This window comes from Callorhinus ursinus, unplaced genomic scaffold, assembly GCF_003265705.2.
Source record: "Callorhinus ursinus isolate GAN/ISIS: 27379988/994484 unplaced genomic scaffold, GSC_fseal_2.0 scaffold3, whole genome shotgun sequence".
NCBI lineage: Eukaryota > Metazoa > Chordata > Mammalia > Carnivora > Otariidae > Callorhinus > Callorhinus ursinus.
The window spans coordinates 62,479,845-62,708,976 of record NW_027397065.1 but is presented as its reverse complement, the minus strand read 5'-3'; the positions used below and the strand labels follow the sequence as shown (position 1 = coordinate 62,708,976).

Genomic DNA, 229,132 nt, shown 5'->3' with positions numbered 1-229,132 from the left:
CCCCATCCCTCCCACCCCCCACCACGCTAGCAACCCTCAGTTTGTTTCCTGAGTTTAAGAATTCCTCATATCAGTGAGGTCATATGATACATGTCTTTCTCGGATTGACTTATTTCACTCAGCATGATACCCTCCAGTTCCATCCATGTCGTGGCAAATGGCAAGATTTCATTCCTTTTGATGGCTGCATAATATTCCATTGTGTATATATACCACATCTTCTTTATCCATTCATCTGTCGATGGACATCTTAGCTCTTTCCACAGTTTGGCTATTGTAGACATTGCTGCTATAAACATCGGGATGCACATACCCCTTCAGATCCCTATATTTGTATCTTTGGGGTAAATACCCAGTAGTGCAATTGCTGGATCGTATGGTAGCTCTATTTTCAACTTTTTGAGGAACCTCCATACTGTTTTCCAGAGTGGTTGCACCAGCTTGCATTCCCAACAACAGTGTCCACAGTGTCCACATCCCCACCAACATCTGTCGTTTCCTGACTTGTTAATAGTATTAGAGGTCCTAGCCACAGCAATCAGACAGCAAAAAGAAATAAAAGGCATCTGAATCGGCAAAGAAGAAGTCAAATTCTCACTCTTTGCAGATGATATAATACTTTATGTGGAAAACCCAAAAGACTCCACCCCAAAACTGCTAGAACTCATACAGGAATTCAGTAAAGTGGCAAGATATAAAATCAATGCACAGAAATCAGTGGCATTCCTATACACCAACAACAAGACAGAAGAAAGAGAAATTAAGGAGTCGATCCCATTTACAATTGCACCCAAAACCATAAGATACCTAGGAATAAACCTAACCAAAGAGGTAAGAGATATTTTAAAGAGAGGACAGTCACTCCCTGAACATGGAGGGGGGGAGGGGCAAGTGAGAGGGAGAAATCAAAGAGGTTCTGATGTTGAATTTCTTCTCAAAACTGATCTACAGCAACAACAGAGAGATAGGGAGCCACTTAACTGACTATTTCCAGAAACTTGGAAACTATTCCCAGATTGAAAGTTCACTTGTGGTTAACAAGGAACAAACAAACAAAACCCAAAGCAACTAGCAGAATGCAGGACTCAGAGCACTTTATTATGTGGCAAGACAGGGCTAAGGTCAGCTAAGAACAGCATATGCAATAAATTCTTCGTGTGGCTAATGACCGCTTCACCTCCCGGATGATTGAAAAAGTGAAAAGGAGAAACCTTCTTCTGCTCCGAATTTTGATCAGTTGGGACACATTAGGGAAGAAGAACAACTCTGCAGAAAGTAGCAGCTTATACTTTGGGAAAGCAGGGAGGAATAGCATCAGCTCAGTCAGACAAGGGCTTTCAACATTGGGAGGGTGACTGCTCAGAGTTCAGAGAAAAGATAAGAGGTTAGAGACTCCCTTGAAGACATTCTGACTACAATTCCATCTGGTGTGGAGGGTTTAGGACTGGGAGGGGTGGCCACAAGATGTTTTGTGGCTTCCCAAGGTGCTTTCTGATGATCCCCAATTTTAAAAGAGTATCTATTAAAAGATGGACAGAGTTATCATCCCAGAGCGGCTAAAACCTTGACCAAGGAGTCAGATAGAATAGGGGATAAATCCTTGCACTGACTCTGAGTAGCTGTGTGGCCTTAGACAAGTGGTGCAACTGCTCTGTGCCTTCATTTCCTTATCTTTTTTTTTTAAGATTTATTTATTTATTTGAGAGAGCGAGAATGAGAGAGAGAGTACATGAGAGGGGGAAGGGTTAGAGGGAGAAGCAGGCTCCTCGCTGAGCAGGGAGCCCGATGCGGGACGCGATCCCGGGACTCCAGGATCATGACCTGAGCCGAAGGCAGCTGCTTTACCAACTGAGCCAGCCAGGCGCCCCCATTTCCTTATCTTTAAACCACATGTAAGAAGTCCTTCCCAACTGGGTTGTTTAGGATAAAGAAGGTAATGTATGTAGAGCACATTATCATGATGCCTGGCACAATGTAACTGATATGTGTGTATCTGTATTCTACAAATAGGTTGTAGAATCCACAACGTAGCTTATAGAAACTACAATTTAAAAAAAATACTATTTTCACCTTTTAACTGCTTTTTAATAAAAAGAGAGGAAGTAGGAAAAAAGTCAGAAACATTTTCCACAGTTCTATTTTCTAGAGGAGTCTCTTCAGCACGCTTAGAGAATTCAGTCAGTAGAGAAAAATGCCAATGAAAAAAACCGGAAACTCCCTGCCCCCAACAAGCCTGCTGAGCTCCCCTCCCCAGACATAACCACCGCTAACAGCTTCTTAAAATTACTTCTAGAAAACATTCCAAAACAAGTTTTATTTTTAATTAAATGACAAATAAGATGCGAAAAAGAAAAGCAGAAGTTGGTCAACTACGGTGTGTGGTACAATATAAATTAACAGCAGAAACAAAAGAACACATGCACCCAATTCTCTTCCTCTTCCTCCCTCCCTCGCTCTCCCCTTCTCCTCTTTCCTCCCTTCTCCGCATCTCTTCCTGTCCCTCCTTCTCCTTTCTCCATGCCAAGTAGGAAGATGAGCGCAGTGGCCTGAGAGAACTGAAGATCCAGCCAGGAGAGGAGCCTGCCATCTGCCTGGCAGGGCTACACGAGGTCAGCAAGGTGGGCCTCGATGATTTATCTCCGGGAGCTGGGAGCACCCAGGAAGAAATGATGGAAGCATTGCTCCTTGCATTCAAGGAACTCTGGTGTCAGGAGAACAGGCTCCCGAATCTTAGAAAGTACATCAACCTGGATGCTAGATGGCTTGAATTATTCCCCCATTCCCATATATCCATACTTTGCACCAAGACCTTGCAGCATCTTCCATCAAGAGCTGTGTCCCTGTTCTTCGAACGGAGGGGTCTAGTGACTTGCTGTGGCTAATAAAATGGAGAAGTGCTGGTATGACAGACCCATTCTGAACGAACCATACTGTTTGTTCCACAGTCTCACAAATGCAAAACCTCTGCCCAGTTTACCCACTTCCTCCCTCACCCGTCCTTCATCTGGCTGGTTCCTCCTCATCCATGGAGGCTCATCTCAGGCACCACTTTGCCAGGCAGCATTCATTCCTAGGCTCCCTTCTCCAAGCCTCTTCCCCCACTCCCGCCTCTCCTGCTGGGTGCCGATGGTCCTCATCGATGGTCCCCATTGTGCCTCCAGCACAGCCCGCATCCTGGGTTACAGCATCTGTGCATTCAGCTTTCCGTTCTTGCTTCACTAGGAATTTGTTGAAGATAGAAATCTTGTCCTTTGTCTGTTATCTCAACAACTACTTCAGTTCCTCAGACAGTGTTCTCAAAGTGTCTGTTCCATGGTATGACTAAGTGTACAAACAAACCCAAAACTAAAGAGAGTGCATTTAGTTTTGAAAAGAGAAGACATAAAGGATATTAATGCTACCAATTTAAGAAATATATCAGGAGCTTGGGAATAGCTACAGGTTACCAATTAGATCCTCAATGGTCCAAAGTTGATACAGTTTCGCTCCCTCAGCCATCCACCCCTAGCAGGCAAAACACGTGTTCCCCAAAGCAGAGGTCACCACTGATGAAAACTACTGTATCTGAAAATATCCCATGAAATCTGTCTTTCAGGTGGGGACCAAGATCATGCAGCACCACGTCTGGGAAGCCTCGCTTCCATCCACAACTGAGCTGCTGTTTCTATCACTTTGAGGAATCGGGGAAAGGCAATCCTACACACAATATGATGAGTGCACAGACAGCATTAATTGGTCACCCCGAGGAAAAGACTCCAAAGTATCATGGTAACTTTCTTCAAAGAATTTTTGAAGGGTTGTCATATGGAAGAGGAACCCTATATCCATGATCCTAAAAAAGCAGAGCGAGGACCAATGGAGGTTGAAGTTGCATAGATACATGCATGGGTGGGTCTCCTAAATCATTAGATTTGTTTTAAAATGGAGTGAACAACTCTTAAGAAATAGTGCCCTTTTTTTGTCCTCGGAGATGTCCAAAGAGAAACTGGCTGACAGCCTATCAGCAAAGTTGCAAGGAAGTTTCATGCTATGGAGTCCCCTCTGCTTGACGAATTCAGCAAAAGATAGCTCTATTTGAGAATTACCACGTGCCCACTTCCCACAAACGATCTGCACTGATGACAAGTACCTACCTAGGCATGGTAAACATGTGCGATGATATCTGCCTAACTCCGAGACTCTCTTTTCACGCAAACAGCATTTCAGCCTCAATCATATTTGCAGAGCACACCATCCTCCGGCTGGACTAGACAGACCAGGGGTGGACACGTGACACAAGTCTGAATTTCAAAGATGGAAATTTGGGTATTGTGGGGCAACTGCCTTTGGACATGCCCACAGCGGGCCACAGGAAGCTGCTCTGCTGAGAAATAAACAAATAAATGCTGACCGAGCGAATACTATGTGCCAGGCACTGTTCTAGGCGTGGCCGAGCCTGCAGGAAACAAACCAGATAAAATCCCTGCTTTCATGAACCTCACATTTACTATGGGGCCAGGAAACAAAGATAAGAGGCAGAGAGAGAGAGAGAGAGAGAGAGAGAGCAAAAGACCCAGGTCTGAGTTTCCTGGCAGGCCCCTGAGAACTGCCTGTGGGTTCTATGAGGAACCCCAATGGTTATCCCATAAACTTCCTGCTTGCTTATGCCGACCGGGGTTGTTTTCTGTTATTTGCAACCCCGAGGGTCTTTAACTAAGATTCCATATGAAATGCATTTGGCTTCACACCCGCCCTCTTCACAACCACCTTGAGGCAGGTGAGCAGGGGATCTTTTTAAGATCAATGGGTCACGGTGCCTGGGTGGTTCAGTTGGTTAAGCGACTGCCTTCGGCTCAGGTCATGATCCTGGAGTCCCAGGATCGAGTCCCACATGGGGCTCCCTGCTCGGCAGGGAGTCTGCTTCTCCCTCTGACCTTCCTTCCTCTCATGCTCTCTCTCTACCATTCTCTCTCTCTCTCAATAAATAAATATCTTAAAAAAAAAAAAAAGATCAATGGGTCAGAAGCTGGTGGAAGAGAACAAGAAAATTTTGCTGGCCATCCTTCCACCTACCCTTTCTCAAATTTAGGGGCTCTGGCTCTCTACTTTCCATAATAAGGAAGACTGAGGGAAGCTGCTTCCCCAGATATTCCGGATGGCAGAGCAAAGGTTACATGATAGGCAGAGTTTCAGGCTCTCCACCGCATCCAGGTATTATTGTTATTTAATATTCCTACAAAACTGTGTGATAAGCAAGGAAGTACATTCTCCACCCAGGCTTACAATAATAAATAAAATCATTCCAAAACAAGGGGAATAAAAAGTTCGTCCCCCTCAAGGGCTTAGAAGGGAGAGGCAAGTCGAATAATACGAGACAGCAGTGTGACCTGAGATGTGTTCAGGAAGTTTTCAATAGAGCATGTCCCAGTGTGGTCAGGTTTCCAGGGGCTTTCTGAGAGTGCCGAGGGAGAGCTGTGTGGGACGGCCCGGGGCCAGCGTGCTTATCAGGGGGTGGGGCAGGGGGCGTGCAGGTCCTAGGACCGTGTGTGTACCCCTCCTCCAAGGAGCCTCTGGTCCTCAGGCTTTAAGTTTTGGAATGTTCAATTTATTAAGAAAGAGGGTAGGAGACTTAAAAAATAAAAACAAAAATAAAAAAGCACCTTCCCATTTCACCAAATCTGCTTTTATTTTAATGACTCTGAGACGCAGATCTTCTTTCAATATTCTGCTTGCTGATTAATTTCCTGTTGACTCTGAAGGTAACTGAAAACCTCTTGGATGAAGCAGAAATAGCCCTAATGCAAGTGATTCTTAGTAACGGGATTGAGTCACTTGGGACAGCCTTCAGGGGCTTCCTCTAAGCTCCGCGTGAGTGGGTGGTTTTTGGCACTTGACAACTGAAAATGTGTCCACTCACAAACATGTTCAACATAAAGTCATTCCCCTCCCTCTTCCAGTGTCCTGGGAGGGTCCAGCTCGTGTTCAATTCTGGAGGAGCAGCCCCAGCTGAAGTTGTGAATTCGGCTCTGTCTGCCCTCATCCTCCTTCCCAACCCCCTATCTTTTACCTTTCCCATCAGTCTTGACATTTACCTCTCTCTCCATGTCCAGGTTCCTCATGTTTCTGTATTCACCCAGTTATCACAACCTGCAGAAAGAAAACCCTTTTTATATCAGTCATGTACACTTGAGTATGAAGTTAAGTCAGATTACTTCTCCTGGGGGCACCCACATATAAACCCTTGCATTTGAAGGGCAGGGAGGTTTAAGGCAAAAGGCAGTGGGATGATTGTTCAAAGACTCCAAACCCCCTCTGGCTGGGTTTCCTGGGCCAGGCACGTCACTTCTTAGCCTTGATTTATTTTTTTAATTCTATACCATCAGACGTTTAACTGGATAATTTCTAATAGCAGGGGGCGATATTTGAGGAGAGCTGGACTCTCCACAGGTCTTGGAGCCAATCACATTGTGTTCGGCCTCTTTCATCTAAATGCCAAGGGATCCGAAAGCACCTTCCAGCAGCTGAGATCCAATGTCGGCAGATTTTCTGTCTGGGAAAGTTCCTGCCAGGATTTTATGCAAAGAAAGCCACATTTATTATTCTGGGTATTTATTCACACCTAAAGTTCCTAATACTAACTTTCTCATGCTACCTAATACAGCGTGATCACCACAAAGTCAGTTTAAAACTAAGAAATGTAGGAGCAATCCCTTCTCGGCCTTTTGGCTAAGATCAAGTGTAGAAATGTAGGCGCACACAAGCCCTAAGCTCTCCACGGAACTGTCGGCCGCCTCTTGGTCCCACGTAGGCGCTTCCCACATGGCTCTCCAGACAGGATGGAGGCTTCCAACCGTACATAGTTGCACAGAAATCCCCCGGGGAGCATTTAAAAGAACGGCCGTGCCCAGGTCACCTCCCGGACCAGCTACGTCAGCCTTTCTCTCTGCAGTGAGGCCAGACAACAGTATCTGAAAAAAATCTTCGTAATTCCAGTTTTCCTCAGAACCGAGGACCCCTTTCAGGATGTATATGCAGGACCCAGAGATCATCTGAGGTACTGCGCATCTTCCAACCCCTGTCCAGCTGACGGAGCTACTCTACCTCACCTTTCTTCTTTTTCTCAAAATCTATGTAGATTAAGGAGTCTCCGTTTTATGACCTTGTTTCACTGGGGAAATCAGACTCTATGTGTACCTTCTTCCATCGACCTTGAATAACCCGCATGCCAGCCTCTGGAGCATCCCAGTCCCTCAGACTCTGGGGTCTTCCTGTCCTTTAAGATGCTCAATTAAATTTAAGCGTTGGCCCGATATATCTGAGGATTCCTAGGCACCTGCATTTCCACCGACACCTCTTCTCGCTTTCCCTAAACCATTCCTCTCTACTCTCTGTGTTACCTCCTGACGCCATCATCCATTTTTTCCCATTTTTCTCGGTGGTCGACACCCTCCCTATCCCTTCATTCCCTCAAAGCACCACACAAAACACTGTGTGTGTAACAGATTTTATGGACAGTTGAGTGCTAATAAAGAGTAGTATCACACGAAACAGCCCAGGCATCAACTTAAAATTGCACATCAGACTTCCTCATCCTAAGATCCAGCAGCCCTGGAAAATTCCAGTCACATAGAAGTATTTTTTTTATTTTTTTGGCCACACCCACACAAGAGACTTTGTCTTCTTTTCTCCTGCTGTTAGACTCCATTCCTCCAAATTCCTGATCATTTTTTAATGCAAGGAAATTCACCTTTCAAGATCTTAGGCTAAACCTAGCCTCTGTTGACTTTAGTACATCTCTCTATGCTCATTTGCTTGTCAAAACAGAGGGCCAAAAGCATAAAGGAATGCACAGTGGTAAAAAACATTTTCCTTCTGGCCTGGTCACTGTTCTGAGCAGAGACACTTGCGAGGTCCTGGCTTCCATGGGTCTGCTCTCCTCGTTCTGCTGCCCCCATTCTGGTCTGATCTCAGTTCCTTGATGTAGCAATCAGTCCATGGCTGAGGAGCTACGTGATCTCTGCTAGGTGCTGGTGGGGCCAGCAGAACATCAGAGCTGGGAGGGACTCAAGGAGAGCCCAGCTTCTCCACGTAGGGGTGAATAAAATCAAGAGCAGCCCAGTATCAGCCCAGGAGAGTGGCATGGCTCATGCTGGGCACTCAGGCCTCCTGGATTCACATGCAGACGTACAGCAGTGTGGCCTTGGAAGAACTTCTCTGTGTTATTATTAGCTTCGCAGCTAATAATAGAACCCATCTCATCATGCAGATAGGGTAAATGAATTACTGCATGCAAATGCACTGGGAATAGTGTTTGGACACAGTACATGCTCAATCTTATTATGACCTAGGGTCCCACAGCCGGTGAGGAAAAAACAGAAGGAGAATCCAAGCCTTCTGTCCTGCCCCCTGTACTTCCTACCCAACCCCCCGTAATAAAAGATAACACAGGTGAGTTCACAAAATCTTGCCGTCCAGCTGTGTGAACAAAACCAAAACATCTAAAACAGTCAGCGGCAACCATCAAGGAATGACCGATGGAACAAAGCAGCGATCCCTAGTAACAAATCTCTTTGTATTTATACACATACACATGCACACATGCACACACACCCTGTTAAGTTCTGTTTCTCCGGAGAACCTGGACTAATGGGGTCCCTCATGTACTCCCCTATTTCCTAACTCTCTCTCTTCTCTCTTGACTTCCTGTGATCCTTTCTCTTTAAACCGTCTTCCCCCTGTTCTTGCAGGGGGTGTGCCTGGGGCACAGAGTGTTTATTAAGTTGTACCTTCGGTGTCCACAGCTGTGAAAAGGAGGACTTTATTATGTGCCAGGCTGGGCCCTTCTGGTGCCTTCCCTCACTGACACAGCACAATGATCCGGTCAGTCAGATCCGGTTCTATGAGTCCTGCTCTACAGATGTGGAAGCCAAGGCTTGGAGAGAGGAAATGACTTGGCGAAAGTGACACACATAATGTGCGTGGAGCTGGGACTCAGGTACAGGCCTTCCAACCCAGAGCCCAGGGGAGCAGACCATGACTCCCTCTCACTGCTCTGCCCCCTGAAGCATCCTTTCTCAGAAATGCTTCTCTCCCCTGCCACCCACCATCTGCAGGCAGAACACTGCCCAGTCTGTCACCGCAACATCGCTCTTCAGCACCCAAATGCCAAAGTGTTGGTCAGTTTTATAAAATATAGCTCTGCTTTTGCCTTTGCTTCAATCCCTCCCCAGAAGAGACCAACTATCCCCTCTCCCTGTCACAAATACTTATACAGCCTTTTTCTTGCTAATTCCCATGTTAGTTTCCTTTCTATTTCTAGCTACTTTTATATCTGGACTGCTGAATTTCCAGCTTTCTTTATAGCCCCCCAGCCTACTCCTACTAAAAATATTCAGCACAGGGTAAGGCAAACCTTTGTCCTCTTCCGCTGTGTTTCCGCGCCCAGTCTTCCAGAGTGTAATTATCTCACTCTGAAAAGCCTTCATCAAAAGAGCTTGCTTGCATTTTCTTTTCCTTTCTAAGGCCAAATTCCTTAGTATAGATGTATTAATTATCTATTGCTGTGTAACAGTATTACAGCAAAATTACTAGCTTAAAACAGCACACATTAATTATCTCACAGTTTCTATTTGTCAAGAGCCCAGGAACAACTTAGTTGGGTCTCCTAGCCAGTGTCTCACAAGGCTCTAATCGAGGTATGGATTGTGGCTGCAGTCTCATATGAGGCTCGACTGGGGAAGGATCCGCTTCTGAGCTCATTCAGTTGGATGCAGCATTCAATGCCTTGTAGCTGAAGGACGAAGCACTTTGGGGTCCTGTTGGCTATTGGCCAGAGGCTGCCCTCAGCTCCTTGTTGTAACATATCCTCCACAGACAGCTCACGACAATGGCAGTTGTCTTCTTCAAAGGCAGCAAAGGAGGGGTCTCCTTGTAAGTTAGGAATTACAATTGTATTTACCGTGACCACCTACACATAACCATAGTCCAATTACCTCTGCTGTGTCCTGTTGGTTAGAAGCAAGCCACAGGGTCTGTCCACACTCAAGGGAAAGGATAAGGGTATGAATATCAGGAGGCAAAGATCATTAAGATAAGCCTCCTTAGACCTTGTCTTCTACAATGGGGTGTGAGCACCGCCACCCCTCACTGCTCATACTGAGTGTTCCCTCTTCTTTCCACATATCCACTTCCTGCCTCCTGGTCTTTGCCCAGATTGCCCCAAATTGGAGGGCAAGGGAAGTAAAATTTCTTCCACCTCCAACCTTTACCCTAAGGACAGGAAAGGCATTTGGGCAGAAGCCCTTCATTGTCAGTTAAGGTAATACAATTTGTCAATGTAACCCAGGGTAAAAAGGGGTCAAATTCCACTCCCCCCCAACATAAAAGGGGCTCAGCACAAATTTATGTGGAATAGAGTCAAATGAATGTAGATGAGAGGAATATGAGTTTTTCATGCTAAACAAATCGCTATAGTTGGAAGGAAATGAACGCTGTTATGATGAGGTGAGTTTAGTTTCGGAGATTCAAAGAGAGAATAAACCATAAGCCAGAGTGGAAGCCCTTCCACTCTTTTCCATTGGCCAAAACTCACCCCTACACACACACACACACACACTACCCCTCTCTAAGCCAGTCATCTCAGAGACCAGAATTCACTCTTTTTGCTGATGAACCTGCAGAAGTTAGGCTGAGGAGAAAGGTCGTTACAGAGGATGCAAAAAACAAGAAAGGACCAAATGGTATAGGGCTTGATTATGTCTCTAGGGAGTGGTGAGTTTTACCTTGGGGGGAAAAAGGTATGTGAGAGTGTAAACTGGAATTATTTTCAGCTGTAAAAACCACAAAATTCCCAAATAAGACTGACTTAACCAAAAATGAAGATTGTCGAGATAGCCAGAGCAGGTTGGTAAATGATCCCCGGGGGCAGAGAAGCATACTCCTTCCTCTATGTTGTGCTGCCATGTGCAATCCCCATTCCCAAGGTAACTTCATGGTCAAAGTGACTGCCAGAACCCCTGTCTTGTACTCCATTTAAGGACACCGTGTGGAAGCTCCACACACACACACACACACACACACACACACACACACTGCTGTTAACATCTCCCTGGTCAAAAGCAAATCATATAGTCACACCTGGCTGCAAGAGAGGCTGGGAGCTGTAGTCTTTATTCTGGTCAGCTAAGTGTCCAGATAAAAATCATTCACTTCAAAGGAGGTAAACGCCTACTGGTGGACCACAAGCGTCCTCTTGCCCAGGTGTGGTGACTGAAGATGCAACCCCTGCCTGCCCCTGACAGCCTCCCCCTCAAGCCCCTGCAGGGCTGCCTCAGCTGCAGAGAGATGGCCGACCCAAGGACTTGTCCACACCCAGCGGCTGAGATGGGGGCATGGAGGTTGGCCTTTCAGCCAGGTGTGGGACAACTCTGACAGGCCATTTTAGCTCCAGAGCCCCTGGGGGCTCAGCTGAAGTTGCCGTTGGGGAACTTTGAGGTTCTATTTCTCCTTTATCTCAGTCCTGATCCCACTTCCTCCTTTTCACAGCTGTGGACACCAAAGGTACGACTTCATAAACACTCTGTGCCCCAGGCTCTGGTTCCCAGGGAACCCCACCTGCAAGAACAGGGGGAAGAGGATTTAAAGAGAAAGGACCACAGGAAGTAAAGGGAGAAGAGAGAGAGTTAAGAAATGGGGAAGTACGTGAGAAACCCCATTAGTCCGGGCTCTCCGGAGAAACAGAACTTACAGGGTGTGTGTGCACGTATGTGTGTATATGTGTATAGATATAAAATGATTTGTTATAAGGAATTGGTTTGCTGGTGGGCTGGCAGGCTCAAGACCCAGGACAGCTGATGGTACAGATGAAGCCCAAAGGCAGTCTTGCTGGAGAATTCCCTCTCGTTGAGGGAGGCTGGGTTTTTTTGTTCTATTTAGGCCTTCAACTGATTAGATGAGGCCCACTCACCTTATGCGGAGTAATCTGTTTACTCAGAGTTCCCAAATTTAAACTCTAATTTCATCCAAAAATACCTTCCAAGTTGACACATAAGATCAGAGACAACCTCTGGAGATCCAGGAAGCTCCCTTCTGGAACCTCCACAGATCTCCCTCCGTCCCCCAAAACACACATGCATACATGTACACAGGGCAAGGTGGTGGACATTTGCACCTAGGGTGGTTCAACAGAGCAAGATCCCTGATTCCAGCATCCCCTATGATGCCCTGAAAAGCTGTCAGACTTCACAGAAAGCCTGGGTAAAGAACCATTCCAGGTATTGCATATTAACTTCGGAAATGCGACAGGCGCTGGGATCCAAAAATACAAAACGGCGAGTGTCTCCCTCCACCCAGGGCAGAGACAACGTTTGGAGCTGCCATGGAGCATGGATGTACAGACAATAACCAAGCCAGGAAAGGTCCTTCTTCCCTGCCTTCCATGCCCAGGTGAGAAAAGAAAAGAAGAGGCCATCAGGAAGATTCAGCAGGCAAGGGTCTGAGCTGATGCCCAGCACACCGTGCTGGCTCAGGGCTGGCCTGGCGCCTGTCAGGTCTCCCTGCCCAACCCCACCCATTCTTTAACATCCTTAAGCCTATTTGTCCTCTTACCACTCCTTTTTTGTTCTGTTAGATATAAGTATGTATTATAGTCATTTTTGTCTTTTCTGATTGGCAATCCAACTACAGTGATGATGTCCACTCTTTCATAGGTACTTACAAGAGCCAAGGATGGTTTTACTTCTCACGTACACTCAAAAAAAAAAAAAAAAGTCAGGACCAAGATCTTATCATTAGGAATACAAATTATAACAGAAGGGGTGTCAGTCCTACGTTACCATGGCTTTCCTGCCCCCACCCCCCAAAAATGTGTATATACTCTATAAAAAAGCAATTCCTTGTCCTTCTTTTCTTTGTGAGGATATATCCAAGATACAAGAAAAGAAACTTAGAAGACTCAGAAGAGAGTTTAAAGCAGGGCAGCTTGTGCTGATTAAAAAGCCCAGCCCTCCTGGGAACCGAGACAAAGAAATAACATGATTTGTTCATAGTCAGACAGCTCATTAGTTATGGAGCTGGGTTTTTACACAAGTCTTAACTCCCAAGATATGCTGTAAACGGTACTCAGGTTTCTTGGCTTCTTATTTCCATTCAATAAACCCATTCGTTTTCACAAAAGCAGTATCACATGCCAATGGGACTTTCCAGTGTTTGCTGATGGACTGGCAGATGGACTGGCAGACTTGCTGATTAGACTCTCACTGAACCCTGACTTTTCTTCTCACTACATCCACAACAGGGTCATCAGTACCCGTGCTGGGCACAGGGCAGGGAGAGGATCCTGCTAATGCTTCCCAGTAGCAGCCCCAATAGCCCCAGTGTTTAGGGACTTGCAACACCTGGCATTTTATTGGATTATATAATAGTCATCTCCTCCCCACCCCAACCCCGATTAAAAGTGCAATCAGGCACATCAAAATGACTTTAAAAAAAAAAAAAATGGTTAGCATACCTCCTTGAGACAAACACAGCTATGCTCCTGGTGTTGTAAACAAACAAAGGCCCTCAAGGCACCTCCTTCCAGGAAAATTAATAATACATGAGGATTTTCAGGAATTGCTAGAAGTGTGACACCCACCCTTTCCAGATTTCCCGGAAGAATCATTCGTTTCTGACAAATAAGTTCATTTAAGCATGTAATGAAATTTGATTTGATTTTTAGACCTTTGTAAATGTTTCATGTCCATCAAACCGTGCATCAGAAAAAATAACCCTGGGTTGGACCTTGTGGGGGATCTAACCAGGTGTAAAGAACGAACTAGAAAAGGAGAAAGCAGCCTGAGCACCTCCACGCAGGTCTGGTCTCCAGCTCCTCTGTCCATCCCCCCCCACCCCCCTCCAGCCCCCAGGGCACTGGCCACAGGAAGACAAACACCTACACTCCCGCCTGGCCCCCAACCGTAGGGAGCCTGCTGCTCTCTTCCCACAAAGCAAATTTCATTTTGCCTTTTGCAGAAGATGAATGTGACTCATTTTCCCTGCTGAGGGTTATGTGATGACCTGCTATGCGCCACATATTCAACTGAGTCATGAGTGCTGAAATGCCGGTTGTGCCCACTTGATCAAATTTAAGGCTCAGAAGTTCTAAAAAAGCCCAAACCCACAAAAGCAACTTGACGGCAGGGCTCAGACCAGATCAGCTGCAAGTTGGGGGGGGCGTGTCTCACCGCTGTCCCCTCGGCCATTTTCCCCGAGCCCCGCCCAGACCCTTCTCTGTCCTTCCCTCTCTCTCCACGCCTGCAACTCCAGGCTGGTCAAATCTGGGTTTCAATGCACCAGCATGATTGATCCTTTCTTGAGGAGGCTTCTATCAGTTTCTGGCTGCAGGAATGAGGACCTCACCAACAACCCTCAGCAGAGCACACTGTGCTCCCAACTTTTCTTCCTGTCAACTTCCGATTCATTTCCTATAAGCCGTGACCCCTTCTAGGGAACATTAATTAGCCACCATGTTTTCTAAATCAGAATTCTAGGAGAGTGACATCTGTATGACTCACACTTCTGCAGTTTAAAAATGTATTTACTATATTTGATTGAGGCAGATGCGTTTTGTGCTAGACACTTACTGTATGGATTTATGACCATCTGTGACCATTCTGGGAAAGAAAAAAAAATCAGCACTATTAGCTGTGAAGAAGGCTTCACCGTATCACTAAAACTGAGTGAAAACATATGGGGTGAAATATCTCTAAATGATCTCATAAATGTCTTTATTTAGAAATACAACAGACTTCTTTTATAATGCTAGTTTCAAGAATAAAGTTAACACCGCCCTTAGTCATTATATTCTACCACTTGTGGCTTGATAAGATAAGAGGGTGATTTTACAACCTATATTGTCATCTATCTAAAGGGTTTTACAATCCATACAATCATAAGCTTGTAAAATAAACTATGCAAATTTATGTGGGCCAGGGTCTAAATTAATTCAGGTCTAAATAAATCAAACCCTAGCTAGACCGTGATTTAATCAAAAATTGAAAATATGACTCACAGCACTTAAGTGTGCTGAGGTGTCCTGCCAAAAGAGGCATCATTGCTGTGACAGAGACAAATGCTGGAAGGGCTGGCAGATTCTTCAAGGTCTAAATAGGGGGAGGTATCAAGATAAACATGGCATTATAAGAGTTCCTGTAATTGCTCAACTCGATGTCTCGAGGGCGGGTTCAGAAGAAGGAAGCTCACAACATTGTCCCACAAATCCACAGATACGCACTTGATTGTCAGTTTCTCTCCCTGTGGTTTCAGGTTTTTATGGTTCTCCTCACCTTCTTGTGAATATGTATATCATTTTTTCCAAACCTTATTTTTGTTCCTGTTTTTACTTTGTAGAGCATTACTTTTATCAACTATCTTCTCCCCTTCTATTTTCCAAAATACCTTCACCGCCAGCTGCACCCCTCCAATGTCCCAGGGGCTTGTGCAAATCTGACTGTGTAGGAGCCTTCCTTCCCTTTCACCTGGCTGAGCTCCTTCTTCAGCCTTCTGTCCCCAACAAGGACCTGTGACCATGGTTGGGTGACCCTGGGCAGGAAGCAGATTCGGGGCAGGGCATGTTGGGCAGGGATGTCTGAACCCCAACCAGGACCCAGGAGCAGATGGGCACATATTAGTACAGTCTCTGAAACCTCGGTGCTCCTGGAAACCGGGGGGCACACAGCCTGGCCACCACAGATCTGTATCTGACTCCCACGTCCCAGACAGTGCAGGCGGAGAGGAAGCTGCGGCCCCAGCAAGACGCCAGGGAGGTGAAGTTTGTGTCCACCGCAGCTCTCCCCTCTTGTCTACATGTGGCCCACCCGCTCCACCCGACTCACGACTGGCTCCTCCTTGGAGTGCTCTCTGGACAGGGTCATTTTGCAATAGATTCTTCCCCCAGTTTTTCCAATTAAAATCTTGCCATCACACTGGTGTTTTGAGAAGAGTCTTTCATGCCTTCAGGCAAAGGACTCAGGAATTCGGGAGTTTGGGGTCTCTGGTAGGGTGAGAAAGGGAATTCTCGTTGAAGTCGAAAGGTATTTGGGTGTCCACCAGACCAGACAAGGCTTCTGGATCCATGCTCTACCCTTCCATTCCTCTGCAGCGGGCTGGCTCTGAGAGCCAGATTGGGAGAGGTTCTCCCACAGAGGCCGGGAAACACTGGGGCTCACAGGGGAGGACACGTGTCTGGATGCTGACACCTGCTTAGGAGATGCGGAGGGAGCCGATGCAAATCTCTGAATTACTGTCCCTTCCTTTGGTCCTTCCTCCCCAAGTTCCTGACCAAATTCTGAGAGATTCAGAGAGAAACACAGTATTTAGGATCAAGTTGAAGATGCCCCAGAATTTTCCTCAAAAATAGCCAAAACCTAAGGGCCTAGACACCCCTTCACTGTGACCAACCAGGAAGGGAAAGGGGGGAAATCAACAGTTCCTAAAATAACACAGGCCAGAGCCGTGGCGAATGAATCTCACCTCCTGTGGGTTGATCTGATGACCTGGATGAATCCCCGAGGAGAAGCGTGGAAGCAGAAGCCTTCTTCCTTCTCTTCATTCCGAGTGTCGCACAGGTGGCCACCCGGCGAGCTGAGGAAGGCCCATCCGTGAGCCTGTGGCGCCACCTAGCAAAAAAACAGAAGGTACTGGAGACACACTGAGCTGGGAGGTTTTTGGGTTTTGTTTTGGTTTGGTTTTTTTCCACAACCAGAAAAAGGGGGTTTCCATTTCATTCACGGAGTTCTGGGAAATGGAATTTGTATAAAACCTTTCTTGCACATGATGGAAAACATGTATTAGCATCTAATGAGAGAATTTGGACCAAAGGCAATTGTAATCAAAACATGAGGATGAGAGTTTAGTTCTCTAAACTTGCATTTTTTCCCCCAGTAACAGCTGTGACTCTGCAGTTTTTGCTTCAAGAAGAATTTGATTTTACCTTAAGTTATACATTTTGAAAACTGACAGAGCTACCATTTCTCCTGTTTTCTTTTCTCCTTTTTTTCCCCCTTTTCTCTCCCAGGTCAGAGTTACCTCTGAGTGATGCCTGTAAGTCTTCAAGGGAACACAGGCTCACCGAGGACAGATTCTATAGGCAAATTTAGTACAGTTCTGTCAAGGGGACATTCTGACAATTTTACGATGTCACTGTGCCCCTTTGGGTTCAGGGGACAGAGATGAGGTTTCCCCTGTTCCCGCAAACCCAGCCCCATAAGGAAACATTTGCCACGCATAATGAAACCCCAGCTTATCAAAGGGATCCAGGTACACCCAAACCATAAATGGACGTGGCCCTGCACAGAAAGCTGCAGCAGCCTCCCATGAGAGATGCCTGAAGCTCCGAAGGGAAACAGAGACTCAAGGATGTACCTCAGCTTTTGGCCAAAAGCTCTTTTGATGACCACATTGGGAAAAGGCCAGTCTTTGCCTTTGAAAGGGTCAGGAGAGCATAGGGGGTGTGACCATGGACTCTGGAACCAAATGCCTAGGTTCCATGTTTGCTTCTTTTAATTTAAGCCTCGCCTCAGTTCTCTGTACAAAAAAAAAGATCATTCTAGTACCTGATGTTTCCACAGGGTGAAGTTTAAATGAGATAAACCATATAAAATGCTTAGGATAAGGCCTGGCACATGGCAGGCGCTTCATAAATATTAACTAGTGTTTAATGATCTCAGTTTAAAGAAACACACCTGAATTTCCTTGCACTCTAATAAACCAATCGTGGTTTTCTTTCGCATCCGAAGGTTTTCGTTAAGGAGGCTTGCCAACTGTGTTTGTGTAGCCCCCCTCAGTGGCAAATTCTTTGGATATTCCCATACTGGCAGCAGAAACAGGAGGAAATATGCAGCCTTAAAAATTCTTTTAGGAGGAAGCATGCAAAAAAGTCTGAAGACCACCAATCTATCTCAAATGGATGCTCAATTAATGCTGTTAGAGGACTGACAATCAGCGCGGTTTCTTTTTGTTTGCCTTTAGGATCGTTCTGCAAACCCCAGCACTGTCTCTGGTTGATTCAGTGAACATTCCTGAACAGTCCGATCACAATAAGCCTCTCTTTCATGCTTTATCAATTAGATTTGAAGTTTCTTAAGTGTAAGGATCCTGCCTAGCCACTGCATGCCCCTAAGCGACTAGACACTGTTTTGTGCTTTTGGATTAAACACCTAGACAATTTGAAAAGTGGTAATTTGGAGGCCGATATTGCTTGTCCACTGAATTGACACTACAGCCAAATGGGAGTAAGCCTTAATTTTTGAAGCATCTCTGCGGGGTCCGCCTCTGTGTGCTGTCATTGGACCTGGTCTAGTATTGTCATCCATCAGTGCCTCACAAGAATCAGATTACAACACAACATTACAGACAGCCCATTTCATAGGAAGTGGCAAACTGATGCCTTTTCCCGCAAGGTGCAGGCCTGAAGAATTTACCAGAAAGCCTTTGACACAATTGAGTAATGCCAGTGAAACAGCACTTTATCTTTAGAAGTCAGGGGATACACATCAACATACAAGACTTTTCAAGCTGAAGCCAGAGCGTAGTGCGTCCTCGAGCTTCACTGACCAAGACAAATGAGGTTGTGCTCGGGCATTGGTGGTGGGGAAAATGCATGACAAGTTTCAGATGTCTTGTATCTTAGGCTTCATGTGGCTTTTTAATGTAGCTCTAATTGAACTGCAGAGCAAAGATTATAAATATTAACTTGATCGAGCAACAGAGTAGTCTACTCTCTTCCTATTTTTTTATACTCATCCTGCAGCTGTGTTGCATGATCACACATTCTCATCTGAATCGGGTCGATAGTCCCTGATGAAAAATTCTTACGAACTCTTCATGGTTGGGAAGACATGGACAGATGTAAAAGGCTTTTTTGACTGCTATTATCATTTAGCATTTGCTTCCAAGTCTAGCTGCAGTGTTCATTCGAGGCATACCCAGAAATACCATCTTCATCCGTTTATAATGACATACGTATGTAACAGCATTTACAATCCCTGAGATCTTCGGACTTAGGGAACAGCTCTTTACAAGTGAAAACACCGTTCATGGTAATTTGAGCCCAGGATCTCCTTCCTTATCATTACCTTATAGTGATATACTGGAGCCAGGAAAGAACCTTCATGTACCTTCATACTAAACCAACTTCCTGCCTCTGATATGCCCCAGGGATCTAATGAAGTATAACACTGTACAAATGGTCTACTTGGCTGCAAAATATGGTCAAGTACATATGCACATACATTTGAAGATAACATGATTTTCTGAATTCAATATAATTCCAATCAAAAGTCCCCTGGGCTTTTGGGGAAACTTGGCAAGCTGATTCCAAAATATGTATGAAAGAGCAAAGGACCGAGAATAGAGAAGACACTCAAAAAGAAGAAGAACCACATGGGAGAATTTGACTTCCAGATATTACAATTATTCTAGGGCTAAAGCAATTAAGATAGCATGGTATTGGTGGGGAAAGTGGAGATGGACTAGCAGAGCAGAATATAAAGCCCAGAAACAGGTCTACATTGCGTAGAGATGGGACTGGCTTTCTTCTAGAGCTGACACTGCAGCTGCCTGGGGGAAATATTTTATCAGTATATGGGTATGGGGAAAACAAATTACCCATATGTTTAAAAAATAAAATTGAAACCCTCACACAACTTCTGGTATATTAAAAACTTAAATGTAAGAGTAGAACTATAAAATTTATCAAAGATTAACATACTTGTATAACTTTAGGATTTTCTGATTTGTAAATATTTCTTTGAAAAAATATGTACTATAAATGATTCTCAAGATGAGATCAACTATATTAAAATTAAGAGTTTATTTCCTTAAAAGACACAATAAAGCAAGTAAAAAGGTAAGGCAGAAACTGGAAGAAGGTATTTGCAACACAAAGGATTAACCTCCAGAATAAAGAGTCCCCATAAATCAATGAGAAAGACAACTTAACTGATAAATGGGCAAAAGTGTTAAATGTGTATTTCTCAGGAGAAGAGAAAGAAATAGACAATAATATATTATTTTGAGCAATTTTATTAGAAATTAGAAAAAAATACAAGTTAAAACCACTATGATCAGATACCATGCACAGAAGCAGTAAGAATCCTGATGATAACAAATGTCACTGAGAATGCAGAGCAAGAGTTCCACTTTGGAAGATAATTTGGCACCATCTAGTAAGTTGGAAAAATGGATAAACTCTCTGACTCAGTAATTCCACCCCAAGGTGTAGTCCCTTGGGAAACTCGTGCGCTGTGAAGTAGGAGACATTTGGAAGAATGTTTCATAGCAGCACTGTTTGTTTGTAACTGGGGAAAGAACTCTGATAACAGACCGAATGTTAATAAACAAAAGGATGGATAAATAAACTGTGGCATATTCACAATGAATACATCAATGAACAAATCAAAAAGCTGCACTCATCATGGATGGAATTCAGAAAGAAAACTCGCTGAGTGTAAAAGCAAGTAGCAGAATATAGGCAGAATGACTTCATTTACATAACATTCAAGAACATGCAAAACTACACAGTATGTTCTGTGGGGATGTAAGTATACGAGATAAACCTATAGAGAAAAGCAAAGGAATGATGAATACAAAAATCCAGATAGCAGTTCTCTCTGCCAGAGAGTCAGGAAGGACCACACTGAAGGTTGGCAAATAATGGTAATGGTCTTTCTTAAGCTGGGCAGTTGGTAATGGACTACTATTGTGTGATTATCATTCAAACTACCCACATTTAAAAAATATTTTTATTTTGAAATAGTTTTATATTCACATAGAAATTTTAGAAAGAGCAAAGTGAGTGCCCATGTATCCTCCATCTAGCTTCCCCCAGTGATTAGTATAGTTCAATGATCAAAACCAGAAAGTTGACCTTGGTGCCACACTATGAACTAAACTGCAGACCTTATTCAGATTTCACTGTTTTTTTACGTGGACTGTTTGTGAGTGTGAGTGTGCATGTGTGCGTACTTCCAAGAAGTTTTATCGCAGGCGCAGATTCCCGTAACGGCCACCACAGTCAAGATACAGAACTTCTCCATCATCACAAATAAACTTGATAGTCATACCCTCCCCCCAGCCCTAATCCCAGCAACCGTTTGTCTGTTCTTATTACTGTAATTTTGTTACCGTGTTTATTCTTTTAATGTTCTTTTGTATCTCTTTAATACTTAAGAAAAAAAAAACTTCAAAAGGGAGGAATGCTTAGCACATGGACAGGAGATCCTCACCATCTATCTGCCTTAGCCTATGTGGTGAGGTTTGCTGAGTTGCTGGGAACTTCGTGGTCCCCACAACTCACCTTCCTCGCGGACTAGGAGACCTGGGTAAAGATAAAGTGCACTTTTTTCTCGTCGTGAGAGGGTCATCTCAGAATCAGAAGACCACCCTGTCTTCCCCAGTCGGCCCCTCCCCCTTGACCTTAGGCCACTGCCAGGGGGAAGCAGCTTATGACAGTTTCTGGCTCAGAGGGTGAAGTCAGACCAGCATCGGGACAGCTCACCAAACAAATGAGACACAGATCCACTTTGAGTCATCTGACTGTGACTGACAGCTCAACACCTAAGTCATATTTTCAGTTTTCATCCCTGTCCCCGCTGGCGGGCTGGTTCCTGCTCATGCGGAGTCCCTGCAAGATCCCAGGCTCCTGGTGCCAGGCTGCTCCAGACGCAGCCGGTTTAGGTGGAAGCCAAATGTTTCCATCCATTTGAACCCCAGCCTAGTTGCCTGCCCCACCTGCTCTGTAATGTGCCTCCTTTTTCTCCAACCAGCCTCCTGGGGATAGAGCCTTCCCCTGCTCTGTGCCTTTTTACTTAAAAACAAAACTGTATCCCATTTGGGCTCTTGTAATTCCCATGAGGCTTACTACATCTTCCAAACCTGGTTCCGAACAGCCTCTACCTTCTCCCTTCTGTTTTTCCCTCATCCTAGTTGAGGTGTGTTTTGTTTTGTTTCCATTCTATAGTGCTCAGCCAGGCATGCAGAGGCAGACCCTGTCTTTGCCACAGTCAATCAGTTCTTGGAATCCTTCTCATAAGGGGCATCGTACTTCCTTCTAAGAACAATGCCATAATTGGAGATTGCATTCCTGAAGAAAGTCCAATCACAATTAAATAAGCTTATTAAACTGTATTCCTGAAGATATTAACATGTGGATTTGAGAAAGGGACTGTAGACCAACAAATCTGGGAAACACTGGATTGAACAATTAATCCCCAACCCCTGCCACTGCAAGAATGCTCAGATCTTTCTGTGACCCACAGACCTTTTGGAGGGGGTAGAAAGGGGAGGTTTCTTTAGGCTACTTGAATGTAGAACTACCACCAAATTAAAGCATATATATGACAATAATGTATCCTTTCTTAAAAAGCAAAGTTAAGGGTGTCTGGGTGGCTCAGTCGGTTAAGCGACTGCCGTCGGCTCAGGTCATGATCCTGGAGTCCCGGGATTGAGTCCCGCATCAGCTCCCTGCTCAGCAGGGAGTCTGCTTCTCCCTCTGACCCTCCTCCCTCTCATGCTCTATCTCATTCTCTCTCTCAAATAAATAAATAAAATCTTTAAAAAAAAAGCAAAGTTAAAAGACCTGAAGAGGCTATTTTCCAACTCCTATAAAACAAGCACAGACACACCCGACGTGCTGATGACACACCTGCTTGCTCTCCAGACCTTCCCTCAATTTATAAGTTAAACATGTCCTCAGGATAAGAAATTGATTTACATACCATAACCAAGTATCAATTTAGGTCATGTGAGGAACCAATTATTTTTTATACAGTCAAGTTCACTTTTACTTAATGGTTTAAGCTTAGATGTCCAATTTCAAATATTTTCATTCCTCAAGAAAGTCTATATCTCATTATCATCGATACTAATGAAAAAATTTTAATTCCCTCCTGAAATACAGAGGTCTTAGTAATCCTACAAAAAGCATGAAAAGCTAAAGAAGTGCCAAAGTAAAAGTTTTCATATTAGGATAAATACACAAAAAATAGTTGTATCAGACATTACTGCATTTTATTGTTTGTGTATATATATATATACATGCATATTAAACACACATATGTATGCATATTATACATATATATGTATATATGTAATTGATATATATATATATTTACACACACACACACACACACGCATTTGACCCTTGAACAACATGAGTTTGAACTGTGTATGTTCACTTACATCAGATTTTTTTGATAAATACAGTACAATACTGTAAATGTATTTTTTCTTCCTTAGGATTTTTAAAAACATTTTCTTTTCTCTAGATTACTTTATTGTAAGAATACAGTACATAATATATATAACACACAACATATGTGTTAATCGACTGCTTTGCTAAGGCTTCCGGTCAACAGTAGGCTCTTAGTAGTTAAGTTTTGAGGGAATCAAGTTATACACAGGGGTCATATATGTTTGTGTGGGGGGTTGTTCAAGGGTGAACTGTATGTATGTAGCTAATGCGTCTACATCATTCAAAAGTCAAAGAGTTCTAAGAGTATACAATGAATAATTTTTTCCCACCCATAGAAACCATTACTTGTTTCTTGTGTATCCTTCCGGAGATACTTAATGTACTTGAATATTAGAAAATACATTGATAACTTGAAAAGAGCGTGACGAACACATTATTTAAAAAGGTGTGGACGAGGTAAGAGGAAATGACATGGAGTGATAAAGCATCTAGGGGCTAACCACAGAAGCTAGAAGTCCTTCTAGCTTCTAGGGGCAAAGAGATGGAGGAAAATTACTAGAATCTAGAGACAGCTGTCAGTGAGCGCCACTGAGCATGAGCAATGGCCCTCAGTGCGAGGTCACAGCCACACCAACCCAGGGCCAGGTTAAATATCCCTCGTCCCATCTCCAACCAGGCTCTCCCATTGGCTGAACCCAATTGGAAGCCAGAGGATGAGGAACCAGTTCATGTTCGGATCTACAAAGAGACGAAGTTCAAAGACAATCTTCCCGTGGTTTCCTCAGAGACCATCCAGGCCAGTGTTCACCAAAGGACTGTTCACAAACCACTGGTTGTGCACAATCTAGTTTAAGGTGAGACAAGGATGAATGTTCATAATTTGAAAAATTTTTGAAATAATCGCAAGCTGAACAGAAAATTTATAGGTACAGAAAGAATATTTTTTTTCCTGAGCCATTTGAGAGTAAATGGTCAACCTAAAGTCCCATTACCACCAAATTCTTTAGTACGTTTCCTACGAACAAGGGCATTTTCCCAATGCAACCACCAAAGTCAGGATACGTTATTACCATTCAATCCTCAGACTTTGAAACCTAATTCCCAATGTGATGATATAAGAGGTGGGACATCTGGGAGGTGACTGGGTCATGAGCGGGGAGCCTTCTTAGTGAGATTAGTGCCCTTATAAAAATGCCCCAGAGAGCTTCCTTGTCCCTTCTGTCATATGAGGTTTTGGTGAGGATACAGCCATCTAATGAACCAGGAAACGACTCTCACCAGAGAGTCTGATCCTGAACCTACCAGCACTTTGATCTTGAACTTTCCAGCCTCCAGAACTACGAGAAATAAAGGTCTGTTGTTTATAAGCCACTTAGTCTATGGTATTCTTTTATAACAGCCTGAATGGACCACGACAAAAAATTACATATGGCAGAAGGCATATGGTGTTAGAGCAGCCAGGCTAGGTGGAAAAAATTCAGGAAGCAGTTCTAAGAAAACATATTTCTTCATTGTAAAGGCACATACCGACTTCTTAGTTCTTGAGAGGCTGTTGCAAAAAGAGCCAAATAATTGTAAAGAAAAACAAGAAAGAAGTACCACATGGCAGTGAAAGTTTGGCGTTGTTGATGATTTATTGAACTAGAGGGCAAGCAAGCCATCAATGCTTAGAGCTAAAATGGAATCTCTCCGACTATACACTCACACACACCACTCTCTTATTTTCCCAATAAGCCACTTTGTTACGATATTAAATGTCTTGGAATTTAAGCATTGGACACTTGTCAGAGAGGCAATGATAGAGTAATATAGCAACTGATGCTGAAGTTGGACAGCGGGCTGGTGAAACCACTTTGAAAATGTTTCTTTCTGTACAAAGGAAGAATGAAGTTCAAAGGAAATTTTAACACAGACACGAAGAAAAACAATTTTGTAAAGATGGATAATTCCCCAGAAAATTATTCGAGAGCAGTAACAGGAAGCATTTAACAAACTGGCAGCTGAGCAGAATGTGAAAATCTCTTTGTTTTTAATTTCTTTAAAATATATAGAATCAAACTGTTCCAATTAAAGTGAGTAGCTAAAGTGACAGGTTTTATAGATTAATGTCTCTGTGGTTTCCACATTCTGACACCCAAAGAGGACTATTTATTGTAGTTATTTGAAACAGTTGTAAACTGTTTCTTACACCAAGAAATAACTGAATTTTCTCTTTAATAGAAATGTATATATTGCACTTATTTAATATATGATATTGACCCCAATAATGATATTAGATTTTTTAAACTATTCATATCTTGGGTGCCTGGGTGGCTCAGTTGGTTAAGCGACTGACTTCGGCTCAGGTCATGATCCTGGAGTCCCTGGATCGAGTCCCGCATCGGGCTCCCTGCTGAGCAGGGAGTCTGCTTCTCCCTCTGACCCTCCCCCTTCTCATTTGCTCTCTCTCTCTCATTCTCTGTCTCTCAAATAAATAAATAAAATCTTAAAAAAAAATAAACTATCCATATCTTTTAGAGATGAGATCTTTACAGATGAAATGATAGGATGTTTCAGATTTGCTTCAAAATTGTCCCACGGAATGAAGGAAAGTAGATAATCACACAGATGGTGTAACATTGGCCAGGAGTATATCATTGTTTAAGTTGAGTGATGACTATGTGGGCTCCTTATACTACCTTTTGTTACTTCTGTATAGGTTTTAAATTTTTCATAGTACAAAGTTAAAAAAAAAAAAAAGATTAGACCCCTTAGGTAAGAGGCTAGGGAGTTGTAGTGGTTTCGATGGTCATAGTTTCTAGATGGTTGAGCTTAGACTATTTCTCTTGGTCTCCGGACACGGCCTGTGGGGCATCTCCTCTGTGCTGATGCTGCTTCCAAGGCCACCTGCAAAAATGAGCATGGCCTGCATATCGTTGAATGACTGTCAGTTTGTAAAACAAAGTCATCCTTCTGGTGGGTGACACATTCAATCCTTGGAGAGGTAAAGAAACAAAACTTGGGTGCATAATAAGGGGTCTTCAACCTACATATATTTACCTTTGTCTCACACTAAGTCCAGGGCTGTGGGTCTCCCATAACTGTTTTCCTAGGCATGGGTTGTTCTCACCTCCAAGGCAGGTGTTTTCTTGATTCAGAAGTCTCCCACCAACCTTTACCAGGGATTCTGCTAAAACATATAATTGCTTCAGACAAAACCATGAAGACTTTGGAATAAGCTCTTTCTGAATAATCTGTTAAAAAATAGATGTATTCCTTTTGATACACTGACTTCTTCCAAATCAGTCTTCCCCTCTCCAAGCTTCCTTGATTCCCTCTGTCTCTCCCCATGTTTTCATGTGAGTCCATCTGATTGACAGAATCTAAAACATGTCTGGAGTCCAAGCTGCAAGGAAGTTTGGGATATGTAACTCTGTAGCTTTCCAGCCTTTACAACCTAGAAGGAGGACGAAATGGGACTTGAGTGAGTCATTCCACTCTTTCTAGAAGACCACTGAGAGGAGGGAGAGTTCAGGGAGGAGAATGAAAAGATGAAGCTACAGAGAATTGGGAGAACCTGGGGTCATAGAAATGATGGCAAGATGGTATATGAAGAAGTGAATCGTTAATCACTTAAATTAAATGATGCAGAAAAACACCATACAAAATGTAAAGAATCTACTGAATTGGGCAATAACCATAACCCCACAAACACTGGAATGGTGAAAAGATAAGGCAGAAACAATGAGGCGAAAAATAGTCCTCTTTCCAGAACTTTGGTTGGGAAGGGGAGGGAAGGATGTGGTTACCATCCTTGGGTTCTTGTGTAATAGTGAATCATTCATCACTAAGGGATTCATAAATTTGGTCTGCCCTGAATTGACTAGAAACGGTCTTAATTTCTCTCCTGTCATTTTTTTTAAACTTGTCCTCTCCTTGTTCCCTGAACCAAGGATCTTCTTTTTGGGTCTCCCAAGTCTTCCTGGGAGTCAACAGAAGTCACTCTCAGATGCCCTCTGCATTTTCTTATTGTCAAACTATCACAGGCCATAGCTGTGGGAAAAGTCCCCAAAGCCACTGCCATCGCTGTCTGGGCTCCCCTTGTTCTCTGTCCCACACAGCCTGCACCTCATTACCTCCTGGCCAGGGCCTTCTCTCCTGCTCACTTTCTTTGTCCTACAATTCGTACTAATTCTCACATTGTGCTCACAGAGCTCAGGCCTCACAGTCTTCGGAGTCAAACCATGGCCTCAGGGCATTGGTACACACAGCCAATGATCTCCCAATACCCATCTTCCCTTCTTCCTTTTAGTGAAAAAACCTCCGATTTTTACCTGTGCCTAAAGAGAGACTAATTTCTTGGCTTCTTAAGCAGGTAGATAGGCAATTACATCTGAACCCAAGGGAGTCTCTCTCCCCCTTCCACCCGGTGGAGAAGGGGTTAGCTGGAATGCTCTTGGAAGTTGGGTATTTCTGCCCTCCCTACCCAGACCGCTCACCTCTAGACTGTAAATGAGAAGGAGATAAATGTAGGTTTTAAGTAAACCACAGCGTTTGTCTTAGGCTGCACCTTACAACGTACATATCGCTCTCCTTGGTGACAACAGCTGTGTGGTCCAGCTGCAACAGGACGTGTACGACTGGCTTCACGATGACCACTGTGTCTGCTGCTCTGACCTCCGTGATTTGGTCTCTCCTCTTATCGGTGCCCTCTGACTAGAACAACATCTAAAGATGTTTCACATCTATTATGACATTTGGAGATTTGGGGGCAAGAATGAACAGGACTTGGTGGGATTCTTCTGGAAGCTTTGTCACCTTGGAAAAAATATATACATTGTCCATGAGTTTCTGGCACTGGCATCAGTTAGTTTGCAACAATTCCAGGCTCTACCACTTAATAGTAATGCTATCTAACTTTTTTGTGTCTCCGTTATAAAGTAGGTATTAGCATCACTGTACCTGTCTCCAAAAGTGGCTATGACAATAGTTTTAAGTGAATGCAGTTAATTATCTTATTTTTGCCTGTTTTAGGACAAAATATGGCCATTTGAACCTCTCCGTGGGTCTTGGAAAAGTCTGTGCCATTGGCTTCCCAGTAAACTGATCTCTGTCTACCTTACAGGGTCATGACAGGGTGACACAAGATAGACCTGGGGCCACTAGCCCATAATGCACATTTTGACCCCCTCCCCCCACCCCCAGACTGACTTGAGAGCTTGACTTGGCCAGCTGAGCAAGGCTAGATTTCAGCCCTCACTCTTGCCCTTGGCTGGGAGCCTTCAGCATTGCAAAAACCAAAAAAATATGGTTGACCTATTGCAAGGTGGTGCGCTACACCAAGTGTCCAGCCAATGGGGTGGAGTAGGTGGGAGCGAAATTCAAGTTGCCTTCTCTCACCAGCTTGTGTGTCTCAGCACGCAGGAACTCATGCCTGAGAAGAGGGCACTTTTGGCATCACACAAAGGCTCTGTCTCCCTGCCAAGTCCTGCACCCACTTTTCGCTAATGAGCACAGAAGTAGCTTAGAGTTGCGGGTGGCCCAGCAGATGACACGGGGGCATGTGGTGGCAATCCTGACAGCTGGCTCACACGCAGCCATCTGCAATACGAAGGGTCTCTTCCGGGCCCCCTAGTCTTTCCTCCCAGGGTAACCTTCTGCTTACGTGCTCAATCTTATAGAACCCACGGCCATTTCAAAGGTTGATTTGCACATTTTCAAGGAAGTAGTTAGAAACCTAAGTTGCTCCAGGGAATTGCTTTACCAGTGTGTCTCTGTGCTCTATGGAGGGTCTGCACAAGACACCACTTTGGGGGATTTGGCCAGGTTCCGTGGCTGTCTGCATTGGCACACTGCTGGGAAGGAATGCCAGGCTGCACCACCTGGGGAACACCCTGACTTCATTTATGGCCAAGATGAGCCAGAGGGCTGTTCCTGGCCAGTACCAGAGCCTGGGGGTGAGGAGTGGGTGGCCAAGCATCAGTATCCTGTGAGGTCAGACTTGTCTTTTGGCGCCAAGGTGGGAAGACAACAAATTCCTTAAGGAGCCTGTTCTCTAGACAGCTGGTGGCCACTAGAGGGCTCTCTAGGGGTTGTGTCTCTGTCTCTGTCTCTCTCCCCAGCTTACCCTGCTATGAGCTGAGAGGTTTACTGAGCCGCTTTGGACCTTACCGGGCCTGCTAAGGGATTGAGAGGGATAGTTATCTTTTACAGGTTAGGTTATGAAAGCGGAAGCAGGAGAGCAGAGGCCTGGCTCACCACTCCCCCCACTTTATTTCTGCTGAGGGAGTTACCCTGAGACAAAGGGGCTTCTTAGAAGCTCAATTTCTCCAAAGTAAACATGTATTTAAATTTTTGATAATATAAAGGATGACCAACTTATACTCCTACCAACAGCATTTGAGAATTAACTGTTGCCCCACACTCTCATTAACACTGGACATGATCAATCTTGTAAATTTTCCAACACAATGGGTTAAAAATACACACTGAGCAAATTTCCTTGTTTTTTAATGAGCATCTATATTTTGTCTTATTTCTATTCTCTCAATGTTCCTTGCCCTGTATGGATAATAAAAAATGATATTTATTTTTTAATCCACAAGATCTCCCTGCTCAAAGGAAAAATGACTTTCATGTAGTCCTTTCCTACCAAAATATCCAACCACCTTGGCCTAGCCCTCATTGTCTCCCAAATATACTGTGGCTGTCTTTCTACAAGGACAACGCTTACCATGTGGATTGCTCTGTTCTCATAGTTTTGTGACAGCCTGTCAATATGTGAATACTGTCCGCTTTAGATTAAAACCACCTAAAGGGCAGACCTGGTTTGCTGATTTGCTCGGTTCAGCAAAATGTGTACTATGTGGTAAGCGCTGCAAGTGGCAAAAATAGGTTTCAGACTTGGCTTCTCCTTCCCAACACAATAAATCTAATATGCGATTCTGGCCACAGTTAATGTGTAAAACGGGATTTGGCTAGCATCTATGCTATGAGGAAAACTAAGCACTAAAGCAGAGAGCTGCCCTCTGCTGATTAAAGGGGAAAAAAAAAGGCTTACTAGCATCATGAGTTCAAATTCATAGTCTGTAGCAACTTATAAAGGAATTTGAAGTGTCAGCTCTGGTTTCAGATGCTCTGAGGATTTCTTCTCCACTTAGGGAAAAAAAAGCCCCGTTTTTTAGATTATACATATTTTTTAGATTATACATATTTCTTTTCTTTCATATGATAACTGAGGAAAATCAGCCATTTCTTCAAAAGTATAAGAAAAATGACTGATAACCCTACCATGTAAAGATAACCACAAATAACGTATTTTATATTTCCTTCTCATCTGTATAAACATGCATACACATATATAAATATTATGTTTTCCAAAGCTAGTAACATAAGATTCTGTATCTTGCTCGTTTCACTACACTGGCATTTTCCTGTCATTAAATACTCTTTGAAACTTCATGTCTCGTGGCTGAATACTTCACTATAAAGGTACATCGTCAATTTATTAAGCAAGTTCCTTCTGTGCCCAGACAGTGTCTTCATGCCTTCCCGCTCCTGCTTCTTCTTCTTGGACCCAGGATGCTTCCATGTCCCAGCCTCCCTTGCGGTTCAGTTGGTACCATGTGGCTGAGGTCTAGCCAATGGAATATGGGGGAACGTGGCCCTGGCCTTGCCTGCAAGCCAATCTGCGTCATCGTCCTACCCTTCTCTTCTCCTACTGCAGCAGCTCGGGCAGCCCTGCGTCCATGTGGCACAGCTGTCACCGGGAAGCAGCCTCCATCCTAGGAGCACCACTTGCAAGAGGGGAGAACATCCGACTGGCATCAGACAGGACCTGAGTGAAGATCAAACCTGCGTGTGCTCCCACACACAGCCTAGGGGGGCCTTAGGTGAAGATAACATAAGACCTACAAGTTGTTTCCAACTTTCCAATATTGTAAGTAAATAGCAACATCTTGGTTATTGCCAATTGTATTGCTATAATAAGTAAGACCTGGTAGGATTTTCCACCTATTTTAAATAAGCAAATAGTTATGATTGGAAACTCAGGTCTGTCTGTTCGTGATGGATAAAGCCCACAGTTGCCAAGCATGGCCCATTTACACACTACATTCAGATCAGTGTGTCCCATTTTTGGGAGGGAGTCATCATAGCATTTTAAATTTTAATTTTTCTTGGGCACCTGGGTGGCTCGGTCAGTTAGGCGTCTGCCTTCAGTTCAGGTCACGATCCCAGGGTCCTGGGATCGAGCCCCGCATCAGGCTCCCTGCTCAGTGGGGAGCCTGCTTCTCCCTCTCCTCCCTGCTCATACTCTTTCTTGCTCTCTCTCAAATAAAACTCTTTTAAAAATTCTTAATTTTTCTTACTAAATAATATATTTATGTATACAAAAATTCAAAAGATGCAAAAGGGTAGAGTTAAAGCTTTCCCCTCTGTTCCTCAGTCACCTAGTTCTCTTCCTCAGAGGCAATTAATTTGGTTTCTTCTATGTCCTTAGAGAGATTATAATTGATTACAACTTGTGTGTAACAACCAAAATAAATAACAAATGAGGTCCCTTCTCAGTCAAGTAGGGCATTCTTTGATTTTTAAAATTATTACTTTTTATGGTGGACATTCCTGCTATAAACATTGGGGTGCAGGTGCCCCTTCGGATCACTATGTTTTGTAACCTTTGGGTAAATACTTAGTAGTGCAATTGCTGGGTCGTAGGGTAGCTCTACTTTCAACTTTTTGAGGAACCTCCATACTGTTTCCCAGAGTGGCTGCACCAGCTTACATTCCCACCAACAGTGTAGGAGGGTTCCCCTTTCTCCACATCCCCGCCAACATCTGTCATTTCCTGACTTGTTAATTTTAGCCATTCTGACTGGCGTGAGGTGGTATCTCATTGAGGTTTTGATTTGGATTTCCCTGATGCCAAGTGATGTGGAGCATTTTTTCATGTGTCTCTTGGCCATTTGGATGTCTTCTTTGGAGAAGTGTCTGTTCATGTCTTCTGCCCATTTCTTGACTGGATTATTTGGAGGGTATTATGCTAAGTGAAATAAGTCAATCAGAGAAAGACAATTATATGTTTTCACTCATATGTGGAATAGAGGAAACAGCACAGAGGATCATAGGGGAAGGGAGGGAAAACTGAACGGGAAGAAATCAGAGAGGGAGTCAAACCCTGAGAAACTCGTGACTCTGGAAAGCAGACAGGGTTGTGAAAAGGGAGGTAGGTGGGGGGATGGGGTAACTGGGTGGTAGGCATTAAGGAGGGCACGTGATGTGATGAGCACTGGGTGTTGTATGAGACTAATGAATCACTGAACACTACACCAAAAACTAACGATGTACTATATGTTGGTTAACCTGAACTTAAATAAAATAAATAAATAAAAATAAAATTATTACTTTTTAAAAATAAAAACATTCATGACAAAAAGCCAGTCTACACAGACAGGTCTAAAATGAAAGTACAAGCCTCCCTTACACACCACACCTCATTCTTCGACCTTCTCCCCAAGAAAAACCACAGTTACTGATTTCTTATGAGCCTACTCAAAACATTCTTATGTATCTATCTCAAAAACATTAACAAATTAAAGAGGTGCAGAGACATACCAAATACACATTTCTGACTTTTATTTTTTTCACATAAGTATATATCTTGGGTGTTATTTCCATAGCAGTACATACAGATAATCTTTCTTTTGAAAGGATAAATCATAAAGTCTTCCATCTTCTATTGGAACATCTTTAGGCTGTTGCTAGTTTGCTGCTATTACAATGTCCCATCTTCCCCCCTAAAATCCCCCCATTTTCCCCACAATGTTTTTCTAATGAGTGTTGGGGTGTGTATGTTTGCGTGTGTGTATTACAATTCTGCAACTATGAACGTTTGTAAACTTAAATTTCCAGTCACATAGAACATTCTGTCTTTCTAAGAACAGGGGGGAGTTTCAAAAGAAATTGTCTATTATTATTCTTTTTCAGGAAGTTTACACCTTCATCTTTAGACACCATTTTCCAAAAATTTTGAGGAAGACAAGTTCTTATTTTTATTTTTTCTACAAGATTTAATAACATTGCCCGAATAACATTTCTCTCCTTTTTGGGTGTTTCATCTTATTCTAGTTTAGCACGGTTCTTTTGTATTGACTTTCAGCGAACATTTCTCCTAAAACGCCTTGGGTGTGTGGAAACTACCTGAGCATTATTCCAAAGTGACTAAGCATCATCTGATATTTGGTAATGGACAAAATAATAGCTGTTGTGTTAGAACTGGATGAAGATGGTGATATCTGAGAAGCTGACAAGCTTGAATACAGAAGTGAGTGCCTTTGGGAAGTTTTCATTTCAATCTGGGTGAAATTAATTTAAACACAATGGAATCATGAAGATGAAGATATGGCTTACTGTAACTCCCTCAAATAAATTTGTTTTTGGCATTTGAACAAAGTTTAGAGGAAATACAAGGGTACGTTTGACCACCCCTCTTTGTTGCTTAAAACTGTCCTTTGTATTATAGTGCTATTGATATGTATAAATCTTTATTCTAAAGTGATGTTTCAGACAACAGATTGACCTTACATGATTTCAGTAGGTTTTCATCAATTTCCAGACTGAGGTTAGAGGTAAGTATATTTCAATTGTTTTAAAAACTGGATTATTTCCAGAATATTTTATTGGAAAGAAATCTAACATAACAAAGGAAAGGAGTTCACACAACTTTCCCTCAACAAGCTAGTCACTCAGCAGGTGAAAATACAACTACAGGAAGTGCCACTTTTAGTCATTGATGGGTAACTCCTTCTTAAACTGATCCTCCTTCACATAACAATATAAAGCACGAGAAAAAATATTTTTATTTTTTATTATTTTTTTTTAGAAAAAATAACTTAAAAAAACCCACATCTAAATGAAGTGGAGAATAATCAACAGCAGAAAGATTTTGGGGGTGGGGAGGGGTGGGTGTCAACACTTGGAGGCAGGGAAAGAGTCGGTTTCCTACATTTTATAACCTTTAGTCTGAGACTGACCCAAGTCTGTGTAGTCAGGGGGGTGTCTAAAAACTCTGTTAGAAAATACACAATATTTCTGGCTTGAAGAACCAGAGGTCAGAGTTTGGGGCAACCATACCCTTTGGAAAGTGAGGGAGGAAATTGCAGAAAAGAGAGAGCTAGAGAGTTTAAAGTCTACATTATGCATAATGTCTGAAATGTGCTTATGCAAGAGAAACTCAAAGCAGCCCAGCTAAGCCCCAAAAAACTGAACTCAGACTAGAGTTACTATTTACTGAAAGCAGCATCAAGTTTGCAGCTTGCGTCTAACATGTGAATTGTCCATTTAAAAAGAAAACCAATGCCATTGGCAGAATATAACAGAATCCAGTCTTCATAACATTATATTTACAATGTTCAGGTTACAATCCAAAATTAATTTGGTAACACTTCAATCAATAAATAAGTAAACAAACAAACAAACCAGGAAAATGTGACCTGTTCTCATAAGAGAAACAATCAATGGAGACTGACTCCATAATTATCTAAATACTGGAATAATCAAGCAATGCCTTAAAAAAGCAGCAAGTATAACAATGCTCAATGAGGTAAAAGAAATACGCCCATAGGAATTAAAAAATAGGAAGTATCAGTAAGGAAATAGAAAATATTTAAAAAAGAATAAAAAAAATTCTAGAACTGAAATATACATCTTTTAAACAAAACTTGCTGGATAGATTTAATAGCAGAATGAAGATGGTGGGAGAGAAGTCAGAAAACTTAAAGATAATTCAATAGAAATTATCTAGTGTGAAAAACACAGAGGGAAAAGATTTAAAACAATAGAGGGGCACCTGGCTGGCTCAGTTGGTGCAGCGTGTGACTCTTGATCTCAGAGTTATGAGTTAGAGTCCCACGCTGGATGTGGAGCTCACTTAAAAAAAATTAATAGAGCCACATGGGTATTTGTGACTATATGAAGAGGTCTAGCATATTTGTAACTGGAGTCTCAGAAAGAGATGAGAAAGACAGTGGGGCAGAAAAAATATTTCAAGAAGTACTGAAAATTGCTCACATACGGTAAAGGACAAATCTGCAAATTCAAGAAGCTTTGCAAATGCCAGGCAGGATGAATAATGATGAACAACACATTATATATACAGTGATCTGCATAATTGATGATATATCAGAAACAACGGAGGCCAGAAAACCATAGAACAACGTCTTTAAATTGTTGAGTTAAAAACATCTTCAACCCCAAATCCTATATCCAACAAAAATATCCCTCAAGGATGAAATGAAATAGACATTTTAGAATAAAACCAAGAGAATGTACTCCAATGGACCTGCACTAAAACAGAAATGCTAAAGGCAGTTCTTAAGGAAATGAGATCAAGTGGAAAAGCAGATCTTTGAGAAGGACTGAAGAATATTGAGCAAGGTAAATATGTGGGTAAATATAAAAGACCATTTGTCCTCTTAATTTCTTTAAAATACATATCACATTGCAGGTTTTATTTTGTTGTGGATATAATACATTTTACAACTATAATGTAAAGGACATGTGGTGCGGTTAAATGCACCTATTAAGTGAAATAGTACAATATTATCTAAAGTAGACACTGAAAATTAGGCTATATGTTGTAATTCACAGAGCAAACACTAAAAAATCATACAGAGAGGAATAACAAAAACCGAAGACAAATTAAAATAGAATTCTGAAATATATTCACATAAACCAGAGGGAACAAAAAAGAAAACATATAGTAAAATGGTAGGCTAAGCCCAACCATATCAATAAATGCCTTAAACATAAGTGTGCTACACACTCTCTATCAAATTCAAATGTCGAGACTATCAGATTGAATTTTTTTAAGAGTCCCAACTACACATTGTCTGTAAGAGATGCTATTTAAAATATAGATAGGACCATAGACTTATTTCAGATTAGGTTTGGCAAATAGCTTTCAAAAGTCCCAAAAGTTCCCATCAAATTCTCTCCAAGTACTACCCCCATTGTATTAATGCTCTATCCTTTAGCATTAACTACCTCACTCATATTTGCTAATTCTCATAAATGCGAGCCAAGAGACTAAAAGCAGTGATCTAAACAAACACATATTCAACATTCTCCCTAAGCCCATGGGGGAAAAAAGTAAAAGATCCAGAAAGTTCTCTCATTGTCTGGTTTCTGATGATTTCTAGAACACAGTGTGAAAACAATTACAATATCCAGGAGAGGGTACATTGTGTAAAATCAATCAATTAATCCATCAATCTATCGATCAGTATCTAGTTCAAACAAAAAACTCTTTTAGAGCTAGTAAGGATAATGTTATCCCTCACTGAAATTCACTTAGCAGGCTTTGAAAGGAAAGCAATTCATAATTAAGTAATTATAAGGAACCCCCTGAAATTATAAAATGTGAACGTTCCATGTGGTTCTCTAACACTCAACATCTTGCTTCGCCATTGCTGGCTCCATTTTATATATATGAAGTTGGAAGTGATAGAGAGATGCTTCTTAACTAACCAAGCTTTATGATATATCAGACTAAAAAATTTTCTGGAGTCCTATTTAGTTTTTCATGAGAATACATTTACAAAATAATATTTTCATTTCTATTAAGTTTTCTTAGAAATAATGCCAGTATCACCCACAATCATACTTTAAGCAGCAACATCAAAGCAGCATACTTTAAGACCTAAAAGTGAATCTTTAAAATATCAAATGTGATATATTGCCCCCCAAATAGAGAATTCTTATCCATGAGGGCAATTATGGATCAGCATCTCCTACTTACCTGATGAAGCCCCTTTCTTCAGAAAACTCCCAGTTCCTTCCAACTCCATCAGTGTGGTTACCAAACACTGCCAAACATGTAATTTTAGATATTTGTAGTAGTTGAACAAACAGAATCGTGATTATATTTCACAATTTACATAACTGATTTCACGTATCTCTTATGTATATATCTGTACCCATTCCCAGATCTATAGCTGGTGTCCCTGACAGTTAACAGAGCTGTTTTTCTTCCAAGAAGTTGGATAGGGTAGGGGTATATCCCACTCATGCCTTTCTAGAATAGTTCCACAGATGAGACCTTCTTGTGGTTGATGGATGATGAGGGAGGATAGATCAAGGATCATTTCCTAGGCCTTTTGACTAGGCGTCTAAATTAAAGTCTGGGCCATTCACTTAATATAAAAGAATCACATGGGGAAAAATGAAGTGTTTGAACCTGGACAAATAAGGTAGCCTGGAATTCAGATGAAATAATCGCAATCAAAGGAAGATTCGGGGTCCTCAGTGCACAAGTGATCACTGAATTCAGCAACATGGGTATGTTCATCCGGGAGACTGTGGATTCAGAGAAGAATGTCAAGGATGGAGCCCTGGACACAGCAATGTCTAAGGGAGAACAAGAAGGCCAAGAAGGTGATGGGGAAAAAAGGGAAAGTGGGTTAGTGGCGAGAGTTGTGCTACTGAATTCAAAAGGAAGAGAGAACAGTGGGCAGGAGGGTCAAATGGAGCAGAATGAATATGTATTTTCCCAACATAATCTTGTGAATGCTAAACAAGGAAAGGTATTTCTGCTCTTAGCTTAATGCCTCTGGTATTTTTTGTCTTTTTCATTTCAGCTATTTTTGGGCTAATTTTTAAAACTAACCTTCAGAATACATATGTCATGCATATTTATGTATCAGTTTGCTAGGGCTGCTATAATAAATTACCACAAATTTGGTGGCTAAAAAAAAATTTGTTCTCTCATAGTTCTAGAGCCCAGAAGTCTCAAGTCCAGGTGTTGGCAGGGTGAGTTCCTTCTTATTGAGTAAGGAAAGGGTTAAGTACAGGCAGGGCGAGACAGGAGGCCCCTGACTAGGCTCTGAAACTATTCCTGGCTGGCAGAGAGGCTAAGATAGAGCAGAACAAGAGATAAGTGAACAGGGGCGCCTGGGTGGCTCAGTTTGTTACACGTCTGCCTTTGGCTCAGGTCATGATCTTCGGCGGGGGCGGGGGGGGGGGGTGTGTGTCTTGGATGGAGCCCAGCATAGGACTCCCTGCTCAGCGGGGAGCCTGCTTCTGCCTCTCCCCCTGCTCATGCACTTCCTCTCTGTCAAATAAATAAATAAAATCTTTAAAAAATATATCTTAAAGAGAGAGAGAGAGAGAGAGAGAGAAACCAGACCAGCTGGCTCTGGATGTTAGCGGGGTTTTCTTGTTTGTTTGTTTGTTTGTTGGCAACTACATTGTAACCACAGAAAATGACCAGACCTCAAAGAAAAAGTAAGCCATTAGGGATGCTATCAATAGTCTTTGCTCAAAGCAAGAGGGCACAAGAATCTCAAGGCCACAGGCTTCCTGGTCAGTTCTCAATAAAAGACTGTCAGTAAAAGTCCACAGGGGCAACCTATTTGTGACCCCTCTCACTCTAGACAGCTTTTTCCCTTTCCTTTCTATTCTCACCTTCACTTAATAAAAGTTCACTTCACTTCACTCTTTTGTGTCCATGAGATTCATTCTTCGACTCCGACGAGAACCCTGCCATCCCGCAACATTAGGGGCTCAGAGGGAGAATCTGTTCTGCACCTTGCTCCCGGCTTCTGTGGGTGGCCAGCAATTCTTGGCATTCTTTGGCTTGAGGCAGGATAACTCCAATCTCTGCCTCAGTATTCAGACAGCATTCTTCCTGGGTGTGTGCGTCCAAACTTCGCTCTTCCTATAAAGACAGCAGTCATTGGATTAATATACTAGGACCTCATCTTAACTTGATTAAATCTACAAACATATTTCCAAATAGGGTCATATTCTGAGGTTCCGGCTCAACATGAATTTTTGGAGGACATTATTCAACCGAGTAGAATCACAAATTTACAGGTGCTATAGCTACTAGACTTTAGAAAGAGGGATAAATTTAAGCTATTAGAATGGTACACAAAATAAATTATATGTGGGCACCTGTTGGAGGAGGTCATTGGGAGGACATGACCTCCCACTGACCTATGAATTGGACCTGGGGAAGCCGAGGTTCCTCACCACCTTCTCTGTCCTTGGAATGTATGTTCTGCCCACAGTGGAACCACTGCAAGGACACTACCTTAAGAGAATAATATGTTATTGAGACCATCTGGACTCTATGCTGACTGAACCCAGGTAAGGCTTCTCCATAAACTCTCAAGATTCTGGCTGGCAGGGGCAGAGATCTATTCTTCTTGCAGCTGCCCAAGACAAGCCTCGTATGTGAGCTCCCTTGCTTATTAAACCTGACGCGTACCAATCTGGAGTGGTCTGCTTCTTTCTTTGGTCTTTCCTTCCCTCCCAGCATGGGGTCAGTTTTGAAAGTCACAGCCCGGTGCTCCCAAGGTTGGAAGCAACAGCATGGAATTTTTTGCAACTTAGTTTCCTTCCGTTGTAGTAGGAGCTCAAGTAAGTTAAGACTCACTTTGTAGAAATTCTTCACATTCAATATTTTTTAATTTGGCATCACATCTGCTGTGAGAGACATCCCCCAGAACTGTTTCTATAAAGAAGAAATTAAAATTTTTTTTCACTCACTAAAACAGAATCAGAAAGCTTTTCCAACCCTTTGGGATCTGGCCTGGTAGTTTCCATAGCCGAGTAGATGGCTAAACTAATGGACACTTTAAAACTCTGGAAGTAATGAGGTGTGGCAAAGGACCATACCTTTATTTAGACAAAAGTACCTTCTCTTCGTTTTCATCAAATATTTACACTGTACCATGGTCTTTGGGGCCATTAGATCGTAAATGTATCGAGGCCTAAAACAAAATTCTCTCCCTGGGGTGACACTGGAAGGAGAAAAACTGCACAACCCAGAAGTAACATTTGGGCTGATTCTGACATATTTTGAGCGATTCGGTCAATTCAAGAAGTGATTCTAAGACAGGATATGATTCACGAGCAATCCTTCTTAATCACTCCTGGGTTCCTTCCCCTCCTACAGTGCTTGGCTTTCATGATACTGTCCAGGGTCCCCAAACCGGACCAGAACAGGTCTAGCGAATCTCCATGAATAATCCTCCAAACCATCAGGCATCCCAGTCCACCAGACGCTGGAACACCACCCTCTCTTCTCTGGCCCCTAACTGTCCACAGAAGTGTGGTGGTTCTCCACCCTCTTGGGAGCTTCCCACCTGAAATCTGAAACTGGCCAGTACTTGGAGGGCAGGGAGCGACCTAAGAGAGACACTGGCCATTCCGGGGTGGTAGGTGCAGTTTTAATAAGCAAAGGGAACTTGCGGAGGAGGCTTGTCTTCAGTGCCAACAAGGTGAGCGCATCCCTGCATCCCTCTGCCAAACCTTACAAGTTGATGCAGAGACCTGAACTAGGCTTGCTCAGGTATACCCTGTAGGTATTCTCAACACTAGGACACTACCTCAAGGCTATGACCACGGAGCAGCCCCTGGGAGCCCCACGGGCAAGCAGAACCCGCTTTCCAAGGACAGGGTAAAGGGTGAGGAGCCCCAGATTGTCCAGGTGCAGCTCAAGGGTCAACTGGAGGTCATGTCTTTTCCATGACTTCCCCCAACAGGGCAGTATTAGGATGGTCTCCATTCCAGCTCAAGTCCACAGGGCCCTCTATAGTCCAACACATAATTATAAAGAGGCGCCAAATAGGTATTTCAAAGGCCCTGTATTTGAAATACAAGTTTCAAAGACTGGATGGCATTTTTTGAGAGGAAAAGCAAGTAGTAGCATACATGGCTCTTTTGTGAAACAAATTATTTAGGACTCCTGCTACAGATGAAACTGTCAGAAGCGTTTCTAGATAGGAGCGAGAACCAGGGTCTTAGAACTGTTCAAACACCTTTTAACTGCTCTGGCCGCCTAATGGCCACACAGTCCTAAGTCTGGCAAGAGCGCTTGTCTCCTGCCCGAAGATTTTCTGCCAGGGAGCCCAGGGTTCTGTCTCTCGCTTGGGATAACAAGTGGCCGCGCGCGGTCACCCCAGCTCCTGGGTCCCTCGGCTGCCCTCAGCGTCCCGCCGCCTCGGGGCCCGCTGGCCCTGGCAGGAGAGGGGGGCGCGCTACGCCTCCCTCGGACCCGCAGAGACTTCGGTTCCACTTTTCCTTTCCAAGCCTCTCCCACTTCCTTTCCCACAGCTCCCCGCCCGTCCGCCCGCCAAGCCCGGGGCCGCACCTCCGCGGGGTGTCGTCCGCCTCCCGCAAGGTCCCAGCCGCTTCCCCCCGGGGACTCAAAGGGGGAGAATTCCTGTGGGTCCCAGGAGTGCCAAGAGTGCGCAGCAGGACGGGAAATTGCAAAAGTCCTTAGCCCTCTGCCCTCCCCCGCGGTTTTCCCGTAATGCCCGCCCCTCGGCGCTCGCCCCGCAGCTGATTCATAGCCTGGGCGCGGGGCCGCCCCTGCACGTCCACACCCGCGTCCGCACCCGCGGCCCCGCGCCGCCCAGGACCCGGCCCGGCCCGCGGAGCCCTCCGCCCGCTCGCGCGGGGTGAGTACCCCGGCCGCCCGCCCGCCCGCCCTCCTCCGCGCCCCGCGCAGCCTTCCCCGCGCCCCGCCGGCTTTTCTCCGCGGGCGGCCGCGCGCGGCGCCCGGAGCGATCCCACAGCTTCGTAGCCTCTTCCCGGTGTCTGCCCGGCCGGTCGCGGCGCGGCGCACGGCCGCCCGCCTGCCCTGCCCGGCGCCGCCTCTGCTCCGCGTTTGCTTTGGCTCGCGGTTCGACCTGCTCCGGGACGGTGTTCCGAGGGGTCCCCGCCTCTGGCCGGCCGACCCGCGCGGCGAGTAACACTAAAATTAATTCTTTCCAGAGCGCACGCTGCGGGGCCCACCGCGGCGTTTCTACCCGGCGGGAAGTTCACGGTCCCGTCGCTTCTTTCTCAGTCGTCGGGGATGTTTATTGAGTTAAAATACCCAAGTAACCCACTTTTGCCTCTCTCCCAACACCTCGCCACGGGAGTTAATTGTCCCCAACCACCCCCGCGCCCCCTAACATTCCCTCCGCTCCGCGCTGTCCGTGATGTCCCTCCTTCCCGTCTGTGTTTACACCTGGAAGTGGGAGGCGCTCACACCCGGGTGCCGCCTGGAGATCCCGGTGGCGCGGTGCTGCGGGCAGGCACCTAGTCTCCTCTGCCACGTGAATGGAAGGAGCACCGAGCTGGCCGGTTGAGCAGCGGGAGACTTGGAAATGCAAGCGCCCCACTCCCCACCCGCATAGAGCGGTTCAGGAACTTTCCAAGACCATAGAGCGGGCCCCGGTGATTCCGAAAACGCCGCGTGGCCCAGGGCTTTGCCCCTGACACCGTGAGTCTTTTATTGATAGTCCTGGGCCTGTCCTTCATCAGCCCGTCCGTGCCTGCATGCATGCATCCTGCCTGCCTGCCCAGTGGTGGGAAGCGCGCGTTTGGGTGCCACTGAGCAAGGCCACTTGGTAACCGACAGGGTGGAAGACACTCTGTGAATAAGCTTATACTCCAACGCAAGAGGAGTAAATGTGGGGGTCACTGTAGAGGATAGGATAGAAGTGAGTGTGGTGTATTTGATTTGAGCTGGAAGGAAAGAAACTTGGGGTATTATGCCCAAGTCTAATGCTGACTTTGGGACTGGGCTGGAGTTACTCCTCTGGTCAGCCTCGGTGTTCTCGCAGAATAATGATGGTTCACACTGAACTGTGGCCCAGGTGCCGTTCTAAGTACTTGACATATGCCAGCTCATGTAAGCTTCACCGGTGAGCTAGGTAGTAGTTTTGTCATTCTCCTTTTATCAGCGAGGATACCAAGGCCTAGAGAAGTTCAGTAACTTGTCTGTGGTCACACAGCAAACAGGTGAGAGTCAGGAATTGGCTCAGGCTTCTGCTTATAAGCACTATGCTGTGCCTTCAACTCTAGGACCCTCTTTGAAGTGGTCCTGGAGGTGGTGCTCCATTACTACCCTCCTCTGTCTCTCTCCTGGGCTGCTTTAAAATGCGCTCAGACACCCCTGGGACTGAAGGGCCCCAGACTGAGCTGCGCCTCAGAATCAATCTTTTTTAAAGCACTGGTCTCCCACTTACCTATTTAGAACCTTCGGGTCATGCTCAGTTTGTGTCTGCCCTGGTAGCATTCAGAAGTATTAGAAGCCAATAGCAGGGAGCTCACCACCTACTATTTGATTGCTGGACAAAATTAATTCTCAGCTGTAACCTGCCTCCTGGTGACTTACATCTTTGTCCCAGTTCTGCCTCTTGTTGCCCCAGCAAATATGTCTGAGCGTTTTTGTATCAAAGGCCAGCTTGACAGTGTCCAACAGGACTCAGGCCACATGGGGGAAAATACTTTCTTACACACTGGGTCTCTCCTTCTATCCCTTTCTTTAACCTGGAAGACCAGGAGCACCTACACAGGTGTGCTTGGAGGTGTCCCAGACACTCTGATGTTCCTTGTAAACCTTTTGTCCTGAAAAAGGAACCAAGCCAGGAAAACTACCATGGTTTTGAAAGAGAGATCAGTGGTAATATGCTTCCACAAGAGGAAGGACTATGTTTTCCTTGTGGGAACTGGGCTGGGGCATTGTTGGCTCCCGTAGAAGGAAATCTGAGCGAGTGTCATCTTGCTCACTTACAGGAACAGTGAGACCTGGCCCTCCTTTCCCTGGAGAGGGAAACTCTCCTTGATTTAAAAAAAAAAAAAAAGTGAAATAGGGAAAAATAAAACACATATAATACTGTGAGAAATATGCCTCCCTCCAAGCAGGCTTCTTTGGAGTTACATAAAGTGAGCCTTTCTTCCCCAGCAGCTGTGTAATTGGCTTCCCAGCCTTCCTCCCCTTCTCATTTTAGTTCTCCAGTTGGCCCCGGAGCAATGCGGGGGTTGGGGTGCCTAAAACCCCGCATGTAACTTTGGTCTCCCCCAAAACTTAACTACTAGTAATCTACCGTTGACCAGGAGCCTTACTGATAACACAGTTGATGAACACATTTTGTATGTTATATGTATGATATACTCTGTGTTTACAACAAAGTAAGCTAGAGAGAATGGGAGATGTTATTAAGAGCATCATAAGGAAGAGAAAATACACTTACGGTTCCGTATTGCATTTATTGAAAAAAATCCGTGTATAAGTGGACCTGTGCAGTTTAAACCCACGTTGTTCAAGGGCCAAGCGTACTGGTTTTTCAGCATTTATTTATTCCAGGTTGTCCGAATTTCATTTTTATGTTTTAAAAATAATACAAATAATAACTGAATATGTTCTCATTCAGAAAAATAGAGAAGCATATAGAATAAATTGTAGAACTACCGTGGTCCACTCCTACTCCCACTCAGAAGAGGAAAGATGAAGTTTGGTAAATACCATTCGGAGATTTTATTTTGTTTCTATGCATTTGCATAATAATGTATCCATACATATATCTTAATATATATAAATGAGATCTTACTATACATTGTGCAGCTTACTTTTTCATTTTCCAAGTCTTAGAGATTTTCCCATGTCAGTACAAACACTTTTGTTAAAGGCTACATGTTATTCTAAATTAGAAATATAATTTATCCATTTTTTTCCCTTATTGGACATTTGGATGGTTTAAAGTTAGTCAGCATTGGCAACAGGACTTCAGGAAAGACTGTGCATTCATCTTTGTGTGTCAGCCTGAATATTTCTGTGAAATAGAGTTCTAGGGTCAAAGGGTTGGTCCATTTTTCCACTTGAGTCCTTCAAATCATAACACTGCCCCACCCCAGGTCCTAATGTAAAATCAGTGCGTGAGAATCTGTTTCTGTCATCCTTCCCCATCAGCCATTATCTTTTTTTGTTTATTTAAATTTTCAAATCTGGTAAATGAGTGAAACCCGATATGGCATTTTAATTTGCATTTTGCTGATTACTACTGCAATTTAATGTCTCTTAATGTTTATGGGTCATGCATGTCTTCTGTGAATTACCTGTTCCTGTCTTTTGCTCATTTTTCTATTGAGTTGCTTTTTCTGATTCCTGTTTATTGCAGAAGCTCTGTACCTATTCAGGAGCTTAATCCTTTGTCTGTTGTAGATGATTTAAATATTTCTTCTCGTATGATGTTCTTTTTTTTCCCACCAGCTTTTTTTGTGGTAAAATACATAATATAAAATTTGCCATTTTAATCATTTTTAAGTATACAGGTCAGTGTTTTAAATACACTCATAGTATTGTGCACCCATTGCCAACATTCATCTCTAGAACTCTTTCTGTCTTGTAAAACTGACACTCTGTGCCCATTGAACATAACTCCCCATTCCCCCGGGGCCCCAGCCCCTGGCAGCCAGCATTGTACTTTCTGTCTCTATGAATTTGACTCCCCCAGGTGCCTCATGAATGGATGAATCATATAGCACTTTTCGTTTTGTGACTGACTTATTTCACTTAGCAAAATGTCCTCAAGACCATCCATGTTGTAGCTGGTGTCAGAACTTTTTTCCTTTTTAAGAATGAATAATATTCCATTGTATGCATATACCACATTTTGCTTATCTGTTCATAATGCTTTTGTTTTAAACTATCTTTTGCTTCACAGACGTTTTAAATACTTGTGTAATCAACTCTGCAATCATGATTTTTTACAAGATTTTATTTATTTTTACTTTAGAGAGAGAAAGCTAGAGAGAACAGTGGGAGGGACAGAGAGTGAGGGAGAGAATCTCAAGTCAGACGCTACGCTGAGCTCAGAGCCCTCCACGGGGCTCAATCTCACGACCCTGAGAGCATGACCTGCCGAAACCAAGAGTCGGTCGCTTAACTGACCGAGCCACCCAGGTGCCCTGCAATCTTATGATTTTTGTGCTTCACCTGGCTTAGGGGGAGATCTTTTGCACCTAAAAATTGTTTTGAAAATTATCTTATTTTCTTCTAATACTTTTATTGTTTTGATGTGTACGGTTAGCTCTTTACAATACCAGATTTTTGTATGAAGTAAAAGGTAAGGACGTAACTTAATTTCTTTCTAAAGTTTTAGGCAGTTCACCCAACACCATTTCTTTAAGTATCCATCTTTTTTCCAACTCACTTGAAATTCTGTTTTTATAGTAAAATAAATTCCTATTCATACAAGAGTCTATTTCCGGACTCTGTTCTGTTCCATTGATCTGTTTTGTCTCTTCTTAGACCAGTACCACCCTGTGTTAAATGCTACAGCTTTGTTTATATATCTAGTCATATATATTTGTATTTTTTTCCAAAAAATTCTTTTAGAAATGATTCTTGTACATTTTCTCTTTTGTATAAGCTTTACGAATTGCTTGTCAAATTTTAAAAAATCCTATTGGAATTTTTGTTAGGATTTCTTGGGTTTATTTTATTTTATTTTACTTTTAAGATTTTATTTATTTATTTGACAGAGAGAGACACAGAAAGAGAGGGAACACAAGCAGGGGGAGTGGGAGAGGGAGAAGCAGGCTTCCTGCGGAGCAGGGAGCCCGATGCGGGGCTCAGTCCCAGGACCCCGGGATCATGACCTGAGCCGAAGGCAGACACTTAACAACTGAGCCACCCAGGCACCTCAGGATTTCTTGGGTTTATAATTGTTAAAAATTCTTTATGCCTTAAAGTCCATTGTGGTATGAGCTCCAAGGATGGAGGAAGCAGTGTGAGATAGAAAAGTGCTGTGCTTTGGGGAATGTCTCACCTGGTTTCAAGTTCTGGATTAACTTTGTCAACCTATGTCAAAGTGACTTTTAACCTTCTTAGCCTTCATTTCCTCATCTATGTGCATTCTATAATAATAGAATTCTATATATTAGAAATTCTTTACATTAGAATTCTATATATTAGAAATTCTATAATAATAGAATTTCTTCTGTAAGACTCTTGTCAGGACTCAATTAACAAATTCATGTAAATCGCATCGCAAAGCCCCCAGCAGAGAGTTAGCATCCAATTTGTGCTAGCTAGGATCATTTTCATATTTACTTTCATATCTTTCTATGGCCTCTGCAGTGCACCTCATCATAGAAGGAATTGGTAGATCTTTCCTTTATGTATCAATAGTATCCTAGGAGACAAAAATATGTAATAGATATCGAATATAGTAGTGCTTCTCAAACTTCAGTGAGCCTATGAAATCACCTAGGGATCTTGTTTAAATGCAAATTTTTATTCAGTAGATCAAAAGTGTGATCTCAGATTTTGCATTTCTAGCAATCTCTCGGGTGATGTCTTCATCCACACTTTGAGTGTCTAGTCTTTCTCTGGTATTTAAAATCATGCTGCTAGTGATACCACTTCCTGTTGGATTGAATGTGGGTGACAGGACTTGTAAAGTGCTTTCTTTTAATATTACATGCGAAAGAACTAAATTATAGTTGTGTTGTTTCTCCTCTCCTCCTCCTTCTTCTTCTCCTCCTCAGACGAAAGAGGGTTAGTGAGGGCACTAAAAATGACACCAAGTTCTAGTCTTAGATCTGAAATCATTGAAGCAACTAACTATCTGGATTACTTAAAACTTGTTTTAAGATGAAGCCGGCCACATAAAATCTATCCAGTCGGAGTATAAAATCTAAGCCGACTAAAAGAAAAGCCATAATTTCAAGTGTCTTACCAAATAGAAAATTTCAGGTGTCTTACCAAATAGAAAAATGTAAGGCATAAGGAACACTTTGGGAAAATGTAAGATAAGAAGAACTCTTAGAAAACGTGGACTCTGGTCCCACCGTGTGAAAACACGGTATGTGCCAACTCTTGAGAAGTGGTAAATGAGCAGAAGCTGGGCCATCATGAGTAAATGTTTCACACCTCATGTGATCTCTTGCTCACCTCTTTCTACTCCCAGGCTTCCCAGTGGGGGACTTTGAATAGGGTAGCTTCACGTACCTTAGTATGCTGGTCTATCAGAAGGGAATGGCAATATGTTTTTCTACCCAGGACATTGATTACTTTCTGTATTTGAAAATGCTTTTTTTTTTTTTTTTTTTGGGGGGGGGGGGGGGGCTGGGATTAGCAGAGGGAGAGGGAGAGGGAGGGAATCTTAAGCAGGCTCCACGCCTAGTGCAGAGCCTGACTGGGACTCAATCTCATGACTCTGAGATCATGACATGAGCCAAAACCAAGAGTTGGATACTTAACTAATGGAGCCACCCAGAGCCCCTGAAAATGCAATTTTCAAGTGCCTGTATTCTCTCAGGACCTGAGAGATCACATTTTTGTACAGACACACATGACGTGCTCATAGGCTGATCCAGTACCTAAAAAATTCGAACCGTTTTTTAGGCCTGTTGGACAGCTATGGGTTGGATTTGAATCACAAAATACCATCAGCTAGTTTAGCCCTGTTGGGGTATATGGTTCAAATATGAAAATAATGGAATTACAACTACTTGCATTCGTAAATATATGTAAAACACACACGTTTTAAAGAACTCTTTATGTTGCAGAATTACAGAACATGAGGGAGTTAACTGTAATTTCCCTCATCCTGCTCATGTCCTTTATCCCATACCAGCTCTACTTTTATAAGGGTTTGTAGTTGGGTGTGTCTTTTGGGGCCAGTTTGGATCCTTAAAGTAGAAGACAGCAAGGCAGAAATAGATGTGCAAGAGATTTGGGGAGAGAGCCCTGGGGAAGGACGAACGGGCAAGGGAAACCCACTGCAAGGTGACAGGGAAGAGTGAAGAGTGAGAAAGAAGAGCTCCCACCTGCAGTGCAGTTCTGACAATGTTTTGCCCAAGCCAATGGGGAGACTTCGACTGAATGGGGCCTATTAGAGGAGTCCCACATTGGGCAGAAAAGGTTTGGTTTGATCTTTGGCTGAGAGCAGTCTGCAGGGACCATGGGCTCAGGTGTGAATGTGCAGTGGAAGCTGTCAGGCAGCTATGTTCCTGCAGCAGATCCTTCTAAAGAGAGTACTAAGTGGCATGGTTGCACAGTTCTAAGTTGCACGGTTGCACACTTCTCTCCCAGAGGTGTTTGTGTGCACACGCTGTTCTGCAACTTGCTTTTTCACTCAGTATTTTTTGGATATTCTTCCACAGCAGCTCATAGATCTGTTTCATCCTTTTGACCGTCTCATAGTTTTCCTTTGTGGAAATGCACCATAATTAAATTTCCAAATTCTTTTTCACAGATATTTGGATTGTTTTCATTTTTCCTAAATATTAATAATACTACAATGAATGTTCTTTAAAATACATAATTTTTGTGTACGGACACACGTATATGAGCATATTATCTATGGGACAGAATTCCAGAAGTAGGATTTCTGGATCAAAGGGAATGCACCCTGAAATTTTAATAGGTATTGCCAAAATGATCTTGATAAAGTCGTGCTTTTCGCCCGTCAGTGAGTAACAATGCTTACTGCTTCAAACTCTTACCAGTGCTAGGCAGTAAAACCTTTTTAGGCTTTGCCAGTTGGACACCACACAGACACACATGCAGACATACAAACTATTATTATAATTTACATTTATTTAATTATTAGTGATATTGTCTAGTTTTTCCTTATTCCCTTTTGGTTACTGATATTTCCTCTTTTGTGAATTACCTATTCATATCATCTGCCGGGTTTTCTACAGGGTTGCTTGTCTGTTTTTGATTGATTTCTAATTTCTAAGAGCTCTTTGTATTTTAGGGGATAGTAACCCTTTGCCATAAGTATTGAAACTATTGTTCCCAGTTTCTTTTTGGGCCAATTATAGCACTAAAATTTTTGCAATGTTCATTTAATCGTTGTACGATCTTTATTGCTTCTAGGTTTCATATCATGCTAAAACAGATTATACAAATATTCTAGTAATTTTAATGATCCTTTTACTTGCATTTATACCTTTGTTCATCTGGAATTTATTTTGTTGAGGGGAGTGAGGCAATAGCAATAATGATAAAAATTAACAATAATTGGATTTTCTATGTATAGGGTTCTCGTAATCTCATTTAATCCTCATGCCAGTCCTATGAGGTAGGTTCTCTATTCTCATTTTACAGGAAAAGAAACTGAAGCCTAGGTGGGTAAAGTGCCCTGTCCATGTTGATAAGATTATTAAGTGCCAGAGTAGTGATTGGACCCTCAGCAGTCTTAACATCAGAGCCCGGGTGCTTGACTATTACGACTTCCTTTTCCCACAAATGTCCAGGTTATTGTTCCAGGGAATAATCTGTCTCTTCTCCAGTGATTCAAAATATTATTTTTTTTAAGATTTTATTTATTTATTTGACAGAGAGAGACAGCGAGAGAGGGAACACAAGCAAGGGGAGTGGAAAAAGGAGAAGCAGGCTTCCCATGGAACAGGGAGCCTGATGCGGGGCTCGATCCCAGGACTCTGGGATCATGACCTAAGTCGGAGGCAGATGCCTAACGACTGAGCCACCCAGGCGCCCCATATTATTGTTAGCATATACTAAATTCCTATGTATTCTTTGGGTCCAGAATATTCCTCAGATCAAGGTTTTCTCTTCCTTTCTTTAGTTTCCCTGACCACTGAGAGACTCAGCTTAAATGCTAGCTGGAGTCACAAGGTCCAGGAATCTTTAACTGAATACTGCTTAAGAAAAAGAAAATGAGCTGTGCATAAGCCAATTCAGCCCCAGAAATAAGGGATGACCTTACAAAACTGGTAGAAGCACTTACCCGGGTAGTTTTAGGCAGAGGGGAAGGTGTGCTTGAACCTTCCTTTAGGAGGAAGGGGGTGGTGGATTGGAGTGAAGCCTTACAGGTGGTCCATCTCGTGCTATAATGGCAAGGGCCCTTTGGAAGGGGCCCCCAAAGACAAATAGCAGTGCTCATAAAAAACAAATAAAGATAGATGGATCTGGGAAGTGTGGGGAACATGCAGCCCTTTGTACTGCTGCACAGAACTCTCACACAGGGAGCACACACTCCCAGCACACGACCCCGGATGAACAGCTTCTTTCTTTAAACTAGTATTTGCATATGATGTCATGAGGCACTTAGCCAATTCTGCAACGTTTGGCAACACACCCATGTTCTTGGGAAGCAAATGACTGGTCATGTTGCTTCTCAAGGGGGTTATTTATGGTGAGGAAACTTCCCAGGAATAAATATTTTAGGAATGACCGAACACAAAGTGCTAGTGAAGAAGGGCAGGCTTATCTCCGTGGCAAAGGTTGTCTTTTGTCGTGCATGTGGTATTTGCACCGAGGGACGTTCGAAAGTGTCTTTGTTTTGCACAGAGACAACATTTGAATGGGAAGTTTCTCCCCAGAGAAGACATGTCAATGAAACACTATGAATTAGGCAATATTTGGCAACAGAAAAAGTGGAAGGGCCTGAAAAGGAATCTGTTTAATAAAATAAAGTTGAAAGCAAAGAAGAAAGGATGTGAGAAAATTTGGTACAAATTTTTGTTCATTTACGAGATACTTAACTGGGTAGCAACTATGTGCTGGGATGGTGATGGACAGTGGGGACTGAGATCCAGGCCTGTCCTCAAGCAGCTCATCGTCTGGTTGGGAATGATGGAGATCTGAAAAATAGAAATAAAGAACCGAGTTGGGCTTAGGACTGGGAAGTGTGGGCGAGGCGGGAAGGTGGTTTTGCCTTTCTGAATCCTGCCACTCCATCCTCCCCTGCCTTCCTTTTCCTACTGGACCGAGGGAAGTGGCGATGCTCCTCACGGACAGCTGTGGAGAGAGAGCCTGACGAGAGAGGGAGAGGGCGCTGTGGCCGAGCTGTGGAGGAAGAGCGGCCCCAGTTTGGAGCCCCTAGGTTCCCTGGGAGACCGGGCCGAAGGCGCTCACAGCGCCTCCGGCACTCGGCTCTTGTCCTCCAGGTGCTATAGGAAAGTCTAGCCTAGTCCCGAATGTCATGGATTTGCAGAGTGGGTTGCGGTCTCAGGCGCGGACCCCGCACAGCAATCTGCGCTGCCTCTCCAGGCCATCATCCGGTCCCCGTGGCTTATTTATTTTTTTCTAAGATTTTATTTATTTATTTGAGAGAGAGAGAATGAGAGAGAGAGAGTCAGAGGGAGAAGCCGACTCCCCGCTGAGCAGGGAGCCCAATGCGGGCCTCGATCCCGGGACTCTGGGATCATGACCTGAGCCGAAGGCAGACGCTTAACTAACTGAGCCCCCCAGGTGCCCCATGTCCCCTGTGGTTTAAAGGCTGTGTGTATGCAGCCAGGATGATTTATACCCCTGCCAGGACCCCTCCCAGGGACTCCCAAGTGTGTGTCCGGCTAGGTAGCTCCCTTGGACATCAAATCAGCATCTCATATTGAGCTTGCTACAGTCTAGCCCCCGCTAGAGCCCACAACGTCTGTTCTTCTACTTCCCTATGAAGGGTAATTTCCGTTCTACCAAGGGCTCAGGCCATCTTGGGGGCCGTCCGTGATGGCTTCGTCTGTCACCCCCTGTCACGTCCTGGCCTGCTCTGTCAGATCTCTCCTGAATTCCACCACCATTCCCACTTCCAGGGCCATCACCTCCTTGCCCCCCCTGCAACACGGGTTCCTGTTGTTCCTTGAATAAGCCCCGCACTCTCCCGCCTCGCCTCAGGGCCTTGGCACAACTCACTCCCTCATCCCCAGGTCCTTCACTGTGCTAGTGAGGAGCTCACCAGCAAAGAGCTGGTACCCTCGGAATAGGGCGCAGGGCAATTAGAGGCCCATTTACAGGGGAGGGGAGGAGGGGGTCCACACGGGCCTTGCGGTCAGTCTCCTGGGCCTTGGAAGCAGCTGGCTCAGAGCCCTTGGTGGCTGTGTTCTTCCCAAAGCATCAGGCTCGGAGGCATCAGGAGAACTGTTCATGCAGCGTTTCCCAAAGGCTGACACGCGTGTCTCCGGAAGGTTCTTCCAGCTGCTGACTCTCATTCTGAAGCTAACCTCCTCAGATTCACAACCTGCTGAGTGGGAGGAGGTGGGGAAGGTCGGGACTTCCGGACAAGACTGTCCCGATGCTTCTCGGGGACTCTCCTGTGATCCCCAGACCATAGAAACAAATCCTGTGTAAAGACTCCTCTATTTTTCGATTTTGTTAAGTGACAACTTTTACTCTTTAATTTCTGGTTACCCTTAATTCATAGGTGGCTTCTAACTTGTAGTTTTAAGTTTCTCTGTTCCTATACATTTGTTTAAAGTTTGCAACATGTGAGATACTTGATTTACTTAAACTCCAAAATTTGAAAAACATTTTAAGTAGCCCTTTCCTACAGAGAACACGGGGCCCCCTACATCACTCCCCAAGTCATCTGCTTTTCAACTTACAGGATGAGATTTCCTTACAGAGAGGCACCTTGCGCTCCTCAAGATAACTCGGTGTTAGGATAGGATCCTGTACCCACCGACTAGGATTGGAAGGAAGGGTCAGTTGCACGCGGAGAGTCACCCCCTTCATGTTGGCATTTTCCTTTGCCTTGCCTTTGGTTCTGAGCAGAAACGATTTTCTCTCGAATTCATTTTCTCCCTGGCTTCGATACTTCGTTGTAATAGGAGCCTATCTGAAGTTGTAAGTAGAGATTTTAGAGAGGTATGAAGGGCCATGTTTGGCAAAAATGGAAGTAGTGGAAAACAGGCTTAAAGGGCTGTGAGTAAAAGCTGTTGTTTGCAGACTTTTGTTTCTGCTGGCAATTGGGCCCGTGTGTAAGCAGATTTGACTCCCGCAGAATAATTTAATGGCTGGTTATATTCTTTTTCTGTCTTCACTGTTGTTCCCAGTTAGTGGTGGGCAGTGAAAAGGGATGATCTGGTTCACTGTATTTCTGGCTTTTGATGAAGTCCGGGTGGCCAGACAGAGGCAAAATGGACTCTGAATGGTTTCATTGCCTGTCAATGGGGTGAGTCAGACTTTGAAGTAGAAAAGTGAAACTCAGGGCTTCCCTTGACTAACAAACTTAGTATTAAATTAAGAACGAATTAGCCTCCTTGAGGTCATCTAGGTTCACTCTTTGCGCCCTCAGATTGTCCTGTGGTTGAAAAACCCGATGAATCAGTGAAGCTCTTTGACCTGCCTTTTACAACCCTCCTCTAAAGTGAGGAAAACCGGAAATTATCTTGAATAATGAAACACTGCCTATCTCTTTAGGTGGAATGTGCTGGGTTTTCCTCAGTGAAATTTTAATGAGGGAGACAGGACAGAGTGAGGGTGACTCCTCTATAAGTAATTCACTCAGATTTAGCTCTTCTGAGACCATGGTCCACTTTTTTATGTTTCACTTCTGTTTCTTTATCTTTCTTTACCAGCCTTTGCTTGGTTTGAAGAAATTGGTAGGCCACTTCTCTATTGCCACACAGCCTCTGTGGCAGGCAGCGGTGGGCATTCATGGCTCCGACATCTGGTATCAGGCGCTCTTGGCCGGCTGCTGGCTGACCTAGGCTGGCCCCGGGGGGGCAGCCATGGTGACTCAGTGCTGCCTCCCCTGTTGCTCCTTTTCCTCCTGGAGGGTAGCCCAGAAATGCTCTTTTCATGTCAAAGGTGGAAACACAAAAGAGCAAGCAGAATTATACAAGGTCTTTTGATGCCTAGGCTCCAAGTGGGTATACCATGGCTTCTGCCTCAGCAAGTCACCTGGAACAGGGAAATATACTCTTACTTTGGGAGGCAGGGGGGGACTCCAAACTCACACGACAAAAGGCATGAATGGAAGAAGGAGAGAAGAATGGGAGCCCTTAATACCATTGTCTACCACAATGGGGTCAAAGACACCTGCTCAGAGCTGAAATTAAATGAAATGTTCCTTCTGTGTAATTTATCTTTTTCAGAAATCCAGAACCTATGGCTCTCTTTTCAGTCTTTCAGACAACATTCCTCTTGGCATTGCTGTCCTTGAGAACATACCAGAGTGAAGGTGAGTAGTGGGAAGAACAGTAAAGAAAAAAATCACACAGAGGAAAAAAAAACAAGGTAATTGGTGCTTTGGAGGAAAGTTGCACAAGTCTTTTCTTTGGAAATTACTTGGAATTGGTGAGTAGCAATGGCTTCCCTAATTTTGACTTCTTGATAGCTCATTGTAATAAAGCCACACCTTAACTCTCATTTCCTGGCCAGTGCCCTGGTCATCAGGGCACTGGTGAGTGGATCTAATCCCGCAGAACTTCGTGGTAGATATATTGTGAGTGGCCATCTCCAGAGGAGCTCGGTCTGCACCTTGCCGTGTAGGGTTGAGGTATACCAGACCAGAGTTGGCCACTAGGTTTGAACAAGTTGTGATGTCCTTCAACGACATTCATTGAGAAGCTGTTTGCTCTAAGACAATATGCTAGGTACTGAAATGCTGTTTATGGAAAAAAGAAATAGTATTTGTCACTTAGCTACTCTCCCAGTGAGGGTATTTTTCCGTAAGTCAACTTTGTAAATAGTGTCAATAAGAACACTTGTAAAATGTTTATAATGACATTGTGTATTACTTTGAACCAGTTTGAAGGTACTCAGGCTTGAGTCTATTGGTTTATAAAGTTTGTGTTGCTTTCACCTGTGTTTAACAAAGCCTTACATTTTCCTCATTCTGAGTTGATTCTTTGCTGTACTTCCTTTGTAACAGAGAGTGTGGGCATATGCTCTCATAATTCTTCTCATAATTCCTTTCCATGGATTCATGAAAGTGATGTTTGCAAGAAACACCCATAGAATTTTTCTGCTTCCCTTAAAACTCTGTGAAAAGATATTTGGAAATAAAAAGGAGATTTTGTTCTGTTAATAGCTCAGTTCTCTGCCCGGTGTTCTTTAAGTCTAGATCTGTTTCTTTTAGGTTCAGGGCACATGAGACGATGCTACTTTTTTGGCTTCTTAAAATTTGTAGTTTGTTGATTACCTTCCATAATCTGGAGCTGAAAGATGGGAAGTAGGACTTCTCATTTATAGCATGTATACCCCCCACCCTATCTATCTTACTTGCTAAATGTGACCCAGCTGGGCTGAGGGGGTGGCCCGTACCATAGGAAAGTTAGGTCCAGATAGAGCCCCTGATTCTCAGACAGACCCATGCCCCCAGCTCCAGGCTCTCCAGAAAATCCTAGGCATTACTTCCAAGCTTTTAGCACAGCTCACTTCCCTAGTAAAGTGTCATTATCTGACGCAATGACGACTGACTGACTGTGTACCTTCTACGTACAGGACACTCTGTTCTTAGAAGTTCCAGTGAAGAATGTACCCATTCAGCTTCTTTTATTTAGATCATTCATTGCCTGCTTCTCTCTCCACCAGTCATTGTTTCTGCTTCCAGTTTTCTCAGCTAAGCATGCCTACTTTGCCAAGTAATCCTGTCTTTGTCCTCACACCACTTGGATCTCTTGTCTCGGTGTTTGCTGTATCTGCCAAATACCTGCTAAACCTCCACTCAAAAGAGTGGGCCTCCCACCTGATGATCCAGCCAGGCTCAGGGCTGAGACTCAGATTCAGATGTCCTGGCTTCTCCCGACCAATGAGACAGAGCCCAGACTCACTTTCAGTTAGCGCTGGGCTCATATTTGCTTTAGTCAGAGATCGTGACTATAGCATTTGGTTGTGTTTTCTTCCGTTCTCTTGTGTAAGTACATACAGACCAAGACAGAGATGTAAATAGGCAGATTTTTTTTATAGAAGTGAAAGTATACTATATATACTGGGAATATTTATGCTGTGTATATACCTATTAAACTATATATAGTTTAAAGTATGTATGTTGTATATAGTGTAAATATATATACTGGGAAATTATACTATAATACGTAAAGATAAAACTATATGCAGGTGAAGTATGTATATTTTAGTATGTATACTTTAATATATACTTTTTAAAACAATACAACATATGAGGAAGGTTTTTACCTTTGATCTCAAATGTCCTTTTAGAAATAACATTCTATTTAATGGCTGTGTGATGTCCCAACTTACAAATGAACTGCAGTTTAGTTTTTTAAGTAGTGTTGGGGCCAGACAGAGAGCCTGGGTGAAGAAAGTGGGAGGACAGTCTGTGATTAAACCCTGGGCTGTCTGACCACCCGCTCCTCACTATAAAAAGAGAGCTGGCCGGGGCCAAGAACCCAGGGTTCTGGTCTAGTTGTGTGCACTTGGGGAAGTCACTTCCCTTTTTTTTAAACTCCATTTCCTCATCTGAAAACTAATGGGGTTGGACTTAAGAATCTGTGAGGTCCCTTAATCTCTCTGACTTTACCTTGACTTTTCTCACTATTTCCCAAGGAAGTCCTCAAAGGAAGTCCTTTGCTTTTGACCAAGTTATTTCCGAGTGATGTCTCTCCCAACTACCTGAGTCACTCAACACTCACTGATAGCATATGTCAATACAGAGTTCCTCTTTTACCTAAAGCATCACACGGTAGCTTTCCCAAGCTTCCAGAAATAAAGTCGATTCTGGTAGTTGACTCATTCATTTAGCAAGCAGTCACTGGGTGTCTACACTGTGACAGGTGTGTTATTTGACTTGGTTTCACCGAGCTGAGTTAGTCCCACCCTTGTTTAGCTCACAGTCCTCCGGGAGACAAACCCAAACCAGGCTCTTACAACACGCTGTGATCAGTGCTCAAACGGAGCTTAGAAAAGCAGCCCTGGAGAGAAGGGAATGCCGAGCATGAGGAGAGATGTTAAGTGAGCTATTGCTTGTCGTGCTCTTGAGAACTTGTGGAGATCCTGGGTCCGTGTAATTTGAGGTCAACATCTGCTGTGGGGAAGTGGTGGTGCCAAGTGCTGGGGACAAGAGTCCTTTCAAAGATGTCTCTGCCTCAGCCTCTGCCCTCCAGGAAGTTCTTCATCTAGAGTGTGAGACCGACAGCAACAAATTACTGTCCAGACAAAATGGAATAAGGGCCAGGAGAGCCAGGATGATTTTGCAGGCACTTGGCCTTCTCTGTGCTATTGGTTATTATTAGTTATTAAAAATATTTCCTCTTATTCCATAAAGGATCTGCTCTTTCATTTCCCTAAACCTCCTTTTAGTTAACTTTACATTTCCCTAAACCTCCTTTAGTTAACTTACATCTTAGGCTTGGAAGACTCACCCAAACCTCCTGACTGGTTTAAGGAGAGGCTGAATAATGGCTATTGTCTTTAACCAAAGAGTTGAGAAATTTTATTCACAAGGGAGAAGAAAAATCTCTCACCAAATAATAATAGGTAGTGACTACCATGTTTTGGGCTTTGAGTGTTCAGAAATTCCAACTTCATTTAACTTTGTATGAATGGGGTCTGATAAATGATTCACTCTGCCAAAGCTCATTAAGAATCAGAATGCCAAAAAAAAAAACACAAAAAAACAAAACAGGACTCAGAATGCCAATTGATTAAGTTTCAGTGGGAAATAAAACTGGAAAAATAACTGGTGCTCAGCCTTTTGGTGCAAATTGACCGGGAAAACTAAATTATGCATTTTGAAGTATCATCACAGTGGAGTGCATCAGGTATCTTAAAAGATTATTTCTTCTAAACTCTACCATATCATAGGATTCTGAAAGTAACGCATGTTTCTGAAGAACATTTACAAAATACAGAAAAGTATAAAAGTATAAAAAAGTATTAAAAAAAGTATTAAACTCAGCCTCGCCATCCAGAAATAATGAGTAGTAACATTATAGTTTTACTTCCCTTTATAGCTTTCTTAAAAATAACCTGAGTACTTTAAAAAATATAAAATGGAATGCACAGTCTAGTGTGTTTTTTTTTTTAAGTGTATGGGAAAGGTCGAGAAAAACATATGATTTAAACTTGGCAAGGGAGAGAGAATGAGTTGGTAGGATGATGGGTTCTCAATTTCTGTATCATTTGAACATTTTGATCATGATCACGTATATGTAAAAAATTTTTTTTAATTGAGGGGAAATTCACATAACATAAAATTAATCATCTTATGGTTAAAATGAACAAATCAATGACATTTGGTATTTGGTACATTCAAAATATGCAACAAGCACTTCTGTGTACTTCCAAAACATTTTTATCACCCCAAAAGGAAACCCTGTAATCATGAAGCACTTCTTCCCAATTGTTCCCCTCCTCAGCCCCCAGCAATCACCAATCTTCTTTATCCCTCTATGGATTTACCTATTCTGAGCCCCTGTATCTCTCCAGCTGGGGTCCTTCCTTGAGCTAAGAACATCATCACAATTATTTTATTTCACACTAAGTGCCTTGCTGGTCTCATCCACAGACTTCAGTAAATTCTCGCCAGAGGTCTTTTAAGTTTAGTGCATTGAGATATAAGCAATCACGTCTAGAGATAGGGTATGCTCCCACGTTATAGTTATTTAGTAAACTATGCAGAAAACTCATTTTCGATTTCCAGAAATACAAAGTTTATAGCCAAGAGTCCTCTTTATATAGCCTTACTAGAAATTTCTAAACCAGTTAGATCATCCAATAAAGTATCCTTTTGTTTTGTTTTACTGTTTATCATTTTATTAATAACAACACACGGTGTATTGTTGAGCAAGTCATTTCATTTACCTAGGCCTTAATTTCTTTATCTACCAAGTGATTTCTAAATTCCCTTGCAGACTTGCAAGATGTCTGATTCTAAGACGCACATGTGAGCATTATTTTCCAAAACTAAACAGTGGTGATATTGACCAGTTTATTATCTGTGACTATTCAATTGTGTTCCTATTAAATGTTATTTCATATCTTGTTTTTGGTCTTTCAGTCTTGTCTGAACCTTTGCCATGGGCCCCTGAATCCCTGAGAGTTTTTATCAATTCTACACATCAGTGTTTGCATTTACAGTGGAGTGTCCACAACCTTGCTCATCATCAGGAATTAAAAATGGTTTTTCAGATAGAAATCAGTAGAATTAAAACATCAAATGTCATCTGGGTGGTAAGTATTTTTTTTTTTTTGGCTCAACATTTAAAAATCCTTTTCTGACACCATGATTTTTCTTTTATAACATCCACAAAGATCCCAATATAGAAACATTTTAGCAACTCAAAACGGTTTTCCGAAACAATTACATTTCTGTGTTTTTATGGGACCAAGAAACATGACAGCTTTGGTTCAGTACGTTGGATGAGATGTGTTAAGGGAATAGATCATTTCCTCATTTCTGCTCTATCCCCTAAGTAGGCTACTGGGCCTGTCCTAGATTCAAAAATCCACGAACACCAACCTTATTTTTTCTCTTCCCTCTTTCTTCCCTGTCCACCAGACATTTTCCTAAATAAGATATAATTGTTTGGCAATGTTCTTCTTGCTGGTGTGGCTTCCTGTCCGTTTCTTACCATGTATTTCATACTGTGCTGAAATACAAGGAAGGTTGCATCTAAGCATTGTGTGTTCTGTCCAGCAAAGAGGTTCTTCCTGGACCCACCATGTTGGGGAGTAAATTAAGATGTCCTTTGTTGCCTCACTTGTGGCTTTTTCTACAGCAAATTAAATAATGAAAATCCTTCATTTCACAATCATTTTGCCTTGGAATTCTTTGGTATAGATTTTTCACTTGTCTTGGTTCAAACCACGGTTGTGTCCCGTTAGTTGATGCTTCTCCATCTCGTGCATTGAGACGCTGTGGTGGCTTCTTTCAATTTCCATCTTATGGTCTGGGGAACCTTAATAATCTACCCACACATCATGTTCATTCATTATCACGGGATGTTGAAGGACAACACTGTGGAATGTTTTCTCATTGAAGGGGAACAGAGAATTTGTCTGGTGTGAAGGGAAACACGGGGATGTGTCACTGCTGGGGACCTCCATTTGTTCAACCAAAGACCACCTTTCTCTCAGGCACTAGAAGCGTGGGCAAGGGATTCAGAATGGTTAGTTCCTTTAGTAAAGTATAAATGCTACTCATTTTGAAGTCTCCAGTTACTTTCCATATTCATGATTGCATTTGAGATCTGAGTGAGAGGCCTAAAGTAAGTATAACTCTGACTCTGTCAATTTAGGATTGATGCCAGATCTGCCATTCCACTCAGCCAAGAGTCGTTTGCCACAGTGAGAGTTGTTTAGTGTTCTGATTTTAAGCAATAGCATTGCTCATGTACAGCTGTTCACTTTCCACCATCAGCACATCTGCCCACTACTGGAACTCATACTAATCATTTTCTACTTTCATATATATATATATATATATATATATATATATATAATATGTTTTTTTTTTTAAGAGAAGAGAGAGAGAAAGAGAGAATACATGCAAGTGAGCAGGGGCGGGGCAGAGGGAGAGAGAGAATCCCAAGCAGGCTATGTGCCCAGTGTGGAGCCTGATGCAGGGCTCAACTTGAGCTGAAATCAAGAGTCAGACACTTAACCAGCTGAGCCACCCAGGTGCCCCCATATTTTGATATTTTTGATGGATGCACTCACTGGTTGTTGATTTGGACCCAATAAAATATTGCACAAAGGTCATATTGAGGCTAGTTGTCTAAGAAAAAGAAGTTTGAGGAAAATGCTGAAAGAATTCATGAAAAACTAGTACTTAACACCATTAGCAGAAGTAACGCTAACCCTACACCAAGTGGATCCCATTGTTTATTTTTCTAACAGGCAGTTGTTCGTATCTCTTTTCACCTTTGATTCGTGTAAGGGTTCTTTTTTCAGGGTAGAGCAGCCTGTGAAACCTGCTTCTGTAACCTACGAAGGCTCGAGATCTTCGAGACTAGAGTTTTGCCTTGTCCAGTGTATTGTCCCCATATCACCTGGCCCAGCCTGACTGGGGAGAGCAGAAACACAAGGCACAGAGAGGTGGGTTGTGCTAGTCAAGGTCGCCAACCAGGACGGTATCCTCCTTCACCCACATACCCAGACATGGGTGACGGCCACAGGTCATCAGTGGCCATGCCTCCCAGAACAGATGATACCACGAGCAGCCCTTGCCTGACCCTCCCAGGTCTAAAGTCAAGGAGAGACGTGAGATCCCCCTCCAGTTAAGGGGAAGAAAGCCAGCCAAGGGGGACTGCTTCTGTCTAGAGCACAATGTCCCTTTCACAAGGCAGTTTCTCATAATGCAAGGCTGACAGCGCACTTTCATGCATGCTGAGAAGGGGCAGCTTTCAGGACTCCTGCCTTGGATGATCATGTGCCTAAACAAGCCAAGGAGGAGCATCCTGGTCCAAGTGCTTGCAGCCAGGCTGGGGACCCTGAGCCACCTCCCAGACAGTGCGGGCCACGCAGAGGCCTGCTGGCAGCCACCCGCCTACCTGCCTGCCCGCACCACATGGCCTCACCTGGGCCCAGTTCTGCCCTCGGCCTCTCTAGCCACTTGCTTTCTCATCCTGTCAGTGGCCGAAGGAGGCCAGGAGCCGAGTCTGCCAGGGATCTGTGCTCGCCTCAGGAATGAATCAGTGACCTCACTTGGACTTCTGTAGAGATGGATGTGCCAACTTCTTATGACTTACTAGTGTCTGCCAAATGAAACTTGCCACTTCAGTGAATGAAAACAGCCCAAACATAATTCATCACATTAAAAAAAAATCACTGAATTGATGCATTCAAGGAAAGTTTTATCTCCTCCATGACAAGGCTGTGAACAGCACAAAGCACAAGTTTGTAGTTAGACAGGATCCACACGAGTAGTGTCTGAGAAAAATAGAGCCCGCTGCCTATTAATGAACTGATGAAGTCATTGCGCGCATAGCTTGAGACTGGGAGCCTGGGTCCAGCCATTATTCAAGGCGTAGGTCTGTCAGTGCTGAGCAGGAATGAGGAGATACAACACACAGACGAGAGTGTCCCAAATGGGGGATGTGCAGTGATGGTTGCTGACAAGGTATTGTGGGGTTACGCTAAGGTTGGACCTTCTCCAGCAACTTAAGAAGAAGCACTGTTTGAGCCAAAACAAGAAAGAGGTTTAGACGCTAATTTAGAAGGGAGGGTGGAGAAGAATATTCTGGGAAGAGCCCACAGATGTGAGCTGAGGCGCTGAGGGAAGGGCTGTGAGCTCCCAGGCCTGAAAGTCCGGAGCACAGAGGGGCAGGCATGGCCCCGGGAGAGACCACCCAGGACGCCGGAGGTCATGCTCGGTTTTCTGTTTTATCCTGAGAGCCATAAAAAGAAGAGGAAGGACAGGTTGGAAGTGTTTGAAAAGTCCACTCTGGCTCACAGTGGAGAACAGGTGGGGAAGCTGGAGAAGGCAAAGCATTACCAGTATGAAGGGGGCTAGGGTGGGTCCAGTGGAGAGGGACCCGGAGTGGCTGGTGACACTGGGGATGACAAAAGTGGCTAGATTCCAGAGAGAGGCAGGAGGTAAAACCCAGACTGTGGCTTGTTGACAGTAAGGTCGCCATTATTGATATAGTTTCTGGGTTGGTTGGTTGGCTGGCTTGTTGGTATTTCTGCCCCCCCGCAGTGGGGGCAGAGAGCAAGTGTCCTGGAGGGGCCCACCAAGGAGGCTGAGTGCCTGGAGCCAGGCAGGATGTGAAGAAGAATGAAGCCCAGTCCCCGTTCTTTTGGGACCATGCTCCAGCCAGGGACACAACCCAACCACAGATGAAATGGCAACGACTACGCCCGGTGTGCAGGAGGGCTCCGCGGGAGGCAGGGATGGGTGTGGCCTGGACGAAGTCCCAGTGCAGAGGAAGTGTGGGGGCATTAAGCCAGGGACACTGTGTGAGCCAACACTGAGGTGTAAAGGCGTAAAGCTGTTCCCCAAGTGCAAGGTAGACCACTGTGTCCAGACAGGAGATTCCTGTGAGTGAGAGGTGGGTTGGAGTCAGAATGTAGATGGCTGACAGGGTAAGGTGTAAAGGAGCCATTGAAGCCTACTGAATTCGAGAAAGAAAATACCAGAACTTTAGAAAGATCAAGATGAAAGGCTGTGTGGAAGGGTGCCTGGGTGGCTCAGTCGATTAAGCATCCGACTCTTGATTTAGGCTCGGGTCATGATTTCACGGTCGTGAGATCGAGCCCCAGGTCGGGCTCCACACTGAGCATGGAGCCTGCTTAAGATTCTCTCTCTCCTTCTGCCCCTCCCCTACTCGCACACTCTGTCCTTCTCTCTCTCTAAAGTAAATCTTGAAAAAAAAAAATTCTGTGAGGGAAGGCCAGTTGCAGTTCAACTTGGACAAGCTTCCCAAGAGTACCGTGTAAGACGTTCTTGTGTGCTTGACCTCTTTTGGGACTACAGATTCTAACAGGTGGAGCTCAAAGAAGAGGATATGGCCTCTTGGCCACATATCTGCAAAGATAAGAGACCAAACCAAACCAGACAGAAAACAAAGCCCAAGGGCCTCATGGAGATCCTTCTACTGGCTTCTGAGAGCCACCGGTCCTCCTGGGTACCATGAAGGACTGCCCTCTCTACTGAGATTTGACCAACTTGATCTGACCATGGCTAAAAATGATTATTAAGAAAATACTCATCAGTCTTGCTTATTTTTAAAGAATGACTCAATTAATTATCTAGTTTGCAGAAATTTTCTTAGCAGGCTCTGTGTGACGAGCCCTGTGCCTACCTTCTGACTTTGATCTCTTCCCCCCAAGACTTGAGTAGCTTCAGTTTTCTCTCACTTGCTCCCCACAAGCTCCCTGGAATCAGAGGGCCATAGGGGTGGGAGATGAGCTTTCAAAAGACAGGAGGCTGTGGAAGGTTCTGCTGCAACATCAAACCGGGGGGAACTGGCTGGTTAGGGATGCACCGCACTTGCTCATGTTTGGGAGCTACAGTGGGCTCCCAGGTGTGTGCTTTGGGGTAACTCTAGTCAAGGCATTTTCCAGGGCGGCATGGCTCCATGTTTCCAAGTTTTTCTCTTTCTTTCTAGGAGAACTATAGCACCACTGTGAAGTGGAACCAAGTTCTGCACTGGAGCTGGGAATCCAAGCTCCCCTTGGAATGTGCAAAACATTTTATAAGAATGAGGAGTGCGGTGGATGATGCCAAGACCCCCGAGCAGAGTTTCTGGAGCAACTGGAGCTCGTGGGAGGAAGTACATGGTAAGAAGGGAGGTGATAAAAGAGTTAAAAGTTTGAATATTTAATATTATTTGGGGATCAATAGTCAAATAGTAGAAGTCTCTTTTGAGGAGACTGAGTAGAAACCAACATTATTTTTCTTTGTCTTCCCTTGGAACTAAAAAGTATGGGTGTGAAACTTGCCACCAGGAGACAGACGTCTATGGTTTTGCCTCAGAATTTATTCTTAGAGACAATTATGTAAATTCAGACGATTTTGTATTTATTTTCTAAACCGGGGACCCGTGTTTATTATAGAATGCTAAGAGGACAAAGCAGGACATAAATTGTACATACGTTTTTACTAGAATAAGACAAAATGTGTCTGCACCTAGAGCAGAGGTTAGGAAGCTTTTGTGTGAAGGGCAAGATAGGAAATATTTTAGGCCCTACAGACCCTATTGGTCTCAGTCATGACTATTCAACTCTGCCACTGTAACAGGAAAGCAGTCCTAAGCAATATGTAAACTAATGAGAATTGTGTTCTAATAAAACTTTATTTACAAAAACAGATGGCAAGCTAGAATTGGTCCACGGGCCATAGCCTGCCAACCCCTAATGTAGAGAGAAGGGGTGAAATACGGAAAAACAAAATCAAGTCTTCATTTGAGTAATGAGATTATGGATAAATATGTTTTACATATCTCTTAATTTCGATAATTTAATTTTGTTATAATTAAAATCTAGAGTGGATTTTGCCACAGTTTATTATGCTTCATTTAAACTATAGGCTGGTTGGTTCTAAAGCAATGGCATTTGGCTCTCTCAATTTATACACCCTGCCAGATAATTGGAAATTCCTGCCAATAGAACCATTCCTTTGTTAAGTGTTTATACAAATCGATTAGGTCAAACTGATAGCACATTATTAACCCATGAGTAGCCTAGTGATTAGTTTAATACTGCTAATAGAATTAAATCTGCATTTTAGTCATGTTCTAAGCACTCTACATATTAATTTAGCCCTCAAATCGGCCCTTTGAAATATGTATTATTCTTGTCCCCACTTCACAGATGAAGAAACTGAGGTACAGTTAGCTTAAAGAACCCATGCAAAGTCATCAAGCCACTAAGTGGTAGAGCCAGAACTCTAGCCCGGACCAACCTGGCTCCAGAGGGCCCCCCTCTTCACATTACATCCTACTGCTGACAGAAGAACACACAGGAAAAAAAAAAAAAAAACAGACTGAAAAGACAGTAAGAGAGAGAACAACATTATAAACAGCTTTGATAAAATGGACTAGATTTCTCAAATCTGTAACCTCCAAACTAACTCAAGAATGAATGGAAAACCTGACTGTTTATTCCTGGCCCCCAAACACTGGTTCTCAGCCATGGTTGCACATTAGAATCACCTGGGACCTTTAAAAAAGCCCCCCTGCCCAGGCCACGCAGCAGGGGTGACGGGGGGGGGGGGTGTCAGTTTCGGTGACCACGGCCGGCTGAGTGAGCAGGAGCGATGGAGCCGAGCAGTAAGCGCAGGCCGCTCCTTCACGGAGGCCAAGGGTGGAGGAGCGGGTCCTCGGGGTGGGAGGGAGGCTCGGGGAGGGCTTGAAATGGGAGACCCCTGAGGATTCTTATACCCTGACGGTCATACAGAAGGAGAGACGAGAGAAAAGGAGATATTTGAGTGACTGGCATTTCCGAGAAGGTGGGCAGAGATGTGGTCAATAGTACAGTGTAGAGATTAAGAGGGACGCGTGGGGGGCGCCTGGCCGGCTCAGCGGGTTGAACGTCTGAATCTTGCTTTCAGCTCAGGTCATGATCTCAGGGTTGTGGGATCGAGTCCCGAGTGGGGCTCTGCACTCAGCACAGAGTCTGCTTGTGATTCTGTCTCCCTCTCCCTCTGCCCCTCCTGCTCACGTTCTTTCTCTCTCTCTCTCAAATTAATTAATTAATTAATTCAAAAAACCCTAAAAAAGTGGGGGGGGTGGAGGGGACACGTGGCCGTGCAGATGGGCAGACCTGGCAGGTGGGAATGTGGCTTGGCCACCTGCTGGATGAGTGAACTTGGGCTCAGTCAGTCCTAGCTGTGTGGGTGATGTCAGGTGGAAAGAGAGAACGCAGAGCCTCCGTTGGGGCTTGGGCCCATAGAGAGCAGTTGTGGCCATGTCATAAGCCAAGGAGTAGTGACGCCTAATCCCAGGGTGACAGGACGCGCTGTCTTTGTAGTAAGAGCCCCAGCAGCATTTCGCCTAACAATAGGAGCCCTTGTAGGAAGGAGTGTTTGCGCAGGCACCGAACTTTATAGGTTTGCCAAGAAATTTAGGCTCCTCTTTTCCGCAGCGGGTGGAAGAGGCTGAAGCTATCGTTGAGAGGAAGACCAGAGGGGCTGGTTTGAAGTTTGAGTGAGGTTCTGACTGAGCTGTCTCTTTGTTTTTTGTAGTACAGAATTCTCTTGGACACGACCCATTCTTCGTTTTCCCTAAAGATAAGCTGGTGGAAGAAGGCTCCAATGTCACCATTTGTTACGTTTCCAGGAGCCAGCAAAATAACATATCCTGTTATTTGGAAGGCGTACGGATGCAGGGAGAACAGCTCGAGCCAAATGTCTCCGTGTTCAACTTGAATCATGTTGCTTTCATTAGGGAAACCGGGACAAATATCTATTGTAAGGGGGACCAAGGAGACAGTATAAAGGGCATCGTTCTCTTTGTGTCAAGTAAGTGTGCACATGCTCTGTGCTCTTCTCGTTTCTTAGAATAGATGGAATTTCCTTTCCCAGAAGACAAGTAAACATTTCCATCCATGGTCTGGATTTTCTTTTGTCTCCCGAGTCTTCTAGGAGAGACTCTGGAAGAGATACCTTGAAGCAATACTTGCGGGATTTCCTGTTGTTGTCTTGTCCTTATTGACAATTTTATTCCTAGAAACCAAGGTTATTAAAGGGGAGAAAGTTCGGGTCATTTCCTAGACCACTGGGAAGGGCCCTGTCTCACCTCAGCCATGCTGGCAGGACTGCAAGATGGGGGGTGGGGGGGGGGGGGGGGGTGGGGGGGTGGGGGGGAGAGATGGCAGGGCCGCGGACCCCAGGGAGGCAGCCAGTGTTGTGCCCAGAAGACCTGGGTTCGAATCTTCTTCCCGCGCCCGGGCGTGCCAACTTGGCCAAGTTTCCCGGCCTCTCCGAGCCCGTTTCCTTCTCTGTGAAGCAGGCCGGGGACTGGTTGTTTGAGGGTGAATGAACACCCACAGGTCGGGCCCCGACACCGGCGCCGCACACGCTAGCAATCCAGCAAATGGATCCCCACTGTGAAGCCGGCGAGGAAACGGTCACGCGCCTCGGTGGCTGGCAACAGGGGAGGGGGAACGTTTTACCTTTTACGGAGGACTGTGTGCCCGTGCCCAGGGCCCTCCTGCATGTGGTCAGGAGACCTGCCTTCCCCTGAACTGTAGGTCGGGCAACATCTGAGCCCGCTCCCTCCCGTCCCTCCTGCTTCTCGGCCCAGGCGGGCTCCGGGCTGCCGCACACCTGCCGCCGCTGTCCCCGGGGCGTGGCTTCTGAGAGCCGCAGGGAGCCCAGGGCTCGGAGGTGCTTGCTGCCGGTTCCTTGGAACTCTCAGCGTCCTGCTGCCCCAGCTTAGCAGTCCCCCAATTCGGACTTCCTGGCATCCCAAGCCGAATAGCCCCGAGGCTGCCTGCGAGCCCCAGCTTCCGCGCTGACACAGTGGGCAACACTGACTTCGTTTGTTCATTCATTCATTCATTCTTCCGCTCACTCGTCTGACAGTCAGGGATAGGTGTTGAGTGCCCCCTAGCAGGCCCTGGGGGTACAACTCCCCGGACACACTGCTGACCCCTGCACAGCGCCCACACCCCGGCAGCTGAGGCCTCAGAAAATGAACGAGGGAAGGGAGAAGGGAGGAGGTGCCTGAACTGTGACTTTCTGGAGGTGCGGGTGTGATGTTTTTATCATTCAGAGTGACTCTGTGGCCTCAGACCCAAAAGGAGCTTCCCGTTTTCCTTGTCTTTCAATAAAGGGATTTAACGAGGTCTTTCATCTGTTTTCTTCTTTGTATGGACAGAAGTCCTTGAGGAGCCCAAGGATTTTTCTTGTGAAACCCAGGACCTCACGACACTGAACTGTACTTGGGATCCCAGGAGTGACACTGGCTTGCTCAAACAGCTTTCCCAAAGCTATACTTTATTTGAATCGTAAGTTAGCTCTGGTTGCCTTCCTGACCGATTCCTCCTTGTTTAAGGCGCTTGTGACGACAAGAGCCGCATTTAGAGGCTGGGGAAAATGTGAACAAATAGTTGACAACCACCCGGCCAGAGTCAGGAGGAAATCTCTCCATGGTCACAACTGTACAATACTTTCCACCTGAGTTTTGTGAAAAGAAAACGTCACGTAAAAATGATAAGAAAGCCCGTTAATGGTGAATCTTGATGTGAACATGGTTCCATCGGGTGATCTGGGTCTACCTAATTTCTAACTTTTTAAGAATATTTAAAATAAAGAGTAGTCTCCCCCCCCCATGTTGGTGGAGGGGCGCAGGCAGTGATCCATCGTCGTTACACGTTTCACCACAGAAATCGAATCTGTTGCAACAATATTTTCAGTACAGCATTTGTTGATGACGGGGGATCAACGCCAGCGCGTGGCACGTAGTTAGAAAGCCACTGAGTGTGCCCTGAGTGTAGGGATACATCTCTGCGTTGACAAAAGTGTAAACCCTGAAACTGTTGTTTTGTGTTTTATTTTTTTTAAGATTTTCCGGGAAAAAGACACTTTGTAAACACAAAAGCTGGTGTAGTTGGGAAGTAGCTCCAGAGTCCCAAGAAATGTATAACTTCACACTCACCGCTGAAAACTACTTAAGAAAGAGAAGTGTTCACCTTCTTTTTAACCTGACTCATCGAGGTGAGACTAGGGTCAGAGCCCGCTGTGGTTTCAAACTCGTTGTTGTGTGACACACTGTGTGATCAAGGAAGTGCTGTACATTTTTGCCTAATTCACATCCTAAGTGAAAGTTTTAACATAGGGGCGCCGGGGTGGTTCAGTCTGTTAAGTGTCTGCCTTCAGCTCAGGTCATGATCCAGGGGTCTAGGGCTCCCTGCTCAGCAGGGAGTCTGCTTCTCCCTCTGCCCCTACCCCCTGCTCATGTGTGCATGTGCTGCTTCTCTCTCTCTCTCTCCACCTCTCTCAAATAAATAATCATTTTTTTTTAAGTTTTAATTTATAACTCTTGTTGATGCCACACTTCTCTTCATGGATGCATGCATGGCCCACGGTCCCCTGTTATTTGTTTGTTTTGATAATGTAATAAGCACCTGCATGCTTACTACTCACCTTCAGACTAGAACTCTGACAGTAACTCACTTCATCTCCCATCCCACAGCCCCCCCACGCTGCTCCTTCCGCCAAGATAATTACAGATTTAAATCTGGAATGTGTGTGTGTATGTATAGGTGTGTGTATTCTCATTTCTAATGTCATCCTAAAAATACTATGTTTTTATTTTGATTGGTTTTAATGTATATAAAAGACATCAAGCCATATGTGATAATTTAGTAATTACCGTTTATGTGGTATTAAATTACTGATATTGACCCTTATTATTGAGTATCGTTATAGTCCGTTGATTTTCACTGCCGTGAAGTATTTCATTGTGTAGATCTATGGTACTTTGGTCAGGCATCTCCTTTGATGGTTTTTCAGATTGTATCAAGGTTTTTGCTCTTGGGTACAGTGCTAATATGAGCCTTATGGATGTAGGACTGGCCTACCTTTGTTTTCCGGAGTGTATACCCCAGAGTGGAATTGGTGAGGACATAGAGAATGTGAATGTGCAACTTTAGACACAAAGCCAGATAGTTTTCCAAAGGGGCTGTGCCAATCGTACCCCGGCCCTTGAATTCATACAGCCTCCCCACGCTGGCATGGTTGCCCTTGTCATTCTGTCAGTTTCCTGGGTATACCATGGTATCTGTGATGGTTTTGATCTACACATCCCTAAAGTTGAATATCTCTTCCTATGTTTTGACCACGTGTTTTCTCTCTTATGAAATGCAGAATCTTTACACATCTTCCCTTTCTCTAGAACGGTCATCCTTCACCTTCTACATTCTTAATTCCTACACATCTTTTAGATTTCAGCTTAACCGCCACTCAGTCAGCCAGATAATGGCAGAGTGCCTCCTACCGTAGCGGGCACTGGGGACGCAGCAGTGAACAAAACTGGGTAACTGCCCTGTATGAACTTGTATGTGAGAGTGTGTTGGGGGAGGGGGTGAGAGTGGGGCGTGGACACACACAGTATTTCAAGGACTGATACGTGCTATGGAGCAGGTCAACTCGGGTAATGTGGTGGAGAATGCCAGATGCCGCTTCAGTTAGGATGAGGCGGTTGTAGACTGAGACAGAAGCAGAAAACGTCTGGGGCAAGAGCATTTGAAGCAAAAAGAATAGGATTTGAAAAGGTCATGGGATGGGAACAAGCTCTGGCTTGTTTCAGAGTGCCCACACTGCGAGAGAAAGGAGATTGGAGTGTCCTGGTCAGTGGCGCAGTAACTGGAATGAAGGGGATGGTCTTCACTGGTTGTTTTAGGAGGTGTTCATCGGGACAGAGGAGTGGTGTGACTTGCGCCATGGGGAGAGATCGCTCGGGCTGGGCTGTCAGGGGCGAGGGTGGAGGCAGGGAGTTGGCTGGGAGGCTGTTGCAGTCATCGGGCAGAGCCTTTGCACCAGATGGAGTGATGGACGAAGTTGGTGGGAAGTGGTCATATTCTCAATTCGCTTTGAGATAGAGCTGGTAGGACGGACTTGGGGAAGGCATGTGCGTTATAAGGGAAGAGGAATTTAGGATGGTTCCTAGGGTTTTGGCCTAAACAATTGAGCTAATATTGGAACTATTTCCAGAGTGGGGAGGATATTGGGGAGGAGCAGCTCTGAGCGGGGGCTTAGAGTTCTGTTCTGGCCGTGTCAGGTTTGGGGTGGAGGTGTTGAGGAGACAGTTGCATATAGAGTTTGGAGAGCGTGGAAGAAGTCTGGGATAGAGAATTAGAATTGTGAGTCATCAGCTTATGGATAGTGAGATAGAGATGAAGCCTCCAGATAGGGACTTCTAGAACTCCATCTTTTAGGTCAAAAAGGCCTTTTACACCTTCACTGTGGTCACCCCACTTTCAATGTCACATTTAGTTTTGTGGTTATCGATTCATGTTTGTTCCCCTATTGTTGCACTCTGAAGGCAGGTCCATGACTGGTTTCGTTTTCTCTCCCGAGTGACAATTTCTCTTTCTGTCAGTGTGTTTGGGACATTTGTATTTGACATAATTATCAATTACGGCTGGACTCAAGCCTACCATTTTATTATTTATTTTCCATTTGTTTCCTCTGTTTTTTGTTCCTCTGATCTTCCCATACTGCCCCCTTTGGGATTATTTGAATATTTTTTTAGTATTCCACTTTAATTTATCTACTGACTTTTGCCTACACCTCTTTGTATTCCTGTTTTTTTCCTCTGGAGATTACAATATTTACTAATCTTGCACAGTTTTCTTTTTCTTTTTTTTCCCAAAGATTTTATTTATTTATTTGACAGAGAGAGACAGTGAGAGGGGGAACACAAGCAGGGGGCGTGGGAGAGGGAGAAGCAGGCTCCCCGCTGAGCAGGGAGCCTGACCTGGGGCTCGATCCCAGGACCCTGGGATCATGACCTGAGCCAAAGGCAGACGCTTAATGACTGAGCCACCCAGACGCCCCTCTTTCACAGTTTTCTTAGAGTTAGTATTTTCCACTTTAAGTAAAATGCAGAAGCTTTATAACCCATATGTCTTCCTTTACCCTCCAACTGCCTGCACAGCAATACTTCACATTCTGGTCTTCTCCAACCTGCCTGCTGATGTCTACTTTCAGAGTTCGCAAATAGAGCATTTGAGAATGCTCCATGGACTGTATTGACTCGATTCAGGGGGACAGACAGAATGGGAAGTGCTTATTTTGTCTTTTCAAGACCTGAACCTCATCCAGTCCATTTTTCATTTTAGATAATACATTTTTTGGTTCCAAATTTTCATTTGATTTAAAAAAAATAGTTTCTGTTATTCTGCTGAGAAGCGTTTCTCTTCTATTCATTTCAAATGTGTTTACTGTTGTGACCTGGATCTCTCTTAAAGTCACATGGGACATCTTGATTGATTGTTGATTTTCTTTTCCCTTGGAAATTGGTGACATGTTCTGGGTTTTTGTATGTGGAATAATTTGGGGTTGTACCTTTGACATTGTTGATGTTATTTTGTTTAGACTCTGGGTTCTTTTATACTCTCCCCATGAGCCACTTCTCCAAGTTTTGATTCCCCTTCACAATCTGCCTGCTTTTGTTGAATTTTTAAGAATCCTTGGTAGTTTCTTCTTATGTTTTGTTCAGAATTTCTCATATAATCTGGTGAGAGAGAAAAGCTTTAGTCGGCTTACTCCATCTTGGCTATAAGTCCAGTTTCATTTGCCATTTTTTCAAAAAGAAACAAGAAAAAAATACCACTGAATAAATAAATGAAGACATGAACCGCTGTTTGCCAAAGTCTTTTTGGATTTATGTTTGAATTTCTTTTCACTTTGTTTCCCTCTTTTTTTTCTTTTTGACAGTGCACCCAATGGCTCCCTTTAGTGTACTGTTTACAGATGTAAGCGCCACAAATGCCACCATGACCTGGAAGGTTCATACCACTGGTAATTATTATACACTGCTGTGCCAGGTTGAACTCTATGGTGAAGGAGAAGTAATACAAGTAAGAATGCTGCTTAATTTTCTATTTTCAAAAATCCCTTTATGTCCTGAACAGAGAGACTAATGAATAAAACCTCTTTAAAATCTTATTTCTGGGGGAGCTGGGTGGGGGCAGGGATAACTGGGTGACGGGCATTAAGGAAGACACATGATATAATGAGCACTGGGTGTTATAGGCAACTGATGAATCACTAAATTCTACCTCTGAAACTAATAAAAAAATAATTAACTAATTAAAAATATAAAATCTTATTTCTGTGTGGGTTCAAATGGTAAGGGTAATCTGTTTAAAAATTAAAGTTTATGAAATTAATCACAAACTTTAGAGTTGGGCAGAGGGCCTAAAGAAGAAGTAGTCTTACCTCAAATCAGAATGTACCATGCTATGATTTGACTTTGCTATGAAGTATGCTCACCACTACACCTGTCTTCTGTGTTCCTTCTTCTGCTTCTTTCTTCTTGGTTCCTTTTTTCTTTTCGTTTCTTCTTTTCCTTCCTCCCTCCCTCCCTCCCTTTCTTTGAAAAAGCGCAACGTTTCCGTCGAGGTGGATGGTAAGCAGCTCTTCGGTGGCCTGAAGCCAGACACAGAGTACAGGGCCCAAGTACGCTGTGCTAATGCCAACCACTTCTGGAAATGGAGTGAATGGACTCGTCAGAACTTCACCACAGCTGAAGCTGGTATGTTCAGCTCCCTGCTATTTAACTCAAGGATCTAAACTGACTCATGGGAGATGGCTTGGTTTCCCTGAGAGCTTTTGATTGTACCCAAAATTAAGGGGAACATATTGCAACAGAGACTGAATACCATCTTTTTAAAAAGAACTGAATTAAATGCTTAACGACATGTGAATGGGAAGACATCCACCTCAAACATGCATCAATCAGTGTTCTTTCTTTTATACATTTCCTCTCTCATCTTTGATTTTGCCAAAGTGGCTTATAAGCTACTGGTATTGCTGGATCCCCATTGGCCCCGGGGCTACGTAAATCAGTGTAGACTTTTAAAATTAAGGACTAGGGACAAACAGTAGTGTCCATGCCAAGGAAAGCATGGATCTCATACCAAACAGCTTCAGGCTATGTGTGGATATGGAATGATATTTGGAAACTTAATTTTTATTGATACGTCGTTTGTTCACCAACAGTGAACCGTTGAGTCCTCTCGATCGTTCCTGCAGTGGGACTTTCCTCACCACTGGCTGAAACATGAGTTTTTCTGACAAATCACTAATAACTATGGCTTACAGCTCCAACAGGCCTGCAGAGATGAGCTGGCCCAGCCCTGCTTTCATCTCTTTCCAATTCAAAACAACAAATGATCATTGTTGCCCAGTTGACAGAGGAGGCGAGCTGCGCCCGTAGATCGGAGAGACCTGCCCAGTCTGCGGAGTTCCTGAGGGGCAGAGACACCAGTCATGACAGTTATGGTGGCTAGCCCTCACTGAGTGCCTCACATGGCTCACAGCATCCGCTGTGTTTTTCTCTTTGACGTCTCACGGCAGGCAGGAGGCACAATGGGTAGTCCTCCTTGCTTTATAGATGAGGACACTGAGGACACCGAGGCACACAGGGGATCAGTGATGTCATTGGCCTCGCCAGTAAGTGACAGAGCTGTTGACTGTGACCCCCCACCCAGGGCCCCTGACTCCAGAGCTCCACCCTTAACCAGAACCGGATTCTGTGTGTTCTGTCTCTCAATGATGTTATTACAGCCTTGAGATCTTGCCCATTCAAATCCTGGCTCTTCTACTGCCAAAGGAAGGAGTCTCTGTATTTACTTTATTCCACCTTCTCTTCGTGTGTGGTAGGCTGGCAGGACTCTTTCTGTTTCTCCTCATGAGGACTGGAGCTGAGGGGTGACAAGGACAGCTCCTACGAGCCTACACATGGGTTGGTCACTGGTTGTGCTCAGCAGCCTTTTCCCCTCCATGTCTGGTGTTCCCACCCAACCTCACGCCCCGCCTCTGCTCCCCGGGGCCTCCGGTAATTTTTTTCTAGAGAAAGAATCCTCAAGAATCCCTGCTGTAGAAAAACTCTGTTCCTAACAGTAATGTGGTATCCTCCTCAGTTGTGTTTTATTAAAGAATTTTTACTTTAATGATACTGCTCTTTTTTTTTTGAATTTATTCCAACATTATAACTAAAATTAAGTGGAAAAGGAAAATGGCAGAAGGATAGAGTTTTCAGTAAATTGCATTTCTTTTAGTGCAAAAAATCTGAAAATAATAAGTTTTGCTTTGGATAATAACAAGAGAATGAGATGAAGCTACTGATGGTGAATCTGTGTGTGTATATATATATATTTTCCCTCTGACAACACTTTGCTTGATGCTGGAAAGGTCGATGTGTATGTGTATTAGAACCATACTGCAGTGTAATCATAGCGAGCGGACAGAAATGCCACCAGTAGAAACACAGTAGAAACTGTATTGACCCAAATACAGAACACTCTCCTCACAAAGAGAGACTTCCAAGCCAGCTGAAGATTTTGCATTGAGCTTAGAGTCCCATGTCGTTTCTGAGTATTTCAGTAAGTTTTTGATTGAGTATTGGCTTCTCCAGTGGATTATTTAGCAAATTGAAATCTGCTTCAATACATTTTTAAAAATATACGGTCATCTTTAGTTGAGGAGAAAGTGTCAGCAACTAAAAAGGGACTTACTTAAATTTCAATTATTGGGCACAGTACACTATATTTTGATAAATCAGCTAAATCTTTGTGTTATGTTCCAAAACAATTCTTCTTGCATTGAGATGTTTTGCATCAAATCACAAATCACTTGTCCTACAGTTTGCTGGCGGTAAATACAGGCTTTTCTAGAACAATGTGGTCAAGGAATGAGCAGGTGCCCTGAGGGCCCAACAGGCAGGCAGCTTCCCCAGGCAGGCCAGGAGCTGGCAGAGAATGGAGCAGGAGGAGGAGGGGCTGTGGCCTTCCCTGTGGAGGGGATCAAGGCGGGTGCCCAGGCGAGGGGACTGGCGGGAGGACCAGCCACTGTGAGATCACGAACACACATCAGAGTGCCACCAGCCCCTAGGGCTCCCCGTTAGTGCACCTCCGCTGCAACATTCGCAAATGAAGCAAGGAAGTAGCCATGGTCTGCTGCTCCTAGAAATTCAGCAAATGAGAGATTTATCTAACTAACCTCCTACAATTGGTCTAACTGATGAATGATTCCCAAATTTCCTGGTGGCTTCCGGAAGCTCAGGCTTGATGTTCATAAGAACTTTTGGTTTGATGCAACAGACCTTTTGTCGAGCACCTACTATGTGCACTTAGTGAGGAGTGAACAATGTGGCCGTGGACAAGTGGGGAGAAGTCACAGAGAGTGAAAAAGTGAGAAGCAGGCCTCAGGTAGGGCAGGTCACCCTCACTTCGTCTGACCCAAGCCGAAACAGGTTGTATTGTTCCACATACATAGCGTGACCCGTGATCTTTCCTTTTGTTCATTGCAGCTCCCTCAGAGGCTCCTGACGTCTGGAGAAATGTGAAGTCAGTGCAGGGACATTCTGTTGTGACTTTATTCTGGAAGGTAATACGCACAGATTCCCCAAGACGCATTTGCTTGGCACTGTCTTTCAGTGTGACACCGGATGCTGGTGCAGTCTGCGTTGGGGGCTGGGGGGTCTTAACGTGAGTCCAGTAGGACGTCTTACGCAGGGGAGGAGTCCCCGCCCACACCATCTCCCTAATGCTTGGACTGCTCCTCCTTGACGTCTCATCCCACAGATGGCCAGCTCCGAATCTCTGAAACTTCTCTTCCGGCCTGCTCTAACTTTTGCAGGGCCCAGGGCATGAGTGTAAGTGGAGACGCGTATACCATATTTAAAGGTTATTAATATTTAGATACTCAACAATATTTACATATAGGAGTTATGAGTCAAGCTAAAAAACTTTAACGTAAATATATTTGGAGAAAAAAGTAAAATCTATTTTGTCATTCTACCTTGCCCATTAAACCTTTCATGGCAACCTGGAAGTCCAGGTTTGTGTTCAGAACTCTCAGAACCTCAGCTCATGTTTTCAAACCAAACACAACAGTCCTGGGAGAGTTAGCCCCTAGCCACGGCCCCCTGGCTCTCCTTCCCACCTGCAGGCTGCCTGTCTCTGCAGGGAGCCCGGCACTCAACTGAGGGCACAGTCTGTGTGTCCAGGCTCTGGCCACACCCGGGCAAATAACTGTTCGCAGTCCATTCTCAGGCCTAGGGGCACACACACCAGGGCCACCGTCTGCCCTTGAGAGGGCTGACTGGAGGGACAGGTCCTGGCAGTGGGCTTGGGATGGTGTGGGCAGGGAATTCTCTTGAGCCTGGAGGATGGTCCAGAGGTGGCTGTGGGCTCCATGAATGGCTCAGAGCACAACTGTGCAGGGACAGAAAAGATAAAAAAGTATTCATGCAAACTCCTTTCAGAGGAAAGCCCATTTTGAAATGATGATCCTTATTTGTTTCAGCCACTATCAAAGTTGCAGGCCAATGGGAAGATTCTGTTCTATAATATAGTTATAGAAAATCTAGACAGATCATCCATCTCGAAGCTCCTCTCCATTCCTGCTCCGGCCAATGGCACAGAACTAAACCTTGACCAGTGTTTGTACCAAATCCACGTCACAGCTAATAACAGTGTGGGCACGTCCCCTGCTTCAGTCATCATAGTCTCTGGAGATCCTGGAAACAGTGAGTTTTGTTTTGATTCTCAGGGAAAGCATCAGTGATGTTATTAAGTAGGGATGGACAAACTGGAAAGGCAATAACCCGGGGAGACAAAATGTCTAGCTGCCAAACACTGTCCGTCCTTTCCTGTCGGTCTAAGCGCGGCTCCAGGTGTCCTGGGACAGCCCTCCTCAGTGTGGGAAAAATGAGTGTTCAGCCGCAGCCCAGCACGGGCTGCCCCGAGATTCTTCAGCAAATTCAGAGAATTCTCTCACGTTTACTCAAGTAAATGCAACACCAATAAGCCGTCTCCACCGAGAGCTGGAGTCGCTCCAAGCGTGCTTTGTAGCTTATGAAATGTGGGTTGCATTTATTGTAAAGTATTTTGTCAGTCTTTGTCACCCGGAAAGAGCCCATGAGCATTGCCAGAGGTGATGAAAGGAGAAGCGACTGGCATCACCCTTCCAGAAGGCTTTGCAGAAGTTACAGAATGAAAGATGGTGACTGGCTAGTCCCGTAGCCTGTGGGAGACCAGACGAGGTGGAAATGACCTTCCATGTACAGTCAGGAGCCCCCTGCGTTACCGGCTTGGGACAGCTGTGGGAAGAGGCTGGGCACACTGCTTCCCCCTCATCGCTCCCTGCGGCGACGCCTCCCGGGCCCTGCTCGAGGGGCTGCGGCGGGCTGGGTTACTCTGGTCTTCCAGGTTAGGCTTACATTTGGGTTATGTGGGCTAGATCGGAGGGCGGTGGTGGTTTATTTATTTTTAGAACTATCCGGTGTGTCAAGTAAGAAAAAGAAACCCGGATCGTGGCACCGAAGGAAAACTAAGCAGTTACTTCACATGACCTTTGCTTGTCAAAAACTGCATTAGAAAAGAAAGTGAACTGATAATACACTATAGGCTAATTAATTGAATTTAAATAAAAAATAAATAATAATAAAAGAAAGTGAAAAGTTGTAATCTGTCTTCATCAGGACAAGATGAGGAAAAGTGGGCATTTCATTCACCCTGGGGGAGCTGACTGATAAAAGAAAGACTGCCTTGAATGAGGCCCAATCCAAACAACACTGCTGAGCTCTTGGCTGTTGGGGGTCTTCTCTATCAGCCGTACTTTCCTTCCCCATACCCTGCCCTCAGACCCCCATACCTTGTGAGGCTCTATCCGGCCTTCCTTAAGTGGCCCACATTCTTAAATCACCACAGTGGATAAAGGCACCGATGTGCTCTGAGGCCGACTGTTAAGGTTAAACCAATTCATGCTAGAGTGTGAATGACTGAAGAGAAAGATTTCCTTTCTCCTTTCTGCCTCTGTCTCTACTTCTCAAAACATAACTTGCAGTTTTCAAGAAGCAGCTTGATAAGAGTTATGATTCTGAGTGTGGGATGAAATTTCAGCCAGTGTGAATAAGTAAGGTGAAAAAATGTCAGCGTTGATGTGAAAGAGATTTATTTCTCTAATGGAAGAAGACAAGGAAGACTTGTAGGTGGTATATACAAAGGCCTTCACAGGGAACCCTTTGTCTTATACCTAGAGCTACATGTTCCTTTGGGTATCCCCTAGTTATTATCTAGAACAATTAATAACACTGTGCTTTCACACCAATGTCCAGTGGTAATTAGGAGTGCCAAAGGAAATAGAGGAGGCCCAGTTAAATTTAAATTGCAGATGAAGAATGAGTAAATGTTAAGTCTGTGCCATGCAGTATTTGCTCCTCCTCGATTGCTTTTCTAAGCAGCTGCCTGCAGGCCCCCTCCTTGGTCTGGCTCTGCTCTCACGCGAGTGAGCCTATGAACAGTGGCAGGCTGTGAGGGCAGCCTCGGGAAGTAGGAGAAATTCTCGTCCCCCAAGGTATAGGGTCACTCCGCCCGAAATCAGTAGAACTGCGAGTCCACTGAGATTATATCGCTTGTTTCCGCCTGGAAACTACCCTGGCATATGAAATAGGTTGAGGTGGCAGCCTGGGTCATGAGGACTGGGCACATCCCTACATGATCCAACTTAGTACATAGCCGAACTTCCTTTCTTTTGTCGTTCTCACTCAATTTCTGCCCCTAACATCAAAGAAGTAGTGGTCCGTGCAGGAGCAGCCGGCATGGTGTGGGGGAATTAAGACGCAATTATTCACTTGTTTAACAGAGAGTTTTGGAAAGTACCAAGTACCAGACATGGGGGCAACAACTTCTTCGGGCAAAGGGAGAGACAGTAAATATTTTAGCCTTCGCAGATCATATGGCCTCTGTTCTATATCCTGTATGCTTTGTTTTTTTCCCACCTCTTTAAAAATCTAAAAACCCTGCTTAGCTCAGGGGTCATAAAGCAAGGTTTGGAGGCTGGATTTGTGATGCGGGAAGTAGTTTGCTCACCCTTGTTTTAGGGCCTGAAGTCTGGTTGGGCTCAGAAGATTAGCACAAGAGGCATCCAAAGGGCAGAAGTGAATATTTGCTGGGAAGTGAGAGGCAGGAAAACACCCATGAAAACATTACCCCGCCCCCAAGCTTCTGTAGCCACTGAAGGGATAGGGCTCTTAACTGTTGGAGACAGTGCATGCTCAAGTTGATTTTCTTCTTTAAACACTTTTTTTTTCAAATGTACAATTAATTTTATCTGAAGCATGGCTCTATTTGTAATGTATAGAAGAAGTTGAAGAAGAAAGAGTTAAAGGCATGGAGGATGGATTCTCTCTGTCTTGGAAACCCCAGCCCGGAAACGTCACAGGCTACATTGTGGAGTGGTGTGACCATCCCCGGGGCCCGCTCTGTGATCTCCAGTGGAAAAGCGTAGGTCCTACTACCACAAGCACAGTTGTTAGCTCAGGTAAGAAGAACCCTGCATATTACCATCTTGTTCCATCCACCTCGCAGCAAGTCAGCTAGGACCTCTGGACCATCTCACAGCTAGTTTGTGCTAAATAATAATTTTGAAATGACAAATCCAGCATGGATGCTAGGAGTTCATTTTACAATGATGTGGCCTAAGATTTGGCCTTCAATCTACTTTTACAGAGATTATCTGGACCTAAGCCTGTGATAGGTTTTCATGATTTTTATGAACTTATACCTCGAAATCAGTGGTCTCGAATGGCAAAGGGGCATTATAACCCCAACTGTTAGGGTGCTTTTACAAAAGCAAAGAAATGTAGGGATTTGGGAGATTTAGGACGTGGAGTTGTAGGAGTCAATCGTCAACTCCTTCACTTTCAGTGGAAAAATGTAGAACCTGGAGTTGTAATTTCAAGATTGCTAGTTTAGCAAAGTCAAAGAAGTGTAGGTTCCTGGCTTGGGGGGGGTCAGCAGCGCCATCTGCTGGGCCCAGGATAAAGATGTGGGACTTAGTGTCCAGAGGGTGCCAGAGGCCAGGGAGGGCGTTCAGTTGCGGTTGGGGAGTGAGGAAGTGAGGCGGCCCTTGGTTAGAGCAGTGGGCTGTGTGGCGGGGGCTGAAGGTGGATTGCAGAGGTGCAGGTGCGGCAGTGGGGGGAGTGAGGAAGCGCCAGCAAAGCCTTCCAGAAGCTCGGCTTTCCTGGGGGCGAGAGAAGACAAGTTGCTGGCGGGGGGTGGGGGCTTGGAGTCACAAAAGACTTTAAAATGGTTTTCTGTGTCTGGTTGAATTCCGCCCTGGGTTTCCTGCACGTGGGCATCCGAGAGCTCATGCTGGCGAGGATGGTGTAGAGGACAGTCCCTGCAGGATTCGCTGGAGACAGTGGAGGACTCCAAGGTCGACGGAAGCAGGGAAGATGGTGGAGATAAAGTGCAGAAACCCTAAGGAGGAAATTATTTAGGAGACACCAATTCATCTCTTATTCTGTTCCTTTTCAGAAATAAAGAGAATGTCACACTGTGTTACTGAAAATCTGTTGACCTTTCTTCCCTAGATGCTTTCAGACCAGGGGTCCAGTACAACTTCAGAATTTATGGAATTTCTACAGAAAGGGTTCCTTACTTATTAGAGAAAAAAACAGGATACTCCCAGGAACTGGGTAAGTTTACAGCATGTAATGTGTCCGTGGGCAGACTTGTTCAGAACGATCCAGAGATCCTAGCTGTAGATTTAGGTATATTTCAACACCTTTCCTAATTTTCAGTGTCCCATTTATTCTGGTAATTAGGTCTTAAAAAATATTTTTAATCATAAACTATAAACCTTTTCATTAAAGACAATTTATAAAATGTTATGCAAAAGAAGAAAACAAACTCATTGCTAATTTTACCACCCAAAGGCAAATATCCGGAGTTAATATTTAATGTATATCCAGGTATTCCTTTCTCTGTATAGATATACATTTTTAAATAAAAATGGGATCTTACTCTATGCAGTTTTTGACTCATGTCACTAAATATTATTTAACTACATCATTGCCAAGTATCTGTTTGCGTGTGTCAAATCACCTGTTGGTGGACACTTAAGATGATTACAGTGTTTTTCAACTATAAACTATAAAATCCATCTTCAGGTGTCTTTCCATCTGCAGTGCTCAGTCTTCTTTATCCTTAGCCCAATCTCTTATGCCCTCTGAGTCCCCATCATTCATCCATATCCACAATAATGGTTTTTAAATGAAGTCTTACAATACTTGAGTCAAAAGGCTTTAGTTTCTCATTTCTTTTACAGTTTTTAAGAACTTTGACCCATATTGTGAAATCACCCCCCCCCCCCCAGAATTTTCACTGTGATTCCACCAGCAACAGAAGGCAATTTGATCCCACTGAAATCTGGGCACCTGGGACCTCCCCTGCCTTGCAGTGATCAGGTCACGTCTCCCACATCTCCACCTGTGGGAGCCATCTGAGACACGCTAGAGGCGTGTTGCTGGTGTGCATGTCTCTGCGCACAGACCGGGTATACATACACGTGTGTGGGAAACAGGCTCAGGAAGCCTTCAGAATAAACACCCTCTGAGTATTTCAGTGACACTTGGATGGCTTGGCATTGTCACCACCCAGGAACTAGAGTTCCTCAAATACCCCCTTCCGTCTGTTCTCTGCTAGGGTCTTCTGTCAAACACTATTTAGAATTCAAGAGCACAGGGAAGTCTAAGAAACCCTTTATTCACTTTTCCTCTGGGTGACCTCGTGCAAGCTGTTGAGTGTCTCTGGCTGTCCCTTTCTTCACTTGTGAGAGGCCAGACTTGGACAGGAAGATGGCCCAACTCCTTCCCAGCCCTCACAAACCATGTCAAGGCTCGAATCCCCCAGAGAAAAAGAGAAAAATCCCTGAACTTGGCATAAGTGCCTCCAGTGTCCAGACTTGGCTGTGGCTCTACTTTCAGTTTACGTTGAGTGCTCGGAGCTACTTCCAGGTGATGACTCTCCTTCCCCCAACTTCCTTTCCTAGCTCCTTCAGACAACCCTCAAGTGGTCATGAGTAACCTGACCTCCCGCTCCTTCACTCTGAGTTGGAAGGATTATTCCATTGAATCCCAACCCAGTTTTATACAAGGGTACCACGTGTACCTGAAATCCAAGGCGGGGCAGTGCCACTCTGGATCTGAAAAGGCAGTTCTTTCAGGTGACGGTTTTGTTTGTTTACTCTTTCAAGACCTCACTATGCAAGACCACTATTAGAAAGGTGCCGGGGGCGGGGGGCGGGGGGGGCGTGCCTGGGTGGCTCAGTGGCTTAAACGTTTGCCTTTGGCTCAGGTCATGGTCCCTGGGTCCTCAGGCTCCCTGCTCAGCTCAGCCTACTTCTCCCTCTCCCTCTGCTGCTTCCCCTGCTTGTGCTCCGTTGAATAAATAAAAATCTTTAATAAAAAAACAAAACAAAACAAAGGTGGCCATGTGTGACCATGGCCAGGCTGAATCCTGTTCTTGCATGCCTTTATGGTCCAACGTGCTCTTCAACAAATTAGTGGGCAAGATGGTAGGGGTCAGTATTGTAACTTACTTAAAACAAAGTGGTATTTTTGGAAGCATTTGAGTACCATCAGCTCCTTAACCTGCCAATTATGAAACTTTCTTGCTAACTCCTTTTTCTTTTTTTCTTTTGACCTTGTTAAAGTTTCTTACAATGTATTTTTTAAGTCTCTCTGAAGCTCTTACTGTGTCTCGCAGATTCGTGGGCTCTTTCTGGATCACCAGCATCCCTTGTTTCGTGGTTGCTCTGTTTTGCTTGCCATCTCCTAAAAATTTTACCAATGACCCAGAGTGATGGAATCATGATTCAGTTTTTGATTGGTTTAAGATGTTGACAGCACTGAGTCAATAGTATTAGTGCCCAACCCTGTCACAAGATCTCTCACTCTTTAATAATTATTTTTCCTGAAAATGATTTTTTTTTGAATTACAGATGATGCAGTGTGTTGCAAATACAGAATTGACAACCCAAAACAAAAGACATTTGTCGTGGAAAACCTACAGCCGGAATCCTTCTATGAGTTTTTGGTCACCCCGTACACCAGTGTTGGCGAGGGCCCCCATGGCGCTTTCACAAAGGTCACAACTCCAGATGAATACTGTGAGTTTTTGAATCAAAACTCTTCCCTTAGATGTTGCTGGGAAACTAACAGATTACACACACACTGCCCTGGGCTTTGTCGAGATCAGGAGTTTTTAAACCTTTCTTCTCCTTCTGTCTCTAGGTCTCTAGATGAGATTGTTTCAGAAAAAAATGTTATACAGAATCCCACTACATTAACCAGAAAACAGTGGGGCCAATCTGACTGACTTACGACCTGGAACCTTCCCCTGGCCTGTCTCGGGGAAGACAGGCACGTCCTGAGGCACGCCCTGGAACTCAGTCCCAAAATGGTTTGAAAATTCCAGAAGGCATGGTTTCATGACCACTTCAGAAGAGCCCCAGACCCTCTGTCTAGAGGAGGGCGGGTGTTTTCTGCAGCCGGCCTTCTGGCTGGTTTCCCTCCGTGGCGAGCCAACTGCTTCCTGACTGTGCCTTTCTGGGGGCAGTTGCGAGAGGTGTGGTAGGGTCGGCTGGGGATCGGGCAGGGGCAAGAGGTGTTCCTTCACGAGCCTGGTGTTTGCCGATTGCGGGGGGAAGGTGAGATAAAGAGCCATTTTCAAACTGCATTTGGCTTGGAAGGAGGAGAAAGGAGAAGGCAGGGAGAACAGCACTGACGGTAAAGGCAGAACTCCAGCCAACGGGAAGGTGGTGGGGGAAGCAGACAGTGATAGAGGAAGAAGGGGAGAAGCGGGTATCACACAGCAGGTGGTGGAAGACTGCCCTCCCTGAGAAACAGACCCGCCGAGGAGTCTGCTGCAGGTACCAGCGGTCCTCGGGCCTCGGGCAGGCTCCCTCTGGGGCGGCAGGGCCGTGGGGGACGGGATGGCCGCGGCGGGTGGAGCTGCTGGCCCAGGCATGCCGCGCACGGCTCTGCCAGCAGGCTGGGGCCCTCAGTGCTGCTCACTCCTCCGGTTTCCCAGGCAAAGGTCAGAACTCTCGGACTCAGATTAAGATTTCAGTCATCGATTTCCATTATTTGAGCACTCTTGCTGTTTGGGGGTAAATTTTAAAACTTTAAATTGATTTCCAGCTGTTTTTATCCCAACTTTGGTATTCATTTAGCTGGTAGAAGTGTGTGTGTGTGTGTGTGTGTGTGTGTGTGTGTGTGTGTGTGTGTACACATACATAATACAATGTATAATGTATAATTATCCAAAAATATAGTGCAAATAATTGTCTTTACCTCAAGTATATTTTTTGGCTTTCATTTATCTCCCTTATTCATGCTAAACCTTCCCTTAGCATTGGCTGTGCCTCTCTATTGATTATATTGGTTATTATTAAAGAGGAAAATCCATTGCTACCTAATCACAGCAATGACAATGACACCCCACAGTCACAATAATAATGTGGGCGAATCTCACAAATGCCATGCACCATGACAGAAGCCAGACCTGACTCCTGCTGCAGGGTTCCGTTACAGAAAGAGGCAAATGCCATTCTTGTTGTGAGCACTAAGACAAGACAGTGGTGATCTTGGGAGGGGATCATGATTGGATGGGGACCCCGGGCGGGCTCTCTGGGGAGCTGAGCATGGTCGCCTTCTTGACCGGGGTGCTGGTCACATGGCTATGTTCAGTTTGTGAGATTCATCGAGCTTACTTTATGAGCACTTTTCTGAACACAAGTATTGCATTTCAATAAAAAGTTTAGCAAAACCAGCCTGAAACTTGGAAACTCTCATGGTTAGGTCCCCAGGCTTGTTCTCAAATAAGTTATAAGTCCATAAGTTAACCAAATCTTAAAAGCAATTATAGTAGTCAAAAGTAGGGATCTGAGGGCCAAGTATTGTCTAGTTGGGTCAGGAGGAGAGCTGCTTTCCCCTCCCTGCTGTCAGGGTTAACTGTGAGCCAGTTGTTGAGGTGCATGCTTTGGCACCCTGTTCCCTTTCTGCGTGTCCTTGCCTCCAGACCCCTGTGCTGCCTCATAGCACTGGGCTGGGCATCTACCCAGGCCTGCCCTCCCTTGCAAAAGGCCAACATTACCCACCACATCCCCATCCCCAAATCAAACCCCACTCCTGTGCAAGGGCACTTAAAGCAGCTACTAGGATTACAACTACTGCCAGCCCATTGGCCAAATACAGTCATGTGGCTGAGCCCCCAGTCAAGGGACAAAGTACACTCTACCCACCATGAAGCTTTGGCAAAGGGGGGGAGTATAATTCTAATACAAGGAGGGAGTGAAGAATTGGAAGTAGTGATCCAGTTTGTCAGAAGAGGGGACGAGGGACGCCTGGATGGCTCAGTCGGTTAAGTGTCAGCCTTGGGCTCAGGCCATGGTCCTGGGGTCCTGGGATCGAGCCCCGCATCGGGCTCCCTGCTCAGTGGGGAGCCTGCTTCTCCCTCTGCCTCTTACCCTCTCCCCACTTGTGCTCTTGCTCTCTCTCTCTCTCTCCCTCTGACCCTCCCTCCTACTAATGCTCTTGCTTGCTCTCTCTCAAATGAATAAATTAAAAAATCTTAAAAAAAAAAAGAGGGAACGAATCCAAGTCATAAGGTGTTGACAGCAGATGGTCCCTGTGTTGGTTGGTTGGTAGACCCCCCACCCCATCAGCCAGAATTCAGATTGAATATTGCATAAATAGACTTTTGAAGAATAACAACTCTGTAAAATTAATTTCAGTCTTAAACTTACTTTTGTGCCTTTGAAGAGGGAAAAGTACTCATTAAAAATACCACTTTGTTTTCTTCTCCAGCCCCTATACTGATACGTATCATACTCCCTATGGTTTTCTGCATTTTGCTCATCATGATCATATGCTACTTGAAAAGTCAGTGGTAAGTGTGTGGGGAAGATTTTTATCCAAGAAGTCAGAGAAAAAAAGATCTAGAAAGGAGTTTAAGAAGCTAGAAATCACATTGAATAATGAGAGAAGGTGCTGAAAAGGCAAAGGACAGAGACTTAGATGAAAATATGAAAATTTTTAAACAGTTTTGCTCTCCAGGTCAATACATAAGGAAAGCAATAACCATTTGAAAAAGACTGCAAAACCTGTTCAATAACCATAGCTCTAATACTGGTAGTCCACATACTGTGTGCTTGGCAGTATTCTAAGTGGTTTACATACAGCTCATTCAGTCCTCACACCAACACCCTGGGCACTGTCATTATCTCCACTGAATCAGCGAGTAGATAGAAGCATAGCCTGCCCAAGGTCACACAGTTAGTAAGTGACAGAGCAAGGTTTAGAACCCGGGAATCCGGCTCCAGAGTTCTCTTAGTCACTGTATTGCAAAATTCAGTCCAATTTTCACTGTTTTCTAGGATGAAGGAGAAGTGTTATCCTGACATTCCAGATCCTTACAAGAGTAGTGTTCTGTCATTAATAAAATCCAAGGTAAATGCTGGGAAATTGTATGTGTGCCATATATCTATTAAAGACTAATCCAGGGTTGGGGCTCTAATCATACTTTTCGAGAACTCCTCAGGAAGATATAACAAAGCAACAGCCACCTTGGCTCCCATAGCCATGAAATGGGTGAATAGAGCCTTGAGAGTTCTTCCATCGGGGGAAATCCTTTGGTTTGCAACATCACCTCCAGTTAACTTGTGACTAGGATGAAACACACAAAAAACTGAAGCCTTGAGTGCACTTCACATACTTTATATACTCTGACATACACACACACTTCATATTCACATGTTTTTTTTGTTTGTTCCAGGAGAATCCTCGCCTAACAATAATGAGTATCAAAGACTGTGTTCCAGACTCTATTGAAGTTCTAAACAAGCAGGAAGGCACTAGGAAGTCACTCACAGAAACTGAGTCTTCCAAGGCCACCTACCTTTACCTCCTTCCAACAGAGAAGAGCTACTCCGGCCCTGGGCCCTGCATCTGTTTTGAGAACTTTACCTATAACCAGGCAGCTTCTGACTCGGCTTCTTGTGGCCATGTCCCAGTAGCCCCTGTAGCTCCACTAAGTCAGCTGGGACTGTTGACATCACCTGAAAATTTACTAAAGGCACTAGAAAAAAACTACATGAACTCCCTGGGAGAAATTCCAGCCGGAGAAACTAATTTAAATTACGTGTCCCAGTTGGCTTCAGCCATGTCTGGAGACAAGTTCATTCTCCCCACAAATCCACCAGAGCCAGCACTGTGTTCGGAGTATAAAATGCAAATGGCCATACCCTTGGGTCTGGCCTCTCCTCCCTCGAGTGGGAGTAGCAGCCTCTCTTCCGTTACCCTTTTAGATGAAGGTGAACACTACCACTAATCAGTATACCCGGTTTATGCCTTTATGCTACATAGATGCAAAAAAGGAGCATCGCCGGCACCATTCCATCACCTGATGCCTCGGCCCGTAATTCCAGTGAGCGGTCACCATTGGCGCACGAGACCACTACAATCTGGCTTGGTTTCAAAGGTCAGAAGCTATGGAACTTAACATCCCTTCTTGGAGCAGGCTTGCCGTAGAAATGGCAGGATCGTGGGAATAGGCTTACCTTGCTGCTGTCTGTTCCAGGCTCACCTTTAGAACAGTAGACCTGGCACTTGACATGGGGATAGACCCTGCCCACTCAGTACTGGACAGGGTGCCTGTGGTCCTAGAAGTTCAGTTTTTAGCAAGGAAATATTTCCATTAAGTTTTACCCCTATGTCTTATCTTAAGGGTAAAGGAACTAGATTTAAGGTTTTAGTAAAGGCCACAGAAGATTTGTTACTAGACCATAAATTGTCAATGTTAATTTATTCTGGGTGTGTTTAATGAAAAAGTCACACAATGTTTGAGAGTAAAACAGATTTTAGACTTGCCTTGAAGAGAGAACAATTTGTAGTTCGTTGATGCAGTAAAATGAACTCTTCTGGGTGCACAGACCTTATCTGATAGGTAAAATATGTGAATGATCAATAAGATCCCCACAACTGCCTTTCCATTTAGCTTACTATAGTTAAAGAGTGGGACTGCCGAGGAACTCTTGACTTAGCGTCAAGACAACAGCACTCCTACCTGGTGGACATCAGTCTTTGACCATAATTTTTGACAACTACCTCAGAATAGAAAAAAGAAAATGTTATTATTAATTCCATTCACATTTTGTGGTTCCTCTTTTTTTCAAGAACTACTATATATAAGTGACATGTTTTCATTTAGTACCCTTTGGTCTTCGCAATTGTCTGAGTCAAGAAAATACCCTGTCTCATTTATATTCCTATAATGCTAACAATGAATAAAAGGAAACTTCATTGTTGGACATGGTTTAGACATAATTGTAAAAAGCTATAGAGTGGGAAATTCTGTATTCGCTCAGCAGCAGCTTTGTCTCATTGAATCAATATATACAAATGCAGGGGCGCCTGGGTGGCTCAGATGGTTAAGGGTCTGCCTTCGGCTCAGGTCATGATCCCAGGGTCCTGGGATCGAGCCCCGCATCAGGCTCCTGGCTCAGCGGGGAGTCTGCTTCTCCCTCTCCCTCTGCCTCTCCCACTGCTCATGCTATATCTCAAATGAATAAATAAAATCTTTAAAAAATATATATATATACACAAATGCACCTGATGCCTAACAGGTGTTCAGTACATTCCCGTTCCTTTCTCTTCCTTCTACCTATCAATGCTTTATTTATCACATTTCTAAGAAAGTATGATCAGGAGTTCCTTGTGTGCTGTGCTGGCAATGACACCATCTAGGTCTCTGGTACCAAAGAGAGTGCACTGTGTCATCAACACCACACAACCAAGAGACCAAAAGATCCACATCTCCAAGCCAGGTAGGTGGCTGCCAATTGGCCTAGGTATACCAACACAAACCAGGGCTTCTGTTCAGGCTTTTCAACTTTTTCCTTACATAGAACTAAACCTTTTGCTGGAAAAACTGGTTATGTACTTCTAACATAGTACAAACAAGTATCTCAATTAGTCTGATAGTTTTGAGAAGACCTTGGGGGCCAGTATTGTTATCATTTAGCCTCTTTGTTGCTTTCTCATAAATGTCAATGGCTGTGAAGACTGATTTGTAAATAGTATCTTTCATATAGCTTTTCTTTTAAAAATAACCCATGAAACCTTGGAAGTCATTTTTGTTGCAAAAAGCCTAATTAAAATATTTCACCACTGCATTTTGTGTCTTCTCTACCTTAATGAAATGAGAATCTAATAGTGAGTATAGCCAATAAATCACCTTGTGAGCTTACTAAAAATGTAAATTTCTGGGTACCGCTCCACACCTCATCAGAATTTCCATGACATGAGGCCTGAAGTCTATATATTTCATCAGCTCCCTCCCAGGCATTGGGATGCACACTCAACTTTGAGACTTACTGTCCTAAGTCAAATGATGTCTTTCTGAAATATAGCAACATACCAACAGGAAATGCTGGGCTACGTAACTTTATGCTTACAATATCACTATGACTACAGTTTTGGCTATAAACATCCCTCTCCCATGCCAATCACATCAAATACATTCATATTTAAAACCTTAATTGTCAATACTATATGCCATCTTAACAGCATTGCCTTAAGAAGTGTTCTTCATAAACTTTGAAATTTGTGGGGCGCCTGGGTGGCACAGTTGTTAAGCGTCTGCCTTCAGCTCAGGTCATGATCCCAGGGTCCTGGGATCGAGTCCTGCATCAGCGGGAAGCCTGCTTCTCCCTCTCCCACTCCCCCTGCTTGTGTTCCCTCTCTTACTGTGACTCTCTGTCAAATAAATAAAATCTTTAAAAAAAAAAAAAAAACTTTGAAATTTGTATTGTCAGCAGAACTATTAGGATTAAGAAAATACTCCTGGAAAATTTCAAATGATACAAAAGTATAACAGTTTAACAAACCGTTACGTATATCATCAGCTCCAACAGCTGCTAACCCATGGCTGTTTCAGCCCATCTATACCCTTTTCCACTCTCCCTCCTGATATTATTTGGAAGCAAATCATATGATTTTACCTGCAAATATTTGTTTCTCTAAGCTCTAGTTTTCCTAATATGACCATAATATACCTTTAAAAAGAATATTACCTAGGGGTGCCTAGGTGGCTCAGTTACTTAAATGTCTAATTCTTGATTTTAGGTCAGGTCTCAATCTCAGGGTGAGTTTAAGTCCCACATTGGGCTCCACGCTGGGCATGAAGTCTACTTAAAAAAAAAAAAAAAGTCCCTAAAGCCAAATTAGTAATAGTTCTTTAAAAATATCAGGGCATTTTGATGGTGTGCAGGACTGGCATTAATGACCTATAAATACCGCATCAACCTGGAGAGTGGTCCTTCGCTGCATGCGGGGTACCACGATGGCTCAGGCTGGGAGCAGGGACGTAGCCACACCGCAGAACCATGCACTTGCCAAAGGAGCTTGCTTCCATTCTAGCACCTACCTGACTCAACGCTGATTCTAGCGAAACTGATTCTCCACTAGAAGGTGTATTTATTGAGAAAATCAAGTTGAATTAGTCAAAATCTAGTATTTCTTCTAAGATCGCCATGGAAAAACTGGCTTTCATCTTAAACAATCTACAAAACATACTAAACATTTTGCATTAAGTAGAACTTTAGAAACCCTTCAAGAGATACAACAGAAAGCCTTTAGAATTAGCAGTTAAAAGATTTACAACACAGTAACTAAATACATTCAACTTAAAGTACCAAGCAAATGCAGTTGTCTTTATCCTCTGAAATAAGCCATTAAAGAAACTAAGTTTTAGTACATTTGGGTTTTTTTTTGTAGTTGCTATGGTCTCAATGATTGTCCCCCTCAAAATTTATATGTTGAAATCCTAACCCCCAAAGATGACAGTATTAGGAGATGGGGCCTTTGGGAGGTGATTAGGTCACGAGGCTGGAGCCCTCATGTACTTGGGATTAATGCTCTTAGGAGGGAGACCCTGCAAGTCTTATTCCTTCTGCCATGTAAGGACACAACGAGGACTCTGAGACCTAGGAGAGGGCCCTCTCCCAACTGTGCTAGCACTCTGGCCTCAGACTTCTGGCCTCCAGAACTGTAGAAATAGGTTTCTGTTGTTTGTAAGCTACCCAGTCTGGGGTATTTTATTATAGTAGCCTGAATGGACTAAGACAGTACTCTCTATTTTTGAGAACTTTTATATACCAAAGAGTCAGGTTTTTTCAAATGAAACAAACTTTCTGAAATTTAGGTCCACATTTTTCAAAGATCAGCTGTCTGCTGATTATTAAGTGTGCTTTTAGTTTATTTTGGGGCCAACTATGTTTTGTTGAGAAACATACAGAAGGCAATGGGAAAATGATATACAGAATTGTGCCTAAAGACCAATCTATCCAAACAAATCTATTTCTGAAAGTGAGACATACATTTTACCACATTTAGTCAACTATAACCTAGCTTTGACCTGGCTTTGACACTGAATTTTATTCTCCAGCCCTGGTAATTTCCCTTGTGGTATTTTCTTTTGCCACTAGGTGGCTGAACTGATAGCCTATCTGATCAGGACAGCTTCTGCCTGAGAAATCAAATACTTTCCACAGAAACATCATCATCATATCATTATCACTTATATTGTATATTATTTCCTCAAAAAATTCAGATCTATTCTGTCTAAAGATAGATCCATTTTTTTCAAACACTTTATAATGATCTGAAGTTAAAAATAAAACCTGTAAAGCTATCTGTTTGATTAGATTATGAAGAATGTTTAAGGATATTTTAAAAACATCTGGAAGAGCCACTAACATATTACTGAACTAGACTCTTATCTGTGGTACCTAAAAATCATTTTTACTGGGAGTCACATGTATCAGCCTCTGTGGTACATAATTCAAATGGACATTGATTGTTTTAAAATTTCAAACAGAACACAAGTTTTAAGAATTTTAAGTACTTTTTATTAACAATGTATCCCTTTGATAAGATTATGCTTCAGGAGGCTTTTAATGCCCTTGACATAAACTGTACACATTATACAAAAACAAGAAAACCACACACAAAAAAAATCAAGGTGAGCAAAACCATTTGGGGAAAACCTTCTTTAAATTATACACAACTCAATGAAATATTCTTACGGAAAATATATAAATACTTTTTCTTTCTATGTTACAGTTATACAATATAAATCAGATTTCAATGTCTGTTCAGTGACCTACAAACACCAGAACCTCCAAATATGTAGCAGCTTATTACTAAATAAAAAAGGAAGGATATCATGTGGCTAGGGAGCATTAAGTCTGAGATTTTTTTCACAATCCCTTACCACTTTTCAAAACTAATTTACACCATTTGTTTTACAATGCAGCTTCAGGGTTTCTGCCAGGCCAGTAATGGAACATTTTTCAACTATCATCTATGAAAAATTTTTATCGCCCCCCCCCCCCCCCCCCCAGACTTTGTATTTTGTGCTAAATCAACCTACTTAGTGGCAAAATTACAAGGTATACTTTTTTGGCATAAATTATATTTTTCAAATTAAATATTTTGTAAAGAAAATCAAACAAGATGTGCAATTAATGCATGTTGTGGCATAGCTATCCACCTACATTATAAAAATACTCAAGGGGGGATCCACATTCTGTGTGAGTCATAAAAACCTATTATGAATGAAAAATACTTTGGGAACCTGGAACTAAAAGAAAAAAAGAATGTTCCTAGAAAGATTCTCACAGATTTCAGTATTGTCTGATAAGCACTGCTATTCATTTCACTAGCACGCTTTTATAATGAAACTCTCACTGTAGTGATACTCTTGAAATTAAGCTGGTGATAATGGATTTCCTGAATGGGGAGGCAAGGGAGACCTTTCCCAACGTACATTTTTGAAAACCTGAAATGTTCTTTTATTCCATCAGTTCTTCTCATAAAACTCTGTCAGTTCTACCTTTTCTTTTTTCCCATGTTTAATGGATTGTGAATTTTAGACACTGGAAGCATAAAACAAAAGGGGGAAAACCTTAATTCCAAAGGACTTTTTCCCAAGGTAGTTTACAAAGCTGATCTCACACAAAATTAGCACCTCACTCTTACCATGCAAAAACAATTGCAGCTATAATTTGGATGACAATTTGATTAGTTTTTATTGCTCAATGATCTGTGCTTTAATGTGGGGATAAAAGGCATCCTCTGAATGGAATGAAAAAGAAATTTATAAAGAGCAGTAGACAAATCTAAGTAAGCACTGACACCTCACTGTTGAACACTTTACTACTGTAATATGCCCTGAAAAACTCAGCTTTAATTATCTCAAGCTCTGGATAAAAGAGCTGAAAGCTATTAAAGCTACCGTTTCGGAAGAAGCTGTACGCCTGTCAGGGTGACTGGTGTAAGAGTGTGTACCCTCCGAAGGGCCTCTTTTAATGTCGCTGTCTCGGAGAACGTACTCATGCTACCAATCTTTATTAGAAAAATTATTAGGGAGACATCCCCCCTTCAAATCTACCTAGGCATAAACAGGAAATAAATGTATAAGAAATTTTAGACCATATTTAATTATTAATACTAATTTCTAATTTCCTTATTTATCAGTATTTACTTAGTATCGTGAAGCTGAAATCTGTTCTTGAAAAAAAATTTCAATTAGAAATGACAATTCACTTTACAATTAGATATTCACAGTTTACAACCAGCAAAACTGCCCAAATGCCTCCAATTATTCAATAATTACCAATAGTACAAATTTATAAGGACTAAGATTAATTCTAAAATCTTGAAAAACTACAGTATTGACATTATTTTGGTATATAGTCTGGTAGTATCTATTATTTATAGATGACTTTCTCAATTATTTCTATTACCACTGACACCATTCCTAATCTTTTCTGCTATAATTTAATATTTTTAAACACTAAGTTAATCACTTGGCACTGCATGTGAGCATTTTTCATCATAAAAGTCTACTTTTATACAGATGAGTACTTGAAAACGTATTAGACCTGTCAGTGAAACATGGATAAACCAAATAGCACTATACATTTAAGTATAGACATTTTTCTTAGATTACTGATAACGACAAAACTCTGTCTCTCCAAACTAAGTGCTACAGGCAATTATTACACTGTATACATACATGTCTTTCAAAGTAATAGTCAAAAAAAACTGTTTAGGCTAATAGTAACAAAGACTTCATTTCAGGATGGATGAATGAAGTAGGGTCTGGGATGGGGACAGTTTTGTGTGTGTGTGTGTGTGTGTGTGTGTGTGTGTGTGTGTGTGACAAAAAAGAATTACTGTTAACTTTTGAGGGATTAAACCACAGATTTTATATTCTATATTAACTGAGGTAGTGTTTAAAATCAATGTCTAAAATATGTCAACCCCAATATGAATAAGATTAAATTACCTCCTTTGGAGTTTTTAACCACTATTTGGTCTAGTAACTCTGACATTTGGTTCTCTGGAAGGCATTTTAATCATCCAAGACCAAAGACCAAGGTGACAGGCAACGTTCTTAAAAGTACTGTTAACATTTAAATAAACACTTGGGTTCAGCGATAAATTAAAGTTAAAAAAAATAATTTTATTTTCACTTGGATTTTATGAGAGAAAATCTGAAGAACCACTTTTTAACATAAGCAGCAGCTTACAGCCCTTATCTGCTTTGTTATAATGTAAGTTGCTACACAGTGCATGTAAGAACAATTCACTGAAGTGCAGTCAAAGAGGTGTTATGAAGTGAGATGAAATGTTTCATCCCAGTTGGAACTTTCAGTGCCAGTAAATTAAAAAACAAAACAAAACAAAAACAAAAAAAACCTATCTCTGTGAGTTACGTTTTCTAGTTCACAGGGTTCTTTACAGAGATCTCAAAGAACAAGCCCGTTATAAAAAGGATCTGTACTATGGGAAAATATTAATCAAGATACTAGGACTGTGTCAAAGCTGATGTGCAACTGTAAAAATGGTATAAACAAATGAATTAAAAAAAGGGTCCTAATCAGTCCAGCTGGATTTTTTTTTTCTATTTATATATAGACCTCAGAAAAGATAATCCTTTCATTTACAAGCATTCTAATGGTGATGGCCATGCTATTTTTATATACAAATTTGCATATATGTTTAATTCCTGTAAAGATTTCCAAATATCTTTAAACATATACAAATTGAACACACAAATAAACAAAACCTTGCCCTCATCAACTTAACAACTTCACAAATATGATAAAGGCAATGACTGTACTGATAAACTCACCTATCACTGCATTTAGTTTGTGCAAAACAAGAACACTGATATAAAAAAATTAAATTACTGCTGCTTTAAAATTTGGTACTTAAGGCTTTTCACTACAATTTTTAATTGTAATGTAAAATGTAAAATGTAATTTCATAATTCAAGTTGCATTGATGATTTTTTAAAAAGGAAGTATGGCTCTTCTTTTCCCACGGAATGTGTAAATCGGAGGCAAACTTCTCTCTTCCTCAGGAGATCCAAAGTGTTATTTACTTTCTTTTGCTTTAGGTCTCAATTAATAGTGCTTGTTCAAGTTCCTGTTTCAAATGGTGATATGGGAAGTTGATGAAAATGAGAAGTCCACTGAAAACATGTGCATTCTACAAATGGGAAATACTCTGAATTATAAAATGACGTTCTGATTTGAGTCAAGAACTGTAGTGAAAAACCTTAATTGGTTCAAATAGCCTATAATAACACACTGCCACAAAACTGAAGAGACAGAAAACAAACTGTTTGCAAGTCTAGTAACATAAAAATAACTTATAAGTCCTGGGTTGTTGAGGCTCTTCTTTTGCTTTGAGGTTACAAACCTCTGAAGTAGTGTTACAAATATTAAGGAAAATGTGGAAGGGCCAAAGTTCCTCCTCTAATACCAGCAGTTACAGCACACCCCACTGTGGGGCAGGGTGCAGCCTCAGAAACACTGATTCCTGGTTTCCACAAGTTAGTTAACAAACAAGGCATCTTTAGATTTACCCTAAAAAAAAGAATTCAGAAATAACTGTGAAGGGTGCTTCTGCATATCCTATTATTGTTCCACTGTTATTATGCTCTTAAAATGAAAAAATAGAAAACCTATGTAGGTATTCAGTGCTTGGCTCTTGCATATAATGGTAACTAAAACTCTTAAAACTGTGGTAATGAGCAATGAACCCCCCGAGGGCTCAACAGGGAAAAGAGGAAGTTGTTTTGGTTAGGGAAGTCTGCAGTTCCAACTGTGCATGTACCAGTAATTGCTGGAACAGAAGATACTCCTGTCCTTGCTGCTCAGTCAGTCAGCATTTTCTGAGGCTTTTAGGAAATCCACAAATATGAATATATATAGTATTCATCTATATATATCATAAATATGAGGTCAGGATTCAGCAGATGTATCAACTATAGGTTGCTTTGGTGGTGTCGCCAGCACAGCCTCCGCTTCTTCATGCATCTAGGAAAGAAGTGGTAAACTGTGAACGACTTTCTAGTGTATCCATAGACAGAATGTCTCTTTTAACTTAACACCAAACACAGAATTATTCTTGACAAATCTTACTTACTTGTAAAAACTGTACGTCTTGAAATAATTCTTGTATGAACCTCCGACACGGAAGTCTGAATGTGCAGTGTGAGAGCAAATGGGAAACCTCAGAGTAAAGGCAGATGTCATCAAACGTTTGAGGATACTTCTCCTTAATTCTAAAACCAAAGAAAAGACGATGGTGTGATTAAAAACTATTAATAATGACTCACCTATTTTTCCATCCAAAATATCACTTTAAAAATATTTTTTTCCCACCAGACAATGATCAGATGGCCTATTTGGAATGATGGCATAAGAATATAGAAGATTAAATATTCCTACCTCACACTTAAACTAGATATTTTAAAGTTTGGGGTTATCTCTTAAAATGATTAAAACCCAAAAGCTTCTTAGAGAGTCAGAAATATTCTTTTTCACTAGCATGAGAAATTACAAAATTTATTTATCAGCCTAGGATGACTCAACAATTTTCAAAATTAAGTTTGAAATACCCTTGACTGGGCTCTTTGTATCTTTCCACCTTCTAACAGTGGCTTTTAGCTAAGACAGCATCAGGGGTGGGGTGCAGTGGGGTAATACACAGGCTAAGGACCCACTACTGCTGGAGCATCTGGCCAGGAGGTCTGCAGGGGGACCCTGCCATCTGTGTTACTGTTTTTTTAAAAGGTCAACAGGAGACTCTGAGCTGCATTTCTTTTAAGGGCTACACTACTTTTAATAGTGCAGATCAACGAGGTCATAGTTCAATGTGAATTTTCCTTTATCATGTTGCTATGATTTAGAAAAAGAATTAAAATTTTGCAACTTTTATTACAAGAAAGGAAAACAGGGAAAAAATGAAACCAAGAAAATACCACTTGTTTTTTGTGTAGGCCTGCTTTTCTCAAACTGTTCAGTCTCAGGATTCCCATACTTTCTTAAAAATTATAGAAGACCCCCAAAAGCTTATTTTTTGTGTCTAAAGCCATTGATAATTACCATATTAGAAATTAAAATTGAGAAAACTTAAGAATATATTTTAATTCATTTAAAAAACAAAACCCATTACTTGTTAACATAAATATATACTTTTTTTTTTTCCCTGACAGAGAGAGAGCTTGAGCATGGGGGTGGGAGGGGTATGTGGGGCGGAGGTGGATCCCAAGCAGACTCTGCCGAGTGCAGAACCCAACACATGGGGCTCAATCTCATGACCCTGAGATCATGACCTGAGCCGAAATGAAGAGCCAGATGCCTAACTGCCTGAGTCACCCAGGCACCCCATAAATATTTACATTTTAATGAAAAATATTTTCTAAAACTCAGAAAGCGAGAAGAGTGGTATTTTACATTTTTAAAGATCTCTTTAAAGTCCAGCTTAATAGAGGACTGGCTGGATTCACATACCTACCTCTGCGTTCAATCTTTGACCATATGCTATTTTGGTTGAAGTACGTGAAGAAAACCTAGCCTCACACAGCTATACCATGCACAACTACTGATGTAAGCTGGTCTAACTTTGGAAGTATTTCAAGGATCTTTTCACCCTAAAAAGCAGAACAAAGAATACTCACGTTTCTAGTTTACTTACGTTAAAAGCCCAGTTTCATGACATTTAGTTGAAACTGAACTACTCAAATTAATGACTAATCTCAGAACTTCTTTGCGAAGGAGTATACGGCACATTGGTGTATCATCTGGAATTGTTTTAACACCTAAACAAAAGATGAAAATATTTTATCTTTATCACAATAGGAAATGATTACAACTCATGAGATTTGTTTTTAAATCTTACCTAAAGATCGCACCTAATCTGCACATAAACTGCCAATCATTTTGGGAACAAAATTCTAATGGAAGAGGACAACAACAGTGGCAAGAGTTGGCTAAGTATACCTGAATGAAATGGACTTGGAGGTTTGAGACAATTTCTTTTTTTTTTTTTAAAGATTTTATTTATTTATTTGACAGAGAGAGACACAGCGAGAGAGGGAACACAAGCAGGGGGAGTGGGAGAGGGAGAAGCAGGCTTCCCACTGAGCAGGGAGCCCGACGTGGGGCTCGATCCCAGGACCCTGGGATCATGACCTGAGCCGAAGGCAGACGCTTAACCGACTGAGCCACCCAGGCGCCCCGAGACGATTTCTATTAACATTATCTATCAACAACAACAAAACTAAGTATAGTTTTATTAACAATGCTTGGCTCTAAATCTGAAAACTTACCTAGCAGCAACTCTGTGCTTTTGGTGCTGCTGGCTGAGCCTTCTTGAGACACTCCATCGCTGCATCCAGAAATCCCCGAAAACTTAGAAGGAACCACTTCTAAGGGGTTATGGATAGTCTGCTCACACCAATCAGAATATGGAATGTCTTGAAGGTCTGAAGAAAAAAATCTATTATTTCTATTAAAGTATCATAATGGTTTAATTCCTATGCTTCATTATATACCATAGAGGAAACGATTTCTTGTGATTTCTTTCCAGTTTTCAACAATTATTTTCCATAATGATCTTTAAAGTAAATTTGGATTGCTCAGATAGTGAAATCTGCTGAATTTTAGGGACATTTATACATAAATTTCATTTTCCTAAATTACAAAAATATTCGATTAAAGAATTCAAATAAAGATGTATAGAGAATAAAATAGGAAGTTACTGTATCCACCCCCCACACTAAATACACTAAATACCTCTCCAAAGGGAAATACGATTAAAAGTCTGACATATATCTTTTTTTTTTTTTTAAGATTTTATTTATTTATTTGACAGAGAGAGAGCACAGAGGGAGTAAGAGGGAGAAGCAGATTCCCTGAGGAGCAGAGAGCTCAATGTAGGGCTTGACCCCAGTACCCTGGGATCATGACCTGAGCCGCAGGCAGACATTTAACCAACTGAGCCACCCAGGCACCCCCGACATATATATCTTTTAAGATCTTCTGCTACGTTAAATTTGTTTTTCTAGTTCTTTGGGTGTGTAAGTGGGATTATGCTATATTATTATTCTATGACTTGCTTTTCTCCCCATTTAATAATTACCAATATAAGAATTACACTTCCTTGAGCTTATCAGTTCATTCCTTAGAATTAAATTTACTACACTACCCAGGCACTGCTAAGGTACTTCTAGATGGGATTCTGAAGTCAACCAAACATCTCAGTGTTGCTAACGTGACATTAACTTTTTTGATTTAAAATTTTCTTGAGCACTTATAGTGATCAGAGCAAATGGGACATCACTGAGAAGTCTTTAGCTATCCTTTTAGGGAGTAACACTGGGCAACCTATAAAATCATACAACCTTAGTACTATAAGAAATACTGGAAATTAATTAAAGTTTTCATCTCATGAAAGAAAAGAGATTCAGAGAGAGGAGACACAACTCAGCCAGAAGGTAAGAGCTCTTGACAGATGGTCCAGGACTCTTTCTACTATAGCACATTGTCACAGTAGAGGAAAAAAAAAAAGCTCTATTTTTAAAACCCAGGAAACCAAACCAATGTCAATCTCTCCCTATGCTGTTCTCCATAGAATAGATATGATCCCCTAAACACTTCCTAAGATTACAATTTTCAAAATACTAAAGTAGACAATACTTTGGTTCCTTGGAAAAGAAGATCTATAAATTTGGCATAGTTTTAAAATTTTGGTTATTAAGGAAATCATGTACCTTTCAGGGGCTTAAAAGTAACATATGCTACTTAATCATTCACTGATTTAAAAAATAAAACTATTGCCAAAGATCTGAGAACTGAAGATGTACTTAAAAAAACACTAATGCTGAATAACCAGATAAGAGATGAATATGTTATTTTAGAATCAGTAGATAAGCTACCCAGAGACTATGATGACAAAGTATTTTCAGCACAAGGAACAGTAAGAAAGTTATACTTCATTCAGTCAACATGTTTCTGAAAAGTTATAAACTATTTCAGCCTCACCTTTAACTTATGATGACTCCTAACATTTCTAACCTGTTAGAATCAGGTCCCATTTCTGAACATGTTAAGCATTCTCATTAAGGAAAAAAAAATCATTCCTCTAAGCACACTAGAACCATACAATGCATAAAAATCTGTGAAGGTGGCAGATGCAGAATAAAATGTTACCAGATATCTTATTCCAATAGCCTTTCCTCTGAGCTTTACATTTTGAACCATTACCACCAGACAAGAAGTTTTAGAGAAAGAAACATCTTGTGTTCAAGTCTTGATGTGCCTTTACAATGATCATTAAATAGCATAGGGATTATTTTTTAGTATCTGCCATGGACAATACGGAAGTCTTTCTGATACACAAAATCCTCAATATGGTCTACAGGAATGCTTCTCAAACTTTACTGTGCACATGAACAAACTGGGAGTCTCGTGGAAGCGCAGATTCTGATTCTCTGTGTAAGGTGGAGTTCGAGATTCTGCATTTCAGACAAGCTCTCAGGTGATGCTGATGCTGCTGGTCCACTGACCATACTTTGGGTAGCAAGAGTTCTGCAGGATCTGGTCTCTGCGTATCTCTCTAGGCTGATCATTTATCTCCTTCCCTCTTACTGTCTGAGCTCTATTCACACAGGTGTCTTTTTAGACCCTGTTTTTGTTTGATAAAATAAGTAGAAAACAGTAAAATAAAATCCACAGTAAGTACACTTCATAAGTATTTGATGAGTAAGGATACAAATGAAGAAGCAGAACTTGCAGAAACTAAAATATCATAAATGATGTAGAGCCAAATGATTTAAAACAGAATACTCTCTACTGTGTGCGATACATCAGAACAATACTGCCCAAACCTCTCACCCGCAGGAAATGCCATAATTACAACATGATGGGGCCCTGGACAGAGCTGTTCACAGTGGGAAGTGCCTAGTCCAAGGGTCTGTCCAAACCCAGGCCCCAGAGGCATGGAAACATTTGAGGGAATTAATGATCTCAGCACACCCATATCCTATCTGTGGTGTATCAGCATGCTACAACCCATCAGTTGCAAAGCTCTGAATCAGAACACCAAGGAGAAATTTAGAAGAGTGACTCAGAGAACTTTGATATTACTAGATTTTTGAGTGTGGCTAGGTGATATTCACCAAGAAAACGTATCTATGGAAACACTTTATACACATATACAAACACATTACCAGTTTGAAGTTGCTAATATACATGGTCCCCAACTTATAATGCTTGGACTTTACGATGGTGCAAAAATGGTACAAGTTCAGTAGAAACTCTCTTGCTTCGAATTTTGAACTTAGAAATTTCCCTGGTCTAGCGATTTGCAGTACGATCCTCTCTTGTGACGCCAGTGACACCTGTCACTGCTCCCAGTCAGCCATGTGGTCGTGAGGGTAAACAGCCAATACACACCCATTCTGTTCCCAGAGAGCCATTCTGGTTTTCACTTTCAGTACAGTATTTAATCAATTGCATGAGACAATCAACACTTATAAAATAGACTTTGTGTTGATGATTTTGCCCAGTGTTCTGAGCATGTTTAAGATAGGCTAGACTAATCTATGTTTGGAAGCTTAGGTATATTAAATGCATTTTGACTTCAGATTTTTTTCAACTTAGGATGGGTTTATCGGGATATAACTCCATCACGAGTTGGGGAAGACCTGCATATGTCATTTGTTGAATCATATAAGAAAGCTGAATCTGAATCTGCTCTCACCAAAAACATACTGTCTACTACACAAAGCAGTATGCAGCTAGGTATTAGAAATATATAAATGGAAAGACATGAGAGTCCACACACTGAAGGAACTTAATGAGTGGAAGGGAAAAAAATAACCAACCAATAATGATTATAAGAGATCTATGTACAAAAGGCAATGAGAGTGAAGAGGAGGGAATGTCAACATCTGACTTAGTGAAGGACAGCTTCACAGGTAAAATACTGACATTTAGGATGATGTGGACTGGCCAAAGAGGGAACAGCAGGGAAAACTCATTTTTCATGCCTGGAATTATGAAATACAAAGAAATCTGTTGCATTCCTATACACTAATGAGGTAGCAGAAAGAGAAATTTAAGAAAACAATTCCATTTACGATAATACCAAAAATTAAATATCTAGGGAAAAACTTAACCAAGGAGGCGAAAGACCTGTATTCTGAAAACTATAAAACACTGATGAAAGAAATGGAAGATGACACAAACAAATGGAAAGATAATCCATACTTATGGATTAGAAGAACCACTACTGATAAAATACCCGTACTACCCAAAACAATCTACAGATTTAATGCAATCCCTATCAAAATAGCAACAATATCTTTTACAGAACTAGAACAAATAATACTAAAATTTGTATGGAATGGTGAAAGACCTCAAATAGCCAAGTAATCTTGAAAATTTCAAGATACAGTACAAAGCTAAAGTAATCAAAACAGTATGGTACTGGCACAAAAACAGACACAGAGATCACTGGAACAGAAGAAGGAGGCCAGAAATAAACCCACACTTATATGGTCAATAAATCTATGACAAACTATACAAGGGGGCAAGATTATACAAGGGGGGAAAGACAGTTTCTTTAACAAGTGGTGCTGGAAATACTGGATAGCTACGTGCAAAAGAAAGAAACTGGACCACTTTCTTGCACCATACACAAAAATAAATTCAAAATGGACTAAAGGCCTAAAGGTAAGACCTGAAACCATGAAACTGTTAGAGAAAATAATAGGTACTAATTTCTTTGACATTAACTATGGGAACATTTCTCTAGATATCTCCTAAGGCAAGGAAAACAAAAGCAAAACTAAAAAATTATTAGGACTACACTAAATAAAAAGACTTTGCACAGCAAAGGAAACCATCAACAAAACAGTAAGATAACCTTCTGAATGGGAGAAGATATTTGCAAATGACATATGCAATAATGGCTTAAAATCCAATATATATAGAGAACTTATACAACTCAACACCAAAAAACCAAGTAATCCAATTAAAAATGAGCAGAGGACCTGAACATTTTTCCAAAGAAGGTATACAAATGGCCAACAGACACAGGAAAAGATGCTCAACACCATTCATCAGGGAAGTGCAGATCAAAACCACACTGAGATTATCATCTCACACCTGTCAGAATGGCTAAAATCAAAACACAAGAAATAACAAGTGCTGGTGAGGATGTGGAGAAAAAGAAACCCTCATGCACTATTGATGGGAATGCCCTTTGGTACAGCCACCGTCGAAAACAGTAAGGAGGTTCCTGAAAAAAATTAAAAACGGAAATACCATATGATCCAGTAATTCCACTTCTGAGTATTTACCCAAAGAAAACGAAAACACTAATTTGAAAAGATATATGCACTCTTATGTTTACTGCAGCATTATTTATAATGGCCAAGATATGGAAAGAACCCAAGTGTGTATTCATAGTGTGTGTGTACACGCACACACACGTACACACACGTACATGTACACACACACACACTGGAGTATTACTTGGCCATAAAAAAGAATGAAATCTTCCCATTTGCAATAAAGCTAACTGAAGTCATCAGAAAAAGACAAATACCATATGATTTCACTCATATGTAGAATTTAACAAAACAAAGAAAAAAAGACACAAATAAACAAAACAGACTCTAAAACACAGCAAACAAAACGATAACTGCCAGAAGAGAGTGGGTGGGGCCGGGGTGAAAGAGATAAAGAGGATTAAGAACAGATTTATCTTGATGAACATACAGAATTGCTGAACCACTATATTATACACCTGAAATATAACTGTATGTTAATTATGTTAGAATGAAAAAATAATTTAAAAAGAAGAAAAACAGAATTGCTGTATCATTATATTGTACATCCAAAACTAATGTAACATTCTATGTTAGTAATAGTCCAATTAAAGCAAAAAAAAGAATCAGTCCAAAAAAGCAAAAAAAAGAATAGTCCAATTAAAGCAAAAAAAAAGAATTCCAATTAAAGAAAAAAAAGACAATAGATCACACGAAGAATCTTGCGTGCTCGGCATGAATAGCCAGTAAAGAACCGTCAACAGACTAAGCCCAGGGAATAGTACGAAAGATGAACCGGCAGGGGCCAAACTTGGAGACGAAACACTACCTCCAACCCTCCAGTAGGGAAATGCTGAGGGACCGAACGGAGGCTGAGGTAGTGAGAATGGAGTAAGAGGGATGGTCAACAGAGGTGGGACAAGATTTGTGACTGGAGCAATTTAAATTAGGTGGAGATGGACCTAATCACTTACCTGAATGACTACATATTGCACTTAATTGATTACTGGGCTGGAAACCCAGAATTTCGATACAGACACAATAAAGGCAGTTATCATCTGTATGCTCCTGTAATCCAGTGTCTTCCGTACTTTCTAAAAACAGAGAAGCATCTGAATGGATTGAATTCATTATTTCCGTAAGACTCATCTGCTGTCGTAGCAAGTGAAAAGAGTTTTTTACAAGACCTCCAGTTCCAGAGGGAAGACCTGTGCGTAAGTAAATATGAAACAAAATCTGATAAAGATAGTATCAATGATACCTCTTTTCAAGATGTCTCAAACCATGTGAATTTTCAAATTAAGAAAATTAGGGAAGAAAACCAGAACTCTTTTTATGACTCAAAATCTTAACCTTAATTGAGGAGAAAAGAGAGTAATTTGCTTAAAATTAGGAAAATAAAGTTAGCAGATAAGCTTATATTACTTCAATATAAAATTTTAAATGCAAAATGGAAAATTAAAATTATACAATTAAGACATAATTTCAATTATTCTCAGTATTTCCATAAAGAAACGTAATAATTCTGAGTCTATCTAAAGAGGTACTTGTTAAAAAAAAAAAAAAGATTATGAAGCTTTAAATCTATGGCTGACATGCATATATTCATTAAAATCTTATTGTTCATAACAAAGAGAGATCATGTAATGATAATAAGTACGTTTTTATCTCTCTCCTTTCCCCAAACACCTGTTTCTCAGACCTTTGAGAATCAGCATTATAAATTTTTCACGCACTAGTTTTTTAAAAACAGAATCAAATGATCTAGTTTTTGTCTTCTTGAGAGGCTGGGTAGAACATTTTCTTAAGTCCCTCACAAAAATATACTGTGGTTTAGTTTTAAATGCACTCAAACAATTATTGTGGCATAATTTTTAAGTTGACCCAAAAGTAAGTATATCTGAATTTTTAATGTCATCCTACTGAAAAGCTTTTCTTTTTAATCCACTTTGTTTTAAAAAGAATTTTCTTTTTAATATAAAGAAGAGTCACTCTCATGAGAACAGAAACCATGCATTACCTCCTGCCTCATGGGCAAACACTCTGACACCTCGATCATCGTGTGGAGGTATGTTTTTTGTCTGAAAATAGGGAATATCCTTTACCTAAAACAGATAAATTACAAAGAAGTTCACTTTATGAATATTAGCAAGATTAAATGAAATGCAATTTAAATAGAATTACTACAGCACATGAACGTACAACAAAAAGTTCACGAAAGAAGGTTAAATTACCAAAATTTGATAAAATAACAAATAATCTTTAAGTTCCTATCTACTCTTGGTAATTTAAACAAATATTAAAATAATTATTTTTAGAATTTATCTAAAATGTCTTTAGACTCCTGAGCAAATGTGGATTCTTTAATACTATCTATCATGTAGGTATTTGTGAGTATCTCATGGGATTAGGACCACCTTATATGACTGGGCACATGTGGCTGTCCTGTGCAGGATAAATAGGTTCAAGGATTATAAAAAAAAAAAAAAAAAAAAAGAACATACTGTATACTTCAAACTTACACAACTTTGTGTTCAATGTCAAAAAAACAAGGATAAGTCAAATGTGATTAAAAAGCAAAGTTAAAAAGTCACTAAACTTCTATAGAGAATATACCGATAAGAAATCAAACAAGATGCTGATTTGGTCTGGGAAGAGAAGGAAGCATAATGTTCTGGGAACTTGGAAATACTAAATAAAAAAGTACAGAATAAATTAAGAAAGGTGAAATAATTTTCATCATAAAATGTTTTTAAACAAAACTGCTTTAAAAAAATTATCTTCTCCCAAAATAATATTCACTCTAAACTGTAATTTCTAGTAAGCAGTTGTACAACATGAAATAATAGGAAAATAGAATTCATGATACCTGGAATATATCATTGATGTCTACTGGAAGAGCAAGACCAATATAGTCATCTGAACTACCATACGTTGCACTGGACACCATGGACCTCACTGAGGAGGATCGCTGCAGGGTATTTTGATTAATAGGACTTAATAAATCTTCTTTATCTAATGAAGCATAACTTAAAGCTTTCATGAACCTATAAAACCATAAAAAAAAATCCCACTTGCATTAGTTTCTTGATTTGTAATATTCATCATATAGAGGAATTACAATTTATTTTTTTAACTTCAAAAAGATAAGTAGCTAGCCAAGTATTAAACAGTGCCATCTTGTTTATTAATAGCATATAAACACTTGAAATCATTTAGCTGTTATAAAATGATATACAAAAGACCATCCATAATGAGCCTGTTTCGAAAAACAACTACTATGGCCTCCCAGGTAAAAGTGAAAAGGTGGGCAATTAAGATAACTTTCAATATCTAGAATTAAAAAAAAAAAAAAAAAGTCCTCAGAAGTCACAGGTATGATCCAAGGACTCTCTTCACAATCATTTCAAACTAGTAAATTTGCTATCATACAACTAAGGGCATGTCTATTAACTCCATTTAACATTATTTTTATGAAAAATAAGAATACTTATCATCCTTTGTGTGGTAATTAACGCTTTAGCAACAAGATTTATGTCACAGAGAAGAAAGACACACAACAGCAATAATGTTACCATTTGTAAATATTACAAGACAGTTTTATTTAAAGCACTGATATTTCTGCAATACACTCCTTACTAGTGACTCCATAATAAATATGGTATACTGATACTTCCTTAAGATAAAGGTTTCTTATTCATGCAATATACATGCTAAAAATATTTACTAGGCACCTGCTTTGTACATATAAGGCACTACACAAGGCTCCACAGTTAAGGTACACTAGCATTTAGAAACCCAAGTCATTTAAAATATAACAATGTAGCCTGATATTTTAAAAAGGAATTATGTTATAATGCACACAAAATCCTTCAAAATCGTAGCTATTAAGATTATCATAGTTGGGACGCCTGGGTGGCTCAGTCGGTTAAGCATCTGCTTTCAGCTCAGGTCATGATCCCAGGGTCCCGCATCTGGCTCCTTGCTCAGCGGAGAGCCTGCTTCTCCCTCTGCCTGCTCTGCCTGCCGCTGCCCCTGCTTGTGTTCTCTCTCTCTCTGACAAATAAATAAAATCTAAAAAAAAAAAAATTATCATAGTAAAAACCACTCCTAATTTCTGCTTAAAAGACTAACTGAAATTGACAAATTTCATAAAATTGGTCAGTGGTTTTAAAATTAAATTGTTAAGCCTCTCTTACTTCATAAAACTCTTAAAGGAGTACTGGAGGTGGAGGAGGTGGTGGATACTTGCCTTCCCAATCCCTATTTCAACTGACTAGCTCCATTTTAATCTATTCCGCATATTGGGTTTCCATAGAAATGTTTTTGTGGAGAGATTCTCTACTTAAAAAGCAACATTCGAAAAGCTTAAAACCACTCACTGATCTAGTCCAAATTCTATTAGATGAGGCAACTGAGGCCTAGATATTTCAAAATTCATGAACTTTCCCACACACATTCATAATTGTGAGCAAATGAGGTCTGCTTGGTTTTGTTCTGGATTGATGAAGTTTTGCAAAGCTGTTGAACTCTAGGCAGATGAGACATTAGAGCATAATTTATGAAACCTTCTTCAAGTTCATTCACTCAGTGCCAGGATTAGAATTTAGGATTAAGAATTCCTACTTCAGTGTTTGTTCTACCATGTCCCAAGGAAATATCTCAGTGAGATACGATTTTTAAGACTGCTGGACTCACGCTATCCATTGTACCATAGGTATGTATCTGCATGCCTACCCTTTTAATTTTATAAGAAAACAAAACAAATAATAATAGTCCTTCTCAGCCTGGATTCCAAACTATTATTTTGAAGTAAATTTGTAGTTAGCGTCCATCACTTTCATTTTCTCTGAACTAACCAAAGGTAAGAAGTAGGAATAGAAAGACTAATGCCGACACAGTTTTTTCCTCCATGGAACCTGATCCACACACAGTAAGTACTAAATACAATTTGAAAAACAAATGAAAGATTTGATGAACATAAAGTTCTGTTATGCCGTCACGCCTTTGTACAAGCTGTTCCTGTCTCATGACTGTTATTTCTTGTTTTTATTTTTTTCCCTCCCAAGAAATTAAAACACCTATTCATCCTTTATATAATGCCAGTAAGTTGGCATTTTACTCCAGGAGTAAAATTTCCAAATAACTTTCTTCTGGTCTAACAGAGAATATAGGAAATAAGATTCTAAGAACCCAGACTGGTTAAGAAATAAGTGATTTGGGATAGCTGTCTTTTCTGGTCTATTCTTAGGAATATTTAAACAGTACAACTCTTTAATCTATGCCTTCATCAATTTGGATAGAAATGGCCTGCTTCAATGGGATATAATCAACCAAATAGTATCAAATCATAACAGCTCTTTGGTTATTGCACTGAGCTGTACGATGGTACAACTCCTACTGCTTATTTTGCTGTGCTACGTGACTCCTCTGGCTACTGCAGTGGTCTCTGAATTTTCAAATACTTTGTTGTAATACAAAAGCTCCCTTCTTTGCTACCAGTTTTATCGCTGTCCTTTCCTGTTATAGTGTTCCTACCAATCAGAAGCTTCTAATTGTTGCTCCCATAGGTCTGAAAACCTGATATCCAAGCTTGTTAGGATAAGTATCAACTTTGAATGTGGGTCTTCTGAATACAATTCATGAACCTTACTGCATAGATTGAGACTAGTGAGCTATTAACATATTTGCCTTTGTTCTGAATTGATGAGGTTGCCAAAGATGGGTGAGTTCCTGTATGAGACATTACTGCATAATTTATAAAATTCTATCAAATGGGATATAATTTATTATCTACTACAAAGGAACCCCTTCTACTAAATGCATTAGTATTACTGAAATAAAACTGCTTAATAACTTCTTAATGTTATTAAAAATTTGGTTCTGTAAAAGCCAAATGGGTTACATAAGGAAATAACTACCCATAATGCTAATTGATGATGGTATGTGTCAAGCACTCTTCTCAGTATTTGACAAATACTAATCCATTTAAATAAATGGGAATTAATAACAAAAACTAAGTAAATTGTTAGAAGTATCTGGCCCAACAATAACCAAAAAAAAAAAAAAAAAGGTACAGAACCTTTGCAACAATCAAATTTTACATTGCATATATTTTAAAGGTAAAATCAAAATTGTTTATTTCGACCAACCTGGTCACAATTTTTAGATATGGCATAGAAATTCCCTAAAAGTTCTTGAGCATAGGCAAACTACTGCTGCTGAATCCTGAGGGTCAAGTAATTCATTTAATGTTCATTAGGTTCCTACTAAATAATCACAGCTACTTAAGACAAACTGAAAAGAATTTTACTAAAATTTGTAGTTACTTAAAAAATATAATAATAATAAAGGTCAACTTTTGGAGCCTTAAATTGACCTACCTGAAAAGGTTGTTTGTTATTGTAGGTCTTAAGCTCCTGATTCCCCCGACATGCTTCTTTTTAAAATCGATCCTTGCAGAAGCGAGAAATAAAAAAAAGCTTGTGACTTGTGTGTCCTTGCAAACCATAGATGTTTATTTTCAGGGCCTAAAAGAATTTCTTTTCCCCCCTCGCGGCTGCAAGAATCCATTTCAAAACATATCGGGTAACTAGGAGCTTAGAGCCTACCATAGTAAACAATTACAATTGGTCAGTTCTGAGGCTTATGTAGATGTAAAACCTGTCTAGTGCTTTCCAGTTAAGTCTGTTAAAATGCAACCACTATTGTTCATTTTTAAATGTGCATTTGCTCACCTGCTTGGTGTTAACCTGGACTCAAAGCTGCTGGCCTTCATGGTGATGGTGTCGGTAAACAGCACATCTTTTGCTGGTGATGCCAAAGCCTCAGAATGAGATAAGGACGGATGCATTCTTTGTTGCTGCAATCTTTTTAGCGTAGCATAGCCAAAGGCGTCTCTAGAACTCGTGTAACTAAAGTTACAATCTGCTAGACTTTTAATCGTAGCAATAGAGGGTGCTTTAAGGGACTGTGCTCTTCTAGGAAGTGTGTGAGAAGAACCTGGAGGCACCAGGGACACGGAGTTTGATTTGGAGAGAGACAGATGGTTAGACTGTGGCGTCAAATAGTGGCTTGTCTTAACAGTTTTAGTACTTACCACAGTACTCATACTTCCACAGTCTGTGTCCACAGTCGTAGCATCGATACCTACTGTCTCTCGTGAAGGACTTGAACTCATTGAACTTATGCCACTTGTTGTAGTGTCTGTATTAAAACTTTGACTACGTATCTTCATATGTGAGCTTGTTGAGCTTTCTACAACTAATCTCTCTCGGCTTGTGTTTTCTCTGTGATTCTCTGTACCAAGACTCTTGGTGAATTTTAAGTCATTCTCTGCAATACTTGGAGTACTACCAGTGTCTTCAACGTGCTTATTCCCAACAAATGAAGTTTCTAATTGTAATGTCTTCTGTACTGTGGATATGGGTGTGAAATCATCACTATGATTAAAGTCAACACTGGGCTCCGTAAGTGTTCTGATCCGCCTGTTGTTTGTCTTATTTTCGGATGACAGTTTCCCTCCTTTTGGATCACTGCTACTACGATGTTTTTTATTAGGCAAAGTAAGCGAATTTAAGATACGATTCTTCACAAGTTTACTAGAAGCAAAGAAAGGGAATGAATTTTTATCCTTTATAGGTCCAGGTCGATCATAAAATGCTGGCTCTGTATCTTCATTGATGTCAAGAAAAAACGTACTGGTAGAGCTGCTGCCAAACCGGTCATCCTCCATTATGAACATACCTATGATCAAAGGACTGTTAATAAAAGCGCATAAAAAAATGACAAAACAAAATCATAGCAACTGTTGGTGACATATTTCAAGAATATTTTGTTGAATAGTCATCTGGGAAAAAAATGTTTCAAAAATAAAGGGTAAAATTGCTGAGAAGCCACATTAAAAAAAAAAAGAACTTCTTGAGACCAAGCGTTTGAACTTAAATAAAATGTGAAATTATGTCATTATGAGGAACTTCCGTTATTTCCCAAGAAAAACTAAAGGATTCATTATGGCAGAGTTCACATGAAGGGGTGTTTTTTTTTTGTTTTTTTTTTTTTTTGCTTGACTGTTTTAATGGCAGGGAGTTTCCAAAACCTCCAAATATTCAGCATACAATTAAAGGAAAAGGGAGATTTGACCATGGACGTTCACTCACTTGGTAAAGATTCTTGTTAATTTTTCAAATCACAATAGTGGGAGAAATTAATCTTATAAGAAATGAATTCCTAGTTTTAAAATATCTTTTAAAGAACCAAGTCACAGCATTTTAAATTCATGTTTAAATCAATTAGGCTTATTTATTTTCCTTTAGATACTAAGGAACTCATCTAAATTCAGTGTCTAACTCTAATAAAGAAAAAAGACTCAATCTGGGTGTCCAAATGACATCTATGAGCTTTTATCCTATTTTTATTTTTAGCTTTTTGTTCAATAGTTATAAACTACTTCAAATTTATTTTGAAAGAAAGCAAAATAAAATCCCAAATAAACCTGCATAATGTATTTTCAGATTCTGTCAATTCTAAGATGCACATTTTTCACAAGTTATTCTCTAGAATCAGAATGCATCTTGTAATCAGTGGTATGTCCTAGTTTAATAGGCAGTATTTTTTTCTTCTTTTTTAGTGGTACATAAAATACTGGTGCATCTTATAATTCACAGCATCTTAGGCTTGGTAAAATATGGTTGGAAAAATGTTGCACTATCTTCTTAAAAAGAACCATGTCTTAAGTTTTGTATGACTAACAATATTTAGCACAGGGCTTAAAACCACAAACCGTTCTTTATTTAATTGATTTTTGATACTCTATCTTTTAACAGTTTCAATATTTAGTTTTAAAATTTAGCTCTTCTCTCAAAAATGAATATGTAAATATAATCTCTCTTAATAAATACATTCTGGTTCAACAATCTCTGTATCTGAAAAATGAGTGAAAAAGTATGTAGATGAAGAAGGTAAGCAAATATTTACTTTTTAGATTTTATGATAAGCAAAAAGGGGAATAGGTTCTTCTGGCACATGGCTTATTTTTTAACTCTGTAAGACTTTTCCAAAGTCTATTTAGAAAAGCAAGGAGAGAGAACAATGTAGTCTGGTGGCTATTACTCTCTGTTGTGAAAAGATAACACATTCTCCAAGACCCCATTATTGCCAAATTATCTCAGATAAAAGTAAATTAGGAATGTAACAAATACATTTAAATTGTGACAATACAAATACAAATGCTAATTTCAGCTAACTTTATATGATCTTGTCAACAATACTCACTTGATGGTGCAGATTCACTTTCACTATTATGTCTAGAGCTGGTTGACTCTGAGTTCAAACTCAGGGTGCTTGGGATAGATGAGAGTTCATTACAGAGTTGTTCTACATCATCTGGAACCACTGGCCACAGATGTTTGCGACTGTGCCTTACAGAATCCCAGCTGTGACATTTCAGAATATCACAGCCCTGTTTGGTTTTGGCTATGAGCCCAAGCACATATACACAGGTCCTATATGTAAAAGATGTAGTAATGACAGTTTATAATTCCAAACTAAGATTTCTGAAAGCAACCAAAATATTAGTTTGCTATATGTACATTTAAATTTTCTTTAAAAGTCATTAAAAATTGTTTAGCTTGTGGAAAAATGTATTAAAATGAGTTAGGGGTAACTCAGAAGTCGTAAGTAACATGAACACCTTCCTAATATAGATAGTAATTACAAAGAAGTAGTTTAAAAGAACATAATGCAATCTCAGGGGGAAAATGACATATATTAACTTTTCTGGGATAAATCTGGAATATATGGGCTATTGGACTACTGCATATACACTATACTCTCACGGTTTACCAGTTACTAAACTTCAACATTATAATGATAAAAATGAAACGGTAACATTAAGCAAGGCGTTCCCTAAGATGTTTAACTTAGTGCATCTAAAAAAATTTTTTTTTTTTTTTTTTTTTTAAGTAAACTCTACTCCCAATGTTGGGCTTGAACTCATGGTCCCAAGATCAAGAGTTGCGTGCTCTACTGACTGAGCCAGCCAGGTGAGCACCCCACCCTTTTCTTTTTAAATCTTATCTCATTAGGATTTTCAGTGAATTAATAGTTCTAATGGACTACTGAATCATAAAAAACTCTTCCCTCGCAGCCATTTGTGAACAAGAATATATACATTGGAAAGATTTGTGAGTAAAATAACATACCCTCTGACTGAAAGAACCTCACACTGCTTTGCAAGTTTTAGTATATCTGGGATCACATTTTCTTCCTGTAGCAAATTGAGACCCCAATTTGATGAGCCAATATTTCCCTGAAAGAAAAGAAATCACTAATATCAAATATATTTATAAGAATAACTCTTTCAAGAAATTTGGAGAGCTATCAAAAAATTTAACCCCATCTATGAGAGAGAAAAAAATGTGAAAAAAACCCTTAAGTATGGAACTTTAGAAATTAACGCTCCATTTGTCTTAGAAAGAAAACTAATAGCTTAATCATTTATTTTTCAGTCTAAAAATATATTTAAAATGGGCAGAAACAATATTGGTCTTAGAATATTAAACTGAGAACAAGTTCTAAATAAAATTATTATTATTAATGGGAAAATTTTTAAAAAATCTAAAAATGATGAAGATCTTATAGAAGTGTTTATTACAAACCAAGGCCCAAAGAGATGCTTTCAGTTTTTTAATTTCTTCCCATTTATCCAAATCTGGTGTACGAACATTGTGACAGAGTTCGGTAATAATATTCTGGAGGAAAAAAAAAAAAGAAAACCAAAGCATGAGTAACAATATGTTTTCAATGCATCTTAAAACCCAATTTTTAAGGTTTGCATTTAGTAATGTCTGCATATTTAAAATTCTAAAATAATTTTATGTAAATTTTCTTAAGCAGCATTAGTGCAGGGGCTCTGAGTTCCTATTCTGGAGTTAGCACTTTCTAGCTATGTGGTTTTGAGCAAGTTAGTTAATCCCCCATGCCTTGATTTCCAATCTCTAAAATACGGATCTGTTTCATAAGGTGTAATGATCTAATCATTACGTACAAAGTGCTTAACAAAGTACTTAGTACCTAATATTATAAAAATGTTAGTCACATTATCAGTTTTTTAAATAGAACATAATACTAGTGAATTAAAAAAACTAATATAAAGATATGTGCTCCAAAAGTCTTCACAGGCTTAATATAAAAATAGGACACTATAGAGTACATTTATGTAAAACTTTTGCTCCTGGGATGAACACTGATACAAAAATGAACTAAACTGCCAGATTACTAGTGTTCAAAAGACCCACATGCAAATACTCCTATTTCTAAAATAAGAAAAAAGTTGCATTTATTGAAAACACTTAGTAGCAAGACATATTTACAGCCATACATTTGGTGTGCATATAATCAAAGAATAACTGCTTGACACTAAGCCTGTTATATTCCATGAAGTTTAAGAGAACAGTGAGGTACAAACAAATAGCAATTATACTTCCAGTTTGTTGCTCACCAAAGATAACTGAATCTGTATCAGGTTCAGTTTAACTTCCCAACAAGAACAATGAAGAAATTCAGTTTTTCCGTATGTTTCTACTAACGAGATGAACTTCCCAACAAACTATAAAGGACAGAACTCAGACTTAAAGTGGCTTACTTAAACTCTACGTAACAAATTAGCTATGCAAAAGGTGACACATAAGTCGGGGAAAGGCATGCAAACCAGTGATCCATCAGGATTACGAACACAGAATGCCTAAATCAGTTATAAGATAGAGGGCTTTAAAAACAATTACGCTGCTAACTTTAAGGCTTTTGAGAAGTTTTTGCAAAGGTACTACTTTAGCAATATTGAGATTTTTTTCTATAATTGTAGCTATTTAAAACAAGTAAATTATGTTTTTACCTGTACTTCCAACAAATGACAGCCTGTTTTGTGGTGTACCAGTTGTCCATAGAGGTGTACAGGCAGGTAGACGTGAGGACGCTGTAATCTAGTATAATAAAGATGATTGATACACCTACTGCCTCATTTACAATATGCTAATTAAAACAAGGGCTACTAATAAAGTACTAGATAAAGATGTAATTTCTCGGCATACATAAAAATATGAAAGCGGAAAAGCGTGAGGATTTCTCTAGAAAAATAAGTTTAGCTGGCCTCAAAGTAGTGAGTAATGGTAAGAGAGCTGAGACCAGAAAAACAGACTACAGACTAGGGTAAAAGCATGGAAGGTGTATAAATTATATTAGTAAGGGTGTTCAGCATGTTATGAGTGCCATTGGAATTCTTGAGCAGTCAATAATATATATGCTTTAAGATTTTTTTCTTATGTCAGTGAAGGGAATAAAATTTCCAAGTACTCAGAAAATTTCAAAAAATAAAGATTATGAACTGGTTTTGAATTTTATATTAGAGGACAAGTTAATAAATTATTCCATTAACTAGACTGTACCTTTGGTTACTCCGACGAACATAGTTATCACCATCAATTGGCTTTCGATAAGTAGTAAGTGCTTCATTAAGTTGTTCCTCAATCAAGTCAACATATTTTGAATTATATTCCTGGAAGATAATACTGTTTTAATCGTATACAGTATCATATTGTTCACTAAATTCATAACATGTTAGGTACCTACCAAATTTTAAAAGAGAAAAATGAACATCTGTACAGAAAATTTAAGACATTCTTAAAAATGGTAGAACAAGGTATTTTGAATGCAAATGTTCTATCATACACAAAAGCTTCCTGCTTATACTCTTATCCCCATTTTCAATTAATATTTTAGAGTCCATATAAGTTAAAAGTTTTGTTTTTATCTAATTTAAATCCCTTTCCCCATTAAATACAAACAAAAAACTAGCCTCTTAATATTAAACCATAAACATATTCACTAGAAATTTAAAAAAGAAAATTAAATGAATTGTATCATTTTAGCACCTTTAGGCAAAAAATAGTATCTCCCCACTGATTTAAATCACGTAAAATGTAAAAAATGTTTCCAACTAAAACTTGAAAAACTTTAGCTAAATTCTTTAAACTGAAAGTCAGTCAGTCATACTGCCATCTTCATTGCAAAACATCTCCACTTTATTTTTTTAACATTTTTTAATTTAAATTCAATTAATTAACATATAATGTACTATTGGTTTCAGAGGTACAGGCCTGTGGTTCATCAGTCTTATATACTATCCATTGCTCATTATATCACATGCCCTCCTTAACGCCCATCACCCAGTTACTCCACCCCTCCACCTGCTTCCCCTCCAGCAACCCTCAGTTTGGTTCCTATGATTAAGAGTCTCTTACGGTTTGTCTCCCTCTCTGGTTTCATCTTATTTTATTTTTTCCTCTCTTCCCTCATGATCCTCTGTTTTATTCCTAAACTTCACGTATCAGTGACATCATATGATAATTATCTTTTCTCTGATTGACTTATTTCATTTAGCATACCCTCTAATTCCATCCATATCATTGCAAATGGCAAGATTTTGTTTTTTAAGATTTTGTTTTTTGATGGCTGTGTAATATTCGTGTGTGTGTGTGTGTGTGTGTGTGTGTACACCAGATCTTTCTTATCCATTCATCTGTCGATGGATATCTGGGCGCTTTCCATAGTTTGGTTATTGTGGACATTGCTGCTATAAACACTGGGGTGCAGGTGCCCCTTCAGATCACTACATTTCTATCTTTGGGGTAAATGCTAAAAGATCTCCACTTTAAACTGTTCAGAAGGAATTGGTAGAACCTCTTTGGAAAGCAATTTGGCAGTATGTATCAAAAATGTTACTTCACATACTTTTTTTTTTAAGATTTTATTTATTTATTTGACAGAGAGAGACACAGCGAGAGAGGGAACACAAGCAGGGGGAGCGGGAGAGGGAGAAGCAGGCTTTCTGCCGAGCAGGGAGCCCGATGTAGGGCTCGATCCCAGGACCCTGGGACCATGACCTGAGCCGAAGGCAGATGCTTAACGACTGAGTCACCCAGGCGTCCCATTACTTCAGATACTTTTTGGCTCAACAACTACACTTTTAGAAATTTATCCTATAGAAATATATGTACAAGCATGCAAAGACATATGGAACAATATCCAGCAAACACTGTTTACTAAGCAAAAAAAGTTGGAAAAATGTCAATACAGGAGTGGTTATAAAAATTAAGGTACGTTCACATAATGTACTCTGCAGCCATTAAAAAGAACAAGTTAGATTTAAATGTATAGCTCTGAAAAGATCCCTCAGATATACTGCTAAATGAAAAACTTATTCTTATCTACACTTGAAAATAGAACTCGTTTGTATTTTTAAATAGAGAGTATGTACATATAAGGGACTCAGTCGTTAAGCGCCTGCCTTCAGCTCAGGTCATGATCCCAGGCTCCTGGGATCGAGCCTCGCATCGGGCTCCCTGCTCTGCGGGAAGCCTGCTTCTCCCTCTTCCACTCCCTCTGCTTGTGTTCCCTCTCTTGCTGTCTCTGTCAAATAAATAAATAAAATCTAAAAAAAAAAAAAAAGAGTATGTACATATAGATGGATAGAACATCTCTGAATGCTCACAAATAAACTATTACAGATATTACCTTCAGAAAAGACAGATTAAGGACACAGGGAGACATTTTTCATTCAAACCCATTTTAGACAACTTGAATTTGGTTTAGTTACCTTAACTCCCTACTTTTTTTTTTTTTTTTAAGATTTTATTTATTTATTTGACAGAGAGGGACAGCGAGAGCAGGAACACAAGCAGGGGGAGTGGGAGAGGGAGAAGGAGGCTTCCTGCTGAGCAGGGAGCCCGATGGACTCGATCCCAGGACCCTGGGATCATGACCTGAGCCGAAGGCAGACGCTTAACGACTGAGCCACCCAGGCGCCCCCTTAACTCCCTACTTAAAGCCTCTAAAAACGTACTTTCCTTTTTTCCTTTAGGTTCCACATTTATTTTGTAATAGTAATATGAGGTTTTAATATTATCAGTGTACCATAATTACTACTGCTACTATTACCACTATACTACTACCAGACTCTCCTCTCTATATGAAAATCTTAGTGCAAAAAAGGCAGATATTCTGAGCTTTATACAGGAGTAGTTATATTCATGTGGTTAATCTTTTGACCAGGGGCATTCATTTGGAAAACACTAGCCAAAGGTCAGGGGTATGCTGTATAGCTGTGAAATGCACTGAGTTTCTAATATGGGTTATCTTGAGGATTCTGCCCAAAAGGACCAATCTGGAGGGGTAAGAAAACCCCAACTGAGGGGCAGACCTCTACCTCCCTCTGCCTACCTAGGAGGCAATATAAGTAGGCAGGCAGAGAAGCCACTGCCCTAGTCAAGGGAACTGAAAATAACAGATCCACAGTGGTGAGGTCTTTGAGAAACTCATGAAAGTAACCCTCAAGTAGAAGAATTAACATTTGAAATCTGCCACACTCAAAGCTAAATAGCCCAGATAACAACTGTACCAACTGAGTAAGTCTGTTCTTGCCCCCATGCCTCTTCCTCTTCCTGCTCCAAAGCTAAAGAAGCCCTAAACTGGCAGGCAGGTAGTAAATGGAGAGGAGATGAGCACAGAGTGATGAGATTAACCGAATCCTCCCTCCACTGTAGTGTTTCTATGTCTATATCAGGCCTGGGTGCTCAGGTGAAGTTTTAAACTGAATGAGTGAGAATTTTTAATATTGTACTGGCCTGGATGTTTTATTACCTTGAAACAGAGACAGTCTCAGTTTATGTTGGCATGCCATAAGCTACTGGAAGGAAACTGAATACAGTGAGCATGGGCTTTGGAATCAAAAAGCACGCCTGCTCTGCTATTTTTAAGCTCTGTGACCTAGAATAAATTACTCCTCTAGGATAAAGCTTACTCTCCTTAGCCTCCAAATTTTCCTTCACAAAATAGAAATAACAGAATATATTTCATAGGGTTGCCCTGAGGATTCAATGAAGTAAGATTTGAAATGGTAGACAATCAGTAAGTTAGTTCTCTTCCCTTTCTCCTTTTCTCTAATTCAAGAGAGAGGACTATGTTGTCTTTATTTTTTTACACCTTCCATTTACTGCCTAACTAACTTTAACTACAATTCAGCATCTGTTCGTAACTTTCTACTGAAAATGCTCTAGCAAAATTCACCAATGACCAAACTGTCAAATTCAACAGTTTATTTTCTATTGTTCATTTTATGTGACCTTTTTAACGAATATATATCACTGGCCTCTCCTTCCTGAAGCATCCTTTAGTGACACCATTCTCTCTGGCAATTTTCTCAGTGTCTTTGTCCTTCTATTGCCCTCATTAAACCAGAATGTTCTATAGGGAGCAATTTCCAGTTTTCTTTCTTTTTTTGTTCTTTGTATCTTCCCTGGTGATCTCACTCATTTCAGGTTTCAACTACTATTATATACTGAGGACTCCCAAACTGCGATCTTCAGCACATATCTGAGCTCCAGATCCACAATTCCAAATATTTTCTGGACACCATCACTTGGTCATCCCACAGAGCAATACAAATCAACATTTTCAAAACTCATTAACCTCATCCTGTAAACCACTTTTTGTAATCACAATCTCTTTTTTTAAGATTTTAAAAAATTTATTTGAGATAGAGTGAGCACCCATGCATGAACATCAGTTGGGGGAGGGGCAAAGGGAGAGGAGAAGCAGACTCCCCACTGAGCAGGGAGCTTCTGGGGCTCAATCCCAGGACCCCAGGATCATGACTCGAACAGAAGGCAGATGCTTAACCAACTGAGCCACCCAGGCGCCCCTGTAATCACAATCTCTTCATGGTGATCCACTGCATGCTCAGTCAATGAGATCAGAAACTTTAAGAGTCAAGATGGACTCTTCACTCATTATATCCAATCTGTCCACACCTCCTGTCCATCTTATTTCAAAGATGCCCAGAAAATGTGTCCCTGCCTATCCAATCTCAGCACCACTGAAATTCACATTCTTATCAATTCTTGCTTCTTAACTGGTCTCAATATTCCTAGGCTTTACCTTTGGATGATCAAATATCCATTCCTACACTCTGACCTGTCATGTTTCTAAAGCACAGCTCTGATTACGACTAGTCTTTAAACACCTATAATTCCCCCACGTCCGAAAAAATTGAAATCCCTTAATGACATAATGTGGTTTGTAACGCCTTCTATGATCTAGTTCTAACTTACCATTCTAGCCTCATCTTGCCACTCCTCACTTATCCTAGCCCCAACTACACTGGAATATAACTTTCTTCACAAGTCTGAGGTTCCAACAATCTATACAGATTTATTATTCTGCACCCTCAGCCTTGAATACCCTTCTTCCAACTTATTTACTTACTTACTCCTCAAGACTATTTCAAATATCATATCCTTTCCTGATCACACCTAACATTTCTTTTGCTAATTCTAATCCCTAAGGCATAATCATTAACCCTTCCTTTGTGTTTCCTTATACACTGCACATGCCTTTGTTATAGCAGTTACATTTTGTACCTACTATGTGAAAGTACTGTACCAGATATGCTAAGCAACTTCCTAATACTATAATTTGTATAATAAGGTGACCGATTTTACTATGGTCATTTATTTAAGTAACTTCTATTTATGAAATAAAACTATTACATCTTATTTCAATTCTCCAATTCATTAATTATTGAAAGACTTCATGCCTAAATTATGTTTTTGTTTTTAAAGATTTTATTTGAGAGAGAGAGCAAGCACAAGCAGGGGGAGCAGCAGAGGGAGAAGCAGGCTCCCCATCAAGCAGGGAGCCAGACATGGGGCTAGATACCAGGACCGTAGGATCATGACCTGAGCTGAAGGCAGACATTAACAAAGCGAGCCACCCAGACACCGCCTAAAGTATGTTTTATAGTTAAAGTATTTTTAAAAGATGAGAATTTCTTGTGAAATATGGTTTAGTACAGACAATATAATGATTGAAATGATGAAGAACCCCAAAATTATTTACATTAGAATTGATTATCCATGGGTCTCTAAGATGCTTTGACAATTTATAATGCTTCAAACAAAATAAAATCACAGTGATGACCAACTAAAGAAAAGCTAGGAAGTTAACTAATAACAAGAAGTTTGTTCTCAGGTTTATGTCAAGTAGCATCCTAAAAATAAAGTTCATTAGATTATTTTATCTGCTTGGTAGAATTGTTTTACAATCTTCCTTCATTTAGGAAAATTGTTTTAGTTAGAGCTTAAAAGAGCTATCATAAGGGACCCAAGAATAAGAATAAAAGAAATGATAGTAAATAGGGTTAATAAATTATACCGGTAGATTGTATCAATTAAACTGAAAGCAAAATTGCAATAGAATATACACAAAATCAATAGTTTGCTCTAAAATGTGGTTTAAAAAATGGATAAATATAAACATAAATAATTACATAGAATTTAAGACTTGACTTCATATGAATGTTTAAGTATTTGACCTCTTTAGCTTTAAGACTTCGATATAAAAAATCCTCTAAATTCATAGATCTATTTCCTAAGATAAAAACATAAATTGAAGCTTACTCAACAGAAAGTTACCTTGTGCCATTTTTCCAATTGTTTTGCTACATAACCCCTTTCATTCAGATAGGAAAATCCTTTTGGAATGGAAAGAAATCTGTAAATGAAAACAAACAATAGTTTAACACAGAGTCTGACTACAACTGTTTAAGGAGTTAAACTATCTTAAGCAATACTATGTTTAAAGAGCTAAAAGACTTTAGGAATAGCTTCTTCCTGAGAGTAAAAGGTCGACTATTATTTACTGTAATTTCAAATGCAAATAAATTTTCATAATCTTGAAAAAGCACATGAATCCAATCACAGTAAAGAAAATGTCATGAAAATCATAAGGACACACAGAAATGTAAAGCAAACATTAAGGAAAACAATGAAAAACAATGAAACAACATTAAGGAAAACAATGAGTTTCAGTATTGAAGGATATCTAAGATTCTAAAATAGACCTCTTTCAGAAGTTAATGCTAAACTCTTTAAAGTGTTTCCTATTTGGATTTGAATCCAACTTTAAAACACACTTCTAAAGAGAACACAACAAAAAACATAAGTAAGAAAAATTTACTTAACGTTTACCTCAGAAGGAGAAGTAAACCCTTGTCTCCAAGGTGGGATAAAGCTGGCTTCATCTGAATAAGAGCATGAAGATTGGCCTGAAAAAGGTAATTATTAGGGCAAATTAACAATTGCAAAATGAAAGTAAATTCTGTTTCCAAAACATCTGTATTAAGTACATTATAATTCCACATAATTTTCTATTAAAATTGAGTACTTTAATAATTAAAATTAATTTAATAATTAAAATACTTAAATAAAAATTCATGTCTAAGTATTTTATTATAAAACAATAAACCTTCACCTTGTCTTCACATGCTTCATCAAGAATATCAAGAGCTTCAGAAGAAATAGTTTTGTTTTTATCATGTAGCTGGGTCACCAGTAATTCAATTCCCCAATTATTGAAGAATTCAACATTAGCTCTCAATAATACTCTTAAATGTTTTGTTGCATACAGCCTGCAGGCCTACAAAGATAAATGAAAATATAAGAACAAACCAAAAAACCCCAAACTTCATGGATAGCCTATTTGGACTTTTTGGGGGGACAGTTTTGCTACTTAAAAATGGCAGAAAAATTGTAATTGAGGGTCTAGTCCCTGATATATTTTCTTAGTACTAGTAAATAAAATATTTGTTTCAATCTAGCTGCTTCTTCCCCTTTATAGAAAGATATGGGTACTATACACAGTTCCCTTGGAGGAACTACTCTTTTATTTTTATTTTTTTAAAAGATTTTATTTATTTGACAGAGAGAGAGAGCAGGAGAGCACAGGCAGGGGGAGCAGCAGAGGGAGAGGGAGAAGCAGGCCTCGCACTGAGCAGGGAGCCTGCCTGATGCAGCGTTCGATCCCAGGACCCTGGGATCATGACCTGAGCCGAAGGCAGACGCTTAACCCACTGAACCACCAGGCGCCCCATGGAAGAACTACTGTTTTAGAGTAAACTCAAATTCCATCCCATATTCTTAGAATTAATAATTAATTTTGCTTGGCTAAATTTTATGAAGTATTGAACTAACTGGCTATAAAAAATATAGTTTTGTTGATGTTATACTCACATCAGTGGCTGCAGTAAGGATTTTGGAAAGGATGACTCTCGCCAATCCATCTCTGCTATAGTCCAAGCTAGAAACGGTCAGTTTCAGTAAGTGATCTTGATTTTTCAAGGAACAGAGATTAAGGAGACTAAAAAGAAAAAAGAAAAAAAAAAAAAAAGGATGAAAATATAAACAAGCATTTCTAAAAGAAAGCATTTAATGACAAACATCACATAAAAAAGAGTCACAAAGCCATCAAAATAACTCTAATTTTTTTGTATTTTAATAAAATTTACCAAATACATGTACACAGAATAAAAAGCATACCATTTCAGACTACATTAAAAAATAAAGTTCAGGAATATACTGAGACAACCTAGGGATACTTACCATTGAAATACGCTGCATTTTTCCAGCATTTTGACTCCATGAGGGTGGCAAGAAAGTGTTCCAATAAATAAAAAGTAGTGTTGACTAAGGGTAGTCAATAAACCATTATTTTGAAGACTTCTTTCAGGTTTCATTCCAGATGAGGCATTGAGCCACTGAACAATATCTTTTACTAGATCTTCTAAGTATCCTTGCCCATCCTAAAAGCAAATACATTGTAATATTACTGGAAAAGCACTTAGTGACTATAATTAGAAAATTAACTTTAAACAAATCCAAAAAACGTAATGATAATGATGAAGTTATTAATAACAGATACCAATCACTGAGTATGTTCTTTTAAATCTCATTCAACACAATGCTTCATGAAGATTGTATTATCTTCCATTTTACAAAGAGAAAACCAGGTCTTCTCTAAGGCACATACGTTGTCCAAAGTCACATAACTAGCTAGTGACAAGAGTTAGGATTCAAATCTAGGTCTGGGCTCACTCCCTATGTTTCTAAATACAACTATGCATACTCAGAAATAAAAGGAAGGGGGCAAGTTTAATGAGAAACATTTGCTCTGGAAAATATTCAAAGTGCTTATTACCTCTTCAGACTCAAGAAGAAATTCTGTAAATTGGCAACCCACAACCGTGAGCTGCTTGGACTTGGCAAAATCCAGATCCAGGTTGGCATATAATTTACTGCTGGGCTTGTAAAAGTAAAGTAGTCTTCGTACAAACCTAAGAGCAAAATAAAATTAGCAACAAAGTAAGAAACCAAAATTACTTTAAAATCTTAACCATAGCTTAAGATATATAATATGGTTTTGAATGTTTTGGATTTAAGCCATTGGGGTAAATGGCAAGGAATAAACACATTTGGTACATTACATACACACACACACACACACACACACACACACACGCATGCAAAAACAACAAAATACCAAAAACCAACCAAAAAAACACCTAAAATGTCAAGAATATCTTGTGAAATAAGAATTTTATGGTGAGATGCCTGAAAGAAATAGTAGAGAACAAAGATACTAGCTGGAAAAATGCAGATATACAACACGGCCAGAAGATAAGCTTGGATAAATATGAGACAACACCAGAACATAAATTTTCTTTTACTGTATTTTGTGATAATCTTTGTCCCATGACTCTATACAATAATCCTATACTGGATAATTGTAAGCAAAATAAATCATACTACAATTCTGTCCGTTTTTCAAAATTAGGCAAAGAGCCAAGCACAAAAGCTGCAGGTAAAATTTAGGCAACTGAATTCATGACCAATGAACATAATTTATATTTCAGTGTTATAGCTTTCAACATTATGGGCTAAGCTTCCATTTAACTTAATTCAGTTTCATTTCATGCACTACAATCCAATCCAATAATGGTGCCAATTCCAGGATATGGAGAAACAAAGTTGAATGAGACTTCATCTCTGTTCTCAAGCAGTATGAAAAGTTGATGCTATGCTTCTTTATTCCAATTTAAGTTTATATATATTCCGTATAAACTTAATACAGATACTAAGTTAAAACCATGAGTAGATGAATACAACCAAATAATAATGTTAAGGACATAAATTTTTGAGAAACATGAAGGCTCTCTTACTGAATGAGATCAGTACTGGTAGTGGATTAGTCTAAACTCAGGATGAGGAAAAATGCACTGGGGTACTAGAGAACTGCACAGTAGCTTGAAGTACTGTGTATGCCATGAACGTTAGTATGTTTTATGAAAGGTATGGAGAACATCAACTTGGTTAAGGGGAATGTAAAGAGGAGGAAAAATGGCTAACCCTCCAAAGTCAGATGTAAATGCAAGTAGAAGTAGAATAGTAAAAATGGCCATCATTTTGGGAGGGAAACACTTATGTCCTTATTATGTCATCCTCATACCTTAGGGCTAAGATTACAACATGGTTGACATTACCCCAATTTGAGAAACTTTTATCTGAAGTACTTCATTTGTTCCAAACTAAAACCAGAATATAAATAACTAGGAAAAGAATTAGCTGATGCTTTTAGGTTATAAGAGTATATACAAAAATGTATACATGTACCTACTGAATACTATTAAAATGTATGTATGTATCTTTAAAATACCAATTATTACTTTTCACAGGTATTAGGCATAATACAACTCAAATTTAAGTTCTTTCAATTTAAATGCAAAACAGTTGTTACGTACCTGTGCAACTGTTCATCTTTATAGTTTCTTAGATTTACATTTGGCCACTAGAAAAACATAATATGTTATATCATATATGTATTTATCAATTCCCAAAATATAATTATGATGAATTACAATAAATAATAAAATGAAGCCATAGCCAAGAAGTATCTTGTCATACCTTAAGAATGGTCCCTATAAGATTCCAATTCCACTCAAGATTCTCTTTATGTTGAAGGACTTGGCTATCTCTAAGGTTCATTAAAAGAGCTTCCTCTGTATCCTAAAATCATGAGAAAGTAATACGGAAAATTAAGGCAAATTATCTTCACATTCAGAAAACTAAGTTCAAATTTTAAAAATACAAAGAAAGATTTTTCATTTAAGGATGAATTAGCAAGGCTTTTTAACTTTAACAAGTTATAAAAACATAGCTCTAAACTGCCTAGTCATTATAAAACTAGAAAGCCATTTGAAAATCCGTAAGCATGAATAAAACTAACTCAAGCAAGTAGATGCATATTAAAATCCATCAGTTAAAAATTAGGAAACTAAGTTAAAAATTGCGACATTTCATGTCAGTACCTTAAGAACAAATATATCTTTCTGAACTCGGAGATACTGATCCCGTTTCTGGTGGGTTGCAATTGCTTTCTGAATAATGTGATCTAAATGAAGGCTGTAAGGTTTAGGTCCTCGTTTCTTCATTTCATGGAAGCGTTTTAAACAATTCAAGGCTGCACTGGCTCGCCTAATTAAAAAAAATTGAATTAATTCTGTAGCAAAGCTAGCATAATTTTAAAGAGAGCACTTCGGTAAATTACTCCAGTAAAATATATAAATTCAAGGCTAGAGATTGTTACTAAAAGTAAATTATTTAATCAAATTTGGAACCACAAAGGAAAAACAATCAAGAACACTGCTGATTTGTATGAAGAAACACTAATTATGTAGACCCAACTAAATATGTATTTACTAATCTTGTTTTCTGTGGTGGTGGGCACTTTTTGTATACTGGTTTTAAGAACTCCCAGGAAGTCAGAAACCTAGTTTTCTCTATTTTCTTATAGAAGTTTAAAAACTTGCTTCTCATATTTATATCCTTAAACCAGCCAAAACCGATTTTTGTTTATGGTATAAGGCTGGCATATTTCATTTCCCCCCCACCATGTGGATAACTGATTCCAGTATCAATTTGTACAGTCTCTATTTTCCCCCACTGATCTGCAACTGTTAATGGTATCCTTTTAAAACTTATTTTTAATTCCTTGTTTGTGGTCCATAAAAGCACAGTTTTCAACAATCTGGTAGCAATCAAGTCTCAACTCCAGAACTTCTGGTAAAAACAAATCAGATTTAAAATTTTAAAACCTTGAGATGCTCTCAGATTGGCAAGTACTGAAAGTAAAGAGAGCTTGCTGAGCTAAAAAAACAAAACCAAAAAACCATTATAAGACTATTATTGCTGAAATTTTGAAGGTAAATTTGAAATCTTGATGAACCCTGAAATTCATGGCCATAATCTGACCCAGAGAGGTTAGGTCTACCAGGCTTTGGGAAATCCACTTTTCCATCATGAAACTACTAAAATAAAAACTGAAAGGGGACCCTGGCTGGCTTAGTCAGTAGGGCATGCAGCTCTTGATCGCAGGGTTGTCAGTTTGAGACCCACACTGAATATAGAGATAGGCTGCTTAAATAAATAAACTTAAAAAAAAAAAAAGCTGAAAGCTATCATTACTAATGGAAGCCTAGAGTTAGAACCGAGATAATCCCTAGTAACTCTTAGTTTATAATACAACTTCATTCTATTAAATAATAGTATATTTAATGGCAGAGTTAGAATTAATAGAATATTATTTACTTACAGTGAGGCCATATGTGTACTTCTGAATTAATAAAGCTAACTAAACTTTTAAGAAATGTATACCTGTCAATAAAAATTCAAGTTCTGAATAGCTAATGAACTACATTTCACTAATATTACCAAAAAAAAGTCCAAATATGGATTTCTTTGATCATAATAGGTAAATTAAAAAAAGAAAAAAAAAAAAAAGGAAGGAAGGAAGGAAAAGAAAAAAACACCCCTGGCTTAGACATAATCTTAACCAAATGAAAAAGATTCCTATTAGGGTTTTCTAATCAAGCTTCTCCATCTTTACCTTGTAAATTATATTTTATTATTAGTACTGAAATTTCAGCAGAGCTACAGCTGTATTATCATACCTTTGTTTATAAATTCTGTTTGCAATATCTCCTTCACATTTAAGAGGTTAGCTTACTTCAATGCCTATAGTATGGGTTACTAAATTCTAAAATTTTTAATCACACATACAAAAGAATACATTGCTACTTTGTGCTTTATTAACTTGAAATAGTTTAGACATTAAAAAGCCTGAGCTGCTACTCAAAACATAAATAGTCCAAAAAATTCTCAAACATTTTTAATGATGTGGTAGAAAGTTTATGTCCTTGTCCAGAAAAATGCTAAAAAAACCTTGATTTTTCTAAGCTATAATACTCTGTAGCCTATATTAAATAATACTATCAATTTTCCTCTCCTCTGTAAGGCATCCCAAAAGAATTTCCAAAAAAAAAAAGAATTTCCAAGCTTTATCTAGACACACACACACACACACACACACACACACACACACACACACACACAGAATTTTAAAAAGAAGAGAAGGTCATCAAAATGGGTATTAAATATACCAAGTACAGTCTTTGCTACAGCTCTGATACTTACAGTCTCTTTTCCTTGGGAATATCAAAAGACGCAGCCATATTCATTAGGGTTGGTAGGCAGTGTAAATGATGACTATGTGAATGAGGAAGAATTGTATTTGCCTAAAATGAAACATAATATTTTTTAAGAGTTGACAAATAGAAATATTTTGTTATAGATTATCCATAGATAAAATATTAACGGTTTTACTCATGAAATGAACTTAATGATTCACTTTCCAATACAAACTTACTTATTATAATTTATCTTACCTACTTTCAATAAGGATGAGAAAGAATGAAGATACAGACTCACATTAATTAAAACTCTGAATTTTACAGATCTTTTATTATAACAAAAATTATAATTTAAGTGGTAACTTAAAATGTAATTACAATTAAACTCAATTCTTAAATGATCTGAAAGGATTACATATCAAAACTTAGATCCAGTGCTATGTTACATTAATCCTGCTTTCCAAGCAAAATCCACCACTCAATCTGCTTTCTACCAATAAAGATAAGTAAATTAATTAATGTGTGGAAGCCAGAAAATGAAAGCATAATAAGCAATGAACTAATACCACTATACTCAAAATGACCAGCTTTTATATTTCAAGGGAATAAAGAATTCTGGTCATGGAGGAAGGAAAAAATTAAATTTATAAAAAAGATTACTTCATAAAGAGCAAATAATTCTAGATATTGATAATCTTACAGGAAATGATATATCAAGAATTAAAATAAAAGGGACGCCTGGATGGCTCAGTTGGTTAAACATCTACATTCAGTTCAGGTCGTGATGCCAGGGTCCTAGAATTGAGTCCCGTATCGGGCTCCTCGCTCAGCAGAGAGCCCGTTTCTCCCTTTGCTTGTGCTTGCACGCACGCGTGCGCTCTGACAATAAAAATCTTTTAAAAAATTAATTCATTAAAAAAAAAATCAGATCTGAAGGGATGCCTGGGTGGCTCAGTCGGTTAAGCATCTGTCTGCCTTTGACTCGGATCATGATCCTATGGTCCTGGGATCAAGTCCTGCATTGGGCTCCTTGCTCACTGGGGAGCCTGCTTCTCCCTCTGTGTGCCCCTCCCCCTCCTTGTACCCTCTTTCTCTCTCTGACGAAGTAAATAAAATCTTAAAAAAAAAAAAATCTGCAGTATTACTTAATTCTTCCATGGATGGACTGAAGGAGAACAGAGGATGTGGCTAAACAATTCGTTGGTAAACAAGACAGTTACCATTAAACTCTGTTTAATTCTCTTTACCTCACTGAGACCAGCTGTTATTTGGGAAAAAAAAAAAATAGCAGGGGTGAGGAGGTTGAAACAACAAAAAGTACTCTGCCAGTAAGAGAAAATCATAAAATAATTTTAAAAGATCTGCCACAAGGTTACTTCTTCCTTAATCAGTTAAAATGGTTTTTATTTAGTATTCTATTAATGAACAGGTGACTTAGAAATAAATAGGAATTCTATCTTGCAAACAATCAGTTCTCCCATTGCTTGATTTGTTGGGAGTAGAGAATGGTCGGATCACTTTCCTAGCTCCTTGTTTCCAGAAGTTACTGATGTCATAAAATCAAGGCAAACCCCCCCAAAATGAAAAAAACAAAACAAAAAGAACTCACCTTCTAAACCTCAACTCACAAGTTTGCAGAGAATGTTTTCAAACAAGGGAGTTAAACTTCCACTTTTTTTCACAGTTTTCTAAAATTCAGGCACTGATTGCCATATCAATTCCACTGCTACCTGACTAAATATCTAGTTTTGTAATTTCTTGCTTATTAGGCAGCAGGTCTGATACACATTAAGATTTATAAGACTCAAAATGTCAACATAAAAGTGAGTATAAAAATATTCAGTACTTTTTAGTTTTTACATGTTCCATTTATAGAACTAGCTGTACCATATACATGCACATACTATATGTACATATATGTATAGACAGATACAAGGCATCAAGGGCTCTTTGCAATGCAAAGACAAACACTTTTCAAAAAAAGCAAATTTACTTTTTGAGATACTACAAAGTAACATTATTTTATAAATTAAAACATTAATGGTAGGAAACATAATCAGAAGTTGCTCAACTTACCATATGTAAAAGCTCTCCTAAAAGGATGGTAGCTCTAACTGAGATATGGTCATCACTGTTTGTTATCACTTCAACCAAACCCTTTGAAAATAAAAAGAAAATATTATTGTTGCAAAATAGTAAGTAGGAACACATTTACGGATCCTATATGCTTGTTGCTCTGAAAGAACTTTGTCAGAGAAATTTAAAAAAATAAAATAAGGTTTATAAATCTTACCTCTAGAAGTCCATTACGAATAAATGCAGAGAGTATCAGTGCCAAATAATTATCCATGAGGTCTGGCCTAGAAATAAACACAGTACAGAAACAGTTTAGATACTGTTCAATATGTTACATAATTTAACATAAAAACAGCAATTGTAATAAATTTGAACTATTCCTCTAAATCCTACCTGGATCTGGCACGATGAGGAAGAATAGTTTTTGCCTCAGCTGCTACAAAGCCATCTGAAAGCCTCCAACTGTCCTGGAATCTGCCTGGATCTAAAATAGTTAAAATTCGGTAGTTAGAAGAAAATGAGAAATCACTAAAACACATCAGTTACCATCAGCTAGTCAGGCTATAAATAATGTTGTAAAATGTTGGTTAAAAAATAGACTGAGGGGTGCCTAGGTGGCTAAGTCGGTTTAAGTGTCCGACACTGATTTTGGCTCAGGTCATGATCTAGGGGTTGTGGGACTGAGCCCCACGTAGGACTCCTGGCTTAGTGGGGAGTCTGCTGGAGATTCTCTCTCTCCCTCTGCACTGCCCCTGTCCCTGCTAAAAACAATAAATAAATCTTAAAACAATGTTTAAAAAAAAGACTGAAAAGGCATACAGAAAATAAATGATTTACTGATGTACACAGATCTAAACATCTTTCATTTTGGGACTTAGGAGTCATTGGCTAAAATAAAATTATAGCGAGAATTAGATAATCTAATTTCTTTCTTTGCCCATTTTTCTACTAATTTCACTGCTCATTTGCAATACCTAGGTGATGATATGAGGTTTTATTTTTATATTAATTTAATGCTATGATGATGCAGTAAGAAAATGGTATGCAGCCATCAAAGAAAACGAAATCTTGCCATTTGCAACGACGTGGATGGAACTAAAGGGTATTATGCTAAGCGAAATAATTCAATCAGAGAAAGACATGTATTATATGATCTCACTGATATGAGGAATTCTTAATCTCAGGAAACAAACAGAGGGTTGCTGGAGTGGTAGGAGGTAGGAGGGATGGGGTGGCTGGGTGACAGACATTGGGGAGGGTATGTGCTATGATGAGTGCTGTGAATTGTGTAAGACTGATGAATCACAGACCTCTACCTCTGAAACAAATAATACATTATATGTTAAAAAAAAAAAAAGATAGTAGGAAGGGAAAAATGAAGGGGGGAATCAGAGGCAGAGACAGACCATGAGAGACTATGGACTCTGAGAAACAAACTGAGGGTTCTAGAGGGAAGGGAGGTGGGGGGATGGGTTAGCCTGGTGATGGGTATTAAAGAGGGTGCGTACTGCATGGAGCACTCGGTGTTATATGCAAACAATGAATCATGGAACACTACATCAAAAACTAATGATGTAATGTATGGTGATTAACATAATAAAATTTAAAAAAAAAGAATGGTATTTAATATTTAGTTTAGTACTTTGCCTTTGAGGGATTCTGTGTATTAGCTAAATCATCTTAAAAATCACAGTATATGAGTAGATACAAATGGGCTTCAGTACTTACCTACACTGAGCAGTGCTTCTATGAATTCTTCAGTCACAACAGGTAGAGGAAGACGAAATATATCATAGAGCACTTCAAGCAGACCTCGCTGCAAGTGCAAATAAATACACTTCATTTATTTTTATGGAATGAATCTTCCTTTAAATTTAAAGATTTAAAACAGATGTTTTAAATGTCCTATTCACAGAAGAAAACCTGATAAAAACAGAACTCCGTATTTCAGAAACTTGTCATCTCAGGCCTATACTCAAGAAGAGATAACTACGGCGTGCTTACAACATATACAATTTAATCTTTTCAATTAACCTCTTATTATCCCCATTGCAGTACATATGGAGAAATAGATTTACAGGTTAAATGTAATTTGCCCAAGGTCATGGACCTATAAAGACTAAAATCAGGAGTCAAAGCTCAGTGGGCCAGACTCCAAAAACCATGTTCTTTCACCATCTGTGAAGTAAAGAGTCAAGTGAATTGCCCCAACCTTTAGTTCCCTGCTTATAGATCCTTCCATCTATAATCATGTCTTTCCATTCCCATGGTCTAAAGGCGTTTCAGTTCACATTTTAAGCAAGGTACTCCTAGCTAGTATTTTCTTAATATTTTTCAACTCCAGGTTTGGTTCAAATAAAAAAACAAGAAAAGTGCAAACTGTATTTTTTTGAACACAAAACAAAAACATTTAAGTGGAAAAGGAAGAACCACTGAAGAGTTCATTTTTTTCTCTCCAATTTCAATTTGTTTTAGCTGTTTAATATAAATTGCTATGCACTAATAATTTAGGACTCTATCTAATAAATAAGCATATAAATATTAACAACTCAATTTTAATGAAAACCACCTTTTCTGTTTGCATTTTTTAATGAATAAAACATAATTTCATATTTTAATCCAGTTTTTAATTCAGCCGCATTTTCTAACAACATCACTATTTCAAATTATTTGTATTAGCCTTAGGGTTTAACTAAGTAGTATACATTCATTAATGTATTTTTTTCAATGCTCTATGATACAGATGAACAATTCATGAGGAAAAAGCAACACCTAAAATAACTTTTTTTACAATTAATTTCCTCTGTTAAAAGTCTGGGAATGAAACAATTAGAGTAACTTTTGCCTACCCTTATTTCCATATTTGGTATACAAAGTACTCCAATTAGAGACTGGATCCCAGAGTTGCCAGGTTTACATAAATTAATAATACCTAAAGAGGATAAAAAAGAAAAAAAAAAATCACTGATTTAAATTTCAAAAGAAAAAATCTACAGCAATGTATTCATAATATAAAATCTGTGGTATTTTTCCAGATAACTCCAAAATTATGCTATTATTTGGTTATAAGTAACATTTCCCTACTGACTAGAGATTATCAGTAATTTTACCATTTAAATTCCTTCTTCTGCTTGTTGCATACCCAAAAAAGTTCATCAATCTGACTGCCTACTACTCCTGCTTGCTGATGTCTCAGGGTCAGAATACTGGAGAGAGTAGGACAACATTCTGTCTCTCTTACCTAATACCTTCTTAACCTAAAATGAAGTTAAAAAATCTGCTTGGCATTTGTCTTTTGAAATTTTAAGTGGAAGAATTAAGTCAAACAATTTAAAGCACACTAATATCATGTCACAAAGGAAGATATGTGAACAGCCAATAACACATACAAAATATTCAGTATCATTAGTCATTGGGTAAATCTAAGTAACATTCACAATTAGATACCATCACACACCCACCAGTATGGCTAAAATGTAAGAGGACATGAAACGCTGGCAAGGATGCAGAGCAACTGGAACTTATAAACACTGATGATGGGAGAATAAAATATGTAAGTATTTTGATAAAAAGTCTGGCAGTTTCTTATAAAACTAAACATATATCCACCTTGTGATTCAGCAATTCCATTTGGGTATTTACTCAAGGCAAATGGAAAGCTCATGTCCACAAAAAGACTTTTTAATCACCCAGGTAATCACTAGCACACTGACTTACAGTCAATTTTAGTAATTTTGTACAAATCCCTCACTCTAATAATAACATACAAAGGTAAAACTAGGTTAACATCTAAATTAGATGCTGCAATAGTAATTTAACATTTGAAAAAATAACCAAGTTTTTCTTATTAAGCAGCACAGAGTAGCTTACCTGCCCATGACCGGAATGTTGCTATGATTCCCATTTTACTGGCTAGAAACCTTGCTTCTCTGTCTTCTCTGGCGGGAGCGCGCAAGGGGCAGAGATCAAAGAAATTAAATGTGAAAATAAAAAGTGAGATATTCCTCTACTGTATCAGGAAAAAAAACTATCATTAGTTAACATTCAAATATTTACACAGGAAATAAAACATGTTAAAAAAAGAAAAAAGGTCAGATCTACCTCAAAGAAAATTACCCAATTATATACTGACCCCCATCCCAATTTAAAATTCCCAACATAGTTTGGAGCATCTGGCTGGCTCAGTCAGTAGAGCATGTGCCTCTTTTTTTTTTTTTTTTTTAAGATTTTATTTATTTATTTGACAGAGAGAGACATAGTGAGAGGGGAAACACAAGCAGGGGGCAGTGGGAGGAGAAGCAGGCTTCCCGCTGAGCTGGCAGCCTGATGCGGGGCTTGATCCCAGGACCCTGGGATCATGACCTGAGCCGAAGGCAGACGCTTAACAACTGAGCCACCCAGGCGCCCCAAGCATGTGCCTCTTGATTTCAGGGTTATGAGTTCGAGCCCCACACTGGATGTGGAGATTACTTAGAAAAAGAAAGTAAAAATCTAAAATTCCCAACATAGTTTAAAATAAGTTATAAATTCTACTTTTCAATTTAGTTCTACTTTTCCTGCTCTTTCTGAAAACTATTCTTAGATACCTCATTAACACCTTTAATTGAGCACTACAGACAGCACCGCCCTATTTATTAAATAAGCATCCTTGTCAAAAGGCTACCCTTTAGCAAAGAAAATTACCTCTTACTTTTACCACATGTATACTTTTTTTTTTTTAAAGCTTATTTGTTATGTATGTATGTAATCTCTACATCCAATGTAGGGCTCGAACTCATGACCTCAAGATCAAGAGTCACATTCTCTTCTCACTGAGCCAGCCAGGTGCCCTACCACATATATTCTCTTTACTTGAAAATTCTTGCCTCAAACTTATTTCAGCATTTCTTTTCTTTTCTTTCCTTTTTTTATTTCAGCATTTCTAACATGCAAGCTCAACAATCCATATATTCACCGATATTAAATAACTAGATATTAATATCACCAGCTATTTTTTTTTAATTGTGTATCCAAATATCTCACTGTTCTTTCTTATGCAATAGTTTATGACCATTAATCAAGCAAGAGACTATTTATATTCATTAAGTATTTTCCACTGGCTTATGGCCAGTATCAATACTTAATAGCAATCTTATACTATTTATGCCACCTCAACCACCTCCATTCTCTCAACTGTCTTTTTCTGTGCTAGCTTTTTGTCTTCCCTAATAAAGTCCTTAACAATTCTGAGAATACAGAACTCCAGAGAACTGGGAAAGAAAAAACAGAGGGGGTGGATTAAAAAAAAAAAAAGACAGAAAATCAAGTTAAATGAGCAATCAGTCTGCAAAAGAAAAATGAAACACTTAAAAAGACACACTAACAAGCCACACTAAGCTCTACAGCATCAAATAAGTGAGAATATAAGAGAAACTAAAATGAGGAGGTGGGGTGGTGGAAGAAATGAGAATTAGACAACTATGGGATAAAGCTTTCAGTGCTCCTTCTCTTAAAAATATTAGTGACAGGGGCACCTGGGTGGCTCAGATGGTTGGGCATCTAAGGCTCAGGTCATGATCTCCAGGTCCTGCGATGGAGCCCCACATCGGGGTCCCAGCTCAGCGGGGAGTCTACTTCTCCCTCTCCCTCTCTCTGCCTCTCCCCCTGCTTGTACTCTCTGTCTCTCTCTCTCTCTCTCAAATAAAGGAATAAATCTTAAAAAAAAAAAAATGTTAATGACAGGAGTGCCTGGGTGGCTCAGTCGGTTAAGCGTCCAACTCTTGATTTCAGCTCAGGTGATGATCTAGGGTAATGAGATAGAGTCCCGCATCAGGATCCAGGTTGAGCGTGGAGCCTGCTTAAGATTCTTTCTCTCTCCCTCTGCCCCTCCCCCCTGCTCATGCTCACTCTCTCTCAAAGGAAAAAAAAGAAAAGAAAATGTTAGTGACAAACTTACAGTAACTGTCTGGTAATCCATTCTCTAACCTATTTAATAAATTTGTAGTATTTTTAAAAAATATCTCCATTTTCCCTTGTTCCCTGGCCGAAATGTACCCATGCTCCAGAAACTACCCATACTCCAGGAACTAAATAAAGTACAGAACCAAACAGATAAGGAAGGATTTTGGTGGAATGTACCTTCCCCCTCCAACTCTAAAAAATAGCCAAGGCTCATCTCTCACTCATCCTGGTAGGCAGAATTCTAAAAATGTCTGCCATCCCCTCAAGATTCCATGCCCTAATCCCTGGATCCTGTGAATATGGTATCACTGCCATGATTGTGACTAATTTAATGTTATATAGCCTGGCAGACCTTAAAAGACAGGGAGATCATCTGGTAGGCTTGATCTAATTGGAGCTTTCACTAGCTAGTGGCAGAGAAAGAGATTCAAAGCGAAGGATTCGAGGAATTTCTGTTCTGTTTGAAGACAGAGGGAGCCATGTGCCAAGGAAAGAGGGTGGCCTCTGGAAGCTGAGAGTAGGCCCCAGATGACAGCAAGGAGTCAGAGACCTCAGTTTTACAATAGCAAGAAAGTAAATTCTGCCAACAACCTGAATGAACTTAGAAATAGATTTTTCATCAGAACTTCCAGATAAGAGCTATGCCAGACTTCTGACCTACTGAACTGTGAGCTAATAAATTGATGTTATTTTAAGCTGCTACATTCATAGTAATTTGTCATGTAACAGTGGAAAGTGCATTTCTCCCATCACTAGGAGAATGTTAAGTAAGCGTTAGTGATAGAAATGATTAAAGATATAAAACCACGATTTTCCATAAAAATGAAAAATGAAAAACAAAAATATCCCCATTTCACAATATTCTAAAACTTAAGAATTTTAAATTATATACTATCTATCAAATAAGTGCTTATGTCGGCAATCCAACAATCCTACTAGAAAAAAACTTCACAGCACAATTTATTGTAAATAGCACCATCTGCAAAATCTTCACAAATAATACATCAATATTCATTGATCCCTGAATCAATTTATAGTTATCCCAGAATACCTCATGAACACGTGCTTTTCTCTCCAAAAAGATACTGAAAATTACCCTGCTTCATTTCTGGAAAACAACCTTTACCCTATCTCCTTTTATTTCCCCACTAACCTTCAAAATTCTACAGAATATATCTTTCTGCTTACTCAGTTTAAGGCAGCTCTTTATTCTACTCCCTGTTGTTATTTCACTCTTTTAGTCTCTCAATGTAATTATGCTAAAAATACATACAATAGGAAAATAAAGATCTAGGTTTCTACTGCAGCCTATCTTACATTATTTTAAATAAGAGATTAATTCTGAGTCTTTCAATTTCTCGTAACTTATTTTTAATTTTTTAAACCACAGCTAATTATGAGAGCTACAACATAACTATGAAATAGGAAATTTACTTAAACTCACATTGCTCTGACTCTACATGCAATCAGGCAAATCTAAAAGCTTTAACAGCAACATACATACTTCCTTATAAAATTACTAGGAACAAATGGTACTTACTTGAGTTGTCCTTCAGCTGTATCTGGACTGTGTCTGTAGTGAAAATCAGTATAGGGTGCTAAAATTCGCTAATAAAAAAAAAGGAGGAAAAGAAGAAGAAAAAAAGAGACCTTATTATAAAACACATTCTTCCTGTAACAAGCTAAAATTAATTTAATTTCTCTGTATCTTTATTGGGTATGCTGTTTGAGAATTTAGTTCTTCAAACTCATCACCAAGGAATATATGAGTAATTTTTTTATTTTAAGATTTTATTTATTTGACAGAGAGAGAGACAGAGAGAGAGTGAGAGAAAGAGCATGAGCAGGGGGGGAGGAGCAAGGGGAGAGGGAGCAGGCTCCCCAGTGAGCAGTGAGCCAGATGCAGCCTCAATGCCAGGACCCCCGATCATGACCTGAGCTGAAGGCAGACCAGACTGAGCCACCCAGGCGCCCAATTTGAGAGATTTTTTTAATGTACAAATTGAATTTCTGAACTTTTAAATTGAGGTATAGCATATATATAAAACAGTGCACAAGCCATGAATGTAAGGTTTGGTGCATTTTCTCCCACTAAGCCCATTCCTGTAACTAGCACCAGATGAAGAAAACATCGGCCTCCTTAAAGCGTCCTTATTCCCTCTTCAGATTCAGTCACTACCTACCCCAAGATTATTATCCTGACTTTTAAAACTATGACTTAGTTGTGCTTACTTTTGAACATTACTAAGTGGTTCTATTTTATAAATTACCTTCTCCTTTCAGGGCTAGTATAAAAAAATCCAAGTTATTTGGTGTATTGTCCTTGTATTCAGCAATCTTGCCAATAAAGTCACTCATTTTAAACTTTTAACTACTAAAATCTCCCTTGCCAACTCTCCCGCCAAGCCTACTGCATTACTGTGGTCTAATTTTTAATATTAAATATAATTTAAAATACACAAGACATTATTAAAATTGCTTTCGACAATCAGTATTCTTTTATATTTAGTCATATATTTGCCTTTTCTGTCACTATTCATTCCTTCCTGCATTTCCTTGTTTGTCTTAGATCATTTTCCCTCTGAGGACTCCCTTTACTCTTTTATTCTTTGTGTGTCTCATTTCTCAATAAATGAGAAAAACAATAAATATTTATTATCTCATATAGTTCCTGTGAGTCAGGAATCTATGAGAGGCTTAGCTATGCAGTTATGGTTTAGGAGCCCTCATTAAGATTGCAGTCAAAATATTGGTCAAGGCTAAGGCTACAGTCACCTGAAGATTTGACTGGAGCTGGAGGACCTGTTTCAAGATGGTTCACTCACAATGTGCTAATTGTCAGGAAGAGTTCAGCTCCTCTGCACAGGTACCTCCCCTTAGGCCGTTTTAGTGCCTTCCTGACATAAGACAAGTAATCCAAAAAAGAGTAGTGTGTGTTTGTTTTTTAAGATTATTTATTTATTTGACAGAGAGAGAGGGAGAGAGAGAGAGAGAGAGAGACAGCGAGAGAGGGAACACAAGCAGGGGGAGTGTGAGAGGGAGATGCAGGCTTCCCGCGGAGCAGGGAGCCTGATGTGGGGCTCGATCCCAGGACCCTGGGATCATGACCTGAGCTGAAGGAAGACACTTAACGACTGAGCCACCCAGGTTTCCCAAGAGTAGTGTTTCTTTACATTCTGTTTGGTCTTTTGTTTTCTTAGTCTCAAAAAAGCTTTTATTTTACCTTTGTTTTTGAAAGACATTTTCTCTGGGTTAGGCTGGCATTTTTTCCTTTCAGTGTTCTAAAGATGCCACTTTACTATCTTCTAGTTTCCATGAGTTCTGTTGGGCATCAGCTATCAGACATGTTCCTTTGAAAGTAATATGGTTTCCCGCTCCCCTGGAGCTATTTTCAAGATTTTTATTTATCCTGGTTTTCAACAATCTTACCATGATGTGCCTACATGTTTTCTTTGTATTATCCTATTTGGAGTTTTGTGAGCTTTGTGAGCATGAAGTCTCATCAGTTTTAGAAACAAAAGTTCTGGGCATTGTCTCTTTGGATATTTGCTTCTGCCCATTTTCTCTTTCTTCTCCAAAGACAAAATTATGTTTCATCACCTTTGTTGTCTTTTATTCATCTCTTTCTTTTCCCTCTCTGCTTTACCCTGGATATTTTTATTGACTTTTCCTCTAATGTACTAATAGCTTCTTGTCCAAGATTAATTTTTCATTGAGTTCAGAATTTCATGTATTATATTTTTCAGTACTGGAACTTCCACTGAAATCATCTGTGTATTTCAATTACCTAGTCAAATTCTCCATTATTTCATCTATTTTCTTCCTTTTTTTTTCTTCATTTTCCTGAACAAATTAAGCATGGTTGTTTTATTTTTTTTTTAAAGATTTATTTGAGAGTGAGAGAAAAAGAGTATGTGAGCGAGCACAGGACGGGAAGGGCAGAGAGAGAGGGTGAGACAGTCCTAAGCAGACTTAGTGCTCTGGGGCTCGATCCCACAACCCTGAGATCATGACCTGAGCTGAAACCAAGAGTGGGACGCTTAACCGCTTGTGTCACCCATGCACCCTGCATGGTTGTTTTAAAGTCTTTCCCTCTAACTGCACTATCTGGATCACCTGTGGGCATGTTTCTATAGAATGTTTTTCTTTTGGGTGTTTAGTCAAATGGTCATATCTTTTTGCATGACATTCAATCAAATTAATTTATAAGTGAATGTCAGACACTGTGCATATTATAAAAGGTTCCAAATGATGTTACCTCCAACAGAAATGGTTTATCCTTTCCTCTGTTAGGTAGAATGGGGGGGGGGGGCTGATCATCTTATCCTTATCACCAACTGTGTTAAATTGAGACTACATTGTAATTTTGAGAAGACTGAGTATACCTTTGGTTTTCCCGTGTTCTTAAGTATAGTCTTCCAGGGCTTTCAACAGAGAGCTTAGCAAATATTTTTCTCCTTAGCAATGAGAAACTGGGAATCTTTTCTACACATTTCTTAAGTTTTGAATTTAAATCTTAGCTACCCATCCAGAAAAGCTTCAGAATTTGGGATATGTCAAGAACAAGAAATCAGCTATGAAATACCCAGTTTTGTCATTTTAGTACCATACAAATGCCAAGAGTTCCTTTGGTTTTTCTGATCCCAGCAAAGGCCTACCGGGATTTTCAGTTTTTCCAATTATATATTGATCAATAAATGGCCCCAAGGAAATAGTAATTGCATATAACCAGTGTAAATTCACTACTTCTTTCGGGCCTTTCAACTGTTGCCCATGGCCCCTCCTAGAAAGCCTTCGCATTCTATGCACTGGGGACTACAGCATATTCCACTGTGCTTTCCTCAGGTTTTGACATCTTGGCTTTTGCCCTGCACAGTCTTGTTTCAGCAAATACCTAAAGGGGTACATCAGACTTAGTCCAGCGACTTTTCTTATCTCTGGGCTTACCATACCTGCATGACTGCAAAATACTCTGGTCTACTAGGCCCACATCATGTTCTTAACCTTTAGCCTGTGCCCCAAATCTGCAAATGCCCCCAAGGGCATCTGTAGATAGATATTCGGGGCAACTCTCAAAGAATCTTCTCTCTCGCAAATTTCACTCTCTCTGGCCCTTACTGCTTTCACAGCTCTACACTGCTTTAAATATATGACTTTCATAATTATTCCACTTTTCTAGTTTCCATAGCAGATGCTATGAACTACCTTATTCTACTCTGAAGTGTAACTTTAAAAGATACAGTTTTTAAAAATTACTATAAAAAATTACAACTGATTTACAACCCTTACAGACTGTCTATTCTGGTAACATTATATTATATCCACACGTTTTCCTGTCTGAGGTCAAAACATATCACAGATAGCAGAAATAAAAGCCAGGGTAAATTTAAAAAGGGACTTTTTAAGAGGAGGAAGATTTGCGCCTAACAACAGATATAGCAGCACTGAAAATAGCTCCTTTGTATGGAGAAATGGATATCAAAGTATGAATTTGGAATCAAAATTTGTAAAATATAATTAATAAAAACGAGGACAATGTTCTCTGAGCAGACTATATAATGAAGATAATGATATTAAAGTTGATGATGAAGAATAATATCCAAGGTAACCAGTATTTCTTGAATATTTACTATGTGCTAGGTACTGAAGTACCTAGATTAGAATTTTATGTAGATTAGAATTAACATATGTAAAGAACCCGGAAATAATAACTCATTATAAGCATTACATGAGTGTTAGCTGGTGGTATTACTACTACTATTATTATTATTATTTATTGTTCACAATAATTCTTTAAGGTGAAAGCCATGACCTTCATTTTACCTAAGAAAAAACGGGTCCAAGAGAGTATCATAACTTGTCCAAGTCATAAAGCTAGTAGGTCATAGAGCAAAAAAATCAAAACCAGATCTGTAGAGCCCAAAGTCTTTGCTCTAAATCACTATGCTATTCTGGGGGGATCCTGTTAAAGGAGAAAAGAACAAACATTTGTGGTTTTAAAGAAATAGATATAAGCAAAGACACTACTTAAATGCCTACCATATTCTTTTGAGGTTTTTTTTTTTTACTTAATAAAGGCTTTGCTAATCTGCTTTATAATTACATAGGAATAAAAAACAGGCCTATACATATTATCTTCCTTTATTGTAATCATCTCACCAATCCTAAAATTATAGTTCTACTTGATTAAAAGAAAAAAAAAACTTACACTAAACATATGATAAAATATCAAAAATGCTAGTTTATTCCCAATAGACTCCCATAAATGATGACTATATTTGAAATCACTTATTGAGGAGAAAATTGTACTTATTAGTTAATGATAAAAGCTGTCACTTTTATAATCTCAAATACTTCTACTGGCCCTAATAAAACCAGAACTATGAGATTTAAGACAAATTTCATAAAATGATTTAGGCATACACGCTAGAGAACAATACTATACTTTATACTTTGCATAATTTCATACCCAAATATAAACAAAACATTGGTTTAATCTTACTCTGAATGGCATCTGCAATGGACAACAATGTAGTACATTCACAGAAAAACTGTTAAGATTAGTTTGTGGTAATTCTGTTCCAACCTCCACTACACACTTTATTATAAAAAAGAGTACATAGCAGTCTTATTATTTTAGACTATAAAAAAACACTGAATTAGTAAAAAAAAAAAAATTAAATTGTAGTGTATTTTAAAAAGAAAGATCTGTATTCTATTTCTTTCAAGTATATATGGTCATTAGTTGCTAACAAGTGCTTCTAACCAGAGAATTTTAGCATGGGTTAATAAATAAAGAGTATATAATTAGCGGGAGCTATTCACACAATTAACGTACTAACGTTCTTAAAAAGAAATGGTTCTCTTAAGTAGGTAAATGTATATGCAACCTTACTTGTGCTTTAATTGGCTTAATAAAGTTTTCACAGATAATAAAAAAATAAACTTCACTTTACATGTTGATGAACTATTCTTGAGAATAATATTTTCAATTCAGTCCAAACTGAATAAGCTATAAAATATTGCTGGGGATAAGTCAGTCTTAATTAATTTGTTTGATAATTAACGTGCTTAAGTTAATAGTTAACTTAAAAATTTCAAAGTAAGACTATGTATGGATTTAAAGCCATACTGTAAAGGTAGAAAAGGATATTAAAGTTCCTACCTCTAATTCTACATCAGCTCGCACATACTGTCGGGTCTTTGGATGATTAAGGAGGTGCAAAATTGTAGTAATGAGGGCCTCATTTATTCGACTTAATTGGCAATCGATCACATTTTTCAGGATGGTGTTTAGTCCACCTCGAAGCGCCACCACCTCTGGATTCTGAAGTGCTAAAATAAAAAAGAAAAACTTAATAAAGTATATAGGGGATAAATAATAAAAAGTAATCAGAAATCTGGGATTTTATCTTGAAACAATTTCCTTTCTGACTTGAAAAACTTTCTAGTCAAAGACATTTAAAACATGGATAAAATGTATCTAAATAAGAGTCATTGAATATACTCTTCCCAAAATCCTAATTTTTTTTTTTAAAGTCACTGAATTGCTTTTTTTATATCCTTTGTCCGTATTTTACTGGAATGGTTCTTCTTTCCTATCAATTGCAAGAAGTTGCTCATTTAATGTGGATATATTAGCCGTTCGTCTATTTCACAGCTTTTCTTTGCTTTGCAATTTAACTTTAGATTTTAATCTCAGATTTTAAACTCAGAAATTCCTCCCTTACTTCAAAGATCAGGCATTTTCTGACCACGCCCACACATACAACTGTGTGCTTTAAATGAGTTCATGATTAACATTCCAGTTTTCAATCTGTCAGGAAATTGAGTTTTGCTTAATATTGATAAATTCAACTGTTTTCCAAATGTTTAATCAATTATCCCAGCATGCTTCCCAAACTGATTTTATCCTTTTGATATACTGAAGTTTTCTATATACCAGAGTCTGCAACTCAATTCCTTTTCATTTTTCTCTCTCTTAATAACCTAGCTTAATAGTTTTTGTAAAAATACATTAAAAAAAAAACAACCCTTTCCCTTCCCTTCCATTATTGTTTCTCAAAAATGTTTTCATGGTTGGATCTCTCGTGTTTATTCTAGCCTAATTTTAGAATTAGGTTTCTTCTGTTTTTTTCTAAATTGAGGTATATATAATTACTTGTAGTATAATTCACAGATCTTAATGGTACAGTTCAATAAATTTTGAACAATTTTTATACTCTTGTAACCAATATCCAATCAAGATACAGAAATTTCATCATCCTAGAAAGTTCTCTCATACCACTTTTCAAACAGTATCCCCTCCACTACACAACCAATGTTCTCATTTCTGTGTTATTAAGAATCAAGTTGACGTGAAATTCAAGTGTCAAAAGTACTCCTCCAAGACACATGCACAAGTCATACATGTTTCTTATCAAGTTTTATTTGTTATATATAGTTTTCTTTTCTACTTTGAAAATAGTATCTTTTTTCTCTAATATATTTACTGATTTTATTGCTGAAACACAAAATAAATCTAATCAAATCTGTATTTTCACCCACTTTCACTGTCCTGAACTACTTAAGTTCTGTTTTTCAGTTGATTCGGAGTTTTCTAGATATATCATACACAATATGTAAACTTCATTTCATTTATTTTAATTTACTAAACTGACTGAAAGTTTTTAGCAATACTAATTTATTAGGAATTAAAAGTTTATAGTATTTATACAGATCCACCATTAAGAATAATACAGTGTTGATCTGAAATAAATATTCTAGTATGTTAACAAAGGGTTTTTATTTTATTTTATATATGTGTATAGGTCTGTGTGTGTATGTATATCTATGTGTATATACATATAAAATGATAGTTTCATTAAAAAATTGGTAGGTTTCCATATTTTAATACTTTCAATTAGATTACAGTATATAAGAACTCTGTTCCTTGAAATAATTTTAAGACAAAACTACCTGAATGAGTCTTTTTGGAGGCAATTATTTCATTAAGTACTTCTATGGTTTTTAACTTGTGTTTTCTACTTTTTGAGTCAACTGGAAATAAAATTTTCTCTGAAAATCCATTCATTTCAATAAGATTTTCAAATATTTATAAAAATTGTTTCAGAATAAAAAAACTATTATTTTTTCTTCCTCATTTGTATATTAATCTTTTCTTTCTCAGACTTTCATGTTTTTCAAACATTAGTGTATGTTCGTGTACCCGTGTATGTTTCTCTCCAACTAACATAGATTATTTTAAATAATCAGTCTTGTTCTCTAATTAGGACTCTTAATTTCATTGTTGCTTTCCTCCTGCTTACCTTAAAATTGATTTTTTTTTCCTTCTTTCTCCATTTCTTGGGTTTATACACTTATTTTCATTGTTTTTTGCTTACGTATAAAAGCATTTTTTATGATAAGAAGTTAACTGAGTATAGCTTTCCAAGCATCCCATACACTGACATGTCAAATTTATTTTCAAAATGTCCTTAACTTTCCGACTTTGTCTATAAATCAGTATGTACTGTGAACAGTACCTTTAAATCTTCAATAATAGGGTTTGTTTCTCTTAAAATTTAGTTTATGATTTTGTTAACTTGTTTATTGTATCAAGAGTGAATGTAACCTACATCAGCTCTACTTTCGGTGGGAAAAAAATTCTCTTGTCATTTAAAATTATATTTTTTGGTTTTAAGTGAGGTTGAACTTTTTAAATTTGTTGATTAGCCATATATTTGAGAATTATTTATTTTTCCTATTGATCTGTATATAAATAAGTTATTTACCTATCATGTTTGTAACATTTATTTTTGTTTGTTCCAGCACTGTTTTTTTGTCTCCTTATAATAAAATCTATAGCTGCTGAAATCTGTTTATTTCTTCTGATAATTCAAGACTCCTTTTCCTTACAGTGATCAGATAAATGCTCATCCATTTTTTCCCTGTTTTTTCCCCATTTAACTCTAATCCTTTTGCATTTAGATTTTTTTTTAATGTATGATAGTTTGTTTTTTAACCGATATTAAGATATTGTGTGGTTAATTGTCTGAGAGAACCAGACTTAAAGCAATTTTATTCTAAACACTAGAATTTGGACAATTTCTATATTCCTATAAACAAAATTTTTCATATCTTTGTAGCAATAACTAAGAATTCATTCATGAAAGGCATTTTAAAATATCATATTCTTATATTCTTTCTAAAACACTATATTTTTATTACTGGGAGAAAATTCTGACCCAGTTCACATTAAAAAATGTTACATTCTTATATATATACACTTCCTAAAATGCTTCATTTTTATTACTTGATGAAAATTCTGACCTAGTTCACATATAATGGCAATGCATGCTCGGACCATTCTGTCTCTTTCTTGAAGTCCATCATTTCCAACTGCTATTAATGAGTTGGTCACAGAGCTAGGAAACAAGGAAGCATTCACAGTAATCATCTGTAACAAGGAGGAATCAGAAAAAGAAGTTATTTACTTCATAATACATGTTTAAAAGCTATTTTGTTCAGATTGAGGTGTTTATAACCATAGAACATTTGTAAGATCCAGGCATCAAATTTACTCTTCTTCATATGAACATTTCAAAGGGTTAGTGTAATGAAAACTGATGCAATAAATGTTAATATTTGTTACTATGGAAAAATGCTGGCTTTTTTTCTAATAGTTCAGACTATAAATCAATTAAATGACAAGATTTAATGTTTCTGAGAGTCTAAGCTCCTCTCAAATAGGAACTGTATTTTATACAACTTTTCAGTACCTAGACAAAGGAAATCAGTGGTAAAAACAGCTGTCAACATGCTTACTGTACAATTCCATTCCTGACTCTTCCCCATATAATCGCCACCAAGCCCTGTCCCACCAATTTACCTCACTATCCATATTCTCTCTCCCATCAAACTCTAACTTGGGTCCTCATTCTTTCTCACTTTACTGCAACAGATGCCTAATCTTCCCATCTCCTACCATCACCTGTTGCTATGCGAAAAGGTAAAGTTAGTAATCCATAATCTATTTTTAATATTTCAAAAAGTATGATGCAAATAGTATATTTCTGGTGAAAAAACTTTGGATGAATCTCACTTTAAATGAAAAGTTTAACTGGCAATAATATATTTGGAATACTGAAAATAGCTAACGTATCTTCAATGTGGAAATTAGAAAGAAAACAAATTACATAGTTAATAACTATGTATGACTAATAAAGACTGGTAGATGAACAATTTCAAAATAACAGGTCTCTGGGGTAGGGATAATTAATTCGTATTGGATGTTACTGGATTTATAATCCTATGTATCAAGGGCAAGTGATTCCCTAAATGAATCCCTTTCAACTATAAAAAATCTGTTATGTTAATCTCTTATTACATGAATAAATAATATATGAGGAAAATTGATGGTTAAATTAGGCAGGTAGTAAGTATAATTTCAACTGGATAAAGAGTAGTAACAGCTGAGGGCCGCCTGGGTGGCTCAGTCGTTCAGCGTCTGCCTTCGGCTCAGGTCATGATCCCAGGGTCCCGGGATCGAGTCCCGCATCGGGCTCCCTGCTCTACGGAGAGCCTGCTTCTCCCTCTCCTACTCCCCCTGCTTGTGTTCCTGCTCTCGCTGTGTCTCTCTGTCAAATAAATAAATAAAATCTTAAAAAAAAAAAAAAAGAGTAACAGCTGAAAAGTGGAAAATTATATAGAAAATGAGAGAGACAAAAACCAAGAAGGATTCCCTGGATTGGAGAGAAAGGGAAAAAATAAAATAAAATCATAGACACTGAAAATGAGCACACAAACAAAAAATCTTCCAAATGAATGAGACAGGAGAAAGAGAAGGAAAAATAACATGAATATTGCTTAATTACTCATGGAGTAAGTTATCCTAAAGCAACAAATGTTTCTTCCTTTTCTTTAAAATAAAGAAGATTAATACTTCAATAGAAAATTTTAAAACTTTTAAAATGCATACAAAAAAAAAAACACAGTGACCTAGCCATTATAATATTAACATTAATTTCTACTAGCTCAGTTGCCAAGATGTTGCTGAAAAAAAGAAATATGTGCTTTGGTTGTTAAAAATACTACTGAAATTACAGTTCCTCTAACCAATAGAGGCCACTATTCATTCAGCAAGTATGCTTCCCTTTTAACTCTATCTGCTGTTAGCTAAACCAAGGAGGAACCCTGCACCGCAATTTTTCCTCTGAGCCTACATCCTACCATCAGGTATAAGCAATTTTCCTGCTCTTGGATTCACAAATGATATCTGCCTCAAATTAGTCTGTATTTTAGAAGATAACAGAAGTAAATAATATTTTTGTAATAGCATTACTAAACTGTTAAGGGTCTGCTTACTTTTACTGGGCTGTTTTATAAACTAAATTGTATCATGCCAAAACATTTTACAAAACTGAAATAAAATATTTACTGAATAACTCAAAGCTGAATTTAATTGCTTGAATCTATCTGGAATTGTCTTTACTTCTGAATGCAATTTTTAGGGTAGCAATTTTCAAAGTTTGGTCCAGGAAACAAGGGTCTCTAGGATATTTTCAGAGATTCTGTGAAGTTAAAATTATTTTAATAATAACACAAAGACATTATTTGTCTTTTTTACACTCAGTCTCTCACAAGTATATACTGAAGTTTACCAGAGGCTCCACTGAACATGAAATCACAACAGACTGAATGAAGCAAATATGACAATCCAGCTCCTACCTTCCATCAAGACAAACACTAAAGACATTTGCAAAGATCTAAAATAATACCATTCTGTTAAGTTTCTTTTTGGAAAATATATTTTTACAAAAATATGTTTATATGTGATGGGTTATTTTTAATATGCTAATATATATTTTAATTGCTCACTTATAATTCCTAGTATGATAAATATTGACATATATACCTCAAATAGCCAGAAAGTTATTCTAGGTTCTTCAGAAACAATTTTATTTTCTTATCTTGAATTCTCAAAATCATGGCAGTAGGAGAGACTATGAATAAGTAAAAACCATAAATCTAATTTTTAAATTTAAATTTGAGGAGTCAAATCACAGTTCCAATATGACACTTTACCTGCAACAAAAATATTGTAATCTATCTTCAATATCACTCTTACTAGAATTGTAAACCTCTTTTAAGACATTCATCCATTTACCTCTTCCTTACTATGCTCACCTGTGGGTATTATTACTAACCCCAAGCTGGACAAATGGAAGAAAAAAGAAAAAGAGGAGATCTAGTTAATGTACAAATTCAACACTCTGCCATTCTGAAGTATGCACTGAATTCAAAGGTGGGTAAAGAGGAGAAGGGTTAAAAATTTTTTTTTAAATACTTTAATTTTAGATGTTTTTACATTAAAACAACTATATACTGCATACGTCTCATAAATGTTTAGGATGAAACATGAAAAAATTCTTACATAACTGTGTCCTAACCAAGTTAACTCTTAGTTAATTGTTTTGCCATTAGGGTATCACATTAAATAACAACAAAAAATTCCTTGAAAACCTATCATTAGAAGCATTAATGGGTTATCCCTAACACCCTTTGTTGCAGAATTTAGATTCTGACCTATCCTGTACAACGGTCTGAACTGCTTATCGAAACTGCCTATGGACTATATCTAAATTTGTCTTCAAAACAACCAGCTTGTAACTCTTTGCCACGTCCATTTAATGGCATTAACTCCAAGCATGCAAATAAGAGAAAAGTAGAGTGGGGAACAAGTAATCCTTTTTCTCCAATAATATATCAAAAGCAGTAATTTCATTTACATGGTTACTAAGGGAAGAAATACAGTAGTTCTTCCCCACTCCCTTATCCATGGGGGATATGTTCCAAGACCCCCAGTGGATACTGAAACCACAGACAGTACTGAACTCTATATATAAACTAAAAGTCCTGAAAGCCTTACCAGTAACATAAAGTCAATTAACATGTATTTTGTATATGTTTTATATACTATGTTCTTACAATAAAGGAAGCTAAAGAAAATGTTAAGAAAATCATAAGAGATAATACATTTACAGTTCTGTACTCTGTTTACTGAAAAAAATCTATATAAGTAGACCCATGAAGTTCAAAGGTCAAGTATACTATTTTTTACTGTACATATGTATCTATGATAGAGTTTAATTCATAAATTAGGCACAGCAAGAGATTAATAATAAAACAGAACAATTATACTATAATAAAATGTATATGAATGGGGTCTCTCTCTCTCTCAAAATAGCTTACTGTACTGTACTCACCCTTCTTGTGGTGAGGTGAGATGATAAAATGCCTATGTGATGAGATGAGTGAGGTGATGATGTAGGTATTGTGACATAACATTACATATCTTCTAACCATATGGCAGAAGGAAAACCACGGTAACCAAAACTCTGGATAAGAGGTGGGGGTGAAGGATGGGGAGAAACTACTGGATTCTTTACAGTGAATATTTTATTAAAAAATATTGTCCTAGCTGTACACAGTCACATAGAATAATTACACATTTATGCTCACCTCTAAGCTTAACAGACCTATTTAGCTCATATAATTTTATCAAACAAATATGTTTAATGAAAATTTAGCCTTTAAATTTTAATATAAAGATTTCACAAAACAGTCTAAATCTAAAAATGTAAAATACTTAACATAAAAACCAAAAATCTACCTTCTCTCTCAGACATAGATCGTACCTTTCTGACTAATCGAAGTGCTTGTGTCCTCTCTACCTCGTTGCTCTGCTGTATGTCAATGCACCTAAATAATACACAAAATATTAAGTTATTGATAAAAATCTTATTAAACAATTTCTTTGTATAATACCACCAGATCAGACCTATCTTCATAATGTTAATATGGTATTTTAAAATTTTAACATGATTTTAACACCAGCAGACATTTATTTAGTTAATTTACATCCAGTTCTGATAAATATTTGCTATAATAAAGCATTTCAAAACTATTTCATTTAAAACCCCAGAAAAGAATATAGTAATTTACAGAATTATATACATCAATAGAGAAATAATAAACATATTTATAAAGCCAAGTATCAGAAATCTACTGAAAAAAGAATTCACCTATCTTTGATAAAAATTTGCAATTTTATAAAAATTGTGAAGAAAAACATTTCCAGCTTATATTTTAGTTTAGATGTGATTTTTAGAGGCATATGGGTGTCTCTGTCGGTTGAGCAACTGGCTCTTGATCTCAGCTCAGGTCTTGATCTCAGGGTTGTGAATTCAAGCCCCGTGTTGGGCTTCACACTGAGCGTGGAGCCTACTTAAAAAAAGTGATTTTAATCAGGGCCTACATTTTATATATTACGACTATGTTAAAAGTCTTATATACTAGCCACAATAATTCTATTTTATGAAATATAATTTAATATCTAAATGCACTTCAAAAATTAATGCTCAGATATCACTTAATTGACATTTTTCTGTAAAACTTATTAAATTACTCAATTTCTTAAGAGTCTTTGGTTTATGTAGCCAAATAATTAATTTTTACTTATGTTTAGGTAGTTCACCATACTAATCAATACATATAGTTTGCTACTCAAAAAGCATTTCTTCTATCTGAATACAATTAAATCTAAAACAATTTTATTAAGAAATAAACAATTCAATTTGTGGCCACACCAGAGAGGCTGGATCAGACCACCCCTCTAGCCAAAAACAACTGTAAAGGGTAAGCAAAATACTTTTTTTTTAATTTTTATTTTTTTAAAATTTTATTTATTTGACAGAGAGACCCAACGAGAGAGGGAACACAAGCAGGGGGAGTGGGAGAAGGAGAAGCAGGCTTCCCACTGAGCAGGGAGCCTGACTCAGGGCTCAATCCCAGGACCCTGGGATCATGACCTGAGCTGAAGGCAGACGCTTAACGACTGAGCCACCCAGGCGCCCCACAAAATACTTTTTAAAAACTGTTAAAAGGGCAATGGATAATAATCCCTGGGAAGAGATGCACAAGCTCCACATCCAACCAGGCTTTGTCCCTAGGGGCACGTGTCAACAGTTTTAGGGGAACAGAGTCCCAGCAGAAGCAAAAGTCTTTCTAGACTGGAGAGACAGGTTGAACTTTAGTGCAGCCAATGTGGCTGTGACTTGAGGGAAAAAAATTCCAGAGAAAAGGAAACATGGGAAAGTGAATGCAAATCTTCATGCAATCTCTTCTCCAAGGCACTTGCCAATCTCTATGTTGTGCAAAACAAAGTAAAAATCCAAGGAACCAAACAAAAAGCTAATGCCAAGAAGCTAAGGAAGTAAGCAGAAATTTGAGCAGGTACATACCACTCTAGATAGATATTATAGCTCAAGGCTGGTCAAGGTGAAGAGGTTCTGCTAAACACCTACAACTGTCATTTGAGATCCCAGAGCCACTCCGTAGATCAAAGGGAAAGCTAAAACTAAACTTTTTAACAAAATCAATGTGATAAGCCAACATTCTAGAATAAATAAACCTTAACTCTCTTAAGAGGAAAACAGCATGATCCAGAGCCAAAGATTTTGAATACGCAATATTCACATCCAATCATGTAATAATATGAGGTATGCTTTAAAATAAACAAAGGGTCAAGTACCTAAAAACCAAGAAAAGAAAAAGACAATAGAAATAGAGCACAAGTGATTCACATGTTGGTGTTGTCATAAGAAGGCTATAAATCACTGTGATAAATATGATCAAGTAAATAGAAGGAAACATGGAGAAATAAAGCAGCGACCTAGAATCTTTAAATAAGAGTAAAACAAATCATAGAAATACAGTAACTGAAATTAAAAATTGAAGAGAATGATTTAATAGCAGGATGGAGGAAAAATACAGGTGAGTAGAAAGTAAACACATTAAAGCACAAAGATTAACAACAAAAACTGAAAATACAGTAAGAACATCAGAGACATGTGGAACAGTGAACAGATTCTACACTATACAGCTGGAGTATGAGAGGGTATGAGAGAAGAATGAATGAATACAACAGAAGAAAAACTTTAAAGTAGCCAGAAAAGAAAAAGATACATCACTTCAAAGAAGCAATAAGAAGAGACTACTTACTGTTTACCAGGTTAAAAAAAAAAAAGTCCAGAAGACAATAACCTATTTAAAGCATTAAAAAATAGGAAATAGTCTTAAAAACAGCCTTCAAATATGAAGGCAAAATAGAAGCATTTACAGACAAAAAAAAAAAAAAAAAGATGATAGAATTCATCTCGAGTAGACCAGCACTAAAAGAAACAGTAAAGGAAATTAAACAGAAAGTGATGCAAGATGAATAAAAATGTACAAATGCAAGAAGGAAGGATATTGGAATGGGTAAATAATGTAAATATCAACAGTTCCAGTTTAGGGGTACCTGGGTAGCTCAGCAGGTTAAGTGTCTGACTCTTGGTTTCGGCTCAGGTCACGATCTCATGGGTTTTAAGATGGAGCCCTGCACTGGGCTCCACACTCAGCAGGGTGCCTGCTTAAGATTCTCTCCCTCTGCCCCTCCCCCCATGCTCTCTCTCTCTCAAATAAATAAATCTTTAAAAATATATAACAATAGTTCCATTTTAAAACAATAACAAAACTATCTTGTAGGGCTACAAATACATGTAGAAATAAAAACTATAGCAGTAATACAAAAAACAGAGGGGAAATGATGTAAACTATAAGAGTTTTCCTCGATTGTTCTGGTTGTAATAAAAAAAACCTTAATATCAAGGATATGAGTTGTAATCTCTAGGGCAACTACTAAAAGAAGAAAAGACTTTATAACCAAGATATTAATAGAAGAGGAAAATAAATTCTTGACTATTCCAAAAGAAACAGGAGATACATAAGAACAAAGAACAGATATGACAAATCTCAAAATACAAACTCAAATATATGAGAAAATTAACCACAAGATGAACAGACTCATAAACATACAAATCATTACACTGCATAAAGCCCACAGACCATGCATATAAAAATCCACTAGACAGTCTAAATATTCCAATTAGAGGACAAAGACAGTCAAACTAGATTTAAAAACAAACAAAAAACCTATATGATGTTTTTAGGCCAGAAACTTAAATGTAAGGATAAAAACAACAGAAAGTAAAAGGATGGTAAAAGATCTATCCTGCAAGCCCTAAATCAAAGTGAGTATAGCCATATTAAGATAATATGCATACTCAAGAGAAGTATTACTAGGAATAAAAAGGGACATTTCATAACTATAAAAAGATTAGCCCAACGTGAAGGTTTAACAATTCTAAATATGAACATAGTAACAAAGCTTCAAAATATATAATGACTAAGAAAAGGAGAAAACCTGAATAGTACTATATCCGCTGAAGAAATGGAATCCATAATCTTAAAACTTCCTTAAAAAGGGATGGCTGGGTGGCTCAGTAGGTTAAGCATCTGCCTTCGGCCCAGGTCATGATCCCAGGATCCTGGGATGGAGTTCCGCATCAGGCTCCTTGCTCAGTGGGGAGCCTGTCCCTCTGCCTGCTGTTCCCCCTGCTTGTGCTCTCTCTCTCTCTGACAAATAAACAAATAAAATCTTAAAAAACAAAAAAACTTACTAAAAAAGAAAACCCTATGCTCAGATTCACTGGTGAATTCTACTAATCATGTAGGAAAAAAAGCAATACCCATCTTACATAAATTCTTCCAGAAAATATAAAAATAGGGCAATATTTCCCTAGTTGTTTTACAAAGCAAAAAAAAAAAAAAAAATCCTGATACCACAACTAAACAAGGACATTAAAAGAATGGAAAAATATAGGCCAATACAACTTAGCTACAAAAATCTTCAACAAAATATTAACAAACCAAATTCAGTTAATATTTAAAAAGGACAAAACACACAGTTAACATGTAATGTTTACTTTAGGAATGCAAACAAGGAACATAAATCCACAAAAAGCCTACAGCAAGTATCATAAATAACGGCAAAGTACTGAACACTTTTAACCCGAGTTCAAGAGCAAAACAAAGTTGTCCACTATCACTATTTCTAGTCAGTGTAATATTCTAACCAGTGCAATATGGCAAGAAAAAGAAAGATACAAGGATTGGAAAGGAAGAAATAAAACAGTCATCATTTGCAATTAATGCTATGTACACAGAACTCTAAAATAATTTTTATACAATTAGAATTGAAAAGTGAATCTAGCAAGATCACCAGATAAGAGTTTAGTATCCAAACCCAAAATCAAAAATAAAAACCCACAATTCTTTTTCTATATACTAACAGCAAAATATATGAAAAAGAAAAAATTTAACTTACATTAATACTCTCATAAAAAATAGAATGAACATAGCAAGTATGTGCAAGACCTCTGCACAGAAAACTACAAAATACTGTGGAAATTAAAGTTCCAAATAAATAAAGGCTTAGAATAGTCAATGTTATTAAGATATCAATTCACCCCAAATTAATCTAGAACTTCAATGCAATTACTACTAAAATCCCAGAATGTTTTAAGGAAATGGACAAGTTGATTCTAAAATTCATATGAAAATGCAGAACATAAAATAGCCAACAGTCTTAAGGAAGAAAAATTGGAAGACTTATACCAACAGATATTAACATTTACTATCAAGCTGCAGTCATTAAAACAGTGAGAAACGGGCAAGAATAGACAAATAAACTAAAAATAATAGGGAACACAAAAACAGATCCATACTTATCAGTTATCTGGTTTACAACAGAAGTGTCAGTAATCTAGACACAGAGGATAATCTTTTCAATAAATCCTGCTAAAATGCACTGTATATCCATAAAAATAAAAATTATCATGACCTAACACCTAATTAAACATATATAGAGGAATAAAACCTTTTAGAAGAAAACACAGAAAGAATAGTATCTTCCAAAGAGTCCAAGAGCATTAACTACTAAATTGGATTTTATTAATTAGGAAAAGAGAAAAAGCAAAACAGACTGACTTGGAGAAGATATTGTCAAGACATATACCTGAAAGGAATCATAGCTGGAACATTAAGAACTCCTATATGAGACAGATAATCCAATTTACAAATGAGCAAAAGACAAGGAGGATATTCAAGTAACCAACAAACAAATGAAAGGTGCTTAACATCACTACTCATTAGGGAAATGCAAATTAAAACCACAATGAAACTCACAATGAACACTACAGCAGAAAGTCTACAATTAAAAACTAAAAGCAAGTGTTGATGAGAATGTAGAGAGACTGGAACTCTCAAACATTGTTGGTAGGAATATTAATCGGTACAATCACTATGGAAAACTGGTAGTATGTAGTAAAGCTAAATAGACATAAACCTATGACCCAGCAGTTCCACTCCTACATATATACCTAAGAAAAATGAGTACATATGTCTACCTACAAGAATATTCAGGGCAGCTTTATCCAAAATAGCCAAAAACTGAAAACAAACCAGAAAATCACCAACAGAATGGAATAAATTATAGTCTATTCATAACATGAAATACTACACAGCCTTAAAAGAAAAAACCAACACGGATACACCTCTGACAAATAACACTGAGGAAAGAAAAGAATAGCCATGTATTTTTCCAATATACGATGCTCAAGAACAGGAAAAACTGGTTTATAATGAGAAAAGGCAGAATAATGTTTACTACTGGTTGGAGACACAGGGGAACTTGACTGGGATGTGGAAAATACTCTTATTCAGGATAATGGGGCACTTGGTTGTATATATCTCTAAAAATTATCAGGCTTTACACTAAAAATATGTACACTTCACAATAGGTATGTTAAAACTTAAAACATTATTTTAAAAACAGAGACAGCTCTAGGAAAATCACCTTGCTATTAAATAGTCCACTTTCAATTTTAGCACCTTCTGCAGAATACTGGAGTCTTGGATGAGATATCGAAGGGCTCGCAGCCCTGCTGCCCGCACTTCTTTTGCTTCATTCAATAAAGCTAACCGCAAACTGCATAAAAACAAAAAAAGTTTTGCTACATGAGTTTCAAATACACATAAAATTATGGTACCAAATTCTCCAGTTGCAATAAGCAAAACTACTAGTGATTTTATATATAAAAATCATTCACTATAACAGCCATGGAACTTCACTAATATTGTTATTTTTTAATCTGTGCTGCCTTAGCACATTCTTACTAATCAAGAAAATGTTATTTTATTCTACCTTCTGTACTTTATTTTATATAAACAATGGGAAATTAAATATGCCTTTGTCAAGGTGTATCACATATGCCTCTACAATCTATTCTCCTCTGCCTACCTGCTTCCACTCCTCAATGAATCACTGGTTTAAATCAATATTTTGTGACAGTAGGCACACACTATATAAATTTTAATTCCCAAGCACACCCAAAAGATGGGTATGAAATTATAACATGTCTCTGTTGGTGGACTTGAGAAAATAAAGTTTGCCATAAGCACACTTTGTCTTAAAGTGAGGCCTAGAGATAATCATACAGGTTCTTCTTCTTTTCTTAGGAAAATTTAAGAACTTTTGTTCTGTGAATTTCATGTTTAATTTAGAAGTTTAAATTATAGAAATCCAAGTATTTCCCATCATTAGCTTTGATTCTTTATATTTGATAATTACAAAGCATCAGTAAGAACAACAGGATAACCAAAAATATTGGACATCTTGAATTTTTCTAATGTTCAAACAACTGTTTCTACAAAATCAAATATAATGTGCTATACTATCCTTTTAAGTTTAAAATTACTAGAACTGAAATTACTAAAACCCAGAGGGGTGAGGGAGGGAACTAAACTATACTTACCAAATTATGATATCCTCATAGTTAAAACCCAATTTTTCTTCACTATGGCCAATATCACAAAGAAGCTGTCAGAAAAACAAAAGTATATGAAAACGTGTTATGTATTTTTGTCTATTTATATTTACATTACTTTTTTAGACTGAAAACTAAGGTATTTTTCTTTAATAAAATTCCAGAAAATATATCTACTGTTCAAATATGCATATTTATTTCTATCACCTTATTTTTTTTTTCATTTGACCTGCCAGTTTTAGATTTCTTTAACCCTTTTTGCTTTCATTTGAATCAACCAATTACTTTCTATTATTCCATTTTCCCCCCTCAGTAAGTTTACTATTTTAAAACTACTTTTTAATGGTTACCATTGAAATTACAACATACGTTATTAATTAATCAGTCTAAAGAGACTATTACCATGTCCTCAACAATGCTAGACTCTTGACACTTAAACCTCATTTACTTGCCTCACCTTTCACTTTACTGTTTTTTCTCTTTCAAGTCCCATAAAACGTAATACTGTTATTTTTATTTTCAGTTAATATTTAGTCAGTATCAATTTATATTTACCCACAAATTCACCTTTTCCATTATTCTTCACATCAGTGGTACCTTAATGGGATATTCTTCCTTCTGTCTAAAGAATCCTCAGTTTGTTGCTGATTTGTTTTATTGGTGTTTTCATTTATTTAATTTTTAGCCAAGGTTGCTGGTAACAGATTCTTCTGACTTTTGTTTGCCTGGAAATTTTTTTTTTCACTTCTGTTTTTGAAGGATATCTTGCTGGATTTATAGATTTTTAGGTTAGCTGCTAAAGCTTCAACATGGTTTCCATTGTCTCTATTGAAAAATCTGATATCAGTCTTACTATTGACTCCTTTGAAGGTCAGATCCTTTTTCTCAGACTCCTTTCAAGATTTTTTTTTCTTTATCTTTGGTTTTCAGCAATCTTACCATTCAGGTGTGGTTTTTTTTTTTTTTTTTTAAAGATTTTATTTATTTATTCATTTGAGAGAGCGAGAATGAGAGAGAGGAGAGAGAGCACATGAGGGGGGGAGGGTCAGAGGGAGAAGCAGACTCCCCGCCGAGCAGGGAGCCCGACGCGGGACTCGATCCAGGGACTCCAGGATCATGACCTGAGCCGAAGGCAGCCGCTTAACCAACTGAGCCACCCAGGCACCCCCAGGTGTGGTTTTATCTATCCTGCTTAGGAAAAACAGAAATTCCCGAATCTCTGGGTTGATATACTAGTTTTAGAAAATTCTGTACATTCTCTCTTCAAAATTACTTCTGCCCAATTTCCTCTCTTCTTTCTGGTAATTCAAATATCAGATCCTTTTGTGTATACTGCAAGTCTCTACAACCTCTTTTGTATTTTCTCCATTCTCTTTTACCTCTGGCTGGATATTTTCTATTCGTCTTCCAGTACAGCTATCTTCTACCTAGTGACTTTTTTGTTTTAGACATTGTTTTTTCCCGTCTTGAATTTTTATTTCACTTTACACATATCCAATAATAAAAAATCTTCTTTTTTCACCTATTCTCTCCAAAGTTCCTCTATTTTCTTGACATACAAATCATACTTTAAATATTTAAAGTGCTTATTATCTAAATGAATGTGAATGATGTAGACCATCTCTGGATCTGTTTCTACTATGTTTTTCTTTTTGTTCTAGTCATGTAGTCCTGCCTTTTGGTGGATCCTGTAATCTCTCTATATAAAAACTTGCAGAGATTCCTGATACTATCTTTCTCCACAGAGGATTTATCCTTCTCTTTGTTAGGTCACTGGACAATACTAAGTACAGATAAATTGCTGCTCTGATAAGACTCAGTCTACCTCCAGTTTTTCCTTTTCCTCCTTGTTCCCCATGTTTCAACTGAAAGCTTGTTTGTTGTTGAGGGGATTAGTCCCAGAGGATGACAGATCTAATTTTTGTCTTAAAAAACACTACAAGCTCCACCTTTATTTTCAAATATTTTTTGTTTAGATTTTTAAGTTAACCATCTCAGATATAGTCTCAGGAATTCAACAAACGTGGGGAGCCAAGAATCTTCTTATACTAGATTTCCCCTAGGTCTCCACCAAAAGGTCTGTGCTGTTTTTTCTGTCTTTCAGTAACAGTACTCCTGGGCCTAAAGTCTGAGTCCCTAGTTTTCTGCCCACACTCTACACTAGCCAGTATCCCTTGGCAAAAGTTGTTGGAGAAGTTAAGTTCACCTTCACAAGATTCTTCCTTCTCCGAAGCTTTGGCTCTGACATTTCTTGTCCACTGAGCAGTTTCCTGCTACCTTCAAACAGGCTTTCCTTGTTTTCATTAAGAACACTGATCTAATGCTAGCTACTTCTCTCCCACCCGGAGGGAAAAGTTTTTACCCAAAAGTTATATAAGTTTCTCAAGTTATTTAATGGGCTTAACTGATATGGATGAAAGAGAAGACTGATCATTTAATTAACACTGAAGAATCAGAAGGGATTCTCAGTGCTATTATTCCTCAGTATGAAGTTATGAAAATGTTAACCAGACAGAATAAACCAACCAAAGTGGCTATTACATCTGTCTGTGAAAAGAATGGACCCAAGAATATATTTCAAAGAGTACAATACTGCAGGAAAAAAAGATAATCCTATCCTACTGGTAGGCTCCTTATAAAATGCCCTATCCAGTTTCTTCTTTAGAAGCAAAAGAAAAAAGAAATGTTCCAAATAGAATAGGTAAGGGGATTGGAATAGAGTAGCTCTCAGATACTGCAATAATTCACAGCAGAAAAGGAGACTATACAAATGATCACTTTGTGTGGTAAGAAAATGCTGTGTAAATAAGCAAAACAAGCTAAAAAGCTTTTGTTCACAGGACTTTATTCAAAATTGTTATACTGGTATTCCTCTAAAATCCTCAAAATTCTGAAATATGATAAACAAAGAAGCTTTAGACTAAACTTTCAAATGGTATGAAAATTTTTTGTTATTTCTTTTGCATTTTGTTGCATAATATAAGTACTTAAAAATGGAGGATGAGGATTTTTTAGACATACATATAGATTTAAAATAAAATGTAAGATTTCCTAAATTTGAGACAAAAGAGGAAAGTTTATATATCTCTAAAAACCAACTCCATATCTAAAATTAAAAGTTTAATAACATAGTAGTCAAAAATATTCGCAAAATTATAAGCAAAGGTTATGGTCCTATATTAGTTTGCTGGGGCTGCTGTAAAACGTACCACAGACCAGGTAGCTCAAACACAAATTTATTTTCTCATGATTCTGGAAGCTAGAAGATCAATGTAGCTTGACAGAGGTTCTTTGTTCTGAGGTCTCCTGGGTTCTCTCAAGTCTTTATATGGTTGTTCCTCTGTGTATATCTGTGTACTAATCTCCTTTTCTTATCAGGAAACCAGTCACATTGGATTAGGGATCACCCAAATGACCCAATTTTACCTTAACTGCCTCTTTAAAAGGGCCATATCTCCAAAATACACACACATTCCGAGGTACCGCAGGTGAAGACTCCAACAAATGAATTGGGGGGACACAATTCAGCCCTTAACATTACACACTCACATAGCAAAGTAGGGCCTACAACAAGTAGGCACTTATAATGTGAAAGGCCTAAACAAATTAGGGAAAGGTTACTGAGGCCAAGAAAATGTACTAAGAATTGAATGAAGAAACAAAACTGATAAATAAACATATTTCCTGTTTCCTAAAATCTGAACCAAATACACTGAAAAATACCATTTGAAATAAAGCTTACCAAAGTGGAAAGAAATTGCTTTTTAACATGATTATACCAAATAAGACAACATATTGTCAGTGGGATTATAAACTGAAAAAACATAGTGTGTTGGTAAGAGAAGGAAAAAATTCTACAAGATATATATATATATATTTTTTTTTAAGATACATTTTTAAAAAATCTATACATCAAAATTTTAACACCAAAAATGAAAGTGCAATCACAGGTGATTTATTTTCCTCTCTGTGCTCTTCTGTATTTTGGAAATGTTTATAATGAGTATGTATTACATAACCTGGGGATGGTTATCCATATTTAAAATTCATGAATAGGAACAGAAGTAACATTTATTCACTATTAGTCTTGTTAATCCTAGAAAACAGTATTTTTGTAAATGAAGACAAATGAGTCTTAGAGATAGTAGATAATACGACTTCCCAATGCCAAAAGCTAGTAAGTGTTAAAGCCAGAAATCAGACCAAGTCTGAGTCGAGTCCACTGTGAAAAATATTATAATTCTGTATTAAAATTATTTACAAAGGGGCAAAGGGAGAGGGGAAATTGGATATAAAAAATAAATAACTGAACATTACTATCTTTATTTCATTTCTCCAACCTCAAAAGTGGTATGATTCAACTGCACTCTGGTTATATATGAGTAAGTGAAATTATTTTTTCCGAAACAGTTAACTAGAAACACACATAACAAAAACTGCCCATTTCAAAAGATGAAAACATACATAAAAACAATTGACACTATTAAACATAATTTAGTATTTGAGATTTCCAGGTATTTAAGATTACTAGCACTGTCAACAGTACAACCAAAAGAAAAAAGCTGCTTATCATGTATCATGATCACTTATACCTTGGACACACGCCAACTCAAATTTAATAGAAAAATGAAGCTTAGAATTTGTTTATATCAACATATAAAATATCGTGTTTTGGCATGCCTGGGTGGCTCAGTCATTTAAGTGACCAACTCTTAATTTCCGCTCAAGCAGTGATCTCTGGGTGGTGGGACGGAGCCCCTCATCGGGCTCCACACTCAGCGTCGAGTCTGCTTGAGATTCTCTCTCTCCTTCTCCCTCTGCCCCTCCCCTGACTCACACTTGCCTGCATGCTCACTTTCTCTAAGTAAATAAAATCTTTAAAAATATATATTTTGTTTTTAAAATGGGAAAAATGTTACTTCTTGAAACAATGATTTACATATCAACTCAATTTCTAAAAAAGGCAGTATTTCCATTTTTTGCTACAGTAGCAATGGATGTTAATAAAACGAAATGCTTTGAAATCCCAGAAATAAAGTATATGAAGTCTTGTTCTGCCAAGGGTTGGTTTCTCTCCTAAATGTGTACTTGGTTCTCATTTTTTTGTCCTATATTTTTCACATATGCCAGGTCCTTGTAGAAAACTGTAGATTCAGGGAAACAGTTTCCACATTACCCACCTTCCTAGACACAAAATATATGACTGTCCACCATTTAACATTTGTTAGAGTTAGCAGTTTTGATGAAAAGCTAAAAAAAAAAAAAAAATCTCAAAGTTATTATGATCTCCAAAAATCACATTTTGAAAAGTATTTTGAAAGGAATATCATTTTCCTCTTTTGTCTCAAAGCTTAGGAAACTTATATTTTATTTTAAATCTATATGTATGTATAAAAAATCTTCATCCTCCATTTTGCAAAAAGAAAAAACAATGCAAGATAAATGTTTCAACTGCAAGAAACATTTCTGAAAAAAATGCCCACTCAGAAACTGGAAGATCACAACCAATTTTTGACAAAACATAGCATATTTGTCCCAATCAGTGTCTATTTTCCAGGGATAGTAACAGATGTTAGGACTACACTTTCAGTGGTGGTTAATTAATGCTTTTAAGTTATTAAAATGTAACACTGCCTGCCCTATCACATAGGTATGTTATATAATAACATCATGGATTATGTTTGGAAATCATTAAAGACCTTTCAAAATGTAAGAATTAGCAACCTAACAGTCACTTAATATGCAAAATTATTAGATATCACATTTTTCATTGGGTTTCCGTTGCTCCCATCCCATGTGTTTTTATGACTATCAGTCACAATACGTAGCTGAATGTGACCAAAATGACAGTTCATGTAGAGGATGGTAAGAGAGAGCTACCCTCTCCTTTTATGATTAAAAGCTAAAAGGATGATGTATCTTAGCCAAATGGAAAGTATTTCAGAATAAAGCTAACTTAAAAAATAAAGCTAAGAAATGGAGAGACAGAATACAATTAACTTTTTTCAACCCTTGGGTTGTTTTACCTGAAATTTGGACCCCACATTTGGTTTCCCTCATTGTGAGAGCAAATTAACTTCTTTTTACTTCAGTTGAATTAAGTTTGCTGTATTTGTTTCTTATAAGACTTCCTTATAAAAACTAAAATATTTAAAAGGGGCAATCAACATTATATTCTTACAAAGGTAAAATAGAAGTCTAAACTACCTCTAGGTAATAAAATGTCTGAGATGCTTATTAAAATTATTAATTTTTAAAAAATATGATGATCAATTAGAACAGGACAATTAGGGGCGCCTGGGTGGCTCAGTCGTTAAGCGTCTGCCTTTGGCTCAGGTCATGATCCCAGGGTCCTGGGATCAAGCCCTGCATCGGGCTCCCAGCTTCTGCAGGAAGCCTGCTTCTCCCTCTCCCACTCCCCCTGGTTGTGTTCCCTCTCTCGCTGTGTCTCTGTCAAATAAATAAATAAAATCTTAAAAAATAAATAAATAAATAAATAAAACAGGACAATTAAATGATATTCCCATTTTATTCATACTGCTCTGAAGGTTAAATGAATAGTTCTCACAAATAACCAATAGATAGAATAACCCAAACTTAAAAAAAAAATCTTATCACAGATAAGAATTCCACAACATGGTCTTTTCAGAGCGCATTTCAGAAGCAGGTTTTAAAATAAAAAGTACAAATGCTTTTGGCTAAGAAATCACTCTAGGGGCACCTGGGTGGCTCAGTCACTAAGCGTCTGCCTTCGGCTCAGGTCATGATCCTAGGGTCCTGGGATCGAGCCCCTCATCCGGCTCCCTGCTCAGCTGGGAGCCTGCTTCTCCCTCTCCCACTCCCCCTGCTTGTGTTCCTTCTCTAGCTGCCTCTCTCTCTCTGTCAAATAAATAAAATACTTAAAAAAAAAAAATCACACTTCTAAATTCTATTCTGCACAAGAAAGTACACAAGAGTGTTACTATACATTAATTAAAATAGCAAAAAGAAGTAGGAAAAACATTTTTTAATGGTGGAATGACTAAATTATAGTATATGTACATATGCATATGTACAACTATGCGTATATTTGTAAACATACACAAATATCAGTGTGGATACATCTACACACATATATCTATGTACACACATACATGCAGCTATAAAAAAGTAGATCTATATTTATAGAAAAGGAAAGGATTCTATGATATATTGGAAAGCAGAAAAGTGCAAACTATAAGTCAATATATGTCATGATCTCATTTAAAAAAAACCTTTGTGCATATGTAATAAATGGTAAATAAACTCAGTACTCTTTCCGTTTAGCTCATTTAATTCTCACAACTCAATTAAATAAACACACAATCATACCAAAGGAAGATAAATACTTTCTAGTGGTTACCTCTAGAGAATGGTACTTTGGTCACAGTGGGGAGGAGGATGGGAAGAGTTATGTGAGAGAAGACCTTCACATTTTACCATAAATTGTGCGGTACCGTTTTAATTTTTTATATTTAGCTTATACTAGTTTTGAAGTTTTTTCAATACAGAACAAAATGAAGATTCCTTTGGAGCTTTCAATATGAATATAGGAGATTAACTGTAGGAAAAGAGAACTTTTAGAATGTAAAGAGCTGAAATACTGTCATCTTTAAAAAACAGTTGTTTAGAATATAAGCATGTTGTCAGTTTTAAAAATAGGATACTAAGATTACATTCATCAGCAGTCTGCTATACACATTACTTTATCTAGTGAAATGATGTCAGAAGGCAAGCATGGGTGTGTGACATTCACATGGTTATAGGATCACATCACTAGCACCCTCTCTTCATACTTTAAAAGGAAGTTTTAATTCTGCAGATGAGGTCTACTCTATACAACATTTTAGCTCCACTGATCTACTAAATTAAGTTAATCCTAACAACAGCCTTATATTAAATAACAAAACAAAGAGTAGTACAACAAAAACTCGTATTTAAAATACAAAATCTTCTCAACGTAATATAAAGCCTTTAATTAAACACTTGTTATATGCCAGGCTTTGGAGTAAAAAGGAATATAAGAGTAGAAAAAGAAATACTACAGATTTCTTGTGTTTAAGAAACTCAGTTTAATATAGTAACCCATGGCAAATAATAACAACAAAAGGATAAAATTTAGTAGACACACATAATCTGTTATGGGAACACAGAGAAGGGTGACCAACTAATTCCTAATTAGTCTAAGTGGTATCAATTATTTTACTTATTTTCTTATTCTATAGAGATACATATATTCCATAAATATTTCTTATTCTACAGAAATATTCATAGAAATTTCTGAGAATTTCTAATTTTACTCTGTAAGGACATGAACTTAACAGATTTTATAGAAATACCAGCTATGTAAATGTTTATGAACCTAGCTCTCCAACAAAATGGAATTCAAAGATACATTATATTATGATTAAATTTGGTGAGCATTTATTTTGCACTAGGTATCTGAAGAAATTTTATAATAAAATCTACCGACATTTATTTACAGGAGTGGTTCTTAGCCAGGGGCAATTCTGCCCCCAGGAAGCAATGTCTGGAGACATTTTTGCTTATCACAACTGGTGGAGGTGTGCTACTGGCATCTAGGGGTTCTAGCAGGGATGCTGTTAAATACACCACAAATGGAGAAGACAGCCTCCTAAGACAAATAATTAGCTGGTCCATTATGTCAGAATTACTGAGGCTGAAAAACCCTGTTACAGTAATAGCTTACTAATCTGCAATTCGAACTATTTAGCAGACTCACGTCCTTAAGAGTCAGCCAAAAAACCAGAAAAGTGGCAAAAAATACTTAAGCAAACAAAAACAAACCCCAGGTTGAAAGGCGCTATGTTATATGTTATGAAGTACATATTATATGCCAGGCACTATAATGAGACCTTGCCTCTAAAGGCATCAAAATTTCCTGAGTAAAGAAATCTGCCCAAGACTGCCTTGCTAGTTAGAGCTGAACTGTAAGTCTCCATCTACGTGGTCTAAAGCTCATGCTTTTCCCACTGTTATAACAAGGCATCCAAACTGATTTTATCAAGTCCAGTGTTCACGGACTTTTTACTAATGAGAGAGCCCCTCAGACCCTGACTCAAGGTTTAGTTCCTCATATTGTAGACAAATGCCAGTAAGTCTGGTTTTCTGGTCTTTAAATCCAAAAATAATTTATAGTAGCAAATAAAAGGGCTGCTATAAGCTGGTACAAGGGCCAGAGGGAAATGTGAAAATTATAATGAGAGGATATAGCAAAACAAAAACAAACAAGAATACGAAAAGCCCCGAAGCCTAGGGCTTTTATTAAGGAAATAAATCATTCTGTACTCTACAGGGCTACAATGGGGGAAGAAAAGGAGAGAGGGAACAGAGAAGGAAGGAGAAATGAGGGAAGGAGAGAAAGGGAAGGGGTTAGAGATATGTGAAGAGAGAGGAGAGGAAGGGGGAAAGAAACAGAGAAGGAGAGAGTGAAGGGAAGAAGCTGGAGAAGAGACTGGGAGAACACAAATCAAGGAAAGACCAAATGAAGAAAACAACTTAGTGAAATACCGTGGGAAAAATTCAAAGAAAGAAAGAGAAACAAGAAAATGACCCTAACCCAAGGGAACCTGGGATGGAGACAGAAATAAATGGAGAAGACAGAAGGGAAAATGAAGTGTCCAAAAGATTCCTAGAAATAAATGTTTAAACTACTCCTATTCCAAAAAGTCTCTCTCTATATATGTATATACTGTCCATTATGGTTGGCATCTACTAGCCACGGGCTGCTATGAGCACTATAAATGTGGCTACTCGGAATTGAGATGTGCTATAAGCATAATATACACACTTGACTTCAAGGATTTAGTATAAAAATGTTAAATATTTCATTAATATTTTATATAAATTACATCAAGTGATAATAACTTACAATATACTGGTATAAAGAAAATGTATTATTAAAAATAATTTCACATGCCTCCTTTTCCTTCTTTAATGTGGTACTAGAAAATTTAAAATTATATTTGTGGTTCACATTATATTTCTACCGGAAGGTGCTGCTCTAGATTTTTAATATTGCTTTAGGATCCATACTAATGCCAGGGTGATATTAAAAAAAAAAAAAAAAATCACTGCCACCCTTACATCCATCCCCAACTTTCAGAATCCCAGCTGGCAAAAGATATGGAACTACATATCTAGATGTCAACCTGATTATGACAGGAACCATGAGTTCAAACAGGACATAAACCTATATTAAATTGTTTTTAATGACTAAATCTAGGCAAGTGGTAAGACTTACTAGACTTGAGTGAAGAATGGTAAGATAAAACTGGGAAATTTAATAGAAGGAAGTGAAATGAGGATATACAATTTAAAATTTTGAAAGAATTTTGGGTCTCAAAGACTTGACCTTATCTGACAAGCACACTGAAGCATGCATTTGAAGACATTCATTACATTAATTAAAAAATGGAAACATACTGAAAATAAGTCAGTCAGAGAAAGACATGTATCATATGACCTCACTGATATGAGGAATTCTTAATCTCAGGAAACAAACTGAGGTTGCTGGAGTGGTAGGGGGTGGGAGGGATGGGGCGGCTGGGTGATAGACACTGGGGAGGGTATGTGCTATGGTGAGCGCTGTGAATTGTGTAAGACTGTTGAATCACAGACCTGTACCTCTGAAACAAATAATACATTATATCTTAAACAAAAAAAAAAAGAAGATAGTAGGAAGGGAAAAATGAAGGGAGGGAAATCGGAGGGGGAGACGAACCATGAGAGACTATGGACTCTGAGAAACAAACTGAGGGTTCTGGGGGGGGGGGGGGTGGGGGGATGGATTAGCCTGGTGATGGGTATTGAATGGAGCACTGGGTGTTATACGCCAACAATGAATCATGGAACACTACATCCAAAACTAATGATGTAATGTATGGTGTTTAACATAATAAAATAAAAAGAAAGAATTGTAAAAAAAAAAAAAAATGGAAACATACCTAGGGATATTTTTGAAAACTCTTTCTCAAGCACCTATTCAATGTTTTTCAAAGTCGTTTTAAAAATATCACTTTCTTGTCCCTCATATAAAATAATTTTCTCATCTGTTATATGAAAATACATGCAGACTATTCCAAAACTTCACTAAAGAAAAATAAACACATATGTACTTGCTTCAACTATGAAAAAAAAACCCGAATCTATTTTATATTTATTGTACATCACCATATTGAAAAAACAATTTTGTTACATAGTGACTATATTCTCATCTCCTTTTATCTCTGTGAAGTAAAATAAACTCCAAGCCATAGTCTAATTAGTAGACAGCAAAAAATTAAACATTTTGGAAGGATTAAAGAGTGCCACTCAAACTTTAATGTACATACAAATTCACCTGAGAATCTTAATTAAAATGTAGATTCTGATTCAGTAGGTCTGGGGTAGGGCCAAACAGTACATTTCAAACAAGCTCCAATGTGACAGCAATGCTGTTGGTCTATGGGTCACAGTTTTTTTTTGTTTTTTTTTTTTTTTAAAGATTTTATTTATTTTTTAGAGAGAGAGAGCGTGGGCGAGAGAGAGAGTGAGCAAGGGTACAAGCAGGGGGAGCTGCAGGCAGAGGGAGAAGCAGGCTCCCTGCTGAGAAAGGAGCCTGATGCGGGACTCGATCCCAGGGCACTGGGATCATGACCTGAGCTGAAGGCAGACGCTTAACCGACTGAGCCACCCAGGCGTCCCTATGGGTCACAGTTTTAAGGAGTTAAAATATATATTAATCCCAAATTTAAAATGTAGCAGAACAGTGTATATTGAAGAAACTAAAATAGAAAAAAATTTTTCCCAAAGGAGCCATTCTGTTTCCTCTTTATGGCATCACCTCAAATAACAGGCATTTTAGTGTTTCCAAGAGTTGGCTGTCCAGCATTACCAGGTTCAAAAACATTACCAATGTATCTATCGAAGTCAAGAATTCTTGGCTTCTAATAAAGTTCAAGTCAATATTTATTTGGGACGAGGGCACCTGCATTTATCCTGGGCTCTAATCAAGACCCAAAAAATAGAATTAGAATATCAGGGAAAAGAGAGAGGAAGTTTTAATATTCCTCTTGGAATAATGGTTATGCCTATGAAATGCAACACATAATGTACTTATGTACGAACGTTTATCATTATCACATAAAAATGAGTATTAAAAAGGCAAAAGAAATATATCATGTCAAAAACAGTGAAGACCCGATGATGGACTTCTTAGTGACCTTTTTCTCTTTATTATTTTCTGAACCTACCAAATTTTCTACAAGCACATAATACTTCCATTATTCAAATACACTGAAATTAATAACACATGACAAAATCCATGAGAAGTAGCAGAGGAAAGCACTAATATTAGGTGACTACTCAAGAATTTCTTGTTAATGATAGTTAAAAAGCATCTGAGATAAGTATAATAAGGAACAAAGAATTTTAGATGAGTTGCTTACCTTAGTAAAGTTATTCAGATGGCCTAGTTTTCTCATATTTGATACTCCTTGCAATTTGGCCACATTTTGGAGAATCTCCCTTAAGTTGTCAGAAGGTTCTAGAAGAAAAGACAAGACAAATTAACATAATTTTAGAAGAGTATTTTCCTAACCAAACACATAAAGCATGCAGTATTAAAACTCCACAACTTTGGCTCTTGGCTTAAAATCTTTTTCTCTATCTCAAATCCATCTACTTAGGTGACTTCAAAGTCTATGTGGATGACTCATTAAATGACCTTCATACCTCTACTCCACTCATACTTATGGTCCAACTCTGTGTATCATCACCTGGAATTATTTAACTACTAAATCTGAAATTTCAATATCCCAACTATTACTTCTTGCCACAATATACAACAGGCACCAAAAAAAAACTGTCCAATACACTCCAATCAACCAAAAAACAGGACAAAATATGTGAAACTATAGTTCTCAAAAAACACAGGACCTCAGGAAATAAAGAACTGATCCCTGAGAGGTGAGAAACACACAAGTGTGCCCTACAACTGCCCCTAACTATCTTAAGATAGCTAACTATCTTAAAGTTTTCAGGCCTTGGTGCTGACAGGTGAAATCCAGGTAAATAGTCCGAGTTTTAAAGACAGAACTGAGTCCAAGAAAACCAAGAAGAATTAGAAAAGAGAATATTACACAGACAGAACTCTGAAGATCTGCAAAGGGACCCCTCAGGTAGTTGGTAAAACAATGACTGGTGCATGTGTGTGAAGAAATTAACTACTCAAAAGAATTAAAAGGAAAGTACCCTCAGTTCACACAGGACAGGGAGCAATGCCTGTTCCTAGCAGCCAGATTAAAAATCTGTACAGTTCACGTGGACTGGTTAGAGTATTCAGAAAAATCTTGGCTAAGTAGTGGGGAACAATCAGATACAGACTAAACACTTCTTTTATCCCACCTAATAAATCTTCAAAGCAAGACTTGAAAGAATTGAAGTATTTCCAAGTAACTAAACTGTGTCTCAGACCAAAGGTCAAGATTTAAAGAGGTGAAAAAATATGAAGCACCTAACAAGGAAAAAATTACAATGTTTAGGAGCCAGTCAAAATTCATCAGACATGCAAAGAAGCAGGAAAATATGACCTATAAAAAGCAGAAAAATTAATCAACAGAAAATGACCCAGAACTAACAAAGATGTTAGAATTAGCAGATAAGAACATTAAAAGTTTTTATAACTATAGCTTATATGTGCAAAAACTTCGGGCGAGGCATGAAAGGTATAAAAATCACTCAAATTGAATTTCTGGAGATGAAAACTAGGTCTAAATGAAAATATACCAGATGGGAATAAATGCATAACAACTTTTATAGAAGGTAAGAACTATGAACTTGAAGACAAAGCAATTGAGATTATCCAAAATGTAATATAATACAAAGAGAAAAAAGAAATAAATGAAAAGAACATCAGTGAACTGAAGGACTTCAAGTAGCCTAACACAATGACAAAATGTTTAACTGGAGTCCTCAAAGGAAAGAAATGGGGGCTAGAAAAATTACTTGAAGAAGTAATGGATGAAAACTTCCCAAATTTGATGAAAACAAGCCAATAAACCCAGGAAGTTCAACCAACCCCAAGCACAAAAACATGAAGAAAACTAGACCAAAGCGCATCATAATCACATTACTCAAAACCACTGGCAGAGAAAACCTTAAAAGGAACCATATTAAAAAAGACAAGTTATATGGAGAGGAGCAAAGAAAAGGCTGACAGTAGACTTCTCACGGGAAACAAGGCAAATGAGAAGACCATGGAGCAATATCTTCAAAATACTGAAAGAAAAAAAAAGCTTTAAAAACGTGAAAAACAATCTTAGCTCACTTGCTTTACAAAAACGGGCAACATCCAGACATGGCCCTGTCCACCAACCCCCCTGGAATAGAGTGTCAATTTCCTCAGGTTGCTACAAGCAATTTTTCTATTCAAATATTCAGCATCCCATTTGCTTAAACAAAACAAAAGCACAAGGTAAAGAAGAAGAGTATCACATTGCTGATATTTTAATCTAAGAGCCATTATGACTTCGAGATTTTTATCTGTTAACACGAAACCAAAGAACTATTTGTTTTGAATTACTGTTTTCCTCAGCAAATGAAACTGCATTGTCCTATTTTACATTTAGCTTGCATCTGCCTATTTTCCTCCATTCTGTTAGACTGGGTGTTAGCCATGACAACCACAAATTGGTTAGTGCCAAACCACTAAGCACACTACATATCCCAGCTATTTCCAAGCACTTTAAAATTGCTACATACTGAGATCATTCATTTGATTTCAGAGCATCCCCTACAAATTTTGGATATTTTTTTTAATTCCAATGTAACTCAATCTAATTTTAAATGATTTAGTATATGTCTTTATAATTAGTGACCTGAGGTTATCTTAAAAGTGGAACAAAAAAAAAAAGATACCAGGGGGTAAGAATGAAGGGAGGGAAATCGGAGGGGGAGACGACCCATGAGACAATGGACTCTGAAAAACAAACTGAGGGTTCCAGAGGGGAGGCAGGTAGGGGGATGGGTTAGCCTGGTGATGGGTATTAAAGAGGGCACGTTCTGCACGGAGCACTGGGTGTTATACGCAAACAATGAATCACGGAACACTACATCAAAAACTAATGCTGTAATGTATGGTGATTAACATAATAATTTAAAAAAATTTTAAACAGTGGAATGAAAGAAGCTCATCACTTGGTAGAATCCGATTTCACTAAAAAGAACTGCAAGGAACCATGAAGAAGTCAATGTTAGTATTTAGTAACATTTTTCACTATTACAAATGGTATCTGGAGAGATTAAAGAAAAAAATTATAAGTAAGCCAATGGTGTCAAAATGATTTAACTATATTTCAGAACTTTATACAAATTTTATAACAACCTTCAAGGTAATTTAGAACCTACAGCAGTTTACAAAATCAGAGTTAAGATCATTAAAGTCGGTGTGAAATTCACCTACTGGAAACATATAACCTAACCAGTTCACATCAACTTATAATTAGGTTTTCAAGCACCAAAGCTTCACTGAAGTGATCCCAAGTTACTATTATGTAATGATCTGATAGGACCAACAGTTAAGATCATTAGTCTGGAAAGATTTATTCTTCACAAAGGTTTGTGGATTTCTAATTACTGCCTATTTTCTAGGTCCAAACTGTAGACATTTTTGAAAAACCACAATCTTGCTACAAAAAATCTCATATCTGAGTTCATTCACTCAACAAATAACGTTTAAACATCTATTATAGTTAAGCACTATTTTAGGTAGTGGAAATACATCAGTGAGCAAGAGACATCCTTCTTTAACAGACCTTACATACAAGTGGAAGAAAACTGACAACAGCAACAAAAAAATTTCCCTGCATACAATCTGAAAATTGACAGGTGGTGAGAAGTCAACATTGGATCAAATGTTTGCCTAATGAATAATGATATAAAATGAACTTAACACTAATAATACAGGTATTACAGTTGTCAATCTAAATCAAAATGAACTAGCCTTTCTCCTTCCTTCCCCTTCTTACCCCCTTTCTTTTATATAATCAATTCCCAGGAACCCCCAACTACTGGACAACTTTCAAAGTTTCTTCATAACATATTTGCTGGGGGTGCCTGGGTGGCTCAGTAGTTAAGCATCTGCCTTCGGCTCAGGTCATGATCTCAGGGTCCTGGGATCGAGTCCCACATTGGGCTCCCTGCTCAGTGGGAAGCCTGCTTCTCCCTCTCCCACTCCCCCTGCTTATGTTCCCTCTCTCACTGTGTCTCTATCAAATAAATAAAATATCTTTAAAAAAAAAAACCATATTTGCTGAAAAACAAGCTGTTTCCTCCCAGAAACTATGCTACTTCCCAGACCAATGAGGACCATTTTAGATGAAATACTATGTAATGCTCATGTGCTACGATGTTCCCATGGAAATAACAGGTTAAAGTTCCTGGAAATGAAATGAGAAATCCCTGGTTTCTTCCTTATCTGCTAAATCAGGAGTCTGCAAACTTCTTCTGTAAAGATTCAGACAGTAAGTATTTTAAACTTTGCAGGACATAAAGTCTCTGTTGTAACTACTGCTGCTGTACCAAGAAAGCAACTGTAGAAAATACATAAATGAATGAACGTGGCTTTATTTCAAGAAAGTGGACTTGGCTCACATAGTATAGACTCTGTAGTCTGTCAACTCCTGTACTAGATAATCAGAACTTACACTAGGATGAATAGTGGGGAAACTGAGCTCAAAGTGGTTTTTACTGGGGGTTGGGGAAGATGGGAAGAAGCAAAAAGAAATTTAGGAAAAAGTTTACCTCTTTTTATTTCTTCCTCCTCTCACTTAATGTTTCCAATTTAGCTTCTCCAAAACTATCTACTGATAACAGGGTTATGTGATAAGTATAAAGCACAAATGAGATAATCAGGATATTCCCAGAAGCCTTGATGTTTAGGAAACCCACAACTGCCTAAGGGGAAAAAAACTGCGGCTAGCTGGCTATGATGGCAAACCATTCAAAAGCAAGGAAGCAAAACACAAAAGAACTAGTAGAATTACAGTGGCTCTTTTCCTCTTATTGTGTTGCTTGTGAGTCCTGAGTGTTCCTGATGACTCTCTCTGGGGGTAATGAAATAAACAGTCAACTCTAAATATCTAGCAATTTAATATTATATAAACACATATACATACATGCAGAAAAACACCAAAACTACAGTAGACAAACCTTTTATCTAGATCTATATATGTACAGACACATACATACACACTCATTCCCCTCCAGCTCAAGTCTCCATGTAGGTGCACAGGCACACATACATGCACAGGTACACATGTGTATGTCTATATTTGTGTGAGTAAATATGATTTTACAATGTTTTCAATATTTACTGCTTTGTAACATGCTGCAATAAACTTTATAGAAATACCTTTATCTGTCAATAAATACAAAACATAAAAGTGATTTTTAAATAAATTTAGGTTCAAGTACACGTAGTAAATTAATGAGCAAAAACTACCAGCATACAGCTATTTGGAAGTACTGTAAAGAACAATTATGGAATGAAAGAGAACTAGATTCGAATCTAGTTTATTCACCTACAAACCACATAGCCCTGGCTAAGTCAATCTCGAGGGCATCCATTTTCTCCTATATATAGTAAAAATACTAATTACTTACCTTGACAGCACTGTTACAAGATGTGAGGTGCTATTAGCACAGTGCCTAGACCATAACAAACACCCAATAAATAGCAGCAACTATAAATAAAAATTATTTTTTTAGTAAAAACAAGTTTTATGAATCAAGAGATAATTATGTGCCTTAGTCCAAGCAAATGTTCAATGCCCACGTTAGTGTTTATTTTATTTTTTTTAGATTTTATTTATTTGTCAGAGAGAGAGAAACAGAGCACAAGCAGGGGGAGCCACAGGCAGGAGAAGCAGGCTCCCCAGTGAGCAAGGAGCGCAATGCAGGACTCAACCCCAGGACCCTGGGGATCATGACCTGAGCCGAAGGCAGGCGGTTAACCAACTGAGCCACCTAGGCATCCCCATTAATGTGTTTAAATTAATGAATTTTTGTTTTATGTTTTCGAGCATTACTTTTATGATCCAAGATTTGCTCATTTTTTAATTTTTTTTTTTAATTTGCTCATTTAAAAAAAAAAAGGATTTTACTTATTTGACAGAGAGAGCACAAGCAGGGGGAGCAGCAGGGAGAGGGAGAAGCAGGTTCGATCCAGGGCTCAATCCCAGGATCCTGGGATCATGGCCTGAGCCGAAGGCAGACGCTTAACTGACTGAACCACCCAGGTGCTCCAAGATTTGCTCACTGTTAAAGCAAAAAGTGTTATCTTATCTGCCTTCCTGATAATTTCAAAGAGGAATTAGAAGTGGGAGCAGAGCTGAACAATATTTTCTGTGATTTATTTGTGCATATACATGAAAAAATGCTAATAAGCAACAAGCTATAAGGTAGAGTGCATAAAAATTTAATATAACAAAATAAATATGACTACATAAATCTGATATGACTTAATGATATCTTTAATATTATCTACGATTGTGAACAGACATAAATGATTAAAAGTATATGGGAATTACTATAGTTGGTATTACCTTTGCAAAAGCCAGCAGCAAATCTGTCCTCCTCCACTAGCAAAGACACTGGGAGTACATCTCCTCACCCTTAATCACCCTTAATCACAGATCCAAAAGTTGAGGAAGAACTGCTTCAAGCTCTACCATTTCCTAAAACTCTTTAACAATTATTAATATCAAAGAGATATAATTTAGTAGGGAAAGGATATACCCCACTGATAGCATCCCAGGAAAAGGACTTTTCCTTTTACCTCTAATGCAGAGGAATTCAGAACTTCCAGGAGAGCCTGTTTCACCTTTGGATTGCACAGTAGAATACTTTTTCTTATACCAATGACAAAATATGCTCCTTTCTAACTCTCATCCATTTGTTCTCGTGTAACCATAATGAATGCACAACAAGTATTATCTTGCCTCACGTACTGAAAATATGTTTCCTCCCTGTAGCGGGTAATAATCTTCTTTTAATCCATTGACATATTTTAAATATAAATACTGTAGTAGAGATGTGCAAGGAAAATCTATTACTACTGCCAGCAAATCAGTTTAATTATAATCTTCTTAAATGTTGGGTTTACCATACTAAAACCTGAAAGTTTTCATAGGGCTGTTTTAAAAGAAAGATGAACATGAAGCACCTCTTGAGAGGGAACGATTTGGATAGAGGCAGGACTACATGGTCAGCAAGATGACACCAGGTTTCTTCAGCCTGGCCTGCCCTCTGTCTAGCCAACTAAGGGAAAAATCCTTCTCATTCTTGAGTCTGGCTCAGATGTATAAAGGTTTTCCCTAATCTACAAGCTCCCTTCTTTATGTTTCCATGACACATTCTTCATACCACTACTGCAGCGGTTATGACAGTATATCTATCTGATCTGCCTGGCTTCAAATTTACATCTATTGTTTCACTGTAATTATTAACACCACCTCCTTTCACTCTGCAAAATATCCCACATTGTATTATAAATGATATTACTGTAAGTATAGTTAAACTCCAACTATCGTTAATAAGATTTTCTTACACATGGGGTGCCTGGGTAGCTTGGTCAGTTGAGTATCCAACTCTTGGTTTTGGCTCAGGTCATGATCTCAGAGTCTTGAGATCAAACCCCATGTTGGGCTCCTTGCTGAGCAGGAAGTCTGCTTGGAATTCTCTCCCTCTGCCCCTCCCCCAGCTCATACACACACACACACACACACACACACACACACACACACACACACACTCTCTCTCCCTCTCTCAAATAAATTGTAAAAAAAAAAAAAAAAATTTTTTTACAACTAGATCTGCATTCTATTTCTTTTTCCCAGGGAACAGAATAGTTTTGCTGGGTTCTTGTTCAAATGTCCTACTTGCATAATAATGATGGCAGGAAGAGGTGAGGTGACTTCTGCTGATGTGTAACATTTTGAGACTGTCTTCCCAATGACTCAGGGATTCAGATCTCTTTCCTTCCACTTCAATTTTGGATTGTCTGAGTTACCTCACCTCACACTTTTCTCTTACTATTTATTCAAAAATACATCTTCCTTTCTATAATTCCAAAGAACTGCTCATTTTGAATGGTATCAAGGGGAAATGATTTATATACTAATGTGGAGAGGCGGTCCTTGTTAAAGGCTATCATTTAGTACCTCTGATTGGATAAATAAGTGACATCTACCAGTTCGCTGATGTGATTGGTTCACAATGCTAGGAGCAAAAACCATGTCTTTAATTGGTTTATTACAAGCATGTCATAATATATCATAACTGTAAGATACAGGCCAGGATTGATCAAGGTACAGAACATGAAACACAGAGTCAGCTGGAAATAGGTAAATGATTCACTTGAACAGAACTTCTGTTAAAAGATGTATGAATATCTCTGAAACTAATAATACAATATATGTTAATTGAATTTAAATAACTTTAAAAATTAAAAGATGTATAAATATATACTCTTAATAATTAGAATTATATATTCTATAATCTTTATTTCAAATCTTAATTTTGAATAAATCCTTAAAAAAACTGGGGCATCTGAGTGGCTTAGTTGGTTAAGTGTCCAACTCTTGATTTCAGCTCAGGTCATGATCTCAAAGTCATGAGATCATGCCCCAAGTTGGACTCTTGTGCTGTGTGTGAAGCCAGCTTGAGATTCTCTCTCTCTCCTTTCCCACTCTGCCCCTCCACTGCTCACACTCTCTCGCTCTCTCTAAAAAATTTTTTTAATTTAAAAAATTAATATAAATGGCTTAAAATTAAATGACAGACTATTCCCAAAGTTCCTAAAGAAAAAAAATTGTAACATTAAGATTATATCATAATATAGTAGGAGCACAGGTTTCCCCACTAGATCGTACGTAGCCATTTTACTATTTACATAATTAAAAATATAAATGTATTCTATAAAGGATAGCTTTGACCTATCCTGGAAGTAGTTCTGTATTTAGATTTTTAACTTTTATTCAAATGCATTTCAGTGATCACTATATGCCATGTACTGTGCCAACTGCCAGGCAAGGAATATTAATAAACTTAAGATATGGTCTCAGCCCTGGAGATCATAATTAAATGAGAAAAGAGAAGCATGTAAACACTTATATACTATTAAGGTTGGTAATAAATATTATGGGAACAAAAGAAAAGAAGGGTGCCTGACAGACTTCACTAGACAATAAGACAAGTGAGAACAGGAAACCTGTCTTTTTCACACATGCAACCCTGCCCTCTGACACAATGCCAGGCACACAGTGGGTTCTCAATAAATACCGACTGAAAGAAACACTGAAAAGGGGAGATGTAAGATGGAAAAGAGTTGTATGTGAACATACAAACATGAAAAAAAATGCTATTTTCCTCAAGGAACAGCATGAAACTCTATATTCCCAGAAAAAAGGTGATAGGGAAGAATAAAGGAAAAGGAAGATGCATTACAATGGCCTTGTAACATATACTAAGAAACTTAGGTATCTTTGGGCAAAGGGTAATTACTAAGGAAAACATTTATGCAAGTAGATGGCATAATCAGCTCTATGTTTTAGAAAGACAACTTTGGAAAACAGACTGCAGGGAGGAGAAAGGCAGGTATAAATAGATGTTACAAAATCTTCCATGCAAGAAACTTCATCAGTAATGAATCAGAGATGATAAGAAAGGTAGAGGATTAGAGGAAAGGGTGGGAGGAAATCAAGGGTAAATCCAGGTTTCTTAACTGGGTAACCTGATGTATATTATTTATTAATACAGAATCCTAGAGCAAGTATAGATTTAGGGAAATTTTTTTATCATTTGTAGTAATAAGCATATGCACCAAAAACATAACAGCAAAAAACACCTCATAATGTTATATATTAAAATGATAAGACAAAATAACTGGGTATTTGGCCTGCATACAAAAGAGACTTACAGCCCAGTGTTTTTCAAACTTGTGTTCCTAAGAAATACATGAGTTATTATAAGAAATATTGATTCCAGAGCTAAGTGTGCCTAGAAAGGGACCCATAGTAATGTGCATTTACAGGAGGCACCCCAATGATCCTTATACACACTAAAAAATTTTTTTTAAGTATTTATTTTATAGAGAGACAGAGAGTGAGTACACGTGCGTGAGTGGGGAGAGGGGCAGAGGGAGAAAATCTTCAAGCAGACTCTGCTGAGCAGGGAGCCCCGACTCAGGGCTCAATCTCAAGACCCTGAGATCATAACCTGAGGTGAAACCATGAGTGGGACACTTAACTGACTGAACCACTCAGGCGCCCCAAAACACACTAAAATTTGAAACATGCTATAAAGACTGCCAGAATATTATGTAACTAGATTCTGATATCCCTTTGGATTATTTGATCTGAACTCTAGAAGAGACAAGAAGCTACTTTATGAAGTATGCTTCTGTATCATTTTCAAACAAAAATGATACAATATGAAACAAACAACATCCACTGAGACAAAATAAATTACTAATACAGAGAACCTATAATATATATTATACTAATATTTTTACATAAATAATCTTTTAATGTCCATACCAACCATATAAACTAGGTTACTATTATCCCCATGTTAAGAAATGAGTAGTAAGGGACATTAGTTTCCTAAAGTCACATAAATACCAGAATTGACAACAGAATTTGAACCTAAGCAATCTGATTCTAGTGTCTACCTTCATTCCCCAGTATAAAAATCACTCTACAGTCTACCTCATTATACTGCCTTTCATAGGATAATGTATGTTTAGTATATACAGCAGCTGTAATTACATTTATTTATGTGACTGATATTTAACTCCTCACACTCTAAGTCTGTTTTAGTTCACCATTGTATCATCCTAATACCTAGAACAATGGTTGACACACAGTAATCATTTAGAAAAAAGTTACTGAATATGTTATTCAGAAAAAAATTCATAAAAACTTTCAAGTATACCGAATTCTGTTTCTTTTCTTTTTTTTAAGATTTTATTTATTTATTTGACAGAGACCCAGTGAGAGAGGGAATACAAGCAGGGGGAGTGGAAGAGGGAGAAGCAGGGTTCCCATGGAGCAGGGAGCCCGATGCGGGGCTCGATCCCAGGGCCCTGTGATCATGACCTGAGCCGAAGGCAGACACTTAACGACTGAGCCACCCAGGTGCCCGTCAAACTCTTGTTTCTTGATTTAGGTGGTTTCACAGGTGTGTCAATCTGTGAAAATTCACTGAGCAATACATATATAAAATATTCAGTTCTCTCAGTATAATTCAACAAATAGTTAAAAAATAAAAACAGATTTGTTGTATTATCAGATATTACAGACATTAGAGGAATTTGTGACTTTAACTTGACTTTTCACAATTTGGCATTTATAACAAAAGAAGTCCCCACCTCAGAACTCTGAATATTAAAATACAAGAATTTACAAGAAAATACTATTTTAGGATTATAATAATAGCTATAGTACAGATATATGTAAGAGGAGCAAATAAAAAAGATCATGTTGCATTAAAATGTTATTTATTTTACAACTTTGAGGACCCCCAAAAAAAGTATTCCCCTAAACTTAACCAAAATGATATTGCTATTGCTTTGAAAAGGAATCTAAGAACAAACTTATTTAATACAATTAACAAGGTAACTGCCCATTCAAATTTGTCAAATATAAAATGTTTTAAATGAAAGCACCTAGAAATATAAAAAGAAAGAAAATGGTAAAAATTCAAAAAATCACCCTCATAATCCTTCTCTGCTGCTCTCCCCACACTTCCAAGCACTGTATTTATATTCATGGCAGTGCTAGAAACCATGTTCCCAGGTTGCAATAGTTGGATAAAGAACTAAAGCCTAACTACTTACCTTACCTAACAATCCTCTAATCATTCCATCATTATCTATTTTTACATGGTAAATGATCTGTGAATTTATAAAGATTCTCTGGTAAAGATGATTCAGGTTTGAGTTAGAAAATGAAGAAAGAAATTAGATTTCTAATTAGGGGACTATGGAAATCTAATAATTTTTATAGGTATCTTTGTAAATATAATAGATTAAGACATAGTAATTGTAGCACAACATCCAGTGATTATAATCTCTATACAGGGGGCACCTGGGTGGCTCAGTCGTTAAGCGTCTGACTGGCTCAGGTCACGGTCCCTGGGTCTTGGGATCGAGCCCCGCATTGGGCTCCCTGCTCGGCGGAAAGCCTGCTTCTCCCTCTCCCACTCCCCCTGCTTGTGTTCCTTCTCTCCCTGGGTCTCTCTCTGTCAAATAAATAAATAAAATCTTAAAAAAAAAAAAGAAAAGAAAATGAAGAGCAGCTTGATAGGAAAAAAAAAAGTATGAAGTGGTTTCTTAGAATTCATCTCTCTCCCTTTCTCACAATAAAATTAGACATTAGTGGAATACTTGGGCTTATACCACAGTTATGAAATAACTGTGGTAGAGAACTGTACCCAAATTCACAAAGCACTTTTACTTTGTCCACAAAGTATACACAAGTATATACAGTACGTAGAAGACATTCACCAGTCTATGGAAGTGGCTATCATTCCAAGATTTCGTTATGACATTTTACTGTCATTTTTTTTGGCAGAAAAATATGAAAAATATTGTCTGTAACTAGAGCATTTTCTGAGATAGTAAAATTAACTAAAAGCAATTACTATATAAAGATTTTTTTAAAAAGATTTTATTTATTTGACAGAGAGAACACAAGTAGGGGGAGTGGCAGAGAGAGAAGGTGAAGCAGACTCCCCCCTGAGCAGGGAGCCTGGCTCAGGGCTTGATCCCAAGGTACTGGGATCATGACTTGAGCCAAAGGCAGATGCTTAACCAACTGAGCCACCCAGGTGCCCCCTGTATAGAGATTATAATCACTGGATGTTGTGCTACAATTACTATGTCTTAATCTATTATATTTACAAAGATACCTATAAAAATTATTAGATTTCCATAGTCCCCTAATTAGAAATCTTTTATTATATGAGAAAAATCCTGTTTGCCTCTGAAACAATTCACTATATAAATGAAGCCTGTAAAAGAAGGCTGAGCCTAAAGGCTGAGACAATTATTTGTGATTTACACCCAGTCTACTAGAATCATTTAGATGTTAGTTGTACATCTTGCTTGTACAGCTACTTTCATGTTTCTGTTTTTCTGTATGAAACATGACTATAGTTCAGATCACTTGTCTGACAGGTGGCTTCTATGAACGTAATGAAGGGCTTCCCTCTTTGAAACTAATAAAGGAACAAAAAGGTACAAATTCACTTTGGAGGCAGGACACTTAATTTAGTGTGGGTTAGAAATCTGTTACAATGTTATTATCTAACATCTCCATTTGTGTTCTTGTTTTACATTTTATCTCATTCTAATATTTCTACCATTAGTTATTCACTATTTCTCATTCATCTTTCACTAGCTTTTCTTTTTTTAAGATTTTATTTATTTATTTGACAGAGAGAGACACAGGGAGAGAGGGAACACAAGCAGGGGAGTGGGAGAGGGAGAAGCAGGCTCCCCTGGAGCAGGGAGCCCGATGCGGGGCTCGATCCCAGGACCCAGGGACCATGACCTGAGCCGAAGTCAGACGCTTAACGACTGAGCCACCCAAGCGCCCCTCACTAGCTCTTTCACCTTACCTTTAAAAAAAAAAAAAAAAAGTGTCTGCCACTGTTTTCCATTTTTGAAGTGACATTACTTCTCTCTGAGATTCAAGTTAATTAATTCTTACCTCATCATCTCCTAAACTTCACCAATCTAGGCCACTGTTCCACTAAACTTGTTCTCAAGTTTACTACTTGCCCAATGAAAGGGCTTTTTCTCAGCTTTTCAAATTCCCTGCCTTTTCCATTATAGTACTGGCCAATGATAGCCAAATCCACCTTCTCTCCCTTGGTGTCTGTAATCACACTGCCTTGGTCTTCCTTCCTATTTCTCACTGTTCCTTGTGTCCCTTAAAGGTTTGTATTCCTCCTCCTGCTTCATCATATCCTTTAACACAACCTGAAGTTCTTTTGCCCTCACATTTCTCTTCTCATTGTCTCCATAACTCTAACAAATTCAATTTTCATTGAATAATGCCTCAAAATCTCAATTCTGGACTTTATCTTCAAATAAAGCACCACAGCTCAGTCTTGTGTTCAGTTTACCTCAAATTCATCATGTCCAATAATCTCATTCATCCTTAACAAAAAAGACTTCCCAAAAGTTCCTTTTTCAGGCAATAGTAATACTGTCAGAACTAGGAAATTACATCCAGGGAGTTACCAAATATCCCTGAGACATCTTAGTGCATATATCTTAAGCATTTTTTTTTTCAACCATCCTCACCATTTTTTTTATTATTATGTTCAGTTAGCCAACATATAGGACATCGTTAGTTTTTGATGTAGTCTTCGACGATTCACTAGTTGCGTATAACACCCAGTGCTCATAACAACAGGTGCCCTCCTTAATACCCACCACCCGGTTGCCCCATCCCCCACTCCCTCCCTTCTGTTACCCTCAGTTTGGTTCCGGAGTCTCTCATGGTTTGTCTCTCTCTCTGATTTCTTCCCATTCAGTTTTCCGTCCCTCCCCTCCCTGCTATTCCTTATGTTCCACATGTGAGTGGAACCATATAACTGTCTTTCTCTGTTTGACTTCTTTCACTTAGCATAATCCCCTCCAGTTGCAACCATGTCGATGTAAATGGTAGGTATTCATCCTTTCTGATGGCAGAGCAGTATTCCACTGTATATATGGACCACATCTTCTTTATCCATTCATCTGTTGAGGGGCATCTCGGCTCCTTCCACAGTTTGGCTATTGTGGACATTGCTGGTGAACACTGGGGTGCATGTGCCCCTTCTTTTCACTACATCTGTGTCTTTGGGGTAAATACCTAGTAGTGCAATTACTGGATCATAGGGTAGCTCTATTTTTAACATCTTGAGGAACCTCCACACTATTTTCCAGAGTGGCTGTACCAACTTGCACTCCCACCAACAGTGTAAGAGGAGGTTCCCCTTTCTCTACATCCTTGCCAACAATTGTTGTTTCCTGTCATGTTAATTTTTGCCATTCTAACTGGTGTAAGATGTAGCTCACTGTGGTTTTTGATTTGTATTTCCCTGATGACTAGTGATGTTGAACATTTTTTCATTTTTCATTTTTTCTGTTAGCCATTTGTGTGTCTTCTTTGGATAAGTGCCTGTTCATGTCTTCTGCCCATTTCTTGACTGGATTATTTGTTTTTTGGGTGTTGAGTTTGATAAGTACTTTATATTTCCTGGATACCAGCCCTTTATCTGTAATGTCATTTGCAAATATGTTCTCCCATTCCGTGGGTTGCCTCTTAGTTTTGTTGACTGTTTCCTTTGCTGTGCAGAAGCTTTTTATCATGATGAAATCCCAAAAGGTCATTTTTGCTTTTGTTTCTCTTGCCTTTAGAGACATGTCTTGAAAGAAGTTGCTGTGGCAGATGTGGAAGAGTTTACCACCTATGTTCTCCTCTAGGATTTTGATGGATTCCTGTTTCACATTGAGGTCTTTCAACCATTTTGAGTTTATCTTTGTGTATGGTGTAAGAGAATTCTCAATGGGAAAAAACGGAGAGCTTCTCCCTTAAGGTCAGGAACACGAAAGGGATGCCCACTCTCACCATTATTGTTCAACAGAGAACAATAGAAATCCCAGCCTCAGCAATCAGACAACAAAAAGTTTTAAAAGGCATTCAAATAGGCAAAGAAGAAGTCAAACTCTCTCTCTTCACAGATGACATGACACTTCATGTGGAAAACCCAAAGACTCCACCCCCAAATTACTAGAACTCATACAGCAACTCAGCAACGTGGCAGGACACAAAACCAGTGCACAGAAATCCATTGCACTTCTATACACTAACAATGTGACTGAGGAAAGAGAAGTTAAGGAATCAATTCCATTTTATTACAATAGCACCAAAAAGCATAAGATACCTAGGAACAAATCTAACCAAAGAGGTAAAGGATCTATACTCTAGAAACTACGGAACACTTATGAAAGAAATGGAGAAAGACACAAAAAGATGGAAAAACATTCCATGCTCATGGACTGGAAGAATAAACATTGTGAAAATGTCTATGCTGCCAGAGCAATTTACACTTTCAATGCAATCCCTATCAAAAGACCATCGACATTTTTCACAGAACTGGAACAAACAATCCTAAAATTTGTATGGAACCAGAAAGACCCCAAATCGCCAGAGGATTGTTGAAAAAGAAAACCAAAGCTGGGGGCATCACAATGCTTGACTTCAAGCTATATTACAGAGCTATGATCATCAAGACAGTATGGTACTGGCACAAAAACAGACACACAGATCAATGGAACACAATAGAGACCCAGAAATGGACCCTCAACTTTACGGTCAACTAATCTTCGACAAATCAGGAAAGAATATCCAATGGAAAAAAGTCTCTTCGGGCGCCTGGGTGGCTCAGATGGTTAAGCGTCTGCCTTCGGCTCAGGTCATGATCCCAGAGTCCTGGGATCGAGTCCCAGGGAGCCTGGGACAGGCTGTAGATACAGGCCAGGGAGCATTGGGCTCCCTGCTCCTTGGGAGCCTGCTTCTCCCTCTGCCTCTCTCTCTCTCTCTGTCTCTCATGAATAAATAAATTCTTAAAAAAAAAAAAAATCAGGAAAGAATATCCAATGGAAAAAAGTCTCTTCAATAAATGGCACTGGGAAAATTGGATGGCCACCTACAGAAGAATGAAACCGGGCCATTCTCTTAAGCACTTCTTATACTGACTATCACAATAGCATCATGTTTTATACATTACTAAGTTTTGAATCAGTGATTTGCAGATATTACCATATTTAGCATTAAGTTTTTATGGTTAAGTAAAATCATTTTGATACACCAAAGAAGACACAACTCACCTAAAATTATCAAAACAAAAACATACTGGCTAATCTGGAGTCCCATGCATGAAAGGAACAAATGAGAAATTAAGCAGTAATACACAACTGAGTTGTATAATACAAGTGTAAACAGGTCCTCTAATTACAAGTTTACTACTTGTTATTCTTCCCTACATTTCACTTGAACATGCATAAATAATTGCATTAACACCAATAATCAAAATCTAAAAGCAAATTTATAAATTCTCTTTGAATTAACCTTTAAAAGCATTCAACTACTACAAATGAAACCCATATAATGCATTTCTTAGGTTACATCTTGCATGAACAGGAGGTTTGAATATGATCCACTAATTGCTAATATTTTTATATTTATTTATGCATTCTGGGATAATGCTTTTGAGACATATTTGTTTCCACATTTCCACTAAAGGTCCATGATGTTTCATGTGAAAATCTGGGGTCAGACAGGATTTTCATTTCAAAATGTAGTATTTACCAGAGATGCACCATCCCCAGAAGGGTTAGAGGGAGCACTGCATACTCATCCACAGGAATATTTTTTAGGTGAAAGATACGAGTAAACACATTGAGATAATAAAAATTCTGGTCAGGTTTTGTTGCCAAATGAGTTTAGGTCAGGTTAGGTTTTCTCAGGTCAAGTTATTCATGAAAATAGTTTTCATTTTCAGAGTTTTGGGGTTTTTAAAGTTTTTGGTAAGAGACTGTAGGACCATACAATTAATACCAACATTCCAAACCCTGCACTCTTTTCTACAACAGTCACTGAAACTGTCACTTTTTCCATGTTCCCAATGACACAAAATTGTAGCAACACTGAGGTATAAATTTAGATCTCTTTATTCAAGTTCGATAAAGTTTAATAAGAAATAAACCACATCAGTCCAGAAATAACTACTGTTTGTCCGCACAGAGAATTTAACCACAAACAAAAAAATGTCCCCACTATTCAAAATAAAAACGTGTTGTTTAGGGTAAGAACACTAATAGAAAGAAGGACTTCTAGCTTTCAGAGCAACTACCTGGCTACCAAAGTACATCTGAAAACTACCAATCTGGGTACTACTCAAATGCTATTTATTAGAGATGCCGAATGTTGGGCCCTCCTATACCTACTGAATCCAACTCTTCATTAAGACAAAATTCTCAGGTGCTTCATTTGTACCTTTAGGCAGAAAAAAGTTAACCTAGCAGGCCTAACTGCTTTTCCTTTAAAAGGTCTGCTTAAAGGGTTTAAGGGGTGCCTGGGTGGCTCAGTCTGTTAAGTGTCTGCCTTTGGCTCAGGTCATGATCCCAGGGTCCTGGGATCAAGCCCCACGTCGGGGTCCATGCTCAGCAGAGAGTCTGCTTCTCTCTCTCCCTCTGCCCCTCCCCACCACTCAGGCTCTCTCTCTTCCTCTGTCTCAAATAAATAAGTAAAATCTTTAAAAAAAAAAAAAAAAAGGTCTGCCTAACTTGGCCCTTGGCTGGAATCTAGAAACAAATCTGGGGAGGGTTTCCACCACCCTATCTGATGAGAGTAGCTCACTGGGCCTAAACTATTTATACAAACAATATGGTTTATGCTGAATACCAGATTTCCTTCTGTGAGTCTGGAATTTTGTTACCTGCCAGGTGAAAGGTGCCTACTTGACAAGTCCTCATTAAAAAACCTGAGGAGGGGCGCCTGTGTGGCTCAGTAGCTTAAGCGTCTGCCTTAGGCTCAGGTCATGATCCCAGGGTCCTGGGATCAAGCCCCGCATCGGGCTCTCTGCTCGGTGGGGAGCCTGCTTCTCCCTCTCCCTCTGCCTGCCACTCTGCCTACTTGTGCTGTCTCTCTCTGTCAAATAAATAAATAAAGTCTTAAAAAAAAAAAATCTGGGGACTGAGCCTCTAACAAACTCCCTGTTGGACGATATTTCACTTGTTCTCACAATTTGTTGCTGGCCACCAGAAGAAGACACTAGAAGACACCTGGTTTCCCCTAACTTAACCCAATATACCTTTTCCCTTTGCTGATTTTGCTCTGTATCCTTTTCCTATAAGGAGCCCTAGCAAATTATCAAACCTGGGGTGATCTTGGGGCCCTCCAATACAACATTAAAGTTTGAGAAACACTGCTCTAGACCTTAAATGTAGGACTTAAAGACTATGGCTCATTCTTGGGCCAGTGCAAGACAAGAAATCCATCTTGTATGGGGCGCCTGGGTGGCTCAGTCGGTTAAGCGTCTGCCTTTGGCTCAGGTCATGATCCAGAGTCCTGGGATCGAGCCCCTTGTCAGGCTCTCTGCTCAGTGGGGAGTCTGCTCCCTGTGTCCCTCCCTCTGCTCGTGCTCACACATTCTCTCTCTCAAGTAAATAAAATCTCTAGGAGAAAAAAAAGAAGTCCATCTTGTACAAAATCAGACCTTAGAGAAGACTACTCTCCTAGGAAAAAGTGTGAATTGGAAGAAAATGCATCGGACAGAAGTAGATGGCAAAGAAAAGTACCTCTGGGTAAAGCTGAAAACAAAACAAATAAAAAAAGATTTCCCTGAGATTTTGAAGCCACGGTACAAGGCTTTGGAACTTAGATGTATGTACTCTTTTGCATGGTCCAAAAAAATCCAACATGAGAATTTTAATTTAAAGCAGCCCCTTGTTGAATATACAATGGGAAAAAGTCTCTTCAACAAATGGCGTTGGGAAGACTAGACAGCTACATGCGAAAGAATGAAAACGAACCACTTTGTTTCACCACACACAAAAAGAAAGTCAAAATGGATTAAAGACCTAAATGTGAGACCTGAAATCATAAAACTCCTTGATTTAGGAGTTTAGAGCATAGGCAGTAATGTCTCTGACACTGGCCATAGCAATATTTTTCTAGATATGTCTTCTGAGGCAAGGGAAATAAAAGCAAAATAAGCTATTGGGTCTACATCAAAATAAAATGTTTCTAGAAGTATCTGGGTGGTGCAGTCGGTTAAGCATCTGACTCTTGGTTAGCTCAGATCATGATCCCGGGGTTGTGGGATTGAGCCCCACATTGGGCTCTGCACTCAGCATGGAATCTGCTTAAGACTCTCTCTCCCTCTGTCCTTCCCCTCCCCCATTCTCTCTTTATATATATAAAATAAATAAAATAAATCTTTAAAAAAAATAAAGTGTTCCTACACAGTGAAGGAAACAATCAACAAAACTGGAAGGCAACATTTGCAAATGGCATATCCAATAAAGGATCAGTGTCCAAAATATATAAAGAACTGGTACAACTCCACATCAAAAAACCAAATAATCCAATTAAAAAATAGAAGAGACAAACTCATTTTTCCAAAGACATGCACATGAAAAGATGCTCAAAATCACTTATCATCAGGGAAATGCAAATCAAAACTACAATGAGATATCACCTTACATCTGTCAAAATGCATAAAATCAACAACACAAGAAAAAAACAAGTGGTGGAGAGGATGTGGAGAAAATGAAACCCTCTTACATTGTTAGTGGGAATGCAAACTGATGCATCCACCAAGGAAAATAGTATGGAGGTTCCTCAAAAAAATTAAAAATAGTACTACCCTATGATCCAGTAATCACACTACTGGTTATTTACTCAGAATATGCAAAAACACTAATTCAAAGGGATACATACACCCCTATGTTTACTGCAGCATTATTTACAATAGCCAAACTACAGAAGCAGCCCAAGTATCCATCGATAAGTGAATGGAAGAAGATGTGGGGGGGGTGTGTGTGTGTATAATGGAATTTATGTATGTATATATAATGGAATATTCAGCCATAAAAAATGAAATCTTGCCATTTGCAACATGGATAGAGCTAGAAAGTATAATACCAAGCAAAATAAGAGGAAGAAATATACCATATGATCTCATTCATTTGTAGAATTTTAAGATTTTATTTATTAGAGAGAGAGCGAGCGAGCAGCACAAGCACGGGGAGTGGCAGGCAGAGAGACAGAGAGAAGCAGGTTCCCTGCAGAGCACAGAGTCCAATGCGGGGCTCAATCCCAGGACCCTGGGATCATGACCTGAGCTGAAGGCAGATGCCCAGCCGACTGAGCCACCCAGGCACCCCTCATATGTAGAATTTAAGAAACAAAACAAATGAGTATTTAAAAAAAAAAAAAAATGGAGGAAAAAAAAGAAAGAGACAGAGACAAGCCAAGATAGAGACTCTTAATTATAGAGAACAAACTGATGGTTGCCAAAGGGGAAGGAGGATGGGATGATGGTGATTAAAGAGTATACTTACCATGATGAATAAAATAAAAATTTTTAATTAAAAAAAAAAATAAGTAGCCCCTGGCCTACCATACCCACAGGCAGTAGACAAAGCAAACTCAACCATCAACCAGCCCCCATAACCCCCTTAGCCTGGGTAACCTAAATAACCTAACAAATTTATAAAGTGCACAAGCAAAAATCACAAACACAGAAGGAAGCATGAAAATAAGCCATTACAAACAGAAAACAATAAACAAAACAATCGAAAAAGACTTGAAATATTAGAATTATCATATATATACAAGCAATAAAATAGTAATGTTTTATATATCTAAGGCAGTGGGGGGGGGTGTTGGCAAACTTGTTCCATAAAGGGTCAGACTGTAAGTATTTTAGGCTTTGAAGACCATCCGATCTCTGTCACAACTACTTAACTTAGCAGCTGCAGCACCAAAGCTGTCATAGACAATGCTTAGATGAGCACGGCTATGTCATGCAGCATTTGAAAGCCCTATCTGTCAGATTTGCAAGCCGTAACTTATAAAACTCCAATTTAAGAAAAGGAAGGAATGAAAATATAAGATTCAAGAGAGCACTTATTTAAAAAATTACAAACATGCGGGTGCCTGGGTGGCTCAGATGGTTAAGCGTCAGCATTCAGCTCAGGTCATGATCCCAGGGTCCTGGGATCGAGTCCTGCATTGGGCTCCCTGCTCCTTGGGAGCCTGCTTCTCCCTCTGCTTCTCTCTCTGTCTCTCATGAATAAATAAAATATTTAAAAATAATAATAATAAAAAAATAAAAAATTACAAACATCCACGCAGAATTTCTTGAAATAATTATCATGATTAAAACAAAAACTCGGGTGCCTGGGTGGCTCAGTTGGTTAAGTGTCTGCCTTCGACTCAGGTCATGATCCCAGGGGAGTCTGCTTCTCCCTCTGCCTGCCACTCCCCCTGCTTGTGCTCTGTCGAAAAAATAAAATCTTTAAATAAATAAATAATAAAATAAAAATAAATAAATAAAATAAAAACTCAATGGGGGGATAAACCAAATAAACACAGCTGAGGGGAGAATTACTTAACTGAAAGACACATCTGAAAATATTACACAGAATGTGGCCCACAAGAAAAAGGAGAGGAAATACATGAAAGAGCTTAAAAAAACAAGAAAGATAATGAGAAAGTCAAACATACATTTAATATGAATTCCTAAAGGAAAGAAAAATACAGGAGATGCAGTACTCAAAAAGTCAAATACTAAAAATTTTTTGGAATTGTTCAGATATTAAATACTTAGGATCAGGATGCCCGATAAATCCCAACCTAGGATGTGAATAAACATGTAAACTTATTTTATTAAAAATGTTTAAGGAGCGCCTGGGTGGCTCAGTCGCTAAGCGTCTATCTTCGGCTCAGGTCATGATCCCAGGGTCCTGGGGTCGAGCCCCGCATCAGGCTCCCTGCTCAGTGGGAAGCCTGCTTCTCCCTCTCCCACTCCCCCTGCTCGTGTTCCCTCTCTCGCTGTGTCTCTCTCTGTCAAATAAAGAAATAAAATCTTTAAAAAAAATGTTTAAAACTAAAGCAAAAAATTGTTAATACAGACAGAAAAGACAAATTATGCAGACATAAAAGCAATTTGATGGACAATTTGCTTTTTTTACATATTAAAAAAATAAATAAAAATAATCAAAAGTATATGAATCTTGTATGAATCCTTATTCAAAATATCTATAAAAAATGGTATCTGTAAGACAATCAGGAAAATCTGAACATTAACTGACCTAGATGAGATAAAGAAATTACTGTTAATTTACTTAGTTGTGTTAATGGTATTGTAGTTATAGATTTAAGTCCTTAGCCCTTAGAGATACATACTGATGTTATCTACAAATGAAACATGATATGCCTGGGATTTGTTTTAAAATTATCCATGAGGTGGACAGGAGGATATACAGCTGAAATAAGATTGTTTATAATGGTTGCAGTGGAGTGAGAAATACATAAGGGGTCCTATACTTTTTTCTCTACTTAAGTCCATGTTTAATAATTTTCATAATACAGTATACAGTGAATCATGGATCACTACATCAAAAACTAATGATGTGTTGTAGGGTGATTAACATAACATAAAAAAAAAGCTGATAATCCCAAGTGTTGACAAAAGTATGACTCAGGAGCAACTCTTAAGATACTGCTCCTATGAGGATACAGATACAGGAGATACATAGACATATACAGATAAATAAATATATATAATATAAACAGTGATTCTATTACACCAAGTTATATAACCTAGAGAAACTTAAGAGTACCACAATTCATGTATAAGACCATGTTTATAATTATTTATAATAGCAAGAAACTACAAACAACCCAAATGTCCATGATCAAAAGAATGGATAAATAACTATTATTTATTTAATAACATTTGCCCTCTGGATTTTTACCTAAGCACTTGCCAGATACTATTTAATAGTTAAAATAACCTTGCAAGATGCACAATATTATATCCCTTCCCATATATAAGAAAATTTAGGCTCAGAAAATTAAATAGTATGTCAGATATTTCCCTGCAATATTATGGAGCAAGAATTTGAATCTAGATCTCCCCTACTACAAACACAGCTTTCATTTCACAGTAATAATTAGGAATGTATATTTTCAAAAAAGAAACAATATGCTAATCTTCTAAGCAAAATAACTTAAATTGGTATTATAAAAAATATACAGTACTATAAAAGTAAACAGTAGTTAATTCAGACCTGTACAAATTACCAATAAGGTTGGAAATAATTTGCAATTCCTATTTTATGTGTATAAATGTGTGTAAACAATACAATAAGAAAAACAATGGGGGGTGTTTCTGACTGGTTTATCTCAAACAACCTGCTTAATATTATCCTGTCTCCTCAAAGCACAGTAACAGTTGGTCTACCTTTAGTATATACAGAGCCCTTTTCTTTTTAAAAAAGTCTCACTACATTAAGTCATCTCTAAAGTGTCTGCCAACTAACTCCAGGTGCTTATTCAGCTTCAGCATTAAGCTTCCACACCAGTAAACTTCAACAACACTAGTTCATAACCCATGAAGCCTTTCTTTAGTGCAAAGCCTGGCTTACTAAAAATGCTCAGTTCAGATCAAGGGATAAATATCAAATGAAGAAATAACATTACTAGTTAAGAACCACATGCATGCTACTTCTAGCGATTAAACTTCCATAGTATAAGAGTGTTCAATTTGAGTGTTAGGATTCCATTCACATACTTTAATCTACCAAATATTTTTTAAAGGCAGATCACTAGTCAAAATTTTTCATATTTCTCTTATTTAGTTTATTTTAGGCTATTACAATGTCCTTGCTGCACTTAACTAATACTTTCTCCAGGAAATGGTAACAGAAAAAAACAATAATACAACTTAATAAACAGTTAACTCCTCCTTCTTTAATTGCTAAAAGTGCAAAACATCCCTCAATCAACAAACCAAACCCCATTTTACAATTATATCTGTTATGGCAAAACAGGTTTTAAGTCTAGGTTAACCCTAATACTGCCAGGAATCCTACACTGAGGATTATGAAGCCTCAGTGATGCTCAGGGGAAAGAACGTCATGATCCCTGGGCAACCCCTGCCAAAGCACACACATTCATTTGCCAACCTTAAAGTATGATTTTACTTGTTCTATAATTTCTTTAAAACATATTCAGGACCCAGAAAAAATATTAAATAAATAAATGTTCACACACAGAGGTACCTGGCTGGCTCATTCAGAAAAGCATACAACTCTTGAGCTTGGGGTCATGAGTGCAAGCCCCACGCTGGATGTAAAGAGTATTATAAAATAATAACAATAATAATAATATTAATTGTTCATGCACAGAATTAACAAGCAAAATTTGGTAAAAAGTAAAAATCTTTAGCTTGAACAACCAGCTGAAACAGCTGAAAATCTAGATGCTAAAAGAGAACATATTCCAAGGACATCATTTACTTTAAAAAGAAAGTACAATTTTAAAAATATATAAGTAGGGGTGCCTGGGTGGCTCAGTCGTTAAGCGTCCGCCTTTGGCTCAGGTCATGATCCCAGGGTCCTGGGATTGAGCCCCACATTGGGCTCCCTGCTCAGAGGGAAGCCTGCTTGTGTTCCCTCTCTCACTGTGTCTCTCTCTCTGTCAAATAAATAAATAAAAAATAAAAATATAAAATATATAAGTAAAAATTGTACTATTAAGATTTGTTAAAAAAAGGATTTTCCCCCAAAATCTACCTGTAGCTATTCTTAGAACTCATATTCAGAATAAAAAATTTTAAAAACATTAAAGAGAATAAAAGTAAAATTAACTTTTCCTACAAATAAAATTAACTGCTCCCATTCCTGCATTTTCCCCATTTCTTTATACTTTCAATGACAGATTCAACACCTAAATGAAAGCCTCTGGCAACAGCAGCAGGAAAGTGAAATGAACAGAATCCTATTTTACAGAGGTCAGGGAAGGCTAGTAACTCCCTTCTCAGCCTCCTGATTTGCCATTTAAACTTAACTATCCAATCAGGCTACATTTTTTGAATGACAAGTAACTAATTTTAAGAGCAAGGTCTGATTTATCTTGTAACCTCAACCCTGAAACTTCAGAAAACTTAGCAGAATACTCTGCCTATGGGATATAGTCAGTAATTAACTGAATGAATGAATAAATAAAGGAAAACAGCATTTCCACTCATGATCACAAAGAACTGTCATTAATGACAACTCAGACATTATTTGCTAACTCAAAATACTAAAGTGATTAGGTTTAGACACACACTGCTTACAAAGAAGTGACCTATTTTAATGCAACCATCCTTTCTACAATGTTGGTTTTGTGGCTTTCTCCTCTTGAATACTGAAGTCTCATGTGATTCAAAATGGATATAAAGTGAAAGGATTAATTCATTCACTTATTCATTCAATTAACATTGATTTAGTGACATGTGCCATGCACAGCTGTCTCCGGGGGCCTCAGTCCATTATCCACAGAACAACCAAGAGGTACCTTTCTAAATCAGATAACGTCACTCCCCTGCTTAACCTTCTAATAGCTTCCCTTTGCAAGCATACCACAATCTCTAGACTCACACTCTCCTCTCCTCCCTCATTCATCAAGCACTAACCATTACTTGTTCTTTCCTTATCTCTGGGCCTTTGTACCACATTCTTCTACTTGGAAGTAGGCCTTCCCCCTATATCTTCACTTTATGCCACCTCATTAGTCCTGAATCAACTAAGTATCACTGCCTCAGAGAAGCTTTCTCTGACAATCCCAACCACCACTCAACTCCCTTTCAAATATCTAATTACATATTATTCAGAGCATTTATTAGTACTTAACATTCTGTGTTCACATGTTTATTGTCTGCATTCCCCGCCACCAGAATATAATCTCAAGGACAGAGACACAATCTTTTTCACCACTGTATGACCAGGAAAGGAATGGTAACCTGCATATAGTAAAGGTCAATAAATAATTTTCAACTGTGCCTGAGGAAGGCAGACATGAACAAATTATCACAATGTTATACGAAAGGTAACACAGAAAGTTTTATATAATATAAAAGCCCAAAGAAGGAAGACGCTGAACCCGCTGGGGATATTAAGATTAACTTATGTGGAAAACTCATTGCTAGCTTCAGCAAAGATTGGCAGACGATAGCACTAGAATGGAGAGAGTAGTTATGAAGCCAATGCACTCATCCAGGAAGGTAAATGGGAGTCCAAATAAAGGCAGAAATAAAAATAATTGGGACGCCTGGGTGGCTCAGCGGTTGAGCATCTAACTCTTGTTTCGGCTCGGGTCATGAGATGGAGCCCCCAGTCAGGGTCCACACTCAGTGAAGAGTCTGACTGAGATTCTTTCCCCCTCCCTCCCCTTCTGCTCCCCCCACCATGCACTCTAAATAAATAAATAAACAAACAAATAAATAAAATCTTTAAAAAACAGTAATAAAAATAATAGATCTAACAGTTTTCAGAGATAAAATCATCATCAGACTGGGAGCAGATTTGATGTGTAGAATAAGGACAAGAAATGAGGCCAGGATGTCTCTTGGGTGTCTGCTTTGGCCCCATTAAAGTACAGCTCTTAGCACAGATGAAATATATAGAAAGGTTTTTAGAACAGTAATTATTAAGTTTGAAACACAGATATGTTGATATAAGTGACTATATATGGTCAAGATGTTGAGTAAGCAATCTGGAGCCCTCACACTAAAACATAAACTTGACAGTGACTTATTCCACCAATAAATACATAATGAAGCACATACAGTGTGATGTTCTAGGATACAATGGTGAACAAAAAAGTGTCTTCACAAAACTTATACTCTATGGAAACAAATAATAAATAATACTGTAATGGCAATAGTGACAAGGGCTCTGGAAGAAAAAATATAAAAGAATGGAAAGTGAGGGAGATGGGGGCTACTTTAGATAGAATGATCAGAGAAGGCCTCACTGATAAAGAGAATTAGACGAACTGAGAGAGCAAGCCTCGAAATATTGGTGGAAGAACAATTCAGACAGAATTTAACAGAGGTACAAAGGTTCTGGCTCTGAAAAGAGAGTATGAGTAGGAATGAATGGCAAGGAGGCTGTTTTGCCAAACAGAGTAAGAGGAAAAGAGTTAGGAAATGAGATTGTTATAGAAGGTACCAGGGACTAGATTACAATGGGAGTCATCACATATAGTGGCAGCGTATTTCTTAGAAAAATTATCTTGTCATACACATCCCAGTATTTAATACGGTGCTGAGAATATAGCAGGTGCTCGATGAATTCTTTTCAAATCAACAGTGAATAAATCAATGAATTAATGAATTCCCATTATATGTAACTACAATTAATATCTGACCAGTTCCTGAACTCCAATTCACCCCCAAAGGACAAATCAGATAGCAATTTAAAGAACTATATTATAAGCTTTAGTAATCTTCAGAAGCAGAATTTTTAAAATCTTAACAGCGACATCACCACTAGAAAGTACATTTCCTTCCAAGGGGACTGCTTAAAGGAAACATCTACTTCAAAGTATATAATTTCTAGATTGTCTGCTAAAACAACACATCATTCGATAAACCCTTCACAAAATAATCAAAATATCATTTTAGACCAACCTCTGATCGTGTTGGACAGCCAACAGTTTACTACTTCAGCGCTATTCTAGGAAAAATCATTTAAAATAGTTGGGGGAAAAAATGATGTACCAATATGTACAAGAGCAGTAAGTATTATAATCCTGAAAAACATAGTTCAAAATATAGATTTACTGCATTTTGTCATTCCTAATAGTATCAAACAAGCATTCACTCAGAATTCACCATTAAAACCAAGTATTTTTTGATAGCTAATAAACCATACTCAGTGAGCTAAACAGTCTAGACTCAGAATCAGCAAGGATCTTCCAGGGTTATTACTACATTCCCACCTTCAGGGAATTCCAAACTCAATTGTTTTCCATACTTCCAGAGTAGATGCATGAAAATTTAAAACATTTTGAATATTTAAAACAAAGTGATTATTTTTAAAATTATCAACATTTAAAAAATGCACTTCATCAGAAGCTTCTTTACTTTCAGTACAGTGAAAACTTGTTTCACTTTCACATTTACTCTTGCTCTTGCATATTGAAATAAGTAAAATGTTCTTTAGTCTACTAATCTATGCTAAGCCCATATTGCTAAGTTGCTTTCAAGTATTTAATCAATTTCCTATGCAATACTCAGTTCTAATTTCTTGGGGACAAACACCAAGAGATGAGCAATGGAATCTTTTTCTATCAAAGCATCAACTCTCAGGGGGGAAAAAAAAAAGCCCTAAAATCCAATGATTAAGTAAAAACAAAAACAAAAAAATCTTTAACAATTTTTATTTTAAATCAAGGAACATAAACCACTATCAAGTACAGTGAAAGACAAATGTAGTCCATTTCTATAGCATGTCCTTTTATATTAAAGAGTCACAAGAAGACAGACTAGAAATAGAAAAAGAAACAGAAACCAATGAGAGAAATTGAGAAATACAGGGAAAGAGAAAAACAATCACTCAAAGACACTTTGTAACTATCAATGAGGTCTTAGACACTCTCACTTAACCTCATAAAGTTCTAATATGCCTACTAAAAAAATCAATCACATTACTTTTATGACTCCCTCATATGTGAAACCTACAGCAGGATTATACAAGAGTTCTAATGGTCCCTTTTGCTCTTAAGAAAGAGAATCATAAAAGACATTTAAACATTTATGCTCCTTCAAGGAGAAGCATCTCTATTTTATACTCTAACAACTTTTCAACTTTGATAAATACTTAAAACTCTATGTTGTAAATCTAAAATATTAACGCACTGGTATTTCCACATGAGCATATTACTTGAGGACCAAGAAATGTTTATCATCCTCCCTTTTTTTTCTGTAGAAATACTAACCAATTTCAGTAATCATTCCACCAATTTAATTAGGTCAACACAAAACTTTTATTGGATTGGAATTCTAATTTTTCCAATTTTCTTTCTATACTGTAGCTTTGAGCAGTTTATTGTGATCGGATTATACTTTTCCTTTAAACAACCATTAAGAAAAAAAATTCACCTATGTAGATGTGTTGACTACAACCTATTTAAGCAAAAGGTCAGGCTAAAGAGGCAAAAGACTGAAATATTCAGAAAATGATTTAAATTTTTTTAAAATATTTTATTTATCTATTTGACAGAGAGAGAGAGACACAGCGAGAGAGGGAACCCAAGCAGGGGGAGTGGGAGAGGGAGAAGCAGGCTCCCCGCCAAGCAGGGAGCCCGTTGCGGGGCTCAATCCCAGGACCCTGGGATCATGACCAGAGTTGAAGACAGACGCTTAATGACTGAGCCACCCAGGCACCCCTGATTTAAATTTTTTAAATAAAGTTGGAATTAATGTCATTATTCCAAACCCTATCCACTCATATAAATCCACTGCCCATTCAAAAGGAAAGAATCCATCCACATCATGACATACGTGATATATACAAGCAGACTTAGATTAAAATAACTTTAACTCTACATACAACATGGTGATACAACATAACATTGGGCATATGAAGTTAGATACAAAAGAGGACATACTGTATGAGTGTATCATAGAAAGTTCAAAAACAGGCTAAACTAATCTATGGTACTAGAAGTCAAAATAGTGGTATCCTTCGTGTGGGAAAGAAGCGCCTGGAAGGAGACAGAATGGGAGCTTCTGAGGTATTGCATACTCCGTGTTCTGATTATCCATGTGTTCAATTTGTCAAAATGTATAGGACTATACAATTATGACAAACATTTTTTGGATCTGTTTTCTTTAAATAAAAAATAATTTAATAACATTTACTGCTCTCACTTTATTATGCATTTTAACATGTAAAAAGAGGTTTAACATCTCCACAGTTTTCAAGGCCCTCAGTAACTTACCCCTACCTTACAAATCCAATATGAATACTAAAATCTATATTATTATTCCTCTCTCAGTAAAATGTTTAATGCCTTTATTCATGCTCAATTCCTCTTGATTTAACCACATCCTGCTCTTTCAAAGTTATAACATCCCAATTTCTTTTATTTTTTTCCCAGCTCACACTTACCTTTCCCTTCTCTCATCTCCCTTGTTTTAAACGACCACTAAAGAACACCTAATATCTATAGGTATTAAGTACAGATATGTGACAGATTGTGCCAAAATTGTAATAAATATTTTACAAACTTTATTCACTCAAGTAAGTGTTATTTCCAGCTGAGTTGAGAAAACATGCTCAGAAAAGGCAACTTGTCCAAACTCAAAAAACTTCTAAGAGGCAGGGTCAAAATTCAAATTCAGATCTGACTCTAAGGCCCATGCTCTTAGCTACAGAGCTAGACTATCTCTATCTTATGCAATTAGCATATTATTTAATGTTATTTTGTCCATATTAGTCATATTTTATACCTTAATATCTATCTTTATATAATCCTACCATCCATGCTATATACATATATACTAACTCCATCAAGTCATACCTCACCTACCTTGAACTATGCTATGAGGCAATGCTATCTGGAAAGCAACCAGGATATAAAAGTAAGCACACCAAAAAATGGCAATAAAGACTCAAAGTATGTATCATCACCAAGTTTATTCACTACAGATAACATATATTATTGACAGCAGGGGCCCTTAATTCTTCATAATCACAACCTATTTATATTTATTTTCCATATAATATTAACAAGTTCAGTTATATAGTTTCTATTTATAGCACAGTAAAAGTAGAAAAAAATAAAGGACTGCTAAATATAGGAATAACAGTTGCAATGTATAAGAAAATAGCACATTAAGATCAAAAAAAGCAGTCCAATGTCACACAAGGTAGTAATAAATTGTCCTCCCCCTACCTCCAACAAAATAATCAACATTCATAATGACCCCAGCCAAAGAGAAAAAGTTAAAATGTAGTTCATATATTCTTCTTAATAAAGGAGAGAAATAAGTAATAGTTATAGAAATAATCATATCAAAAATGGCTAAAATGTACATTTCAGAGCTCAGCCAATAACCTGTTTCTTGAGGACTCCAAATCAACATTACTATAATATATAGCATACTCATTTAACCACTAATTATTCCAGCAAAATGACTTATCCTCTACTGTACTTGTTTTTAGAAAGATTACAAAGGGTTAAGTGCATGGGTTTTAGAATCAAAAACAGTGAATGGGATCTGATTCATGTACCTCTCTCTTTTACTGCCAGTATGACCTTGGGCCAGTTAGGCTCCCTCTGGCCCCACTTTCTTCAACAGTTACAAAAGGATATTAAAACATATTTTCTAGAAAAGTAGGAAGACTAAATTATATGTTTATGTTTTTAACAGTTTCCAACATATAATAAAATTCAAAATATGGCAGCTATTTTTTGTAATCAAAGACCATGTCTTCAACATCTAATAACCAGAACAATGCTAGACACATACGCAGTACTCAGTAAGTAGTTGGTAACTGGCCTATATGAGCAGAAAAGGGTAAGACTCTCTAAGAGCACACACGGCAGTGTCCAACGTGAGTAAACCTACTATTTTTATTTGTAAATATTTATAAAATAAGAATATGAAAGAACTAGGATTACTGAGAAATGATTCTTTTATTAAATTTTGGCTACTTTGATATAAGAATTTCATTAACAAACTTAGCTGCTCAGCAAAGAAACAAACAGCTTTGAATAAACTACCTATCAATGAAAGGTTTGAGTGATGATGGATGACATCTGTCAGATACTATAGAGAAGATCCCTGTTTTGAATGGTAGAGCTGATAAAATAATTTCTAAAGTAGCTTCCAAATATGCTTAAAAATAAACATAGTATGTAGACACATACCTCCCCCAAATCCATTCATATTCAAGTATCCCAAGTGAACATTTACTTGCAATATAATTACTCATTTTAAAAATAATTACACTTTTTCTCTACAGTACCTTTAATACAGAAACAATTACTGATGTAAGTGAAAAACTTTTCCTAGGACTCAAAAATAACTCTAAACTTTTTAAATAAAACAAAATAACTATCAGAAGAAACAATACATAGCAAAAGGCAACTGCTACAGTTTATCCAAATTTCTTAATCTTCTCCTTTTATATTTCCTTTTAAAGAGTAATCAGCATAGGGGCACCTGGGCAGCTCAGTCGTTAAGCATCTGACTTTGGCTCAGGTCATGGCCCCAGAGTCCTGAGATGGAGCCCCGCACAGGGCTCCCTGCTTGGCGGGAAGCCTGCTTCTCCCTCTCCCACTCCCCCTACCTATATTCCCTCTCTCGCTGTGTCTCCGTCAAATAAATAAACAAAATGTTAAAAAAAAAAAAAGAATAATCAGCATCTTTTTAAATGTCTTCCATTTCACTAGGTAAAACAATATATATATTTCTGTATTCAAAACAATGTTGAAACACGAACACGTAACACTGAATTCTCCCATGACAAAGGAGAAAAAGGTTATTTTAAGATTCTTATTAAAATACACAAAGTGATTTAAACATTTTTAAGACTATACTAATCTAAAATTTAGCTCATTAAAAAGCTGTAAAAACATGTTGAGAATTATTCTTACACATGACATATGAAATCTTACATAAGAATTAATCTGACCCGCTTTGTACCAAGTTATGCCATTCAAAAGTAACATTAGAAATTACAAGCTACAGCAATAAAATAAAAACACAAGTCATTCTAAATAAAGTAGAAAATAGCTATTTGTATTCAAATAGTCCATTATCATGATTTTATGCTAATCATGTGATAGATATGATTAAAAACTTATCCACAACACATGTGAATAAAACGTTCCACAGTATTCCACCAGCCACCTGGTCACACACAAACTGCCATATAGCTAAATGTTAAGAGTTCACAGCTCACCTACCTCCAACCACTGGTGTCTTCTCACTCTTTCTGCAACTCTATTCCCTTCAGTTTTTCTTTTTCTTTTTTCTTTTTTTTTTTCTTGGGGGAGGGGGCTGGTGGTGATGGTGGTGGTGTGGTGAAGTTTAGGGAGTATATTATACGGAATTATGAGTGGAGAAAAAACAGGGCAATTAAAAGTTTTAGTATATGAGGGATGAACATTAAGCATGGAAAGAATTAGCAATACTATCTTAAGACGTGATTTCTCGAAGTATGAAACTACAGATAAATATATATATGTGCACACATCTAAAAGGAGTTAAATACGCTTTTATCTGGCAAGCTGTTCCTTCTTAGTAACTAAAAGTAAATTACTTGGCAGTCTTCTTTGTTTACAGCTTCTGTGTCTCTTCACTCTTTATTCATTATAAGAAACACATGAAAGTACAGTGGATTCTGAACAAGATCACTAAAATCCCTGCAAGTGGCAATTCAACTCTCATTTTGCTGCTTTAATATAAGCAATAATTTCCCCAGTATACCCTTTACCCAAATAACTAGAGGGCTGGGTAGGTTGTCAGGATTTAGCAATGAAATATTCCATATTCTTCAGAATGATTTTAATTTCAAATATTCTATCTCACTGTGAGGCCACATGTTTAAATTCTGAGTTCAGAAAATATGGTCATTTTAGTGTGGAAAATAACAAAAACACTACCCATCTCATTTATAATCTCTATTTCCAAACTGCATACATCTTAAAGTAAGTTTGATAACAAATTTACAGAGCCCTTTGAACATGCAGTATTAATGAAGGGGAAAGGAAACACATATACTACAAAACAATGGAAGAAAAAAAATCATTTATACTTGGATTTGGAATAACAGCCAAGCATTTATATACTCATAGTCACAAGCACACAATTATTTCACAATATGCCTAAAAGCTCTCAGTCCAGTCCTGCATTACCTTTAAAGGCCAGAAGAGCCCTACTTTGAAATATAATTAATCCTCAATAATTATAAGTTATATAATCACCAACTTTTCCTCAACATTACCTTCAAGTACTGAATATGCCAGAAGTGTTAGTTCACAAAATTAAGTTACGATTTTTTTAAAAACACTGATCCCAAGTTCTATCTATTCAAATGCTACCCTTTAATGCAAAAGTCTGACAGGTGTCAAGACTTCTATAAGGTCTTCCCTCTAAGCCATTCCTTACCTATCTCCCTTTCTTTTTTTTTTCTGAATGCCTTCAGTTTTTGATTCCTTTATAAGGACAATTGGCAGGTTCTTCATATACTGCTATCTTACATTATGCCCTGATACAGGTATATCCCAAGATACGCCAGAAGCCAAGAATTGTGCCTTCCTGATTCACAATACTTACTAACCCAATTATATAATATATGGATCAAAAATATGCTGACATTAACAAACCACTATAAATCCAAATCTTCAAAATACTGGAGTAAAAAAATGGCAAAGTAATTAAAAGAGCCAAATTCTTCACAATCCAAGTAATTAAAAAACTGTCTTCTGTCTTTCTTAATAAACTAAACTGACTCCATAAATAGGGTATGTTTGAAGCCTCGGCATATCCCCAATTTTATATTTTATGTAAATTTCATCATTACCAGGTACGTTGCTCAGTTTACGCAATCTGCCTGGCTCAAAGACTTTGTAAAAGGAATTTTAAGAATGTACTTAAGTTTAAATTCTCTTTCAATCCTATGACTTGGGATATATGTTATATTTGTCTAGTTTTACACAATTATTTTCAATTTAGTTTGGCATCTGTATAATTTTAGAAGTAAATTCATTGTAGAGATAAAATTTTAAAGTAGCTATTCAGCTTTAACCTGGCCACACTAACAAAAAAGCACAGATAATACAAAACAATGGATGATCCAAAAAGCATTAACAGTCAACTCTCAATTATTTGCATGTGGATTACCTAATATATATTTTAACCTATTTATGTTGGCTACTCTAACAGTATTTGCTCAGGAAATAAAAATTGATGCTAATAATTCACTTAAAAGACACATCAATCTATTGCAGGGGAGGAAAGAATATAAAATCTTCCCAAGCCACATATAAATAATGCTATTTAGATTATGTAATTTAGCACTCTTCCATCATTATTCACCTTTTTATTAAGTGCAGGTAAATGAGAGTGGACTGTATTTAGCTTGGTGATAGTCAGAGATACAGATACACAGGCATGCAAACCATTCACTCACCCCACTGTGCTTTTCACAGCCCTATTTTCAGTAGCCTGAGACCTGGGAGGGGGAGGAGGCAGCAAGTCACTGCAGATGATCACTTAAAAGGAAATTGAGAGTTGACTATAATTTACATTTAAAGTGCTATGAAATACCATCACTCCTACATGTATTCATTACTGCTTATGGGAATACTTCTCACAGTGATTTAACAAGGCTGTAATGCTTTCTTTTTAACCTTTCAATATCCCAGAAACATGGTGATAGCTGAGGATCACAGAGACAGAAGGTGACAGTGCTACCCGTGTAAGGGAGTATGCATTTTAGAGATCCTGGAAACTGAAGCACAGACATCATCCTTAGATTAAGGAAGAGTAGAGCTGAGTTCTCCGGAGACCAACTTCCAACGCTACAGTCTCGCAGTTTCTTCAACCAAAACTCCCCTCTTGGCTTCTGAGATCATAGTCTTGCTAGTTTTCTTCTCTTGGCCACCTTCTCGAATTTGATTCTTATGCTATGACACTCTCATCAGCTCATCCTCTAGCACTCAAATCTTTAGCTCTTTCTCCATTTACATTCTTCCCTGTCTCAACGCCCTATGCAGAGAACAATCAGATCACAAGTTTAGAACCATTCCAGTATTTGCAGCTACCTTTTATGTATCTCTGATTGACTTAATCACCTAAAATTCAAAGTGCAAAGCTAAACTCATTATCATCCCTCCAAAATGGATCTCTTCATTTCATGGCATCATCAATCTCACTGTCCCTGAGGACTACAAACCTAAAATGTTCTTTTACTTCTACTCTCCTTAATGCTGTACACTCCATTTCCCATCTCTCTCTCCATTCTGACATTCAATAAATGCTTCAGTTATTATTATATGATAGATGCTGGGGAAGCTTAAGGTCCAGTGAGGGAAAAACAACTGGACGAAGAACTTAAAGCAATGAGAAGTGATATTTAGAAAGGAACAAACAAAATGTGGAAAAGCAGAGGAAGTCCCACTGGGATGATTTCTAGAAGTTGCATTTGACCTAGACCTTAAAGAATTCGGATTTCAATAAAGAGTACTGAAAATGAAATTCTAGGCAGAGGAAACAACCTGCACAAGGTCAAGTAAATAGAAACTGCATGCCATATGCATGGAATAAATCATTTTTGTCTAAAGCAGATTCTCAACCAGGGGTATGACACAATCTCCAAGGGGAAAGAACAAATATGGGGAGGTAGGTGCTTTGGACTTGCGAACTTTCCCAATCCCCTCTGAAAAGCACTGTGTGTAAAGAAGGAAGAGAGTGTCTTACACAAGTAAACTCTGCACGGAGGCTGACAGAATAGTATGATTAAGACAGTACAGAAGATAATTTTGGAATAAATCATAAAAGGCCTTCAATGCCAAGTTAAGAAATCTGGACTTTATTCTGTGAGCAAAAACGAGCCAGGGAAGTGTGAGTATGAGTGTGTTTTGTTTTTTTTATTTCAGGGAATGATAAGATCAGATCTACATTTCAGGAAAATAATCCTGGCAATCGTATAGCAGAGAAAGTGAAAAAAAGGTGAAAGAAAAGATTTTACACCATCCAAATGAGATAATAAAGATGTGAACAAGACCAATCACAATGGAATAAGAAAGACTAGATTCATTAGGTATTTCACAGGCAAACTGAAGGAACATGGCACGTGAACAAAGATGAGCTGAAGGTCTCTAGCTTGATTATTACAAAGGATGGTGGTGGTGGTAACTAGAGGGTGAAAAGGGAATATGCTTTGGGGTGCAAAGTTTTACACATCAGGCCTTTCAGATGAGTAGTAGACATATAATGCTAATACGTTTTGCAAGCTTAAAAGAAAGAGTCTGAATAAAAATGTAATTATCATAACCATCTCAGCACATGGAATTTTTTTTTTTTTAACTCATTTTTGAAGCCCTCAGTGAAAAGACTGTTCAGGGACATAGCATATAGCACCGTAGGAGAGAAGAAAAGATCAAGGACAGAATCTTAAGGTTCACTCGCTTAAGGAGCTGGAAGACCAGGCGGGAACAGAGGAGGAGCAGCATGAGAGGTAGGAAAAGAAGCAGGAGAATACTTCACAGAAGTCAAGTAAAGAAGTGGTTGCAAGAATAGCAAAAGTGTAGTGCCTACAAATGCATGATATGCAGTTAGTTGCTCCCTAATCCTATGACCCTGGCTGAATTACTTACCTGAATTTCAGACCTTCGGAGTTTTGAAACCTATATCCTCAACTGTAAAAGAGGGATAAAAAGAGTACCTCAAACAGTTATTAAAGATTAAGTGAGATAACATATTTTAGAGCCTGGAACAAAACTATTAACACAGTAATAGTTCTAAAACATAATGGGGAACTTAAAAATGCCTATGAATACCAGCATCCTTTAAAAAACTATTTTCAGTACACGGGGAAAGCTGTGCTTAGAAGACTATAGTGGTTAAGGAAGAAAGCTATAGAGTGAGGATGAACTATTCTTTCTGTAGAGCGGATGGAAAAACAGCTATTTTGTAATCTTCACTTTGTCTTTCCACACCTCCCACCATCATCCCATGCCTGGGATAGTACCTGATCCATATGAAGGATACACCAAATGATTACTGAACATGAGAAAACTTCCAATAGGAAGGAAGAAATGAAGAAGAAAGGGATCTCAGTTCTACAAAGAATCTTAAGAGGAAACAGTATTAGGAGCATAAAATTCCTTTCCAAGTTAGCCTTGAAAGGGAACAGAGATGGTTTATTCCCTGACTCAGGGAACCAGAAGGTAAGTATGTATAAAATATAAAAGAGAAGACAGGCGCACCTGGCTGGCTCAGCAGGTAGAGCATGTTGACTCTTGATCTTGAGGTCCTGAGTTCAAGCCCCACATTGGGCACAAAGATTACTTTAAAAATTAAATAAAGGGGAGGAGTCAAGGGAAATCACATTAGACAGCTTTGACCTTCTTAATAAATACAAGTTCTCTGCACAGTGTAGGAGTATTCCAAAGTCAGTTTGAAATCTGAAGAAAACAAATTAGTTGATTACCCCATTTCAATATATATTGACCTTCATTTCTAACTCCAACATCCTGGTCTAGTTCCCCACCATTTCTTAGATTACAGCAGCAGCTTCCTAGGCAGCTCCTTTTCCTGCTGACTTTTACCTTTCCCAAGGTGTGGTACAGTCTCTTGCGAGCCCATGTTTCCTTTCGTTATGTCTACCACTATTCTCATGAGAAGTTAACCACTCTGAAGCTGCCTCTGATCCTCTACCCACCAAACAATTCATCATTTTCTCCTCTAGGCTACTTCTGGGTCCTCGTACGGTTTGGTTACTTAATTTATCATTCCATATTGCAATCACTTTATTAATATCTGTTCCAATAAATTCCTAAAAAGGGGAATAACATCTTCCTTATCTTCATTCCTCCAGCACTTAATTCAGCATTTAGTAAATAATAGACATCCAGTCAATGTATGTTTTGTCTAAGTCAGCGATTAAATAACATAAGTAATCTGCTCACTAGATAAAAATCAGAAAACAAAAAGTAGTGTTCAAATCTGCATCATTCAGATAACCTTCCTACTTTTTTAAGTATTAAACAGTAACTAAGACAGTCAATTTTTGTATTCTTTCTAAAGGAAAAGAATTGGATAATAAAAAATATAAAATTCAATACTTTTAAATAAATTCTAACAGTTAGATTATGAATACAGGTTTCTCCACATCCTGAAAATTCACTTTGAACACAATAATTAAATTACTGTACAGTAAGAAGGACTTACACAGGAAGAATACTCTGTGTCTTTTCAGGTTATTCAGTACCAGAAATGTACTATGAGACTTCCACTGCTATCCTTGCAGTGGAAGTGACTAAGGGAAGCATTTTGATTTCAAAATAGATATTGGCATGCAAAACAGAGTATTTAAATTATATCAATAGCAAATATCAGAGATTTCACAAATTAAGTAGAGTAGTTGTTTGGACAAAACTGAAAGCAACAATCAGCAATAAGTTTACTGTGAGATCTACTGCAATGAAGTTCCAAAAGAGATCAAAATTAGTCCACCAACAATTTTTAATTGAAGTACACTATCTATGAACTATCAAAACCAAAGCACGTAGAACTCTCCTGGGCCTCAAGAAGCTTGCAAGGCTAGCCAAATCATTATTACTAAGAAATTTTCTGGAGTCAGAGAAAAATTCTAAGGTTCTATAAAATACTACATTATATCTTAAGTACATATAATACTCTTTGCTTAGGCCTAATTTACTGGTAATCTCACCAAATACTTCTTTACAGTTGTTATACTCAAGAACTCTACCTCAGACAGACTATACCCAATTAATAATATGTCTCAAAAAATGAAAGCCTCAATACAATTCCTCATTAACAAGTTTATAATGTTCAAAACAACTCTGAAATATTTTAAATGCGACATAAATAATTTTTATTTCATACTGTGCGAAGACAACTAACGTTTAGTTAACATCACTCACAAAATTATCAGCTCCTGTACTGAGTATTTTAAGCATTAGTTCATTTACTTCTCACATTCTTAATAACCCTTTGAAGTTATCTCTTTGAGATGAAGAAACCAAGAGTTAAGCAAGGTCAAATACCTTGCCCCACATCACCTAACTATTAAGTATCCCAGCTGAGATTACAACCCATAACTATCTGACTGTACAGTCTGATCTCTTTTCCCTATATATTGATGGTTCCTTTAGGAATTAGAATGACCATGACCTCTACTTAACAATGAACTTTGAGAAATTCATTGTGTAGCTATCTCACAAAGGTTACATAAAAACAATTAAAATGAGAACAAACACTGCCTTTGCATTAAAAACTTGTAGTTTTGGTTACCCCAAATTTTATCTAAAACGTACTGTAATCCAATCCACAACCAGCTGCCCTTCAGCAGCAACCCAGACTGCGCTACAGTTCTCAAACTATTACTAAAGTGTAATTCCTTGTGAACTTTCTTCGGGTTAGAGCCACAAGACTTCTTTAGATCCACAAACCTTCTTTTAACAATGAAATGTCTGTCAGAATAGCAATTCCTTGAACAATAATAGCTTCCCTATATAATAAACTACTTTTTTATTCTCATATAGCCTCTCTTACTTGCATATGCCTTTTGCAATCAATTTCAGTTGGCTGTGTATATTCCAAACTAAACTATGTTTTATCAGGGCAAGCAGAAATAGCATTTTTCTGCTTGCTGCATTATCCTAAAAACACCTATGGACAATGGCGTTCACAAAGTGCTCAGAAAATTTAACATTTTAAATAGTAAACATACAGATTTATCTGTGCACTTGAGTAAGTTTGAAGTAAAGCAAAGGTATCAATTTGTATATTTTTTAACAAACCAAAATTCTGATACCAACCACAGAAACTACTATATATAGGAGCTCAACAAACTCAACCTAAAGCACAAATATAACTTATTTCTAGCACCACATCCAAACAAGCTTTTAATGAGAAAATTAAGACAGAAGATCTATCTAATAAGTGCTCTTTTCACCATCTAAACACATATGCCCACACAGAAATTAAATCACTTAATAAAGTACATCTGTTACAGAACTCAAATACTAATTTTGAACCCTGTGGGAATTTTGTTTTTGTTAGGAAATTTACTAGAAAATCTTTTCCCACATACAACTTATATAGATTTTTCATGTGTGTTTTACATCGTCAAGTTTCCAAACTGTTACACAAAAGTCAAAAGCTTTACATCTTCTACACTATCTGCTGAAAAAAGTTCCAATTCAATGCAGAAACCCTTCTGCCTGTTAACACCAGCACCTCATTCGCCCAAAACAAAGTCCCTGAACTTTCAGAATAAAATATTCTTACAAAAATGTACTCTTGCAGCTAAACAAAAAGTAGCTGTTTAGTTTCTAAGTTTTCTTACACCATGAAATACAAAATACAAATTAGACAATGCACTATGCTTTAAATACCAGAGATGAGTCTCAACAATGAGCCCGCGTCTGACAAATACTTTAGATAAGTCATTACGTCAAGTAGAACATAGGTTAAATTTTTTAAATTTTTAATGAAATGTTTACGACTTTTCTTAACTTCCCGAAGTGTTTTTCAGATCTCAAAAAGGAAACTGATTCTATACAGCTGAACCAGCTTACACTCTATGCTACAGCCGGTGTGAAATATGACTTCTTCGGAATCAGTAGACCAAATCCTGTTTACCGTGGAAGAAAAAAGAAAAACCTTGTATATAACTACTGTATCTTCAGCGAGATATTGTCGAATAAACTCCAGTACGGTAACTAATAAAAGATTCACTGGCCAGTAGCTGGACTAGATCCTTAAAAACACAACCGCGGGGTTCGCCCAGTCCCGAAGGTGTAAACAAACCCGTCGCCACTGCAGAAGGTAAACAATGAACCTGCAGCGAGGGTGAGGGGGCGGTCTTTGCCAACTACAGTCCCAGCCACCCGGGAAAGGGAAACGGGAATGAACTACAGCGCAAACCAGACACTTAGCCACAGTCGCCCATTCTAGGTTTCACTACCGAGTTATCAATGCTGCGGGTCCCCCAGGGTGGTGGGCAAAGAGAAAAGCAGTCACGCAGGCAAGCAAGAACCCAGCAGGTCCGGCTTCTGCTCTGGGGGACGGGGAGGGCAGGATGTGGTCGCTCTTCCCTCAGACATCCTCCGGCAACCTAAATAACAGCCTCTACCTCCCGCCGGCCGCCTCCAGGCGAATGGCTGCACGAGCTCCAGGATGGGAGTTAAACCCTCCCTCGGGGGTCCAGGGAACCCAGAGGGTAGCCGGCTCCGCTGAGTCCCGCTTGGCGTTCCCCGGCACCCGCCGCACCCAGAGGCCGGGAGAAAGGCGCGGGGCGAGGGAAGCGGGCACCGGGAAGGGGGATGGGTCCCGGGAGGCGGCCCGGGGCTTGGCTCCTGCGGGCCAGCAGGCGGGGCTCGGCTCTGCCTCCCGCACCCCCGCCAGTCCCGTGCGGGGCCCGCCCCTGCCCCCGGCCCCCGACCCCCGGCTCCCGGCTCCTCCCCAGCAGCGCGCCTTCGCCGGCGCCCGCGGCGCCCCGCGTTACCTCGGGTCAGATCCAGCGGGACGTTCTCCTCGCCGCTGTCATTCCGCCCTGCGCGAAACAGACACACAGCTCCAATTAGGATTCGCTCGCAGGCCAGTGGCGGCAACCCTGGCTCGGGCCAGCGCCCCTAATCGCTCCCCCAGCCCAAGGCCAGGGGGAGGCAAGGGCCAGGGGGCGCGGGCCCCAGGCGGTGGGGAGTGAGGGTTGCAGCGGGCTTACCTCGTATTCGGAGGTTCTTCAGCGAGCGGCCGCGGCCGATCGCCGCCATATTGACGGGTTTCAGTCACAACACCGGAAACCTCGCCCAATCGCGCGAGAACCCCTTCCCCTCCCCGCGCGCCGCGCCGCGCCCGCCCCCCGCGGCATCTCCCCCGCCCCTTCGCGGCGGCAGGCGGCGGGTGGTGCCTGCTGTACCCGGGGCGTGGAGGGAACGCGGTGCTGAGCCAGGGTGTCCATGGGGTTCGCGCCGTGCTCACCCGTCCGCCCGCCTGGGAGCCCGAGGTCGCGGCTACACGCCTAACCCTCCGAGAGCAAGTCGGCCGGGAGGCGGCATTTCCCACGAGGGGAATCCCATTGATGGGAGTTTGCAGCGTGGAGGATGCTTCCCTTCCAGTGCCGCGGAAACTGTAATCAGAGCCGCGGCGAGGCGGGAGGAGGCCGGGATGCGGCCGCACGCCACCTGCGGAAACCATCCTGCCCCTTTCTCCTGCTTGCTTTCAAGCCCTCCCTTCCTTATTTATCAGTTAAAACGATGTTTATTAAAAAAAACAAGCTGTGCTTGTAACTCAGATCCCTTCCTAAAGTCGCTTTGCTCCAAGTTAACATGTAACAAAGTTTTGTTTTCCACCCTCGTTCTGACCACCGTGCTAAGCAGCCCTGCACTTGATCTTCAAAACCACACTTGGCCAGGAGAACTTCTCTAAGAGGAAGTGGTCGGGGGGACGTTTCGCTTTTGACCGCCTGGCGCAGGCCGGGAGAACGGAATTAAGAAGCCAGGAGTGCGGGGTGGTCTTCCCGGGCGGTGGGTGAGATTGTTCCCGCGCACGCGCGGGCGCCGGGAGGCCCGGGGAGAGGGTTTCCTCTGCCTGGAACCAAGCGGAGGCAGCTGAGGGCTGAGTCGGGTTTTCTGTCTGTGTAGCTCTTGAACACTGGCTAATGTAGATGTTATGGGTTAATATTTTTTATAGATAAACCTAATAATTATGAACTGTAGAGATTGCAATTCTAGAAACTGTTTTTACCTAATTAATATATACACACCTGGCCTCTGACCCAGCAACTTTCTCTTAAAGTAGACTAAAGAGAGGGTGAGTGTTGTGCCGCCTCCTACTCCTCGACTTGTCTTTTTATTACGTGAGACTGGAAGTTAAACAGTGGAGATTTTGCTTTAACCACCTCTCTTGTCCCAGTTAATGCAGTGTCCAGCATAAATAAATGTTCAATAAATAATCGGATCGATGAGTAAGTGCCTTGGATCCCTTTGTTACAATGCTCTTTTTTGCTGTTAAAAAAAAAAAGAAAAGCAGTATTGGAGATACAATTGCCGTTGTTAATAATAGTGAACAATTGGAAACAAAGATGACCAAAGGTAGGGATTATGCAAATGATTACAACCGTTAAAAACGATGTAGGTCTAGTATATTTATAGAAAATTAGGTTCATGATTTTAAATCAAGCAACAGATTACAAAATTCCCTCTTTTATACACGTTTAAAATACATATAAATTAAAATTATACGTTATAAAATATTTTACATATCTGGGTACATAGAAAAGAGTCTGAGAAGATACACATCAAAATGTTAACTAATCTTTTCCCCCTCAGTTGTGGAATTACACATACGGTTTTTGTTCTTGTTTGCTGTCTATACTCTAAATGTCCTGCAGTTAATATATATCTAGTGTAAAATAAGTAAAAGTTATAAAAAGAAAAATAAAAGCAGTATACAGTAGCATCATCAGGAAAATAAAAGAGGAACACTGTTTCCCTAGGAGACTATCCTCTGTCCATATATTCCAGAACCTTTTCTTATTAGGTCTACAATCAGATATCTGTTCCTGATATTGCCCTTGTATTCAGTGATGCAACACAATTGGAGTACTTTTTAAAAATGTCTACTGACATAACCACTAGTAATTTTGATAACAACAAACTTTGCTCTTGCTCTTGTAGCTTTTAGGTCTTGGTGCAAATTTATTTATTCTAGTTACAACCTAAGGCAAAAATCACAAAATTTGAGGTCTGGTTGGGACATTAAAAATTTGCATTTCATCCTTCCATGTATCGCATTTCACCATTTTAGAAAAGTAGAAATCTATCAATGGGAATTCTACCAGGTTCTTAGAATTGTTCCAATTTTCAACAACCCTTTTTATCCTGTTTTTTTGTTCCTATTTATTCTAAATTAACTCCTTTCTAATACAATTTAATTTCATCTTCTCTTTCATTCTTTCATGAAATTTGAGTACAACCCGATCCACTTTTTAAATTACTTAAGGTAATGAAAGCCTGAATCTAATAATCTTTCACCTTTGTAACTATACGTTCCTATTTAAAGATCATTATTCAATTATTCCATCTCTTTGAGGAGAAAAAAAATCATCTTTCCCCAATCTTACAATGAAACTAGTTTTTCTTCTATTACTATCTCACTTAAGTGGCTGTGTTCTTCACATTTGTTGTTAAGGTGAGTTCTAAGATTTCTGGTAAAAAGAACAAGTTCTTAGTGTTTGCAATTGACACTCAACTAGCAAGTAGGAGTTTAGGTAAATTTTAGTAAAGAATACATTTCACAAAGTTGGATTTGCTTTTTAAACAATACATTATTGACTCTAGTCAGCTTGTTATTTGTTAGAATCTCTAAGTTATCTTCTATACTTGCCAACAGCTACCCATTCCTCTTTTTGAAACTTGTTTGTCTTCCTTGTTTATTTTAGCCCACCCCTATGTTTTACTCATTCTGTTTACATCTTACTACTTCTCCAATTTTCCGGGTCATTTTGATTCTAATCTGGTCATTGACAATGTGACTTCCTCTTCTTAGTTTTCATTTCCCAGCTAGGTTTCATTTGCTGTGTGAATGAAACGTCTTTTCTCATAGTATGAGTCACTGATAAAAAATGTTGCATGAATTGGGTCCAGGACCACACCTCTGAGAGATAACTGCTGGATTCTGAAGATAAATGACTACACCGATAATCACTATCTGGGTTCTATTCTCCATCCTATTACACAAAGTTAATAATTCTAGTTTATAAACCAAATTTTATCAGTTTTGGGTACAGAGATAATGTTGAACAGAAACAAAGCCTTGCCAAAATCTTAGTTCCCTTTATCTATCTGCCTGACTACATAGGCCATACAAAGATAAAGCAAGTAAAAAACCACAACACTTGATGGTCTGTTTTTTGGTAATTTCTCTTCATAGTTAAACCACACATTTAAAATCTAGATAAAGAACATTAAAATAACAGGCAATGGACTAAAATCAAACAAATGTTGTAATCTTGCACAGTGTTGATTATGAAGATTCAGCCTTGGTCTTGTTTGCCTCTTAGCATTGTTCCTTTAAATTTTAATCTCTGTCCCAAAATAGCAGGAAGTAGCCTCTTAGTATTGTTCCTTTAAATTTTAATTTCTGTTCCAAAATCTCTTGTAAATTTCATTTTGGAAAAATTCTGTAAGGTATAAAGGCACTCTATAAAAACAGTTTTAAACAGAGTATGAGCCTATGTTTGTGAAAGAAGGATACATATATTCAGAAAATAAAATTTGGAAGGGTATTCACTAAAATTTCAACAGTGATTATCTCTGGTTGGGAGAATTTTGAGTGGTTTTTATCTTTTTCATTTTAACTTTTCTAAAACAAATTTTTACTTATATACTTTTTTTTTTAACGATTTTATTTATTTATTTGACAGAGAGAGAGAGCACAAGCAGGGGGAATGGCAGGCAGAAGCAGAAGGAGAAGCAGGCTCCCCACAGAGCAGGTGGAGCCTGATGTGGGACTCGATCCCAGGACCCTGGGATCATGACATGAGCCGAAGGCAGTCACTTAACCAACTGAGCCACCCAGGCACCCACTTATATACTTTTTTTTAAGAAACATTAGAGAAATTTTTCTGGCTATTCTAAATCACAATGATAAATATCTCATTATAATAATGTGCTAAGCAATGGACCTACCAAATTATTTGTCTGTGCATCTCATCATTTAAAAAAGAACATTTGTGCACACACTCCAATACCTATGTATTTACTCATTTTTTTTAAAGATTTTATTTTTAAAGTAATCTCTACACCCAACATGGGGCTTGAACTTACAACCTTGAGATCAAGTGTCCCATGCTCAACCGACTGAGCCAGCCAGGTGCCCCTACTTTTTTTTTTTTTAATTAAATAAGACATAAAACATAAGGATAAAATAAAAATGGTTAAAAGTAAATTTTAATGTTACTTTACTAATGACACTAATAACAACAATGGGGCTTTATTATTTTTAAATATACTTATTATTTTTAAAATTTCTTGTTAAATACATTGATATATAGCAATTCAAAAGTCCAATTCTAAGAAGAGTTTATTTGGATGTTGGGTTTTAGTAGCTGAAATCTCACAATATACCAAGTTTTTTTTAAATGGGAGAACTACTCTACTGGCTGAGGTTTCTAAACCATAACGCTTGTTTTTGAATTCCACAATCAATTATACAAAGGTTTTTTTATGTAATTCGGCTAATAAATGTCCATCTTTCCTAATGTCAATTCATTTTATAGCAAGCTGGAAGGCATAACATTTAGAAACGTTTAGCAAATGATTTAAAAATGGTTTCAAAACTGTTCACCTGAAAGATTTTAAATAGGTTAAAAACTGTTTCCGTGGTTTTTAAGCGTGTAGATATAAAAATTTATATAAGTGATGCATTTATATTTTCAGTTTTTTCAGGAAAAAGAAATCACAAAACTGTGGAAACATTTCCAAAAACTTATTTTCTAAATGCTCCCTCATAGCACAAATTTCTTTTGAAAAGTAGTAAGATCTGGGGTGTCCGGGTGGCTCAGTCGGATAAGCATCTGCATTTGGCCCAGGTCTTGATCGCAGGGTCCTAGGATCAAGCCCCATGTCGGGGCTCACTGCTCTGTGGGGAGTCTGCTTCTCCCTCTCCCTCTGCTCTTCCCCCTGGCTCATTCTCTCTCTCTCTCTCTCTCTCTCTCTCAAATAAATAAAATCTTTAAACAAAACAAAAGCAGTAAGATTCTTAGTTATTGTTACCACATTTACTGCGAAGGGAAAGAGTAGATTCAATATTTTAAAACCATATGATAGACAACATGGTACTAGAAGCCACCAGTCATTATGCAGTTTACCACTAAATAAATATCAAACATCTTCATGGTACAAAAGGATTTTCATAGTCACTTCCTTTCTCTTTTCAAGGTGTATGAAAATTAAACTCTATTTTCAAGATCTTTATTAGATAAAATTATCACATGTGGTACTATCCTACTCTTCTGTGAATACCTTTTAAATTTTCATTTATAGAAACTACTTCATCGATTTTTCATAAAATATTGCCTTTATTAAGGAATTTGTTTACTGATAAGGATACATGTTCTTTGGTACGTCTTTATTTTAGTGGCTCAGAAAAAGTGTAGAGATTTGTGTATTTTCATTACTGAACAGAATTCAGCCAATACCATAAACTAAGCCAAATGTAGAAGCATCTACGCTTCTATCCAATTGCACAGCAGAGTTTCCAAAATGCATTTGTGTTCAAATATCTTTTTCTTCAAGTCTTCAGGTGTGTTTTTTTTTTCAGTCATTTTTTACCATAGCAGGAAATGCCACTATATTTCCCACGGATATGTATCTTTTTGTCTGTTGCTAAGAATAAGTTCCTCTTATTCCAAAGTATTGGATTCAATACTACATCACGTCTCACATCATTGAAAAAAATAGAGAAAATTATCTTCATATTCTGAATGTTTATTTTTATATATTTTGCAAATCACATAGCTTTATACTATCATTAGCTAACATCTTAAAGAACAATATACACTTAGACTCAAGTAATAGTAAAGGATAATCTACATAAATTCATATTTTACATGACCTTTATTTCCATTTTTAAAAAATTATGGCTGACATTGTGACATATGATTTCATTGCCATTGCTTTTTTCTTGTAATGATGTTGATAAAATGTTAATATCAGGAGTAAAGTTACCTGAGCTTCCATATTTTAAAACTGTGATTTTATTACTTAACAGAAGTATGTAACTTTTGTTACATACCACAGTTTCTTTGCAATATTCTTTTAAGCCAAGTTTCCATTTGATAAAGGGTAGTTTAAAATATGCCCCTTAAAATATGGATAGTTAAAATATGCCCCTTGGCCATATATCTAAGTGGAAAAATTTTCAGGAAAGTGTTGTAACTCCTCTGAGTTGCAGAACTCCCAATCTTCCCTCAGGATACCTTCTGTGACTCATGCTAATTTTACTTACAAAAGCTGACCAAATGACTGCTCCGTTGTTAAATCTGCATAATATATATCAATAGTTTCTTTTTTTCTTTTCTTTTTTTAGCTAAAGAAAATCTCCAAAATTCCTCCATCAGAAAACAAAAACAAAGCAGTATACTAAAATTAGAGGAACAGTGTGAAAATAGAAAGCTGGAAAAGCAGAGTTATCTAGAGGGCAAATGCCAACTGCATACCCATGATCTGAGACCAACGCACTACCAGAGGTAGAAAAGCAAAACATGAGACTTCTGCATTAAGCCTAGGATCCTAGAGGTGAACCAAAGTGGACCCAGGTTGTAGTGCCCCCTGGCTTCCAGCAGTAGCAATTACAAATCCTTTCTAGAGAAAAGTATGCAGGACATCAGCTCCTAGGCTCTTCACAAATTAAAATCAAATAAAAGTTCATACTCAAAGATCATCAAACTCATAGGAAAAAGTCACCATAAGGAAGAATCAGTATCAATAAAAACTATAACTCATGGACTTCAGATATTGATGATCAGAAACCGAATATAAAGGAACTATATTTGAAATGATTATTTTTAATGAAGAATTTCTGACTTCATCCATGATGGAGAATGGGTATTAAATTCACTTTCCCATAATAAACAACTACACATTTAGACAAAATATGTGAACAACTGTTTTTAGGCATTGGACAATAGGTAATGTGGCACTGTGACCTTGAAATAAAAGAAACAAACAAGGTGAACTCCACATTCTTTCTGGCTTTTTGCCTGGGGACACCTTTCAAAAAACAACACAAAACTATGGAAACCAAATAGAGAACAGCTGTCCCGTAGGATGGAGGAAAGAAAGAATGAAGTTCAGACATAAGGAGGCAATTGAAATTTGAGGGTCAGAATACCAGAGAGGAGGAACCTGTACAGAGTAGGACCTCCAGAAATTTGTATATGAATCCTCTTGATTAGTTAGCTGAATTTTAAGCTGCACAAGTAGAGGGTGAAATTCTGGAAGACCTGTCAGAGAGCAGTTCTGGGGGGCTCCGAACTAACTGAAGTTTCCAGAGGTTGGTGTAAGATTGCAAAGACAATAGAGTTCTAACCAGTGAGTAAAGATACCTTGGTAGGGGCGCCTGGGTGGCTCAGTCATTAAGTGTCTGCCTTCGGTTCAGGTCATGATCCGGGGGTCCTGGGATCGAGCCCCGCATCGGGCTCCCTGCTCGGCGGGAAGCCTGCTTCTCCCTCTCCCACTCCCCCTGCTTGTGTTCCCTCTCTCGCTGTGTCTCTCTCTGTCAAATAAATAAATAAAATCTTTAAAAAAAAAAAAGATACCTTGGTAAACAACCTGAGCATTCAGTTAAAAACCCCCAGAAGGCTATAATTTAAAGAAAGGTTTGCATGGAGACCCCCAAAATGTCATAACTTAGGGGAAAAGCTCCACTAGCCTAAAATAAATGCTACTATAGACATATCCAAACAAAACCTAAAATCAGGTCTCAACAGGATCAAGCTGATCTTCCAGTAAATTAATGAAGAGGGGAAAACCCCCCAAAAAATTCATTAAAAAAGAAACAGCAATAGCCAAACTCTCAAACACATAGCATTTGCAATGTAAAGCATAATAATAAAAATTGTATTACATGTGAAAAATCAGAAAAATGTGTTCATCATCATGAGAAAATATAGTCATTGAATACAGACCAAGAAATAACACAGACATCAAAATTAGCAGAATTTTATAAATATGGTTAGAGATTTAAGAGAAACGCAGGATGTAAGTAGTGATCAAATGGGAGCTCTTACTAGAGAAATGCATACTGTAAAAAAGAACCATGTAAAAATTCTAGAAATAAATAAAAAATACAATATAAAAAGGGTAAAAATCCACTAGATGGTGACATATTGGACACACAAAAAAGGGGGGGTGGTTAGTGGATTGAACACAGACCAATAGAGAGAATGAAGAAGAAAAAGACTGAAAAAAAAAGAACCATATTAAAAAAAAATCAAACAGTCTGAAATATGTGTAATTGGACTCCTAAGTGAAGTGGAGAGAGAGATTAGAGCAGAAAAAAAGACTTGAAGAAACAGTGACTGAAATGTTCCAAATTTGATAAAAAATATCAAGACACGGATCCAAAAAGCTGAATGAGTCACAAACAAATAACACAAAGAAAACCATTCCCAGGCATATAATAGTCAAATTACCAAATACCAAAGATAAAGAGAAACATCTTTAAAGTGATCAGAAAACAAAAGGCAAATAAACTACAGGCAATAATAATAATTACTGATGACATCTAGTTAGAAACAATGCAAGCCAGAACTCAATCAAATGACAATTTTAAAGTGAAAAAAAGGGAACGAAATATCTATAATCTAGAATTCTATATCTGATAAGATCAATCTTCAAAAATGAAAGTAAAATAAATTTTCAGATTTTAAAAAACTGAAATAAATTGTCATAAACAGATGTGTTTTAAAATAAATGTTAAAGTTCTGCAGACCAAAAGGGAAATAATAGCAGATGGAAATGCAGATCTACATGAATAGACAAAAAAATGCAGAAAATGGTTTATATATAGGTAAATAGATTATTAGCTAATTTTCTCATTTAAAGCAAAGGCGATACAGTGTATTGTGTGTTTAAATTGTAGAAGTGAAATGCATGACAAAATCAGACTGTTAAAAGGTTCTCATATTATATATGAAAGAGTACAATATTAGTTCAAGGTATGCAATGATTAGTTAAAAAGATATACAAATAGATGGCTACCTAGGAAATTTCTAGGAAATTCCTACATCAATTACCATATTAAAAGTAAGTAAGTTATACACTTCCTGATTTCAAAACTTACTGCAAAACTATAGTAATTAAGACAGTGTGGTATTGGCATAAGGATAGACAAAAGCAAGAAGCAGATAGATGGATAGAAGACCTGAGTAATGCTACCAGTTTACCTAACTGACACTTAGAGATGCTCAACAACAGCAGAATACCCATTCTTTTAGAGTGCAGATGGAATATTCATCAAGAAAGACCACAATTTGGGACATAAAACAAATTTTAACAAATTTGAAAAATTGAAATCATATAAAGCATGTTTTTGGACCATAACAAAACTAAACTAGAAATCAGTAACACAAAAAGATCTAGAATAGTCCCAAATATTTAGAAATTGAACAGCAAAAGCCGCACTCTTATTAAACCATAGGATAAAGTAGAAATTGAAAGGTAAAGGAAAATGTATTTTGAATTATATAGAAATGAAAATATAACATACCAAACTGTTTGGCATGGAGCTAAATCAGAGAAATGAATAGCATTAAATGTTTATACTAAAAAAAAAAAAAAATGAAGGTCTCAAAGCAGTGGTTTAAGTTTCTACCTTAAGAAACGAGGAGGGACGCCTGGGTGGCTCAGTTGGTTGGGCGACTGCTTTTGGCTCAGGTCATGCTCCTGGAGTCCCGGGATCGAGTCCCACATCGGGCTCCCTGCTCAGCAGGGAGTCTGCTTCTCCCTCTGACCCTCTTCCCTCTCGTGCTCTCTTTCTCTCATTCTCTCTCTCTCAAATAAATAAATAAAATCTTAAAAAAAAAAAGAAACGAGGAAAAGAACAGCCAATAAAATCCAAAGCAAGTAAAGGGAAGTCAATAAAAAAAAAGAAGTCAAAAGCTGTTTCTTTGAAATAACTAATTGATAAATCTCTAGCCAGACTGATCAAGAGAAAAGAAAGAAGCTACAAATCACAAATATCAAAAGAGAAAGATGGGATATTACTATGGAACCCTACAGATATTAAAAGGACAAATGGACAAATTTCTTTAAAGATACAAAACACCAAAGCTTATTCAAGAAGTTATTTTGTAGGTATTAACAAAATGATTCTAAAGTTTATATGGAAAGTTAAAAAGTGCAGAATAGCCAACAAAATACTGAGGAAGAACAAAGTTGGAGGATCCACATTATTTATTTTCAGGATTTACTATAAAGCTATGGGGAAGGCAGGGTAATTTTAGACATAAATCTATTGAACAGAAATAAAGAGCTCAGATCTATCTATCTACACCTATATCTATATCATCTCTATCTCTATCTCTGGCTATGTCTTCAATTAATTTTTGACAAAGCTACAAAGGCAATTCAATGTAGAAAGGATAGTCTTTCAATAAATGGTGTTGGATCACTTGGATAGCCATATAATAAATAATGAGCCTTGATCTACACCCCACACTCTATATAAAAATTAACTCAAAATGGATCATAGACCTAAATATAAAACCCCGAACCACAAAACTTCTATGAGACAACAGGAAAAAAATCTGTGATCTTAGGTGAGGTGAAGATTTCTTACATATGACACCAGAAGCATGGCCAGTATGAGAAAAAATTGATAGACTGGATTTCATCAAAAGGAAGAACTTTTGTTTTTTGGAAAGACAATTTTTAAAAAAGATTTTCTTTATTTATTTGACAGAGAGAGACACAACCAGAAGGGAGCACAAGCAGGGGGAGTGGGAGAGGGAGAAGCAGACTCCCGGCTGAGCAGGGAGCCCCATGAGGGGCTTGATCCCAGGACCCTGGGAGCATGACTTGAGCCGAAGGCAGACGCTTAACGACTGCGCCACACAAGCGCCCCGGAAAGACAATTTTAAGAGAATAAAAAGACTACAGACTGAGAAATTTTTTTTTAATTGAGGTATAATTGACAAATAAAAGGATTTCTACCATCAAGCTGACTAATAACACCTCCCTTACCTCACAGATTTACCATTAAAATTGTTGTTATTGCTGTTGAGAATACTTAAGTTCTATTGTTTTAGCGAATTTCAATTACACAATATGGTATTATTATCATCTATAGTCATCATATTATACATTAGTTTCTCAGACCTTGTTCCTCTTTTTAAAAATTGAATTTATTTATTTTAAGTAATCTCTACACCCAATGTGGGGCTCAAACTCACAACCATGAGATCAAGAGTCACATGCTCCATGGACTGAGCCAGTCAGGAATAAGTTATTCCTCTTATAACTGAAAGATTGTAGCCTTTCACCAGCCTCTCTATTTCCCTCACCCTCCAGTTCCTGGCAATCACCAACCTACTCTCTGTTTCTATGGGTTTGGTTTTTAGGTTCCACATTTAAGTGGGATCTTACGGTATTTGTTTTTCTCTGTCTGGGTTATTTCACTTAGCATAATGCCCTCCAATTTCATTCACGTTGTTGCAAATGATAGGATTTTCTTCTTTTTAGAGGCTGGATAATAAATATTATTAGATGTATAAAGACACTTAAATTGTTTTTATACCTTGGTTATTGTGAATAATGCTCCATGAACACACAAGTACAAGTAACTCTTTAAGATAATGATTTGTTTCCTTCGGATATACACCCAGAAGTGGAATTGCTGGATCATATGGTAGTTTTATTTTTAATTTCTTGAGGAACTACCGTATTGTTTTCCATCTTGGCTGTACCAGTTTACATTCCCATCAACAGTATGCAAATTTCCTTTTTCTTCATATCCTAGCCAGTATTTCTTATCTCTTGTCCTTTTGATAATAGCCATCCTAACAGGTATGAGGTAATATCCCATTGTGGTTTTAATTTGCATTTTCCTGATGATCAGTGATGTTGAGCATCTTTTCATGTCCTTGTTGGCCATTTGTATGTCTTCTTAGGAAAAATATCTACTGACATCTTTTACTCATTTTTAAATTGGGTTATTTATTTTTTGTTCTGTTTTGGGTTTGGTTTATTTTGTTTTGTTTTGTTTGTTTTTTTGCTAGTGAGCAGTATGAGTTCCTTGTACATTTTGGATATTAACTTCTTATTAGTTTGTAGTTTGCAAATATTTTCTCCCATTTCATAGGTTGCCTTTTCATTTTGTTGATGGTCTCTTTCGCTGTGCAAAAGCTTTTAATTTTGATGTAGTCCTAGTTGTTTATTTTCCTTTTTGTTGCCTTTACTTTTGACTGATGACAACATGGCACAGGGAAATTTTTAGAAGTGATGAAATGGTTCTATTTTTTATTTATAGTGGTGGTTATATGACACTGTGTGTTTGTCAAACTTACGGAACTGTATATTTAAAGGGTTAAATCTACCTGTACATAATTTCTACATCAGTAAAAAAATGAAAATAACAAAAACCATTATTCCAAGGGATAGAAAATATATAGAGTGTAGTATGAGAAGGTCTAACGTACTTTAAAATAGGATTCCCAGAAGGAAATAATTGAGAGAATAAAAAGATACAATATTTAAAGAGATTATAGCTTACATTTTCTAGGATTTGTGAAAGACAAAATTAGCAAATATGGGAGGGAAAATATATGCCAATCAGGAAAAATAAAAGGAAATCCACACCTAGACACTATATAGTGAAGACAAAGACAAAGAAATCTTAAAAGCAGTTGCGGAAGAAAGACAACCTACAAGAACCACAATTGGAATAATTGTAGTCTCCTTTGCAGATATAATAGATGCCAGAAGACAGAAAAATTACCTTTAAACTGGTAAACAAATAAAACTGTCAACCAAAATTTCTATACCTAAAAAAAATCTGTCTTTAAATAATATAAAAAATACATTTTTAGATAATCAAAAAATGGCAGTGTTTATGTCCAAAAGACATGACTATTGAAGTTTTCATTATATGTATTTCAAGAAGAAGAAAAGGGCTCTGGAAAGATAGTCTGAAATATAAGAAATATCTCTTGATGAACACTATTCAAACTTGATTTTCTTGTGAACAGACATATTGAAAAGAGCAAGCACAGAAGAGGAAGTAAGCAGGATTCCCTAGAAAAGAGTATCAAGAAAGTAGTTTGCTTGTGTTTCTATTCACCGTCAGTGTAGAGATACATCTGTCAATTAAGAGAGGAGCTGTAGGACCATGGTTCAGCCAATGTTAAAAACAAAGGTCACAGTCTGTGAGATTCCATGTTTTCAAAAGAAGGAAAAATCATTACATGGTTGGCACCAGTGGTTTTCATAACCTACTTTAGATTTTTCCTGAAGGTCCCTCTAAAACATACATTCATGAGAATCTTTTGTTTAAGGAAGCAGTTTGTAAGTGGAATAACTTTCTCAGATGGAAGTATCTGTTTCCATTCTACCACAGTACACTTTTTCTTTTTCTTTCTTTCTTTTTCTTTTTCTTTTTCTTTCTTTCTTTCTTTCTTTCTTTCT

The 229,132-nt window shown here is 38.7% G+C and overlaps 2 protein-coding genes and 1 long non-coding RNA gene across 11 annotated transcripts; 1 reads left to right on the top strand and 2 right to left on the bottom strand.

The window, feature by feature from the left end:
• Positions 1-32,009: 32,009 nt before the first annotated feature.
• LOC141372396 (uncharacterized) lies at positions 32,010-41,417 on the bottom strand. Its single transcript, XR_012377601.1, has 4 exons — positions 41,343-41,417; positions 38,648-38,900; positions 36,984-37,050; positions 32,010-32,228 (listed from the first exon to the last, which is right to left on the bottom strand). It is a non-coding gene; the product is annotated as an uncharacterized lncRNA (long non-coding RNA).
• A 103-nt stretch (positions 41,418-41,520) lies between these two features.
• OSMR (oncostatin M receptor) lies at positions 41,521-90,425 on the top strand. 5 transcript variants are annotated; one of them, XM_025867369.2, is made up of 18 exons: positions 41,521-41,652; positions 54,818-54,903; positions 59,686-59,858; positions 64,739-64,910; positions 67,315-67,590; positions 68,951-69,080; positions 69,638-69,789; positions 73,516-73,658; positions 74,185-74,335; positions 77,114-77,190; positions 78,112-78,334; positions 80,950-81,129; positions 82,184-82,288; positions 83,644-83,817; positions 84,595-84,762; positions 87,464-87,545; positions 88,033-88,105; positions 88,431-90,425. In XM_025867369.2, the coding sequence occupies exons 2-18, from the start codon at positions 54,831-54,833 to the stop codon at positions 88,983-88,985; spliced, it is 2,907 nt and encodes a 968-aa protein (XP_025723154.1). In that variant the 5' UTR covers positions 41,521-41,652; positions 54,818-54,830; the 3' UTR covers positions 88,986-90,425. The 5 variants fall into 5 exon arrangements, 4 of the variants coding, with proteins under 4 accessions (XP_025723154.1, XP_073747070.1, XP_073747071.1 ...); XM_073890968.1 differs by lacking the exon at positions 41,521-41,652 and adding an exon at positions 42,285-42,461; XR_012377599.1 differs by lacking the exons at positions 88,033-88,105; positions 88,431-90,425 and adding an exon at positions 84,887-85,015 and having other exon boundaries at positions 87,464-87,529.
• A 3,116-nt stretch (positions 90,426-93,541) lies between these two features.
• RICTOR (RPTOR independent companion of MTOR complex 2) lies at positions 93,542-215,741 on the bottom strand. Of its 5 annotated transcripts, none has more exons than XM_025867367.2 (39): positions 215,668-215,741; positions 215,449-215,496; positions 173,000-173,097; positions 160,521-160,585; positions 159,563-159,694; positions 153,462-153,525; positions 149,095-149,221; positions 145,949-146,118; positions 140,324-140,391; positions 136,714-136,781; positions 135,693-135,775; positions 134,572-134,659; positions 133,237-133,327; positions 133,061-133,127; positions 132,844-132,924; positions 130,772-130,872; positions 128,608-128,773; positions 128,204-128,305; positions 128,041-128,087; positions 126,441-126,576; positions 125,846-126,045; positions 125,477-125,603; positions 124,719-124,883; positions 124,436-124,512; positions 123,881-123,959; positions 117,797-117,906; positions 117,247-117,334; positions 116,012-116,104; positions 115,556-115,662; positions 114,627-114,856; positions 112,091-113,099; positions 111,737-111,808; positions 108,223-108,400; positions 107,374-107,458; positions 106,328-106,561; positions 100,347-100,502; positions 99,713-99,836; positions 98,159-98,297; positions 93,542-98,049 (listed from the first exon to the last, which is right to left on the bottom strand). In XM_025867367.2, the coding sequence occupies exons 1-39, from the start codon at positions 215,714-215,716 to the stop codon at positions 97,975-97,977; spliced, it is 5,199 nt and encodes a 1,732-aa protein (XP_025723152.1). In that variant the 5' UTR covers positions 215,717-215,741; the 3' UTR covers positions 93,542-97,974. The 5 variants fall into 5 exon arrangements, with proteins under 5 accessions (XP_025723152.1, XP_073747066.1, XP_025723153.1 ...); XM_073890965.1 differs by having other exon boundaries at positions 106,328-106,447; XM_025867368.2 differs by lacking the exon at positions 111,737-111,808.
• Between the last annotated feature and the right edge of the window lie 13,391 nt (positions 215,742-229,132).

Excerpts from the sequence above, each read along its gene's own strand:
- OSMR (XM_025867369.2), top strand. The coding sequence starts at position 54,831 with ATGGCTCTCTTTTCAGTCTTTCAGACAACATTCCTCTTGGCATTGCTG. Across the intron at positions 64,911-67,314 it reads CTCGTGGGAGGAAGTACATG|TACAGAATTCTCTTGGACAC; the intron begins GTAAGAAGGGAG and ends TGTTTTTTGTAG. Across the intron at positions 69,790-73,515 it reads TTTTAACCTGACTCATCGAG|TGCACCCAATGGCTCCCTTT; the intron begins GTGAGACTAGGG and ends TCTTTTTGACAG.
- RICTOR (XM_025867367.2), bottom strand. The coding sequence starts at position 215,716 with ATGGCGGCGATCGGCCGCGGCCGCTCGCTGAAGAACCTCCGAATACGA. Across the intron at positions 135,776-136,713 it reads AACATTCCGGTCATGGGCAG|GTATTATTAATTTATGTAAA; the intron begins GTAAGCTACTCT and ends TATCCTCTTTAG. Across the intron at positions 126,046-126,440 it reads TTCTTCTTGAGTCTGAAGAG|GATGGGCAAGGATACTTAGA; the intron begins GTAATAAGCACT and ends ATTTGCTTTTAG.